The sequence below is a fragment of the Monodelphis domestica genome, chromosome 3, assembly GCF_027887165.1.
Source record: "Monodelphis domestica isolate mMonDom1 chromosome 3, mMonDom1.pri, whole genome shotgun sequence".
Lineage (NCBI taxonomy): Eukaryota > Metazoa > Chordata > Mammalia > Didelphimorphia > Didelphidae > Monodelphis > Monodelphis domestica.
Window position 1 is genome coordinate 244,490,146 of NC_077229.1, and position 277,063 is coordinate 244,767,208.

General features: G+C 35.9%; 1 protein-coding gene across 5 annotated transcripts; it reads left to right on the plus strand.

Moving 5' to 3' along the window:
- The first annotated feature begins 27,140 nt into the window (after positions 1-27,140).
- On the plus strand, positions 27,141-154,950 carry TMX3 (thioredoxin related transmembrane protein 3). 5 transcript variants are annotated; one of them, XM_016431706.2, is made up of 18 exons: positions 27,141-27,631; positions 28,967-29,021; positions 32,931-32,992; positions 49,873-49,912; positions 50,505-50,613; positions 51,123-51,246; positions 73,363-73,408; positions 81,577-81,657; positions 93,136-93,235; positions 102,300-102,377; positions 116,833-116,899; positions 119,807-119,905; positions 124,632-124,689; positions 137,234-137,287; positions 138,308-138,367; positions 147,454-147,583; positions 148,326-148,394; positions 151,632-154,950. In XM_016431706.2, coding segments are annotated over exons 4-18 (1,341 nt in total). In that variant the 5' UTR covers positions 27,141-27,631; positions 28,967-29,021; positions 32,931-32,992; positions 49,873-49,910; the 3' UTR covers positions 151,896-154,950. The 5 variants fall into 5 exon arrangements, with proteins under 5 accessions (XP_016287192.1, XP_056679584.1, XP_007487834.1 ...); XM_056823604.1 differs by lacking the exon at positions 27,141-27,631 and adding an exon at positions 27,927-28,092; XM_056823606.1 differs by lacking the exon at positions 50,505-50,613.
- The last annotated feature ends 122,113 nt before the right edge of the window (positions 154,951-277,063 follow it).

The following is a 277,063-nucleotide window of genomic DNA, read 5'->3' on the forward strand; positions in this document are numbered from 1 at the left end:
CCAATGGCATCTTTAGTATAGTTTTCCTTTAGTGTTTGAGGAATGAAGAGGTAAGTGATCATTCCTATCCCTTTCTGGTCCCACTTGTCTTATAATGTCTGGAAAAATAGTTGGCTCATTGAAAGTATAAGGACATGTCTTAGTTTTGGCAGCCAGGATTTGTTAACATGGACTTTGGGGTAGCAGTTACTGGCATAGGCTTCTCTGATCTGTTTTGAGTCTCTTGGAACTTTGGTGACTTGCTCTGAAGAGAAGGCTTATGAAGGAAGAGAGAACTTTTTTGAGAGCAGCTTGGCTCTCTCAGCAGGGTTCTTTGGGTCTGTTAGTCTGTAGAACATGAGATAGATTACTTTCCAGGCTTGTTCACTCTCGAATTTCTCTGATATGATTGGGCTTCTTGAGGGACTGAGTTTTAAAGTCTCTGCTAGAGAACCTGTGACAGGCAACGGAATGTTGGTAAGAGATAGGAGCTGCATTTTGGTTTGTGAGGAGTTCTAAGTCGGGGGAAGGAAGATGAGATAAAATCATCAAGATATTCAGTGATTCTGTGTTTTCCATGCCTTGATCTAAGCTCTTGCTCAGTATTTTCTTGCTTTAGACACAACTTCAGTTTGTAAATCTGTTTTCCCGTCTATTAGATTTTGATTCTCTACCCCTTCTTGTGAAGTTATTGTGATTTGATTTTTGTCTGTGTGGAATGATGTTGCAGATGTATCCTTTATCTTTGTGTCTGTGTTCCATATAAAATCACTTGTGTGTAAGTTATCCAGTGTTGGGTCCTTCTGACTTCTGTCCCAGAGTGTGATAAAGGTACTCTTTGCTTTTGAATGCTTTTGGTGTTAGAGTTTCCTAGAGTGTATAGCTGTTTGATCTTGTCTCATTTCTCCCTCATGCTTCTTGGAGTTTGTGGAAGTTACTGGTCTGTGGGATATCATGTCCTTATGGTATGGATTTTGAACAATGCTTTTCCCTTTCCAGTTCTTCTTCTCAATGATTCCTTGTAATGGTTTGGGATTATTGTTTGATTCCATATTGTTATCTGAGTGTTGTGAATCAGGTATTGCTTTGGGAAAGAAATCTTTTGCTCTAGGATCTTAGTTGGATTTTTGTGCACCCTCCTTTGGTTCCCTCTATACAGAAGTTTGCTCTTGCACTTTAGCATTTGGGGATATGGAATTTTGTGTGTTGGAATCTGCAACTCTAGACTTTTCTTGGGCTGTCTCCTGCTTTTTGCTTGTTCCCATCCCTCTGGGGTTTGGAGAATCAGTGAAAAGTTTGGTTTTGGTGATATTTCTTTTGTGATGCTGGATTTGACTGAAGGACTTGTTATGAACCCCTATGCCCTTTGTTTCCAATCCATATTTGCTTATCAGGAAATTTTCTAGGTATTTCTTGACTTGCTCCTTATTCTTCCCATTACTCTCTTCTGTGCCCCTATATGTTTCAAATATCTTGTTCTTACTATCTAATATATCTTATTGTAACTCCCTCTCCATTTTTTCTATTTCCCTCTGTTTTAAGTTTTTGTTTTTCATTTATCCTTCTCCAGACTCTATTTCTCCCACCAATAATTCTTTTAGTATTCTCTCTGGTGTGACAGCACTTATTTTCCATCCCTGTACTCTTTTTGCACTGTGTGGCTTTTCCCTGGCTTCATAAGGAGTGTTGGGAATTTCCCATAGCCACTATGGTCGAATATTTGGGTTTTGTCCCATCATTGATCATTCTTTGCATTGTTTTAAATATTTTAATCATTACTTCCATTGAATAAAATCCATAAACTCATATGTTAAAGTAGTAATATATTCCTAAGAAGGACATTTTATTAAGTGCAATGTCTTTAACCTTATATAACTTAATTAAATCTTCAGGTTGAAATTTATGCCTTCCATGACCAATCTTTAAATGTCCTAGAGCTCTTATGGTATATTTGTGGAATTTTTTGTAGTTAGTTGGTGGTCTTAACTGCAGTAAAGTTGAAAATAATGAAAATCTTTCAAGACTGTCAATCATTAAAGGAAAGTTCTGAAAAAAATAATGTTAATCTCTTTGCAAGCCAGAATGAAAACAAGGTAAATGTATATAAAATCTAAGATAAGTGTAACTTATAGCACTAAAAGCTATTAAACTATATGCCACTGTAGTGCCAGTATTTGACCACTTTTAATAATTTCATTTCTAAGTCTTTACAGCTTCTAGCCCAATTTGATTTTATTAGATTAAAAATTTTAGATAGAAAAAAATTTTCCCAGAAATATTTAAAATTATTAAATTACTTTATATTGTTAACTTGGAAATAACACAGAACTACTGAAGTAGTTAGAAAAACCATTATTTAATCAGGATAGGAATAAGTCCAATATTTGGCCCTGTTATGAGCAGGAAGGATCCCTTTGGGGTTCAGGAAGGATACCTTTTGCAAGAATGTAAGACTCCAAAACAGCTTAAAAACAAAAAGAGAAATTTATTAATTTAGGAGGTAATGTTGAGAATGGCCAGGAGGATAGCAAGGTGGGACAGCAAGATGGAGAGAAGTTCCTGGGAGGACAGCATGGAAGGAAAGGCTGTTCCTCCATGGGGACAGCATGGATGGAAAGGCTGTCCTCCAGAGGACATCAGTTATGGGGTTTATATACTCTTTAGATGCTATGTCCTGGTGTGTACCTGACCTAGACTCAGGCATTTGGTGGGGTGAGGTGGTCATCTGACTGGAGTCTGCCTGGAGGCATAAAGATCCATCTCTTTGTCCATCTTAAATCCAGAGGACAAAAGAGGGTAAACATCTCAGGACTGTAGATGGGGTCATTGGGCATTTCTAGGTTAAGAGTCAGAGGATGCAAAGGCAAAGGAGTTTCCCTGATAATTGTTTGCCTGGATTTCTGGGGGTACAGTGCCCATGTCAGCCCTTTGCTCAGAGTCTGGTGCCACAACTTTTACAGGGTTTACAACCTGGACTCTGGGGACATTATCCCTGGGAGTGCCACCACCCTAGATGAGGACTCCAAGGAACAAAGGAATTTGGGGAACCTATATACCATTTGGGGGATTCAGGGACAGGGAAAGATGATTGATTGACATTACTATGTTTACAAAGAAATGGGAGTGTTCAAACTATACTGACAGAATATAATCAAGCTTGGGAAAAGAATCATACCTAGAGGCTTGGGAAGGGACTACATACAATGTATACTAAAAGGGTCATCCCTGGCCAGGTGTGGGTCTTCTTGGAAAAGGGTCTCTGATACAATAGGGTCCATTATTCAATCTGAAACTGCTAGCCTGAGATCCCCTTCAGGGTAGATTCTCACCCAAACGGGGAACAAGGGCAAACTTTGGGGTCTCCAATTTATAATCTAATCTTGAAACTTGGGATTCATCAGATCTTACTAGGCTACAAGTTTGGGGTTTCTAGATTCCATGTTGACACAATCAAATATTGGATTATTGAATGATCACTGAAATCAATTATTTAAACAGTGCCAAATGATGATTTTTAGAAAAATGTATGACAGCTTCATGGCTACTCCAAACATCCTTCACAGCATTGCATTAGCAACAATAGAATAAAATTCTATTAATTCCAAAATATTATTATTAATTTTATTAATTATTATTATTAATATTATTAATGTTATAGTTATTGAAAGTAGGTAATAATTTATTCAAAATGCACTGTTCTGTTTAATATCAATTATTTTAAAGCAAATAAAAAACAAAAACATGTTAAAATAGCTGACTGAACTATGCAATGTCTTTATCAATTACTTTACACAATTCCTCAAAATTTAGCCATAAATGTAATATCTAACATTACATAAATTCCTTTAAAGAGCTATAAAGTCCATGTAATTCCTATATTATGGACTTTATATGAGATAAAAGATATTGATACAATTACAAATGCCAATGCCCTCCATTAGTGAAATTCCAATTATTGAGAGATGTTTAGCTCTCTGCCCTAATTTAAATTACAGTAGAGCCCCATATCTGCTGATTAGGTATCCACTGATTGTGTTACCCATGGTTAACCATTGGAAAAAGTGAAGCAGAGTAGCACAAAATCATCAACTTCACCCTCTTCCAGAGTCATCTAATTCCAGTGGCAAGACAAAGTTGGAATAACTGTTGATGGCTTGGAATGCAGTGGATGATCTTGGTGTCTTTGATGTCTGACCAAGTTCTAAGCCCTCCACATGTCCCATTTTAGCTGCTTTCAGGGCCATTAGAACAAATTATTATCCTCATTTTTTGCAAGCTGACCAGCGGACTGCGAAGCAGAGGGTTCCTCCTGAGTTGGGTTTGACAGTCCCCAGGACTTATTCATCCATTCTACCAGGGAAAGATTTCACATGTTTGGTGTAGATACCCCCCCTAACTCACCAAAAGGTTTGTAGCCCATCTGTTATTCTCAACCTGGTTTAGCCCATCTGATGCGATAATTTACTAAAGTATGGCTGCTACACATGCAACAGCTTCTTGGAGCCAAAGGTAGGTGAGCAGGCCAGAAAAGGATCAGTGAGTTTTTTCACCAGAGGTGCTAGTCTTCCTTGAATACCCATATACCCTGACAGAGAGAATACAGTACTGTATATAATATAAAATGTACTTTATTATTGCTGTATTTGATATTGGCAATGACTTACTATGTATTTCATTGATTGTTTTTATTTTTTCCTGATTATATGTTGATACAATTTGCAATACTCATTTTCTGACATTTTGCAATCCATGTTCTCTTCCTCCCTTCCATTCCTCCCCCCCTCCACCATGTGGCAGTAATATGATATAAGTTGCATATATGTTATTGTGGTTGTCAGCATCCACAAATTAATATATTCGTAGGTGAACACTCAGAAGAGGTTGAAGACTGAGGGAGAATTGGTGATGAGGGAAAAGGAGAGGAGAAGCAATAAAGGAAGAAAGACTCAGAGCTTAAGGATTCAACAACATGGGCTCCAGCTTGGGTGTTCCTCTGATGGTGATAAGATAGAGCAACACAATAAAGAAAGACTCAGAGACTAGTAGTAGTAGTAGTCTCTCGGTAACCAAGGATGAGGATTGTCTTTGTGCATTTTCATCTATGATAGATGAGTGTGCACAAAGACACTTTTGTGTGAAGGAGATTTAAGTGGAAAAGTCATTGCACAGAGACAGTCCCACTCTCTCGGCATTGGAAGCCTGGGTCCAGTGGCTCGAAAAATCATTACACCTGGAGACTTCCTCAGCTGCATTGGATGGCCGTGTTTTCCTTTGTGCTCCAACACACCCTAAGCACTCCACAGTGCTTTGCTGCGTCTCCCTCTTAGCCGTTGAACCTTCTTGTTGGTTTCTTCCGTCTGTTCAGCAGAAGCAGTCTTCACATGCTGGGTGAGCAAAGCCTTGGTTCACCAGGGGTCTACAACCTGATGGCTACCCTCACAAGGTTTAGCTGGCCTGTCAAAGCCATTGCCCGGCGTGTGGCCACTGCCGAATGCTAGCAGCTACTAGGAGCCACAAGTGAGAGCTGGTGTCAGGTGAGGGTCCAAGGCTGGAAAGCTGCCCTAGGAGGGCATGACAAGCCCTCCATATCAGAGATACTACCCCTCCCTGAACACCCCATACACCCCATACACAGAGACTAGAGAATAGTAACAAAAGAGTAGTCCTTACAGTAAGTAGGCTCTGGGTGGAATTGAGGTCTGATGGAATAGAGCTCTGGTGATCAAGAGCTTTGGTGGAGAAGAGCTTCCTCATAATGGGACCTACTCTTTTTTATTGGGGTTACAAAAAGGAAGGGGGGAAGGGACAAAAGTGGTCTGACAAGTTAGGCAATCAGCACCAGATTCAAAATGCAGGATCCTAAGGCAATAGTATAGATAAAGCCCCAAATCAAGAGTACATATGGCCCAAGGCATAAACTTGTTTGATACAGATGTTAATTGATTGTTATTGTCAAAACTAGGAGACTGAGATAGGTCAGTCTTCCAGAGTATAGTCTCAGGGATGAGTTAGGAATTTGAGAAGGTTAAGTACTGAACCAAGGGCATAGAATTTAGCTTGGTAAAAAGGAGCAGTAGCTCCTAATTGTGGTTTTTGAGCACCCCCAAAATATAACCAAGGTTCATATATGCTTGGACTGCTACAGTTTTCATACAAAAGAAGACCCACATTGCTTACATTAGAAAAATATTAATGGAGAAAATAAAGTGAAGAACGAAAGCCTGCATTCCACTTATCAGTTCTTTCTAGAGCAGTGGCTAAGCTTTTCATCATTAGCCCCTTGGAATTGTCCTGAAAAACGGAAAATCCCACCTATGATATTGTTTCACCAGAAGTCTTTTTTTTTCTTCTGCAGAACATTTTACAAAAGCTATATAGGGCATGGCCTTATTTTAACACACTGGAATCCAATGGCATGCAGAAGGTATTAATTCTTTTGATTAATGATGATTATAAACATGGTTGCAGTTAAAATATTATGAGATCCAAAATACCTCTAAATAAATTTATTTAAATGACTTATTTTCATAATGAAAGAGTTTATACAATTTAGTATGCTAATAATCATTGATTGATTCGATTTGATTTGCTTCTATCAACAACCTTAAATGGTAAGAGAGCATTTCATTGGAGCAACTAGGACAGAATGCCTCCCTGGAAAATAGAGGTCCTGGGTTCAAATGGGACCCAAGACTCTTCCTAGCCATGTGACCCTGGACAAGTCAACCCTAATTGCCTAGCCCTTACCACTCTTCTGCCTCAGAACAGATACCTGGTATTGATTCTAAGGCAAAAGGTAAGGGTTAAAAAATTATTTCATTGTAATATAAGGTACCTCCAGTTGTAAATGTCAATGCAGGAATTTATACCCTAATCTACTCATGCCATTTCTAGCTTGCTTTCCACTATACTTCATCATTTCATGAACACATGCAGTATTCAGTATTTTGCTACAGATATTTTAGGAGATTCAGAATTAAAGAAATTCCATTTTCTTCCACTTATAGTACTTACATAGGGAGGAAAGTCATAAATATGGATATATGATTAGGGTATTTAAAAAGTTACTAGATAAAGCCCTATGTAAGAATTAACTAATGGCATTATAGGAAAATCCATGGAGGAGACAGTATAGGAAAAAGCTCGAGCAAACTTATGAAAATGGGAACGGAGATGACATAGTTTAGAGTAAAAGGATAGAAAATACTTTAGTTCTACCTGCCCGGATTGTAATGTATAAGAAGGAAAAAATAAACAAGAAATGTGATTTGAAAGGATGTGTAATAGACACCAAATATTTTTAAAGTGAAGAATAATGTAACTAGTATAAGTAAGTTTATTTTGGTAGTACTATTAACAGTTTATTGTAAGAGAAAAGAGTAGAGACAGAACTGTTAGGGGGTTGTTGTAATGATATCATTTGTGGTGATAAAAATAAAGAGAAAGGGACTATTGTGAGAAAGGAGGAGGTAAGATTAACAGAAAGTAATTAATTAGATATGAGAGTTGATAGAGAGGAAAGAATCAACATGACACAAATGTTATGAACTTGAAAAACAGGTTAACTAATGGCAGAAACAGTGAAGTCACAAAAATGGTAGAATTTGGAAGAAAGATAAACTTGCTTTTCGACATCTTAATTTTGAATCGAGAAGATTTTAGGATCTAAATATCAAAATAGAAGTCAATGTTGTATATGTTATCAACGTGGAAGCTAGAAGCCCTCAAACTTGTAGCCTAGAAAGATTTAATGAACCCCAGTTTACTTAACTTAAAATTATCTTGACATCAGTCCAATCACAAAAAAAAAAAAAAATTTTAATATTGGGTAGAGGGCATTGCTTTCAGGAACAAGTTGGACTAGGTAGTTGTCTCTGAGATCTCTCAAAGGTTCTAACATTCTGATTTGAAAATTGGGTCTATGACCTTTGTGTCAATTGAATACTGGCTTAAGTTACAATATTAATGAGTTCTCAGAAAATTTTTCTGGCTTATGCCACAAGTCCTGGGAACATGACTGTAGGACTAATGTCCCATGTTGTTGAAAAGATTTTTCAGGAAATCCTTACTTTACTTTCAACAGAGTAATATGTCTACTTTTAGTGCATTCTATCATCTTCTAGAATGTATATAGTCTGTATGATACAGACTGATGATGATGATGATGATGATGATGGTAATACATTTACTTTATAATTTATATATTTGTTTTATATGTTTACTTCATGTACTTTATACACAAATATATATTTTATATGTATATTATTATTTAAAATCAGCATCATATATTTATTAATGCCACAAATATATAAAATATCTTTAAGTTAAAATAAATAAAAAGCCAAAGTTTGCAAAAAGAAATCAAAAGCCAAAATTTTTTATATGGATTTTCCAGATGGTGGTGGCACCACCCCCCAGTCCCAACAATGTGGAAGGCATATCTGTACAATTTTTCAGGCAAAAGGAAAACATATTTCCTTGGAGAACATCTTCTAAATTCTATAAAACCTCTTTCTTGAACCTGATCATTGATTCTTATGAGTTCAAAGGTAGAGCAGAACTTAGAATTTCAGGGAGAAACTTGAGATCTAGATAACAATTTCAGCTTTAAAATGTTTGAAACATTGATCTGTTTCAAATTTTCTTACCCTTTTGCATGGGCAATGCATGGGGCAAGAAAATCACCTTTTGCCTCAAACATGGGAACTGTTGAAGTAAATATTTTGTTGTTGCTTCCCCTCCCTCCCAGAACTATTGTTGATTCACGGTCAGTTTTTTCATCAACACATATATATTTGATAGTAGTAACATGGAAGACATATTCAGGATTATCTGTGTTGCATCTGATTCTCTACAAGGGATGCATAGGTATGAAATATGTATATTAAATAATGGGTATAAACTATAAATATAACTAAGAAGCAGTTTAATTTATGTTAAGGGAAGGATGGGAAGGGAATTGGGATGATCGATCTAAAACCTAAAACCTAGTTGTTTACCCACTCTATCTAATATTTTTCTACCTACAAATCTACTTCCTACAACTATTAAATTAATGCCCCTTAGTTAATATAAAATTGGGAAGGACTTGAAGGTAGCAGGTACAGGGTCAAGGGAAAGTCTCACTGACAGTTGGCATCTGGAGTCTTGACCACCTTTGTTGGAAAACACTCTCAACTTCAACAGGATTCACAGGGATAGGCTGGATCACAAGGAAAAGTCACAGGATATAGAGTATCTAGCTATCTAGGTCCACCTTAGAAAGACTAGTCTGAACTCAGCTCCTGGCTGCTTTAACTGTTTCTTCCCTGAGCAGAAATTGCTGAGAGGCTGCGCTGAGCAAAGGGGAGGCCTTGTTGAGAGGCTACACTGAGCAAAGGGGCTGCTGCGCTGAGCACAGGGAAACGTCAGAGGCTGGGAAAAACTAGTCTGAGGCAACCTAAATTCACAGAAAACCTGCCCACATCACCCAGACCCCAGACCAAAAAAGAAAGTGGAATAAAACCACCAAAGGGATGGCACACATGTCCCAAAATCAAGCCTCCAAGAAGAAAGGGAGGAGGGGGAAGGGACTATTGAAAACTTTTATGGAGGGAGTACCCAAGGAATAGAAGAGAATAAGGATGAAATCCAAACAAAATCAGAACATGCCTCCCAAAATGGAAACTATCCACAACCTCTGGAAGATCTCAAACTGGAGCTTATCCAAAAGATGGAAAGCTTTTGGGGAAAAAAAATGGGAGAAAGAGATCAGCAGTCTGATAGATAAGACTTCACAATTGGAAAAGGAGCTGGAAGCATCTAATAGAAGGGCAGACAAAGCTGAAAAGCAAAAGCAGTCCCTAACGACCAGAATTAAGCAGCTAGAAGACAGCAAGATTACAAGATTACAAAACAGCAAGAATCAATAAAGCAAAGCCAAAAAATTAATGAATTAGAAGAAAACATGAAATATCTCACTGAAAAGGTCACAGACTTGGAAAACAGAGGAAGAAGAGACAACCTCAGAATTATTGGTCTCCCCAAAAAACCAGAGTTAACAAAAACCTCGATGCTATTCTACAGGAGATGATAGAAGAAAATTGCCCACATGTTCTGGAGCAAGGGGCAAAATAGAAATAGAAAGGGTTCATAGAACACCCTCTATACTAAATCCCCAAAAGACAACCCCCAGGAATGTAATCGCCAGATTCAAGAGCTTCCAAGAAAAGGAGAAAATCCTACAAGAAGCCAAGAAGAGGAGCTTCAGATATAGGGGGGCTCCCATAAGGATCACACAGGACTTAGCGGCTAACACACTAAGAGACCTCAAAGCATGGAACACGATATTTAGAAAGGCAAGAGAACTGGGTCTCCAAACAAGAATCAACTACCCAGCAAAACTGACTATATACTTTCAGGGGAAAGTATGGGCATTCAACAAAATAGATGATTTCCAAGCATTTGCTAAGAAAAGACCAGAATTTAGTGGAAAATTTGACATCCAATCACAGAAAGCAAGAGAAACATGAAAAGATAAATATGAAAGAAAGGGAAAAGGAGATAAATCTTATCTTTTTTTATGTGAAACTCTCTTCTATAAGGACTACATTTATATCAAATTATATATATTAATATGTGGGGAAAATGTATTGTTTAACTCTCAAAAATTGTATGCATCATAAGAGCAGTTAGAAGAATCATACATAGGGAAAGATTGGGGCATCAAGAAGATTTGGTGAAAGGGGGGCAAAGAAAGAAAAAGGGAGGGGGGAATCGTCAATAATACTAATATTTACTTCAAGAAATGAGGGGGGAGACTAAATAGAATAATCTTTCCCATACAAAGATACACATGGGAAGGGGAGGGGAAGAACTCTCATATGAGGAGAGGAAGAGAGCGTGAAGTGGTATTACTTGAACCTTACTCTCAGTAAAATCAAATCTGAGAGGGAAGAACATCTAGATCCAGTGGGATCCTGAATTCTATCTTATCCAACAGGGTAAGAAAGAAAGAAAAATCAAGGAGGGGGAAGGGGGAAGGAGTATATAAAGGGAGGGAAGGAGAGGGGAAGGGAAAGGGAGGGGCTAGAAAGGGAAGCATATCAAGGGAGGGGACTAGGGGGACTGACCTAAAGTAAATCACTGGTTCAAAGGGAGATAGCTAAAGAAGAAAGGTAAGAACTAGGGGAAGTTATCAAAATGCCAGGGAATCCACAAGTAACAATCATAACTTTGAACGTGAATGGGATGAACTCACCCATAAAATGAAGACAAATAGAAGATTTTATTAGAACCCAAAACCCTACCATTTGTTGTCTTCAAGAAATACATATGAGGCGGGTTTATACTCACAAGGTTAGAATTAAAGGATGGAGTAAGACCTTTTGGGCCTCAACTGATAGAAAGAAGACAGGAGTTGCAATCATGATATCTGACAAAGCCAAAGCAAAAATAGACTTGATCAAAAGGGATAGGGAAGGTAAATATATTCTGTTAAACGGGAGTATAAACAGTGAGGAAATATCACTAATCAACATGTATGCACCAAATGGTATAGCATCCAAATTTCTAATGGAGAAACTAGGAGAATTGAAGGAGGAAATAGACAGTAAAACCATATTAGTGGGAGACTTGAACCAACCACTGTCAAATTTAGATAAATCAAACCAAAAAATAAATAAGAAAGAGGTAAAAGAGGTGAATGAAATCTTAGAAAAATTAGAGTTAATAGACATATGGAGAAAAATAAATAGGGACAAAAAGGAATACACCTTCTTTTCAGCACCACATGGCACATTCACAAAAATAGATCATACACTAGGTCACAGAAACATGGCACTCAACTGCAGAAAAGCAGAAATAATAAATGCAACCTTTTCAGATCATAAAGCAATAAAAATATTGATCAGAAAGGGTACATGGAGAGCCAAATCAAAAATTAATTGGAAATTAAATAATATGATACTCCAAAATAGGTTAGTTAGAGAAGAAATCATAGAAACAATTAATAATTTCATTGAGGAAAATGACAATGGTGAGACATCCTTTCAAACCTTATAGGATGCAGCCAAAGCAGTACTTAGAGGAAAATTCATATCCATGAATGCATATATTAACAAATTAGGGAGGGCAGAGATCAATGAATTGGAAATGCAAATCAAAAAACTTGAGAATGAACAAATTAAAAACCCCCAGAAGAAAACTAAACTAGAGATCCTAAAAATTAAGGGAGAAATTAATAAAAATCGAAAGTGATAGAACTATTGAGCTAATAAACAAGACTAGAAGCTGGTACTTTGAAAAAAAAACAGACAAAATAGACAAAATACTGGTCAATCTAATCAAAAAAAAGGAAAGAAGAAAGGCAAATTAACAGCATCAAGGATGAAAAGGGGGACCTCACCTCCAATGAAGAGGAAATTAAGGCAATAATTAAAAACTACTTTGCCCAACTATATGGCAATAAATATACCAATCTAGGTGATATGGATGAATATTTACAAAAAGAGAAATTGCCTAGACTAACAGAAGAAGAAATAGATTTCTTAAATAATCCCATATCAGAAACAGAAATCCAACAGGCCATCAAAGAACTTCCTAAGAAAATATCCCCAGGGCCTGATGGATTCACCAGTTAATTCTATCAAACATTCAGAGAACAGTTAATCCCAATACTATACAAACTATTTGACATAATAAGCAAAGAGGGAGTTCTACCAAATTCCTTTTATGACACAAACATGGTACTAATTCTAAAACCAGGCAGGCCAAAAACAGAGAAAGAAAATTATATACCAAACTCCCTAATGAATATAGATGCAAAAATCTTAAATAGAATACTAGCAAAAAGACTCCAGCAAGTGATCAGAAGAGTCATTCACCATGATCAAGTAGGATTTATACCAGGGATGCAGGGCTGGTTCAATATTAGGAAAACCATCCACATAATCAACCACATCAACAAGCAAACCAACAAAAATCACATGATTATTTCAATAGAAGCAGAAAAAGCCTTTGATAAAATACAACACCCATTCCTATTAAAAACACTAGAAAGCATAGGAATAGAAGGGTCGTTCCTAAAAATAATAAACAGTATATATCTAAAACCATCAGCTAATATCATCTGCAATGGGGATAAACTAGATGCATTCCCAATAAGATCAGGAGTGAAACAAGGATGCCCATTATCACCTCTACTGTTTGACATTGTACTAGAAACACTAGCAGTAGCAATTAGAGAAGAAAAAGAAATTGAAGGCATCAAAATAGGCAAGGAGGAGACCAAGTTATTACTCTTTGCAGATGACATGATGGTCTACTTAAAGAATCCTAGAGATTCAACCAAAAAGCTAATTGAAATAATCAACAACTTTAGCAAAGTAGCAGGATACAAAATAAACCCACATAAGTCATAAGCATTTCTATATATTTCCAACACAGCTCAGCAGCAAGAACTAGAAAGAGAAATCCCATTCAAAATTACCTTAGACTAAATAAAATACTTAGGAATCTATCTCCCGAGACAAAAATAGGAACTTTATGAACACAACTACAAAACACTCTCCGCACAACTAAAACTAGACTTGAACAATTGGAACAACATTAACTGCTCATGGGTAGGACGAGCCAATATAATAAAAATGACCATCCTATCCAAACTCATCTATCTATTTAGTGCCATACCCATGGAACTTCCAAAAAATTTTTTTACTGATCTAGAAAAAATCATAACAAAGTTCATTTTGAAGAACAAATGTTCAAGGATATCCAGGGAAATAATGAAAAAAATACAAAGGAAGGGGGCCTTGTAGTCCCAGATCTCAGACTATATTATAAAGCAGTGGTCATCAAAACAATTTGGTACTGGCTAAGAGACAGAAAGGAGGATCAGTTGAAGACTCGGAGTAAGTGACCTCAGCAAGACAGTATATGACAAACCCAAAGATCCCAGCTTTTGGGACAAAAATCCACTATTTCATAAAAACTTCTGCGAAAATTGGAGGACAGTATGGGAAAGATTAGGTTTAGATCAACACCTCACACCCTACACCAAGATAAATTCAAAATGCGTGAATGACTTGAACATAAAGAAGGAAACTATAGGAAAATTAGGCAAACACAGAATAGTATACATGTCAGACCTTTGGGAAGGGAAAGATTTTAAAACCAAGCAAGACTTAGAAAGAGTCACAAAATGCAAAATAAATAACCTGGAATACATCAAATTAAAAAGTTTTTGTACAAACAAAACCAATGTAACTAAAATCAGAAGGGAAGCAACAAATTGGGAAACAATCTTCATAAAAACCTCTGACAAAGTTTTAATTACCCAAATTTACAAAGAGCTAAATCAATTGTACAAAAAATCAAGCCATTCTCCAATTGATAAATGGGCAAGGGACATGAACAGGCAGTTCTCAGCCAAAGAAATCAAAACTATTAATAAGCACATGAAAAAGTGTTCTACATCTCTTATAATCAGAGAGATGCAAATCAAAACAACTCTGAGGTATCACCTTACACCTAGCAGATTGGCTAACATGACAGCAAAGGAAAGTAATGAATGCTGGAGGGGGTGTGGCAAAGTAGGGACATTAATTCATTGCTGGTGGAGTTGTGAATTGATCCAACCATTCTGGAGGACAGTTTGGAACTATGCCCAAAGGGTGATAAATGACTGTCTGCCCTTTGATCCAGCTATAGCACTGCTGGGTTTGTACCCCAAAGAGACAATAAGTAAAAAGACTTGTTCAAGAATATTTATAGCTGCACTCTTTGTTGTAACCAAAAATCAGAAAATGAGGGGATGCCCATCAATTGGGGAATGGCTGAACAAATTGTGGTATATGTTGGTGATGGAATAGTATTGTGCTAAAAGGAATAATAAAGTAGAGGAATTCCATGTAGACTGGAACAACCTCCAGGAAGTGATGCAGAGTGAAAGGAGCAGAACCAGGAAAACATTATACACAGAGACTGATACACTGTGGTACAATCGAAGGTAATGGACTTCTCCATTAGTGTCAATTCAATGTCCCTGAACAATCTGCAGGGATCTAAAAAACACTATCCACAAGCAGAGGATAAACTATGGGAGTAAAAACACCGAGGAAAAGCAACTGCTTGACTACAGGGGGGAAGGGGATACGACTGAGGAGAGACTCTAAATGAACACTCTAATGCAAATACCAACAACATGGAAATGGGTTCGAACCAAGAACACATGTGATACCCAGTGGAATGGTGGGTCGGCTATGGGAGAGGTGGTGGGAAGGAGGTGGGGGGGAGGAAAAGAAAATGATCTTTGTTTCCAATGAATAATGTTTGGAAATGACCAAATAAAATAATGTTTAAAGTGAAAAAAAAAAATAGGCAGGGGTTACAATTTAATCTTAAAAATCAGGGGAGAGTTAAATTCAATCTTCACAATATATGTGCATATGTAATGTATATGTGCATGTATGTAGTGTATATATATATATATATATATATATGTGTGTATACCATAAATGTTCCAAAGTTGAATCCAGGGTTCCTCTCTCACCTTAGTTCAAAGGTTCTTCAGTCGTGTTCTGTGAACTGAATGGTTTTTAAAAACATATATATTTACAACTATTCAAATAATTGATTCTTTTGTAATACTATATTTTAAAATTAATTTAAAACATTATTCTGAGAAGGGTTAACCAGACTGAAAGCCAATCAATTCATTTTTATCTGATAGTGGCCTGGAAACTATCCAATCTTGATGATTGGATAAAAACCCCTTTACCTTGTTCCTTCTCCATTACCTTCCTTCCATCTCTATCTCTTTGTTGGGGTAATGGGTGGAAAGTAGATCTTATCAGTGAAAGGAGAAAGAAAATGGGTGATAAAGACCCATTACATTAATATTCCAAGGGTAGGACCTTCTAAATTTTCCTCTTCCCTTTATACAAGTGATTCTCAAAGACACCTGGTTATAACTAAATTGAATTGAATGGCACTGGGTCAGTATCCTAGATAATGAAACCTAGATAATGAAACAGCTAATGAAACCATGAGGTGCAGTAATTCATGTTAACATCAAGAAAGAAATAACAGAGCTAAAAAAAAAAGAAGGAAAACGTATATTATAACAGGCTTCCTTATGAGGCTAAACTAAAATAATTATAACTACAGTTAATAATTAAACTGTTGACTTTGAAAAACAGAACTATTAAATATTCAGAAAAATCACTCTTTAATCAAGGAAAAGGAGTTTATTGTGACAGTGGGCTTCTACACATTGCTGCACACCACATGTCTACGCAGTGTCCAAGGATTGAACTCTGGTCACTCTGGACACTAACCCCTGGGAAAGTCAATAGTAGTAGATTGAACAATTCCAAGAAGCCATTGTAGCTGGGAAGCTTAAATACCTTTCTAGGTGAAACATGGGGGCTGAGCATGAGGGGGACATTTGATTGACCTTACAATGGTAATAAAGGAAAATGAGGAGTTCCATACAGGAATATTAGTGGGAGGCAGATGCTTTACAATGGATACAGGGAAAGACCCAGCCAAGGGCTAGGCTACCATGATAAAGGACTTTGGCCTAAGGGGAGAAACCTTTGGGACAAAAGAGATACTTAACATCTGATGGGATTAGCTATTCCCACCCAAACTACCTTAAAGTCTATAGTTAGTCTGAGACTAGTGAAGTAGTACTTTCCCTCAGGGAGGAACTCATAAATGATAAGGTCAAACCTTTAAGCTAAGTAAACTGGGGATCATTAAATCTTTCTAGGCTACAAGTTTGGGGACTTCTAGATTCCACATGGACACAACTAAGAATGACATTTATAACATTGTGCAGAGGAAAATTTCAGCTATCCCTGAACTAGGGACATACTTCTGAAAGGGTTTGGTTTTATGACTTACCTCTGAATCACAGTGAAAGAAATCCTCTCACAGAAAGTAGATCATTGATACATGGTTTTGAGTATCTCAAGCCTATGTTTTTCTTTCCCTCAAAGGTCTGATGATACTTTGTGACTATACTTGTGATACTCTAACATTCAATACTTTATGGTATATTCTGATATTTTTTTCTAAACTGCTTTGCTCTACCAATTTGGCTCACTCTGAACTCTGTTGCTGAGGCTGTTTGATCCAGCAGCTTTGGGGTATTAAAAAAAAAAAGTACCTGCAGGTACACTTTTTTTTTTTTAACTGGAAATTTGTCATCACTAAATATTTTCATGTTACCTTCACCTACCCAAAGACTCCTGGATAAGCTCCTGTAGGGCAACATTTTTTTTTCTTTTAAAGAAGACAAAATTGCTTTTGCTATCATAGTAACCACTATTATTTTGTTTTTCCCAAATGAAATTCTAGTAATTTAAAGATGGTTTTGTTTTTATTTTTGGAATAAAGTGTGCTATTAAATAGGCCAGATGCTTTCGGCTACCATTAAGCCTAACTTTAAAATCTTTATATTCCACCTGGCACCACCACCACTCTTTATTTATTTTTGGCTCCATTTATTATTGGCTCAGTCCAGCAGTTGGAGATTTATCCATTTCTCTTGATAACTAGATCTCATTTGAGAATTGTGAAAGTGTCCTAAAGAATTGATTTTAAAAAATAATGTTATAGGGGCAGCTAGGTGTCTCAGTGAATTTCACATGGGCATTGTACCCCCAGAAACTCAGGCGCACTATTATCAGGGAAACTTCCTTCCCTTCCATCCACGTGACTCTGAGCCTAAAAACACCCAATGACCCCCCCCCCCCCCCAGGGTCCTGAGATAACTGTCTTCCTTTGATTGTCCTCTAGATTTCAGATGGACAGAAAGATGCACCTTCAGGCTACAATTCGGTCCTATCAGATATCAGTTTGTTCCCTAAAACTAAGGAATCTTTATGTCCCCAGGCAGATGATCACCCCATCTGTAAAAATAGACTCGAATCCAGGACTCCAATCCCCAGAATTCTTTGCTCCACTTCCCCAGAGTGCTTTGTAATTACATTGAATACTCGCCTGGACGAAACACAAATTATTATTTAAAGGAGTTCTCTGCCTACTGAGGAGGCTTTTGGACTTCCATTTTGGAGCAGACGTGGCTCTTTTCATAATGTAGGTAAGGTTGTGTCTAGGCCTCTCTGTGGCCTAGACACGTGTTTTCTTATCCTGTATTTTCTTTAATCCTTAATCTTTAATAAATCTCATAAAAATATAATACTCCTTGCAGAGAGAAACTAATTTCTACCTGCCTCAGTCTCCCCTAAATTTTAACTGTTACACACCTCACCTAATGCCCTGGGGTAACTCTCCATTGTAAAAAGTATAAAATCCCCAGAACTGATGTCATCTGGAGGAACAGCTTTTCCACCCATGCTGTCCTCCTAGGGGAACAGCCTTTCCATTCATGCTGTCCTCCCAAGGAACTGCTCCCCATCTTGCTGTTCCACCTTTCTATCCTCCTGGCCATTCTCAACATTACCTTCTAAATTAATAAATTTCTCTTTTTGTTTTTAAGCTAAGTTTTGGAGTCTTGCATTCTTGCAAAATGTATCCTTTCCGAACCCCAGTAGTACACATCTGCACCCCAATAACAAATTGAGAGTCAGGCCCAGAGACAGGAAGTCCTGGGTTCAAATCAGGTCTCAGATACTTCCTAGTTGTGTGACCCTGGGCAAATCACTTCAGCCCCATTGCCTAGCTATTACTACTCTTACACTTTGGAACCGATATACAGTACCAGTGTATGGGGTGTATGGGGTGCTCAGGGAGGAGTAGTATCTCTGGTATGGAGGGCTTGTTATGCCCTCCTAGGGCAGCTTTCCAGCCTCTGACTCTCACCTGACACCCAGCTCTCACTTGTGGCTCCTAGTAGCTGCTGGTATGCGGCAGCAGCCACACCCCGGCAACGGCTTCGACAGGCCGGCTAAACCTTGTGAGGGTAGCCATCAGGTTGTAGACCCCTGGTGAACCAGGGCCTTGCTCACCCAGCATCTGAAGACTGCTTCGGCTGAACAGAAGGAAGAAACCAATAAGAAGGTTCAACGGCTGAGAGGGCGACGCAGCAAAGCACTGTGGAGTGCTTAGGGCGTGTTGGAGCACAAAAGACAACACGGCCATCCAATGCAGCTGAGGAAGTCTTCAGGTGTAACGACTTTTCATGCCACTAGACCCAGGCTTCCAATGCCGAGAGAGTGGGACTGTCTGTGTGCATCGACTTTTCCACTTAAATCTCCTTCACGCACAACTGTTTGTTAGATTTAAAATGGTTGAAGGCCTTAAACTGTAACAGTTAAAAGAGTGATGTTGTAAACTGTAGTGAGTTAAAATGGTGGAAGATATAAATTGTGATAGATATAAGAGAGGGTGAGTAAATTTGACCACAGAAAATATGTTTCACTACAGTGTCTTGGTTTTTAAATCAAATATAAGGTGGTCGCCAGGGAAATATTCCCAATTATTCAAATATCCAAGTCAACTGGGTTTTATAGAGATTTTAATTAATACAAATGTGGAATTAAAGAAAAGAGAGAAAGAGAGAAAAAGGAAATAAGTATGAAGTCAACATGGCCTAGACCTGAGTCTTAAGAGAGAGAGATCAGTCAGTCAGTCTTTTAACACTCACCACAAGGTCTGTCTAAGCAAGGATTTTAGTGACACCAGGCCAGCTCCATCTCAGCTGACTTCCCCTGAGAGAGTTACAGCCAGAGTCCTCCTTAAAGAGCCTTCCAGCCAGAGACTGTTCCAAAGGGCCTCTCTCCAGAGCCTGCAGAGGGACAGAGTCCCCTCAGAGGAGCTCCAGTGAGACCTCCTTAGAGATTGTCCTCCAAGAGCTTCCCTTCTCCAGAGCCTCTCCCAAGAGATTCTTCCCAAGCGATTCTTATCAGAGATCCTCCAAAAGGATTTTTCTCTCAAGAGATTCTGCTTTTTCTTATATAGGGGTTTTTCTCCTATGTCACCTCCCCTAAGTCCTTACATCTACCAATCACTGTAAACATTTTCCAAAGGACTGCTCATCTGAATTCCTGCTAAGTCGACAAATCTCCTTAGTAAGTCTGAACCAGAAAAAATGCTGTGTGTCAACTAATCTCCTCAGTAAGTCTGAACCAGTGAAAACACAGCTGAGTCAACTAATCTCATTAAGAGAAAACTTGCCTGACCCTTTTAGGTACCTAGCATCTCATTGTATCAATTCTAAAAAACAGGCATGGCTCAAAGAACTCCTTGCCTTATTATAAGCATGGGTCCAAGTACTTTCATTGTTTAGCAAGGAGTTTTCTCCCCTAAAGCAGTCTTAAGTACGGGTGGAGTAGAGGTCCTCCCATTTCTGATCCTGGCGAGTTCTCACATCAAAATGGGGAATGTTTCCCAGTAGGGAATTTGTTCCAATGGAGGATTCCTCAATGTGGACATTTTTAACATTCACAAGTCTGAGAAATTTCAAGATTTACATGTTTTTATGCACACTCATCTATCCTAACCCCAATGAAAGTCCACAAAGACAATCATCATTCTCGGTTACCGAGAGACTACTACTACTACTACTACAGTACCAGTTCTAAAAGAGAGGGTTAGGATTTTAAAAAAACAAAACAAAACCCTGTTATTTAAAAGAATTGATTTTTTTTTTAAATTAAGGGTCAAAAATGGCTAAACCTGGTAGAATAAGAGGATTTCTAGCTAAACTTGCCAACATTTACTTAATATAAAGAAGCCAGCCAGTGCCACTAAATCATGAAGTATTTTATGGAGAATAAAGTGTGAGAAGACTGGAAGGGATCAGGTTATAAAGGACTTTAAAACATTTGTTAAATTGAACTGAAACTGAAGGATGGAAGTATTAGAGGTCATAGTAAGGACAAAGAAAATAGCGTAAGAGATTTCAAGGAAGGGGGAAAGGTAGAATGACAGCAAATTGATCAGAAAAAGGAATTTCAGAGTTTATGAAAGTGGGAATGGGACAATTATGAGTGATAGCTATAAAAATTAAAATTAAATCTCAATTAATAAAAATCATATATTTTAAGGTATTTATTAAATGATCACTAGAAATTAAAGGATAAAGTGGATTCAAAATAAAGATCATATGCCCATGGCTGATCAACCCATTTAAAATCCCCAAGTTTAGCTTACCACCACCACCAAGTTAGATGTCATTATTCCAAAGAGAGAAGGGCAGGATTGCCCACTCAATATTTATTCCCTGTCTACAGGAAGTACATAATGACAGGAAGTCAGTGGGCTCCAGTGAAATGTAGTTCTTTTTTAGGGTAACATATTTTCAATTACACACAGCAACATCGAGGACATGACCATCTTTGTTTATAGCTGAGGTGGAGGTGGAGGAATAAGTCATGGGAAATGAGTAAATTGAGGAACCAGTAGGTTAAGGTGTTGGAAGGAGTATCAATATGTATGCTGAAGTCCCTAATATGATTATAGGTGTTGTGGTGGAGAGAAAGACTGAGAGTCAAGCCCTGAATCCACTGAGAAATGAAAGGAAATATTGGAGGTTACAAGAAAACTATCAGAATCTTGATTAAGGGGTAAATTTTCCTTTAGTAAACCTCAAAAGAGTGGACTGCTTGAAGATGATCTAAAGAGCTGGGAAGATACAAGGGGGAGCAAGGAAAATTCTCCCTCCAAGACCAATAAGTTAGGAAGAATATGGGTGAAAATACACCTAGAAAAGTTGGTTAGAGAGGTTGTGTCAGCCAAAGGAATAAAACCAAGCCTTAGTGAAATACAGAACATGGAAGGAATAGAAAAGAAAATAAGAGTTAAGATGAAAGCAGGTTTGTTACCTATGAATCAGATATTACAGAGAGCCTGGTGGAAGGAGTGCATAGTATTAGAAAGGAAGGTTGGGGAATGTGGAGGAAGAAAGTTGGTTGAAAGGGGGTTGGGAACAAAGAAGCAAGCGGTAAGAGGGCTTTGGAGAATGGGGTTTGAATGATGACAATTGACATTCAGAATCATTATATTGAGTTGGCAGTTATTTATTATCCATTCAAGGAATAGTTCAAGTAGGTTAACATCCCTAAGTAGGCAGCCATGAGTATCTAGAAAGGGGTGAAGGCAACTGGGGTTTGGCAGACTTAGGTGTGACCAATCAATTAATCAATAATCAATTTTAAGTACCTGCTAATGTGCCATACACTGTGCTAAGAGCTGGGGACATAAAAAGGGAGAAAGTTAGTCTCATTCCTTAAGGAGCTCACAATCAAATGGAATACATACTCAACAGTTTGGAAAATTCTTTTTTAAGGATTTCCACTAGAACCTATTCCTGATGTTCAAGGCTTTATCTTGGAGGGTAGGAATTGAAAAGAGAAGGGAATAAGCATTTTTATGGTATCTACTGTATGTTAGGGGCCTGCTAAGTACTTTTTACAAATATTATTTCCTTTGATATTCATAATAACTTTGCCAGGTGTGAACCTTAAAAATTTCTCAGACCTTACTTCATAAGGTTAGGATTGTGAACCTTAAAATTTCTCAGACCCTACTTCATAAGGTTGGGTTAAGACCATTCCCCACTTTAAACAATGAAGGAACTTAGATCAGGAATGTGAGAACTCTACTCCACCCCTACTTAAGCCTGCTTTAGGGGAAGAAACTTCTTGCTGAACAATGAAAGGTACTTAAACCCATACTTATAGTAAGACAAAAAGTTCTTAAGCTATGCCTATTTTTGGATATAATACAAAAGGGTGCTAAGTACCTATAAAGGTCAGGCAACTTGTGAACTTACAAGGAGCAAAGAGGTGAAAACTTACTCAGAGATTCTAGTCTACTCAGGTGTGAATTACTCAAAAGATTAGTCTACTCAGGGGTGAACTAAGAATGGTCTGTCCTTTGGAAAATGTTTACTGTGATTGGTAGATGGGAGAACTTAGGGGAGGTGACATAGGAGAAAATTCCCTATATAAGGAGATGACAGTCTCCTAAAAAGAGGCTCTAAGGAGGCTCTGAAGAGAGGCTCTTGAGACAGTCTCTTGAGGACACTCAGCTGGGAAAGGCTGCCTTGAAGGGTCTCTCTCGGGGACATTCTAGGACATTCAGATTCAGGCATTGAGCTGGTGGAGGCAGCTGAGATGAAGCTGGCCTGGTGTCACTAGAATCCTTGCTTGGACAAATCTTGTGGTGAGTGATTAAGGACTGACTGATCTTTCTTTTAGGGCTTAGGCCTGGGATGGCCAGCTCTGCCTTGGGCTGACCTATCCTTTTCTCATTATTCCCCTTTTCTCTCTTTCTCTTCTTTTCTTTAATTCCACATTTGTATTAGTTAAAATCTCTATAAAACCCAGCTATCTTGGGTATATTTTAATAATTGGGAATATTTCCCTGGCTACCACCTTATATTTGATTTGAAACAAGACCTTGAGGTGAAAACATATTTTCTGCGGTCACAATTTACTCATCCACTCTTTTATCTATTACAATTTAAGTCTTCAACCATTTTAACTATTACAGTTTATGACAACCAACTATTTTAACTATTATACAGGTAAATATTATTTATTTAAAACCCTGTTTTACAGTTGAGAAAACTGAATCAAGCAGAAGTTAAGTGACTTGTCCAAGGTATCACAGCTGGAAAGTAACTGAGACCAGAAACTCAGGTCTTTCTGATTTCTGTATTAATGTTATATATTCTGTACCACCAGCTGCTTTTGACTGGTGGGGTGTGATGTGGTTTATTTAGCCAATGTGCACTGAGAAAACAGAACTCAGAAGAGTTTGATTCTTAACTCTTCATTTTATGACTGGTGTGATCTTGGTAACTAACTCAATGAGCCTTGGTTTCATGATCTGCAAAATGAGAGAGCTGAATTAGATGAATATTGAGTACCTTCCAGTTCTAAATCTATGATCCATATGAACCCTCATATTTGGAGAGACTTAATCCAGTCTCAGTAGATATGACCTAAAAACCCAAGCAGATATTTCAGGTTTGTGTCTGAATTTAGGAATCATTAAATTAGTATTAATTGCTATACTTAATTTATCTCTCTAAATGGTTCAGTTCACAGAGATTCAGGTCTTGAAACAAAACCTTTTCTTTCTGCAACTACTCAGAACTCTATTCCAATTGAAAACCAAATTTTAATGACTATATTGAAAGATGGCAATCATTGATCCTACTCAGTTCCTATTATTCCTTTCTGTCAAATGAAGAATAGGCTGAATGTGTGAATAAATCCTGTTCACCTACCCTCCTGTTGTCTTTTAGATGCTTTCTTTTTCTTTTGGCTCTTTAATTGTTCAAGCAAAAAAAGGGAATATTCACTATCAGTAGTTTAGCTGTCTAAAGTCTGTATGGTTTATGTTCATTCATAAAATTTATATAGATTTATATAATGATATATTTTTAGTGTACACCACATTATATATTATATAATATATGAAAATAGATTTATATAAAAACAATACTTTTTCTGAGTAGCAAGACACCTTTTTAAAAACATAGAACATATTTTATACTTTTGAAACATCACTTCTTTCATGTATTTCTTCAATATATAATGCCTTTTACAAAATTCTTTCTGTTTTACAATTTCCTCATGTACTTTTCATATATTATTGCTTGTTATCTTTATGTGAAATCCCTGATTATACATACCTCTAGTTAGCTTTTTTCAGGGAATTCTTGATTGGCAATGGATTATAGTATACTCATGGCCAATCATATGTTCCTTTTCTTTGCCTTCTGGGTAACCCTTAACTTCAGTTCTTTGGAGACTGGTAGTCAATCAGTCTCAGCCATATGTTGTCAAAAAGATGAGCTTTTGTTTTGGAAAGAAACTTTGGATCATGAAAAACTATAATGTTCTGGAAGTGATATAGTCTACTCTCTTCCTTTTCAATTTGGAAACCAACTGATTGAAGATCAAGCACTATTTGTCTAATTTATTTGTACTGATATACTGATGGAATGGGTTGTTTATTCAACTGCATGTTATGAAGGATCATAGGTATCTTTCATATGATTGGAAAATAAGATAGGTTGATTGATGATTTGGCAAGAACAGGGGAAAACTAATGTACAGCAATTTATTGTATCAACACAATATTAAGAGAATTAGAAGCCCTGCCATCCTTTATATACTGGGTAAAATCTCCATGTAGGATTTATGGGACACATGTTCTTATCAGGGCAGAGTAAAAAAAGACAGCATTTTTTTCACTGTTCCTAGAGACTCTACTTCTCAATGTCCAAGATTACATTAGAATTTTTGGTGGCCACACCTCATTCATGGTAAGCTTGCAATCTCAGGTTGACTAGAAGGCCATCTGTCTCTTTATTTCCTACCAAGATGAGCTGCTCTGGACTTTATCATGGTCTATTTCTTCTCTCTTCCACCCTTTTCAGTTTTCTTTTATGTGTTAGCTTCCCTTTTATAAAGCTCCTTAAAGACACAGGGATTGTCATCCCTTTCCCTTCTATTTGTATTCCCAGAACTTACCATGGTGCCCACTACATTGTGTTTAAAAAGTACTAGTTGACTGTCTTAAATCTATAGATCTTTTCCAAGTATCTAACTGGTATCTAACCACCTACACCATTCTAATGCCTCCACCATTCTGTACTGATATTTTTTTAACTGAAAATTTTTATTTAATTAATTTAGAATATTTTTCCATGGTTACATGCTGATGGGCAATTACACTGGGTTTCATATGTTATTGATTTTTTTTTAAAACCCTTAGAATCTTAGAATCAATATTGTGTATTGGTTCCAAGGCAGAAGAGTGGTAAGGTCTAGGCAATGGGGGTCAAGTGACTTGCCCAGGGTCACACAGCTGGGAAGTGGCTGAGGCCAGATTTGAACCTAGGACCTTCTGTCTCTAGGCCTAGTTCTCAATCCACTGAGCCATCCAGCTGCCCCTGGATTGATATATTTTTTAACCTAACTATAAGGTTAATTTATTAATCATTATTAAGTTTCATCTCATTAGATTTAGCCAAATACTCTAGTCGGTCAATTAATACTTGTGCTAGAAAATATATTATTGAAAAAGTGTTCCTTGGTTCATCTATACTGTCTTCTAACAATCTAATAAACAGTGATAATACTGTCTCATTTGACTAGAAGATTTTAAATTCATTTTTGTATATTTCCTAGAGGCTGGTACAGTGTGCTACAGGTTATCTTATTCATAATAAAAATAAAACAAGTAAAAGGCTTATGATTTGATATTTAGAAAATTACTTCCAAACACAGTATTATAGAATACCTAACCTGAAGAGTTGACAAGTGATGAGTATTACATTCATCTTCTGAAGATAATATGTACGTGAAAGCATAGATAGTGCAAAGGACAAAGAGACAGGGCAAAACTAAGTTCAAATACCAACTCAGATACTTAGCTACTCAGATACTTAGCTACCTGTGTGACACAGAGCAAGTTATTTATTTTAGGCATAGATAGTTTCTGATCTGTAAATCTACATCATAGTGAGGTTGAGGGGGGAGAGGGACATGAAAACTGTTTAAATCATAAATTCAATTGAGTATAAAGAAAACAAACATTAAAGGGTAGTGATGTATAAATACATTATCTAAAAAGTCTTAATTCATTATAGAAATTAACTTATATTCTTAGTAGAAACTACTCATATATAGTCTGGCCTGTTTCATAAGAATACACTGTGGGGGGCAGCTGGTGAGCCTAGCCCTTATCACCCACTCTTCTGCTGGTTCCAAGAGGGAAGGGAAGGATCTTTAAAAAAAAAAAAGAATACATTGTGGATATGTGAATGTTGACATTCTACCATTTGAAAAAGTATTTATGAAATAAAGATATATTTTTCAGGAGAAGGGGAAAAAGGCAGGCTTCAATTTTTTACACCTCTTCCCTTTTTCTCTGTGGGCCTTAACTGCTTCAGTGGTTTCTGGAAAGGCACAAATACAAGAACGCATTTATTTCAAAGGTAGGCTAAAACCTTAATGGAACTTAAAAATGAAGATGATCAGTTTAAAGGGCACTTTTAATAAATGCGATGGTTGGGGTACACTTCTAACATTCTGGGTCCCATGTCCCATGTACATGTCACCATCCAAGCATTCCTCCCATTCATTTGGATAAAAGGATATCATCGCTCTTATGAAAAGGCTTATCTATTTAAACGTACCAAGGCAGCTCAAAGCACACTAGTGGAATTAAGCAGACTGCTGAACGACAATTGTAGACAGGTTTAATCAGAAGCCTATATACAACTGAGCCCAGGCTGTTCTGGGTTCTCCCACTCTCCCCACCATTTGCTCTTCACCCACGACAGACTTTCGCTGCCCAGCACCCTTCCTATACCAGCACCCAGGTAACATGCTCGTGTACTACCAGAGGCAGTAAATAGTTGGAGAGAATTGGGGTAAGGGGCAGAAGGCGAGGGGAGCGGTGGAGCATGCGTGGAAGGAAGCATTCCACGCATGCTCAGCAGTCAGGGCAGCTTCCTGAGGCGATTAATAGCTGTGTTTCTCACACCTTCTCTTCTCTTCCGCGCAGTGACAGCCGAGCTTCCCCTTCCGGCAGCTGCTGCAGAGGCGGAGTGGCTTTTCCTCTCTGCTCAGTTCCGGACTAGCACCACTTCTTCCTTTACCCAAGGTCTCCGGTTCCTCTGCATTGGTGAAAATGAGAGTTAGAAACGCTCGGCAGATCCTGCTCTTCTGTGCGGCAGGTAACCGCGGGTTCTGGTCAGAAAGGAGGCTTCTGGACTGGGAAGAGATGGAGGACTGGGCTTGTCCCCTCCTTTGCCCATCTGCTGAGGGCGGGAGGGGGCAGGGATGGAGGCCGAGGTGAAATATTGTGGGGGGAGGGGAGGGGATTGAGGAAGCGCGTGCGCACACCCTGAAAGCTGGTTGCCGTTGCGTGGTCCCGGCGGGGGAGGGAGGAGCTGGAGGGGAGGGGGTGATTGCACAGTGGGTTACTCCACAGGTCTCCATCCCACTTCCAGCTAAGGCCCTAGCTGCTGTGCATCCCATCACTCACCCGACTGAACCTAGGTCCCTTCTCAACCTACCTGCCCATCATATTTTCTTGAGATACATCCTCCAAAGAGAAGCATTATAGCGTAACGGAAAGAGCTTTGGCTTTGTTAATCATAGTCATTACGTTTAAATCTCGGTGGTGTGACTTTAGGTATGTCACTCCATCCCTACCCTTCGTTTCTCCCTCTGAAAAATAAGAGTTTTATTGAATATTTTGTAAGCACCCAACTCAGAGGCCTTTTTTCCCCTCCCCCACCCCCACTTCCTGTGTTTTGCCTATGGTAGGTGCTTAATAAAGGTATTGCATTGAATTCTGGGGCTACATCTTGTGAAAGGATGAGGTCTCTTCTTTTGGTTTAACATGGAGGTTGAAGAGTAGAAGGAATGTAGGTGGATTCGAATCCCATGAGAGTGAGTCCAGGTAATAAACAACCTGCTAACTTGAAGCAAAACCTCACCATAGCTTCTTAGGCCCTTAGTGTGGTCTTACTACCAAGAAGAGTTAACTGTATATATGGCTGGGGAGGAATATGTGTAGGAGAATATGCCAGCATGGGTATTGAATTTATATATGCTTATTGGGGAGCGGAAATGGCAATATATATCAGTGAGTTGATTCAGGTCTCTGGTGAACTTGATTCTATAAAGTTGTAATTTTTTTAAATACCCCAAATTATTTTCTTCAATTAAAAGAAGGGAAAATTTAATAAGGGCAAGTTGTATGAAGGGCTTTAATAGTTTGGTGGTCAAAGAAACTGGAGGAAAAATCGGGTTGTATATTTTTGGAAACAGAAACAAAGGACACAACTGCCACTTATCCATAGAAATGATGCACAAGTACAATGTAGAGTGGCTTAAAAATATTTTTGTACTGAATGAACTCACACTGTATATTCTAGTTGTATACTATAATGAATTAAGATTTCTGCTCACTGTGGTTGATGGAGCTTTTTGGCAAAAGATATTACTTTGCCTTAAAATACAAAGTCAGCATATATATGTTGTGTTCCTCTTCTATTTTTCAGTTGCTATACTTGGTCAGACTTTGGATGCACATTTTGTGGAAGAGTTAGATGAATCGTGAGTATATGGATATATATATATACATATACATAATTTAAAAATATTTACTATTATCTGTTTAGTGTTTCCTTAACATAGATATCTTTGTAACAATAGACAAACACATAACCTGATACATCTGAATAAAAGCATTTTTGGGAGGCCTGGTGCTGGGGGCCATCAGTCCAGGACACCTTGACAGAGTCACGTGTAGTAGCCGGGGAGACCACAGAGTGGTCCTTGGCGAGATGTGACTGACTGCCCACTCTATCCCCCTTGCATGACCTCTTTCATCAATGCCCCTTACCTATGAATTGACATGATTATTTTTCCCCCTAGTCTCAAAAGAAATAATGCAAGAGCAAAACACCTGTACCCTAATTCTCCAAAACATCACCAAAAGATCAGACCCTCAAACCCAATCCCAAAAGACTATCATGGGTTAACTTTTATTTAGGTGCATAATCCCCAGTGAAACCGAAGCTACAAGCCAAGCCCAAAACTTTCTCATGAAGCCAGCACACAAGTCAACCATAGAGGCCCATACAATATGTACAGGTACAATACAAGTACACTAAGCTTCAATATGCCTCAGTGACTCAATTACACAAATCAGTAACTCAGACTCCCTATAACATGTAAGTTATAGAAAGATTACATAGTTATAAATTTAAGTGGTGATTTGTTGAAGAAATTATTTCATTTAAAAAATAGAGCCATTGGCTGTTTACATACATGTAATTCTCTTAATTACAAACCTTTTTGGAACTCATAATAAATTTTCTCCTAAAAATAATATTATTGACTTTAGGATCACAAAAACCTATTTAACTGTTAGTATAATTGAAGTATACTATTGCTACTATGACTTCTTTGGGCCTCAATTTCCTGAGCTTAAAATGAGAGTTGAACTGGATTATTTCTGATTGTGCTTTCATCTTTTAAGTTATGATCCTAGAATAATAAATGGCAAAATACTAGATTAAGACTCACTCAACAAGCATTTATGAAATATTTATTATATTGTAGGCACTGTGTTAAGTGCTGAAGACAAAAGTACAAAGTTTTCTTCCATGCCCTCAAAGTTCTTACATTTTAATAGAGAGTTGCAACATGTACATAGATAGCTAAATATAGGATATATGCAGAATTGCTACAAGCTAATGCAGAAGTATAGGGGAGTGGGGCAGGTTGGGCTAGCAACCTGGAAATATTTCCTGAAATGGGTGGCTATTAAGCAGAAATGTGGAGGGAGATAGAATATCCAAGATGCAGAAATGAAGGAGGGTATTCCAGGCATGGAGGACAGAACAGAAACTTATTTTTTTTTATGAGAAATTTAACAAATGGGTCACTTAGTCTGGAGTATAGACGATATAAAGTAGATTAAGATGTAATTAACCTATGAGGTAGACTCGAGCCAGATTATAAAGAAATGTTGTTCAGAAGAGTTTATATTTTATCCCAGAAAAATTTCTTTAACTTCTATTTTAATATCAAACTGGTAGTTGGGTGGGGAGAGAGAGAATCTTAATTATGAGGCTATTGGAGTAGTTCAGGAAAGAGCCTGGACTATGGTGGTTATGGTATAACTGTATAGAAACCAAGTCAAGGCTTGGTTTTTTTGCCTTTTCTAAGTGCTAAGCACTGCATTAAACTTCAGGAATACAAAAAAAAAAAGACAAAAGGGTTTCTTCTCCAAAGAAACTCACAATCTTAATTGTGGAAACAAAGATATGGTCAGGAAAAATTGAAGGTAATCACAGAGGTAAGGCACTAGCATTAAGATGGGCTAGGAGAGGCTTCTTGAAGAAATCAGAATTTTAGCTGAGACTTGAAGGAAGCCAGGATAGCCAAGAGAGGGAGAAGAACAAAGAGGCCACTGTTACCAAACTGTAGAATTCTTGGAAGGGAGTAAAGTGTAAGAAGACTGGAATGATAGGAAGGGGCAAGGTTTTTTTTTTATTTTTTTGATATTGACAAATATTTATTATATGCATAAAAAAAGCTTTTAGACAAGGTACCATATACTTCTCAAGTCACTCAAGGAACTTTTTTCTATGAATGAAGGAAGGGGAGGGCAGCAAATTTCTCAAGAGAAAGGAAGAAAGGTAAGAATGCTGGTGGTCTTCAGTGGATGAGAGTAGCTGGAGTGACTGAGTTAGTGTCAAAATGTAGGGAGATAAAAGTCAAGGTAAACAGGTTGAACTTTATCCTTCAAAGTAATGGGAAACCTCAAAACCTATTGAAGTAGGATTGACAGTAGCAGTAAAGAAAGATCATGGGGAAGAGTAAGAATCCGGCTTCTATTTCTTAAAAGAGGTGGGTTGGAAGGGACAGAAAAGAACTAGAACCAGTGAGCCAAGTTTTGGAGATCAGACAAGTTATTGTAATGAAAATTTCCAAATTTCTATTATAACAAAATATGATGGTTTGGAAGGCAGGTTCTCAGTCAGAAAACATCTTCAAAGACAATGTGAATTACAACTTGTTGGGGACTTTTAATTTTTATTACTAATAAACATAAAAAGCCCTTCCAAACCTAAAACAAAATATGTAAACACAAAAAAGTGGACTTTATATGAAACCAGGAATGCTAGCTTCATACCATTTTCTTTAAGTATAAAATTCTTTACTTTCATTTCAAAACATTTGTCATGCTATTTGAACTTTGCTTCCTTTGTGTGAATTTACAATATTGCAAAATGGCCATTAAGACATCATTATTGCTAAACCCAACCTCTCATTTCTCCTCCAAAAACAATGTTGAGAGGATTTCTAACACCAACAAAATTAATCCCCATGTTGGGATTAATCACCGTAGTCTGTCAAAAAAAATATAGGTTTCTTTATCCATTCAAGTCCATCTCTTCTGTCTCAAAACTTGGTTGTCCAGTTTTTTTCATTACTTTCAGCATTATTTCTCTTTACATTGTTGATTTTAATTCTTGATTCTGCTCATTTCACTTAGCATCAGTTCACACTACCAGGATTCTTTTTACATTTCTCTGGATTCCTTTGTTTCTATTCCAAACTTCACACTCAGTTCTGGTCTTTCCATCAAGAATGCCTGAAAATCTTCTACTGAATCAAATGTCCATTTTTTCCCATACAGGATTATGCCGAGTTTTGAAGGATAAATTATTCTAGGTTGTAAACCCAGGTCTTTTGCTTCTCTAAATATTGCATTCCAAGATCTCCTCTCATTTACTGTTGAAGCTGCAAAGTCTTGTGTGATCCTAATTGTAACTCCTTGGTATTTGAACTGTTTCATTCTTGATTCTTGCAATATTATCTCCTTGATATGGGAATTCTGAATCTTAACTATGACATTCCTGGGAGTTTTCATTTGAAGATTTCTTATAGGAGGTGATCTATGGATTCTTTCAATTTTTACTCTTCCTTCTGGTCCTAATAAATCTGGGCAGTTTTCAGTTATGATTTCTTGAAAAATAGTATCTAAGCTTTTTACTAGGTCAGTGTTTTCAGGGAGCCCAATAATTTTAATATTATCTCTTCTTGACCAGTTTTCTAAATCAGTTGTTTTTGATACCAGATATCTTACATTTTCTTCTTCTAGTTTTTCAATCTTTTGATTTTGTTCCAATATTTCTTGCTGTCTTGAGGAGTCATTGATTTCTGTTTGATCTATTCTTGCTTCCAAGAACTCTACTTTTTGGGCAAGGCTTTCCACATTCTCTTCTAAGCTATTTAATTTACTTCCAATTCTTTCCTCTAGGACTCATATTTCACTTTTTATCTCTTCTTTCATTTGTTCTAAGAATTGATGAAATTCTTGTGGAAAATTTATTTTTTCCTTAAAGTCTCTAGTTAGAGTTGTTATAGAGTTGTTCATTCCTTCATCTTGAGGATCTCTGGTTTTGATTCTGGATGTTATTTTCATCTTTAATTTATTCGTCTCTCCAGGTTTTGTTCCTGAAATGGGATTTTCTCCTGGAACTGAGTTATGACACAGATAGACCTTCTGGGTATGTTGACTGCTTATGTTGGGTCTTATCTTGGAGCCCATGTGTTCTGGCACTGACCTTCACATCCTAAGATTAGGCCTCTTTGGATTTTTAAAAGTTCAGAACTGGATCTAAAGGATCTACTGTCAGGAACCTCAGAGTTCTTGGGACTGGACTATACTGTTTTGATAGCTATGGACAGCTACTTTTCTCAGTAGAGTAGATAGTTTGAAATTCCACGACAGTTTGAATCCTAGATGATAACTTTTTGGAAATGTTCAAGAAAGAATTCTTGTCCAGAAATGAGATGACCTCTTCCAACTATGATTCTAATTTCACACAGTAGAAGCCAGAATTCCAACTCAGGTTTTAAATTTGATTTCCAGTCCTTCATCCACTTTACCATGTACTTGCTTCTTGCCCTCTCATTTTATAGTGAGAAAAAGCAAAATTCGCTTCACTCAAGAATCAGTCTATTAATTTCTGTAAGATTAGTTCAAGATTTGGCTGTATAGATATTTCTCTCACTCGCAAGGTTTTAAAGAGCTTTAAAATTTTACATTTGATACTAGAGGCAATAGGGAGCCACTGCATTTTATTGAATAGGGGGTGATGGCAGCTGGATAGCTCAGTGGATTGAAAGCCAGGCCTAGAGATGGGAGGTCTGAGGTTCAAATCTGGCCTCAGACACTTCTCAGCTGTGTGACCCTGGGCAAGTCACTTGACCCCCACAGCCTAGCCCTTTCCATTCTTCTGCCTTGGAACCACTATGTACAGTATTGATTCTAAGGTGGAAGGTAAGGGTTTAAAAAAAAAAATCAAACTGAATAGAGGTGTGCTCATTGTGTTTCAATTACAGGGATACAAATTAAGCAAAAGATAGTTCTTGCTGTCAAGGAGCTTATAGTCTAATGGAAACAACATGAAAACAATTGTGATGATAAGATATACAGGTTGAATTGGAGTTAGTATTAATGAGGATCAGGAAAGGCTTTTTGGAGAAGATGGTATTTTAACTGACACTTGAAGGAAGCCAAAAAAGCAGGAGATAAGAGATGAAAATGACTGAACAAGTTTGCCTTTTACATCTTCATTCCAAGGATATTCCTTATGGTAAACAAAGAGGGACAATAAAACTCTTTAGTAAAGCTAATCAAAAATCAGCTGAATATGAAAGTATTTGCAGTGTTCACAACTATTTTTCTTCATGTCTGCAAAGAAGGCTGGAAGATGCCTTTTTCATCTCCCAGGGTCAATTTAGCTCATTATGATTTCACTGCTTTAAGGGTGTGTGTGTGTGCATATATATTTTTCAAAATGCTAACAGTTATATACATTTTAGCTGTTAGCATAACTATTTTTGGTTCTGTACATATCTGTGTGCAACAGTTAATGTGCTCCCCATATTTATTCTTTTTTATCATACAGTAATATTCTATTACATTTATGTACCACAATTTGTATAGTCATTCTCTGACTGATATTCATCTACTTGGTTTCCAGTTCTTTGCAACCAAAAAAAAATGCTATTACAAACCAAATATTTTGGTTTACATGAAACTTTTATTTTTAATCTATCTCTGATCTTCTTGATGTATATGGCTAGCAGTGAGATCTCTGGACCAAAAGCTATGAGCATCTTAGTCATTATTGAAAAACAATTCAGATTTACTTTCTAGAATGATTTGACCAGTTCACAACTATACCATGTATTAATGTGATTATCTTTTTTTTTTTCAATGTTGGACTTAAAAACCAGATAAATGAGCATTTTCATATCTAAAAGAGACGAGGAAAAGGAAATTGCAAATGAAACTTTGACTCTGAGATTTCTTTTTCTTTTAGATATAAAACATAGAGCATATAATTTTCTTTTTTTTTCTCCATCAAAGGTATTTTATTTTCCCAATTACATGGAATAACAATTTTCAACATATATTCTCTAAATAATAAGATTCAAATAGTCTCCCTATCTCCCTTTCTTCCCCTATACATGTATTATCATGCCAGATATACTTCCATATTTGTATTGTGGTAAGAGAATACTCACAAAAAAACAAAACCCCAAAATGAAACCATAAATACATTGATGTGAAAAATAGTATGCTTTGATCTGCATCTGAGTCCAGTAGTTCTTTCTCTGGAGGAAGATAGTATTCTTTGTCATAAATCCTTCAGAATTGTCCTGGATCATTTTATTGCTGAGATTAGCCAAGTCTTTTGCAGTTTTTTATAATATAGTTTTGCTGTCACTGTGTACAGTGTTCTCCCAGCTCTGCTTATTTCACTTTGCATTAGTTCATGCAGATCTTTCCAACTTTTTCTGAAATCGTCTTACTTCTTTTTATAGCACAATAATATTCCATAACTATCATATACCAGAATTTGTTCAGCCATTCCCCAATTAATGAACATTTTCTTAGTTTCCAATTCTTTACCATCACAAGAAGAATTGCTATAAATATTTTTGTACCAGCAGGACCTTTCCCCTTTTTTTATGATCTCTTTGGGATACAGACCCTTTAGTGGTATTACTGGATCAAAAGGTATGCATTCTTTTATAGTCCTTTTGGCATAGTTTGTGTAGTAGTTTTATTGGAACAGCACTGAATCAGTCCATTAATTTAGGTGAGATTGTCATTTTTTATTATATTAGCTTGATTTACCCCTGAGTTATTAATATTTTTCAAATTGTTTAGATCTGACTTATTTGAATAACAAGTGTTTGTTACCTGTGTTTGTCTTGGCAAACGGATTCTCAGATATTTTATATCATTTAGACTTAATTTGAATGAAATTTCTCTTCCTGTCTCTTGCTGCTGAAAAGTATAGGTAATATCTAGAACTGCCAATGATTTTTAGGGCTTATATTTATCCTGTAACTTTACTAATGTTATTAATTATCTTAACTGGTTTTTTAGTTGATTCTCAAAGTATACCATCATATCGTCTGCAAAGAGTGATAGTTTGGTTTCCTTACTGCCTACTTTAATTCCTTCAATTTCTTTTTCTTATTGCTAAAACTAGCATAACTAATACAATATTAAATAATAGTAGTGATAATGGGTATCCTTGCCTCACCCCTGATCTTAGTGGGAAAGCATTTGGCTTATTTCCATTATAAATGATACTTGCTAATGGTTTTAGGTTGATACTTATAGACCATTTTTTGCTATGCTTTCTAGTGTTTTTAATAGAAATGGGTGTTGTAGATTGTTGAAAGATTTTTATGCATTTGTTGAGATAATCATGTGATTTCTGTTAGTTTTTGCTATTGCTTTGGTCAGATATACTGATAGTTTTCCTAAAATATTAATCCAGCCCTGCATACCTGGTATAAGTTCCATCTGGTCATAGTGAATGATTCTTGTGATATATTGCTATAGACTCCTTACTAGTATTTCATTTAAAAAATTTCATTTATATTCTTTAAGGAAATTTGCTTTAATTTTCTCTGTTTTTGATCTTCCTGGCTTAGGTATCAGCACCATATTTGTGTCATAAAAAGTATTTGGTAGGATTTCTTCTTAGTTACTATAGTACTGGGATCCATTGTTCTTTAAATGTTTGATAGAATTCACTTGTGAATCCATCTGGTCCTGGGGATTTTTTATTAGGGAGTTCATTTTTTTATTTTCTTTGTAAGAGATAGGATTTTTTAAATATTCTATTTCCTCTTTTGGTAGTATGGACAGTTTATAGTTTCATTTAGATTGTCAGATTTATTGTCATATAATTGGACAAAATAACTCCTAATGATTGCTTTAATTTCTTTATTGGTGGTGAATTCACCCTTTTCATTTTTGATATTTATTTAACTTTCCTTTTTAAAATCAATTTAAATAGTGCTGTATTTTTTAAAATAAAACCAACTCATAGCTTTATTCTTTAATTCAATGCTTCTCCTATTTTCAAATTTATTAATTATCACATTATGATCTGAAAAGTATCCATTTATTGTTTTTGGTTTTCCACATTTGGTTGTGAAGTTTTTATGCCCTAGTACATAGTCAGTTTATATATAAATGTCATGTACTGCTGAAAAGTTCAGTTCTCTTTGGAGATTTGTTAGTTTTAACTTTTCTTACATTTCATTCACTTCCTTCACTTTTTTATTTTTTATTTTGGGATAGATTCATCTAGTTCTATGAGGGAGAAATTGAGGTTCCCCATGAGGATAATTTTACTCTCTTCTTAAGCCCATTTAATTTCTTCTTTAAAAAGGTGGAGGCTATACCATTTGCTGCATATATTTTTAGCATTGATATTATTTCATTATCTATGGTACCTTTTATCAAGATATAGTTTCCTTACTTATCTCTTTTATTAGATCTGTTTTTGCTTTAGCTTTGTCTGAGATCATGATGATTACTCCTTTTTTAATTTCAGATGAAGCATAATAAATTTTGTACCAACCCCATACCTTTACTCTGCCTCAGATGTGTTTCTGGTATCATAGGATTCTAGTTTTTAATCCACTCTGCTATCTGCTTCTGTTTTTTTTTTTTTTTTGAATGAGTTCATCCTGTTTTCATTCACGGTTATGATTACCAACTCTCTATTCCTCTCCATCTTATTTTCTTCTTTTGATCTTGCTCTTTCTCTCTTCTTTCACTCTGCCCCTCCTCTTAAGTGTTTTGCTTTTTTAAAAACCATCCCCTTTCTCTTATCCCCTTTTTCTCTATAGGGTAAGGCAGAATTCTATACCCAAATGATATGGTTGTTATTCTCTCCCTGAGCCAGTTCTGAAGAGAGTAAGCTTTAAGATTTAAGCATTGCCTGTCATCACCTTCATCCTTCCCTCCAATGTAATAATATATTTAATTTTGTGCCTCTTAAAAGTAGGATAATTCTAATTCTCCCTTCCTTTTTCTCTCAGTGCAATCCTGTTTTTCATCCCTTGATTTTTTTGCATATTATGTCATCATAAATCAATTTACTTCCAACACTCTCTGTCTATGTACATTCCTAATTGCTCTAATCTTGATAAAAAAATTTAAGAGTTACAAATATCATCTGTAAAAATGAATTCTTTAATTTCTTTACTTTAATGGGGGACCTGCAGGTCCTCTTACCATAGAGATGTGTAGGGATTAACCAGTCCACAGTGACAAGAAGTAGGAAGCGAGGAGCCCCATACTGAGACAGTGACAGTTGCAGGCTGTCTGTTGCTGACAGGGGAGTCAGTTGCTGAGAGTTAGGGCTGGCAGTTGTGGTGAAGGTAGTTGGGAAGGTAGTTGCAGCATGAGTTGGTTGTTGGGGGTTGGTTGCTTGGTGATGTGATTGGCATTTAGTTGCTGGAGTATGAAGGCAGGCCTGTGCTTATTGAGAAGGCTTTTGGCTTTAGCTTTTAAAGACCTTTTTGCCTCTGGGATCTCTTCAGAACAGGAAGTCTGTCTCATAGGCAAGGATCTGCTGTCATTTGGCTACTGACAGTTTGGGCTGCTATAAGAAAACTGATTGAAGGAGTGAGTGAGTGGTGGCCATCCAGTATTTTAGGGAGTTGGGTAGTTAGTGAATCATTTATAGATATTGTAGGTTAGATAGTTCTGGTATTTGCCAGGCAAGAAGAAGGTATCCTCAGAAAACAGTTAGAGGTAGTTATTAGGAATTATAGGTATATTTATAGGGTACAAGACTAGTAATCTCTCTTTCCTCTTTTCTATCTTTCCCTCCTTTACTATATTCTTTTACTATCTCTGTTTTAATTAAACTAAATTGTTAATTGTTAAAAGCTGCTAGAAGTGTTCTTTTCTCTAGCTTAAAGGGATAATATTAATTTACAACTCTTATATTCTCATTAAAACTTAAATTATTAAAAGCTGCTCTCATTTTGTCGAAACCCCCTATTTTAACCCTTACACATCTTTCCATGTAGGATTATTAATCAGTTTGACCTTATTGAATCCCTTAAATTTTCTCTTTTAATTTACCTTTTTATGCTTCTTGAATCTTGTAATTGAACATCAAATTTTCTTTTTAGGTCTGGTCTTTGATTGGAAATCTGCTATTTTGTTAAATGACTAGTTTTCCCTTGAAAGAATATGCTCAATTTTGCTATATAGGTGATTCTGGGTTGTAAACCTAGTTCTTTTGCCTTCTAGAATATCATATTCCAAACCTCCCAATTTAAGGTGGAGGCTGCTAAGTTCTGTGTAATCCTTATTGTAGCTACACAATATTTGAATTTGAAAAGGCTTGCAGCATTTGCTTCTTGCTCTGGAAACTTTTGAATTTAACCAAAATCTAATTCCAAGGAGTTGTCATTTGGGGTTTTATATCAGGAGGTGATCTGTGAATTATTTCTATTTTACCCTCTTATTCAAGAATGTCAGGACAAATTTCTTTGATAAATTCTTTCAGTAAGTTGTCTCTAGGCTTTTTTGAAAATTATGACTTTTTAGGTAGTTCAAAAATTCATGAATTGGCTCTCCTGGATCTATTTCCCAGGCCACTTTTTTTTTTCCCTGAGAGATATTACATGTTTTTCTCTTATTTTTTCATTCTTTTGATTTTGTTTTGTTGTTTCTTTTAGCTTCTACTTGCCCAATTCTAATTTTTAAGAAATTATTTTCTTCAGTATGGGAGAGATTAGGTTTAGATCAACATCTCACACCCTACACCAAGATAAATTCAGAATAGGTAAATGACTTGAATATAAAGAAGAAAACTATAAGTAAATTAGGTGAACATAGAATAGTATACCTGTCAGATCTATGGGAAAGGAAAGATTTTTAAGACCAAGCAAGAGTTAGAAAGTATTACAAAATGTAAAATAAAAAATTATTTTCTTTTGTGAGCTTTTGAACCTTCTTTTAACATTTGGTCAATTCTACTTTTTTTAGGAATTCTTTTCTTCATTGGATTTTTGTACCCCTTTTTCCTTTTGGTCAATTCTTTTCATTGCTTTCATTTTTCTTCTCCATTTTCCCTCTGCCTCTTTAAATTGATTTTTTTGAATCTTTTTTGAGCTCTTGTCAAGCCTGATACCAATTTATATTTTTCTTTGAAGTTTCACATGTTATCTCTTTTTCTCTCACTGTCCCATTCATATTCTGTATGTTGTACCTTGTCTTCTTTGTCTCTATTTTCTATGCTTATTTTTTTTGTTGGTTTGTTTATTTGCTCATTTTCCCAGTCTTTTTCCCTGACTTACTTTTTATTTTAAAGTTTGCCTATGTTTTCAGAGTAGAGGGGATATTCTCTTAAACTTTACTGCTACCATTAACTTTATTTCTAGGTTTCTGCAAGATTCAGTTCTTTGAAGGAGGTATGATGGCCAGTGGGCTAGGAGCTCTGAAAGCCACCTCACATTGCTCATTCAGTCTCCCCCTGGGACTGTTGATGACATACAGAGCTCAAAGCAGTGTGAGCTGCCTTGTACTGGGGCTCAAAGTCCAACTTCAGCCTTGGGCAGGAGCTTTGGGACTCACTTTAACCTTACACAGGCCAGGCATAGTGGGGACTTGCCTTGGGCTGGGCAGGAGTGCCCTATGCTTGGAAGTTCAGGCCCTGACTCCAGGCTTAGCCTGGGATTCTGGGCTTCACTCTGCGCTTACACAGGACAAGTATACTTTGAGCTGTCTTGTGCTGGGGGTCAGGGCCTAGTCTCAGGCTTGAGTAGGGCTCCAGAGTCTCCCTGTAGCCTGTACCAACCAGGCACACCATGGACTGCCTTGCTCTAGGGCTTAGAATTTTAAGGATTATGGTGTGAGGTTTTATTGCTGTTGGCATAGGAAGGGTTTTGGGATCTCAAAGTTGACTTGGGCCTGCGTTCAGAGCGTGGAACAGTAGTTGTGGTGTGGGGAGGCTTGCTGTTGGCTTGTGCTGGTGTTTCCTTGGTGCAGTCTTGCTGTGGGCTGTGCTTGCCTCTCAGCCCAGTAAACCAAATCTTCTCAGCCCATTTTTCAAGTTGTTTTCTGCAGGAAAGTTTCTTTACTCTTTCCCTTTGTTGGTTCTTTCATTACAGTTCAAAATTTGTTTTGAAGTGTGTAATGTAAGGACTACAAGGGAACAGGGATGATGGAGGGAGAGAGGGTTGAGAGATTGTTCTTTCCCTTTTTTCCTTTTGGGGGGAGGTAACCAAGTCTTGTCTTATTGACAGAGGGAGTATGTCTCCTCAGAGAATGGTTCTGGGACATGGAGGACAAGAAGTAGAGGGGAAAGCCCTGGCAAGATAACACACTGTCCTCCCCTTGAGGTCCAATTTCTTTTTGAGAGGCAAGATGAATTCCTCTGCCTCTGGCTTCCTCAAGGACACGAAAACCACCTTTTTGGGGGAGAGGTTTGACCTCCCCAAATCTTTAGTCCCCTTTACTATTATTAGTTACTGGCCCAGACCTAGGTCTAAAGTAAAAGATAAATTTATTTGAGTTCAAACAGGGAAGGAGTGGGAAAGGGTATCAAGTAAGTAGGTGGGTGAACAGGAAGCTCTAAAACTTGTCAAGTTAGCCCAATAAAGTCTTGGGGTTCAAGGCTTTTGGCCTTGATCCTTCTTCTTGCCAGCTTCCAGTTAATCCCTTTTACTAAACTAACTAGCTTTGATTACAGGAATCCAGGAACAGGTTAGGGATAGAGATGGAGAATGAAATCTTTCAAAAGGGATCTCTGTGGACAGCTTCCTTCAAAGTCCCAGTCCACAACATCCACAGTTGGCTCTTACTGCTGTGATTGAGCTGAGTGAGAAGTATCCGGGGGTTCACAGGAAAACAGTTGATCTCCAGAGAGACACCAGCTTCTTCCCAGCTCAGGAGATCTGCCTCTTCTCTCTGTCTCCCAGCTGGAAGAAGTGAGAAAGTGGCCAGTTGGACTTCTCCAAGCTTCTGATTCTCTGACTAGAATCTCGAGTTTTTTCTTCTTGCTCTCCCTCCACACTCTTCAGCTAGTCTCTGTCAGAGACTGTTCTCTGCACACAGTGGACCCTCTCTCCTCCTGTCTTGCAAGTGTTATTTTTAAGGTTGGTCAGAGAAAGGTTCTCAGAGTGGTTCAAGTTTTTCTTGCTTCTGCTCAGCCATCTTGGCTACTCTCAAGCATGAGTTTCAAAACCATCCTGCTTGTCTATTGACCTTTGATCTGGTACCTTTTGGGTTTAAAAATAAAATGTTTCAAAGACTTTTCTTATTTTTTGGAGGACTTCTTATTCAGGGGCCCATTGTTACTATCTCACCTCTCCTTTCCTCCTGTTCTCAAACTGAAAAAAGAAAAAAAGAAAAAAATCCTTTGTAACAAATATATATATATAAGTAAGCATATAAAATTCTCATTTTGGTCATGCTTGAAAAATTTATGCTTCATTCTGTTTGTGTTTCAACAACCTCTCTTAACATTTCAGTTCTTTTGAAAACTGTGCATATTGATATTTTGACATCTATCCTTTGGAGAATGGCTCTTGTTTTCATATGTGTATTTTTTGTGTATGGGTATGTATTAGTATGTATGTTGTCCCAAGACTTTTGCATATGTGAAGTGGGGACTATGTACATGTGGGTATGTTATATATAGACTTTCAGGTTCTTATTAGAGAAATTTGTTTCAAAGATTGATATTTTTTGTTAAAATTAAAAGTTGTTATGTAACTTCTCTTTGTTCATTATGTTTTTCTATAACTCAGTTTCTATGTGCTTTTTGTAGCTATTTTGAATATTCTTCCTGGGTTTTGTTAGTAATATGAAGAAATGCTAATAATTTTTATGGATTTGTTTTATATATAATTTTAATGAAGCTATTGGTCTTGATTGATTTTTTTTTTTGGTTGATTCTTTTGGGTCCTCCAAAGAGCCCTTCATATTACATGTAAATACAATTAATTTTGCCTCCTCTTTGCTTCTTTTTCATTTTTTCATAACTTTTTGCTATACCTACCATCTTTTCAACTAGTAGACATTATTAAGGTGTCCTTGACTTATCCTGCATATATGCTGCCAGTATTTCTCCATTTAAAATAATATGGAATGTAGTGTCATGAATGAGAAACAGAAAAGGCCAGTTTAGCTAGATTAGAATGTTGAAGGGGAATTAATGTCCTATAAGCCTGGAAAAATAGGTTGGGCCATTATATAGGGTTTTAAACATAATCACACGTGTCCTAGAGGCAATAGGAAGCTATTCATTTTGGTTGCATAGTCACATCTGTTTCAGGAAAATTCCTGGCAAAAGCATAGTAATAAAAGACTTGATATAGGGAGACTAATTAAATTGTAATCTAGAGATGGGATGATCAGGGCCAGCAGTAAGAGGTAAGCTATTTGAGTAGAGAGGAAGATTTAGATGTTAAAGAAGATGTAGTAGTAAAAATGGCAAGGTTTGGCAACTGATTGAATATGTGAGGCAATGGAAGGTAAAGAGTTGAGTATGGACCTGGCAAGGTGCTTTTGATAGAAATAGGGAATTTGTAGAAAAGTTAGGATTTGGAGAGACATATGGAATTTCTTGGGGCATCCAATGAGAAATATTTATTAGATAATTGGTAATAAAGGACTGAAATTTTGGCAAGAGACTGGGGCTAGATATGTAGAAATGAAGATCATTTGCAAAGACATGATAATTAAACTTCAGGGAGCTGATAATGTTACTGAGAGTGCAGGGAGAAACAAGGATCCAAGAGAGGGGTCAAAATATGGATGAAGAACCAGCAAAAATGTCTTAAGGGATCAAGCAAATAGAAGGAAGTATATTAGGGGAGTGAGTAGTTTAACAAAAACCCAGTGAGGAAAGCATATCCAGGAAAAGTGTGTGTTCATCAATGTTCATATGCAGTAGATAAGTGGAGAAAAAGACCATCTGATTTAATAGTTAAGAGATCATTTTTAAATTTAGAGAGAACAGTTTCAGTTGTATTGTTAAAATTCAGATTGCAGAGAATTGTTGGTGAAGGGAGATGAATTAGAGATATAAGTGTATAATTGAAAATCTGTTACCTTAAAAAAGAACTACATTTCCCAGGAGCCCACTGGCTTCCTGTCTATACTTACTTCCTGTAGACAGAGGATATTAGTGAGTGGGTGGTCCTCTTGGGCCTCTTTCTTGGGCTTGCAGCCAGCATGGTGGAGCTGGTAAGCTAAGCACAGGGATTTTGAAATGGCTAATCAGCCATGGGCACATGGTCTTTATTTTGTATCCTCTTTTTTCCTTGATTTCTAATGATCACTAATACATTTCCTAAAATATAACATTTTTATTATTGAGATCTAATTTTAACATTTATATTGATGGCAACCACTTGGAGAAAAGAATTCTCAATTTTTTTTTTTTAAGATAGCCTAGATAAATTTTAAGCCAAGTTTTTCCTGCCAAGGCTTTTCACCCACTCCACCCACCCACCCTTCCTCTCTTTGGAGCTACTGCCTTTTTCTTTCCCAGTCACTCTCCCTGTGGCCTGGCTGTTTTCAGTTTGAGGACTCTTGGCGGAGAAGAGAGAAGCCTCTTCTTTCACCCATCTGCTTAAGCCAGAGTTCCTTGTTCCTTGCTGCTGCCTTTGGTTGCTTGGTTGCTGCTGCCTATCTTGCTTGCTCCTAGTCCTGCTCCTGCTCCTGCTTTGTCTTTGGCTCCAGCCCCGAATTCATTCCTGCTGGTAGGTGCCACTGTATCTTTGGAACTCACAATCTTGTAGCATACTTCTCATGGTAACTGGTAAAAACTGGGGTGTATTTTCTTTAGGCAATGATTAGCCTCCTAACTCCCTCTCCACGTGGCTGGAGAACCAAACTGCTCCTTAACATTTTTCCTCAGGGGAGGAAGGGGAAGGAAGTTTTTACTCTTCCAAACAGGAAGTAAAAATTACAAGCATGGCATACTCTCTGAAAGAGCAGTACCTTGCCTATTTCAAACAGCTTCTACCACTCATGAGTGTACTGATCTTTTCACTTGTCTTGCCTGAGATTCGGGGAGAAATTCATCTCCCAATAACCCTTTGCCATTTGGGCCTGACCAGTCTCTAAGATTGATCCATTTTGGGATTCATCAAAACCATGTTCTCCTTCACTATGGGAGATCTCAGGGAAGGAATTTTAAAGAGATTGGAGGTGAAAAATTTAAACCTTTACAGACTCCATTGTATCTGTATTTTATTATATTTTGTTGATTGTCTGCTTTAAGATTGAATTCTGTTGTTTTAAATTCATATATTAATGTATTCAATACTATTCTGTTACTGAATCAGTTTAATCTACTGTGTTTTAACTTTAGTTATATTCTGTTACCTTTCCCCTATAACTCTACTGAACAAATACTATTGAATAAGCCCATAAAAAAAAAAAAACCCAACAGCTTTTTCTTCTATTTTGGCTTTGTTAAATTGTTACATAGAAGATGGATGCACTTCATCAAAACTGCTTACAATTGTGTAACAACTTTTGGAAAATTTAATGAGCTAAATATCTCAAATTGCTGAGAAATGTCTGAGGCCAGATTTGAACCTAGGACCTCCCATTTCTAGGCCTGGCTCTAAATCCACTGAGCTACCCAGCCCCCCCCCCCCACCTTTCCCCCCCCAAACTACCCAGACCCTCCCTCCCCATTCTGCAACCCAGCTGCCCCCCCCCCCCCGAGTTATTTGTAACAAGAGATAAAGGGTCCATTTTAGTAGCTGAAATGAAGTACAATTATAAGCCCCACCTCCTATATTTGTAAAAATGTGAATGGATGGTTCATAACAGTCTCATATCAAAGGAGCTGGGAAGTTGATCCCAGGGCATGGTATCCCCTGGATGGCTCCCATGAGGAAGCATCTCTCATTTGTAAATCTTCAGTTTAGTTCCACCAGAACAATCTAGATTTCTTAGTAATGTTCTAGACCCAAATAAGTTTTACTTTTTAAAAAAATATCTCAAACAATTTTGAAAGATTTATTATACCTGAAAAACTTGTGACAAGTATCCATTAGCTTTAAATGTCATACAGCAGACTCATGTAAAATATGATAGTGGGTTTGTTTGCTATTGTCATTAAATGGGCTATTATATCTTTGGGGATTTTGATACTTCTTAAATGTGCATTACCTGTTGTACTATTGTTCTTTATAAAAACTGTTACTTTGTAAACAGTGGATCATGGCCAAGTTTGAAAAGGAAATGGATCTCATTTTTGGTGAGAAACCTTTGTATTCTACCTTTCTTAGCTGACATAGTGTGTCAATGATTGTAAGCCATATATTTTTGATTAAAAAAAAACTTTTATTATTGTTTTTGCTTGCATGTACAATGTAGTATTTCAGGTTTTTTAATGTTTTCTCTCCATTTTTATTTGAAGCACATGTCACCAACCAGTACTGAGATTTTCTTTAACTTTTTTTTTTATTTTGCAGTAAGTTAAAATAGATATTTGCTATAATATTAATACATACCCCAAAAGCTTTAGACTATAAAAATAATGCCATTGATTGTTTAAAAAAATTATGGGACTTTGCTAAATGATTCTATCTGATTCCAGTAGAAGGGAATACAAAAAGAGCCATTGCACAATGCCAAAGAAGCACAAAGCTACTTGTATAGTGCCAATAGAGCACAAGGTCAAAGAGACCAAACCAATCCTACATGAATTGATTACATTCTGCACAGAGACGGCAAGGACTTAATCATGTGAGAGACTTGAGGTTGTGGCTGTTTAACGTGTTAAATGCAAGTCTTCCTTGTACCACACACTATATAAAATACATGACATCAATTATTCTGGCTCCATCCTGGCTCCCATTTTCTCCTATAATCTAGTCCCTTTTTTCTCTTATAGCATGATAATTACCTGTAGTCTTGGCTGCAAATGGGTAAGTGAAATATTGCATTTTCTCCTACAGACTTGTGGGATAGAAATCACTTTAATTGGGCCCTGATTCAAGGATCTATTATAGGTTTATTTTCCTTTACTTAAAATATTTACACATAAGACTTTGATAGTTGGTATTTCATCCAGAAGTTATTTTTTCTCTTTTATTTGGATTTTTTTTGATGTTTTTGGTTTCTCTTGCCAATTGATTCATATACCTCATAACTTAGCCATGCATCCCTAAGTAATCCCTGTGATTTTCAACACCCTCTTCAGGGGGGGAATGTATTATTATTCTAAAATGCAAAGTTTAAATTCTTTTGAGAGTAATTTTAGCTTAAGAAACATGCTACCTCTCTGAATCCAGAAAGTGAACTGTTTGGAGAAGGCACCATGAAGATGCCTCCACAGACCACACACTGCAACAGAAGATCCAGAATGAACTTTGGGATATGGTGATTTGAACTGTGTGGGGTTGTATGCATTTGTTTTGTATGTATACTCTTATGCCGAAGGGGACTGCCCCCAATTGGCTTTTTGTCAATGCGCCTAGCAATCATGGGTTTGTTCTTTTTTCTTTTATCCCACAATTATTGTAATTTCAAAGTTGGTTTTGTTTACAAGTGTTAGATTTAAAATGATTGAAGGCCTTAAACTGTAACAATTAAAAGAGTGATGTTGTAAACTGTAGTGAGTTAAAATGGTGGAAGATATAAATTGTGATAAATATAAGAGAGGGTGAGTAAATTTGACCGCAGAAAATATGTTTCAGTACAGTGTCTTGGTTTTTAAATCAAATATAAGGTGGTCGCCTGGGAAATATTCCCAATTATTCAAATACCCAAGTCAACTGGGTTTTATAGAGATTTTAGTTAATACAAATGTGGAATTAAAGAAAAGAGAGAAAAGGAAATAAGTATGAAGGGCCTTAAGCCAACATGGCCTAGACCTGAGTCTTAAGAGAGAGATCAGTCAGTCAGTCCTTTAACACTCACCACAAGGTCTGTCTAAGCAAGGATTTTAGTGACACCAGGCCAGCTCCATCTCAGCTGACTTCCCCAGAGAGAGTTACAGCCAGAGTCCTCCTTAAAGAGCCTTCCAGCCAGAGACTGTTCCAAAGGGCCTCTCTCCAGAGCCTGCAGAGGGACAGAGTCCCCTCAGAGGAGCTCCAGCGAGACCTCCTTAGAGATTGTCCTCCAAGAGCTTCCCTTCTCCAGAGCCTCTCTCAAGAGATTCTTCCCAAGCGATCCTCATCAGAGATCCTCCAAAAGGATTTTTCTCTCAAGAGATTCTGCTTTTTCTTATATAGGGGTTTTTCTCCTATGTCACCTCCCCTAAGTCCTTACATCTACCAATCACTGTAAACATTTTCCAAAGGACTGCCCATCTGAATTCTGCTAAGTCGACAAATCTCTTCAGTAAGTCTGAACCAGAAAAAATGCTGTGTGTCAACTAATCTCCTCAGTAAGTCTGAACCAGTGAAAACACAGCTGAGTCAACTAATCTCATTAAGAGAAAACTTGCCTGACCCTTTTAGGTACCTAGCATCTCATTGTATCAATTCTAAAAAACAGGCCTGGCTCAAAGAACTCCTTGCCTTATTATAAGCATGGGTCCAAGTACTTTCATTGTTTAGCAAGGAGTTTTCTCCCCTAAAGCAGTCTTAAGTACGGGTGGAGTAGAGGTCCTTCCATAGCAAGGAGTTTTCTCATCAAAATGGGGAATGTTCCCAGTCCAATGGGGAAATTTTTAACATTCACAAGTCTGAGAAATTTCAAGGTTTACACAAGATCCATTGGAGAGACTAGTCTTCCATGGATCTCAGGGGGAATGTATAATTGAAAATCTGTTTCCCTAAAAAATAACTACATTTTCCAGGAGCCTACTGACTTCCTGTCATTACATCCTTCCTATAGACAGGGAATATTTTGAGTGGGTGGGCCTGCCCCTCTCTCTTTGGCATAATGACATCGAACTTGGTAGTGGTGGTAAGCTAAGAGGGGATTTTAAATTGGTTGATCAGCCATGGGCATGTGGTCTTTATTTTGAATCCGCTTTATTCCTTGATTTCTAATGATCATTAATAAATCCCTTAAAATATATAGTTTTTATTATTGAGGTTTAATTTTAATTTTTACACAAGTACAGACACCTTTTTCTAGGATTTTGACTACATAAAGGAAGGTAGATATGGGATAATAACATGTGCATTTGGTAAGATCTACCAGAATATAGGTAGGGTTTTTAAGGATGAGTAAAACCTGAATATCTTTGAAGACGATAAGGAAAGAACCACTTAATGTGAAGAGATTAAAAATTCAAGAGATAGATTGAGCACACATTCTGATGGGTTAGGTAGGAGAGGGTAGGATCTAAGTACATATATAAAGGGTTTGTTCAGTGCAAGAAGGGACACCTCATTTTCAGAGACTAGAGAAAAGGAGAAGAGATTGGGAGATGCTGTGGAGATTTTGAGATGAAGTGAATGGGAGAAGAAGAAAGTCATTGAATAGCTTCGGTTTTTTTAGTAAAATAAAAGACAGTTATCAGATAAGAGAAGAGGAATGAATAAAGTCTAGAGGATGGGGAAGAAAGGAGAATGTTTGGAATAGCTTCTGTGAGGCTGGAGATAGGGAATCAATTAGGGAAGAATAAAAGAGATGCTTTGCTACAAAGTCCTAATTAAGTTTGAATTGTAATATACTCAATCAACATGAATGGAGTTTTTCCTTCTTAGGTAGGATTGGGTGAAATGAAAGATGGAAGTAATCCAGCCCTGTAATTTGACAGGCAAAGGATTTAATAGCAGTATAAAGTTGAAATGGCTAACTACTGATTGGAGATGAATAAGAGTGAACTCAGTGCCAGGAAAAAATGCCAGTGACTCATTATTCCAGGAATAAGGGGGAAAAAGGAGAAGCCATAGAGTCAATTTAACAATGGGTTGCAGGTAAAGTGTATTATAAAAAATTTTAGCATAGGTAGTAGTAACATAGTACAATTTCCATATATAGAATTGTATGTGTATACATATTGTCTTATTGTATGAACAGTGATATCAGCGTTCTGAGCCATCTCCTTTGGAAAATATTAAAAAACTAATTTGAGCACATCCATAAATGAGATATATTTTTTTTCTCTTTTAGATTTAAAGACAATCGGAAAAATAGCATTTGGCTTGTAGATGTGAGTATATAACTTTATAGTAGGTTTTCTTTTGGATAATGCTTTTCGTGTTACTTTCTGCCATTTTTTTCCTCCCTGAAAGAAATGATAGGCTCTTTGAATTTTTCCTCTGAGTAACACTTAAGTGAATTGAATCAGTATTTGTATAAACTGATAGAATAAATAACCTGAGAATTATACTAAATTTTCGTTAATAGTGCTGATCTCAGAGTCAATGCCAGGGAACCAATTTATTAGGAAAAACCATTCTACAATGTGGCCCTTCTGACACATCATTACCAAAACCTCTTTTGATGAGGTCCATGATAGGTCTATCTTATACTAAAGTCCACTTTATAATAATAAAAGCATCATAGTGTGATTCTAGTGTAATTTGCTTATAAAAACAGACCTCCAGCCATCCAAACCTTATCAATGAGGGTTAGAATAAATCAACGAAACCCACTAATGATCTCAGATCTAATTTTTGTCACTTGTTTATAGACAGACAGTTCAGTTTTTTTTCTTACTGAGTATTTTGTTAGATCTGCAAATGATTGAGCAAAATTGAATTAATTTGAGTTTCATCTTACCTTCCTTTCCTCACTTTCAGGTCAGGGGATAAGTTTAAATCTTATGACATGGAAGGGCTACGGACAATTTATTATGGCTCTTCAACAGGTGGACCTGGCCAAGACCCCAGCCATCTGGTGGCAGAAAAGGTCAGGTCCCTACCTGGTTGGGTGGTCAATGGATATTTATTTAAACAGGCCAACTTTTTACAGTCCCAAAACAGAAGCCCTTGAAATTCCCCTATGTGTATGGGGGGAAAGTCAGGGAAGCCCCTAGTAATATGGGGATATAATGATAAATCTGATCTGAAGAAAAGAGCTGTAATTAGCTTCAACTATTAGTTTTCTTTTTGTATTAATTTATAACCCTAGTGAATATAAATATGAACATATTCACTTGGGATTAATGACTTCTATACTATAACTAGTGTACCCAGTTAAACAGGTATGTGTTTTAAATGAACCTGGCATGGTAATTTTTGAACATTTATTGAACATTTATGGAAAACAAATACTTAACAGGTAATTTAGTCAGAAAACAGAATTTAGTTAGAATAATAATTCAGAAGCCCTTTAAAAATCTATGTAATATTTTGCAAATGTTTGCTTTGACATTTAGAATCACTGACTTAAAAAAAAAGTTGTCTTATTCATTCTAGTTCTATGCGCCATGGTGTGCACACTGCAGAAGACTGGAACCAGTTTGGAATGAAGTTGGTTTAGAGATGAGAAAGCTTCAGTCTCCAGTTAAAGTTGGAAAGATGGATGCTACTTCCTATACTAGTAAGCCTTTCTTCTTTTTATCTTAACTGCTCATTATCAGGAACATTGATGTCCTAATTTATATAGACTCATGGTAGTAACAGATTAAGCAGTAATATTATATTTGCCCTTGAATCTTCTTATACAATTAGAATATTAGTAATTTTTGAGACTATTTTTACATCATTAAATTAGTTGTCTTGTTAAACTACTGTTTGATAAACCTTGTGTTAGACATTTGGGAATACAGAGTAAAAAACAGTCTCAGTCTTTAAGTGATTTACAATTAAACTTAAGAAGACAACTTCCTTTGGAACAATTTAAGAACAGTTCAGAGCAGGAGTGCCCAAAGAAGATTTGATAGAGGACTTGAGACTTGAGCTATGTCTTAAAAGAATTTAAATAAACAAAGGAGATAAATGAAAGGATTCTAGGTAGGGAAATAGCTGAGCACAGAAGTGAAAATGAACATCAGGTACATACCTAATTTGTTCCACTGATTGAACACTGTTGTTTTTGATTTACTACCAAAGAGTTAATTTCTGGAGTTCTGATACCGCTACATCTCTCTCAGTTGCACCATTTCCCCATATTTCACTTGAATTTATTGTCCTTTTTTCCTTCCAGATAGATGTTATTTTTTCCCCTAGCTCTATGAAGTAATATTTCTGTAGGTTGTTATGGCAGTGAATGAATACATTAATTTAGATGCGATTGTTATTTTTTATTTGTTGGCAAGACCTAACCATAGGTAATTAATACTTCTTTATTTACACTGTCATTATTTTCTGTAAAGAGTGTTTTGTAGTTAAGTCTCTGTAGTTCCTATGTGTGTTTTATGGGAAAACTCCAGGTATTTTGAACATTCTCTTATACTTTTGAATGGAATTTCTCATTCTCTTCTTCTAGATAAGTTTTTTTTTCTAATAGAAATACTGATTTGCATGGATTTATTTTATATCTATAACATTTTATGTGTTATTGTTTGCTTCTTAATTAATTTTAATTCTAATTAAATTAAATTCTAATTAAAATTCTTGTTTAACCATTATCTTATTTACATAAAGCAGTAAATTTGTTTCATTTTTGTCTGTGCTTTTTTTTTTTTGTCTTAAGGCTATAGCTACTTTTGGGCAGCTAGGTGGTATACTGAATAGAATGGCACACCTGGAGCCAGGGAAAACTCATCTTTCTGAGTTCAAATCTCCATGCCTGGCTGTCTCTCCACTAAGCCACCTCACTGCTCCATTTCCCCTCTAACTTGTCCTGCATTGTTTTTGTTTGTGCAAAAACTTTAATTTCATTTAAATTACCCATTTTCCATTCTGTGATCTTCTTTATTCTTTGTTTATAATGAACTCTTCCCTCATCCATAAATCCAAGAGTTAATTTCTTTCTCCTCTAATTTGTTTATGGTGTCATCCATCTAAGTCCAATATGCTTTTTGAGTTTATCCTGGCATATAATGTAACATCTTAGTCCATAATGTCAGACTATTTGCATTTTCTTATTGCATTTTTTATGAATAATGAATGAGTCCTTATCTCAAATGTAATCAATTTTTATAAACATGGTATATGCAAATGAAAATATAGATTCCTCCTGTTTGTTCTCATCTAGTAATCTCCAGTGATGTAGCATATTTAAATTTTTTGAAAGTGTTCTTGTGTTAAATTTCTTGTTTATATTTTTATCACTTTTTCTAATTGTGAAAGAGATACAGAGATTAGTTTTCTTTTACAAATCATTTATCTTTTCTTTTAAGTATTTAAATCATTTGTCTTTTGATGCATAAGTATTTAATATTAATATTAATTATCTATGGTGCTTTTAAGGAAAATGTAATTTCTCTATTTATCTCCTTTAACTTTTGCCCATTTTAATTGTTACCTTACTGAGATCCTGATTACTATGACTGTTTACTATACCTGTTGAGTTCATCTAGCTTATAACAGATTTTGTTCTGGTTCTTTATTTTAACTATGTAAGGATAGTTGTTTCAAGTGTATTTCCTATGACAGCTGGATTCTTCTTTCTAATCCATGCTGCTATCCTAGTGCCTTTTATGGGTGAACTTATCTCATTGACTGTTACAGTTATAATCATAATAGCATTTATATAGTTCTTGAAGGTTTGCAAAGTATTTTATATATGTAGATACTTGCAACAATCCTGTGGCAAATGCAGTTTTTATCCCCTTATACAGTTGAGAAAAGAGGGCTGAGAAAAGTTAATTCACTTGCCCAAGGTCATACAGTTGTGTTAGTGATAGGATTTGAGGTTATTTTCCTGCATCCCACTGCAACTTATCTTTTATTCCACCTAAAAGATGTATCATTATGTATTTCCCTTCATTCTGTATTTTTAGACTTTACTTTTCATTGTCTTCTGACTTCTTTATAAAGAAAGTAGTGAAAAAGGACAGTGCTTTAATGCTGTTGAACTATAATTTGTTCTGTTTTACTTATGACTAATTCCTCTCTTACAGAATTTACCCTCTTAACCTCCCTTTCTCCTTTTGTTGTTTCTTATCATACTTATTTTTCTTTCTTTTGAGTTTAATGTATATCTATGCCAAATTCTTTGTGTTTTAGCCTTCTGTTGTGCTGTTCTAATGCATGCGAGTTTCATGTGATTCCCATCCCTTTCTCTGTTTTTATATTGTTTATCTAATGTAACCCTATCATGTGAGGTGTTAAATTTCTTACCCTTTTTCTTCTTTGCTTCTGTAGGATATTATTTTTGCACTTTCTTTTCTTTATTCTTTTAAGCTAAAAAAAATTAAATTAGTTCAGGTCTCTCCTATTTTAAACACTCTCAGAGACCCTTGAAGATAGCAAGTTGTTTGATTCGTGGATTGCCTTGTCACTGGTTTGGGTCTGCATTCTGCTGTAGCTTGTGCAAGGCTCCATGAACACTGTGTTTTCTGGGCACTGAATCTAATCTGTTGCCAGATTTTGCCTGTTTTATTTTTAGATCATCTCTCCTATATCTCCCATGTCTACATTAACACTGACATCACTGTAGACCTTATTATCTTATATCTGGACTATCAAAATAATTTTTTGATCTCCTTACCTCCAGTTTATAGCAACACCAGACCATCCTGCACTCCAATGTCCAAATATTCGATCTTCCTGAAGTTCAGGTCTGTCTGTGTCAACCACCCTTCCTCTTCACCCTCCCCCATTCAGTAAACTCCATTGGTTCCCAGTTGCCTCCAAGATCAAACATAAAATCCTCTCTCTGGTATTTAAAGTTTTTCATAAACTGGCCACCTCTAACCTTCTAGTCTTCTTACAACTCCCTTACACATACTTTGAGATTCAGGAACACTGGCCCCTCATTTGTTCTTTGCACAAGATGCTCCATGTCTAGACTCTGGGTATTTTCACTGGATGTCCTCAGGCTTGAGAGTCTCCCTCCTCTTCTCCATCTCTTGACTTCCTTCAAGTCCCAGCTAAAATCTCACATTTTCTAAGAAGTCTTGATCCTCTTTAATACCAGGACCTTTCGTCTGTTAACTACTTCTAACTTGCATGTTGTCTCCTTCATTAGATTATGAGCTCTGTGAGAGCAGGGGTTATCTTTTATCCTTCTTTTGTGTCTCTGGCATTTAGCACAGTTCCTGGCATGTAGTAGGTGCTTAATGAATCTTTGTTGACTGACTTCTATTTCCTTGAGTTCCTTAAAAAATAAGCTTAAGCACCACCTTCTACATGAAGCCTTTCCCAATCTTCTCAATCACTAGTACTTTCTCTCCTTAAATTTCTTTCTTTTGAAACAAACGGGGTGGGAGGGGTGAGGAAACAAAGGGGGTGGGAGGGGTGAGATGAGAGATAGGGAGAGGGAGAGAGAGAGAGAGGAAGTGAGTATATCACTTCTGGCCATCAATGAGGGGAACAGCCTGGGTATGGAAAGATTTGACATCTCTATGGCAGTTGTCACTAATGAGCAATGGCCAAGAGCTCTCGAAATAGCAGGGCCCTACAAAACATAGGTAATGGCTTCAAGCCAGTATCTACAGCCAGTGTCCAAGGAGACAAACTATGGAGGAGCCACATTCCCTCAACAGTAACCACTACTTATAGACAGAAAAACCATTTTAGCTAAAACAGCAACTTATTCTGAGGGAGAGACAAATAGAGTTATTGCGCCAGGCAGGTCAAACCATTTCAACTGTCACCTTTCCTTGGATTCCAGTGTTGACAGGCTTGGACTTAAAATTCAAGAACTCCAAGAAACAGAAATTCCCCTAGATCACCTGTCCTGCCTTAAGCACTCACCTTGATCCCTGTCATGAAAGAGAGAAATCCTGGTGGAGAAGAGTCCCACTGTCCCCACCACAAAAACCATAAACAGTTACTGGATAATTGTCTGACTAGAAGCACAAGAGGCCTCAAAACAGCAGTAGTATTCCTTCCTCCCCAAGACCACCAACCTTGCTCCTGGCCTTGTAGCTAGTCGTTTGGAAACAATTCTATGGAGACAGTACTTGTCAGTTACCTCTGAAAGTGCTTCAAGTGCTCCTTGGAGTTACAGGTATTGAAGACTTAGAAAAAGGGCTTTTCCTCATCAGAGTCTTGGCATTTTAAAATTATTCAAATTTAGAAATCTATATGATTTTATCTATTAAAGAAGCGTTAAAGAATATATTGCTGTCTCTTTTGCTGTATTGAATGACCACTGGACCATCTAATTTGCAACTTAAATCTCTGATATTGTTGTCTTCTGCTAGTAGAAGTATAAACTACTTGAGAACAAGAACTGTCTTACCTTCCTGTTTTCAATATTCATCACAATGCTTTGTGTGTAGTGGTGCTAAATAAATGCTTTCTTTTAAGCTATATGTGTATTGGAAGAAGTAGGATCAAAATCTTTTTAGCTAGAAGAGACCTGAAGAGGACAAATGGTCCAAATTAGTCATCTTACAGTTGAGGCCTAGGAAATTAAAGATGACTTGCCCAACATCACAAATCCTGCTAGTATGTCATATGTTCCAGAGTGCATACTCATTTTGCCTTCCTTTATGTCCCTGGTATACTATTTTGCTGCAGACTTGGTTAGCATTTTATTTAAAATTTTGCATTAGTGATATTAGTCTATAGTTTTTCAGCTGCTTTTTTCCCTGCCTCATTTAGTTTTTAGGAGTAGATTTATCTCATGAAAAAGAGTTTGGTAGAGTTCTTTTTTTAGTTTTTGGAAAATAATTCTTAATTGTTTTTTTATTAATTAATTTTTTTTTGCTTACATTAAAATTACTAGGTATCTCACCCCTCCTTTCTTGTACAATAGAGGTAACACCCCACAAAGAAAGTATATATATAAATTTTGCCTTTTGTATTTCAATTTTCGGTTCCTCCTCTGGAAGTGGGCATTCATAAATTATTCTTCAAATACTAATTTTGTAGCTACTGTATATAATGCTTTCTTGGTTCTCATTTTGCTTTTAAAGTTTACATGTAGATCTATCCAAGTTTTGTTTTGTTTTTTAAATTAACGTGAGCATAATTTCTTACAGAACAGTAGTATTTCATGACAATTATATCCCACAACTTTTTCAACCATTTCCCAGCTGATAGACATATCTGTTATTTCTCCTTCTTTGCCATCACAAAGAGAGCTGCTATAAATAATTTAGACATATATGTTCTTTTCCTTTTTCCCTGATGTCCTTAGTTAACAGACTCAACAGTGATATTACTGGGTCTAAGGACTCTAGGTATAATTCCAGATTGCTCTCCAAAATAGTTGGATCAGTTCATTTAAGTGTTGTTTTTTTAACTGAAAACCTGAATCAAAAGACATTCCCTCTTAATGGATAATTCCTTTATAAGGTATTCGTTTTCCTTTTTCAAGTTTGGATTGTTTAAATATTATTAGTGCGTATTCTATTACTTTGACTATTCTTTGTTTTAATGGGTATAAATCCATTTTATTTAATGTCTTTGTTTTTCTAGTTTAGAGTTATGCATATTGAGTTCTAATAATTGTTTTCTTACAAATATAATGTAGTCTTAAAATTTTTATTTTTATATTTTCTTTTTCAAATTACATATAGATAAAACTTTTAATAAACATTTTCTTACAGTTTGCAATTCATAGTCTCTAATCTCTTCCCTCTCCATCCCACTCTGAGATGACAGGTAATATGATATAGGTTATACATGTGCTATCATGCAATACATAGTTCCATGCTCATGTTGGGAAAGAAGGCACATATTTTTTTTGTTGTTGTTGTTGTTAAAATTAAATTAAAATTTTCCTCCAATTACATGTAAAAACAGTTTACAACACTTAAAAAAAAATAATTGAATCTCAAATTCTTTCTATTTCTCCCCAACAATCACTTATTGAGATGGCAAGCAATCTCATATTTATATGTATATGTAAGACATTTTTCCATATTAATCCTTTTATAGAAGGAAACTAACAAAATTAAGGAAGTAAAAAAAATTTGCTTTGGTCTAGATTCTGTGAATTTTAAAACTACTCCACCCTACTCAGACTGTACTTTAGAAGATCTGATTTAGCTATTTCCTGGTCAGGAATGTCTGCACCATACTTGAGGATTAAATATCTGAGAAAATGGCCTTTAACAGACATGTGCAGAAACAGCGGACAGACCCTGGGCTGTCCTAAGTCAAGCTAAGCTAACATTGGTACAGATGAGATGCAGGAAAGTGATGTAAAACCGTCTATATAGGGCACGTCACTTCCTCTCTTCGACCTCTTTTCCCGGAGAGGCATCTCTGGCTGGCAGCCTGCTAAGCATTCCGAAATCTTGGCGTGGTGGCAGCTATTTGTCTGGGTTTTGGAGGTGAGTTTGCCATTGAGCTAATTCAGGTTCAGGCATCTTTACTGAGCCCTCTTGGAGTTCAGGCTTTTTCCTTCCTCTTTTACTGTCCAAAACCTTGCCTTCTAGAGTCTCTAGTCTTCCCGCCCAGCACAAGCCAGGTGGGAGAAATCCTGCATCCTTTCCTTCTCCCTTCTTCTTAAATTTCTTTCCACTGTATTAATTAAATCACCATAAATTTCCAGACTGACTTGGGTAAATTATTTTTTTGTTATTTGGGATATCCATGGCGACCAATAATTAATATAGTTTATGTCACAACACTAAAATTATCCTTTACAATTCAGTTCTTAGTTCTTTTTCTCTGGAAACAGAGGACTTTTTTTTTATCATAAGTACTTTGATATTGTTTGGGATCATTGTATTGCTGAGAATGGCTAAGTTTTACAGTTGTTCATTGTACAGTATTCTTGTCATTGTGTCCAATGTTCTTGTGGTTCTGCTTATATTTCAGTTGGCTTCCCTTCGTGTAAGTCTTTCAGGGTTTTCTGAGCTCCTGCTTGTCATTTCTTACAGCACAATAGTATTCCATTATAATAATAATAATAATATAAAATCATAATAAAAATAATAATATATCTTACTTAGCCATTCCCCAATTAATGGGTATCCTCCCACTTTCCAATTCTTTATTTCCACAAAAATAACTTCTTTCAATATTTTTGTACATGTGAGTCCTACCCCTTTTTTTGTGTTTTGTCTCTCTGGGAAGTAAGCCTAGTAATAATATTACTGGGTCAAAGTATAGCTACTGTTTTATAGCCTTTTGGGCATAGGTCCACATTGCCCTTTAGAATGCTTCAATTGGCTCATAATTCCCCCAACAATACATTCATGTCTCAGTTTTCCCACATTTCCTCCAAGCTTTGTTATTTTCCTTTTCTGCCAATCTGATAGGTATACAGTGGTACCTCAAATTTGTTTTAATGATTTAGAGCATTTTTTTTTGCATGAGTATAGAGAGCTTTAATTACTTTGTCTGAGAAAACTCCCTTTACCCTCATCAATTGGGGAATGGCTTGTATTCTCATACATTTGACTCATTTCTCTATGAATTTGAAAAAAATAAGACCTTTCTAGAGAGACTTGTACAAAATTTTTGTACCATTATAATTGTTGTGTATTCCCCATACTATTTCCCCATTTAGTTTCTCTTCACCACCTCCCCCAATTTGCCTTCTTTTCTATCAACTCTATTCCCTTCTCTTTTTTTCCTTCCCCATTTCTTATCTTCTTCCCCTCTGACTTTCCTGTAGGGTAAAAATAGAATTCTATACCCTGTTGCTTATTTATGTTTTTCCCTCATTAAGCCAAATCTGATGAGAGTAAGGTTCATGTGCTCTTTTCCCAGCCTTCCCCATCTTCTGCTCCACTATAAAAGCTCTTTCATGCTTTTTTTGTGTGTGAAAAAATTTACTTCATTCAATTTTTCCCTTCCCCCTCCTCCCAATTCATTGCTTTTTTTCATGACTTAATTTATTTTTATTCCATCATATTCAACTCACACCCTTATATTCTTTCTATTTATACTCCTAACTGTCCTAATGATAAAGTTCTTGGGAGTTACAAGAATAATCTCCCCATGTAGGAATGTACCCTGTTTAACATTATTGAATGTCTTATAATTTTTCTTTTCTGTTTTTTTTTATGTGATAGCTAAATTTTCCATTCAGCACTGCTCTTTTCATCAGGAATGTTTGAAAGTCCTCTATTTCATTGAATACCCATTTTTCTCTGAAGGATTATGCTCAGTTTGGCTGAGTAAGTGATTCTTGGTTGAAGTCCTAGTTTCTATGCCCTATGGAATATCATACTACAGGCCTTCTGACACTTTAATGTAGAAACTGCTACATCTTATCTTGTTCTGACTATGGCTCCATGATATTTAAATTATTTATTTTTTTGAATGCTTGGAATGTTTTTTTTCTTTTTTTTTAAACAATATTTTATTTGATCATTTCCAAACATTATTCATTAGAGACAAAGATCATTTTCTCCCCCCCCCCACCTATCCCATAGCCGATGTGCGATTCCACTGGGTATCACATGTGTTCTTGATTCGAACCCATTTCCATGTTGTTGGTATTTGCATTAGAGTGTTCATTTAGAGTCTCTCCTCAGTCACATCCCCTCAACCCCTGTAGTCAAGCAGTTGCTTTTCCTCGGTGTTTTTACTCCCACAGTTTGTCCTCTGCTTGTGGACAGTTTTTCTCCTAGATCCCTGCAGATTGTTCAGGGACATTACATTGCCACTAATGGAGGAGTCCATTACATTCGATTGTACCACAGTGTATCAGTCTCTGTGTACAATGTTTTCCTGGTTCTGCTCCTCTCACTCTGCATCACTTCCTGGAGGTTGTTCCAGTCTCCATGGAATTACTCCACTTTATTATTCCTTTGAGCACAATAGTATTCCATCACCAACATATACCACAATTTGTTCAGCCATTCTCCAATTGAAGGGCATCCCCTCATTTTCCAATTTTTGGCCACCACAAAGAGCGACTTGCAATGTTTTCTCCTTGACCTTGGAGTTCTGGAATTTGGCTAAAATATCCCTGAGTGTTATCTTTTTGGGATCTCTTTTGAGAAGTGATCAGTAGATTCTTTCCATTTCTATTTTGTCCTTTGATTTTAGAATATCAGGGCAGTTTCCTTTGATAATTTCTTGAAGGAGAATGTCTAATTTTTTTGTTTGTTTTTTGGTAATGGCTTTCATTCCAATAATTCTTCCAGTAGTTCTTAGATTATCTCTCTAAGATTTATTTTCAAGGTCAGTTATTTTTTCCAATGAAACATTTCACATTTTCCCCCCTTCTTTTGACTTTGCTTTTTGTTTCTTGATGTCTAATGGAGTTTTTTAGCTTCCATTTGGTGAATTCTATTTTGTAAAAACTATTTGAGTCACTACTTACTTTTTTCTTGGATCTGAGGAAGAAAGTACCAGAGAGAATTTTCACTACCTGTTTGGTTATTGGCTTTTCCTTGGAAGATTTAGGTTACAGCTCTGAAGATTTCAAGATATTATCAATATCCCTTAAAGACTATTCAATCATACTTACTTAGCATTGAATATATAATAGATTAGGGAAATCCTAAATTCTCTCTCTCTCCCATCTTAATTCCCTTATCCTTTTTCCTTTAAAACAAATCCCTGTTTCCAGTATTATAAAGAATGATTTGTCTGTTAAAGCTTCAGTCAACTTACCAATTCTGAATCCCTGCTTGAATGTAACTGAAAAGAGAACAGAATTGGGTGGGGGGAGGAGAGGGAAGAATTCTCTTTCCTATTACCTTAGTTCTCAGTGTGTTTGCCCAGCACTTTCAGTTACCTTAAACAACTCAGTAAAAGGGCCTCCAATACAATAGCCTACTGCTCTCCTGTGACCACAAGTACTAGTATGTGCTGGTGTTCCTTCTCACCCTGAAAATTTCTCCCCCAAACTGCTATTTTGATTTGCATATGAGCAATGCAACAAGAGTCTTTGCACCCAGAGCCTGCAGAGGTACTCCCATAATCTCCTCTGGAGCAATTGTCTGCTCCTCCCTCCTCCCCCAAACTGTCTGGCTGAGAGCTCCATAAGCCTTTGCTGTTGCTCCAGCTGTGCCCATGGCCTTTTGCAGCAGCAGGGCCTATTCTAGCATGCTGCTGTGTCTTCTACTGCCACCTCAGTGCATTAGAGCTTTTGTCCTGGTCTTCTGAATTGCTTTGAACATAAATTACTTCCCCACATCTTTTTGTGGGTGTGCTCTAAAATTCTTTCTGAGGCATTACATCACAGTTTTTGGGAAGATAATTTGGTAGAAATCAGATGGGTCCAGTACCTTTGCTACCCTCTTGGCTCCCCCCACACACTTATTCCCCCCACCCCCCATATTCTTTATATAAGAAAAAAACTCATAAAGGAAATAAAGTGAAAAATGATATACTTCAATTTGCATTGAGACTCTCAGTTCTTCCTATCACTTTGCTTAGCTTTTTAAAATCTGTATTTGCTATGAATTTACTTTGTTCATTTTAAAATGACAATTCTCATATTTCTCATATTATGTTTATTAGTCTTTAATGTTGGAGGGACTATGGGACTATGGGGAAAGAGGAACATTAATGTTCTGCTGATGGAGCTGGAAATTGGTTCAGCCATTCTGGAAAGCAATTTTTTTTTTTAATAAAACACTTACCTTCTGTCTTAGAGTCAATACTGTGTATTGGCTCCAACGCAGAAGAGTGGTAACAGCTAGGCAATGGGGATCAAGTGACTTGCTCAGGGTCACACAGCTAGGAAGTGTCTGAGGCTGGATTTGAACCTATGACCTCCCATCTCTAGGCCTGGCTCTCAGTCCACTGAGCTACCCAGCTGCCCCCTGGAAAGCAATTTGTAACTATGTCCAAAAAATTCCTAAATAGTTCATGCTATTCATAAACCTTTACCCATAGGAGATCAAAGGGAGAAAGGACTAAATAAAATACAAATATACTTATATATAGCATTTCACTTTGTAATGTCAAAGAATTGAAAATTAAAGGAGAGCCTACCTTTCTTTTGGGAAATGGCTGGATATAAAATAATACAACTATTTTGTAAGTGATGGTAGGGCCTTTTCCCAGAAACCTGGGAATATTCATACGAACAGATACATAAAATGAAAAGACTCAGGAAAATATAATAATACCACCATTGTAAAAGTAAGCTACTTCTGAAAGAATTCTGATAGCAAAATGTTCAACCATGATTTCAAAAAATTTTCAAAGAATGAATACATACTTCTTATCTCTTGACAAAATGGTGATGGATTCAAGGTGCAGAATGAGACATATTTTGAGAGTATGCCAATATTAAAATTTCTTTTGTTTGGCCGTGTATGTTTGTTAAGAGTTTTCCCTCCCACCCCAATAGAGGGGGCAAAGTAAATTGAGAAATAGATTTTTATTCATTGAGATATATTTGATTTATTTAAAAAATTCATTAGTATTTCCAAACCAAAAACTAACTCATAGTTTTGCTTATCATTTCCCTTATTTTCCATTTCATAGCTTTCCCCAATTTTTAATATTCTGTTCTTATTTTAGGTTTTTTTATTGATTTTTCTAGTTTTAAGATTGTATGTTCAATTCCTTATTTCACTTAAAATTTTGTTAATTTGTGATTTCAAAGATATAATGTTTCTTCTGAGGGACATTTTAGCTCTCTATAATAATTTTTTAAGTGTGTGATCATTTTATAATATTAGTTCTAAAACTGTCTCACTTGTCCTTTTGACCTCTCAACCTATTAATGCTCTTTTTTGCTAATTTTATTTGTTTTCATTGATGCTACTTTTTGTTGAGAGGTGCGAGTCATTTTATTATCACTTTCCTCCTCTTCCTCTGACTTTTTTCTATTCTCTACAAAAAAAAGAGCAGCCTTTGCCAAGCAACAAGTTAGCATAGCCAATCAGAACAAATCTACACATTGATCATGTCTAAAAATATATGTCTAATATTGCATGCCTTGGTCTTACCTTTCTGTTAAGGGATATGGCAATCATTATTCATCATTGGTCCTTTAGAGTCATGGCTTTTGGTTGCATAAGTTCTTAAGTATTTCAAAGTTGTTTTTCTTTACAATGTTGTGGTCATTGTGGAAATTGTTACTTGTTTTGTTTATTTCACTTTGCATATCAATTTATATAATTTTTTTTCAGCTTCCTCAGGATCTTTTCTTTTTGTCATTTTTATGTTAATATTTAATAACTTTCACCACATTTTAAAAAATCTTTTTGGGATATGTTCCTAGTAGTGGTAATCTAAGGGGATCTAGGGTAAGTTTAATTTGAGCTAGTCCCATTGTAGTTTAGGTTAAGTATTGAAACAAAATGAAATACTCATAGGTTATCCAAAAGTTTACAAAAAGAGATTTAGTTAGCCATTGGAACATAAGCATATTCATTGAGGACATTCCTGTTTGCTTTATATGAGAAGTTGTTCCCTCGCCTGAGTCATCCAAAAGCTTCTCTTGGTTGCTTTCTGCTCAGGTAACCAGGAAATGATATCAGAAGCAAGAGTAGTTTAATCCTCTGAACTATTTAAGTCTCAAGAATGGGAAAGGGAATCTGAAGAGAAGTCTCAAAGGAAAGGATAGGATCCTTGTAGAGGGGAGAGGGTTTGGATATTTTTTCTTATTTCATAATGACTTATGGATATAGTTCTGAATGGTAAACCAGATTATAGCGTCACTAGCAGTGAATTGGTAAGCCTACCTTCTCCTCTCCAGTAATTGTTACTTTTGTTTTTTTGAGGGTTGCCATTTTGCTGTTTGTGAGAGAGAACCTCAGAGTTTTAATTTGCATATGTCTTATAAATGATTTACATCATTTTTTCATATGATTTTGTTAGTATTTTTCTTCTTTAGAGAGCTAGCTATTTATATCCTTTCACCAATTATCCATTATAGAATGGCTCTTTCAACATATATTAAGCCTATAATGTGTGCCTCATGTTATTCTAGGTTCTGAGAATACGAAAATGAAACAATCACTTCTTCAGGGAAATTATATTCTTGTAATGTTTGTTTATTGATCATATTTCTAATATTAATCACTGTTTTCATTATTTTTTTGACCCGTAAAGGATGTATTTGTTTTTTTTTTAGTCAATAAGTCAATTTATCTTCCTGGAACTGTACTAATCTCAAGGGATGCAATGAAAAACAAAAAAGTCTACTCTCAAGAAACTTCCAATATAATAGGAGATATAACAGACAAATAGCTATATACAAACTATACATATAGGAAATAATTATCAAGAGTTGAAGCACAAGAATTAGGACGGATTGGGAAAGACTTGTTTGTGGAGGTGGGATTTTAATTGAAGATGAAGGAATCTAGAATGTGGAGGAGAATAGGTGAAAGGAGAGCATTCCAGGCATAGAGACAACCAGAAAAAGATGTCCCAGGGCCAAGAGATGGTGTATCTTATTTATGGAATAGTAAAGAGTTTAGTTTCCCTGAATATAAGAGTATGTAGGGAGTATCAAGTTTAAGAAAACAGGAAAAATGGAACAGAAAGTTAAGTCCTGATGGACTTTCAGCACCATTTAGAAGATTTTATATTTGATCTTTGAGATTATAGGAAGCCATTGGAATTTATTGACTACAGAGGAGACATGGAAGCACCTTTGCTTTTGGGAACTGAATGGAGGATGAACTGGGTTGTAGAAGGATTTATGACTGGCAGACAAACTTATCAGGTAAATAAAATAGTCCAGGCAGGAGGTGATCAGGGTCTGTACCAAGTTAGTGGCTATATCAGAGTAGAGAGAGGGAGATACATTAGAGAGATGCTGCAATGGTGAAATCAATAGACCTTGGCAACAAATTGGATGTGGTAGGTGTGTGAAGATTAAATTTAACTCTCTTTTATTCCTTTATTTCTAATAAGCCTTAATAAATCTCCTACAATATAATATTTTTATTATTGCACATTAATTTTAATTTTTACAGGTGAAAGATAGTGAGGTGAGGATGACAATGATCCAGGGGAGTTGGGGGTATCTTTTACAGTAATAAGGAAGTTTGGAAGCAGGAGAGGTTTAATGGGAAAAGTAATAAGCTTAGTTTTAGACATGCTGAATTTAACATGTCTTTTGGATTGTCAGTTCAAGATGTCTGAAAGGAAGTTGCTGGCAGAATTTAGTTTATAGACTACAACTAGGACACTGCTCTAGATCCATCCTCCATCATTTAATATACCATTCTCCCATTCATAATCTCTTTGCTTCTTTGTCCTTTGCTTTATCTTTTATTCTGCACTCCTTCAAAGTCATCAGATTGAAAATCAAGCTTGCAAACTGCACTGGGTGGTTAATTATATTTGTAATAAGTCCAGAGTTATCTCTCTTCTGTGATTAGGGCAGCCACCCAAGTCCTTTATTACTCTAATGGCCCCTTCCTAGCAGGATTGTTGGGAAGAACAAGTGAGATAATAGATATAAAATATTTTGCACACCTTCAAGCGTAATATAAACGTTAACTTATTACTGTTACTATAGTTTGTGGCTGACACTGAAGTAAAGAAGTTTATACTCAAGTCAGCTCTCTAGGGGTGTGCTGTCCTTGAGGACTTTCTCCAGAAGATGGTACTGGGATCCCATGACTGCAGCCTCAAGAGATAGTATGATAGAACCAGATTCAGGTACTTTTTGTAGCCTATCCACCCTTCATGTTTCCTCATTGGTATTAAAGGGCTTTTGGGCTTGCCTCCATTAGGGGGTACTGTGAGACTATCCTGGGTAAGTCTGGTGGGCCCTAATTACAGTTCAGAAATTAACTTTAGATTATCTTTTATTTTCAAATCCTTGTATCTATCCTTTTTTTCCCCAATTATGTTTTGTGAAGCTTCACTCTTAGATTAGTGCCACCTTTTATTTCCTCTTCTATTGAAATACTGCTAAGTATAGCTAAAGAACCAATCACAAAATAGTGATGATTAGGTCCACTACAAATTCTGTGGCTAGCACCAATAATTTGGAGTTTTGCATTGTTATTACTCTAGGATTGTGGCCCTAGGCAGGCTTTTGCTCCTGAGAGACTGTGGCTGCCTAACTATAGCCAGGGCATATTTTCAAAGCCTGGAGCCTATGTCTTCACAAGACTGAAAAGAGAGTAGGAGGTTGGAGGGTGTGATATGAGGTTGTTGAAAGTCTATGTTGCAGTCCTTGGATGTGCTAGAGCTGTCTCATTGTCTTATCCTGAGAAGTAAGGGAGGGATTCTGAATGAGGTCAGGGTTGGTAATCATCAGTTCATTTTCTTTTCTTTTTTTTAACCTTCTTTGGGAGTCTGGGTTCCCTAGACCATCAAAACAGCTGATGTCACTTTATATTTGGCCCATAATTTCTTTTTTGGAGAAGTTTGAGAGGCTATGGAAATAAAAGAAAATCACTAGGCCTGCAACTTGTTTCTCATTGACCACACTATTTGTCAGCTTCACCCTGATGGCTTCTTCTCTGCTGCCTACAAAATATGCTTATATCTCTCCCATCCTTAAACAAAACCTTACTTCATCTGACCTTTCTTAATAGCTATCATTTTATAGCTCTTTTCCTTCCTATGTTCTTGAGAATGCTGTCCACACTGGGTGCCCACCCTTCTTGTTCTGTCATTCTTCTTTAAGCCTTATGTAGCCCAACACCTCACCTTATCACTCAGCTGAAACTGTCTTCCCCAAATTATCCTTCATATTTTATTCATTATATTTAAATATTGAAGAGAGGAGGAGAGATGTGGTTAAGGTGGTGATAGTGGTGTGATGATGTACCTGATACATGTTGTCTGTAACAGTTAAAATTAGTTTCTCTGCTAAAATATTATATTTTTAGAGGTTTATTAAAGATTAAGAATTAAAGAAAATACAAAATAAGAAAGCATGTGTCTAGGCCCAGGGAGCCCATTCACAACCACTCACTACACCCTGCCTGGTAGAGCCGCATGTGCCTAGAGAGCAAGCAGTAGGCGGAGTCCCTTTAAATAATAATTTGTGATCTCGCACTCAGGTGAGATTCAGAGAGATTAGAGGGCAATTTGGGAACTCACAAGAACTTCTGGGGATTGAAGTCCGGGATTCAAATCTCCATTTTTACATGTCTTCCAACTCTTCCATAGAGTTACTTTCTATTTCAAGGAAACTGGCTTTCCTGCCTAGGTGGGAGGATATCCAGAGAGAAGAGGAGAGGACTGAAGACAGAGCCTTTTCATACATCTACAGTTAGTGAGCATAATATAAATGTTGAGTTAGCAAAGGAGACTGAGGAGAGGCCAGACAGGTGGGGAGGAAAAAAATCAGGAGAAGGGGTGCTCTGTGGTGGCTCAGTGGATAAGGAGTGTGGCCTAATTAGTGATAGGAAATTCTGGGTTCAAATTTTGTCTCAAGACACTGTGACTCTGGACAAATCACTTCAATTAATCTCAGTTGCCTAGCCCTTGCCATTCTTTGTCTGAACTGATACTTAGTATTGGTTCTAAAACAGAAGGTGAATATTGTGAATCTTAAAAATTCTCAGACCCTACTTCATAAGATTTGGTTAAGACTATTCCCCATTTTAAACAATGAAGGGACTTAGTCAGGAATGTGAGAACTCTACTCCACCCATACTTAAGCATACTTTAGGGGAAGATAAAGTTGAACAATGAAAAGTACTTAACCTATACTTAAAATAAGGCAAACAACCCTTAAGCTGTGCCTATTTTTAGATCTAATACAAAAGGGTGCTAAGTACCTATACAAGGTCAGGCAACTTGTAGACTTACAAGGGACAAAGAGGTGAGAATTTACTCAGAGATTTTAGTCTACTCAGGTGTGAAACTCAAAAGTTTAGCCTACTCAGGTGTGAATTAAGAATGGTCTCGCCTTTTACTGTGATTGGTAGATGTGAGAACTTAGGGGACATAGGAGAAAATTCCCTTTAAAAGGAGATGATAAGCTGAGAGCAAGGGACTCTCTTGGGGCTCCGTCTCAGAGAACTCTCTCTGGAGATTAAGCTGGCCAAAGCTGAACTGGTGTCTCTCTGAACACTAGAATCTTGCTTGGACAAATCTTGTGGTGAGTTGATAAAAGACTGACTGATCTCTTAGGGTTTTTAGCCTAGGCTGGCTCATTCTGGCCTAGGCTGGTCTAGCCCTTTTCTCATTATTTCCTTTTTCTCTCTCTCTCCCTTTCATTAATTCCTCATTTGTATTAATTAAAATCTCTATAAAACCCAGCTGACTTGGGTATATTTAATATTTGGGAATTTTTCCCTGGTGACCACCTTATATTTGATTTAAAACAGAGACACTGTCTTGAAACCATATTTTCTGCATTCACAATTTAAGCCAACCACTCTTTTATCTGCCACAGTTTATGGCTTCCACTATTTTAATTATTACAATATTTAAAAAAACAAAACAAAACAGGAGAGAACAGTGTCCAAAACCCTTCCTAAGAACAACAAGAAAAAAAACAAGAAAGTAGAGATTATCGAGGAAAAGAGGATATTAGCAGGCTAAATGTTGCAGAGAGATAAAATAGAATGAGAACTGAAAAAAAGACCTTTTGATTTGGCAATTTAAAGATCATTGGTAACTTGAGAAAGTATTTTTAGTTGAGGATAGAGTCAGAAACTCAAAAGGATTGAGTAATGAGTGAAACAAAAGGACATGGAAGCAAGGGATGTAGATAGATTCTTCCAGGAATTTGACTGAAAGAGGAGAGATTTAAGATAACAGAAGATGATCAAGTCTAGTGAATGTTTTTTAAGATGAGGATGATGGGTTCATTTGAAAACAATAGGGAAGGAACCAATTGATAAGGAGAAATTGGAGATTTTAAAGACAAAGTAGGGATGTTTGAGATTGAAATCTTCTTGAGAAGAGAGGAAACGATGAGACCAGAGACATATATAATAAAGAAAGGAGAGAGAGTAGGAAATAATCCCAAGAGATTCTGAGATCAAGAGGAGGTAAGGGGGATCCACATTGAATTTCCATGATTTGCCCCCTTCCCCCAACAAAGAGGTGAGATCCTCTCCTGAGACAAAATAGAGAAGTAGAAGTGTGGGAGATTTTAGGAGAGAAGAGATTGGAAAGCTTCTTTGAACAGATAAAGGAATCTGTTAGGGAAGAAATAATAAGTTTACATTACTATAGTTAATGTGTTTTTGAAGTTAAAGTTGTTTAACAAAATTATATTGTTCCCAGGCAACACAGTAATGACATTTACTCCAATTCCATTCAGCTACCTGTGAGTAAGAGCACAAGGGGAATGTAAGAGGGAAAATTAGGAGACTGGCTGTAAATCAAAAGTAGTGGGGGGTGGGGGGGAAGATGGAAAAATAAGAGAGAAAGGTTAAACTTATCCTTGCTGCTCCATTGACTTTGCTATTCTGTGACCACCATTAGGGTCCCCTAGCCACTCTCATAGTAAGTCCAGCCAGCAACAAACAGGGAAGAAAAGAAAGCAAAATCCACTCATGCCTCAGTTTATCAAACTTTTTCTCCACCCATTAACTCTCAGACATCACATCTCAGGAGCCAACTGTGGCTTTCTATTTTACCTGGGCCACTGGAGGTGTGGGGAGTGAGTGGGACTGTCAGTGTAGGAGACATCTGGCCTACCCCTGTCTCTTGATCTCTTGACTCTATTGCTGTCTGTTTCCAGATGCCATTCTGTCCTTGTTGATTAGCTCAATGATTTCCTTCAGATCAAGTTCAGGCTCACGCCAGTTAGTCTACAGGAGATGTCATCTGCGCAACCCCCAAAACAGGGGAGGGTAAATCTCCTTCACATAGGAAAAAGGTAGAAGAAGTAAACAAGAAGAAAGGGGAAAAAAAAGATTTGGCAAGGAGTGAGTGGTGCTAGGATTTGGGTAAAAAAATTTTTTTTTAAATTTTATTTCATCAATTTAGAACATTATTTCTTGGTTACAAGAATCATATTCTTTCCCTCCCCTCTCCCCACCCTTCTCATAGCTGACACGCAATTCCATTGGGTATTACATGTCTCCTTGATCAGAACCTATTTCTATGTTGTTGATATTTGCACTAGGATGATCATTTAGAGTCTCCCTCCCCAATCATATCCCCCTCAACCCATGTAATCAAGAAGTTGTTTTTCTTCTGTGTTTCTACTCCCAGTTTTCCCTCTGAATGTAAATAGTGTTCTTTCTTGTAGATCTCTCAGAGTTGTTCAGGATCACTGCATTGCCACTAATGTAGAAGTCCATTACATTCGATTGTACCACAGTGTATCCATCTCTGTGTGGGCAAAACATTTGAAAGTAGAAAATAAGATAAAATTGAACTGGTCAACACCAGTCAAAGATTGGAAATAGAGGGAAGCATCAGGCTGGAGGCCATCATGATAATGAAAAATAAGTTTAGAAAGGATGAAACAAAGGGATAAATGGAATGGTGGTTCATAGGTTTTGTTTTTTTTAAGAAGGTTTCTACTGATAGGGAGTGGTGAGATCCAGGGAATGACCAACTAGGCATGGTTGAGGTCAAGGAAAAAAAAATTATAGGATTTAAAGACACTGAGGAATTGAAATGTTAGGTTTGGGTTGTTTTTTTTTTTTTAAATCAGTAAAGTTCTCTTTATTACAGACCTGCAAAAAACGAGAGAATCACAAATGTGTATGTGTATGACATATATATATATATATATATATATATATATAAACCTGGAAAATGGGCATGGCCAAATTCAAGTGGAGGTGTGTTTTGGAGTTTGACATATACATCATAGGGAATAAGGAGCATGCATGGGCAAGTTTGGAGCATTCTTCTGGAATGTTCATCCCCAGTGCACAGATTCCACGTTTCCCCATTATCCACCTTGTCATCATTTGTCAGTGTGGGAGGGGGGTCTCACTGCTCTTCTGGAATGAGAGTATGGGGCAGGGGGGGGATGTGTACATTGGATGACCACTATAGATAATTAATTGTGTCCTACAGTTCCAAACTATAGTAAATATAAAACAATATGAGTAATTAATATAATGAATTAGATCCAAAGCTGATGCCCAGTATAAAATATTTATAGAACTAGTATGCAGAATAAATAACTGATTAGTCTGCAATTCATACTTGATTAATGCTGAAACTATAGGTTTTTCTGTTGATGTTTAACCAGTGCTAACTTGTGAGAAATACAAGATTTTATGGGATGAGGATCTTATTCCTATTACTACCCCTCACTGTCCACTGTCTGCCCACATCAGGATCAAGCATGTGAGGGAGAACCACTCCAAGCATCCCTAAGACCACCTTCCTTCCATAATTAGCAACAGCCCTAAGAACCAGAGCTTTATGTATAGATATTGAAGCCCCAAAGTGTTAACAGTAGTGTTTGGGGAAGAAGAAGACAGTATTGAAATGGGTGCTAAACTCTTAGGAAAGGAAGAACAATGACATTGCAATTGTCATGTTACAATCACCATGATGAGGATTGTGTAAAAAATTTTACTTGTATGAATTTCAAAGTTCCTGAGTGATTCCTGTTAAGGGAGAGCCTAAAAGCATCATTGAGTGTTACAGCAAAGAGTATTATGACTTCTGCTCCAGAACCAGTAGGGAGAAACTTGAGGTAGGCAGGCCAAGGAAAAGTCTATTCCAATAGTCCAGATATGAGGTTATAATGGGCTATATCATGGTGGTGCTTATGTCAGAGGAGAGAGGTTATAAAAATAAATGTGACAGGACTTGGCAACAGATTGGATTTGGGGATTAAGAGTGAAGAGTTGAGAATGACTTCTAGGTTGAAAGACTGAATAACTGAGGGAATCTTGTTTTCACGAACTATATTCTCTCTTCTCTTTCAAGTTCTTGGAAAAAAACTGTCTATACTATATCCATATTCATGCTAGCAAAGATATATATATATATATATATGTATATATGTATATATGTACATGTACCCCATAATACATATATTATGGGGTGGAAAAGAATGATAATGAGTACCGTTTTGGACATTTGAGTTTAAGGTGTTTAATAGGATATCCAATTTGAGATGACTAAAAGCAATTGAAAGGAGTGAGAACAGGCGGGAGGTTAGGGCTGGATATATGGATCTGATAGTTGATAAGATCTAATAACTGATGATGTAAGGTGATGAAATCAAGTGAAATAATATACATAAAGAAGAAGGACCTTCACGGATCCCATTAGGAGGTATGACGTGAATGAAGATCCAGTGGCAGCAAAATAGGTAGAACAACCTATATTGAATAGTGTCATGGAAACCTCAAGAGAATATTAAAGAGAAGAGAGTGATCTACAGTTTCAAATGCAAAGAGATCAAGAAGGATGATTAACAGTTAAAATATCAAGAAATTCCAGACAGTCAACTAAAGAATTGTGATTTGTGTAAAGGGAAGGAATATCTATACCACCAATAAAAATACCAATCCTTAGATAAATGAGTAGGTTTTTTGTCTCAATATGTCTCATTTTCATTTATCAATTTTAAATTCATGAATATAAGTAAAAAGTAAAAAATTTAAATACAAAATTCTCCCTCATTTGTTATGTACTTATTAGCCAGTAAACATTAAGTTCCAACTATATATTGGGCACTGTGCTAAATAGTGAGGATATAAGTAAAAGGGCAAAAGTCAGTTCCCTGTTCTCAGTCCGCTTCAGAACTTCAAGGATAAAGATACTACCTCTTCCCAGGATGATACATCTGGCTTTTAGTTTAGGACTTTAGTGGAGGATTGGTATGTAAAGAAGATTAAATTGATTTATTGTTCTTTTAATTTTCCAGGCATTGCTTCAGAGTTTGGAGTTAGAGGATATCCAACAATTAAGCTGTAAGTTATGTGCATTTTTATCACTCCACTTGTTCTTGATATCTTACCTTGGGAAGAAGGGCTTCTTTTCCTAGCATCTATTTTTATACTGTAACTAATACTGATGGCAGGTTATAATTTACAAAAAAAACTTTCTTGAAAACATTTTTAGTAGTTAGTTAATGAAAGTTCATATTTTATAAATTAACCTACTGAGGCTCAGAGATTTGAGGAATTTGCCTAGCATAGACCTAGATATCATTGGTCAAGACTTGAGTTCCCATGTTAATTTCCTGAGTCTTACTTTTTTTCAGTCCAGTATATATTTAGATCCAACTTGGCATACCAGGGAATATCATCATATAAGATACTTATAAAAAATAAATTAATAAAATTTTAATTATAAATCAGGACCTGTGGTTTAGTGAAAGGAACAGTGGACTTGGAATCAGAAGACTTGTTACAGTTCTGCCTTTCCTACTTATTAGTTGTGTGATCCGTGTCAATCTACTTAATTCTGAAGTGTCTCAGTTTCTTATCTATAAAGTAGAGATAATAATGACTTAACTCCCTCCCTCTTAGTATTGTTTTAAGGATTACTTGAGATGTTAATTGCTTTGTAAAATATAAAATGCCATGTTAGCTATTATTACAATGATTGAAATTCAACTTTGGAATTTGGGATTTAAATGAAAACTGTTCAAAATCATTTGGATTAATGAAAATTTGAGTTAAGTAATACTTGGTATTTGTTGATCAGGTTTAGTGTAGAATTCCAGAACTGAAACATATTCCCTCAGACTTAAATAAAATAAAATTAAGAGAACTAGTTAAATCATTTAAAAAAAATCTCTTCCTTAGACTTGTTTGCTGAGGCTAAGGGAAAATAAATAACTAAGCAATTTCATCATAATCAACCTAGTAGTTTGCATTGCTATAATTTAAAAAAAGGAAGAAAATAGTCTACAAACTATAAATCAATACGCTTACCTTTAGTTCTTTGGACATTCTGGGACACAATTAAAAAGATGTTTGGAAATCTGGCCTCAGATACCGTCCAGATGTGTGACTCTTGGCTAGTCGCAATCCCCAACTGCTCAACCTTTACCATTCTTCTGTCTTGGAACTGATACTTAGTATCGATCATAAGTGAAGTCAATATAGTCATCAAGAGCAGATGAGGCCACACTAATCTAATTTCCCTTAAAAAAAACAAACCCTGTTCTGTTTTAGACTTGATATTAAGTATAAGCAGCAAGGGCTAGGCAGTTAAGGTTAAGTGACTTGCTTGACCAGGGTCACACAGCTAGGAAGTTTCTGAGGCCAGATTTAAACCCAGGATCTTTCATCTCCAGACCTTGCTCTCTAATCACTGACTACCCTCCTAATTTCCTTTTTTACAGAATTTCTAAACAACCAATGGATAAGTAGAATGCTGCAGTTATTGTTGACTTGTAGTTTAACAAAAGGCTCTTGTAAAATATCTAATAATTCTTTTGGAGAAGGGGTCTGTGTGCCTGTGTGTATAAAAAGAGAGAGATTGAGATTTAATGAGGGATTCAGAACTAGTTGGATAGCTGAACACACAGAAAAGGTAATAACTTCCCACTTTCTCTATTTTTCATCTCCCATAACCTATTACTCTACTTCATCATACCTATATAAAAGAAATGGCCCTGCCCTTGATCTTGCCCAAATCCACAATTGTCCTACTTATTTGATTATAATTTTTTATCATGTTTTGATTCATACCTTCTCTCTCATCACTATTCCTTCTCTTAATTCTTTCCTAGGCTCTCACATCTACACTGCCATATCCTTTTATTTCTTTCCCCGCTACCTACAAATATTCCCCTGTCTCAGCCATCATTTAAAAAAAAAAGCTCTTAATCTGACCATCCCCACATTTTATTATCCTATATAGTTCTCTCCTTCCCTTTTAGGCAAAAATCTTTGATAAAGCTTTCTGTATTGGGTGCTTCTACTTTCTCTACTCTTTCTTCTTAATCATCTACAATCTAGTTTCTTATTCTACTTTTCAGCTGAAACTGTTCTCTCCAAAGTAATCAATAATCTCTCTGTTGTTAAATGTAATGCCTTCATTCCTCATCCTTCTTGGAACCTCTGCAGCATGACACTAATGATAACCCTCTCCTAGATACTCTTAATGTTTTTATAACACTGCTGGGTTTCTGGTGTCTTCCTCTCTGTCTGACTGATTGAGCTTTCTCAGTCTCCTTTGTTCATTCTTCATTGGTGACATAACCTCTTTACTGTGGATTTCTCATAAGACTTTGCTCTGAGCCATCTTCTCTTTTCCTGCATAGTTGGATGGCCCTTTGGGCATGGTTCCAGATTGTTCTCCAGAATGTTTGTATCAGGTCAGAGCTTCACCATCAATGTATTAGTGTCCTGATTTTTTCAAATTCCTCTCCAACATTTATAATTTTTTTTTATCATGTTAGTCTAATGGGTATGAAGTGATACCTCAGAGTTGTTTTAATTTCATTTCTCTAATCAATAGTGATTTGGATCATTTTTTCATGTAACTAAATGTTGTTGTAATTTCTTCATCTGAGAATTGTTTGTTTATATCCTTTGGCCATTCTTCAGTTGGAGAATTGCTTAAACTCATCTGTTCTCATGTGGATTCATTTATCATTTCTGTGTAGGTGATTTCCAGATCTTTATATCCAGCCCTATTCTCTTGAGCTCTAGATGTAAATTACCACCTAAATCTTTTGGACTTTTCACATTGTTCCATAGGCCTTCCTGTAAAGACAATTTTATGGTTGTGACTTAAATCTAAATTAATTGGTCGCAAGGGAAAAAATCCCAAATAAAATACCCAAGTCAGTCTGGAAATTTATGGTAATTTTAATTAATATAGAGGGAAGGATTTAAGGAGAAAGAGGGAAGAGGATATAGGATTTCTCCTGCCTGGTCTGTGCCAGGGGGAGTTCAGGATTTCTGCCGCTAGGTCTCTGAAGGAGATTAGAGGCTTCTAAGAGGATAAGCTTGGAAAGTAAAGGAGAAAAAATTCAGCCAGAAACTTGCCACCGAAGCAGACAATAGCTTGAAGCCACACCACATCAAGATGCCGAAAGGCCAACACTCTGCCATCAGCCAATTCTCCACCGCCAAAAAGGTACTGGAGAGAGGAAGTGAGCATATAGACCTTTTACTCTTGTGTCCTTTCCTCTAAATGCCCATTCCTTAGTTCTCATCTTCTTTGATTAGATTATATCTTTAGTTACTTAACACTTCTAAAATTTAAAAATTTATTAATTTTATCTTTTGTTACCTTTTTGTATTAAGATCTAAAAATAGACTTAACTTAAAGTTCTAGCTTCACTATAAAGTAAGAACTAAGTACCTTCATTGTTCAATCAGGAGATTACAACTTTATTTTCACCATAAAGTAAGATCTAATGTAGGGTGGAGAAATTTAAAGTTCACAAGACACTCCTGATTTTGTTAGACTAAGTAGGGTAGGGAAATCTAAAGTTCACATTCCAAATTCCACATAACTAAAATAGGCATTATTATGTTTCTTAATAAACTTTTGACTACTGACAACTTTCTCATTATTATTTGGTCTACTGTTATACCAGTCTCTTAGTTTTACAACCTTGACTTCATACTCTTCCTCAAATCACATATTGCCCATTGTCAATTCTTATTTTCTTACTCATACAGCTACTCTATTATAGTTCAGGCCTTCATGCCATTTTACTTACATTATAGCAAAAACTTTTAATCTCTGTGTTTATCTCTCCCCAGACCAATTCACCCTCAGCTTAGTTAAAAAAGGAATTTTTCTGAAGCATAAGTTTTCTAAATTCCCTGTCACCACCCTTGCTTATTAAATTCCATTGTCTGTTTACCACAGTATTATATAGTCTTCTCTTTGCCTTCTAAAGTTCCTCTCAACTGGCCTTATCTTTCTGCCTTCTTAAACTTTACTCCTTGTCTTTTCTCACACATGGCACCATTTAACCTTATCTTTGCCTTTTTTCTTTCTTTTAATAATAAATTTTTTCCAGATTAAATGTGAGTACAATTTTTAGTGTTCATTTTCTGATATCTTACAATCTATGTTCTCTCTCTCCCTTCCCAAGAAGCAGGTAATATGATAAAGGTTGTGCATATTTTCATGTTTACCATGTTGTGAAAGAAGACATGTATTGCCTGCGTGCTTCAGTCTACATTTTGACTCCAACTTCTTATGTTCCCCTTAATGACAGTTAAATCATTCACAATTGATCATATATTACTATTGTTACAATAAAAACATTTTCTTCATGTCAGAATTTCTTACGCTTTTGACCATTTGTAAATTGGGGAATACTTTGTATTCTTATAAATTGGACTCATTTCTCCATAGGTTTGAGAAACAAAGCTTTTATTAGAGAGACTTGCTATAAAGGTTTTTTCCCCGAGTTTGTTGTTTGCCTTTTAATCTTGGTTACATTGCTTTTGTTTATGCAGAAACTTTAATATAATGTAGATAAAATTTTACAACTTCTACAAGTCTTCTCTTAAACAATCTATTCACTTTTTCACTAGATGTCTTGAGTAGTCTTCCTCATTGCTTCCTCCTTCCTTTCCCTAGTTTGCTTCAAGACTTAGCTCAAATTCTACTTTTATGGACTTTTTTCAATACCCTTCTGCCTCCTAGCAAATTCCACCCCTATTTAGATTATCTTCTGTCTACCTTTTATTTATTTTTGGTATGAGTGTCTTGCCCTCTGTGCCCTTTCACATTTTTATTGATAACTTAAATAAAGCAATATATTATTCTCATCATAGTTTCAGAGAAAACAAAACTGAGATAGGTAACACTGAGTTAGAGACAGGATTCAAAAAAGCTAGAGGATTGAACTGAATCTAGTAGGATGGAATTCAGCAGGAATAAATATAAAATCTTATTTCTGGATACACTAATGATGGTTGAAGAGTCATTTATAAATGGCAATTTAAAAAATATGCTAGTTTCAGCAGATTGCAAAGTTACTATGAGTCAACAGTATGATTTGGCAGTGAAAAAAGCTGAGGTGACTTTGGGCCACATTAAGAGAAGCATAAATTTGAAGAATAGGAGCTGATAATCTTGTTGTTCTCTTGTCTTATCAGACATTAGCTATAGTATTATATTCAGTTCTGGATGTATGATTTATAAAAAGACATTGCTATGTATAGTGCCTAGAAGAGGGAAAGGATAATGAAGGGCCTTGAGTTCATGTCAGATTAGGATCACTTGAAGGAACTGGGCTTGTTTAGCCTAAAGAAGGAAAGTCTCAGGGGAAATAAGAGTTATTTTTAAATATTTTAAGGTATTTGACATAAATGAGACCTTCACTCTATTTATTTATTTATTTATTTGTATTCCCCTCAGAAGGCAGAACCAGCAGCAATAGCTGGAAGTTGCTAAACAACTACTATGGTTTTGCTATTGTAAACCTCAAATTTCCTTAGACTTATAAATGTTGGAAATTTCACCATTGGGAAATTTCATCCTTGGAAAATTTCTTACTGATAGTCTATTGGAATGGGAACCCCATTGGCATGGGAGGTTCCTTCTCTTCCCTTCTTAAGATTACTTTAGGACAGAAACCTTTTGCTGAACAATGGAAAGGACTTTGACCTATGCTTAAGCATAGAACAGGAATTTCTTTGAGTCTTGATTGATTTTAGAATTGATACAATGGAGATACTTGGAATAAATCTCCACCCTATTCAGTCCTAATAGGATTGAGTAAGGGCTGCAGCCTAGATCAAAATTTAATTATTCCAATCTCTACCATACTCAAGTTAACAGGATTTAGAAAGGGCTGTAGCAAAGGAGTAAAGATTTAATCATTTGAAAATATGACCTTCAACAGACATGTGCAAAAGCCAGAAACCTCTGGGCGGTCCTGGGTTAAGCTAGAGCCTCCATTGGCACAGGGAAATTGATGAAGAGTGATTGGTAGATGGGAGAACTGAGGGGAGGAACTTGGATGGTTTCCTTAAAGATAGGAGGGTCTGGAGACTTGGGAAGGAGGAGAGAGAGGAGTCTTGGTCGGTGTGATTCCTGTGGGCTCTGAGAAGGCTTGCTCTGAGGGAAGCTGAAGGTGGGGGCCTCTGAGACTGTTTCTCCATTTTGGACACGTGAGTAATAGGGACTGGTCTCTTTTCTTTGCCCCAGCTATCTAAGGGCTTGGGCCTTTTGGCCCAGCCTAAACAGAAGGGGTATTTAAGCCCTATTCCCTTTTCTCTCTCTCTATCTCTAATTCCTTTCTTACTCCTGTTGTAATTAAACTCCAAAAAAAGCTGACGGCTGACTTGAGTTTTTCATTTAGGAAATACATAGCTGATTCCTTGGCGACCTTAAATTAATATATATCAGTCTTTTAAAGTGATTCCCTTGTTACACTATTAAACAAAAGAAAAGAAAACAAAAAAACCTTCTTAATGATTAGAGCTGTTTTAAAACCAAATGGACTTTTTTGACAGTGGAGAAGTACCTCCTTCTTGCAGGTCTTTAAGCAGAAGGTGCATTATCAATTGTTGTATATGTTATACTGACAATTTTTTTTCTGTGTGTTGTTTATACTAGTTGGTCCTGGATGAATAAACTAAAGTGCCTTCAAATTCTCAAATTTTGTAATCTTGTTTTAAAATTTTCTTTGATTTTTGGTCTTTTCTCATATTTTAATATGTTTTGCATTTCTTACCACCCTAACATGAAAGCAATCTATTTTACTATCCCTTCTATTAAATATCCTCACAATTATCTTCTTATTCTATTATGCTTTTTCAACCTTCAATAATTGCTCTTTTTGCATCCCAGCAGAGTTTTATGCTAATTAATGAGACATTTGATTTTTGAATGAATTTGGAGAAAAATTTATTTCAGTTCAGTAAACATTTTTGAAGTAACTACTTAGTACCAGGCATTATGCTAAGCTCAGGGGATATAAAGAGACAAAAAAGTGCAGTCTCTACCCCCAAAGAGCTTACAGCCTAATGGGAAAAGACAACACAAAAGGGAATTAATTGATAGTGTGGGGAGGACTAACAGGGAATGTGATGTGAAGTAGAGTTAAAACTAAGCAGAACTGCTGAAGGAAAATGGAAGAATTCAGATCCAGCTCTCTTAAGGAAAGCCATGGGAAGAATTTGTTGTTATTTTGTCCTTTCAGTAATGTCTGACTCTTTATGATCCCATTTTGGGTTTTCTTCTTTTTTTTTCTTTAACCTTTATCTTCTGCCCTGGAATTGAAACTGAGTATTGGTTCCAAGGCAAAAGAGTAAGTAGGTCTAGGCATTTTGTGACTTGCCCAGAGTCACACAACTAATGACTGAGGTTATATTTGAACTAAGAACTTTCTGACTGTAGGCCTGGAGTGCCTACAGTCACTGTGCCACCTGGTTGCCTTTAGGTAAATTTTATTTCTTCACTATGTTGCCCTCTAGTAAGAGGAGAGAGTCAGTTTATGGAGTTGAAAAGGTGTTAAGTATCAAAAGCTAAGCTAACCAGCATGTATTTCATTATATCTGCCTCAGTGGCAGGAGAACCTAGGATATATAATGAAGGTTGTCTGTTCTTCCAAGCTTAGGAGGGGAGGTATGATCAAGGACAACCCCTCTCTTAGCCTTAGGATGATTCTTGACCTTACCTCCTGCCTTAGTGGCACCTACCACCTCCTCTGCTGGGAGGAAAGCTATTAAAAAAAAAGGAGTGTAGTAAAGAGAGAGGGGTTGGGATTTGATTTGTATATGGTGCTATATTTTCTCCTCTCCATATACCCCACCTCATCTTTCTAATAACTCAAAATTTTAAAAAAAGTGTGTGTGTGTTTATATATACACATACATATATACATACACATAGATTCATTTTATATACATGACTATATGCTCATCAATCTATATCTGTTTATATATATATACTTTTCCTCCCATGTATATTTTTCTTTGCAATTTGTTTGAACTATTCTCCATTCTATTACTATTTGATGTATATCCCTTTAACTGTTCCTTCTGATACTCTCAGTCTGTATTTTAGAAACTAGCTTTACACAACTATAATCAAATAACTATTTCTAATTAATAAATCAAAACCATATTCAAATTATTGAATATTCAAATATTGAAATAATCAGAGACCCAAATCAATTCTTTTTTTCTTTTTCCTTTTGAAGGTTAAAAAATGACCTGGCATATAACTACCGAGGGCCTAGAACTAAAGATGATATCATTGAATTTGCTCATAGAGTGTCTGGGTAAGTATTTGTTCTTTTTTTGAAAATAATTTAGTAGAATATGGTCAAATTTGGAAAATTAAACTTATAAAAGATATTAATTGTTTTAAACATTTATTTTCAGAACATTAGTTTATATAGCATATATGTAGGATACAGATGGCTTACAGAAATATGCCATTTTGGGGGAGGGGGTCCTTAAATGATTAACTTTGTTTTTTATCTGTTCCTTAAAAAATTGTGTTTAAAATTATGTAAAATCATTATTTTCAATTTCAATTATATACATCAATATAAAATAAATAGAATATAATAAAAGCTAACTCAATAATCATGCCTTTATTTTTAATGATGTAACCCATTTGTCACTCTATAGCTTTTATTTAGATTCAAGGAAAGTTAATTGAATGGATTTCATTTCATCTTTTCTAGCTTAACTTCAAATATGTTAGGTATTAAAACATAGTTCACATTTAATTCTCATATTATTTAGAAGCCATTGATTTCATGGTTTGAATCCATTGAATCCACACTGATTTCTCTTTGCTAGACACTAAAAAAAATTACTAACTCTGAATATGTGGCTAAAGGAGTTCCTTTCATAAATGGAATATTTGGCACAAGGTATAAAGATACTTTATTAAAAGTATATTAGGACTTTAATAGGACACATTAAGGGCATAATATTTATATTTTGGTTAGTTTAATACCTCTTAGCAAAATTTTTAAGTTTTGAGGTTTGTTTGGTACTACCTTGTTATAGGGTCACAGAGACTCTTGAAATCAATTTTTCAAGTTGGTCCAAATTTTTTTCTTTTTCATTGCATCCAGAATGGCTGCAACTGAAGCATGAGCAATGTGAGACCTCATTTATGTAAGTCGATCATTGCCATCATTCATTAAATGTGCTTATGTTGAATTTCATGAAAAGTTCTACTCAGGAAGCAAAAATGATCAAAATTTGAAAATGAGGTGTGAAAGTAAATACATAAAATTGGATCTTTATTCACCGATTCAATATTTGCCAACTACTGAGCACCAATTGTTTTCAGAGTACTGTGTTAAGTGCTGAGAGATATTCAGACTTTAAATAAAACATAAAGCCTATGATCAAGTGGTGAACAGTTGGTAGGCATATAAGACATAATTATAATACTTGTAATGCATGCTTGATTTAGCGAGTTGTAAAATATTATATGAAGTATAAATTTGAAGATTGTTTATTCTTAGAGGTGTAAGGTTTGCAGGGTAGAGGGTAAATCAGGTAAGTCTTCATTAAAGAGATATTTTACTAATGTTTAAAGGCATTTGAAATATGAAGACAGATAGGAAAAACATTACAGAAATAGGGATACAGAAAGGCAAATGATAGCATAAAGGAGACAATAGCCCATTTGATTGGAACAGATTATGGAGGGGATTGCTATATCTATCATTTATGTAGTACTTTAAGTTTGTAAAACATTTCATAAATATCTCATTTATCCTCCCAACAACCTTGGGAGGTCAGTGCTATTATCTCCATTTTACAGATGAAGAAATTCAGACAAACAGAAGTTAAGAGATCAGCCCGGAGTCACACATGTGAACTCAGGTCTTCCTGACCTCAGGGTCAGCGTTCTGTTTACTCTGCCACCTAGCTGCCACTTGTTGGAAAGTCAAGGTTTTTACCAGATTTTTGAAGGCCTTGAATATTTTTTTTGGTATGCAGTAGAGAACCCCTAAATATTTTTCAGTAAATATTTGTGTTTAACAGATTCATTTCAGTTAATTATCCATGAAGTCCTAACTATATGTAAAATGCTACTCAATGCTTTGTAGCTATATGCTACTCAAAAAAGCTAAAAATACAAAAATTTAATACTCTCATCAGAGTATTATATCTCTCCTGAAATGCATAAAGATTAGTCTAGCAATGTGATTAATTGCTGGATTGGGAAGAGAAAGCTAGTGGGAAGAACCAGTTGGAAACAATTTTAAGAGTTTAGTTAGGTGAAAAGACCTATAGGGGACAGCTGAGTAGCTCAGTGGATTGAGAGCAAGGCCTAGAGACCAGAGATCCTAGGTTCAAATATGGCCTCAGACACTTCCCAGCTATGTGACCCTGGGCAAGTCATTTAACCCCCATTGCCTAGCCCTTACCACTCTTCTGTCCCAAGTATTAGTTCTAAGACAAGAAGGTAAGGGTTAAAAAAAAAAAAGACCTGTACTAGGGTGTTGACTTTATAGGTATAGTGAAGAAGGCATAGAAAGAAGAGATTTTCTAGAGGTAGAAATGCCAGGATTTAGTAAATATTGGACATGAAGGGCAAAAGAAAGGGAAGAATCAAAGATACCCAAGAATTAATGGTGATTTCACTGGAAAAGTAAAAAAGACTAATAAGTTTAAGGAGAAAAATTTTAAACTATGTTCTTGACATATTTATTTGAGGTTCTAGTAGGAAATCAAGGTGGAGAGATGTTATAGGCATAATTAGAATTGTATTGCAGGAGGAAGTTCAGAATTTTCAGTCATGTGATATCAAACTATTAGGACTGAAGAACTCCTATAGTATTATGGGGAAGCCAACATGTAAACAATGCACAAATAAGATACATACAGAATAAATTAGAGATAATCAGCAGAGTGGAAGCAATAGCATTAAGGAGGATCAGGAAAAGATTCTTTAGAAGGGAGGATTTTGGTTGTTAATGTTAAAATTAATCCAGGTCCTTGTATGGCTGCTAGTTTTGCAGCGGCATCTGCTCGGTCATTTCCTCTAGAGACAGGGTCAGAGCCACCTTTATGGGCAGAGCAATGAACTACAGCTAGGGCTTTAGGCAGTTTGAGAGCAGAAAGAACTTCATTAATAATTTCTGCATTAGCTATGGATTTTCCAGCTGAGGTTAAAAATCCTCTTTGGAGCCATAACATCCTGACTGAGTGACAAATGCCAAAAGCATATCTAGAATCCGTATAAATTGTTGCCTTTTTAGCCTTGGCAATTATACAAGCTTGTTTTAGAGCTATGAGTTCTGCTCCTTGAGCGCTAATGTTAGAAGGTAGTGAAGCTGACCATTCAGTGGCAAATTCTGAGACTATGGCAGCTCCAGTGTAACGTATGCCATCCCTCATAAAAGAGGAACCATCGGTAAATAAAATCAGATCTGCATTGTCTAAGGGAGTGTCCAAGAGATTATCTCGAGGCTTTTCTGCCATGGACACTAATGTTTCACAGTTATGTAATGGTTCTCCTGAAGTAGGTAAATCTGGAAGCAAGGTGGCAGGGTTAAGAGTTGAATAGTGTTTCAAGGTAATATTTTCACTATTTAATAAGGTTATTTCATACCTTGTAATTCTCTGATCCGAGAATGCCTGTGTTCTATGTTTTATCAATAATGCTTCAATCTCATGTGGGCACATTATTGTTAATGGACATCCCAATACTAAATCAATGGTTTTTGTTACTAGTAAGGCTGTAGCAGCTACTCCTCTAAGGCATGGTGGTGCTCCTGCTGCTACTGGGTCTAGTTGGGCAGAATAATAAGCAATTGGGCGCTGAGAAGGTCCCAAAGTCTGAGTTAACACACCAGAGGCTACTCCTCTTCGCTCATGCACATATAAAGTAAATGGCTTGTTGTAATCTGGGATGCCTAGAGCAGGGGCAGACATGATAGCCTTTTTTAGATCTGATAGAGCTGACAAGTGTTCAGGCTCTAATTTGAGGGGTTCAGGAACCGAATCCTTTGTTAATGCTATAAGGGGTTTAGTGATTTCCCCATAGCAAGGAATCCATTGTCTACAAAACCCTGTTGCTCCTAAAATTGCTCTCAGCTGTTTCTTAGTGGTAGGAGCACTCAATTTTTGAATGTTCTCAATTCGTTTTGGAGAAATATAACGAGCACCCGCAGTCAAGATGAATCCCAAATATTCTACTTTTTGGAGACACCATTGAACTTTATCCTTAGAGATTTTATGCCCTCTTTTGTGCAATTCCAAAAGAAGGTGTTTGCTATCTTCTTGACATGTTTTTGCATCTGTTGAAGCCAAGAGTAGATCATCTACATATTTGATTAATTTGCTATTTTTAAATGTTATATTGTCTGTGTCTTGGCTCAAAATTTGCTCAAATAAGCTCGGACTTTCAACATAACCCTGTGGCAGCCGACACCAGGTATATTGTGAGCCCTTCCAGGTGAAAGCAAAAATATGCCTGGAGTTCTCATGTATTGGTATGGAAAAGAAAGCTGAACACAAGTCTACTACTGTAAAGTATGTAGCTGTGCTAGGAATAGATGAAATAATAGTATGTATATTAGAAACTACGGAGTGTCTCTTTATAACGTGATTATTCACTGCCCTTAGATCCTGTACAAATCTATAGATGTGCTTGCCATCGGGCCCTTTTTTTGGTTTTTTAATTGGCAAGATGGGCGTGTTGTATTCAGATTTGCAAGGGATTATTATTCCCTGTTCTATTAATGAGTTAATAACTGGTGTAATACCCTCAATTGCCTCCTTTGAGAGGGGATACTGAGGGATAGAAGGAGGTGGGCTAGATTTAGTTTTTATCTGCACAGGAACAGCCGATTTAAGTAAGCCTACATCAGAAGAAGATGTGGCCCAAAGAGACTCCGGTATATCTTTAGGTATTTCAAAAATGGAAGGCTCTTTTGCCTCCTGGTTTTCCGAGAGAAGTACAGGGAGTAAATTTAAAGATTCCTCTGGTACTTCTAATGATAATGAGCCATCTGGGGAGCAGGTTATTGTGGCTCTGAGTTTGCATAGAAGGTCCCTCCCCAGTAAATTTAAAGGGGAGTCAGGCATCAAAAGGAAGGAGTGTTGTACCTCTAGGGGTCCTACAGACACCATTCTAGGAGGAAGTCTTTTAACTCTTTGGGTTATTCCTGATACTCCCATTACATTCTCTGAGCCAATAGAATAACATTGTAAATCAGGTGTTCTCTTTAATACAGACCAGGAAGCTCCGGTGTCTAATAGACAATCATAATAGGTGTTACCCACCTTTGAGGTAACATGGGGTTCATTAGTATGGGGAGGGCAGTGGATAGGGACAACGGGTAGTAGGACATCAGGGTCTGGGAAATCAAAGGTTGTATCCTCTGATTCCTGTGCCCCAGCCCCCCCGGACACCATCATTGTGTTTGGGATATTCCTTGGGCACCCCCCGAAGGGCACCTCTCTGAGGGTCATTAGTACCTCGAGTATTTTTTGGACGAGCGCCATTTCTCATATATTGTTGTTGTTCATTATCATTATAATTTTCTTCAATTTGAGCATTGTCATTAATTTCCCAATTCCTATTTCTATAATTCTGGTTTCTAAAGTTCTTATTTCTATATTCATTATAGTTATTTCCATAGTCATTATTATAATTTCTAGAATTCTGGTTTCTATAACCATTATCATAATTTCTATAGTTATTATTTCTAAAACTATTATTAAACTGTGTATTCCTTCCAAACATCTTAAGAAAGGTTCTACATTCCATCATTTTGTGGCCCTTCTTCTCACAGAAGTGGCAAGTAATGGATTGATAATTGGATTTCTGGAGAGGGGCAATTGTCGTTGGTTCATTATCATGCCCACTTTCTAATTTAGTCATCCTATCTATTAAATATCTCATTTTTTTCATTTCCTCCATGTCATCATTATTTTCTTCCTCCTTTTCCTTGTTTCCCTTTAAAACATATATAGCTGTTTTTCGCAATTCTTCAAGGTCCATATCTGACCATCTTGGGCATTGTGTTCTAAAATAATTCTTAATTGCTTTGCAAGAGTTATTTACAAAGATTCTTCTAACTTGTCTTAAACTACTCTCTTTAGTTAAGTCCCAATCTAAGTATCTGTCCCCAAACTCGATAATTCTATCCATAAATCTGGACGGTGATTCTTCTTCCTTTTGCTTAATTTTTTCCAGTTCCATCCACTTATCTGTACTGTCTGCACATTCCTTCATGGCCGTGAGGATGGCCTCTCTACAACGGTATAGTTGTAGATAATCCTCAGGATTGTTATAGTCCCATTCGGGATCCTGAGATGGCCAATGTGCTGTATTACGCCCCCGGGTTTTGTTGACATGAGCAATTATTTTATTTTTTTCACGTTCACTTAAAAGAGCCTGTAGTAAGTTCTCCACGTCCTTGTAAGACGGATTATACTGAAAAAAATATGTCTCCCATCTTTTTTGTTACTAGAAAAGGATCTTGTTCATATGTGGGGATATTTTGTGTAAATTCATTTATTTCTTGGGGAGTAAACGGTATCCTATGTCTTAAGGTCACCACATCCCCATTCCGTCCTATTTCAGGTACTTCTCTTAGAGGAAACAGGCCTCTAGTTGAATTTTGTACCTGTGGGTCAGTTTGACAAGGACAGGTTTCTCTAGGAGGACAAGATCTCCCTTGCGTTGGAATTTGGTTTTCTGTAGGAGAGGGAACATGAGAAACTGGGATTGCAGGGGAAGGGTTTTGGGGATTAAATTCAGTCAAGATTTGCACTGCACGAGAGAAGCAGTCTGTTAACTGGGCTATAGGGAAGGTGTTTTCCATCTCTATTTCAGGGAAGGAAATTTCCTCATTCAAAGGTTCAGAAACAGGTCTGTTTCTGGTAGAGTGGTTGTTTGCCAATTGATCCTGTAAGAAACTTTTTAGATCTTCTAATTGGGCTTGCATTTTATCCTCAAATTTTCCTATTTTATCCTCCATATTTCCCATTTTATCCTCCATATTTCCTATTTTATCCTCCATATTTCCCATTTTATCCTCCATATTTCCTATTTTATCCTCAATATTTCCTATTTTAGCCTCAATTTTTTTCTATTTTATCCTCAATATTTCCCATTTTATCCTCCATATTTCCTATTTTATCCTCAATATTTCCTATTTTAGCCTCAATATTTTCTATTTTATCCTCAATATTTTCTATTTTATCCTCATTTTTTTATTTTATCCTCAATTTTTTTTATTTTAGCATCTCTAAATATAGTATTGAGGAGTACAAAAATGACAGTACCTATTAATATAAAAATTTGGAGGTATCCTGCATTCCTCAATGCCCCTACTTCTTCAGCTGCCATATAATTGTCAAAGAATGTAGTACTCGTTTTTTAATATATATTTTGTAATTTCACAAAACACGTGGGGAGCAGGGCAAAGCCACAAACTTTCCACAAGGTTTTTTTTTTTTCCCCTAATCCAGGAAGTTGTTCCTTAAGGGAAAGGATATTTAGAAACAGCTCTTCCAGCCAGGACTTTAGAGTCCTGTTGCTGAAATTTAAAACAGCTGTTTTCTGTCTATCAGAGTCACACAGCTGGGAAGTATCCGAGGTCCGATTTGAACTCAGGACCTTCTGTCTCTAGGCCTGGCTCTCAATCCGCTGAGCTACCCAGCTGTCCCTTAAGATTAAAGGGAAGAAAAAGAAAAAAACTGCTGATTCCAATTTAACTTAAGGAGAAAAGAGAAGAGAGAAAAAGTTTTTTATACTCACGTGTTCTAGCAGCTGTGTCTTTAAGCCAAGTTTTTTGTTAAAAAAAAGGGGACTAAGTGGTGAGACGGTATAGTAAAAAGGCAAGGAATTTCAGAAGTTTATTGAGAGGATTCTTTAGACTCCCGTGTGGTCAGCCACAATGTGACAAGGAAATCACTTTAAAAGACTGATATATATATTAATTTAAGGTCGCCAAGGAATTCAGCTATGTAATTCCTAAATGAAAACTCAAATCAGCCGTCAGCCTTTTATAGAGTTTAATAACAAACAGGAGGAAGAAAGGAATTAGAGATAGAGATAGAGAGAGAGAGAGAGAGAGAGAGAGAGAGAGAGAGAGAGAGAGAGAGAGAGAGAGAGAGAGAGAGAGCGAAAGGGGAGAGAAGGGAATAGGGCTTAAATACCCCCTCTGTTTAGGCTGGGCCAAAAGGCCCAAGCCCTTAGATAGCTGGGGCAAAGAAAAGAGATCAGTCCCTATTACTCACGTGACCAAAATGGAGAAACAGTCTCAAAGGCTTCCTTCAGCTTCCTTCAGAGCAAGCTTCTCAGAGCACACTCCAACCACTCAGACAAACTCCTCAACCCCCTCTCTGAGTCTTCAGACCCCTCTATCTTTAAGGAAACCATCCAAGTTCCCTCCCCTCAGTTCTCACATCTACCAATCACTGTCCATCAATTTCCCTGTGCCAATGGAGGCTCTAGCTTAACCCAGGACCGCCCAGAGGTCTCTGGCTTTGCACATGTCTGATGAAGGTCATATTTTCAAATAATTAAATCTTTGATCCTTTGCTACAGCCCTTCCTAAATCCTGTTAACCTGAGTAGGGTAGAGATTGGAATAATTAAATTTTGATCTAGGCTGCAGCCCTTACTCAAACCTGTTAGGACTGAGTAGGGTGGAAATTGATTCCAAGTATCTCCATTGTATCAATTCTAAAATCAATCATGACTCAAAGAAATTCCTGTTCTATGCTTAAGCATAGGTCAAAGTCCTTTCCATTGTTCAGCAAAAGGTTTCTGTCCTAAAGTAATCTTAAGAAGGGAGGAGGAGGAACCTCCCATGCCAATGGGGTTCACATTCCAATAGACTATCAGTAAGAAATTTTCCAAGGATGAAATTTCCCAATGGTGAAATTTCCAACATTTATAAGTCTAAGGAATTTTAAGGTTTACAGGAAATCAAGGTGGAGAGATGTTATAGGCATAATTAGAATTGTATTGCAGGAGGAAGTTCAGAATTTTCAGTCATGTGATATCAAAATATTAGGACTGAAGAACTCCTATAGTATTATGGGGAAGCCAACATGTAAACAATGCACAAATAAGATACATACAGTATAAATTAGAGATAATCAGCAGAGTGGAAGCAATAGCATTAAGGAGGATCAGGAAAAGATTCTTTAGAAAGGGAGGATTTTAGATGAGACTTCAAGGAACCTAAGAGAGAATTGAGGATATTGACATTAAAAATAAGCCTTTTGGGGTAATTGGGATCTTAGTAGTTAAGGATAGGGTCAGATTATCTTTAAGGCATAGCAGGAATCCTGAGGAGCTTGTAGTCTGTTGGAATCCAACTGCCAACTCTCCTGGAGGTGTGTTTGCCTTGGGAGGAAGCTAGTTTTCTGGGAAACTGAAAAACTGAGTGGCAGTTGAAAGAAGAAGCAGGTTGTGGAGAAGACCAACAGAAAGGAGAAAGAGACTGTGTTTTCCTCTGTGTGGCTGCAGACAGAAGCAGGCCATTTTTAAGGCCTGTCTTAGGCCCAGAAGCGTAACCTAGGCCTAGAAAGCTGTCAGTTGGCAGAGTGAGAGAACTATGTTAAATTTATGTGACCCTGGGCAAGTCCCTTAACCCCCATTGCCTAGCCCTTACCACTCTTCAGCCTTGAACCAATATGCAGTATTGATTCTAAGATGGGAGGTAAATGTTTAAAAAGAAAAAGAAATTTAATGGATTCAAAGCTAGAAGAGATATACAGAGATAGTAACTTAATTATAACTAATAGGATTATTAATTAGCATAGTGTATTTAGAATAGACCCTGGGAATTAGAATAGATTAAGGAGTTTTAAGGAGGCCTGGAATCTCAGCAGGAAGATGATTCTCAACAAATCAGAGGTGTGGATTAAGTTAAGTGAATTATAGATGGAGTTTAGATAGGGAAATGAGGAAAGATATACCTATCAGACAGCATGGACATGTTTATAGACAACAGGGAAGCAGCAAGTAGACAGGGAGAGATTGAAGATTAATAAATATTATTTACTACTGATAAGTTTTGAGGAAGGGAGAAAAGAATAGATTAATAATCTACAAGGGAAAGTGATTTTAGCAAGCTAAACATTTTTATATTTTGATAACTTTTGTCTACAGAGTTTAGGGAAATTGAATATAGCAATATCCAAATATTTTAGGACAAATTATTAAGGAAAGTTTTTAGGTATAGCCTGACTCCACTTCAGCAATTTAATTTTTAATTTTTTTTACTATGAATTCCTTCATAATATTTTTTCACTTGAATAATTTTAAAAAATATTTGCTAGATGATTGCATAAGCATTTTAAAATACAAATCATTGAGACTCATAAGGAATTTTTTTGGTTGGGGTATTTTTTTGGGTGGTTGTACAAGTTTCCATGGAAAATAATGAGATTCTGCTGATGTAACTAGTAGTGAAAGTATTGCAATAAAAATGTTAAAAATAACTTCTGTAGTTGCATCATTGTCTAGCTAATTATTAGAGAAAAACAAATGGAAGGCAGAATGGTGCAATACTTCTTTTAGAGAACTGCCTATTTTTTAAACACATCGAATTTTAAAAACATTCTCTTTCTAAAATTTGTAGGTGGGAAAATTTCAAATTCTATATTATGCATAGTTTATAGTAATGGCCTTTGAATCAGGGACACCAAAGAGCTCAAATTCTACCCCACATAAATTGGGCAAGTCACTTCATCTTTGTCTGCCTCGATTTCTTCATATGTAAAAGGATAAGAATAGCACTTAACTTCCAAGGTTATTCTGAGAATCAAATGAGTTAATATACAATGAAACTTTTTGCATATCTATCAAGTGTTTAAAGAAATATGAGCTATTATTATTATTATTATCATTATCATTATTTTACAGTGAGTGGGTAGGGTAAAGAAAGGTGAGTTCCAGAAGAGTATTCATCTTACATTAGTTTTTCCGTTAAGTCCATTAATATGTCCATAATAAAGTCCATTTAATATGAAATTTAAAAAATAATATCTATTTTAAATATCACATTGTACCTAATGTATTATTTTGAAAAAAATTATAATTTTTAAAAGTACAGTAATAAAATAAAAACTAAAATATTAATTACTTTATAGTGATTGTCTTAAATCAAGTATTGTTTAAGTCATTTTGGTTATGTTTGCTTATTATTTCCCATGCATTTATTAAAATTCTTTGGATCTTTGTATTGTGATAGTCCTTCCTAGAAACAGTAAGAATTGGAATAATATTTCTTATGTTAATAAGTGTCAATAAAATATAATCAAGTGAGCTATTATTTTTAACTATAAGTGAGCCATATAATTTTAGTATATACAACAATATAATTATTTCACTTCCCTTTTTATTTTAACATTTATTTAAAATAGTGAATTAATTTTGGCTATAAAATGAACTAAAATATTTTAAACTGTGTTGACATTTTAAATGGAGCAAAATAGATTTCCTTTATTTCTTTTAAATATAAAGGCCTTAGTTGTGTTACCCATAGTTCAGTCTTACATGTATGTGCATTAATGTGTATGTCTGTGCACACAAATACACACATACTGGGTGATACAAACATTTCAAAACATGTTTCAAATGACTTCTTTTGTTTTGTTAGTTTTTAGACGTATTAAAGTCTTTTAAAAATCCTTGGATAATTGTGAAGCACTATAACATGCAAATCATTTTAATATAAATAGCAATCATTTGTTAGTTGAAAATTGGGTCTTATTTTACATTTAAAAGAAAAATTGCCTTTTTAAATACAGGGCTCTAATCCGTCCACTTCCAAGTCAACAGATGTTTGAGCATGTGAAGAAGAGGCATCGTGTACTATTTCTTTATGTTGGAGGAGAGTCACCTTTAAAGGTTTGAAATGAAGATATATTTTGAATACCAAGTTAAAACTTGTTGTGTCACCTTTTGAGTAAGTCGTTTATTACAGCATACTGAATTCTAAATATCCTTGCAAGAAATCTTGATTCTAGATATTTAGAAAACTAGGCATTATAAAATGTATGCATTTATAGACTTTTCTTAAATATTAGGATCTAATTTCTTGCTTCACATTTTTGGAAGAGCTGAAAATAGGTTTTGTAAGTATTAAGTAGCTGATCTGTTTCCTAAGGTTATAAAATCTTTATGGAAAATTATTGTAAAGGCAAATTGGTACAATACTCTTATTCTTCATATGAGAAAATTGAAGTCTGTGGATGCTATTATGTCAGTTGCCCAGGATCACACATGTTAATCAGTAGAGATGTGATTTGAACCCAAGCATTTGACTACAGAGCCAGAGTTCTTTATTCCTATTGCTTAACTAACTTAATCTTGTTGTATCAGTATACCAAGTACTCCTCTTTTTTATGATTGTTAGTTAATATGCTTGCTTTTAACTTTTAATTTATTCAGCCCTATAAGTTAGAGTAAGACTATTTTCTTGATTTCCATTATTTTTGGCTTTTGCTTATCTTAGAAATGAGGAAATACTTTTCCTTTACTTGGGCAGATTGACTATTCTCCCATTTAGGGAATTGCTTGTGTTTTTGAAGTATACTACTGACCCCTTAGAGAGAGAAAGTAGAGGAAGAGTTTGGGATAACATAATCTTGGTATGCAGGCTGTTGGGATGGAGGACTTCTGTTGATATATACTATATCCAAAAGCATAACAATCAAACAACGAATAGGTGCTTACTTAAGCATTTAATTTGTACCAGATACCATGCTAGGCACTGAAGAGATACAAATCTCCTCTCTTCAAGAAGCTTATTTTCTACCAGGGAGATGAAATAAATAAGCATATATAAAACATGCACAAAGCAAATATGAGATAATTTGTTATGAGAAAGAAAAGACAACAGCTGAGGGGATCAGGAAAAGTGACCTATAGAAGATGTCATTTGAATCGAGTCTTGAAGGAAACCAAGAGTTCCAAGAGCTGTAGAGGTTAAGAGGGAGAGAATTTCAACCGTTGGACAACAGGTGCTGTGGAAAGGAAACTAGAACTAGTTCTGGACTTTCTGCCACTTTGTTGGAACAAGCAATAGTGGGAAGATTAGAGAGAGAAGAAAGTGACAAGACTTAAAAAATATATAATAAGTGACTACATAAAAACCAAGCAGATGGGTCTTTGAAAAAGACATCTCCTTGGTCATTTAAAGTCATATCTCTTCTAAAATGTTGAACAAGGTGGACTTATTAAAACTTTTCAGACTTGTTGAGAAGTGCTGAGAATTTAAAACTTCATTTTTTAACTTGAGAAGTTACTTTTTTACTAATTTCTTTACTCTGATGTTTCTCCACTCAATGAAAGTTATTGACTAATTACAGGGTAGCTATTTCTCTTCTGTTCATTGAAGATTATCTTATTTTAATTAGGTATTCTCCTACCTGGCTCTCCAAAAACAGTAATATTTATAGGATATTTATAGGGAAAGATGGGTGGATATGAAGAACAGGGGATACAGAAGGTTTGTAGCAAGGAATGGAGGAGTTGAAGGATGAGAGGGAATATGGCTGCCGGTGAGGCAAAAGAGAGAGATGCCCCCTGCCGAGAAGCTATATTTTCAACAAAATGGGGTGTCCAAGAAATGAGCCACTTATGATAGCTGGCGGGGATGTCTTCTTCCTGGATTGCTGCCAAAGTTGCCCCAGAGCTGGTAAACACAGACCCTCCTGAGGGACAAGCCTTTCCCCAGGCTTTGATCACCCAGCAGGGTTCTGATAAGGAACGATTTTAATTGGATGACTGAACTGAGGTTCAGCTTCCTCTATGCCCCAGAAAAGATAGCCCACTTATCTGACTGTGATATTCAAATAAGATAAATTTTAATAACCAGTTCGGATTGGAGAGGTATCAGGGCAAAGGGAAAAGGGATGTCCCTAACTAAGGTTGGAGTCTTTCTCAGCTTTGGAGCTGAGACCAGGCCTCACAGGCTGGTGGAGTGTTTCTCTTATTCCTGTCTACACTATCTCTGTGCTAGTTTTCTTAATTTCAAAATCATAGCAGTAGACAGCAAGCAATAAGAACAGTTCTGACTTTCAGAGCTGGTTGGGCCTGTCTTCAGGCTGAAGAAAATAGAAGCACTCTCTAGACTGGGAAGCCAAAGGCCCTCCCACCTCCAGTGCCAGGAAGGAAGCTCTCTAGTCACAAGACCAACTGCCACTCCCAGTTGCCCCTCCCCCCACCAACTGTCAGTCTTGTCACTTTCTTCTCTCTCTAATCTTCCCACTGTTGCTTGTTCCAACACAGTGGCAGAAAGTCCAGAACTAGTTCTAGTTTCCTTTCCATGCAAAGCATCCAGGAAGGGAGTTTGTTCATTAGGAGCAAGAAGGCCAACAAGGCTGAAACATAAGAGTGTGTAGCAAGAATATTGACTAATATGGGAGAAAAGGTAGGATGAGGTGAAGCTGTGAAGAACAATAGGAAGTTTATATCTGATGTTACAGGGATAACTAGAGAGCCACTGAAATTTATTATGTATATATATTTGGGAGGGAGGTGATACATATCCTTGCTTCCCCTGCTTTGATAAAATCACTTTTTCCTCTATGTAAAGTATGAATTAGAATAAGGAAGAGATTTAAGGGTGGTAGAATGATTAGGAAGCTGTTGCAATAGTCTAGATATGTTATAAGGATCTCAACTGAGGTGGTGGCTGTGAGAGTAGAGACAGGGGCCTTCATGCAAGAGCTAATATTATAGAAATGATAGGACTTAACCCGATCTTTTGCTCTGTGGTTCTAATGAGTGAGGGATGAGGGATTACTGGAAGGTCAGTGATACTTTTGACTAAAATGGAAGAGAGAAGAGATAGATTTTATGGGGAAAATAGTGAGGATTGTTTTTTTGTTTTATTTTGTTTTTGGACATGTAAAGTTTGAGATATCTATGAACCATTTATTTTGAAATAATTTTAGGTAGTTAGAATTGGAGAGAAAAAGAGTGACTAGAATTTAGGATAATAATATGTGGTTTGTTGTAATAATATTTGTTCCTTTAAAAAGCTGGAGGAACTAGTGAGAGTAATTGCTCTTTTAGAAATGACATTTGGGCAGCTGGGTGGTTCAGTGGATTTAGAGCTAGGCTTAGAAATGGGAGGTTTTGGGTTTAAATCTGGACTCAGAGACTTCCTAGCTGTGTGTCAAATCATTTAACCCCCATTGCCTAGCCCTGGAACCAATATACAGTATTGATTCCAAGATGGAAGGTAAGGGTTTAAAAAAAAAAGAAATGACACTCACTAGCAAGGAACAATAGGCTGTTTAAGCAGAGAAAGTAAGATGTGGCCATTCCATTTCAGAATTTGTAATAAGAAGACAAGGAAAGATAGGGTTGAGATTACTATCTATTCTAGCTGTAAAAAAAAAAAATGCAGATTTCAAAGGTTTTATAATCCAATCTCCTAAAATTCTACAGTGAATGTCAGCTTAGAAAAGATGAAAAGCTCTCAAGGACAAAATTCTGAAAATACAAAGCAAAATTAGGAAGGAATAGTTGTTTTTAAAAACTGGAAATTTGAGAATTTGTTGACCAACTTAGATTTTTTAGGAGTTATGTACAAAAGGTGAAGGCAAGGTTTTATAATATACATAACAAAGCAAGATGAGATAATATCAGAAGCACTAAAGCTCAAAATGAGCCATAAAAGCTAGGCCTTTGTTTTTATTTTTCATTTAGACATATTGAAAAAAGGAAGAACAAGATTGCTGCTTGGGGGGAAATATATAATTCCATCTAATTATATTTATATATTTCATCTTTATGTCCATATAATTCTACCTAACTATAATTCATGATGGCAAGTATCCAGAACTGTCTTTACTATATTCTTTTACAAAGAAAATAATCTTTGAATTAGAAGAGAAAGACCAAAGATGGTAAATAATGAGTTGACATGCAAAAGAAGTAGGCTCATAATAAGAGAGATGAATTCAAGAAACTAGACCCAAATAATAAGTCTCTGGGCAAAGTCTTTGGCATATATTTTTGCTCAGGTATTATTAGTGATCTTTGAAAGATTATAGAAATGAAGAAAGATTTTGTAGAAGTGAGGAAGGCAAATTTTGTTCTAATTTTGAAAACAAGATAGATTATAAGAAGAATGTGAATCTATAAACTATAAACAAATGTACTTGATTTTAATTACTGACAAAATTCTTAAATTTTTTATTAAAGATAGTTATTGACCATAAATGAAAGTAGCATCAAGAAAAGGTTATATCAGACTAATGTAATTTTCTTTTTTAACAGGGTCACTAGCCTAGTTTGATAAGGAGAATGCTGTAAATCCAGTTACATAGATTTTACTAACACAACTAAAAAAGTAAATGGTATTCTTGCCCATTAAATGGAGAGATATGGATTAAAAGATATTATAGTTTGATGAATTCTTAACTAGTTTAGTGTCTGGAAATCTTTAATTGATGTTCCTTTGGGAACTGTGTTTGACCCTGTGTGGTATAATCTTTTTTAAAATTAAAATTTTGTTTAAATATTTTAAATAGATGACTTGGATGAAAGTATAGTTGTCATGCTTATCAGCTTGAAAGATGACATAAATCACAGAAAGATGACTGGATGACAGATTAAGGCTATAAAAAGATCTCAGATTTTAAAAATTAGGCTGAATCTAGATTAAATTTAATAGGGAAAAATCTAAAGGTTTACATTTATAAAATTTGGAAGTTGTAGTAGATAACCTTTTATGTTTCTCTTAATTCTTATTTATGATTATGAAGAATATTTAAGTGTGTTCAGCTTGGTACCAGAGGGCAGAACTAGGCTAGCAGTAATGTATGGAAGTGTTGTATTGGTCATTTAATTGAACATCTATCTTCCTATCAATTAGAGCTGACCAAATGTGGAATGGGCTGTCATGAGAGGAAATTGGGTATCTTCAAGCAAAGGGTGATACAAATATGTTGTACTATAGAGGAATTCCTTCTCAGGTACCAGTTGGATTTGGATGGTCTCCAAAATCCTTTGAAATTCTGACAATTTGGGGATTAAGTTTTACCCCACTATAATACAGATGTAAGTTATCATATGAAGGGTGGATGTGAGACTGGGAGGGATCTCAAAAACAAAGTCTAAAAGTTTCAATTGAAGTCTTAACGTTTGTACAAGATTTTTTCTTGGACAGGTTAGTTCAAATTCTTGAACATGGGAGTTACATAATGAAATTGTTAGGTTAGAAAGATTTGTCTAATATCTATATATAAAGTAGATCAGAATTCTGGAGATGTCAATTGTAGGAAATTATGAATCTTAGTAATTTAGTTTGCAAGGTAATGGTGGTATGAAAATTTTGGTTTTCATTTCTGTGTAAACAAAGGTAAAAAAAGGTATTAATCTTATTATGGATATTTCAAAGGGAAATATGATCAAGGTTGTTGACAAGGTGAGAGATGAAAGCAGATTTGGATAATTCTGTGATTTCAAGCTTTTGTGAGTAAGAGAATAGTAGTGATCGTGTCATTGATAAAAAATGAGGAAAAAATAATTATAAGAGCTACCTTGTTTGTAAGAAGAGAGAGGTGAGAGGATCATTAATTTAATGATGCATGAGTTGATTTTTTTTTAAACCCTTACCTTCTGTTTTAGAATCAATACTGTATATTGTGACATACAAAAGAGTGGTTGTATAAACTGTGACTGCGAAAATATGGTTTCAAGACAGTGTCTTGTGTTAAATCAAAAATAAAGTGGTCGTCATGGGAAAAATTCCCAAATATGAAATACCCAAGTCAGCTGGGTTTTATGGAGATTTTTAATTAATACAAATAAAGGAATTAATGAAGGGGAGAGAAACAGAGTAAGAGGGAATAGTAGGAAAAAGCCTAGGCCAGCCTAGGCTTTAAGCCTTAAGAGAGACTAGTCAGTCTTTAATCACTCACCACAAGATCCTTCCAAGGAAAATTCTAGTGTTCAGAGAGACCCATCAGTTTAGCTCCTCAGCTCCACTAAATTCAGCCACTGAGCCATCCAATTCAGCTTTGGCAAACTGCACCCCTAGAGGTCTTTCTGACCTCCTTTTAAAGAGAATTTTCTCCTGTATCACCTCCCCTAAGTTCTCACATCTACCAATCACAGTAGATGTTTTCACAGGACTGACCATTCTTAATTCACATCTTCTTTAGTTCTCAACTTCTCTGGGCAGACTAAAACTTCTGAGTAAGTTCACACCTGAGTAGACTAAAACTTCACACCTCTTTTGTTAAGCTTGTCCCTTGCAAGTTTGCAAGTTGCCTGACCTTTTAGTGATTAATTTGACCATCATCGGTACTTAGCACCCGTTTTGTATTAGCTCTAAAAATAGACTTAGCTTAAGGGCTTTTGCCTCACTATAAGTATGAGTTAAGTACTTTTCATTGTTCAGTAAGGAGTTTACAACTTTATCTTCCCCTAAAGTATGCTTAAGTATGGGTGGAGTAATGTTAGAGTTCTCACATTCCTGATCAAGTACCTTTATTGTTTAAAATGGGGAATGGTCTTAACCAAGTGTTCTAAGGTAGAGTGAGAATTTTTAACACTCACAAGTCTGAGAAATTTTAAGATTTACAATATTGGTTCCATGGCAGAAGAGCAGTAAGGGCTAGGCAATGGGGGTTAAGTGACTTGCCCAGGATCACACAGCTAGGGCATATTACTATAAGGAATTTTATTTAGTTTATTCTGTCTTATTAAGAACAGAAATGTTATGTTAAAGGAAGGTTTAGAAATATAATGCTGTCTCCTTTAAGAAACCCGAGCAGATAATTCTCTCCCTCCGTCACTTTAAGAGGTCTCTTGATAAAAGAAAGAGGCAGTTGGAGTTCTGGGTCTAGTCTCTCTGGCTTCCTTGAAAGCAGGTTGCTGAAGATCTATTAGTGACTTTTTAGATCTTTACTTTGAGAATTGGAGATAAACAGACATGCGAGTGTTTTGCTGAGAGCATTTTTCCTCAAAACCAGAGGGGGAGCTAGAGAACTGATTGTGTCAACTGGGACAGGCAGATTTGAGTTGATGGAGAACTAGCAGTCAGAGGCCTTTTCTTCTCTTACTTTGGAGAAGAAAAGTTTCTCTTCACAGTTTCTCTGAAGATTTTATATATTACTTTAGGAGTTCATAGCATAGTTAGTTAGAAATATTATTATAGATAGCTTAGAGTTTTTTAAAGAGGTCTACTTTGTAGATAAGAAGTTGTAAAGAAAGGAGGCAGTTTTGGAGGAGGGAGATTATATAGAAATATTAGAATAAGGTTAAGAGATTCCTGTCCTATTCCTAACTCCTACTTTCCTATTTCCTATATTCCTCTCCCTACTTCTATTAGAAATAAATAAGAGTTGTATTAAGCTGATTTCAGTCTTCCATCTACTGCCTTACAAATAGTTTAACCCCTGACAGCTTTAGTTGATTATAACAGTTGGGCATTACCAGTTGGCTATCAATACTCAATACCAACATTAGATCAGTTATACTTATAACAATTTGGGTTTCAACATATCAGCTATTATTTGACTATAATAGGCATAAGTTGATTTTGAGGTAGAACAGATCCAGGAAGTAACCAAAAATATAGGATAGTATCCTGAATGAGTTTGGAGGGAAAACAACAAAGTTCTAAATGTAATTGTGGGATATCCAGGGTTGAAAGCAAGAAGTTGAAGGGGAGCTTTGATAAGGTACGAAAAAGTATCAGTTCAGTATATAAGAGAAGAACCAGAAAACATTCTATCATTTCCATCTAAGAAGAATATTTTAAGTATGAGTTTGTATTTAACTCAGAGATAAAATTGATTGAGAAGGACTTGAGGGAGTCATTAATAAATTTTGTGATCAGAATATATAAATACTGTCTGATTTGATGATGTGTTAATGTTTAGGCCTCTTAATGGAGCTATTTTTTTGGGAAAAACAATGCATGGGAAATTGGGGCTTATAAATCTGTGAGACTTGTGGCAGATCTTTGATCTCACATTTGTAGCAAAGTGTACTCAACGTTTTGGTTTTAAAAGGCTATTTCAAGGTTGATACCATACTTGAATTTAGGAGACAACTTCTTTAAAGATGAATCACTTTCTGAAAAACCAAAACATCATCTACTTATTTGTTTATCTGGAGTGATCCAGTTAATGACTTTGTGATGGTCACTATACATCCATTTCAATTTTTAATTTTTCTTCATTTTTAATTAATTTATTTATTAATTTAGAATATTTTTCCATGGTTACTTGATTCATATTATTTCCCTCCCCTTTTTCCTCCCCCCTCCTGTAGCCAACAAGCAGTTCAACTAGGTTTTACATGTATCATTGATCAAGACATTTCTATATTATTAATATTTGCAATGGAGTGATCATTTAGAGTCTACATCCCAATCATATCCCCATCGAACCATGTGATCAAGGAAATGTTTTTCTTCTGTGTTTCTACTACCACAGTTCTTTCTCTGGATGTGGATAGCATTCTTTCTCCCAAGTCCCTCGAAATTGTCCTGTATCATTGCTATCTCATTTTAAATTAACTCATGAATCTCTTTATTCATGTCCTTCTTCCCTGTTTTAGATTGTTGGATTGAATTTGTTCTCATTTATGAGTTAAGTAAATATTTGTCTCTCAATACACATGTTTATGTTGACTTAAATACTGATTAAATACTGATTATGAATTTTAAAATGGGATTAAAGTGAAGTAAATTTGGCATGTGTTTTATGAAACATTGTAATAATTCAGTTGTTTTAAATTTTTAAATGCTTGTTTTGGATGGATAACTTTGAGATTCTCTTGCCCTAAGTAGTTTAAAAGTAATCAGTTGGAAGATCTAATTATACTTTAATCTCAATGTAATTTATAATAGTAATATCTTTTAACATATAGAGTTTATATGTACCCACAAAAAATACGAAATAACAGGCTTATTTTTTTTCTATTTTAAATGTTTCTATAGGAGAAATACATAGAAGTTGCTTCAGAATTAATTGTTTATACCTACTTCTTCTCAGCCTCAGAAGAGGTTATACCTGAGGTATGTGACTTTTTAATACATTTTGTAGCTTTTTTGATGAGCTTATTTAAAGTGTCTTATATTTTAATGTTATTTAATATGTTTAGTAAAAACTTTAAAGAAATTTCCCCTGTTAACTAATTTTAATGTAGGAGTTCTTCATAGCTATCAAGATAGATGAATGTGAATTATAACTACTAGGTATTCATGTAAATAACAAATTTAAGTTACATAGGTGTTATATTGCTCTTTTTTTTTTTTGCTTCAAAGTAACAGTAATTTTTGTTGGACTGAATTCTTAAGTTGTATTATGAATAAAGATATCCTGAGAATTGATAAGTTTTAACTAACCTCTAGTTCCTGTGTAGTAGTTTCCTAAAGTATATTCTTATTGTCAGGACCTTATACTTTGTACTTAATTTTCTATTCTTTTTAAGCAAATGGCTATTTATAGCATTAGACAAGAACACACAAGAATTATATAGTTTTCCCTTAAGGAACAAGGGAAAAGGAACAGTATAAGCCAGAGGTTGTACTAAACTAAGCATTTTGCAAATGTTATCTCATTTGATCCTGACAACAACCTGTGGTATAGATATGAGAGAGAAAAGAAAGAAAGAATGAAAGAAAGAAATAAACTGAAGGAAACTTATTACTTCTTTAACTATAGAGGACAAACTGAGGTGAACCTGTTTCTTCACCAGTGGCTGCTGTTCTCTATCTGGCTGGCTGTGTCTAGAGAGGCTTTTACTAGAGAGGCTGCTTATTGGTAATGGAGGACAGAGAAATGCTGCTGGGGGATGTCACACACATAGGGATGCTGGTATACAGGGGACTGCTTTGAGGAATCTACCTATTGATCCCTAATGATGGCTGATCTATTTCCTAATCTTCCTCCCTCACTCCCTCCTCCTTGCTCTAACTGCCACCCTTCTCTTCCCAATTTTCCCTCTCCCCCCGAGTGAATTATAAAATATTCCAAGTTTCTTTCTCAGATAAGGGGTTTATTGGGATAACAGGATGGGAAACTGAGGTAAGGGGGATGAGGAAGCCCCTAATCTAAATGAATGGTTTTAGAAAGGTTTGAGGGAGTACTTCAGTCACAAACTGTGACTCTGAGACAGGGAGATGGAGGATAATGGCTTTTCAAGGTCTTCCTTCTTCTTCAGTTAGATTTCTCCTTCTTGTTTAGGATCCTCTCTAGTTCAAGAAGTAAGAAGTTTCCTCAGTTTATCCTCTCTATCTCAATAAGTAATCTTTTTCTCTCAGTATTTTTATTTCAAGTGGCACCCCAAGTCAAGCACCCAGCAATCCCACAGGCAGGAAAGATGTTTAAACAGGTAGTTTGTGGTGTGGTGATCATCGCAGCCTTCTCTAGCTATTGGGTTTACAATATTATTTACAGCAAACTGACTCAAATGGTAGTAGAGACAGTGAATTATGTAGGAAACTTGACTATGACTGTGTTACAATTACCCTTCCAAAATGAATTAGTTCTAGGGCAAGTCCTGGCACAAGTATACATACTATTCATGGCTATGTTGCGGACACTAATCCAAGTGAGAAAAATTTACAGATTTATGGTTCCCCTAAAGGCAGAGACGATTATGGCAATTGACAACTTTGGAAAAAACGATCAAGGCACTATTTAAACAACTCATTAAGGAAAAGGGTTTAGATCTAGTTATGGACAAGGACAATGAAGCAGTCAGAGGAAGTACCTCAAGAAAATGAAGATAACAGTGATGATGAGAACCAGGCTGCAATTACCCTCATGTCCCTTGAAGGAAGTCACCAAGCTAACAACAAATGCTGGTGCTATTCACTCTAAGACCCATAGACAGTTCACTCCACAAGAACTTGAGTCTGTTAAACGTCGATTTCCAAAATTTGTGGACAATTCCTTTAAAGCCCACAAGGAGATGAAGAGACCAATAAGGATCTTTGATCCTGATTTTGAAGATTTGGAATTTCTATTATCAGAATTATTCAGCTCCCATGAAAAAAGGAAATTTGTGGAAAAAACTAGATCTGATACTAATTTAGCAAGTTGGCCTACCCCAGAACAGAGAGAGATTTAGATTTTGCCAATCCGACCTATATGTCATATTTCAAACGATGCAGGGAGGATTTGCACCAAGCAATCAAACAGTGCTGTTCCAAACCTGGTGCATGGTCCAAATTTGATAAAATCAGGCAGGAAAATGGGAAACATCCTGCCACATACATTGACCGTCTGTCAGAAATGGCAGAGGCAATCTTAGGTGTAGAAACAGACAATGAAGAGACAGCTGGCCATGTACGTAGATAGTTTCTGAGGGGTTGCACACCCAATTTAAGGACATTCTTTAAGAACTATTTCCCAAAGTATGATTCAGTTTCCCTAATAGAATTGAGAGAGGCTGCAGATTACCTAAATGAAGATAGTGCAGATCATTCCAAGGAAGTTAAAAATCTTAAGGAGAAGTTAGAGAAGACTGAAAATGATTTAAAGCAGAAGGAAATTGAAGAAATCAAAAATCTAAACACAGTAAAGACATACACAAAACCTGTTTTCCAGAAAAAAATCTTGTTACCAGGCAAGATCAGTTCAAAAGGAAACTAGGGAGTGTTTCTTTTACCACCGAAAAGGGCACTTGATCAGAGACTGTTTCTTAAAGAAGAAACAGAAGAATAGTAACAGAGACAAACATAATACAGGTACTAGGTACAAGAAATCAACTTGCTGTTCACACTGCAACTTGAAATCATATCAACAGGCTCCTGATCTGAAGGAAATACAAAAAGCAAATGAAAGTGGAGCTAAACCAAAGTATTTGGAGATTATTAAACAGGAATTATGAAGCCAGGAACTTGGAGATAGAAGAAATAGTAATAATGGGGCTGCAGATAAAAATAGTAGAAATAAATTGGGAAATGGTGTAATATTGGTGCGAGAAAGTGATTCTGTGAATGATAGTCATTGCAATAAGGCAAGAGAAAGGCAGAGCCAGATTAAAGAGTCAGAAACGGAAATTAATGAAATAACATCTCAAATTGCAATGGAGATGAGAGAATTTGATAAGACCTATATAGTAACCACATAGGAAAAGTCTGTAAAGGAAATCAAATCATTCCTTGAAAACTTTTTCCAGTGTAGAGTGGATAATGGGATTGAATTATGCAAAAGAAAGAAAGAATCACAAGAACTTAAGAAAGAGTTAGTGACAGATTCAGAAACCTATAATTTCAATTCCCTATAAATTCAATTCCCTAAAGGTTACTGTTGACAATGATAACAAGGCTCTAAAAAAATTCACAGAAGACCCACCAAACTTAGTTAATTCTGTCAATAACTTTATGGCAGAGGTACCCTTTGTAAATGCATCTCGTTCGAATCCAGATGCGAGTACCTTCCATCCAGCAATGAGTGTTATAGTTAAGAAAAAACAAACTGATAATGAAGCTGACATTACTTTTGAAGACAAAGATTATCATATTCAAAGTAGTGGAGGTAAAATTTCAGTTAAATTGGAATCTGGGGAGGGAACGTCAGACTTAGTAACAACCAAGGATTCAGTTAGTGCCAACATTCTATGGGGCACAGGGGTATCTAGCCAGAGCAGCTGCCATGGTTTAGTTTCATGTTCCATTGAAGACTTCATTGGGAATGAATCAAATCAAGAAGAATTAACTGGGTTACAACCGGAAGAGGGTAGCAAGGTCACCAACCTTATCATTAGTTATGAATCATTAGTTATGAACACCTTGGCTACTAAACCAGAAACAGATACATGTTGTGGGGGGCAACATGGCACACATCCTATTACTGATGATGCAGGGGGAAATGCAGTAGTACAAATCTTATTCCCAGAAGACAATAATAACTTAGAGGGAAAGATTCCTATCTCTACACAGTCAAGTGGGAAAGAAGATAAACATAAACCCCAGATTAGTGTTAGAGTAGGATCTATGATTATTAATAGTGAAGAAGATCTGCACAACCTCATACCATCTAGTTTACCAATTCAAATTGACATTCAAAATAGCAATGAGAAACAAAAAGAAACTGACTTGATTAACACAGAAGAGGGTGACAAAAGCTTAGATCACAAAGCAAAGCCAGAGTTACCAACATCTGACAAGAGTTCACATGGCATCGAACAAAATCCTAAAAGCATAGGGTTTGCATTTAGTGACTCTGATTCAGATTTAGACACTGAATCTGAAGGTATACCAGAAGGTGTGATTATAATGGAGGAAGATGATATAGAACAAATGCCATATCAGTTTTATAAGCTTTATGAAGAGGTAGACGAAGAAGGGGATGTGTGGGATACAAGTGAAAAAAATAGAATACCTAGAACCAGTGCAAACAAACTCATACCAATACAATGATGAGGAGTTACTCTTTGGGCACAGAACTAGCTGTGTATAACATTGGAAAAAATCTATGCAAGCTTAGGGGTTGACAATGAAAATGATTTCATAGACAAGTTGAATTACATGGCGTATGAAGAGATAGACTCTGAATGGGAAAGTGAGTATTGAGAAACATTTTGTGAACTGGAGAAGGAGATACAGATACAAAATTTCATTTCTAGTCTCTTAATTTCAAACACATGACAAGTACCATTCATGCTGTAACAGTGAAACCAAGATTAGTTGGAGTTCCATAGGGTAACATTCTACACAAAGCCTTATGTGAAAGAAGACTAGTCTTGGGGTAGCTGAGAGAATAAGTTATACAGCTAAAGAACGAGTAATTCAACAGGAAAACTCCTAAACCTTAGCAAAATTCCAACATCATAACTAGATCAGACATAAACATCTAGAATGCTAGAGAAGCATGGATTCACATTGGATGAATCTGTGATAACAAGAATTTAATAGCAAGTTGTAGATGAGAACTGGAAGAGGTTATCCATATCTCACAAACTTTATCCTAAAACAGTCTATATCAGGGGAAGGAAGGAGGGAGAGAGGGTATACCAGGAAAATATTATTTCAGAGTTTCAGATATCTCACCAGAAATAAAATATGATCATGTCATCAATGATGATACATATACTGATGACATCTGAGAAAAAGTCCTAGTCATGAACTGCAACATGAATAGCCCAAGAAGAAAGCAATATCAAGCCTGGTGAATGTAAGCCTACTGAGAACAAAGCAAAGCACTGGAGAGCACTAGCCATCAAAACAGAAAATGAGAGCTCTGCACAAGTTGAATTGATTACAAAATAGATATGCACTCCTGAAGCTGAAGTATATAGTAGTCTCTGAAGATATGTAGCCAGTGTCACAGTAAAATGAAAGGAAAACTTTGCATTTGAAAGAGTAGCAGCCACAATTATCTGCCTGACATAGTAACAAATCTATCTCCAAGTAATACATACAATGACAAGTCAAAAAAAAATATATATATACATATATATATATATATATATAAAGTAACCATAAGATAGACCTCCTTGAAGGAGTAAAAAAGAAAACTTGATATCTAAAGTCTTGAAAAATATACTCTTAGGTATAATGCATACACCCATGCAAGAAGAAAACACAAGTTTGAGCTAACTCACAAGCACGAAGAGGTACACAAATGCAAATGCTTACCCCCATGCAAAAAAGAAAAAGAAAAAGAAAAAAAGATAGATAAATTCTGCACGAACGAAGATTTCATCACACTTCCATGCAAAAGTAACTTTTCACTCATACTGGCACACATACGTAAAAAACCTGACTTGCACTCATGTTCGTGTTTTGTTTGTGTGTTCCTGGGTTCCTGATTATTGCAATGGATCATGATTGAAAGAACACAAGTCTTCAATCAAGTCTGGACGATGGCGAATGGCATGCAGACCAGATGAAGGACCAGAGTGGAAAGGAAGAAAATTTCTTCAAGCAAAGTGACTGAACATGGAAGGACTTTGGAACTTTGAAATTTGGAACTTTTGGCCATGAAGGTTATGTAAGGAAGTGTCATACATGTGAATATCACATATATATTTATGCATGCACATCCTACATGACAAAGTAAAATATTTCGTGGAATGAGTAAGTAAATAACATGCACAACAACAAATGAAAACACTGATGTTAAATTTCTGTGGAAAATTCAAACAGATTTTTCTGCATGAGTTGACACAGAAATCTACAAGAATGTACATATGTAAAGTTGTCTAAGTTACTAACGCTAACTTTTAGAGTAAGTTTATTAACAATCTAACTTAGTGGTAGTCTCTCGGTGATCGAGAATGACTATTGTTTTTGTGCAGTTTCATCTATGGTGTGACCCTCATGTGGCTTTGGAGCCCCTCAAAAAAATGCTACATAAGTATCTTCTCATGTTTCATGCTTGTTCCTATATATTTAAACACTTCCTATATGTAGACAGTTCCTAACTTCCTTTCTATACACAACAGGAAAAAACCAAGGATCAAAAAGATAAAAAGAGCCACATCAAATTCTGTGATTTCACATAAGAAATGGATAGAATCAGGCTGAGGCGCAAAGTTTGTGGCACATGGGGCATGGAACTCCAGTTGTCCTAATGTTCCATGCTCCTAGTAGGAGTTTATTTCGACCGCTTAAAAGGATGACCCGCCAGCCGCGGTGTGCTGACTGGGTGTTTGTAGGGCAGGCAATGTTTGGGACACCTTTTCTAGTCCCCTCCCTTGATTAGGGTGAGCAGTGCTGTCCTAGAGAGGGCTGCTCAGTCGCCCAGGATGCTGCCGAATGTCCCTGATGCCCACAGGGCCGAGCGACCACTGGTCCGTGGGCCGCCTACGTGCAGGATCGTGACTACAACTGCCAGTGGTCACCTCCACCTGTCGTCACTCCCCCATCGCCGCAGGTCTTGAAGAGGGTGGACGGAGTTAGGATAGATGAGTGTGCACAAAGATACTTGTGCGTGAAAAAGATTTAAGTGGAAAATCCAATGCACAGAGACAGTCCCACTCTCTCGGCGTTGGAAGCCTGGGTCCAGTGGCACGAAAAATTGTTACATCTGGAGACTTCCTCAGCTGCATTGGATGGCCGTGTTGTCTTTTGTGCTCCAACACGCCCTAAGCACTCCACAGTGCTTTGCTGCGTCGCCCTCTCAGCCGTTGAACCTTCTCGTTGGTTTCTTCCGTCTGTTCAGCGGAAGCAGTCTTCACATGCTGGGTGAGCAAAGCCCTGGTTCACCATGGGTCGATGACCCGATGGCTACCCTCACAAGGTTTGGCCGGGCTGTCGAAGCCGTTGCCCGGGGTGTGGCCGCTGCCACATGCTAGCAACTACTGGGAGCCACAATTGAGAGCTGGGTGTCAGGTGGGGGTCAGAGGCTAGAGAGCTGCCCTAGGAGGGCACGATAAGCCCTCCATACCAGAGATACTACCCTTCTCTGAGCACCCCATACACCCCAACAATCTAACTACTAACTATAGTAAATAGCCTAGTGAATTTGTTTAAGGCTTAAGGGAGTAGAGACATAGAAGTCTGTAGTATAAAAAGTTGCATTGTATTATGATTGTAGGTTAGCATTTGTTAGTGACAGGAGATTTTACTTAGTAAATTTATAGACATTAGGAATTAGAATATTTGCATGTTCAATATGTTATTGAAATTGTAATGATTTGGAAAAATGTAACTTATTGTGTTATGAAAACTAGTTCATGTACTTCCCCTACGTAAACCATTTTCCTATGACCCATTCTTAGCTTAGCATTTAGATAGATAGAATAGCTAAGATGAGTTTAGGATTTGTTATTTTGGCAGGGGTTAAGAGTATATTTCAGATAGCAAAGAGTTAAGATAAAATTATCATTAATGAGGTAAGTAGCATTAAAAATAAAATGCAAGTTGCATTTTATTTGGCTAATAAAAGGAGAGGATTGTGGTATACATATGAGAGAGAAAAGTTTTTGCAGGACTGGAGTTCTAGCTCTAAAATGCAAAACCCAGGATACCATCAGAATGTCCCCAGGTTGGTGGCAGTTGGAGCTGAGTTGGGGATTTGCTGGCCACACAGTGGGAGAGGAGAAACTGGGCCTTTGAACTTACTCTCTGTCTCTCTTGGGTTCTGAGCAGTTGGAGCTGAGGAGGGGGTTGTTCTTTGGTGCCTCTGTGTCAGGGACTGAAGTTATCTTTTCTCTGGAGGCTTTGGGCTGGTCACTCTGAGAGGAGAAACTTGGCTTTTGGACTTGGTCTCTCTGGCTCTGAGGAGTTGGAGTTGACCAGGGGGTTTTTTGGTCTCTGGGTCTCTTACTGGGGGACACACATTTGCTCTCTGGAGTTTGAAGTTGACTGACTTCTGTGAAGCTGACTTGGTTACTTGAAGTTCTCTGACTTTGGACAGTTGAAATTGATAAGAAGGAGAAATCTAAAGAAGAAGAAAGAAGATCTTGAAAAGCCATTGTCCTCCATCACCCTGTCTAATAGTCACAGTTCATGACTGGACTATTTTCTCAATTTTACCCCAATTAGACTAGGGACTTCCTTATCCCCCTTACCTCAGGTTCCCATCCTGTTATCCCAATAAATCCCTTACCTGAGAAAGAAACTTGGAATATTTTATAATTCACTCAGGGGGGAGGTAAAATTGGGAGGAGAAGGGTGGCAGGAGAAAGAGTGAGGGAAGGAGATTAGGAAATAGATCAGCCATCTTTAGGGATCGATAGGCAGATTCCCCAAAGCAGTCCCCTGTGTATCAGTATCTGTGTGTGTGTGTGTGTGTGTGTGTGTGTGTGTGTGTGTGTGTGTGTGTGTGTGTGTGTGTGTGTGTGTGTGATGGCATCCCCCAGCAGCATTTCTCTGTCCTCTGTCCTCTGTTACCAATAAGCAGCCTCAGGTTCCCTCAGCAGTTTCAGTTCCTTGTAGCAGCCTCTCTAGGCACAGTCAGTTAGAAAATAGTAGCCATTGTGAAGAAACTGGTTCCCCCTCACTTCATCCTCTCTAACTCAATCAGTAATATGTTTCCAGTCAGTTTACTATTTTATTTCAAACCCTAGAATATAATTGTTATGTCTCCATTTTACAGTTGAGAAGACTGAAGCAGGCAGAGGTTAAGTGACCTGCCTTAAGTTCCACAGCTTTTAAGTTTCTATAGCTGCCTATTAGAACTTTGTTCAGTAACCCACAGCTAAAGAAAAATAGAAATCATATTTATTACTAGAACTTTGTAATGTAATTTAAAAGAATAAAGTTTTATTTTTGTTATTTTGGGGGTTATTTTTCTTGGACCTTTTTCCCACCCATCTATATGTGTATTGACTTGCTTGCCTCTGGATTTTACTAGTTTCTATTCTAAAAACAGGTTATTATTTATTTATTTGTTTTTTGCTCTGCAATTTTTTTTTAAGTTGAAATGGAATGTAGGTGAGATCAAGGTTTAATTTCATTATGCAGTGGCAATAATTGAAAAAGTGAAATGTTAAGAGCATTTAATACAAATATAAAGTTTGGAACCCAGAAATGGTAGATAAAAATATAGCAAGATATGGCTTTGTTAACCAATCACACATTAGAAATAAGATTAATTTTAAGTAACCAACTTGTTTGCATCATAGCTATCAACACATTGCCATTCTTAACAGATCAGCTATTTAGTTTTAAATGTATTCTTCCCGTTCAATTTTCATTGATTATGTGTATATCTATATGTACACTCAGTACACAGAGACATATATCTGTGTGTATACATAGATATTATTTCAGAAGTTCTTTGAAATTAGACCATTACGTTTAATATGAATAAAGTGCAGAGAGATAAATTGTTGACAATAAAGTTAGAAAGATAAATTGTTGACAATAAAGTTAGAAATGACAATGTAATTTGTGATTTTAGACTCAGAACTTATATCCAAGCATCTATTACATTAGGAACTACCACATTTTCAATAGAAATAATGTTTGAGAGAAAGATTCATGTTATGAAAACTCAAAGTTTTTATTTTCCAAGCTAATTTTTTTTGGTCCAGACTTATTATTTTATCAGTTTCCTGAAGAGGAAACTTTCTACCAAAGCAGATCAGAAACTATTTTGCAATGTATAGCTTTAGAAGGTTGCTTGAGGCCATTGAAAAGCAAGTGACTTTTCCAGGGTCATACAACCAGTATGTGTTAGAGATGAGGTTCAGACACAGTTATATTTAACACCAAGTCCATCTCTCTATCCTCTATGCATGTTCACTCTCAAGTTAAAGAATTATAATATTTTTAGACTTTTCAAATTTAAAATTCATGATTTATTTTAAGAATATTACATTTTAATACTTTATCAGAAATTTATTAGTTGTTACTATATTTGCAAAGTACTTAATATTCATTTTATTTTATAACAACTAGTGAAGTTCAGTTCAATATTAAGCACGCACTCTGTAAACAGTTGCACTTGATGCTGAGACTCTAAACAGTACCATTTTTTTTTCTACTCAAGGTGCCTTATAATCTTCGAGGGGAGGAGAAAAGGACATAATACAGAGGAAATTATAATAGAATGTAGTGGTTTAAAGGGAAGATCTAGAAAAATAGTTTAGGCATATTTGAAGGACTCTTTTTTTCCTCTAGAAGAAGATAGTTATAGTCATATAAGAAGATTCAATGATAAAAATAATATTATAACTAAATTGTCCTAAAATCAACTTTGTTAAAAGGCAAAAATAGAAAAATTTACTTATATTCTTCATAACTATTTTGATGATAGGCATAATAATCCTAGGCTACTGAAAACTTTTAGAGACTATAGTTAAATTCTGTTACAATCATGTTTTTATATGTTTTTTGAAGTAAAATTTTGCTCTGCTTCTATTATGCCAAAGGACAAATAGAAAGAATAAATAAAACTTCAGACTCCCTTTTCATCTAAAAAACTAAAATTAACAAAATTCCAAGGTGCTATTTATAAAAAAAGATACTGACTAAATATTTGTTAAATTCTTGATTGAAATTTTTAAATTCGTGTGAGGATTAGAATGAAATGCAGAATGAGAAATCATTTCTTAGAGGTAGAAGGAAATATTAAAGCCTAAATTCAGAATTAGAAAGGACCTTGAACATAATGTGTCCAACTTCCTTTGCTGTGCAAAAAAAAAAAAAGAAGAATCGTACCAATATCTCTGGCAGGCAGTAATCATTTCCTTCTTGATAGAGAATGTCAAATCATAAATCCATGTTAGCACAGTTCTGGTTGATCATTTTATTGAGCTGAAATCAGCATCCCTTTAATATCTTTCCATTGAAGTGAGCTACATAAAATAAGTGAAATATAATCATCTTCTGTAGAATGGCCCCTAATGTGTTTGAAAAATGGGTATTATGCCTCCTTTTACAAATCAAAATTCCCCAACTCAAGCCATTTCCTCAGTTATATAACTTTGCATCATCTTCCTAGACTTCCTCCCATAGATTTTATTAAGTTTATTGATGCTACTCTTAAAATGTTGTTCTCAAAAGTGAATATAATACGTCCAGTGGGATGGATGGATGGATGGATGGATGGATGGATAAATGTATGAATGGATGTTGCCTTTGCATCTGACAGAGGGAGTTGCTACAGAAGGAAATAATCGGAGTGCCACAACCTTGACTTCATTCCTTTCGATTTGAATATTTTTGTTGTAGTTGTTTTGGGATGTTTTAAGTAAATTTTTTCCAGTCACCGATGAAAGTTTGATGGTATATAAGGTATAAACATTATTATATTTAGGTCAAAAATCTTCTCCTACTCTTTTCCCTTTTCTTTTTCTTCTTTAAGAAAAAAGACAGTGGACAGATAGATAGTACAGAACCAGGCCTGGACATGGGAGATTCTCTGGTTTAAATTCAGCCTCAAACACTTCTTACCTCTGGCACTCTGGGTAAATTACTTAACCCCTTTTGTCTAGCCCTTACCAGTGTTCTGTCTTGGAATCAAGACATAGTATTGTGTCCAACACAATCATAGTATTGATTCTAACACAAGATAAGGGTTCAAAAAAAATAGTATCCTCAACCTCACTTTTCTAAAGAACCAAGTAGTAATCTGTTCACACTTTCTTATATTAACCTTTAAGTCTAAAATTTAGATTGACCTAGATAGTTCTAGGCTCCTGCTTCCCACCAAATATTCTTATTCTCTCTCTTTCCCACCCTCTCCCATCCTCCCCTTACCCACCCCTCCACCCCGACTTCTCTTCTTTCTTCCTTCCCCGCTCCATCACAGTAGCTTGCTGGTTGTTTTTCGCTTCCCCTCTCTAATGCACTCTTTCCAAATCTACTCAACTTCCAAAGTGATTTTCCTAAAATAGAGAAATACTCTTGTCACCAACTCTACTCCGTAATCTCTAATAATGTAAAATAATCATCATTCAAAAAAAATCTTTCTAGTCTTTTTTACATTTTATATTCCTTCACATATTCTTATCATCCAGCAACACTGACTTTGATGTTCCAAGTTGTGTTGCACACAACTGCATGGCTTTATACTAGCTGTATTTTTTTGTCTGGATTGTGCTTCTACCAACTGGCTTTCTTAAAAATTTGGTCAAATCCCACTTGCTGTAGGAGGGCTTTCTTGGTCCTCTTCCTACTTCTAGGGATTTCTTTCTGAGATTACCTTTCATTACATCTTCCAGTGTATATATATATATATTTTTATATACAATTTTTTGAATGTGATCTCTTCCTTTAGAACATGAGTTCTTTGGGGGGCAAATACCATATTTTTGCCTTTCTTTGTATCTCTTACACATAGCAGTTGGCACTTAGTACTTGAATTATTGTGGGTGCTGACTCAATGCTATGCTCAGTTTTAAGAATGCCTTATATTGGACATGATCAGTTTACAAAAAACTTCTTTTTAAGTTTTGTCACTACAAAACTTTTTATAAAAGTTCTTTAAATAAGTTGCACTAGTGGATTTAATTCTCAATTTACTACATCACTAAAAAACTCCCACAAACTTTGCATTTATGTAACAAAACTAAAACCCCTTAAAATTGACACATCTTCTCAGTATGCTACAATTTTGCAAGGTAAAATCTATAAAATTATAGTTTCCCTTGATTGTTTTATTGCTACATAGTTATTTAAATAGAGTTATTTAAAAGGTAGTAAAGGTAGTAAAATTATTTTTATATAAGCCACTAGCTAGTTACAAAGTGATACTATGACAGAATAATAGTTGTTGACAAGATTTATCTCATCTTTTAAAAAACCATTGATATCTTTTGTTTTTATATCATGTTCATTTTCCAGTAAATCTTTTAGCACATACCAAGCAATTCATTCATATACAAGAATAAAAAACAAGGTGGGGGGAAAAGAAAACTGTTCAGAGAGCTTGGTCATGATTTATACTCTGTTCACTTGCAATTTTATGTCAAATGTTCTTTCTATTTCCATTGTGGAAAATTTTTAGTATGGTTTACTTAACTTTTTATTAGATCATAAATCCTTCTATTTCTGTATTCATTTTACTCAGTGCCATATACTTCATTACATTATGTATCAGTGTTTTCCTCACTTAATATGCATCTCCTTTTTTTTCCCTTCCTCCCACCCTGCCTCCCTTCCTCCCTCCCAGCCTCCTTCCCTCCCTCCTTCCCTCCTTCCCTCCCTCCTTCCCTCCTTCCCTCCCTCCTTTCCTTCCTTCCCTCCCTCCTTTCCTTCCTTCCTTCCTTCCTTCCTTCCTTCCTTCCTTCCTTCCTTCCTTCCTTCCTTCCTTCCTTCCTTCCTTCCTTCCTTCCTTCCTTCCTTCCTTCCTTCCTTCCTTCCTTCCTTCCTTCCTTCCTTCCTTCCTCCCTCCCTCCCTCCCTCCCTCCCTCCCTCCCTCCTTCCCCCCTCCCTCCCCCCCTCCCTCCCTCCCTCTGTCCCTCCCTCTGTCCCTCCCCCTGTCCCTCCCTCTGTCCCTCCCGCCCTCCCTCCCGCCCTTCCTCCTGTCCTTCCTCCCTCCCTCCCCCCACTTTCTTTCTATCTTTGACTCTTAGGGTATATAGCCTCACAGTGACAGATTTCTGGGTCAAAAGGATATGAACATTTATCTTGGAGTCAACAAGACTCAATTTCAAATCCTCCCTTCTGATACCTACTAAGTGTTTAATTCTGGGCAGGTCATTTAATCTCTTAGCTTTAGTTTTTCTTATCTGAGAACCAAATGAGATAATATGGAATGCTTTAAAGACCTTAAAGTGGTATATAAATGTTAACTATTATTGTTGCTATTTCTTAACATATTACTAACTTCTTTATAGAATGACTGGACCAATTAACAGGTCCATCAGTAGTATATTACTATGTCCATTTTTCTATAGCCATCCCATCATTGACTATTGCCACTAAAATTTTTTAATTGTGTACAAATTTGTAAAGTGGTAAGTTAGATTGAGTGATGAGATGTTCACAGAATTTCAATTGGTTTTCTTTTGGTAGATCTTTAAAATTTTTTTGAAAATTAGATCTCTTAAGAGTTGTGAAATGATAGTCACCAGTTAAATTTTTTTCAATGATTAAGGTTTGAAATTTCTGATTTTTGCAGTATGTAACCCTGAATGAGATGCCTGCTGTTCTTGTTTTCAAAGATGAAACTTATTTTGTATATGATGGTAAGTACATAATATCACATGTAATTTATAACACAATTTAATTAGAATAAAATATTTACTAAATGTAAATAATACTTCAGAATCCCAATAAGTTGAATAGCCTTAAAATACAAATTCCGTTTCATCAATCCAAGATACAAATAACTTAAATCTTTAACAGAATTGTGGTTTGAAACAAAATTTAACAAGCCTTAAAAAATTGGGTACTTATTTATTGACCCATCAAATATTTTTATAAGATACACAGGGAAAAGGAGTAGAAGAGTTAAAAGTTGTCAAGTGATTTTTGACTTCAGTTGAATATGACTTAGCACATAAATAAGTTAATTGCACAATTATATAGGCTTTTACTACTTAAGCTTTGTTTGAAGCTATTTTGAAATTTTAAATAAAAAAATTTACTTCACTTATTTGATGATAGCCTAATATGAATTTCTGTTGACATTTTTCATATAAATAGGAAGTTTAATTCTAAGATTATATTAGAAATATACACCTTCAGAATCAGTAATAAAAAAATGCTTCAGAAATTAAGTTTATTTTCCACAAGAATTCTTCCTAACATTTACTTTTTTCAGCAGAGAGAGGGACATTGTATTAAAACCTAGTTTTTCTTGGTGGCTATCTAAATGATTTCTCTGTCCCATTTTTTCTTTTCTTCATATGATCTCCCCACCCCTTTGCAAGTATTTTGTAAATAATTCCATTTGGAATCTTCTGGAGATTCTTGCTTTGAAAGATAGCCTGCTACAAGATTTCACCTTTTAGATAGTTTGAGCATATTTTCTTCATCAGTCAATCATAAAATTAAAGCTCAATAGCCTTCACAGATGTTTTTACCTTTGATATATAGCCTAGAGACAATCGGCTTGAAATAAAGGCATTGACTGAAATGTTATGGTAAAAAAGGTAGCAAGAAAGGCACCTCCCCCAATAACACATGCTGCATTATTAGAAAGAATGGATGTCTATAGAATCTCTATGTGGAGAAGTACACATTCAGGGACCTTTACTGCTGTATCTCCCAAGATCTTCTTTGAAGTCACTTAGGCTATTTCTCATGCTTCTCTGTTAGGCTCCAAGGGTGCTTTATCATGACTTCCCCTATCTTTAGCTTTTTACTCAGTTGAACTCCTCACTTAGCCTATTCCTTTTCACTTTGGGAAAGGACTAGAACTGATACACTGTAATCATAAGGGATCTTTGCTTTGGGTCCTCTTCTGCTGAACAGGATCCTACATTTCACATTTTAGACTGTTGATTCTTCTCAGTAACTGAATTGGACTCCACAGTTCTAGTCTTTCCTATAAATAATACTGTATTTTAAAACTAAGTCAACATAACCAACAAGAATCCTTATGTTCAAATTAGTTGCTCCCATTTCTATTTAACTGTTGACACCAGTGTCCTAAAGTTCTATCCTTGGCCTGCTTCTCTTTCTTCTTTAGTAATCACATCTGATTTTTTATGTTTAGTTATATCTATATTGATAACTTAAATATTTATCTGTAACTGTAGCCCTGATCTCTCCTTTAAACACATCTCCAACCTATTGATACATATTTCTACCTGATAATTCTATCAGCATTTTAAACCTAGCATGTCCTTATCTTTCTCACTAATTCATCCCTTTTTTCCAACTACTCTTCCTTCCCAGTTTCTCAGGTTTAAAGTCAGCGTACTTTGGCTGTGGAATTGTTGTTATCCTTCAAGAATTATCACAAGAACCACTTGCTGTGGAACCTTCTCTGATTCTCTCAATTAAATGTTCTTTTTGTTTAAAATTTCCTAGTAGACTTTGTATTTCTATTTGTTCACATTACTTTATGCTTTTTTACTCCTAAATATAAATAATATAGATATGTTATTTCACTTTTTCCTTTTAACAAAGACTATAAGCTCCTTGAGAATAGTTGATAATACCTTTTTTTTTTTTAAATATGTATATCCCCAGTGCTTACATAGTATCTTGGAAGTAGTAAATTTAAAAAAGTATTTGTTGATGGAATGAAGATAAATGAAGAGGCGATTAATAACTGATATCATATGATTGAACTTTTCATTGTTACCATATTAATTGTAGGGGGATAAATTGAGGTTTTATAATTACCTTCATTTCTGAATAAATCTTTTCTCCTCCCTGACATAGCAAACTGACTTTTAATAAAAAATAGGGGGATGGGGAGAGGAATAATAGTTCAGCAGAATTAACCAACACATTGCTAAGTTTGATAGTTTCTTTTGTGTTCCCTAACTTTATTGCTTCCCTTCAGCAAAAGAATAAGGGAATTACATTTTCTCATTCCTGTTCCAGGATGAAGCTTAGTCATTGTAATTGCACAGCTTTCAGTTTTATTTTGATTGTTATTTCTTACATTGTTTTATTGCATGAATTGTTTTCTGGATCTGCATAGTTAATTCTGCTTTAGTTCAGAGAACTCTTCCCATAATTTTATGAATTTGCATTTGTCATTTTGCATAGCATCTCATAGTCTTTCTAGAAGTTAGTTGGAAGTTATTTGTATTGTGCTCTGCATTTCTGAAGTATTGGAATATTTTCCCTTCTAAAAGTCACAGTTTTAATTATGATATAATTTAGTTTCTTAATGGGAACTAAATGAGCTTTTTAAAAAATTATACTTTTTTAGTAAATTTTAAAAAGGGAACTGATTTTTTTTAAATGAAATTTTTTTGTTATGACCTCAGAAGGTAGATAATTAAAAGCACATTTGATTTTAAAAAATTTTTTAATTAAATGACATCCTGAGTGTAAAGATATTTTGAAATATATTTTTTGTAACAATGGTAAGACATATTTTCACCTTTTTAAATTATCTATTTTCTTTTTTAAGTGTATATGTCAAAAATAATTAAAATATTTACTCTCACCCTAATTTTTTTTTAAAGAATATGAAGACGGAGATCTTAAATCCTGGGTCAACAGAGAGCGATTTCAGAGTTATCTTACTGTGGATGGCTTTACCCTCTATGAACTTACAGACACAGGTAAAATATAGAACTACAATATATATTTTTATTGATTTAATAATTCTGAAGAAATTAGTTTCTAATTAGTTTAGAAATTAGGGACCATAGCAATCTTTTGGTCTCTCTTCTCATTTTATACATGAAAAAGCTGAAACATTGAGAGACTATGTATATTAATTGAGGAAAATAACATATTAAGTTGTAGAACTAAGATTCAAAATGAGACTAGAAATCCAGCTCTCTTTACATTATACCATCTGAATACTAGTTTTATTTTCTTTGGAATAGAAATTGCTTTTATTGGCATTATAGTGAAAATTAGAATTAACTCTACAGATAACAATACTTCATAGAATTGAACAATATACTTGGCAAACTCTTTTTGACAGTTCAGAATAATTCTGGTACATTAGTAAATAAACAGCGAAAAAGGAAGAAGCTTTGGATAAAAAATGTTTTGATGGTCTGTTGTTACCTTTTTCACTTTATAGTTGATTAAGAAGTGAGAGGGGGATTGTTGTTGTTCAGTCCTTTTGTGTCCAACTCTTCATGATCCCATGTACCATGCCTGCCTATGGGGTTTTATTGGCAACAATACTGGAGTGCTTTGCTTTTTCCTTCCCCAGTGGATCCTTTTCCCAGGCAGTCAGAAGTTAAGAGGTTAAGCCCAAGGTCAAATAGCTAGGAAGTGTTTGAGGTTTGATGTGAACACAGATTTTTCAGGCTCTAGGCCCAGCCACTCTATCCACTGAACTAGCCACCTAGCTGCCTTCTAGACATACAGAGTTTAAATGGCTTGACCAGGATCACAGCTAGGAAATGTCTAAGGCTTTTCCTCAGATATGAACCTGACTCCAGGAACAGTGCTCCTAACTCCTGAAGTCATAGCTGCCTCTTTAACTTAAAGGATTTAAAAATCTCGATTCAGACGTACAGTAGCCTCAGCAGAACATGAAAAGGTTATATCTTAACTGTGTTACCTTCCAAAAAGAAAACTGTTGACATTTTAAGAGTATAATAATGTCATATTTACATTGCATTTTGAAGTTTACATGGCACTTTCCTCATGAAGTATACATGAATATAATTACAAATATTAATTATCTTTATTTTAGAGATGAAGAAACTAGCCCTTTTCTTAAATTTGAGTGACTACCATTCTTGCCAGACTGTTGAATTTCAGCACTAGGATTTGAATCTAAGTCTTTTGACTCTAAATGCAGTGGACTTTATAATATGCTGTGGATCTATCTACTTACACATCCAATCTGAAAAGCATTTTTGTTTGAGACTCTGACCTGCCTTTAAAATACCAAACTGATACCTTGCTAGCTCTTTTCTGTGAGACCCTAACATTCAAAAGTGCAGAATACAGAAAGTCTTTCTCTGGGACATAATGCATTCTTGGAGGTAGCCATTTTTATCTCAAGTATTAATAATAATATCAAATATATCTGTGAATTCCTTTGAGAAGCTATTTTAAAAAGAGAGGAAAATAAAGTGGTAAAAAAGAGAAAGGAATCAAGGGAAGAATGTTAGGGAAAAGAAAAATGAATTATATACTGAAGAGGATTGTTTTATTTTTCTAAGTTTTGACTTGTAACCAAAACAAACAGCAAACAAAATATTATACAGGAAAAAGTACAAAGTCCAATTATGTGTCATATGCATTAAATAAAATGGATTCAGGAAAATTTCAGCAGTATGCTTTACAATATATTTTGAGAAGTTAGTGAACAAATGGAGAAGTATTCAGGTATAAAAAGAAAATGCATCCAGATTGGTGCAGATGGCAATCTGTGCTTGAGCCATACCTTGTCTTACCTATGCTTTCTTTTACAACAACTCTTCTTTCTTTTGATACTAAAGAAAACTTCTATATAATTCGATCTGTACTAATGTAGAATGACCTTTCTCAAGAGATAGCACACTTCATTTCACTAAAGATCTTCAGGTAGCATATGTACAACTATAATCCAAGGATGTCATAGACTGGATTCTTTTCAGGTTGAGTTGAACCAGATGACCTCAGAAGTCCCTTCCAACCATGAGAATTTTTTATTTTGCTCCTTTCGTCCTAACTAGTCTTCAGCCTTCTGCTCTTCTTAAGATCACACTCTTATAAAACTTATTTATTCAACTTACAGCTATATGCTGATTGTACTCATATTTTTATTTCATCAGTCAGAAACTTAATGCTTGAATTCCAGTTTCATTGTTCCAGCCACCTTCATGGAATTTTGTGATTCGAGTCAAAAGATCTGGAAAATTAGGTAGTTGGAATATAGGCTCTTTAAGGTAATTTCTTTAAGTCTTGTGACACTAGGAAAATGATTTAAATTTTCCAAGTTTTCACATGTAACTGAGAAAAGTAGAGAAAAAAGTATTTCAAAGTAGGGAAACTATAAAAGAATTGCAAAGTAGAAAAGAGTAAATTACAAAGTAATCTAATTATATATCATGTGCACTAAAAATAAGGTTCAGGAAGGAGTTGTCAGTGTGGTCTAGAATATATTTTGAGAAGCTTTAGTGGAAGAATGGAAAAGCATTCTAGTATAAAGAAAAAACACTAAGCAGTTTTGGAGTCTAAAGGACCTGCTTATAACTACAAATTATAGCATTTTTTCTGTGTAACTTTAAGCAAATCACTCCCGTGTTCATTGTAAGTGTTAGTTTCTTATTCTATGAAACGGACTTAATAAATAACTACCTAATGGGGTTATTGTGAGGAAATCATAAAATGCTATGTCACTCATTTCTATATTAAGCTTGCCACGAAAGAAATGATTTAAATTGGAGAATTGAATGAAAAGATGTTTCATGCGAATTGAATAGCAGAAAAACTTGAGAGTTGGAAAATTCTGTTCATTCACATTTCTGTTATGCCTAGTGATTAAATAAATGTTACCTGTTCTGACTATATTTATGTGTTATTATTAGAGAGAATGGTTTAAGTTTATTGTGGTATCTGGTGGCACTGTCATGAAAGAAGTTGAGTAGTGCACTGCAGGTTACATATATACCTTATTAGTTCAGCATTCCTTTATTCTGTCTTATTTTTCTATGATATACTTATAATTTTAATGCATCATTTGGTGTATTTTATTCTCATTTACATTTTAATGGTTTTACTTATTTTTTGTTTTCCAACAGTTTGCTTTAATTTTCTTTTGCATTATCATATATGTAGCCTCCCGGCCTGCGAGAGGCTGCAAGGGGTGAAAAAGAGGATAGAGATAGAGTAGAAGTTTTGATCCCGCGAAGGGCGTGAACGAGCCGACTTTAGAGATGTGAATAACCGAGTCAGTAGACAAATATTATTTGTATGAGCCACAGCTAAGCTCCAACCACTGAGTGTAATTATTCAGGCTAAAACCACCCAATGATCTCGATTTAACACCATACTGGTCAGAGGATAAAGCTAGCTCAGATGGAAAGGAGATCAGAAACTACAGGAGGTAGATAATGCTAGGTAGCATTAGGAGAAAGAGAGGAAGTAAGGCAGGCCTGGCCTAAAGACCAGGCCCTAGTGAGAAAGATAGAGAAGAGAGAGAGAGAGACAGGCAGGGGAGAAGATGCCCCTTGCCAAACCTGGGAATGCTCTTCAAGTGGGCGGAGCTTACTGGGGCTCGTTTATTTATAGTCTTGACAGCTCAATACATATTGAACAGTTATATGATACCTCAATACATATGGATGAGTTACCTGGGGTATTCCCATTGGATAATGCAACTTATGACAAGGTGAAGGTGGGGTTATTATCCCCGGGAGAGTGAGACAAAGGAAAGCCAGGTTTCGCGCCTAAACTTCAGCCACGCTGGCAATAAAATTTATTGCCATGCACAGGATGGCTATGTGCTCACTCACATTCCTTGTCTCTCCATAATGCCTATGGGCTGGACTGCTACAATATACTTGATAAACCTCAGTAAACATCACCACATACACTGAGTGATAAAGAAGTATAGAAAAAGGGGATTATATGAAACTACAAATCTCTATTACATTCATTTAGTTAGTTTTTAATAAATGTAACATTCATTTTAAAGGTTTCAAAACTGTCCTTGTTTGTGTCCACTTCTGAACTTTATTCTGCTCTTATTTATTGATTTTAAATATTTTATAAATATTCTTCCTCTCTTTCTCTCTCTCTTGCCTTCCTTCCTGCCTTTCTGCCTTCCAATCCAATCCAATCTAATCCAGTAGCTAACATTTATATAACCCTTTAGGGTTTACAGAATGCTTTATACTTTATATTTTGGTTGATCCTTACAACAACCCTAACAGGTAGGTGCTGTATAGTCTTCATTTTATAGATAGGGAACTAAAGCCTTAGATTGAGACTAAGTGACTTGCCAAGAGACACATAGCTTATAAGTGTCCAAGGCTTGATTTAACCTCAGGTCTTATTAATTCCAGGCCAACACTATACACTGCGTAGTATATTTTCTTTAAAACTTCTCTCCCCACCCCCCACCCCACAACCCCATATCTTTGCTGCTCAAAAAATGGCCTCTCATAGTAAAATTTTTCTTTTTTTTAAGAAATCATATTTCATGTAGTTGCTTGAAACAAGAATTGTCCCTTAATTATATCTGACTTGAATCAGACAATTTCATTTGTTTTTTAGGCACACTACTTAACTGCTCTCCTCATTCAGTAATATGAAAAAGTATGTTATAAATATAAAGTTGCATCAGTTACAGAGAAGTTCAGTAAATTTAACATATTCTTTTCATTTCAGGAAAACTTATTATCATAGCAGTTATTGATGGGAAAAATGCAACAATTGAACATACAAGGTATGGTATTCATAAAAGATATAGCTTTTTTTACCTTTATTAACCCCCCTCCCCACCTTGCACCTGTAGCCAATGAGCAATTCCAGTGGGTTTTGCATGTGTCATTAATTAAGACCAATTCCATATTATTAATATTTACACTAGGGTGATCATTTAGAATCCCCAATTATATCCTCATTGACCTATGTGATCAAACAGTTGTTTTTCTTCTGTGTTTCTACTCCCACAGTTCTTCCTCTGAATGGGGAGATAGTGTTCTTTCTCCTAAGTCCCTCAGAATTGCCCTGGATGATTGCATTGCTGCTAGTAGAGAAGTTCATTACGTTCAGTTGTACCACAGTGTTTTAGTCTCTGTGTACATTGTTCTCCTGGTTCTGCCCTTTTCACTCTGTATCAATTCTTAGAGGTCATTCCAGTTCACATGGAATTCCTCTAGTTCATTATTCCTTTTAGCACAATAATATTACATCACCAACATATATGTCAATTTTTTCAGCCATACCCCAATTGAAGGGCATTCCCTCATTATCCACATTTTTGCCACCACAAAGAGCATGGCTATAAATATTTTTGTACAAGTCTTTTTCCTTATGATCTCTTTGGGATATAAACCCAGCAGTGGTATGGCTAGATCAAAGGGCAGACAGTCTTTTAAATCCATTTGGGCATAGTTCTAAATTGCCATCCAGAATGGCAGTCCAGGATCAGTTCATAACTCCACCAGCAATGCATTGATGTCCCTATTTTGCTGTCATATTAGCCAATCTGCTAGGTGTGAAGTGTTACCTCAGAGTTGTTTTGATTTGCAATTCTCTAATCAGGAAGGATTTAGAACACTTTTCCATATACTTATTGTTAGTTTTTATTTCCTTATCTGAAAATTGCCTATTCATGTCCCTTGCCCATTTATCAATTAAGAAATGTCTTGATTTTTTTTGTACAATTGATTTAGTTCCTCATATCTTTGAGTAATTAGACCTAAAGGTTTTTGTTATAAAGACTTTTCCACAATTTGTTGCTTCCCTTCTAATTTTGGTTGCATTGGTTTTGTTTGTACAAAAATTTTTATCTTAATGTTATCAAAATTATTTATTTTACATTTTATAATTTTTTCTAACTCTTGCTTGCTCTTAAAATCTTTCCTTCCCCAAAATCTGACAAGTATACTATTCTATGTTCACCAAATTTATTTATATTTTCCTTCTTTATATTCAAGTCATTTACTCATTCTTAATTTAGCTTAATATAGGGTGTAAGATGTTGATCTAAACCTAATCTCTCCCATACTGTTTTCCAATTTTCCTAGCACTTTTTGTCAAATAGTGGATTTTTGTCCCAAAAGCTGGGCTCTTTGAGTTTATCATAGACTGTCTTTTTTTTTTTTAATTTTTATTTGGTCATTTCCAAACATTATTCATTGGAAACAAAGATCATTTTCTTTTCTTCCCTCCCCCACTCCCACCACCTCTCCCACAGCCGACGTGCAATTCCACTGGGTATCACATGTGTTCTTGATTCAAACCCATTTCCATGTTGTTGGTATTTGCATTAGAGAGTGTTCATTTAGAGTCTCTCCTCAGTCATATCCCCTCCACCCCTGTAGTCAAACAGTTGCTTTTCATCAGTATTTTTACTCCCACATAGACTGTCTTGCTGAGGTCACTTACCCCAAGTCTGTTCTACTGATCCTCCCTTCTGTCTCCTAGCCAGTACCGTATTGTTTTGATGGCCACTGCTTTTATAGAACAGTTTAAAATCTGGTACTGCTAGACCACCTTCCTTCACATTTTTTTTCATTATTTTCCTTGATATTCTTGTTCTTCCAAATGAACTTTGTTATGATTTTTTCTAATTCAGTGAAAAAGTTTTTTGGTAGTTTCATAGGTATGACACTAAATAAGTAAATTAATTTGAGTAGGATTGTCATTTTTATTATGTTAACTAATCCTACCCATGAGCAATTAATGTTTTTCCAATTGTTTAGATATAGTTTTATTTGTGTGGAAAGTGTTTTATAGTTGTGTTCATATAGTTCCTGTGTTTGTCTTGGCAGATAGATTCCTAAGTATTTTTATATTGCCTAGGATGATTATAAGTGGAATTTCTCTTTCTAACTCTTGCTGCGTGGATGTGTTGGAAATATATAGAAATGCTGATGATTTATGTGGATTTATTTTGTATCCTGCAACTTTGCTAAAGTTGTTGATTATTTCCACTAGCTTTTTAGTTGATTCTCTAGGGTTCTTTAAGTAGACCATCATATCATCTGCAAAGAGTGATAACTTGGTTTCCTCATTACCTAATTTAATACCTTCAAAATTTATTTTTCCTCTCTTAATTGCTACTGCTAGTGTTTCTAGTTACATAATATTGGCAATAATGGGTATCCTTACTTCACTCCTGATCTTATTGGGAAGGCTTCTAATATATCCCCATTGCAGATGATATTAGCTGATAGTTTTAGATATATACTGTTTGTTATTCTTAGGAAAGGCCTTTCTATTCCTATATTTTCTAGTGTTTTCAATAGGAATGAGTTTTGTATTTTGTCAAAGACTTTTTCTCATCTGTTGATAAACATGTGATTTCTGTTGGTTTGTTTTTTGATATGGTCAGTTATGTGAATGGTTTTCCTAATATTGAACCATCCTTGCATTCCTGGTATAAATCCCACCTGATTGTAATGAATAACCCTCATGATCACTTGCTGGAGTCTTTTTGCTAACATCCTATTTAAGATTTTTGCATCTGTGTTCATTAAGAAGATTGGTCTAGGGCGGAGTCAAGATGGAGGCTTAGCAAGCAGCAAAAGTTCAGACCTCGTGGAAGACCCTTCCTTACCGATACAGACTGAATGCTCCTAGGGCGCTGAAACCCAACCTGAACAACAGGACAGAAGGGGGGAACCCTCCTTCTGGACTCAAATCAAAAGGTACGCCCCCCAAAAGCCGGAATCTGAGACTACTCGGGGCTAAGGGGAAGGCAGAGGGTAGATCCCAGGAGCCCTCCCCCACAACCTAGAGCACTGAGCTCGCAGCAACAGCAGCGGGAACCTTCTTTGAGCGGCCAAAGGTGCTGGCTTGGAGGGTCTACCTTGTGACCAGCAGGGCGCCGGGCTGGGAGAATTCGGCTTGGACAGCAGGGAGGAAGCCAGGGAGAGAGGGGGCCGAGGCTGGGTCCCTCCATCGGGCTCCAGCCTCACTTTTGCCTCGGGGCATAACCAGATCAATCCAGCCAATTCAATCAGAACTCCTCAGAGTTTAGGGAGAAGGGCAAAGGCACTTGTGGACAGTGGAGAAACAGCTAGAGAGAACTGGAGAGAGCTTGGGCGGCCCAGCCTTCCTGGTGTTTTCAGAGCCTCAGTTTCATACCGCATACAGCCCAACCCACTTGAATTCAATCCAAGCAAAAGCCTCCAGAGGACAGGGAAGCTAACATTCCTCCCCTAGAGACTGTACCAAGAGATCTGACAGAGCTCCAAGAGGGAAGACTGACAGCCCCAAAACTAAAACAAAATGAGAGGAGCAAGAGCACAGCCAAATACGGGGAGCAAAGAAGGGGTAAACTCGAGCAAACAACAGAAAAAGAAGAAGGAAATTACAATAGACAGCTTCTGCACAGGTAATGAGCAAAAAGCAAATGAAACAGAGGGGGAGGGAACAGCAAAGGAAAACTCAGAGATCCCAGCGAATTGGATACAGGCTTTGGAAGAACTCAAAATGCAATTCAAAACACAATTAAGAGAGGCTGAAGACAATTGGGAAAAGAACTTAAAAACTAAGATAAGTCATCTAGAAACAGAAAATAGTGTCTTGAAAGCCAAAATCAACCAGCTGGAAAATGAGGCAAAGGAGATGAAAGATGACCTCCAAAGAAAATCCGACCAAAAGGAAAAGGACGACCAAAAAACTAAGGATGAAATCCAGTCTTTAAGAACCAGAATACAACAATTAGAATCGAGCAACTTCACAAGGCAGCAGGACTCTATAAAACAAAACCAAAAGAATGAAAAAATTGAGGAAATTATGAAGCATCTCATTCACAAAACAGAGGATTTAGAAAATCGTTCAAGGAGAGACAATTTAAGAATTATTGGCCTACCAGAAGACCATGACAAAAGAAAAAGCCTGGACATTATATTACAGGAAATTATTAAAGAAAACTTCCCCGAAATCCTTGAACAAGAGGAAAAAGTGGAGACTGATAGAATCCACAGATCACCTCCTGTACTTAATCCCCAACTGACAACACCCAGGAATGTTATAGCCAAATTCAAGGACTATCAGACCAAAGAAAAGATATTACAAGCTGCCAAGAAGAAGTCATTCAGATACCAAGGAACCACAGTGAGGATAACTCAGGATCTGGCTGCATCCACACTGAAAAAAAGAAAGGCATGGAATACGATATTCCGGAAAGGAAGGGAACTAGGTCTATAACCAAGAATCAACTACCCAGCAAAACTGACTATATTCTTACAGGGGAAAGTATGGTCATTCAATAAAATAGAAGAATTCCAAGAATTCGTAAAGAAAAGACCAGACCTGAACAGAAAATTTGATGTCCAAGCAAGAGAATCATCAAAAGGTAATTTAAAAAAAAAGAGGGGAAAAAAGAAAAACAACAAAAGAAGATTGGTCTATAGTTTTCTTTCTCTGTGATCTGCCTGGCTTTCGAGTAAGTACCATATTTGTGTCCTAAAAGGTAGGTAGAACTCCTTTGCTAATTTTGCTGAATAGTTTGTATAGTATTGGGATTAGTTGGTTTTGAAATGTTTGATAGAATTCATTTGTGAATCCATCTGGCCCTGGGGATTTTTTCTTAGGAAGTTCTTTGATGGTTTGTTCAATTTATTTTTCTGATATGGGATTAATTAAGTATTGTATTTATTCTTCTGTTAATCTAGGCAATTTTTATTTTTGAAAATAATCATCCAGATCACCTAGATTGCCATATATATTGCCACATAATTGAGCAAAATAGTTCTTAATAATGTTATAAAGTTGGTTTGGGAGATTGAAATACAGGCCCTATCCACTATCTAAGACAGTATTTCAGTGTTCACAAGGAGTTTCTGGAGAAGGATCTGAATGTGGGAGAGAGCAGGAGCTTGAATGAGGTAGCATCTACTCTCCTTTCACCTCTCCTGAGAGAGGCTGTTGACAGTTGTTGCACAGGTTGAGGTTTCCTGAGGAGAAAGAATGGTGGAGCGTTGGAGACAGGTCTCCCCTACCAAATAAACCCAAAGATAACCTAAGATTCCACAGCACAGAGAGGATCTGGAGACAAGCCTCAGTGGAGGCTTTGCTTCAGTAAGGGATGGTTTTAATGGCTCTCTGTTGATCTTAATTCAGATACCTCCTCAAGTATAAACAAAGGAGCTTGACAAATCTGACTGTGGTTTACAAGTTTTAATGATGAAACCAAAGGCAAGTTGGGAGATGGAAAGTGAGACTCAGTATCCCAATGGTATCCTAAGACAGTCTTTCACCTAGGCAGCTTAATTTAGCAAACCTAATTTTCTCTCTACCAGCTAAATAATTCAAATTATTTAACATATATACCTAGCCTAAGGAATCTATAAATAGATAGGTGCAAGAGGACTGGAGGGGAAGAAGAGCTGGGCTCTCTCCTCAGTGAGTTCACGGTCCCCTTTTGGGGTTTGAGGAATCTTCTCAGTAGAGATGTTGTTGGAGATGTTAATTATATGATTGCTCTGCAGAGGAACTTGAATATTGACAGATAGTCTTTTATGGCTGTTGGTGAGATCTTCAGCTAGGAAACACATCCTGCCTGGTCAAGGTCTCAGCTTCAAGGGCCCAGAATTTCATATAACTCTTTCTCAGTTCAGTTTTCCTTTCCTGTTATGCCAATGTTTCTGCCACTCACCCCTGATGCAAAGATCCCAAATTCCTCTCTTGCACTGATCATTACAATAATTACCTTTATTTCCTCTTCATTATAGGTAATGATGCCTTTTTCATCTTTGATACTGTTAAATTGGTTTTCTTCTTTGCTTTTTTTTTGTTAGATTAACTAGTACTTTATGTTTTGTTTGTTTTTTCACAATACCAGCTTCCAGTCTTATTAATTTAATGATTTTCACTTTCAATTTTAATTTCTCCTTTAATTTTTAGGATTTCTAATTTAGTGTTTATCTGAAGATTTTTAATTTGTATGCCCAATTCATTGACTTCTTCCTTTCCCTGATTTTGTTAATATATGCACCCAGGGATATAAATTTTCTCCCTGAGTACTGCTTTGACTGCATCCTATAGATTTTGATAGGTTGTCTCTTCAATGAAATTATTAATTGTTTATATGATTTGTTCTTTAGCCAACCAATTTTGGAGAGTCATATTACTTAATTTCCAATTAATTTTTGAATTGCCTCTTCATATATCCTTACTAGTTATCATTTTTATTGCATTATGATCTGAAAAGGTTGCATTTATTATTTGTGTTCTTTTGCATTTGTTTGTCATGTCTTTAAGCCTTAGTACATGGCCAATCTTTGTGAATGTACCATGTGCTGCTGAAAAGAAGGTGTATTCCTTATTGTCCCTATTTATTTTTCTCCACATATCTATTAGCTAATTTTTCTAAGATTTCATTTACATCTCTTCTTTCTATTTATTTTTTGGTTTGATTCATCTAGATCTGATACAGGAAGATTCAGGTCTCCCACTAGTATAGTTTTACTATATGTTTCCTTGTTAAGCTCCAGTAGTTTCTCCTTTAAAAATTTGGATGCTATACCATTTGGTGCATATATGTTGAGTACAGATATTTCCTCATTGTCTCTACTACCTTTTATCAGGATGTAATTACCTTCCCTATCTCTTTTAATAAGACATATTTTTACTTTGGCTTTGTCAGATATCATGATTGCGACTCTTGTCTTCTTTTTCTCAGTTGATGCCCAAAAAATTTTGCTCCAGCCTCTTATCTTTACCTGATGAGTGTCTACTTGCCTCATGTGTGTTTCTTGTAGACAACATATGGTAGGATTTGGGGTTGTAATCCACCCTGCTATTTGTTAGTGTTTTATGGTTGAGTTCATCCCATAACTTTCAGAGTTGTGATTACCACCTGTGTATTCCCCATCATTTTGATTTCCTCTCCTAGTCTTGCCCTTCCTTCTTTCACTTTTGCCTTCTATACCACTGTTTTGCTTTTAATCAGTCCCCCTTATCCCCACCCTTATTTTACTTCCCTTCCTACCTCCCTCCCTTCTTATCCCCCTCTTATTTTTCTTTAGAGTCTATTAAACTCCTTCCCCCCTCCCCTTTCCCTCCCTTTTTGTACTCCTTGCCCCACTACCCCCCTTTGTTTTTCCCTCTCCAATTCCCTGTAGGGTAATATAGAATTCAATACCCCAATGCATCTAGATGCTTTTCCTTCTCAGAGTTGATTTCACTGAGAGTAAGGTCTAAGTATTATCTATTAGCACTCTCTTCCTCTCCTTCTTTTAATAGTATTCAGTGTGTTAAATACTCAGAAAATTAATAAAGGGGAGAAAAAGCCTCTTCCTAAGCCATTTCCCTTTTTAAACTAGGGAAATATCTTACTAACTTTATTTCTGTTTTGACAGAAACAAAAATGTATCTTCTTAGCCACTGGAATCATCTCAGGATTTTTCATTATGCATATGCAGTACTTCATAAAGGGATACAGAGGGGAAAGCTGGATGGTTTAGTGGATTGAGATCCAGGCCCAGAGTCAGAAGGTCTTGGGTTCAAATCTAATCTCAGACCCTTGCCAACTGTGTGACCCTGGGCAAGTTTCTTAACCCCCATTGGCTAGACCTTACCATTCTTCTGCCTTAGAACCAATATCCAGTATTGATTCTAAGAGAGAAGGTGAGGTTTTAAAGCAAACAAACAAAAACCATAAAGGGTTACAGAGCTTAGAAAGAAGAAAATTTTTTTCTGATTTCTCTGCTTAACCCTAAGAAAATATTTGACTAATCTTGCCCTATTTTCCCCATAGAGCACAGACTAGATTACTGTGAGAGGATTTAATATTTTTTTCACAACTTCAGAATGTACTGATAGAGGCCACAAGCAGAATAACTACCAACTCAAGGCTGAATCATCATTGCAAAAGGGCTTTTGAAGAAGAGGAAACCAAGTATCTCAAGCCAACTAATGTTTCTTGTAATTTCCAAGGACTACGTGATCATGACCAGAGGAATTTAAAAGATCATTTCAAGTTCTATTTGATACTTTATACCATATAAAACTTTTTTACAATATATTCTATATTCTATACAATATATTCAACTTCGTCCCCTTAATAGTCCTATGAGGAAAGTGGTACAATTATTTTTTATTTTATTTTACAAATTAAGTTATCCAGTTCATGTCAAGGGGTAGAGCCAGGGATCTTAAGTCTTCATGAAGTTCCTAATTCATTGACTTTTTTTTTTTTAAACCCTTATCTTCAGTCTTGGAGTCAATACTGTGTATTGGCTCCAAAGCAGAAGAGTGGTAAGGGCTAGGCAATGGGGGTCAAGTGACTTGCCCGGGGTCACACAGCTAGGAAGTGTCTGAGACCAGATTTGAACCTAGGACCTCCCGACTCTAGGCCTGGCTCTCAATCCATTGAGCTACCCAGCTGCCCCCTTCGTTGACATTTTTACTGTACTGTGTTTCTGAATGCAGACTACAGATAAACCACCACCAAATTAGAAGGGATAGATTAATCATATTGGCAAAGAAAAAGATCTTAGATGGTGAGAATTTAACATTGTAATTTAAGTTTAAAAATCAACTCTATAAAACATAGGGTAAAAGTGGAATGGTTAGGTAATTCTTGTGGGGAAAAAAAAAAAGGACTTGTGGTATTCTGTTAATATTATTGAATATCGTGACATGGTGACTAAATCACCTCTTCCCCCCTCCCCCAAACCCAGCTAATTTGATATTAGTATTTTGAGAGGTAACTTCTGTCTTGGGGAAATTCTCTTTTACTGTCCTCCAAAACTTTACTCTGTGACAAGGAAATCACTTTAAAAGACTGATATATATTAATTTAAGGTCGCCAAGGAATTCAGCTATGTAATTGCTAAATGAAAACTCAAGTCAGCCGTCAACCTTTTATAGAGTTTAATTACAAACAGGAGGAAAAAAGGAATTAGAGATAGAGAGAGAAGAGAGGGAGAGAGAAAGGGGAGAGAAGGGAATAGGGCTTAAATACCCCTTCTGTTTAGGCTGGGCCAAAAGGCCCAAGCCCTTAGATAGCTGGGGCAAAGAAAGGAGATCAGTCCCTATTACTCACGTGACCAAAATGGAGAAACAGTCTCAGGGGCCTCCACCTCCAGCTTCCTTCAGAGCAAGCTTCTCAGAGCACCTCTCCAACCACTCAGAGCCAAAACTCTCCAACCACTCCCTCAGTCCTCAGACCCGGCTATCTTTAAGGAAACCATCCAAGTTCCCTCCCCTCAGTTCTCACATCTACCAATTACTGTCCATCATTTTCCCTGTGCCAATGGTGGCTCTAGCTTAACCCAGGACCGCCCAGAGGTCTGTGGCTTTGCACATGTCTGTTGAAGGTCATATTCTTAAATAATTAAATCTTGATCTTTTGCTACAGCCCTTCCTAAATCCTGTTACCCTGAGTAGGGTAGAGATTGGAATAATTAAATTTTGATCTATGCTGCAGCCCTTCCTAAATCCTGTTAGGACTGAGTAGGGTGGAGATTGCAATTTCCAAGACCTGGTTCTGTCATTCCAAGTATCTCTATTGTATCAATTCTAAAATCAATCATGACTCAAAGAACTTCCTGTTCTATGCTTAAGCATAGGTCAAAGCCCTTTCCATTGTTCAGCAAAAGGTTTCTGTCCTAAAGTAATCTTAAGAAGGGAGGAGGAGGAACCTCCCATGCCAATGGGGTTCACATTCCCACTCTCAATAGGAAATTTTTCAAGTATGAAATTTCCCAATGGTGAAATTTCCAACATTTATAAGTCTAAGAAATTTTAAGGTTTACAACTCTTAAGAGACAAATTCTTTGCTGAGACTTTAGAATGTTCTCCCTGAAGAGGTGGTTGCTAAAATGATAAAGGGATAGTTAGGTGTAGAGCTTCTCATTAAAAAATTCCATTCCTGACTCTTCTTCCCCCAAAGTGAAAATAATTCAAAATGTCCTTCCTGTGAATATTAGCTTCTTTAGTCATGATACTATCTAGTGATCTACTATCAGTTAAATAACTATATACAAGTCTTATTTGGTCAAAATTAGAGCTCCTCCCACCTGTACACATAGAATCACCTAGTATCATAACTTCCAAGGACATCTCTAGAGAAAATCTCTTTTTTTTTTTTTAAACCCTTACCTTCAGTCTTAGAGTCAATACTGTGTATTGGCTCCAAGGCAGAAGAGTGGTAAGGACGAGGCAGTGGGGGTTAAATGACTTGCCCAGGGTCACACAGCTGGGAAGTGTCTGAGGCCAGATTTGAATCTAGGACCTCCTGTCGCTAGGTCTGACTCAATCTACTGAGCTACCCAGTTGCCCCCTAGAGAAAATTTTGCAGTTTTCAAGAAACTATTTACATTTATCAGTATAACTTTTTTTTTTAAAGGAATAGAATTTAAGAATACTTTAAAGGACCATCTATAGTAATAGTTAATTGAGTGTGCAGAGATACTAAAGATAGGATGAAAATTTTTATTTCAAAGTAAAATTATATTTACTTTTATTTATGTATTTACACATAGAAACTATAGTAAAATATTTAAAAATTGTTGTCATTTGATGTTTCTAGTCCATCTAGTTTCAGCATATAGATAGATATATAGATGTATATATAAAATGTATATATAATGTGTGTATATAGATGTATATATAAAAGCAAATTGTTATTCAAGACAACACTTGAAATTGGGGAGGAGGAGTAGAATACATTCCCTCATATCCATGTGCTGTCTCTCCTTGCTCTTGCCTCTTAATTCAGCAGCTTCCTTGCCTCAAAAAAAAAAAAGCCAAGGAAACAAAGTGAAAGTGGAAGCAGAAGAGATTATTGCTGGAGGCAGATTGCTTTTGCCAGTTTACTTTCAGTGTCTTAGGGTTGACCAGGATCACTGAAAACCCAGGAAGAGATACTTTGGCTAAGCAGGGTGGGAGGGATACTCTGAGAAGGACAGACAGAGAGAGATAGAGAGATTGAGATTGGATGGATGGATGGATGGATATTTCTTTTCTCTATAATCCTGAAGCAAAATTAGAAAAATTTGAGGTGTCTTAAAGGTATTCCATGTATATTTGAGATTGGGGCAACACTCTTACAGAGCAGATTATGGAAATAGGAATGCTTAGGAAAGGATAGCACACTTATAAAAACAATCAAGTGTGAGTAGTTATCTGTTGAGGTATCAGAGATTATGCTTTTGGAGGAAGTCTACTAGTAATTAGAAATTTAAGGATCCTAAAGATGAAATGCTCACAAAATAGTGTATCATTCTGAAATATAAAAGAAAAACACCTTGTTTAGAAACAGAAAATTAGATTAATTATAAAATATAATTAATGAAGCTTTTACTACCAATCCATTAGGAACTGATAAATTTTAAATCTTAACTGACATATAGTCGTCATGCAATTATTAAATACTTAAAATGTGCTAAGTGTCGCGAATACAAGTAGAAGTAGAAAGACAGCCCCCAAAGAGCTTATGGAGCTTCAGATGGGGAGAGAGAGGAAAGCAAGACAGAAAATGCACTATAGAGAAGAGTCAGGAGTACAGTTTGGAAATGATGATAACATGTTAGGCCTAGATTAGTGATGGGTGAACCTATCTCATGGGTGCCAAAGATGACATGCCTTTCTGTGGGCACGTGGCTACTCTCCCCACATCCAGTTCGTTATTAGAAAGGCAGAGGGACTTGAGCAGAGCTGCTCCCCTCCCCCCCAGTGTTCCCGATGACATTTTTTTCATATTACCTGCCACTCAGCCTGGCAGCCAATGGGAGTGCATGGTAGAGGGGGAGAGGGGAGAGGGGAGTGAGTAAGGTGGATGGTTCATTGGAAGCAAAAGTGGAAGGAAAAGGAGGGGAGGGGAGTGCTTGGGCCACTCCCTTCCCCCTCTCTACCCTCTCTGAGGACAGTCCTTACCTCCCCCCAATGGCCCCAATGGAAACTCTTCTTCCCTCCCCTTTGTGGGGTAAAGGGAGAGCAAGGCACTCAGTTTTGGTGGGGTGGAGTCAGGGTGGAGCCCAGCACTTGATGATCTCTAAAAGGTTCACCATCACTCTCCTATATTTTCTCCTTAAATTAGACATTCTAGGAGCAGTTAGCCAGTCAGAATGTGAGTTCTCAGCTTTGGAGAATATTTCCAATGTGGAGTTAATAAGGCATAGTAGAGAAAGTTCTATGGGGAAGTCAGCAATATAGTTTAAAGAGGGATTAAAGGATTAAATTATTCAAATTAAGTGCCTTTGTTTAAAATATCTTTGACTTCTTTGGTTTGATTATTACTATTATTCATTTTTTAAGAGTATATTTGGGACTAATATAATTTAAATGTTTTTTTTTCCCTACAGAATGAAGGAATTTGTTCAAGAAGTAGCTAAAGATTATAGAAATCGTTTTCACAGGTAGGTTCCAAGCTCCTAGATGGCTCTTTTTTTCTCTCCATACATTTATTTGATTCTATTTCTATTAGTTTTAAAACAAATTTGTATTTTGCCAGTTGAATGAAGTAATTGAGATGAATTGGTAATTCCTACATTTTAATATGTTAGGAGCATTTTGAAAAATTATTAATAGTATTAATAATAGTAAAAATAATTGAATAAGAAAAAGGATCAGCTAGTTATGCATTAAATTTTACCTATATATTAATCTCTTTTTTAATAAAAAGCATGAAATTCATATTTATAATATTTATTAATTGGCCTCTTTCAGATGGTTTCTAGTGATGCAGTAGTCTTTTTTTCTTGATGGTATTGATACTGATGTTTAATTGAAACTGTTCCAGTTATACTATATCTACAACTTTATTTGTGATTATTGTATCTTGTTCATAAGTATAGACTTAGTAGTTTTATCTCCTGTAAATCCCATGTTAAGTAAATATACATATTATATAAAATCATATTGTCTTTTTTTAAAAGTATGAATAAACTCAGGTACAAAGAGCTTATTATATAAATTCTTTCCAAACAAATCAGTAACCCAGCAAATAAATTTGTCATATTCTATTTCCTAGAAGATGCTATTTTTAGTATTTAATAGGATTATGGAATTTAGGATTTAGAAACACCTGAGAGATCATATTATCCACTTCTACTTGAACCATCAATGATTGGGAGATCTGTAAGGATAGAATTTTTTTTCTCCCTATCCCAATATTTTTTTTTCCTGAAGATTTAATCAGTCATTCCCTATAGCAAAAATTATCTCTCTCTTTTTTTTTTTAATCAAGGGCAGTATTTTTCCTCTGTTACTTTATGGAGTTTTTATTACTCTTAAAAGGTTAGGGGCGTAATCCCCACTAAGAAAAATTGCAAATGCAATTAATAGTTAGGGGTTTGTATTTATGTCTTCTGAGACCAAATTAATTCTACTACATTATTGTTTAACGTCCATTAATGCTCATTCTTTTTGTATATTAGGAGAGATTTTCAGTTTGGACACATAGATGGAACTGACTATGTAAATAACATGCTGATGGAGTAAGTAAATTATTATAGTAGTTTCATGATCATTTGGTAACTACTCAGTGACTTTAGAATGAAAATATATAATTTATTTGAAGTATGGATTATGTTTAAAAATTATTATTTGTTTATCTATAAAGTCTAGTTTGGATGAAAATTGAGGAAAAAAATTTTTAATTTTAACTTAGAATAACCATAGCCATTTTGTAACCCATCACACAATTTTTAATAGGATTATATTATTCAAGTCACTAGTCTAATATATTTCTTAAATATGTGAGTTTTATGATTTCATTAAAATAGATTGTAGGGGCAGCTAAGTGGCTTAGTAGATAGAGCCAGGCCTGTATTTGGCAGATTCCTGGGTTCAAATCTGTCCTTAAATACTTCTAGCCTTATGACTTTGGGCAAGTCATTTAACCTCCATTGCCCAGCCATTACTGCTCTTCTGCCTTGGAACTAATACTCAGTATTGATTCCTATTTTTTTTTTTCCTTTAAACCCATATCTTCCATCTTAGAATCAATTCTTTGTATTGATTCTAAAATAGTGGAGTTAAGTGATTTCCCAAGGGAAGCAGCTAGGAAATATTTGAGGCTAGATTTAATCAGTATCAATTCTAAGACAGAAGGTAAGGATTTTTTAAAAAATAGCTGATTGTGTATTCATTAAATGATAAGCTAGTTTCAGTTTATCTAATTGGTTTGTTTTTTAGAATTGTAACTTATGCTTTATGTAAATACAAATCTCTTCTGATGGAGAAGCCAAAAAGATCACTCGTTTTAAAATGATATAACAGGACCTCTATAGTTTCTCTTATTAAGAAATAGAAACAAAGGTACCTTTTGAATGATTTTGATTTTTATGATTCAAATATTTCCTAATTCTGATGCTCTGAATATATAAAGCTTTATTATACTCTAGGTCCAGAACATAATAAAAAGATCCAACATGTCAGAGAGGTATAATAATTTTATTACCCAGACCTATGCCAGTTAAAGGTCTAGTCCTGTATGAAAAATTTCTTATAACTTTTTTTAAGGGAAAATCTAGTTCTCTTGAGAATAGTCTGTGGTACTGCCAAAAAGCTATAATAACAGTAATAAATAATACTAATTAACTTTAAGGTTTGAAAAGCTCCATACAGATATTATCTCACTTGAATCAACAACACTGCAAATGGGTCCTATTCTTATACTCATTTGATTGTTGAAGAAATTGAGTGAGGGAAAGGATGAGTGATTTGTCCAGGGTCTCACAGCTAGTAATTGTGACATTAATTTGAATTCAGTTCTTCCCAGCTCCAAGTCCAGCACTCTGTCCACTGAGACATCTTGCTGTCACCAGAGGTACCATATAAATAATGGTGTTAACCTTAAAACAACAACACTCCAAATAATACTATCTTAATCTTACCCTTTCAGGCTAAAGTCTCAAATCTTAAAATTTTTTTCTATATATGTTTTTCATTCTATTTTGAAAAAGCAAGATTGAATTTTTAAAATAGTACAATTCTTTTCAGCTGACTTTAGTCTCCTCTACCCACAAATATTTTCCATTTTCTATTAAGAAAAGAACTATTTTTTAAAAAAGGACTTTTTTAAATGTCTGAAGACTTTTTGGAGTGATCTGTGAATAAGGGAAATTTAACTGACTTCTGACTTCTTTTGGCTTAATTACTTTTCTTTTTTAACTCTTACTTTCTGAGGCCATACCTGGACCCAGCACCTCTCATCTCTAGGTCTGGCTCTCAATCCACTGAGCCACCTAGCTGCCCTCCTTGGCTTAATTTCTTAATAAAGTAATTAGGTGTGGTAGAATCTCTTGTTTGTCCTAAATAGGGAATAGCATTGCTAAACATGTAACTCATTTTGTTAATTACTAATGAAAATAAAATAGGACTTAAAGTAAAAATAAGTGTCTATCACTGCTTTCTTTCTCTCAGGACATTTCAGTAGGTCTATAGCTGTAGATTTTTTTTTTTACTTTGAGAGGTTCTAATGAAATAATGGTGACATTAAACTGAATTTATAAGTATTTGGTCTTATATTGGTATTATAGTCTTGGGTTTTATTGCTTTTATGTTGTTTCTTTTTTTAATCAACTTTTTCAGTAAGAAGTTTTGTTAAGTATGGAGTTAAGAAAAAAAAGGGACAAAAATAATTTTTGTATGATTTTTAGTAATAACAGTGTTCAGTGTATTTTTCCCCTCAAGATATTCACAAGAATAAATCTTCAGAAGACTGAAGGTTGGGAATGACAGTATAATTTTCCTTGGAAGAGTATTATCTTAAGTAAATACATTCTTTTTTCTTTCTTTATGGTGCCAAACAAAACAAATTAGCTTTTTTTCCATAGCCTTTTCCTATTCTAGAAGACCATTCTCATGTCCTTAGTAAGAGTGACCAAGTCTGATATAGATATAGCATATTAATATATTTAGGGATTAGATCTCCTGAGTAATTAATGTTTGCTTATCAATTTAGATGGGTGAACTACCTTGCCTACTTTCAAAATGCTAGTAATTACTATGCCAAGTTTTTTAAGTAGTTTAAGACATCAGTAATATTATTATGAATGTTTATTTTTATAAGATTGAAGTCACCTAACATTCATAGCAGAATTAACTATGTAATACTGAAATTAACTATATCCTATACTTTCAGAAGGATACATTAAATACTTTTATTTCTGTCACATATCTACACCTTTCAAAGTTATATTTGGAAGCATAACAATGTTCTCTAAAATTTAAATGATGGGCTTAGGGTAGAACAGGTATGAAGAAATTTTTTCTTTAATGAAGAAATGCCAAGTAAAATAATAGAATTCTTCATAATTGATCACCAAATCTCATTTTAACTAAATTTATAGACTTTAAAGGTAGAAGCTGGAATGAATTTTATTAGAAATAATCTAGTCTAAATTCATTTGGCTTGTGAAGAAATAAACCCAGAACAGTGAGTGAAATGACTGGACATGGTTTACAAGTGGTAAAATGACCAAATGATAATAATCGAGGGGAAGATAGAAGTAAAGGAGCAAAGGACTTGTCTCTTCTACACAGACTTGCATAAGATAGTTGACTATGTCATCAAAAATTTTAATCTACTTTATGTATGTGCTATCATAGTTTTTAACCATAAAAATAGTATTCTAAACATCTCTAGAAGCTTAGAATCTATAAGAATATGTTTATGGATATAAGGTGAACCTGTTGCTAAGATGGGTGAACAGTATAAATATTAAATTATTAAATCAAAATGCTATATTAACATGAATACTTGGCATATTGTCAGTTATTTAGGAAAGATTTTAGATATGTCAATTAAGAAGCATACATGATCAGGTTCTCATCTAAGCAGTGTCACTAAAAATGACAATGAAGAACAGTTTGTAACATTAATTGCTCTTCTATGATCTTTTTGAATGTTGCTATCTCTTTAATAGTTTTTCATGGTTTTTATATTTCATGTCTTAAGGGCTAATGACAGGTGAAAAAGTTTCTGGAATGAGTTGAAAATGTACACAAAAGATCAGATAGAGAATATGTTTAATATTTAGGATAGGAAATTTGGTTACAGATAAGAAATTAGAATTGCATGATCGAAACCAGGAAGAAATTACCAAAGGTTATATCTTTTAACTATAACATATACATAAGTTTATATGTTGCAAATAAAGTGAAACAAATGTTTCATAATTATTTTTCAACAAACAGGTAATTTTTAATTTAATTTTAACAAATTTAATAACTTTAAATGCACCACTAGATTTTCCAAAGAAGACCAACTTGAACATTTTTGTATTCCATTTGATGACTGAAGCTTGAAACGTGTAAATATTTAAAATTTTCTTCTTTATACATAATATGAAAGCATTCATTGAGTTCAGTATTATGAGTTTCTTAAGTTACTATGAAGACTAAGCATGTATGTTTTTATAGTATAATATAGCCCATTTATGTATATTCTAATTGAAGAATCTAAAAGGCTGCCTAACATGATGGATGAAGTACTAGATTTGGAGTCAGGAAGGTCTGAGTTCAAGTTCTGCTTTTGACGTTAGTTCTCTGAATGTGGACAAGTCTCTTAACTTCTTCGAGCCTCAGTTTCATCTCTAAATTAGGGAAGATAATAGTGAGTACTTACTTCACAGGATTGATGTGAAGCTCAAATAAGATAATGCATGTAAAATTATAATATAATTTGCATTGAAAGTAAAAAGTAAAGAAGATTTCTTTAGATTACCAATTTTGTGATATCGAAGCAAGAAATTGACATTTGGCAAAAAAAAGAGCTCTTTTGTCTTGTAGATAAGAAAACATGCTTTTTCAGTGTTCATTCATTTTTTTCAAGAAAATATATTTAAAATTTTTAAATAATATATTCCATGTTCCCAGTTACTCATAATAACTATTTTTAACATATACTTTCCAAAATAGATAGTCTGAATGCAAGTGAAGCATACCATTCTTCACTTTATTTCTTCCATGAATTTTTTTCTATTATAAGCAATATGTGTCTTCTTTCACAACATAACACATGGAATTATGTACTGCATGACAGTACATGTACAACCTATATTATAATTAATTACCATTTTGAGGAAGAGGAAGGAGTTGGAGAGAGTGAGAGAACTGATCACACATTGTCAGAAAATGATGTTTTTAATCGTATCTACTTGTAATCTTTAAAAAATATATATAAAAAAAGAACATGCATTATCCCTTCTTCTCCCCAAAAGAAAAAGAATGATTACCTACTAGGGTGTTTGTGAGAGTCAAATAAGATATTTATAAAGCACTTAGCACAGAACCTGGCATACATACAACATTTATGCTAGCTATTGTTATCATTATTATTTCAGTCCACATGTTTGCAAAAGCAATATTGTCTAGAAATACTGCCAAATTGTCTGATATTAATTTTAAAAATTTTTCTTGAAATAGAATTTTAAAGCTGAAACATTATTAAAACTTAATTTTTGAAATCATGATTAGGTATGTATATAAGATGCTGGCATTATAATTAAATATAAGGAAATAGACACCAAGAGAGGTTAAATGATGTGTTCCAGTTCAGGTGGCCTCTTGATGATGTATTGGTTACCTCAAGCACTTGGAACTTCCCTCTATCTATACTTTCTCTTGGTGATCTCATCAACTTCCACGGATTCAATTGTTATGCCAATGTGGATTTCCAAATCTATATATTCAGCCTCAATCTTTTTTCCCAACCTCCATTTTCATAGTTCTAGCTATCTGCTAAGCATTTCTTCCTGCTTGCCCTATAGGGCAAGAAGTTCCTTAGACTGGAAGTTCCTTGAGGTCAGTGACTTTCTCATTTTTGTCTTTGTGTCCTTAGCACTTGGTCCTTTTTGTCTTCATCACTGACTTGTTTGCAGGGAACTCCCAATGAGGAGATTCTCTCCAGCAATGCAAATCTACAAGTTTGGTTACTTTAAAAGTCATTAGAAATGCTTAGGGTACTGATAGAATAAATAACTTACCCAGAAAATGTCATAAGTGCTATCTGAACCCAAAGTCTTCTGACTCATGCCAGATTTCTACAAACCTTCATACCATTCTGTTTGTTATTTGTTACATAGTAGGTGCTTATTAAATGTTTTCAAAATAAATTGAGCTTGTCACATCAAAAATAAAATTCATTATCCTTACCACAAGCCCATACTTTTTGTAACATTAAAATTTGTTAAAATTACTCTCATCCTCATCTTGGTTCAAGCCATTATCATCATTGCTGATTCTTCACTCTTCCCTAACTCTCCATTCCCAAATATTTTCCAAGTCTTACAAATTATACATCTGTCATAGCTCTTTCATATCCCCCCTTCTCCCAATTCATGTGGCCACCACTTGAGTGCAAGCTTTTGCTGGACTGTTAAAATACATTCTGTTGTTGTTTAAACCCTTTCCTTTTACCTTAGAATCTATAGTAAGTCTCAATTCCAATGCATAAGAGTGGTAAGGATTAGGCAATGGAGGCAATTAAATGACTTGCCCATGTCACTATTAGGGTTAATATTAAGATTTGAGATTTAGTTGTGGGATAGCCTAATATCACACAGCTAAGAAGTGTTAGAGGCCACATTTGAACCCAGGACCTCCAATCTCTAGGTCTGGCACTCAAACTACTGAGCCACCTAGTTGCCCTTGAATATATTCTTTTTTTTTTTTTTAAAACCCTTACCTTCCGTCTTGGAGTCAATACTGTGTATTGGCTCCAAGGCAGAAAGAGTGGTAAGGGCTAGGCAATGGGGGTCAAGTGACTTGCCCAGGGTCACACAGCTGGGAAGTGTCTGAGGCCAGATTTGAACCTAGGACCTCCCGTCTCTAGGCCTGGCTCTCAATCCACTGAGCTACCCAGCTGCCCCCCCTTGAATATATTCTTAATTCATCTCCATGTATCCAGTTTTGTTCAAATGTAATTTGTCCCCTACAGAGCTGGCAAATTGACCTTAAAAAATGACCTAACCATGTCACTTCCCTTTTCAAAGAAACTACAATGACTCTCTAGCTGTAAATATATTATATATTCCTATGGTTATCTTTTAAAGCCCTTTATAACAAATCTCTCAACTAATTTTCTAGGCATTTTTTCCCCTCATATTACTTCTTTTCATTCATTCTGAGTTCCAGCTGTATTGATCTGCTTGCTGTTCTGTGAACATGGATTAATCATACTTTCATTCTTGGAGTCATTTGGTGGTTGCAATTGAAAGTATACTGACTTTCAATTGTACAATTAAAATCAGTGCAATTGAAAGTGTACTACTGACTACAGAGAGGGCTTAAATTCAGAGTAAGCCTCTAATGTTTGTTACCTTTGTTTTCTTGGGGTAAATCACTTCATCTCATTCAAATTCACTTTCCTTATCTGCAAAATCTATATATCTTTTTAGGGAACTTTCTGCTCTGCATCTTTGAATTTGATGTATTTTCTTTGCAGTAGTTGATCATTGTAACATGCCTCTTTGCACTATCAATAGCTCTTGTTAACCTGAACTGAAAGAAAAGTAATGGAAATGAACTTCATACAAATTCTGATATTATTTAAGGCAAAGCAGAAAGAAGTAGATATGGAAATAAAATATTTCACTTTAAAAATTGTTTCAAGCTGTGAAATTATATTAATTTGGCTTAATTGAGAAACATCTTTTAAAAGTTTAATTGCATGATATTTTGAAAAACAGTTCTTTGGGGGTTGGGGGGTGATGGGTAGATCATTAGATTGAGAACCAGGCCTAGAGAGGGGAGATCCTATGTTCAAATCAAATGTGGCTTCAGAAGTTTCTTAGCTGTGTGACCCTGAACAAGTCACTTAGCCCCCTTTGCCTAGCCCTCACCATTCTTCTGCCTTAGAACCAATACATAGTATACATTCTAAGGTGGAAGGTAAGGGTTTAAAAACAACAACAGTTTTTTATAAGTAAATGGTATAGCTAAAGCACAACTTTTTATTGGACCAGCTTTAAGGAATACATACAAGTTTGTAGTTAGTGTATTAATAAAAAAGAATATTATTTAAATATTTCAGTCAACAAATATTAAGTATTTAGAATGTCAATTGAATTATACTTCTGGAAGAATTTCTTTTTCTTTGTTATTCCCGGACTTTAAGTACTTGAATTTGAGTCCCAATTGTGTTTCCTCATATCTCTGGATCATCAGATTTGAGTTAATTAAACTTAAAAAAGTTTCAGTTAATAATCCCTGTCCTATTTTTAGTTAACTAAAATAGTTCCTTCAAGACAGAGGAGGGGAATAATTTTCCACTTTGCTTTGCAAATGCATTCCCATTTTAGCTTTACATTTAAGGTAAAAATAATTTGGTTTAGTCTTTTTTGATTAATTTTCATGTTCAATAAAAAAGATTTGTCAGAGAGATTAAGAATTCCGGTACATTTATGAAGTAAAGATGAATAGAGGGAAGCTAGGTGGCTCAGTGGATTGACAGCCAGTTCTCTAGACCAGAGCTTCCTAGGGTCAATTTTGGCCTCAGATCTTCCTAGCTTTGTGACTCTGGGTAAGTCACTTAGCCCCATTGCCTAGTCTTCTGGTAGACAGAAGGTAAAGGCTTATTTTAAAAAAAAACAAAAAACTTAAGATGAAAAGATAGCTAATCCAGGTGTCATTTAATGGAAGTGTTGTATTTATGTATATAGAACAAATTATGAAACTGAAAGTTATTCGATTTTCAAGGCAATTTGAAAAACACACACATACATATATATACACATATACATACACATACACATACACATACACATATATTCATCAGAAATAAAACTTCTTCATTTTATTTTTCTTAAATCTAACATGTATACCTAAGTTTATATGTTTGGTTTTCAGCTAGAACTTTAGTGGCAGGATGTTTAATAAATTTAAAAAATATATTTAATGCTGAAGGTGGAAAGTTGAAAACATTGTTTTGAAATATGGGTAGTTCCTACTTAATAGTGGCAATCAAGAAATACCAGTTAGGGGGCACCTGGGTAGCTCAGTGGATTGAGAGCCAGGTCTAGAGACAGGAGGTCCTACGTTCAAATCTGGGCTCAGAAACTTCCCAACTGTGTGACCCTGGACAAGTCACTTAACCCCCATTGCCTAGTCCTTACCACTCTTCTGCCTTGGAACCAATACACCATATTGATTACAAGACAGAAGCTAAGAGTTTTTAAAAAATTAAAAAAAAATACTGTTAAGTAATTATAGTCACTTAAATATAGAGCATATTATAACTATCATACTACTTTTTCTGAGAAATAATAGGATTTAGTGAAAAAGAGCTGGTCCTGGACCCAAGAATGCCCGAGTTCAAGTTCTCTCCTCTGACACACACTATCTGAGAGACTCTGGGAAAGTCCAAAAACCTCGCAGGGCTTCATACAACTCTCAAAACTCATTTGCAGATAGAATACCTACTTGCATTGATACAAAGGAATTTCCTCATCTGGGAGTTCCCTATTATGCCGATAAAATCAGAATCCTAGTCCCTATATCTGTTTATTAAGTTTTAGATACTTTTAGCATTCTCTGAATTTCTGTATTTTGACTGTCTTCTTTTTCACATCTTTAGAGAATTGAATGTTCCAACTGTAGTTATAATAAATACTTCAAACCATCAGTATTACCTGCCAACTAGACATATTGAGACTCTTGAAGATGTGATGCAGTTCATTAATGATATTTTGGATGGCACAATAGAAGTAAGTGCTTTAATTCAATGTAAATACAACTGTAAAATTATTTGGCCATTTTTTTATTCTAAAGAGCATGATAAAGTGTACCGCACACCAGCCTTTTCTTAAGCCTCATGTTTTATTTGAAACTTTCTACTTCTCAATATTATATCCTCTTTTCACTTACATTACACTGTATTTTCATATTCCACCTGATTTTCTGACTGTTATCTCTTCATCTTCATTCTCAGAAATAGGAGCTTACTTAAGAAGGGATCTCAGAGGACATCTCTTCCAATGGAAACGTGATAGGAAATCTCTCAACATACCTAATAAGTAGTCATCTAGCTCATGCATAGGAAACTCCAGTATAGGGTAATCCTCTACTTCTGTAGGTATCCACTTTTAGATAGTTTCAGTTGTTAGGAAATTTGTCTTTGAAACAAGTCAAGCATTATTTTTAGTTCTTCTGGACAAATTTAATAAATCTAATCCATCTTCCACAGGATAGCCCTTTACATATTTCAGGGCACTTATTTCCTTAACAAATTTCCTCTTCTCCAAACTGTGACCTCTGGTTCTTTTAACCAGTCATTATTTGGCTTGATTTTCATGTATCTAAATATCCTAATTTCCCTCTTCGAAATATGCTCTATACTTTTGTCTTGAAAGTATCTTCTAGAATAAATATAATATGATATAAAGAGAAATAAAAACATTGCTGCTTTAAGTGTCTCTATTTAACTGGATATTTTGCCTGAAATTTCAGGGCCGAGGTGGTGATGGAATTTTGCAGAGATTGAAAAGAATATTTTATGATATTAGGACTACTGTTGTGGTAAGTATTTAGTGGGTGATGAAAGCAAATGATAATGAATAGATTTTTATAATTCATCCAAAGTAAAATCATATTACTGTAAAATCTGGAAATAAAAGTGAGTTTATATATTTTGAATTAATCAGACTTAAACCATTCAGTGAGCAGCTAGGTGGCATGTAGATAACATGTTGGTCCTAAAAGTCAGGAAGATGTCTTCTTGATTTCAGATCTGTCCTCAGACATTCATTAACTGTGTGACCCTAGGCAAGTCACTTAATCTTATTTGCCTTAGTTCATCCTCTATAAAATGAGCTGGAGAAAGAAATAGCATAACACTCCAGTGTCTTTCCCAAGAAAACCACAAATAGCGTCACAAAGAGTTGTACATGACAGAAATGACTGAACAACAACAATAGCATGCCATTTATATTTTTATTAATAGATAAACTCATCATCTGGAAAATAGTTACTTCTGAGGATAAGTGAGTTGATTGCAATTCAATAATTGGTCAATTAATAGATTATAATTTAATGTCCTTTATGTTACCTAGCCATCTAGGTAAAGCTTTCCTCTAATTCCTATGGTTAATCCAAAAAGATAGTTGATTTGAAATGCAAGATTCCCTTGTTCTCTTTTGAAAGGATTATTTAATTAACTTGAAGTTCATATCATGTTCTAAGGAGTAAGTAGACTGATAAAACTACTATTACTTGTTAAAATTGAAACCCCCATCCCTGAACTCTAAAAAATGTAAACCAAATAATTTTTAAGCTCCATTCTTCCCTGTCCCCCCATCCAAATTTGCAAGTAATCAGTATCTTTGACATTTAATTTCTTGAAGAATCATGATTTTATTGAGATGGTTCACATTTCTTTTTCAAATTTCATTATTTGTAATTAATTGTTCATTTATAATATAGAGAGTTCCAGTGATGTCATAGATAATTGGAACCATGTGTGGAAAAATAAGAAGAGAAAAAACTAGAATTGATGTTAAAGTTTCTCAGAGACCGTCAAAAACTTAAATTTCAGTCAGCATCTGCCTAATTTTAACTTTTAGGTATCTTTCACATATATTTGAAATTTGAATGGAAAAGTAGCTTTGGTGCCATCCTTTTGAGTCAGGAAGAACTAAACTCACATCCCCTCCTGAAACCTTTTAACCATGTAATAACTAAGAGACAGAAAATGCAATTCATAACCGTTCTGAGTTTTAATTTCATCATCTGAAAAAGGAGGATGATAATAGTTCTATTAAATACCTCACAGGGTCATTAGGAGATCCCAAGGTCACCTTTTAAAATAACTAGCCTTTATAGTCAGAAGTTTCATTTTAATCCCAGGGATTAGATCTTTCTAATCTTGGGGATAGAACTTTCTAAAGTCATATAGACATTTTATGTCTTTATTTTCTCCTATCCAATGACATTCTTCATAGTAATTGTTTTTGCTTTAAGCCCTTATCCTCTTATTCATATAAACAGAACGGAAATTGCAACTTATTAAATTTATTTATAAATCAGATATACCCACATACCTGTCATCTACTATGCACATCTTTTTGTATTGTGTATATATGTATGTATGGAATATTCAGGGACGATAGCACCTCTGGTGTAAGAATTTGCTAAACCCTTTTCAGGGCTGTTCATCCACCTTTGTTGTCTGCCTTCCACCCAACCCTCACTTGTAACTCCGAGAAGCTGTAGTGTGCACAGGGGCCACATCCCAGTAAAACCATCTCAGCAGACTGGCTAAACCAGGCTGATGGTAGCCAAAAGGTTTTAACTATTAATGAGTTGGGGGAAGGCTACCCCAAACACATGAAGACCTCCCCTGGTGGAGTGGAAGGATGAGAACAGCTTGTTCCAAAGGCCATGAAGGCAGCTGAAGTAGGCATTGTGCCACCACCAAGGTCCTCCACCATATCCCAGGCCATCACCAGGAGTCTAGACCTTTGTCTTGCCACTGAACTTAATGACTGGAAGAGAGAGTGAGGCTGAGAACTTTGGGCTACTCTGCCTTGTAAAAATCCAATTCATAAATAAGACTAGATATCACTCCATAATGTGATTTTTCCTCTTCAATAATGAGGGATGAGCAGCAACTATATACATAATATATATACACACATATTTATTACATATGTAAAATAAAACTTATTTGAATTTGTTTTTCTAGGTTATGTTTAGATTATGTTTACCAACTCAGAGGCATTCAGAGCTTTTAATTTTTCTTAAACTAATACATGGTCTTGATCTTTTTAGCAATAATAGGAAAAAAAGATTTTTAGGGAATTTCTAGGACAAAGAAAGAACAAAAGTCCACTTTTGAGGAAATTTAAATTTCAGTGTCTAGAATTTAGTGTACATAAAACAGGAAGAGTGAAATTTCTCCAGCAATAAACATTGGAGTTGATAAGTTCACTAACTGAGGTAGTGTAGAGAGAGGAAAAGAACCAGTAGAGAGTCTTAGGGTACATTTATAATTAGGGTACATTAAGATTGCTGAGTTAAAGAAAACTGTCAAGTAGCAGTTAGATGTCTAGAAATACCAAGGAAGAGAGGGAGAAAGAAGGGGGTGGGAATGGGGAGACAGACAGACAGACAGAGGGAGCAAGAGACTGGTTAGTTACTTATTCTGTTTGCTTTTGTGCAAAGCACAAATGAAAAAAAGTGAAAGTTTACTCTCAAGTTCACATAATTGGGGAAGATAAAAGATAATTCAAATGGAAAAGGCCCAGAGTACAGTGCCCCGAGTACAGTGCCCCGAGCATTCGGGGCTTTACCTGTGGGTTCTGGTAAGTCTACCAATGACTAGAAGTTAAGTCCTGAAGAAGCTTAGAATGCAGGGGCAATATAAATAGTGAGGCCTAGGTCTCTTCCATCTTACTAGAAGCACTAGATTTAGTGATTCTTCTCTTATTCAAACAATATGATTCCATGAAGCAGATCAAATGGGTTTTGGGTGTCCACTCCCTCTTGGTGGTGGCATATCTTTTTGCCATTATCTGTGTCAGAAAGGAGAGAGTAAACCAAGTTCTTTGTGTTCTGTTAAAACCCCTAATTTTTCTGCCTATCTACTTGTTACCGTAAGTAAGTGAAATTTTGAAATTAAAGTTGTTATATGTTGACATTATGAAGTAAAAATACTGATGTGTTGATTTTTGTATTATCACTATAGATGAAAAAACAAAATGTTTTTAATGACAAAATTACATCTAAATAGTACTGAGTTCTGATTCTTTTTTCTAGTCTGTATTCAGAAGCTCACCATTTTTGGGCTGCTTTCTCTTTGGCCTGCCACTGGGTGTCATCAGTATCATGTGTTATGGAATCTACACAGCTGACACAGATGTAGCTTATACAGAAGAACGAATTGAAGTATCTAAAACGGAAATTGAAACTCGAGATGAAAACAATGAGGAAGAAAAAAAGGAAGAAAACAATGAAAATTCTCTAGTACTTTCAGATGCAGAGCAAGAACCCAAAGATATAATGGAAAAGAAAAATGACTGAGTCTCCTATCACTTAGGATATTTGATAGGATTTCTAATAAAAAAAAAAAACTTATTTATTGAATTTAGGCATTTAATCATGATCTTTGCTGAGAAAAACATCTAATCTGTATTTTACTAATGTTGATTACATGGACTAAATCTTCCCATATTTGGAAGAAAGGTGGGTCATATTGATAAGAAATGAAATATTTATCTTTCATTTTTTAAAAAGTAGTCTTTGAGGTTTTAAAGATCATAATGAGAAACTAAATCAGTTTGTATATTCCCTTACCTGAATATTGTCTGGCAAAGTTGAGGTTCTGGGGAAGAATATTTACATCTTTCAGTGAGGCAGAAGACATTTTTGCTTAGAACAATAAGGCAATTACTTTTGAAAAAATTAAAAGTTGGTGTTTATCTTAGTCATTTCAAAGAGAGGACTTTGAATGTCTAAAATTTGTAATGATTTCTCCCACATATGACAACCACTCATGTTATTTAGACTTTGATAGATAAAAATAATTTGACTTTACATCACATGCTAGTTTTATTTTGGTTAAAAGAACACATTTTATTTTTTTGCATTATCATGAAAATTTTTTTAGTCTCCCTCCCAAACCCTAAATCAGCAACCCCATGCTTTACCTCAGTGTCTTGAGGAAAATTATTTAAAGAAATACTTTTAGACCAGTCAAAATCATTAGATTTGCTATTCCACAGAAAATTTCACTCCACTGTGTAGACTATATTTAGGTAACCTAACTTTTAAAAGTTGTTGGCATTAAGTTATGTAATGTCATAAAACAAAAATTCTTATAAAAGGATATCTATTAAGGTCATCCACACATCTCCTTATGGACCCTCTCCTTTTATTTTATACTCTTATTTAAATATTTCACTAAATTTATACAGAGTAATGTCTATAAATTGTTATTTTTACACGACAGTGTTATTTATTTTAGTTTGGGTCTATATTGATAATTTTTTTTTAGCTACCATTTGAACAGTAAGCTTTCAGTTGTTTGTGCATTTAATCTTCACAAAATCATGTTATCCCCTATAATGTATTTTTATTAAATCATGAATTATAAAAGTGATTTCTAATTCAAGTCCGTGCTACTGAAAGTGTAAGTTATCTTGTGTTCTGTTCCCAAGGGGCTATAAAACTTTTGATTAGCACTGAGGCCACAGAGCTCTCTACAGAAACTAAACTTAAACTCTTGATGTTATAAGTACTGAGACAATGTTAACGTCAATTTCATTGTGATTTCTTGGGCTCGTGTTTTTTAACATTTCTTATTGCAGCACTCATTCGTTAAATACCTGCCAGCTTCATTACTTTTCAATGAAACAAATATGTTGTGACTCTGAATTATGTTCCTAAATGAAACTTTTAACTAGTAATGATATACTATGTATAATGTTTTGGCAGATTCCATTCCAGGTAGTACTCATTCGTTCTCTGTTTTGAACATGAATGTTAGCTTTCATATTATATAACACTTAAATTTTTATGGCTTCAGTGCAAAGTTTAGAAAATTATTGATGCCTATATTGTGTAAGTATGAATGCTAAAGAATCATGGATATGAGGAAATTGTTCTGAAAAAGGTCATTGGTTTCTTTTGAACATGTTTCTTTGTCAGATTTAGTTGTCAGCATGATTTTGGACCTTGAAAATCAAATACCCATCTATAATCTCAACCTAAAAATGAGTAACCTCAAGAAAAATAAAAATCTATTATGTGTACAGAATAACCCAGTGATCTTAAGTATTCTGAAGGTTCATATATATGATTTAGTGGTTTCATTTTATTTCTTTTTTAAACTCTATAACTTTGCTCCTGATTTTTTTTTTGGTCCTACTTTACATTTTTTTTTAAATTTCTGTGTCAGGAAGATTTTACTTTTAGTGCCTGAAGAGTAGATGACTCCATTATCACTTTTTTTAAAAATTGTCCTTTTTTTAAAAAAAAAACTTCAGACAGACTAGGAATTTTTAAAAAATTATTTCATCTGCCAATTGATTTAATATAACTTTTGTTTATTATTGTACTTTTCTGTAATCTTGCCTGGGAAAAATGTGAGCAAAGTTATATTGTCAGAAAAAAAATATAAAGTCAGACTCCTTGTTTACTAATTTTTTTCCAAGAAGAACACAGCTACCAGTGGTTTGTGGGGTGCATCATGTTAAAATGAAACAACTACAGTGTGAAAAATTATGTGGTAATTTAGATTTTGGCCCTTATTGAAATTAAGGAGTTTTTTCTTTTTTTTTTAATTCAAGCATAATTTGAGTATCTTATGTAGAATTCAGAAGGTTTGCAGATGCTTGCTGCTACTAAACTGGTGCCTAAGTGATATTTTAAATTAGATTTTTTTCAGCATTTTCAAAGAGAAATCTGGTCAATATTTTTTTCTCAACCAGCCTATATGCCTCACCCCAAATTCTCTTTCTTTTTTACATCATTTCTTCCTTTGGCTAAAACAGCCTAAATCTTTATAGAGGAGATTTCTGATGAGAGTTTCTGTCTCAGTTTCTGTATTCTCTCTTAACAGACACCTGCTGTGGAAATACTATACCAAATATCTGGTGGACTGTGCAGCCTAAGTTTGTAAAAGGCATTTGTCTCACTCAGGTACAGATGAGTCATTAAAATAACCAGCTATGCTGTTGTTTTGTTTTGTTTTGTTTTTTATTAAGCAATTTAAATGCACTCATGTTCTTGTCAGTACTCCATCCCAGAAATACATTTCTGTGGTGTGATGAGCAAAAAAAATCACATACCTATTCTTAATATCTTGATATTGTTGTAATAAATTAGTATGAGAAAAGACAGGTTTGTGACTTAATTTGTGAGACTGGTTTTGGCATTTTATTTTTATATATATATTTTTTTCCTGAAAGAAATTAGATGTCTGAGTCCAAGAGAGGGCAAAAAATAATTTTCTATTACTTTACCTTGGACTAATTCTGTGTTTCTGAAAATCTAACATGCTGAATTTATGATATGCTGCCTTATGTGTACTACATGTAAATCTTTGTTTTTCTATAATAAATTAATTGAAAAGATATATAGTTGTAATGTATTTTTATTGTCCAACATATACTAATAGTCTACTTAGGGTTGGGTAGTTAAGTAGAAATGAAATAGGGGGCTTAGGAAAATACACCATAGCCCTCTAAACTGTTATGTGAATCTTTTGTCATTTTGATGCAATCTACATAATCAGATTTTTTTTTCCCCAAAACAAGTGCACTTTTGGGGGAAGGGGGGTCAAAGTTGACATTAAGAATGTGCCTTTTAAAGCCTTAATTCAAATGATCTAAAACATATGAAGTACCTGCTTAAGGAACTATTCTTAATGCTGGGGATACAAAAATAGAAAATGTTTCTGCACTCAGGGAGCTCATATTCTTTTGGGTTAGTTAATTTTCATCTCTAAGAGTCAAAAATGGGTCTTTGTGAATATAAATTTGTACCAGCAACCTAATTCGAATAAAAAAGTTCTTGCTTCCTTTAAGCAAGGACAAACTGTCCTGACATTTTTTTTTTAAGACCGTTGGATGTTACAAGGTCTACTTTGCATAACATTTTAATAACATAATTTGATAAAGTGTGCTCATTAAATTGTTCTCCCTCATATTTAGAATTGTTGTAATGGATATTGACCATGGAGGTATGCTGTCATTAGAAATATAATCCACTCTTAGTAAATTGATTCTGAACCTCAATTTATACTCTGTTGGCTAAAAGTTAAGTAATTTAATTTAAGCCTATAAATGTATTAATTACAAATATGAACATTTACATGTTTGTGAATGATTTTGAAAGTTTGGGTTTCATATGGTAAAATTAAAAATATATAAAATCATTTAGACATTTAACTGGTTTATTGGTTTATATAGAAAAACTTTTTATATAGAAAAAGTTTTTTGAACAGCATGAGTATTGAAGATTTTGTTTAGATTGTATGTGGCATGTACTGATTTGGCAATAAAAATCAATGGCTCAAAAATATTTTAATATAAGCATAAAATTGATCACGTATTTTATTATTCTAACATCTACTGGTATGATTACTAATCTTCTTCTTCTTGGTAAGGAAAAGGGAATATGCATTTATATAATGCCTACTAAATTCCAGATTGTCTTAAGCATTTCGTACAAATATTTCATTTGTTTCTCACTATAGTGAATTCATTGCTATTTCCATTTTGTAGTCAAGGTAACTGAGGCAAATTGGTTAAGGTCACTTGGTAAATGTCTTAAGACCAGATTTGAACTTGGGTTTTTCTGACTCCACGTCCAATGCTCTATCAATTGTGCCTCCAGTTGCTTGTATTCTACCCCATTTTTTTAGTCAATTTTCATATTTATTTCATGCTCAAATTGTCAGGTACAATGTTCTTAAATCAACAATACTATCCAGAGCTCTTATATTTTACTCATATTTTCTCCATACCTTAATAACCATTATACCATTATTCTCATATCATCAAGTGGGTTACTGTTTGTTAGTAGAGCACTTAACTACTGTGACATAGCAGGTCCTTAACATATGCTTGTTCTCTTCCCTTTTTCTCTAAATTGTTTAGAGGGCTAATAGTTAATGAAAAACACTTTAGAATTTAGAATCAGAGATTGTCATTGTGTAATTGTGTTGGACTCTTTCTGACCTTTTTTGGGAAAGTTTTCTTGTTTTGGGAGGGTTTTTCTTGGCAAGATAGTTGAGTGGTTTGCCATTTCCTTTTCCAGCTCATTTTTAGAGATGAGGAAAATGAGGCAAGCAGGGTTAAGTGACTTGCCATGGGTTATAAGGCTAATAAGAGTTTGAGGCTATATCCAGACCCATCTTTCTTTTCCATTTTTAATCTAATACCAACATATATCTTAATGGTAGAATTAGAGAAGTAGTCATTTTTCTCCTTTCCCCCTTCTCACATGAACTGGTTTTGGATTTCCATTTGTCATAAATCCTTTACTTTCTGGATTTCTTCACCACTTGCTCCTTCTAGCAGTCATTTCATCCTGCTGCTATCTCACCCTACAGCCCTTTCTTCTAAATTGTTCCTGCCTGAGATTACCATTTCATGAAATGCCCAGGCCATATGTGTTTCCTTCTAATTCCAATCCTGATTCCTTTTTTATTCACCATAAAATTACCTCTTTCTCAAATAAATCTTTGGGGTAAAAATAGAACACAGGGATTGGTATAGATAATCCTAGATGAGCAAACCCCCTCTACAATTAGAGCTAGCATCTTTTCTGCAAATTAATGTTAAAGAGTTGCCTAAAGGACCATTGGATGTTGAGGGATTTTTCCAGAATTGCATAGCCATTATGCATCAACAGTCAATTTCCTAGTGCTGTCCCTCACTCTGTGGTCTTCTGACCTGTGAGTTCCTGCAAGAGACTACCATTTCATGAAATGCTCTAGGCTTCTCCCAATTTCAATCCTGAGATGGCCCTTTTCTACCTATCCCCTAGCAGAGGTCCCCAAATTTTTTACACAGGGGGCTGATTCACTGTCCCTCAGACCTTTGGAGGGCCGGACTATAAAAAAACAAACTATGAACAAATCCCTATGCACTCTGCACATATTTTAAAGTTAAAAAACAAATGGGAACAAATACAATATTTAAAATAAAGAACACAAATTTAAATCAACAAACTGACCAGTATTTCAATGACAGCTATGGGCCTGCTTTTGGCTAATGAGATGGTCAATGACCGGTTCCATATTTGTCACTGCTAGCTGTAACAAGTGATGCAAATGTGCATTGATTAGTCTAGATCTGGTTGGAGATTTCAGATATTTCATTCTGGAAAAAGTCTGTTCACAAACATAAGTGTTGCCAAAGATGGTTGTTGATGTCACAGGCCAGATCACTGCTATCTGATGCCTGTATATAGTACTGGAGGGGGTGCTGGGCCTGTGACACTGTATACCGCTGTCTGGGATAGTGGAGGCTGCAGCACTGGCTGTGATGGGTCACACCTTGCACAGGCCCATCACCGCCACCACTGTACTGGTCAACAGTATACACAGTGCAGAATGCCCTCCCCCAGATCGTCGCTGACCATGATGACATCTTCCATTGTGCAGCCACATAATCCTTTGCTCAGTTCCTCATTCTTGTTCAGTTATCCTTAGAACAAGGTGCCACACAAAGGATTATGTCACGTACTGTATATGAGCCACACACAGTGCTCCTCTCACTGACCACCAATGAAAGAGGTGCCCCTTCTGGAAGTGCAGTGGGGACTGGATAAATGGCCTCAGGGGGCCACATGTGGCCTGTGGGTCCTAGTTTGGGGACCCCTGCTCTAGAACCTTGCCCCTTTGTGGGCAAATCTCTCTCCTCTCTTCTATGTGTTCTTTTTCTCCTTTAAAATGAAGCTCCTTGAGAATAGAGACTTTTTTTTTTTGCTTATCTCTGTATTCCCAGTTTTTAAGACAGAACCCGACACAATTTATATATATATATATATATATATATATATATATATATATATATATATATATATATATAATCTATCAATCCTTTCTGGTTCTGATGTGGAATTATCTCCTTTACAAGTGGTATTCAATATGAATGGGAGGCATTAAGATCTACACATTTTTTAAGTGATATATTTTGCACATTTTACTTGACTGATAAATACACAACAGAGAGGAAAAAATCCTTTCATTTGAATTAAAATCTTGATACATGGAACCCTAGACAACATGAATGTCATTTTAAAGTGTTGATTTAGCAACATTGTTAGGAATAAGAAAGGAGTGCCCTGAGAGACAATACCATAATATGCAAACATATTTTTATTATCCAATTAAGCCCCAAATATGAAATTCTCTTCAAAGTTCTCCATTAAATATTGTTAGGTAAAAGTCCTACAAACATCTCTAGTATCTAAAAGTAATTATACTTAATAATTATCCTTTAGTAATCAAGCATAGATCTTTAATTTGGACTTTGTCATTAGGGTTAGATCTTCATTTAGCTTAACAAACTGAATAAATGAATTACAGAAGGTTAAAGCATGAAAGAAGTCTAATCTCAGTTCAGTAGAGATATGCTAAGCTTTTAAATTAGAGATAGGCTTCAGATAACTGGAATACAAATCATGAAGAGTTCCACACATTGAATTATAATCTGTAGGAGAGACTTTGGCTTCCAGTTCTGAGGAGTAAATTTATTTTTACTTTTAGCTAATAGTTGTTTTTATAGTATCACAAAATTTAATATTACAGAATACATTTTTAATATCGGGTATAATATTGTTTTCTTAACCTCTCTGGGCCTTATTTTCCTGCTCTATAAAATAAAAAAAAATTATTCTAGGTAATCTTAGGTCCTTTTTTATTCTAAATTCTGAAATTCAATTGATGATCAAATCACATTTACTATTCTGTTATGAATGGTATGACAATCTACTTTCCAGTGACTCCAGAATCCTCCTAAGCAGAAACTCTTCCCTGGCTACTACAATTCACCATTCATGACCACTCATGCCAATCCTATCCCTCCTGTGTCTTGGGTCCCTTTCTACCCTGCCCATCTAGTGTGTCTTCTAAGTAACTCCCCAATCCTATTGTAAAACTGACTTTCTCTTGAAATCTATCCCCTTAAGAAATTACTCTATGTATTTACATTTAATTTTCCCTATATTTTCTTGTTCTCAAAAAAAAAAAAATAGAATTGTAAGCTCCTTTAGGTCAGGGTCCATTTCATTTTTGTCTTTGTACCCCTAATGACAATAGTAATAATAGTAATAATAATACATACAGGAATTTTAAAATTGTCAAAGCACTTTATAAATATCTCATTGGATCTTCATAACACTTAAGAGAAGGCGCTATTATCCCCACTTTACAGATAAGAAAACTGAAAAAGATTGAAATTACAGTTTTTAAGTATCTAAGGTTGGATTTAAATTTGCATTTATTTTTCTGATTCTAGACCCAATGCTTCAAAGATATATTGTTCTAACAAGGAATTCACCATTGTCTCTGCATCATCCACATTAAGTAATCCTAGCTTTTGAAAGGCAGTTGTAAATCCCAATTCATTTCTGAAGGTAAATTGAGGACAATATGGAAGTCTAGTGCTAAAAGTTGTGTCCTTGTGACAAATTTTAAAAGAGAAAATGGGACATATTTATACACATTTATTGAACATCTATCATAGATCCTACATGATGCTATGAATACAAAGAAATAGAAGGCTTAAATCTAGCACTCAAGGTGATAAAGAAAGGCAGGACAAATAAATAAACTGAAGAATCATATATACTTAATGACAAAAAAAAGTTATGTTAACCAATAAATTATTATTACTTAGGAATAGGAGTTAGAGTGATGTAATATTGGTATCCACAGTTATCTTATTTGAAAAAGGAGCTATATTCATTTGACTGTTTAGATGATAGCTGGAGCATTGGCATAACAAGTTGAGTAGCTAGACTCTTTTTCTAATTTTTTTTAATATTAGTGTTATGTAGATATTGTTTTGGCACCTAAGCTTGATTTAGTGGGTACTTAATCATTACACACATATAGAGTAGTAGTTTATGACTAGAGAACAGAGGTTTGGACAAGCCAATTTGCAACAGGCAATGATATACTTTGATTCTAATATACATTTTATATGCCAAATTATATCAGTTAAATGCTTCTGTATTCGTTTTTTATAACCAATAGAGCAAATACTTTTTGAAGCCCTTATGAAAGCTCTGTACAGATCACATTTTTCTCAAATGTTTGTTTTAGCCAATGGAAAGAATAGCTCAAGGGGATAAACTTTTCTTAGTTGAATTCTTTAGCTAATTTGGCTAACAGCATTAAAAATAAACATATTTCAGTATAATTTCAAGGAGTGAAAAATTGCATTAAAATTAGACTATACATCAAATTAGACTATACAATTAAAATAGGTTAATGACAGTGAAACAAATTTTAATTGTGTTATAGTCTTTTAAAATGATTTTACCTACCCTATCATGGAGAGATTCCTGACTTAAAAAAAAAAAGATAATATACTAACAGTTCAAAGGATTTATAAAAAAAATTTAGGAATAAATCAAATCTATATATTGTTCTTGGCATTTTTACTCATGCATTCAAGCTCAAATTGTTAATAACTTTATTGACATGAGAAGGGAAGCAAACCTTTAAACCATGACATGTCTAACAAAATAAAAAATTTATTTCATTCCACATAATTGAGCTTGATAATGATAGTAGTGAAGGTATTGATGCTTAGGATGAAGGCGGAACCAATCAGAATCACATTGATGGACTGAATAGATGTATGACTGCACCTGCTGTATTCATAAGCTTAGTATTCTTGACAACTGAGTCAAAGCTGAGCAATTTTCTTTGTATAAAAATGTTTTTACTTTGCTGAAAAGGCACAAAGCATGTGTAAAGAATAGAGGATATTCCATTTGTAATTGGAATAATGGATGAAGATATATGTTGCTTAGATCTCTTAATGAAAAAGGTAAATAAGTTTTGCTGTGTATTTTGGATGTACTTGTTAATAAGATGTGATGATGCCAAAGGATGTTTTAACAGAAGTTTCAAACAAAAGTTGCATTGCTAAGTAGATATATAGGGTCCCTCAGAGGCTAGAGAGTCTAACTCATGTAAATGAATAAACTGAAACTGACTGAAGAAATCACTTGCCCAAGATCACATGGGTAGTTAGAATGAGAGGTAGGATTTGAACCTAGGTCCTCTAACTCCTTACTTAGTTATCTTTCCCCACTATCATGGTTGAGATCAATGGAATCAGTTTGTAGTCTGACATCTAAGCTAAATCTATGAGGGGATAATCAGTAATCAAATTAGGTGACCTAGAAAGACAGATATCACAGATTCACTATAAAATAAATATAATGACTAGGTAGCAAGTCTATATATAGGGAATGAGTTCCTAGTGAGACCCAACATCAAGAGACCTCGAATTTATTTCGGAATTATAAGATCTCACTCAACCAACCCCAAAAAGATGAAGTGACTCCTATGTATCAGGCACTGAGCTAAGCCCTGAGTATTTAATAAAAAGACACTCCCTGCCCTCAAGAAGCTTGCAATCTAACGGGGCTGGAGGAGACAACACCCAAAAGGAGGCTGGCGGGGAGGGACTAAAGGAACAATGACTGGATCCTGGTTTAGGAATCTTTTTCCGGGGACTTAAAAAAACCAATCAGGGTAGCAAATGCAGAGTGGAGTGAGCTCTAAATTCTAGTTTCTGTCTGCTAGAAAGGAAGGCATTGGGAGAAGTGTGGTACTACACTCTCTAACCCTCCATTCAGAAGAAAGAGGATGCTGTAGGAAATGATTACAATCAAGATTTGAGTTAACGGCATGGTGATAAAAATAGAGGAATTGAACTTATTAACCTTTTGGGATAGCTTGAGAAGAAATACAAGTTCAGGCTTAGTAAATTTGAATAAAATAGTACTTAATGATTTGGGAATTGTCAAATACAGTTACTAAAATGTTTAGACCCTTTGAACCAGAGACTCCATTATTGGTCTTACACCCTAAGGAAGTAAATAAGTTTAACAAAATTATAAAGACCAGGCTGAATTAAAATGAAGAAATATGAGAAGATACACCCAACCTACTCCTTTTATGGAGGTGAAAGGTTCCTAGTTATTACACATTACACATATTTTGTGACCTTTTCAAGGTATCAATTGATTATGCTGATATTTCTCCCCTCTAAAAATACTATTTGTTAAATTAATTCAAAAGCAAAAAGAAATTTAAAAATACTATTTGTCATTTGGGATGGTCCTCTTTGAGGAATAAAAGAAGCCACTTGAGATAACTATGGTGATGTAAAAAACAAGAAATATCAATTAAAAAATATAAAGTGCTTCAGTGCCATCACTATCTCTAGTTATTCCTGGATATTTACTGTATTCTACTATGAAATCACAGTAGATTATTCTTCTGCCTCTAGCCTTCCCACTTTACCCAAGTGTTCTGTCTCTTTTTACTTCAAGCTGCAAAGAGAGACAGAATGCTCCTAGAGTGGTTTTGGAGACAGCAAGATCTGGGTCGTAGCCCTGCCTCTAACATACACTAATGTGTAACTGTGGGACTAGTGGGGCATCTACAATGCCTCAGGCAACTAAGACTAGACTATCCAATTGAGTTGTTCTGTTCTAGTGGAAATGTGGTAAGATTCCACTCTGGGAATTCTGTACATTGCTGAAATCACAAGTTTAAATTCAGTATTCAAAAAATCTCTTCAAAGATATCCCAGAGAATAAAAAAGCATGCTTATTTCATTGCAATTCATCCATTCAGTTTTCTTATCTATAAAATGAAGGAATGGCTTGTTGTCTTCTGAGATCTTCTCAGGCTCAAAATTGATCATATTATTAAATATCTATATGTTCTAATTGGTAATTTTATCTGTGAAATGTATGGGTTTTTTGAGAGACTGTATGTCTATCATTATAACTTTAGAAATACATCACCAAGGTGGCCATTTGCAAAAACCTACATAGTCATAAAGATGTGCTTTGTTTTATTTTTTGGTCATTGGGGACAGGACACACAGTAAGGACATAATTAGTAATTGTAAAGGAGAATTTAATTTCTAGTTGTTTGATGGTTCTTTATAGTTTTATATCCTCTGCATTAAATCCCATTTTGGCAATAAGTTGTAAGTACAGATTTAATAATAAGCATTAGTTCCAGTTATAAAAACAATGAATAACTATGCATAAGAATAAATAATAAATAATGAATGTCCTTAAAATTAATAATAAAATTCCCTGTAGATATCCTTACCAAAGGGACTTTGTGCTTGCCTTCAGTGTCTTGGAATGTGTCTAGAGATTTATAAAGCTATGGGTTCAAAATATCTCATTTTAGCTGTGAAGAAAGAACAGAATGGCATTGGCTGCCTTTACATCATAATATATGGACAGGTAGCTTTCAGAAGGGAGCTGTCCTGCCTCCATGGGAAAATCAGCCTCCAGAAGAAAGATCCCACTTGATAGACCCCTCTAAATGGAATTTGTATAATTTAGCTCTTTTGCATAAAGTATAAATATCAGTCAGCTGATAAGCTCAGGCTATCTCAGGTCATGCTGGCTGTGTCTGGAAACCCTGACTTTGTGAATAATAAAGTAAGTTTTGTTCAGAAGATCATTTCCCAATTAGTAGGCTATTGCTATAGTGTATTAATGGGTAATCTGTGTTACTATTTGTTGTTGAACTACCTAACTGGAATGTACTCTGGCTTGACTGTGACTAGAGAACTGCTAAGGGAACCTGAGGCTCCTTGGTTGTAATGGAGATAGAAATGAGATACAGAGAGATGCTGAGAGATGCTGCTACAAAGATAGAGAGAAATACTACAGGGGAATGCACTAGGGTTTCCCTACTGATCACTGTTTGGTGGCTAGTGGATCAATCTATTTCCTAACCTCCTCCTCCCTTCACTCCCTCCCTTCTCCAACCCTCTCCCTCCCAGTTTCTTCTCGAAGCCTTTAGCTTCCTCCCTCCCCACTGAGTGGACTATGATATTTATGAGAAAAAACTTCTTTTCTTTTCTCAGGTAAGGGGTTTATTGGGATAACAGGATGGGAAACTGAGGAAAGAGGGAATGAGTGTTTCCCTAATCTATAATGAGATTTTGAGGGTTTGAGAAATCAGTTCAGTAACAACTGTGACCAAGGGACACTCAGGAAGATGGAGGACAACTATTAAAAATATTTCTTCTTCTTCACAAAGCCATCAAGGTCTCTCAGCCTAATTTCAGAAGCTCCCCCTCAAGGGTCCTTCAGTCTGGGATAGAAACTATCAATATCAGTTCAGGACTTCTCTCCTTTAGCCAGCCTCCAAGAAAAGTCTCTCCTTCAGCCTGGCTTTCCTCCAACTTGTAAGATTTAAAAGAGTTGAGGTTGAAACTGTAACATTTAAAAGAGTGGGTGACTTAAATTGTAAGAGTTAAAATGGTTGATGGCCTTAAACTGTAGTGATTAAATAGTGGAAGATATAAATTGTTGTAGATATAAGAGTGGGTGAGTAAATTTGTGACTGCAGGAAATATGTTTTCACTACAGTGTTTTGTCTTAAATCAAATATAAGGTGGTTGCCAGGGAAATATTCCCAATTATGAAATACCCAAGTCAACTGAGTTTTATAGAGAATTTAATTAATAATACAATGAGGAATCAAAGAAAGAGAGAGAGAGAGAAAAAGGAAATAAATGAGAAAAGAATAGGCCGGCCCACGTAGCCCTTGCCAACCCAGGCCTAAGCCCTAAAAGAAAGATGTCAGTCCTTATATCTTAATCACTTACCACAAGATTTGTCCAAACAAGAATATAGACACCAGTTCAGCCAGCCATCCTTCTCCAGAGAGAGATTCTTCTGACTGTCCTCAAGAGCCTCTCCCAAGAGACTCCTTAGAGACTGTTTCTTCAGAGCCTCCTCCTTAGAGCACTCTCCTTCTAACAGCCTCCTTAGAGCCTGTATTTCAAGAGCCTCTCTTTTTTTCAACACACTGTCTTTTTCTTATATAGGGGGTTTTCTCCTATGTCACCTCCCCTAAGTTCTTCCATTTACCAATCACAGTAGACGTTTTCCAAAGGACAGCCCATTCTGAATTCACACCTGATTAGACTAATCCTTTTAGTAATCCACACCTGAGTAGGCTAGAATCTCTGTGTAAGTTTTTTCTTCTTTTCTCCTTGTAAGTTCACAAGTTGCCTGACCTTTATAGGTACTTAGCACCCCTTTGTATTAATTCTAAAAATAGGCATGGCTTAAGTATGGGTTTAAGTATTTTTCATGTTCAGCAAGGAGTTTTTTCCCCTAAAGCAGGCTTAAGTACGGGTGGAGTAGAGGTCTTCACATTTCTGATCTAAGTAGAGTTCTCACTGTCCAAATGGGGAATGGTCCCAATAGGGAATTGTCCCAATGGAGAATTCCCCATTGGGGAATTTTTTAACATTCACAAGTCTGAGAAATTTCAAGATTCACAAACTTGGTCAGTCAAATCCAAGAGAGAGAGACCAAATCAAACCCACCTGGCCAGCTTCAACTCTGAGAGCCAGAGACAAAGTCTAAAGTTCCAGTTTCTCCCCTGGTCAGAGCTAAAAAGCCAAGCCTCCTCAGTTCAATAAACCCCCCAGAGAGAGAGAGTGAGACCCAAGGTCCCAATTCCTATCCTCTGACCAGGATCCCCTAACTGCCTCTCCTGGGAACATTCCATTTGGAACCTTCCTCTTAATTTTGCAGATCAGGTTCCCAGCTTGTTTCTTGCATGCTTGGCTTACAAGTCCTCTCTCTCTCTCCATACCTCTACCACAATAGTATAGGCAAGAATTAATTAATTAAGGATGAGAATTAATATTATTTCTATTCATTAGTCCACCAATACTGGAAGAAATTCTACCACAGCTTAGAAAAACAGGGTACTTGGATGTCTATTCTATTTATTTTGCTAAACAGTATAATAAATATGATGCTATTATCATCACTAGGGTATATGACATAATCTGAGTGAAAAGTAAAATTAAAATGACACAGAACTCATAAAATAATTAGTAGTTTAATGTCTTGCTACCTTAATCTGATTCAGCAGAAAGTCTGATTTAGAAAGTAGTGTACCCTGGAATAGAAGCACCAGTTTCACATGAGTAACATATTAAGGACTAAATAACAGAAGAGTAATGATGATTTAATGCCCATTGTGCTATTTATTTCAAAGTCTTCCACTTGGAAAAGGTCCTAAAATATTGACTAGAATTCTCAGACTAATATTGTACAAGGGCATCCCATTAGATACCTTATTTCTCCTCCTTGGTGATCCATTGAAGCACCTGGATGGTAATAAAACACATGTGAAATATGTCTGCTCATCACTAATATGATAGCCAAGAGAATAAGAATTATTATAAAGCACTTGGCAAATCCAATGTGCTATATAAATGCTAAATAATGAACCAAATCTGCCAGGCAAGTGACCTATAGCAAATTAAGCAGTTTGAAAAGGATATTAATTCTTTCAATGTACCGTTGATGGGTTTGTAATTGTAGCTCAGAAGGTGACACCACAATGCAGTGAAAGAGTTAATATATTTCTTGTCAAGGCTAATTTACATAAACTTAGATTTTGCATATAACAGGCAAGGATGGATGGAGATTAAGACTATGGATTCCTTTAATTAAGGTGTAGTATGTCTCTGAGTTTTTTCTTCCTAATGCCACTCTAGATACAGCATGATGTAGAAAAAGGAACACTGGCTTTGAAATCAGAGAAACGATACTCATGTCCTATATGTACTGCTTAATATCTAGGGAAACTTGGACAAGTCTCTTATGCCCTTGAAGCCTCAGTTTCCTCATGTGTTAAATGAAGGAGTTGGAATAAAGGTCCCTGATGTTCCTTCCAGCACTACATCTTATGAATAGATGAAGGTGATGAGTCAGGGTCAGCTGCTTCCAGCAATCAGAACATTAATCTATATTGATATACTTAATATTGTTTGACAAGGTGCTACTAGAGGATAGCCAAGAATCAAGGACAATTGTAAAATAAATGATTGTAGAATAAGAAACAGCTCTCAAGATGGAGTGAGCTAGCACAGCCAGGGAAGGTGTTCGTAAACATACAGATGTAATAGACCTCAGAAGTTATCTAGCCCAGCTCTTTCATTATGTGTATGAGTAAACCAAGACTAGGAAAGGGACTCACCCAATGTCACCCAATATTAAATGTCAGCTAGGATTTGAGTCCAAGTTTTCTAACTTACTCTAAAACCAATGGGGCTTTCCATTGTCCTAAACTGTCTATCTGTATGGTATTTGAGGGAATGAGGATAAGAACAAACAACTCGGGCTGCTTGCCTAGTAGTGGTATCACTGGTCAAAGGACAGGTTAGTAATTTGGAAGCATAGCCAACAATACACTAATGTGGCTGTTTTCCTCACAGCATCACAAACATTTGTCACTTTACTTTTATGAAAAATTGCCAATCTGAGGGATGTGAGGTGGAATATAGGAGTTTCTTTATTTGCATTTTTCTATTTATTGATGAATTCGAGGACTTTTCATATTAGTATCATATGGTATAGGGGAGAATGAGGACAAGAACAAGAAATTTTCCCTCTAGGGCTTCAGAGAGCTAGTAATATTAAAAGGAAGAAAAGGACAGAAAAGGACCCTCTGATAATCCTATATGTTAAAGAAGTAGGAAATTCTTTACTTTTCATTCAATAGCTGAACCCAATGAGGTCAAGGACTTCTAATGCTTCTTATACCATGTTCTCATCCATGATACTGGCCTCTTTCCTGTTTTTCACACACGACACTACATCTCTTACCTCCGAACCTTTTCATGACTATTCCTCATATGTAAAATATGCTCTCCTCTCATCACTGGCTGCCAGCTAGCCTGGTTTCCTGCAAGTCTCCACTGAAGTCCCACATTCTATACCATTTTACACATTTACTTAACCTTAATGCTTTCTCCTGAGATTATCTCTAATTAATCTTCAAATATATATATATATATATACATATATGTACAAAACTGTGACTACTGAAAACTCATAATTTTTAAAATCTCATTTTCTATAATTTTACAAATGAATTTATAATCTGAACCCTTGTTGCCCCTTGGCTCCCAACTTATTTCATTTCACATGTAAATCAAGTGTTTAATGATCTTTATGTTTTTAAGATCCTTATTATCTCCTCAATATGACCATTGATTTCTATCAGTTAACCTTCAATAGAAAATTATGAAAATCCCTGTGTCCTTTATTCCTTCTATAATTGATTTTAATTATTAATAGTATGTCTAAATGGAGGCAAATTGGAGGTTTTTCCATTGCATAGCACATATATTTTTCATTTTTATCCTTTCTTCTAGCTTACTATTTTCTAATCTTTTCCTCTAACTTGTCAGTGTTCTATCCACTGACAATTGATTGACAAATTAATCCTACATGTCTTTTCCTATCTGTTAATATATAATCATTTTGTGCTGTTATTGTGTGTGTATGCTTGCAATGTCTAGTGATATTTAATTCATTTCTTGAAGAAGGTAGTCATGATGTTTAAGTAAAAGTTTTGTTTAATCTATACATCCCTAATCAAATATTTCCACTTTTGTGTTCTACTTAAAGTTTTTGAGTTTATGTTGACTTCATTTCGAGGGTATTACCAAAGTCTAAATAAATTCTTTAGCTCTTCATTCTTTGCAACAAATGTGTGTGTATGTGTAGGTTGTAATTATTTTTTTGGGGGTGCATTTTTCAAATAACCTATGATAAAAACTGCAACACAAGATAATTTGTATCCCATTAAATGATTTTACTTGTCTTTGGACAGATAAAGAAAACAATTCTACCAACAATTTTATTTATCTATCCTAGGAGAACCTGTTAACAATTCTTTCATTTAGTTGCAACTTCCTTCTCTCTTTTGGTTTTACACTGTCAAGACTGATAAATGTCAGCTACTCCAGTAGTATATCTGTTCATTCATTGTACAAGGATTTCACTTTAGTGTACCAATAGCAAAGTTGAAGTTTATAGACAGTCTAAAATTTGCTGTTCCTAGCTCCTTCTGACAATCTTTTGACCATGTTTCCTATCTCAGTGGAAGAGAGCTATGCAGGAAAGTGTCATTTTGTATTTTATTTGTTGCATGAATTGTCATGGTCAAAGAATCCATTGTCAAGTAGAAAGCCTAGTAGAGGTGAACTTCTCTGCACTACTCTAACATGGACTCATTTGGACTCATTCTGTTGCCAGAACCATACTTGAAACCTTTTCAGCAAGGTAGAACTTACTAATATTTGACCCTCACTAGCATAGCCTGAGGCAATCCAATATCACCATCTTGAAATGATGAGAGAATGGAGTGTATCTTTGTGAAAGAAATTATATTTTGTATTTACTTGTTTCTAAATGTATATTTATAAAGTATATTTATATTGTATATATGTACAAAGTACATGAATATTATATAGAAATATATGAAATATACTTATTTGTAAGTATATATTAAAATGTATATTCATGCATTTATGCATGTTTTCCCTAGATTATTTTAAGATCTATGAGAGCAAAGACTGTTTTGTTTGTGTCTTTTTATCTTCGAAGTCTATGACAGCATTCTGCACATGTAGTAGTAGTCTCTTGGTAACCAAGGATGACAATTGTCTGTGCATTTTCATCTATGGTGTATAGATGAGTGTGCACAAAGACACTTGTGCATGAAGGAGATTTAAGTGGAAGAGTCGGTGCACAGAGACAGTCCCACTCTCTCAGCGTTGGAAGCCTGGGTCCATTGGCACGAAAAGTCATTACACCTGGAGACTTCCTCAGCTGCATTGGATGACCATGTTGTCCTTTGTGCTCCAACACACCCTGAGCACTCCACAGTGCTTTGCTGCATCGCCATCTCAACCGTTGAACCTTCTTATTGTTTCTTCCGCCTGTTCGACCGAAGCAGTCTTCACATGCTGGGTGAGCAAAGCCCTGGTTCACCAGGGGTTGACGATGACCCGATGGCTACCCTCACAAGGTTTAGCCAGCCTGTCCTGGGGTGTGGCTGCTGCCGCATGCTAGCAGCTACTAGGAGCCACAAGTGAGAGCTGGGTGTCAGGTGGGGGTCAGAGGCTGGAGAGCTGCCCTGGGAGGGTACAACAAGCCCTCCATACCAGAGATACTACCCCTCCCTGAACAACCCCATATACACATAGTAAGCACTAAATTAATACTTGTTGAATTGACTAGTAGAAAGGCAGGGCTCCATGGCTCCATTATCCTAGTACACTTAAAAGTAATTATCTTTATTCAGGAAGAACACTTATTGAGTGAATCAATAGATCAGAACTAGATGTGGGCATCTCTTTGAATCAATTAAAGACATTTCAATTATATGCAACAGAAAGTCTGTTCCAATTTTAGAAGTGACTTAATCATGAGCCAAGGAGCTTATATAAGAGCAAGAACTAGTTCAGAGCCAGAGAGAGACTTTTTATCTATGGTAGAGAAGGGAAAGTATTCACACTAACCCTCTCAGAAGGATCTAGAAGAGAACAACTCAACATTCTTCATATTTCTCCTCACCTTTAATTGGAGCAGGACCTTTGTGAGCTTCAATGGGTTTGCAGGATTTTGGATTTCTCACTGCTTCTTAGCAACAAAACACTTATTGGTTTTAGAAGCCAGTGACAGATTGAGCACAGATTCAAAGTTTTACACATAGTCTAGCAGGAAACAAACAACTAAGGCATAGGCAAGGAGAACATCTTGAGAATATCAAAAAAGAAGTTCCAGGAGCGGCGACTTACTCTGTTGCTACTCCTTTTTGAGTTTGAATTTGCTTATCCTTGTACCACATGCTTATTAGTGAAAGAATGGGTTGTGAATTTTGGGGGTATTTTATATCAACTGCTCTTACTATATTGCCTTATCAATACAATTTTCTTAAAATGCATTATCAGGACTTCTGGTCAAGATGGTGGTGTAGAAGCAGCGAAAGTTCAGACCTCAGAAACCCTTCCTTACTGATCGCAAACCGAGTGCTCCTAAGACACCAAAATTCAAGCTGAACAACAGGATAGACTGGGGAACCCTCCTCCTGGACCTGGATCAAAAGGTACCACACCCCAAAAGCCAGAACCCTAGATCACTCGGATCTAAGGGGTAGGCAGAAGGAAGGTCCCAGGACCCATCCCCCCCAATCCAGAGTGCTGAGCCCATGGCAGCAGTGAGAACCTCAGGGCTCTGAGGACTCACCTTGAAAGCAACCTGAGCAAGTCTCCGGGGCCCCCCACACAGACAGCAGGGAAACATAGAGAGAAGGGGGAAGCCTATAGCCCCCTGGCTGGGTCCTTCCATCTGAGTCTCAAGGGAGGTCCCAGCTTTAGGGCACCAGCTGAACCCAATCCCATTAGGAGCCCTCAGAGCTACTGAAAGGACAGAAAACTCAGAGCCAGAAAAGGGGTTGCTCCAAAGAGCGTACCTTGAAAATAACCTGGACCAGTCTCCGGGCATTCAACACAGATATGGAGGAGGAGGTTTTTTTTTTTTTTAAATCTTTTTTTTGGCTCGGGGATCATTCCGCCCTGAACCTGAACCACCGGAACCTAATCCCATCAGGAGCCCTCAGAGCTTCTGAAAGAACAAAAACCTCAGGGCCCTGGAAGGGCTTACCTTGAAAACAACCTGGGCCAGTCTCCAGGCATTCAACACAGATTGTGGAGGAGAAAGTTTTTTTGCTTCAGGGCTCATTTGACCCAAACCAGGTGAACCTAACCCCATCAGGATCCCTCAGAGCCCAGGGAAGCCACGACCCCTCCCCCCTTAGAGAGCAGGGTCTTCTGAAAGAACCAGCTGAACCTAATCGCACCAGGAGCCCTCAGAGCCCAGGGAGGCCACACAACTCCCCCTTTAGAGAGCAGGGTCTTCTGAAAAAACAGAAACCTAGAGGCCGAATCAAGATGGCAGCCTAGAAGGAGCATAGACCTGGCAGCCTGGCCAGAGCTTTGGAGATCTCCTATATTTGCTCCAGCCAATCAGGAAGTTTAAAACTCTGAGTAAACCCAGCCCAACTAAGCTGAACTCAATCCCATCAAAAGTCTCCAGAATGCAGGGAAGCCCAGGCTCCCCACCCATCCTCATTGACTACTGGACTTTAAGCCAATCAAAAGCCTCCAGAGGACAGGAAAGCTCAAACCCCCAACAACGCTCCCCCAGAGATTACACCAAGAGATCTTCTGTTAAAGCTCCAAGAGGGGAGACCAATAGAAGTCCCCAAAAAACAAAAACATTAGAGGAACAAGAGCACAAACAAATACAGGGAGTAAAGAAGGGGTGAATTTGAACAAACAACAGAAAAAGAAGAAAGAAACTACAATAGACAGCTACTACTCAGCAAATGGAACAGAGGGGGAGAGATCAGCAAACAATAAACCAGAAATCCCAGCGAATTGGATACAGGCTGTGGAAGAACTCAAAACACAATTAAGAGAGGCTGAAGACAATTGGGAAAAGAACTTAAAAATTAAGATAAGTCATCTGGAAACAGAGGCACTTGAACTAAAACAAGAAAATAATGTCCTGAAAGCCAAAATCATCCAGCTGGAAAATGAGGCAAAGGAGATGAAAGATAGGCAAAGGAGATGAAAGACGAAGTAAAGAGCAAGTGATCAGAAGGGTCATCCACCATGATCAAGTAGGATTTATACCAGGGATGCAGGGCTGGTTCAATATTAGGAAAACCATCCACATAATTGACCACATCAACAAGCAAACCAACAAGAACCACATGATTATCTCAATAGATGCAGAAAAAGCCTTTGATAAAATACAACACCCATTCCTATTAAAAACACTAGAAAGCATAGGAATAGAAGGGGCGTTCCTAAAAATAATAAACATTATATATCTAAAACCATCAGCTAATATCATCTGCAATGGGGATAAACTAGATGCATTCCCAATAAGATCAGGAGTGAAACAAGGATGCCCATCATCACCTCTACTATTTGACATTGTACTAGAAACACTAGCAGTGGCAATTAGAGAAGAAAAAGAAATTGAAGGCATCAAAATAGGCAAGGAGGAGACCAAGTTATCACTCTTTGCAGATGACATGATGGTCTACTTAAAGAATCCTAGAGATTCAACCAAAAAGCTAATTGAAATAATCAACAACTTTAGCAAAGTTGCAGGATACAAAATAAACCCACATAAGTCATCAGCATTTCTATATATCTCCAACACAGCTCAGCAGCAAGAACTAGAAAGAGAAATCCCATTCAAAATCACCTTAGACAAAATAAAATACCTAGGAATCTATCTCCCTAGACAAACACAAGAACTATATGAACACAACTACAAAACACTCGCCACACAACTAAAACTAGACTTGAGCAATTGGAAAAACACTAACTGCTCATGGATAGGACAAGCCAATATAATAAAAGTGACTATCCTACCCAAACTTATCTAACTATTTAGTGCCATACCCATTGAACTCCCAAAATATTTCTTTACTGATTTAGAAAAAACCATAACAAAGTTCATTTGGAATAACAAAAGATCAAGGATATCCAGGGAAATAATGAAAAAAAAAACACAAATGATGGGGGCCTTGCAGTCCCAGACCTCAAACTATATTACAAGCAGCAGTCATCAAAACAATTTGGTACTGGCTAAGAGACAGAAAGGAGGATCAGTGGAATAGACTGGGGGCAAGTGACCTCAGCAAGACAGTAAATGATAAACCCAAAGATCCCAGCTTTTGGGACAAAAATCCACTATTCGATAAAAACTGCTGGGTAAATTGGAAGACAGTGTGGGAGAGATTAGGAATAGATCAACACCTCACACCCTACACCAAGATAAATTCAGAATGGGTGAATGACTTAAACATAAAGAAGGAAACCATAAGTAAATTGGGTAAACACAGAATAGTATACGTGTCAGACCTTTGGGAGGGGAAAGACTTTAAAACCAAGCAAGACATAGAAAGAATCACAAAATGTAAAATAAATAATTTCGACTACATCAAATTAAAAAGCTTTTGTACAAACAAAACCAATGTAACTAAAATCAGAAGGGAAACAACAAATTGGGAAAAAATCTTCATAAAAACCTCTGACAAAGGTTTAATTACTCAAATTTATAAAGAGCTAAATCAATTGTACAAAAAAACCAAGCCATTCTCCAATTGATAAATGGGCAAGGGACATGGATAGGCAGTTTTCAGATAAAGAAATCAAAACTATTAATAAGCACATGAAGAAGTGTTCTAAATCTCTTATAATCAGAGAGATGCAAATCAAAACAACTCTGAGGTATCACCTCACACCCAGCAGATTGGCTAACATGATAGCAAAGGAAAGTAATAAATGCTGGAGGGGATGTGGCAAAGTAGGGACATTAATTCATTGCTGGTGGAGTTGTGAACTGATCCAACCATTCTGGAGGGCAATTTGTAACTATGCCCAAAGGGCGACAAAAGATTGTCTACCCTTTGATCCAGCCATAGCACTGCTGGGTCTGTACCCCAAAGAGATAATGGAGAAAAAGACTTGTACAAGAATATTCATAGCTACGCTCTTTGTGGTGGCCAAAATTGGAAAATGAGGGGATGCCCATCAATTGGGGAATGGCTGAACAAATTGTGGTATATGTTGGTGATGGAATACTATTGTGCAAAAAGGAATAACAAAGTGAAGGAATTCCATGGAGACTGGAACGACCTCCAGGAAGTGATGCAGAGTGAGAGGAGCAGAACCAGGAGAACATTGTTCACAGAGAATGATACACTGTGGTATAATCGAATGTAATGGACTTCTCCATTAGTGGCGGTGTAATGTCCCTGAACAATCTGTAGGGATCTAGGAGAAAAAACACTATTCATAAGCAGAGGACAAACTGTGGGAGTAGAAACATCGAGGAAAAGAAACTGCCTGACTACAGCGGTTGAGGGGACATGACAGAGGAGAAACTCTAAACGAACACTCTAATGCAAATATTAACAACATGGCAATGGGTTCGAATCAAGAACACATGTGATAACCAGTGGAATCACGCATCAGCTACGGGGGGGTGGTGGGAGGAAAAGAAAATGATCTTTGTCTTTAATGAATAATGCATGGAAATGATCAAATAAAATATTATAAAATTTTTAAAAATGCATTATCAGTTTGGCTAACTGATATTAATCAATATTCATTATGTTAACTAATAAGCAGCACACACCAGTGAGGGCTATACATACATACCTAACACATATCTGTGCAGCAGGCATTATATTAGGTGTTGTGGTCTCAAAAATGTGACTATTATGTTTGCTTGGGGCTCAAGAGGCAGTCATGATAGTAAAGGATTTTATTTCTGATGGCTAATGCTAGAACCTTGAGGAAACATAATAGCCAGGCTTTTGAGATCACAACACCTAATACAATGCCTGACATATAATAAATGCTTGTTGACTTACTAATTGACCTTCCATTTAAGTCAAAGTTGAAAGAATAGGTTCAGAGGATGTGCTACATGAGAATATATTTTGCTACTAATTTCAATCATCTTCATCTTTGGTAGTTTAAAACATATGCACTTTGTCCTTGAAATATTCTGATGTTTTGTTTATTGGACCCTTTTGGTTATTGTTGGAAATACCAATAGATGTAGTCCCACATAGCAAAAACTAAATAGTGTTATCTGAAATAAATGGTATGTATCTATAAATATGAGATTTGTGAAAGTTGTTCTTAAGAACCTTCATTTTTAAGAACTTTATTTTTTAAGTATCCCTTTTAAAAAATATATATATTTAAATAATTAATTTATAATATTTTTTCATAGTTACATGATACATGTTCTTTCCTTCCAGTCCTGTCTCCCCTCTTCCATAGCCGACCACAATTCAACTGGGTTTTACAAGTATCATTGATCAAGACCTATTTCCATATTATTAATACTTGCAATAGAGTGATCATTTAGAATCTACATCCCCAATCATATCCCCATCAAACCATGTGATCAAGGAAATATCTTTCTTCTGTGTTTCTACTCCCACAGTTCTTTCTCTGGATGTGGATAGTGTTTTTTCTCATAAATCCCTCAGAATTGTTCTGGATCATTGCATTGTTGCTAGTAGAGAAGTCCATTACATTCGATTGTACCACAGTGTATCAGTCTCTGTGTACAACATTCTCCTGGTTCTGCTACTTTTGCTCTGCATCAATTCCTTGAAGTCTTTCCAGTTCACTTGGAATTCCTCCAGTTCATTATTCCTTTTAGCACAATAGTATTGCATCACCAATAGACACCACAATTTGTTCAGCTATTCCCCAATTGATGGACATCCACTCATTTTCCAATTTTTTGCCAACACAAAGATCATGTCTATGAATATTTTTGTACACATATTTTTCCTTATGATCTCTTTGGGGTACAAACCCAGAGGTGGTATGGCTGGATCAAAGGGCAGGCAGTCATTTAAAGCTCTTTGGGCCTAATTCCATGTTGCCTTCCACATTGATTAGAGCAATTCACAACTTCACCAGCAATGCATTCATTAGGAGTCCCAATTTTACCACATCCCCTCCAACATTTATTACTTTCCTTTGCTGTCAGCTTTCTTTATTTTTTTTAAAGAGCATTCTAAAGTCAAGCCATGGTCAGTAAATTTAGCACAGTATAGATTTGTGAGATCACTTGCAGAGTGAAAGAAATATGGAGTACCAGTAGCATCTTGCTAATTTAGTATTAAAAGTACATTTGCTATTGTAAAATTAAAAATGTTACCCTAAAAAAGAACTACATTTCCTGGGAGCCCACTGACTTCCTGTTGTTGTGTACTTCCTGTAGACAAGGGGATATTAGGCAAGAACGTGAAGGTCCCACCTCTTTTTGGCCCTGTTGGGGAGCATGGTGATGCTGAGTGGCAATTTTGAAATGGCTAATCAGCCATGGACATAAGGTCTTTATTTTGTATCCTCTTCATTCCTTGATTTCTAATGATCATTACTAAACTTCCTAAAATATAATATTTTTATTATTGAGATTTAATTTTAATTTTTACATTGATGGCAACCACTAGTCAGAGAAGAACCTCTCAAATTTTAAGATAGCCTAGATAAAATTTTTTAAGCCACATTTCTCTTGCCAAGGCTTTTTGCCCACCCCACCCACCCACCCTCTCAAACTCTGAGAGAACTCTGAACTCTCTTTGGAACTGATACCTTTTTCTTTCCCTACCTTTTGCCCAGTTGTTCTCCATACAGGCCAGGCTATTTTTAGCCAGGGGACTCTTGGCGAAGAGGAGATAAGTCACTTCTCTCATTCATCTGCTTGAGCCCATGTTCCTCAGTTCCTTGCTTCTGCCTCTGGTGTTGTTGATACTGCTGCTGATCCAGCCTCCTGGGTTGTCCCAACCATCTTCTTGATCCCAATCACTCGTGCTCCTTCTCTGATCTCCACCCCGGCCAAAGCCTGGTCCCAGACTGCTGGTAGCTGCTGCTATGTCTTTGGAACTCACAAACTTGGAGCTGCTCTCCAGGCAATGGTAAAAACCCGGGATGTGCTTTCCTTAGGCAACAATTAGCCTTCTAACTCCCTCTCCACGTGGCTGGGGAAACAAGCATTTTACCTCATGGGGGAAGGGGAAGGAAGTTACTCTTCCAAACAGGAAGTAAAATTACAAGCATGATACACTCTATGAAGAGCAATACCTTGCCTATTTCAGACAGCTTCTACCATTTATGAGGGCACTGTTTCTTTCACTTATCTTGCCTGAGATTCAGGGGAGAAATTCATCTCCCTACAACCCTTTGCTTTTTGGGCCTGCCCAGTCTCTAAGATTCATCCAGTTTGAGATTCCTCAACTCCATGTTCTCCCTCCCTATGGGAAATATCACAGTTCTGAAAAAAGGAATCCAAATGGATAGAGAAGGAACTTAAAGAGTCTGGAGGTGAAAATTTTAAGCCTTTTAAGACTCCATCATTTTATGAAAGACTATATTTTATTGCATTTTGCTGATTATTTGGTTTATTATTTAATTTTGTTGTTTTAAGTTCATATATTAATCTGATCAATACTAATCTGTTACACTGAATCATTTTAATCTACCATGTTTTAACTGTTAGATATATTTTGTTATTTTCCCCCTATAACTATACTGAACAATATACATTATAAAAGACCATAAACAGCTTTATTTTTAAATTTTGCATTTATTAATTGTCACATAGATGATGGATAGACTCAACCTGGCTAACAACCTTTGAAGAATTTAATGAGCTAAATATCTCAAATAGCTTTTTTATAAACCCTTACTTTCTGTCTTGGAATCAATACTGTGTACTGGTTCCAAGGCAGAAGAGTGGTAAGGTTTAGGCAACGGGGATTAAGTGACTAGCCCAGAGTCACACAGCTTAGAAGTGTCTAAGGCCAGATTTGAACCCAGGACCTCCCATCTCTAGGCCTGGCTCTCAATCCACTGAGCTATCCAGGTGCCCCCTGAAATTGCTTTTTTAAGTTTTTAAGTTAATTGCTTTTAAGCTTTTAAGTTAATGATTTTTAGATTTTTTTCAACAACTCTGATTGATCATTTTGCCTGCCTCTAAGTTATTTGTAACAAGAGGTAAAAGGTCCATTTTAGTAGCTGAAGTGAGGCACTATTATAATACCCACCTCTTGCATTTTTAAAAATGTGAATGGATAGGACATAACAGTCTCATATGAAAGGAACTGGGAAGTTGATCTCAGGGTATGGTACCCCTGAATGGCTCCCAAGAGGGAGCATCTTTCATTTGTAACTCTTCTATTTATTCCACCCTTCCACCAGATTGATCTATATTCTTGCTGATGTTTTTATACCCAACATCTACAGTATAGAGGTTTGGTTTTTTCTAGACTCCTCTCCAACATTTTTGTAATGATGGCAGTAATAGATTTTTAAATCTATCTCAGCCAAGGCTGAAATATTGCTACACCTGAAAAACTTGTGACAAATACCCATTAGTTTTAAATGTCACACAACAGACTCATGTGAATTCTGATGATAATGTGTTTTTTTGCTATTGTAATTAAATGGGCTATTATAACTTTGGGGATTTTGATACTTCTTGAATGTGCATTATTTGTATTACTGTTCTTTATAAAAAACTGTTACTTTGTGAAAATCATTTGCACTGCACTCACAGTGGATCATGGCCAGGTTTGAGGGAGGAAATGGATCTCATTTTTTGGGTGAGAAATCTTCATACTCTACCTTTCCTTAGCTGACCTTTCCATAGTGTGTCAATGATTCTAAGCTATATATTTTTTATTTTAAAAATTCTTTTATTATTGTTTTTCTTTGATGTACAATATAGTATGCATTTTATTTTTTCTCTTTTTTTTTGTATTTGAAGCACATGTGAACAGTATTGAGATTTTCTTTAACTCTTTTGATTTTGCAGTAATGTAAGTTTAAAATACATTTGCCCTAATGTTAATTCATACCCCCGAAGCGTTAGACTATAAAAATGATGTCATTGATTGTTTAAAGAATTATGGGACTTTGCTTAATAATTCTGTCTGATTCCAGGAGAAGGAAATACAAAAAGAGCCATTACACAGTGCCAAATAAGCACAAAACTAAACTTCATAGTGTCAATCAAGCACAAGGTCACAGAGACAAACCAACCCTAATGGGATTGATGAAATTTTTAGCTAAGACAAGAGAACTTGAACTTGTTTGGGGTTTGAGGTTGTAGGTGTTTTGACATACATCAAAGGCAGGTCTTCCTTGTCCCTCATTCTACTAAGTATCTCAAATTTGGCTCCTACCTGGCTCCTATAATCTAATCCTTATTCTGTTTTTCATAATGTGGCAAACTTTCTATAGTGCTGGCTACTGATTGGGTAAGTGTATAATTGCATAAATTGCTTTAATTGAACCCTGATTCAAGGACCTGTTAATAGGATAATTTCCTTTACTTAGAATTTTTACACATAAGATTTTGATAGTCTATATTTCATCCACAAATTATTTTTTCTTTTATTTGGATTTTTTTATGTTTTTGGTTTCTCTTGCCAATTGATTCATTTACCTCATAACTCAACCATGCATCCCTCAGTGATCCCTGTGTTTTTCAACACCCTCTTCAGGGGGGAATGTATTATTATTCTAAACTGCAAAGTTTAAATTCTTTTGAGAGTAATTTTAGCTTAAGAAACATGCTACCTCTCTGAATCCAGAAAGTGAACTGTTTGGAGAAGGCACCATGAACCACACACTGCACCAGAAGATCCAGAGTGAACTTTGGGATGTGGTGATTTGAACTGTGTGGGTTTGGATGCATGGATACATTTGTTTTATATGTATACTCTTATGCCAAAGGGGACTGCCCTCTAACAGGCTTTTTGTCAATGTGCCTAACAACCATTGGTTTTGTTCTCTTTTCCTCTTATCATCAAATTATTGTAATTTCAAAGTTGGTTATGTTTACAAGATCCATTGGAGAGACTAGTCTTCTATGGATCTCAGGGAGGGAATGTAAAATTGAAAATCTGTTACCTTTAAAAATGAACTACAGGGTGCAGCTGGGTGGCTCAGTGGATTGAGAGTCAGGCCCTAGGTTCAAATCTGGCATCAGACACTTCCCAGCTGTGTGACCCTGGGCAAGTAACTTAACCCCCATTGCCTAGCCCATACCACTCTTCTGCCTAGGAGCCAATACACATTATTGACTCCAAGAAGGAAGGTAAGGGTTTAAAAAAAAAAGAAAAAGAACTACATTTCCCGGGAGCCCACTGACTTCCTGGCATTATGTACTTCCTATAGACAGGGGATATTAGGCCCGGCTCTGAAAAGTCCTGCCTCTTTTTGGCCCTGTTTGGGAGCATGGTGGTGGTGAGTAGGGATTTTTAAATTAGCCATGGACACAAGGTCTTTATTTTGTATCCTCTTTATTCCTTTATTTCTAATGATCATTAGTAAACCTCCTAAAATATAATATTTTTATTATTGAAATTTAATTTTAATTTTTACACTATTAAACCCAGAATCTAGCAGTCTAATCATCTGTAAGATTGAATATCAATATAGCAATTGCCGTATACAATATACAAGAAACTCTTAAATTGAATGTTGTCAGGGAGAAAGAGTAGAAGTGGGGTCTTAGTTGAAAGACCTGTTCACAATTGTTACATGAAGCATTTCAGAAGATATCTCTTTCTTGCTGCATTAAGTAATCCTGCTGTTTCCTAGTGACATAGGTTATTGATTGATAGGTCATCTCTTCCACCACCTCACTTATTATTAATCTAGATTCTCAAATGAAATCATTAAAATATTTTAGGCTTTTAGGAGAGGAATGAACTTCTCAAAACCTACTCCCTTGAATATGCATGAGCAATATTTTTTTAGTCATAAAAATCTTGAGTTTATAGAAGGAATAAATGACTTCTTAGGTTGTGTTCTAGTTAATAAGAATTCATCTCACTACATTTTTTGCAATGCAGGACTTAGATTAATTTAATGCCGACCTAAATGATAAGAAAAAACACACCCTAACAAATTATTTCCCACTGTAATTAATTTTATAATATTGTCACTATATATGTAATCTTAACATCAGTCATTGCTGTCTAGTTAATTAAAAACACAAATATAATTTTAATGGAAAGGGACTGGTCTATTAAAATTTTACTTCAGTTGTTATTTTTGTTTTAAAATGAGACATGACAATAATTGATAGAGAAATCTATAACTAGCTTTTGGGGAGGGAAGGGGAGCAGCAAATGAAAGAAGGCTCTTAATATCTACTGTATTGGAATAGATAAGGTTTGATGTAATATGTACATTTGTTCTTATTCCTTTTGAGAAAAAGAATCCTAGGGCAGAGCAAAACAAATGCTCTCATTACATTCTACTTTTATTCTATAACCTCATATTACTTGGTAGTTATTTAGATAGAGTTTATTCCCAGAGAGGAAACAAAAATCACAACCCATCACCTAGGGTCATTTCAATAAGAGCAGCCAAACTTTCAAGAAGTAGGTTGTTAGGGGTAAAATTCCAGCATCTTTATTAAGATCCTATTACCATTAAGCCAGGCTGAACAATATTCCTGAAATGAAATGGTGAAGTAAAGATCATCCTAATGATTAGAGGACAAAATCACCCTATGGAAGGATTAGTTAAACTGGGAAGGCATACTGACCAAATTCTCCTGTCAGGATCATGAGTGTTGAAGATGAGAGATATTGTAATAGTTAAGGAGAGAATCCTTCCCCCCTTATTTTACCAACCTTCCTTCTCTGACATTAAAAGAAAATAATTGTCTCCATTTTTCCTTTTACTATTCACTCTATTTTACTCATTCTGTGAAACATATAAATGCATATGTTGTGTAGATTTAATATAAATTGTACCCCTCTTTCTTAGTGTCTAAAAGGAAAATTTTGAAAATAGATTTTAGTCTCAACCCCACCCTTTAATTGGTTTGGGAACTTGAGGCCTGAGGCTTATCTGTGTAAGGAAAAGTCTTTGGCTCCCTGGCTTCCCAGAGGACACCTGTATCTTGTCCCACATGACTCCTGACATCTGGAGGAATGGCCTCTGACCAGATCTGAGGTGGAATCTGTCCAGCCAGGGAGACCCAGAGGGAGTTACACCACCAGTTTATAAGTTAGGGATCAAAGAAGCAGCAAGGTTCTTTGGACTTGCTTGGTGGGGCAGCTAGCATGAGATCTCTGTGCTAGCTAATGGAGACTCAAGGTGAGTGGACAACTCAAATTAGCCAGGCAACTGGTGGTGTGATTATGTGCCTTTGTTCTCTGCCACATGCTTTCACTATCTAATCAATATTGATAAATTAAATATACAGTCTCCAGAGAATTTAAATCCTAACAATGTTTGTGTACATGTATATACATACAAGTACATATATTTGAATTGCATGTATATGTTTTGTATTAAATTATTGGGTGCATATGAATATCTTATGAGTGGGGCTGCAATTCATGAAGACAAATATTTTCATATTCATGCCCATCATGCTACTTGAATGATGAGAAGATTTATGTGTATATATATATATATATATATATATATAGAGAGAGAGAGAGAGAGAGAGAGAGAGAGAGAGAGAGAGAGAGATAGTGAGAATTCCCATTTCCCTACCAGCTTCCCCCAAAGTCCTAAATTATTTTTCATAATATCTGAAACATATAATGCTTATTTCCTTATAAAATTAATGGAGCAAAAAATACTTTGTTTTTAATCATAGTAGCGAAGTTAGATAGATTGAAGGAACCAACCAGACAGTTTCAAGAAGTGTCTGTCAAAATGATAGCTTATGTGTAGGGGCAGTCCATTGTCTTAAAATAGAACTGCTTCCTCTTTAGGAGCCTGTGGAGATAAGAAAATCTTCCACAGAAGTAGCCCTTCCAAGAGAGCAGACAGAGAGGCAAACCCTGAAGACCTGACTTAAAAGACTATAGCTGTTTCAAGCTAATGGAGCAGAACAAACTGAAGAAGATATTTTTTTAATGTAATATATATTTTTTAATTCTTTAAACAGTTAAAATTTTAGGAAACTGAAGCAGGGTAGAAATTAGCCTCTCTCTGCAAGGAGTATTATATTTTTAGAGGTTTAAGATTAAGAACTTAAGAATATACAAGTAAGAAAAGCACATGTCTAGGCCAGAGCAAGGCCTAGACAACCTCACCTACATCATGAAAGGCCCATCTGCTTGCAAACGAAAACAGGAAAGAAAAGAGACCCAGAAGCCTTTCTAATCAGGCTAAATACCCCATCTCGATCTTGGTCCAGGTGAGAATTCAGTGATATTAGAAAGCATTCTGTGGAAGTGGAGCAAGGACTTCTGGGGATTGAAGTCCTGGATTCAAATCTCCATTTTTACAACAGAAAATTTGATGCTCAAACAAAGAACTCAAGAGAATCATCAAAAGGTAATTAAGAAAGGGGAAAGAACAAACAAACAAACAAAGAACTTTTTTTAAGGGACCCAATAAGTTAAAATGATATGCGTCCCTACAAGAAAAGAGGATATTGGTAACTCTTAAAAATTGTTATTATCACCTGGGTAGATAGAATATTTGTACTTAGAGGGAACAGTAACAAACTGTATAGGATGAGATGCCAAGACATAAATATGTATTATAGATATATGTATGAATATATATACATATATATGTATATAAAACTAGAAGTAAAAAAAGAGGTTAATACTAATAGAAATAGGAGAAGAAACAAAATTGGGTAAATGTATATGTTATAAAGAAGTATATGGTGGGAGTGGGGGAGAATACCAATATACTGGAAGGATAAAGAGGCTGGAGATGAGAGATACTCAATTCTTACATTCTTAAATGCATTGAAATTGACTCAAAGAGGGAAGAATAATTAAATCCATTTGGGCAGAGAATTGATTTGCACTATATAGAGAAGTAGAAGGTAAAAAAAATGGACTGATGGGGAGGGAAGCAAAAAAAGGGTGGGAGAGGGTAAGGGGGGGTAGTTTAAAAAGACCATAAAGAAAATAAGGGGGTGAATAAGAAGGGAGGGGGGGTAGAGAGGCAAGTAAAATAAGGGTGGGAATTAGCGGTACTGATTGAAAACAAAACACTGGTATAGAAGGAGATAGTGAAAGAAGAAAAGACAAGACTAGGAGTAGAAATCAAAATGTTGGGAAATACAGAACTGATAATAATAACTCTGAATGTGAATGGAATGAACTTACTCATAAAATTCAAGCAAATACCAGAGTGGATTAGAAACCAAAATCCTACCATATGTTGTCTACAAGAAACACAAATGAGGAAGGTAGACACACATAAGGTCAAAGAAAGAGAATGGAGCCAAACTGACATCAACTGACAAAAAAGAAGTCAGGAGTCTCAATCATGATATCTGACAAAGCCAAAGTAAAAATAAATTCAGTTAAAAGAGACAGGGAAGGTAATTACATCCTGATAAAAGGCAGGGTAGACAATGAGGAAATATCAGTACACAACATCTCTGCACAAAATGACATAGCATCCGGATTTCTAAAGGAGAACTAGTGGAGTTCAAGGATGAAAAAGATAGAAAAACTATACTAGTGGGAGACCTAAACCTTCCTCTATCCGAACTAGATAAATCAAACCAAAAAATGAATAAGAAAGAGGTAAGAGAAGTTAATGAAATCATAGAAAAATTAGAGTTAGTAGATGTGTGGAGAAAAATAAATAGGGACAAAAAGGAATACACCAGCAGCACATGGTACATTCACAAAAATGGACCATGTACTAGGGAACAAAAACATTGCAAACAAGTACAAAAGAGCAGAAATAATAAATGCAAGCTTTTCAGATCACAAGGCAATGAAAATAATAATTAATAAGGGCACATGGAGAGGCAAACCAAAATTGAAAATTAAATAATACGATTCTCCAAAATCAGTTAATTAAAGAACACATCATAAAAACAATTAATAATTTCATTGAAGAAAATGAAAATGATGAGACATCCTTTCAAAATCTATGGGAAGCAGCCAAAGCCATACTTAGGGGGAAATTTATATCTTTTAATTCATATATTAACAAATTAGGGAGGGCAGAGTTCAATGAATTAGACATATAAATTAAAAAAACTAGAAAGTGAACAAATTAAAAATTCTCAGATGAAAACTAAATTAGAGATCCTAAAAATCAAAAGAGAGATAAATAAAATTGAAAGTCAAAGAACTATTGATTTAATAAATAAGACTAGAACCTGGTACTTTGAAAAAACAGACAAAATAGACAAAGTACTGGTCAATCTATTTAAAAAAAAGGCAAGAAGAAAGGCAAATTAACAGCCTCAAGTATGAAAAGGGGAACCGCACCTCCAATGAAGAGGAAATTAAGGCAATCATTAAAAATTATTATGCCCAATTATATGGCAATAAATATGGCAATCTAGGTGATATGGATTAATATTTACAAAACTATAAATTGTCTAGATTAACAGAAGAAGAAATAGAACACCTAAATAACTATATCAGAAAAAGAAATTGAACAAGCCATCAAAGGATTCCCTAAGAAAAAAATCTCCAGGACCAGATAGATTCACAAAAGAATTCTATTAAACATTCAAAGAACAACTAATCCCAATATTATACAAACTACTTGACAGAATAAGCAAAGAAGGAATTCTACCAAATTCCTTTTATGACATAAATATGGTACTGATACCAAAGCCAGACAGGTCAAAAACAGAGAAAGAAAACTAAAGACTAATCTCCTTAATGAACATAGATGCAAAGATCTTAAATGGAGAAAAAATCTTAACTAGAATACTAGTGAAAAGACTCCAGCAAATCATCATGAGGGTTATTCATTATGACCAGGTGGGATTTATATCAGGAATGCAAGGATGGTTCAGTATTAGATAAACTATCCACATAACTGACAATATTAATAATCAAACCAACAAAAATCACATGATTATTTCAATAGATGCAGAAAAAGCCTTTGACAAACTACAACACTCATTCCTATTGAAAACACTAGAAAGCATTGGAATAGAAGGGTCTTTCCTAAAAATAATAAACACTATATATCTAAAACCAGTAATCTAAAATCAGTAAACGTCATTTGCAATGGGGATAAACTAGAAGCCTTCCCAATAAGATCAGGAGTGAAACACGGATGCCCACTATCACCTCTGTTATTTAACATTGTACTAGAAACACTAGCAGTAGCAATTAGAGAAGAAAAAGAAATTGAAGGTATTAAAACAGGCAATGAGGAGACCAAGCTATCACTCATTGTAGATGATATGATGGTCTACTTAAAGAATCCTAGAGAGTCAACTAAAAAGCTAGTCAAAGTAGTCAACAACTTTAGCAAAGTTGCAGAATACAAAATAAACCCACATAAGTCATCAGCATTTCTATGTATTTCTAATACATCTCAGCAGCAAGAACTAGAAAGAGAAATTCCATTTAAAATCATCCTAGACAACATAAAATACTTAGGAATCTATCTGCCAAGACAAATACAGGAACTACATGAAGACAACTACAAAACACTCTCCACACAATTAAAACTAAATCTAAACAATTGGAAAAACATTGACTGTTCATGGGCAGGATGAGCTAACATCATAAAAATGACCATCCTACCCAAACTTATTTACTTATATAGTGCCATACCCATCAAACTACCAAAAAGCTTTTTTACTGAATTAGAAAAAATCGTAACAAAGTTCATTTGGAAGAACAAAAGATCAAGGATATCCAGGGAAATAATGAAAAAAAAAATGCGAAGGAAGGTGACCTCACAGTACCAGGTCTCAAACTATACTATAAGACAGTGGTCATCAAAACAATATGGTACTGGCTAAGAGACAGAAAGGAGGGTTAGTGGAATAGACTTGGGGTAAGTGACTTCAACAAGTTAGTCTATGATAAACCCAAAGATCCTAGCTTATGGGGCAAAAATCCACTATTTGATAAATACTGCTGGGAAAATTGGAAGACAGCCTGGGAGAGATTGGGTTTGGATCAACATCTCACCCCCTACACTAAGATAAACTCAGATTGGGTGGATGGCTTGAATATAAAGAAGGAAACTATAAGTAAATTAGGTGAACACAGAATAGTATACATGTCATATCTTTGGGAAAGGAAAGATTTTAAGACCAAGCAAGAGTTAGAAAAAAGTCACGAAATGTAAAATAAATTATTTTGATTACATTAAATTTCAAAGTTTTTGTACAAACAAAACCAATGCAACCAAAATCAGATGGGAAACAACAAATTGGGGGAAATTCATAACAAAAGCCTCTGACAAAGGTTACTTGAATGTATAATGAGCTAAATCAAATGTACAACAAAATAAAGCCATTCTCCAATTGATAAATGGGCAAGGGATATGAATAGGAAATTTTCAGATAAAGAAATCAAAATTATTAATAAGCACATGAAAATGTTCTAAATCTCTTATAATCAGAGAGATGCAAATCAATATAACTCTGAGGTATCACCTCACATCTAGAAGATTGACTAATATGACATCAAAAGAAATGAATGAATGCTGGAGGGGATGTGGCAAAGTTTGGACATTCATGCATTGCTAGTGGGGTTGTGAATTGATCCATTCTGAAAGGCAATTTGGATCTATGCCCAAAGGGTACTAAAAATTGTCTGCCCTTTGATCTAGCCATAACACTGCTGGGTTTGTACCCCAAAGAGATAATAAGGAAAAAAGACTTGTACAAGAATATTCATAGCTATGCTCTTTGTGGTGGCAAAATTTGGAAAATGAGGGGATGCCTTCCAATTGGGGAATGGCTAAACAAATTCTGGTATATGTTGGTGATGGAATACTATTGTGCTCAAAGGAATAATGAACTGGAGGAATTCCATGTGAACTGGAATGACCTCCAGGAACTGCTGCAGAGTGAAAGGAGCAGAACCAGAAGAACTTTGTACATAGAGACTGATACACTGTAGTAAAATCGAATGTAATAGACTTCTCCATTAGTGTCAATGCAGTGATCCTGAACACCTCGGAGGGATTTATGAGAAAGAACACTATCCACATTCAGATGAAAAACTGTGGAAGCAGAAACACGGAAGAAACACAACTGCTTGAATACATGGGTCGAAGGGATCTGGTTGGGGATGTAGACTCTAAATGAACATCCTAGAGTAAACAACAACATGGAAATGGGTCCTGATCAAGAACACAAGTAATACCCAATGAAATTGGGTGTTGACTGTGGGAAGGGTGGGTGGAGGGGAGGGAGGGAAATAATGTGATTATTTTAACCAAGGAATAATGTTCTAAATTGACTAATTAAATAAAATTTAAAAAATTAAACAAAGAAATATTAGAAACAAACAAAAAATAAAGCCTAAACCCCAAATCACATACACATTATATGCATGTGATAAATAATGTCATTAATTTTGCTCTTGCATTTCTACTCCTATAGGTCTTTCTCTCAATATGTTTGACATCCTTTCCCATAAGTCCTTCAGGAGTGTCCTGGCTTGTTGCATTGCTACTAGTAGCAAAGTTCATTGCATTGGATTGTTCCATAATGTTTTACTTTCTGTGAACAATGTTCCTCTGGTTAATATTGTTTTACTGATGATCTATTTATTTCCCTTTTCCTGATTTCTCCTGCTTATTGCTTCATGCCTTGGTTTTTCTCTCATAACCCATTGTTGTCTTGTCATCCACTCACTTCAGGATCTTTTGCCTCTCTTCTATTGGTCTATGTTTTAGTTAACTTGTTGCTGACTGTACCACAGACAAAATTCAGCTCCTCCAACCATGATATCTTGCATCAAAATACCTTAGCTGGAATTTCAAGACACTTTCTTTATCCCTATGCTCTGTTCTGTCCAAGGTCCACTCATCAACAAAGCTAGGTGGGAGAGATGGTAGGAAGGGGAATTGTATTGCCCTGTTATGTCTTGGTGGTTAAGGAGTGAATTATGGGTATGTTGTATGCTCATTGTCTTTAAGTTTTACTAGCTGTCTCCCTAAGCCACTAGACCATTGCCAATAGGTAGGGCCTATGGAGATTGATCTCATTTTCCCAGTCAGTACAAGATTAATTCATTGAGTTAGAACTATAAAGGACCTTAGAGGATACCTAGTAGGACCCTTTCATTTTATTTTTGAGGAAACTGAGGTCCAGAAAGAGATTCCAAAGTCACACAAATAGTAGTTGACACTCTCAAGATTTATTCTTTTCATATTTGATAGTAAATTTTATTTAAGTATTGGTAAAAAAGATCTTCCCCTCAAAAAGAATATTGGAGTTGAACTGGCTCTGAAGGTTGATAATTCTACATTCTGATCCCATTGAAAGGTATTTCTTTTTTTTTATTTTAAAATTATTTTTAATTGAAAATTTCTAATTAATTAAGAGTATTTTCCATGGTTACATGATTCATGTTCTTTCCCTTCCCTCCTCCTCCCCCAGATGCAACCCCCCCCTCAATTCTACTGGGTTTTAGATGCATCATTGATCAAGACTATTTCCCTATTTTTGATAATTGTACCAGGGTGATCATTTAGAGTCTACATCCCCAATCATATCTCCATCGACCCATGTGATTAAGCAGTTGTTTTTCTTTTGTGTTTCTACTCCCACAGTTCTTCCTCTGAATGTGGTAGCTGGGTTTATACCCCAAAGAGATCATAAGGGAAAAGACTTGTACAAGAATATTTATAGCCATGCTCTTTGTGGTGGCAAAAAATTGGAAAATGAGGGGATGCCCTCTGATTGGGGAATGACTGAACAAATTGTGGTATATGTTGGTGATGGAATACTATTGTGCTCAAAGGAATAATGAACTGGAGGAATTCCATGTGAACTGGAATGACCTCCAGGAATTGATGTAGAGTGAAAGGAGCAGAACCAGGAGAACATTGTACAGAGAAGAGACATACACTGTGGCACAATAGAATGTAATGTATTTCTCTACTAGTACCAATGCAATGATCCAGGACAATTCTGAGGGGCTTATGTGAAAGGTATTTCTGCTAAGTGCCAATGAAAAAACAGAATGATAGAGCCCTTCTGTATGGATTGTCTTTTTTCCACTTCAAGTCCTCCCAGCTTGAATTTGACAAAACACACCCATTCTCTGGCTATACTAGTAAATGATTGCTTCAACTGGACTATTTTGGCTACCTACTATGAGAATTCAGGCTGTTGTGCTTTCTTACCATATTCTAATGATTTCTAACATAGGGATGAAGGTTATGTTATAGCCATGTCAGGAATAGTAAGGAACCCAGGATTGAAAACCATTTGGATCTACTATGAGAAGGCCTTAATATAAGGCTATGTAAAAGTTATTTAATTTACTTTTCATGTAAAAGAAAAAAATGTTGTGGTTTATTGGTCAGCAAATGGTAAGTACTAATTTTATATTAATAAATTGTCTTTTTAAGACTATCACAAAATAGAGTTGAAAATAATCTCAAAGATTATTTGTTCTAACCCATAATGTTACAGCAATGCCCTCTATGGCTTGCACAATAATTGTTTATTTAGTTTTTGTGTAAAGACCTCCAGTGAATGTGAACCCATGACCTACTGATACAGTTCACTTCACTTTTGAATAGCACTAATTCTTAAGGTTTCTTTATCTTAACCAATATCTGTCTCTCTATAATTTCCTCTCCTTGCTCCTATTTTGGCCCTAAAGGATCATGCAATATGTCTAGTCCCTCCTCCTCATGACAATATTTGATGCATTTTAAGATAGCTATTATTTTATCAGTACTTCCCATTTCAACTAATCCTTTCATCATCTTATAGAGCTAGAATAAAGAAGAAATTTATTTGAAAAAATAAAAGGTAAGGCATATCAAGGAATTAAGGAAAAAATTCTTTTTATGATGGCAAGGAATTAGAAAATTGAGAGGATGCCTACAAATTGGGGAATGACTGAATAAGTTGTGATGTATGACTGTGAGGGAACACAATCACACTACAAGAAATAATGAGCAAAATGCATTCAGAAAAACCTAGAAAGACTTACATGAACTTATGCAAAGTAAAGTAAGCAGAACCAGGAGAACTTGTATATCACAAGAGAATATTGATTAATAAACAACTTTATTAATAAAAAAAGGTTAGGGTAGCTACTGATATCATCTCACTTTCCTTTTTATTAATACAATTATTTATGTTCTCCAAAAATCATCATTTAGTATCTTCCCAACTTTCAGCTGTTTTGAAAGAAAATTATTCAGTCTTTCAAATTATCTTAATCCAGCATAGATTTCCTCTAAGAATACTAAGCTGTTATACCAGTTTTTCCCATCTCAACTGTTGTTAGTGTCATTTCAACAACCTCATACAATACTTTAAGGACTAAGATATTCAGATCCATTTGCAGTTATTCTATTATCAGTCATGAAGAAAATATTTCGTTTCAGAAATCTTGGCTAATATGCACCATTTTCCACCTCTGTTTTACTTTTAATTTCACCTTACAGAACTGGTAGGTGCTACAGTGGATAAAGACCTGGGCCTGATTTAAAATCCAGTTTCATACTTTGTGATGCTAGCTGGTCACTTAACTCTGTTTGCCTTAGTTTCCTCATTTGTAAAATAAGCTCAAGAAAGAATTGGCAAACTAATCTAGTATCTTTGCCAAGAAAACCCCAAATGGGTTAACAAAGAATTGAACATGACAGAAATGATTGAACAACAACAAAAATTTCACCCTTAAATGTTCTTGGGATGATTTGACATAACCAAGTCTCACATTTAAGTTTCTTCACACTTTTTCTTTTTCTGTCCATACCTAATATTGCTCACAGTCTCCCTCTATTTTCTTCCACAAGGATCAGATTTACAGATTAATTTATATTCTAAACCAATGTTATCATTGGCTGCCATATATTTCTACAGGACGAAAACATCAGGTAGTTTTGTTTGAGGCAATTGCTGGGCTCTGTTAACTTCTTTATTGTATTGATTACTTTATTCTGGTTAAACTTAAGAAGGAAAAGGTAAAGGTTTAAGTTGACACTTTCCTTCACCATGCCACTTGTGAGTGACAGTGACTTGTCTAAATAGTTAAATTGTAGTTCTTATAGTTGCATGAAATGTAATTGTCTTCATCCTACCAAATTGATGTTGATTTTGCTGTGAAAAATTGATGGTCTGAGTACCCACATACAGGCACTTGATTTAACAATGCCTCTCTGTCTGGACTAGTCTTCAAACTCCTGGGGGAAGAAAAGAAGTGACTTTCTATCTCACAAAATCTCCTGCTTGATCTCCCATCTCTTTGGGACTCACAAAGACCAAAACAATCCCTATTACCAAGAAGCTTACATTACGTAGAGGGAGGTATAAAGTACATATATGTATAAAAAGATTACATAAGTGAAATAGACAGAAATAAAGAGAAAAGAGAGTGGGAGGACAACAGCAGTTGAAAGGACCTGGACAGTTTCATGTAGAAAGCTGTACATGATGAGACATTGCTGTGGACCTTTTTGTATTATTTCTGTCTCAGTTTCCTCATCTATAAAATGGGTATAATAATCACATATATCTCAGAGGATTGTTGCGAGGATCAAAAAATATAGAATATGTAATAATATACATATAAAAGCACTTAACAGACCCAAAAATATTATGTAAGTGGTAACTATTAATAATTATTATTCCACCTTACCTTTATTTGTGTAGTGTTGTGTAGTTTTCAAAATATTACATATGAATTATTTCAATTGACCTTCACAGTAGTCCTGTGAAGTAGGCATTATATTTTCAAAGATGAAAACATTGAGGCTTAGGGAGGTTACACAATGTTTTCAAGGTCATAGAGCACATCATAGATTAGAATCCAAGTCTTCAGATCCCTTTTTCAGTATCTTCAGTGTCCACAAGCTAATCTAACCTACAAAAGGGAAACTTCTTATTTGTTCTATATTAAATGAATGGAGTTGTGAATGGAATTGTTGTAGCTCATTCCCTGCTGCCTGAAAGGGAGTATGTCATATGGCAAGACATGATGTCAAATATGTACACGTTATGTGCTATAAAATGTAAATAATAATTTTTAAAAATTGAGACATTTACTGTTATCCTGCTATTTAGCTGATTCTTATAGAGTCCAAAAGGGGGCAGCAAATGATTTCTATAGATCAGTAAGGAGTTTCCTCAAATTTGTTTAACAATCTACAAAGATTCTTTTGTCTGATAAGTTTGTTCTCCACTGATTTTTAAAATTTAAATTGTAATGTTTATAATAGTTATATTGCCACTCACTAACATTCTTCTCTACAAACAGTATGTTTTAGTGATTTCTCTTTAGTTCTCTCCAGAGCACAGGTAACTAGAATTGTATGATTTCAAATTCTGAACTCTCATCCGTAGAGACAAAAGGCTAACATGGGATAATATTGCTAGTCCTTTATTAAAATGGGATTTCAGGTCATGGCAAGGCAAATTCTAAAATCATACAGCTTGGTAAACAAGATTTAGAATACAGAAGGAACTGCACTTACGGAATTCAAAACATAAATTATATCTGCTTGTGTTAGTAATGGAAATCAAGGCATCTTTCCAATTTTGTTGTTCCTGTCCTCACACATATTGATTTCAACAGTAAAAACTATAGGACCGTTTAGTTTGATGTAAGATGGACGAAGGATCTAAATGAAACACAAGGTCTGAATGACTTTTAAAGAAATGTATTAATAGTAAATGCTATATTAAAATTATATGAATTAAACATAAGCTTTGTTATTAAATTTCTATGCTCATTGTGTTTCTTAAAATTATCTTTGATTTCAAGCTGAAAAGGTGATTAATATTCATTTTAATGGTTACATTTATCTTTCATGCAAATGATGTCTAATGGATTAAAAAGAATGATGCATTAAGATCATAACTAGACCTTAAAAATAAGTCAAATTAGCTTCTTTTATATTTGAATAGATTCTGAGTCTTAATGAAAGAACTTTTTCTGTGATGAGAGTAAATTTAGCTTCATCTTTAAGAAAATACAAATGAAGTAAGCACACAGTTTCTATGAGAGCATATAGTACACTACAATGTTTCTTTTAGGAATAATGTGACTGTGTTGAATTAAATTAAACAGTTACATATTAAGTACCTCCTCTGTGCAAAGCAATTAGACTGCAGTGGAAAAATGATACAATACCTACCGCCAAGGAGTTAGTGTTCATGTATTTTTATCCAATCTCTAGAGTTTGTGTGTAGCTGAAATAAACTGGCACCTAAGAGATATAGTCTTAGGAGTTCTAATATAAACATCTAGCTCCAAATTATCCCTTCCTTAATTCTCATATGAGATAGAAAATAGCAAAGAAGCTCATTTATTCAAATCATAGCAAAACAGAAATCACAGAAGATATACATAGGAGAATATATATCAGACAATATAGAATGAAGTAAATAACTCTCCTACTGGTACTGAGGTAATTCAGCCCTACCAAGAGAAAGAGTAGCAAGCTAGGAAAAGAGACATGGTGGAAACTATTCATTCCTCTCATGCCATCTCAGATTCTTTTCCATCACTTGAAGTGGTCTTGCCTCTTCTATCCCCTCCCAATCCCTGCCCCTACCTTCATCTACACGAATAAGGAGAGAGTACCATACAAATGGCCTTTGGGACAGTTACATTAGTTCACAATTTTCTATTACTTACCCAGAAAAGGAGGTATATGAGGCACCACTTAAAATTAAATGAAAGAATGAATGAGTAAATAGGCATATGATATCCAAATAAATTTTGTTCCATGCCGTTTGTGGAAAGGAAAGCTCTTTTACCCAGGAGTCCTACTTGTATTAGAGAGGAAGACATTTCATTGTAGTAACCTAAACACTACCCAAATAGGTCTACGGATAAAGAAAATGAATTGTTCTATCTTGCAAGTTATATAGGCACAAACATTACTCTTAGTTTGGGAACTTGGAAAATGGTATTGTTCTCAGGAGGAATTGCAAAGAACACTTTGTTGTGTTCAAAATCATTTTTTAGTAATATTTACCACTTTTTTTGTTTGTTTTATATAGACGCTTCCTTCCTTGATAGGGAGAGATTCTTAAGAACAATTCCATTGAGAGTATGGCTTTCTCAGTTAGCACTTGTTGGGTTATTGCCAGTATTTGTTTTAGTGATTATCATTGTCAATAATTCCATCATTCACTTATCTCTTAGTGTACTTTCAATACTTCCTCTTCCTAGGACTTTCTATGAATATGCTCCTTTATAATAAACAGACTTGAGAATAACTTAGCCAAGGGCAACCACCCACAGTGTGTGATTTCAAGACAGGCAGTTTGGTAAAGAGCATGCACAATTGAGCTTCCTGTTTTGTCCAATTGTACCATTGGAAAATTTAACTCCTTTTATGGATGCTGTGCAATTATTAATTAAGTTATTAGAGGCTTTTGTCATAATGTCAAAACCAATTAATTATCTAATTGGGTATGTTTCAAAAGGGAAGAATAATAATTACTTACTGTATATGAATAGTATAAAAAAAGAGCTTGTGAATCTCCTTATCTGTGAACTTGCCAAGTTTCTTGGCACCTTCTATTTGGGAAGGGTCATAAAACATTATTGTCTTTGTGAAAGAACTTGATAAATGTTGTGAAATGCTAACATAATCAAATGTATTTTTGAGAAATGGGAATCCCCTTTTCTATCATAAATACCTCTTGCTAAAGTAGAGGGGGAAATTGGTTTGCTTAGAGTACAGAAATGATTTTATGATGATTTCTGATCATAAAACTTATAAAATGATACCTAGAAGTAGCTAATGTTTTTTTGTGTTTTGAGTGATTATCATATATTCATTATCTGTACAAAAATGTTGAATATAATTATTTCCTTAATTCTTAATGTTTAATTTTTTGCACCAGTATATTTATTTATTTATTATTATTTAAAAAATTTTATTTAGTCAATTTAGAATATTTTTCCTTGGTTACAAGTCATGTTCTTTCCCTCCCCTCACCCCACTCCTTCCCATAGCCAATGTGCAATTCCACTGGGTTTTACATAGGAAAACCTATTTCTATACTGTTATGTTTGTACTCGGGTGTTCATTTTATATCCCCAATCATATCCCACTCAACCCTTGTAATCAAGCAGTTGTTTTTCTTCTGTGTTACTGCTCCCACAGTTCTTCCTTTGGGTGTGGATAGTGTTCTTTCTCATAAATCCCTCCAAATTGTTCTGGATCATTGCATTGCTACTACTAGAGAAGTCCATTACATTCGATTTTATCACAGTGTATCAATCTCTGTGTACAATGTTCTCCTAGTTCTGCTCCTTTCACTCTGCATCAGTTCCTAGAGGTCTTTCCAGTTCACATGGAATTCCTCCAGTTCATTATTCCTTTGAGCACAATAGTATTCCATCACCAACATATACCAGAATTTGTTTAGCCATTCCCCATTTGGAAGGCATCCCCTCATTTTCCATTTTTTTGCCACCACAAAGAGCATAGCTATGAATATTCTTATACAAGTCTTTTCTTTATTATCTCTTTGGGGTACAAACCCAGCAGTGCTATGACTGGATCAGAAGGTAGACAATCTTTTAGCAGCCTTTGGGCATAGTTCCAAATTGCCCTCCACAATGGCTGAATTGATTCACAGCTCCACAAGCAATGCATTGATGTCCCAATTTTGTCACATCCCCTCCAGCATTCATTACTTTCCTTTGCTATCATGTTAGTCAATCTCCTGGGTGCACCAGAATATTTAAAAGCAAAAATGAAAAGAAATGAAAAAAACAAAACAAAATATGAATGACAACAAGAAATGGATTTTGAGTTAATTTTTAATGGTCTGTGTAACACTTTATTGTTAAGTAACTTATTTTTGTAAGAACATAAGAAAAAATTATAAATAATATTTGTTCCTAAACTATGATTAATGAAACTTGCTATTTGAGATAAAATCTCTTAGAACTGTGACTTGATATTGTTTTGACTTTTTAATTCAGGTATAAATTTCTGAATTATCACTGTCAATAATCCATCATTAAGAGGAAATGCCACAAGCTTCCCAAAGGATATGTGATCCACCAACTGCCATAAGTAGATGTGTGCATGTCTAGGAAAGTTATGGAGATGACCTTGTATAGGAAAAGGTGGAATCCTCTTGACTCAATTTCCCTATTGTGTTATTTCATTTAGATAGCAAATGTTTTCCACCTAGTTAATCCTGAGTCTGGCTATGATATGCTATGAACAATATGGATCTTTGATGCAGTTCCAAGAAGTTAATTATGACTCTTATTTGAAATAAATGAGAATTAAACGGTATTTTCTCCTGTTATACCTATGTTAAGTTTCTCCATGCTCTTAGGCTGAGGCATGGAGGAACAGTCTTCATGTTACAATCATTCTTTCCTTTCAAAACACATATTTCATATCATGACAGTTAAAACTGTGATTAAAAAATATATATGTGTATATATATATATATATATATATATATATATATATATAATTAATCTTATTGCACTACCTTAGCATCTTTGACTAGTTATAATGGGATGCAAGTAAAAGTTACCTTAAAAGATAGGTAAAACTTGGGCTTAAGATATACTCTCCTTGATAGAGAAGGGGAGAAGACAGCATATCACCATCTACTATCATTTAATTCAAATCAACAGTTCAGTAATGATCATTCTGGTTGAATCAGCTCCTTTTATCACCAACTTCAGACTGTTCTCCCAGATTGATGAGATAATATATTCAAGATTGTTGGCATGTATTTGGAAGGATAGATATTTGAATTGGTCTAGCATTGCAAATATCTTGGATATTCACTGCAGATGGACAATGAGTTGAGCTCAGAATTAAATAGGAGGGGGAGAAGAATGGATTAAAATATATTTTGAAAAGCACATTTTTAACAATTTCACACTGCTCCTTCATACACAGACATCTTTTGAATAGAAATATTCTTCTGATAATGCTATATGTTTATGACTTATAGAATGCCATTACCTCCAAAGAATCAAAATGATGAGTTGCTCAAAAAAGCAATCAGGAGAACCATTACAAGTATGATTATAAAGAAAGAGTAGTATATTGGTAGCAATATCAAGTTGTCATATTGCCAATAGAATGATTAAAAAGTAAAATCAGGGATATGTATCATGGACCATGGACCAAAGATCAAAAGAGTACAATTGCTAGACTGGTATGCACAAAATATTTAGGAATTGTTAAAAAATTGTGAGACAATTTCTATTCTCAAAGGGAGGAATTGAAAATATCATAGAAAGATATAGAACTCCATTTTGTCTGCAGTTCCTTTGCTTTGCCCCTGACTCTGTTTCTACTGAAATCCCCACCCTCTCTGCAAACTTCCTTACTTCTGAAACAGTAAGGGCAGTCCAATCTATTAGGGTGTGTGTTAAAAGAGAAACCAAATGAGAAAAAGAATTTCCTGTATATTTTTTGTCATGTATAATTGTTCTAAGTCTCACCTTAATATAGTTAATAATTTCAAAGGGTAAGAAGGGTCATGATCCTCACCAGTAGGAATAACTAAATCAATGTATCAGTATATTTTATGAGTATTGTCAGGACCATTGAACTACTGAATAATAGGAAGCAAAAAAAGTGAAGTACTAATCCTCATGTGAGATGCGATGGTACCCTGATTACTCTGTGCAATACTCTTTTTAATTATCTTTTTTTGTTATTATTTCTAGTATTCCTTTTTTTTTTGTAAATGTAACTTCAAAGTAGTATTAAAAAGAAATAAAAAGAACATATATATTGAAAGATTTTGATAAGATCATTACAATGGAAAAAGCTAAAAAATATTAATGTTCAATGATATGAAAAGTTTAATGGATTATTATATATTAAAATATAATGCTATAATGCAACTAATGAGGCATGCAGACAAACTTGGGAATATCCTGCAAAGCAAAACATAGAAGGAAGACAGAGTACACACTAAGTATTATCACATTAGAGGAAAAATAATGGGAATGAATAAACAAAGAATTTTGATGAAGACTTAAAGAGAATGAGAAGGTGCAATCAAATGTTACATAAAATTAAAATTAATTTATTTTAATGCAAATAATTACAAAACAAGTTTAAAACCTTGTTCTTGTTATTGTGTATAATAATTCATTAAAATCATTTGTTCTGTGTGAACCTAGAAAACATGAATAGAAACAATTAGTGAAAGGTACAGGAAGCCTGATTTCACATTCATTAAGGAATATTAACTGAACTATGATAGTCCATAATCACAGAATCAGATTTGGAGTTGGAAGGGTCTCCAAAAAAAAAAGTGTAATCTCTGATTAAAGAAAAAGATTTTCTACAGCATTTCCAAGGGGAAACCCAGCCTTCATTTGAAGACTCCAGTGAGAGTTAAGATACTATTTATTAAGATAGCCTATTCTACTAGTAGATAGCTGTAGTTATCAAGGTACATTTACATATACTGGGCAACTGGGTGGCACAGTGGATAAAGTGCCAGGTTGAGAGTCAGGAAGAGTCATCTTTCTGAGTTAAAATCTGGCCCCAGACACTTAATGGCTACATGACCCTGGGCAAGTTGCTTAACTCTGTTGGCCTCAGTTTCCTTATCTATAAAATGAGTTGGAGAAGAAAACGGCAAACTGCTGCAGTATCTTTGCCAAAAAAAACCAAATGAGGTCATGAGGAATCAAACATGACTGAAATGACAACAAAATCCACATCCACATCTATATTTATATCTATAATTATAGATATGTCTATGCTGTGGGGTAGGCCAGCCTCCCACAAGGGATGGGGTCTTAGAGGTGGGATGTCAGAGAAATGATGGATGGGACACAGCTTTTGCATTCAACCTGCAGCACAGGTTTCACAGGATAAACTGCTCCACTTTGGCTGAGGTCTGGCTTTATTTTATATCCTCATGATCACACATCTACTTGGCACACAGTTTCATTCTCAATATACATGTTTCCATGGAGCCTAACAACAGACAGGAAGCCTAGGGAGATAGTCAATGAAACATTGTTGCTAAGTGCAGGATCAGAGGTTAGAATAAACAGGACCCAGATATAGGTAAGGAAATTCAGAGCACAGATTTGCCAGAAGTTTTTATGCGTAGAAAAGTGGGTATATAAGAATCCTTAGGTTTAATTTTGTAAGTGGGCTGCACTGGTAATATCCTGGGGGGGACAGAGTGGGACATCTGTATTAACCCTGTAAGCATGTTGCTCTCATTTATTTTTCCTGGGGCTAAGTAAGAATAATAATCATGGTAATTCCAATAATAAGGGGATGTTAATAATGAAAGTCACTTAGGGGGGTTTCAGTGGGTGTTTCTGTCCTTCCTGGGGCTGCTTTGCAGTCTCTGGTTTCCACATGGCCCATTTCAAACAGCATCGTCTTTGATGGCTCCGGGCATATCTATATCATCTATATTCTATATTTATCACTTGCCTCTGTTGATATGTACATGTATTTATCTATTTATCTATGAATTTATTTATACATATCTACAAATATAAATATATAGATAATCCTTTCCTCTCCATTGAGACAAAATATACCAAATTTTCAACTTTTACCATTTATTCAGACATACTCTGGGACCAATTAGATAAAATTAAATGTCTCTTCCTAATAACAGCTCTATAAATATTGAAATATATATATCTTGTCTCACATAGACCTTTTCTTCTACAAACTAGGCATCCTCATTTACTTCAAGGAATCTTATATTCAATGATCTTAATGTCTTTTACCATCCTAGTCACACCATCTAACTTATCAACATCCAATCCTGCCAACTTATCAACATCCTTATTAAAATGTCATGACCAGAATTAAACATAGTGCTTGAGATATACTTGAATCAGAGTAGAATATATGAGGGCTATCATCTCCCTTGTTATTAAGAACTATGATTGCATTTTTTTTACTGCTACATCACAGCATTGACCTATTCAGTTTATAGTCTACCTGAGGGTAAGACTACATTTATGGATTTCTATAACATAGAAGAAAGCTACAGATTTAAAAATATGAGTCAAGACAAAAGTACATTTCATGCATATGTGAGAGCCTATACAAAGGCACAGAGATGGGTGATAGAGGGGTATGTATAAATAATAGCCTATATGTCAGAATATAGATATTTTAGGAGAGGAAATAATCTAGAAACATAATAAAAAAAAACAACTAGCATTTTGATAGTGCTATAAGGTTTGCAAGATGTTTATATATTTTATCTCATTTATTCCAAATTTATATGATGTGAACATTGACATTGGGTTTGTAGCTTGCCAATAACATTTGGACAAATAGCTGAATAATATGTATGAGTTATCTTAGCTATTGGTTCTTTGCGTATAAAGTTTTATTTTATTTTTATTTTTTTTAAACCTGTGCCTAACCATCTTAGAATCAATACTGTGTATTGGTTCCAAGGCAGAAGAGTGGTAAGGGGTAGGCAATGGGGGTTAAGTGACTTGCCCAGGGCCACATGGCTAGGAAATGTCTGAGGCCAGATTCTAACCAAGGACTTCCCATCTCTAAGTCTGGCTCTCTATCCACTGAGCCTGCTGTAAAAAGTTTTATTGATCATAAAGACTAAGTATAGTTTTGGCATAGAATAATTGAACCTCCTGTTTTAGCATTTGATCAAATAAAGGCGCATGCAACCAGCCAGAGAAAAGCAGACTTTGTAAAGTCTGTTTAATTTATTGTCCAAGATTTATTTTAATCTATACACTGGGAGTAATAACACCTACCCCTCCACTTCTAGGGATATTATGACGATTATTTGGAACTAAAAACCTATAACACTCTCTGGAAAAGGTCACAATCCATCTGCTCTTCAGAATTCTAGTTTACTGAACCTCTGTGTAGTCCACATTTTTAGACCGAGGCCAATGGTATGCATGAGATGGAGAATGAAGCTAGAGGGAACAACATATCACATGGGTGAGTCCCATGCATGAGACAGGTTTAAGCATCTGGAATCAAGCTTGCTTTTAGAATAGTCCTGATCCACTGACTCCTACCGAGCCTGGGAAATGGCTTATCTTTTGTTGGCCATAAGATTGACCCAAGTACAATTCTCTCCTCAGTCTGTAAGATTTCTGAGAGCATATTCTATAATTGTCCCCAACCTCATCTTTGATTCTACACTGGACCTTTCATACAACTGGAATATGCTCTCTTCTTAGGGCCTGTTTTCTGTCCATAGTCTTTCCTGATCTCAACAGCTACAATCTTTCCTCCCAAATGACTTTGTATTACTTTGTAATTATTTCATATCTATCTATATGTATATATATGGAAATTTATGTTTATAGAGAGAGATCATTCTACATAGAGTATACTTAAATATAGATAAGCCTTTATGTAAAAACAGGTATCTCTATGCTTATTATATGCACTTATTATTATATATATATTTATTTATTCTCTCCTTCATTAGAATGAAAGCTCATTGTGAATTCATTGTGTTTGTATCCTCAGTGCCCGGTTCTTACTAGATGCTTAATAAATATTTGATTAATTCATTCACTAGGCAAGTAGGTGGAACAGTGGTTGTTACAGTGTGATGGGCCACAAGTAAGAAAGACAAATTGAAATCTGGTCTCAGACACTTACTAGCTGAATGACCCCAGCAAGTCGCTTAATCTCTATCCAGCTAATTTTCTTCAACCTTAAAAAAAAAGGAGGATAATAATAGCACCTGCCTCCCAGGGTTGTCATGAAAATAAAATGAGATAGTATTTGCAGGACACATAACATAGTTCCTGGAACATAATAGGGACACTTAATAAATACCTCTTCAATCAACCCATCAATGAATCAGTATTTAATAAGCATCTGCTATGTGACTGACACTGTGCTAAGCTCTGGAGCTACCCTGGAAAAAGTGCAAAAGACAGTCCTTTCCCTCAAGGAGCTTATAATGAAATGGAAGGGATACCATGCAAACAAAGATATCCAACAAACTATATATAAGGTAAGTAGGAAATAATTAAAAGAAGGAAAGCACTGGAATTAAGAAGGAATAGGAAAGACTTCCTGAATAAGTGGGGATTTTAATTAGGATTTAAAGGAAGCTAGAGAGGTCACTAGCCAGAGAAGAGAAGAGAGTTCCCACCATAGTCTCAGATGCTTAATAGCTTTGGATTCTGGGCAAGTCATTTCATCCTGTTTGCCTCAGTTCCCTCATCTGAAAAAATCAGCCAGACAAGGAAATGGCAAATTACTCTGGTATTTTCATCAAGAAAACTCCAAATGAGGTAACAAAAAAGTTGAACAAATTAAAAACAACTGAATGAGAACAGGAATGTAACCTGGGAGACACATTATTAAGTATTTTAAATATCTGTGTATAGCACTGATTATACCAGCTTCCTACTACCTGAAGGCCAGATGTATTTTATACCTTCCTTAGTATTCTGCAATACTCTTAAGGGGACTGAGATGGAGGTGTCTAGGCTATCAGCTTATGACTCCAGCCCACAATGATGATGGTTTTGCTCATGTAAAGAGGTTCCCTATCACTCTACTTCCATTTAATCATTGTTACCTTGTCTTTTATCAAGCAATATTTACTTCAAAGATATAATACCAAATATACAACATATTCCTACAACATCAGGGCTTACTTTTTCCTCCCTTCCCTACTTCTCACCAAATATGACCTAATAATCATTTAAAGAGGAAAAAAGGATTAGGGTGATTGCTTAGTTCAGTTCCTATTGAGCAGAGTCCTGTTCCAAGTCCCAAATTTCCTCCCCAATATTCTTTTAGTGATTGTTAGTAGTTTGGGTTTCTTCTTATCCTTTGGGTAATGACATTTGGTTTCATTTGGAAATAAAACCAGTCTCTAAAAATTTTGATTAAAAATATATGTGTGCATATATATATATATAATTTTTCCTTTTCAGTATATTAATTGTTGTGGAGAAACATTTTGGTTTATTGTAATAGAAATGATCTATTTTATCTTTTATAATTGCCCCTATCTTTTGTGTAGTTAAGATTACATCATCTGCCTGTAGTTGTTAGAGGTATACAATCTACTTCTCTTCTAATTATTTTATGGTATGATCTTTAACATTCAAGCTGCATATCCATTTTGAAATCATTATGGAATATGGTATAAAATTTTGGTCTGTCTAAATCTTTTTGGCTTTTAAAAATTTTTTAATTTTATTTTTTGCTAATTGCATGTAAAAATAATTTAAAACATTTTTAACTAAAAGGAAAGATTTATTATAGAGCTCGGCACTTGGCCAGAGTTTATTGTGGGACTTTGGAGCGTATCTATGCTTCAGTGAGAGAAATGAGGGGTAATGGTTAATAATATTTGGGCTTTAATTCTGTAAATGCAATCTTTTGGGGGTAATAATCTAGGGGGATTAAAGTGGAATATATATGTATTGATCCTATAAGTATTTGTTATCATATTATTTCTCCTGTATTGCGAAGAGAATAATAATTATGACAAATCCATTAGTTAGGACAGTTGGAGAGAGAGAAGTCACAGAAGATGGTCAATGGAGGGGGGCTTATTTTTTGAGGGGGAAAAGTTGCCTTGTAGTTCCCGTCTCCCAAACTGTGACCTTGTTGGCCAGTGGGGCATCTGTTGAGCTCCCTGCACCAAATGTTTCTGAAAGCACCCTGGCTCATAACTTCTTATAGCATAGTAGTTCATTACTATCTTAAACTATAACTTGTTTGAACATTGAACAATTGATGGACATCCTGTCAATTTCCAATTCTGCCACCCTTCCACCCCCTAACCCCTCCCCCAGGCTACTATAAATATTTTATTTTCTTACTTATAGGTCCTTTTCCTTTTTTATTTTTAATTCTCTTGGGGATTCAGACTTGACATGTGTGGTATTGCTTGGTAAAAGGGTATTCACATTTTTATGTCACTTTGGACATAGCACCAAAGTGCTCTCCAGAGTAGTTAGACCAGTTCACAACTCCAACAACAATTCATTAGTGTTCCAATTTTCCCATATCCACTCAACATTTGTCATTTTCTTTCTGTTATTCTAGTCAATCTGATAGATGTGAGGTGATACCTTAGAGTTATTTTAATTTATGTTTCTCTAATCCATAGTGATTCAGAGTTTTGTTTTTTTCATTTTACTATAGACAGCTTTGACTTCTTTTTCTGAAAAATGCTTTTTTCATAACTTTTGACTATTATCACTTGAGGAATGACTTCTATTCTTATAAATTTGACTCATTTCTCTTTATATTTGAGAAATGAGGCCTTTGTCAAGGAAATGTACTGTAAACATTTTTAAACAACATATTTCAGATTCTTGTTTTTAATATACCCTCCTAACCACTTCCATTTTATCCCATTCACATTCACAATCATGATTATTAATTGTTCATTTCCCTCAATCATATTTTTCTCCTGTTTATCCTTCTTTTTTCTCTTCCTGTCCCTCCTTAAATCCTCTGTCTTTACATGTCTCTCTTCACCCCATCCTTCCTTAAATAGTCTTTTGCTTTTGACCACCACCTCCTGCAATCTTTCATTCTTTCTATCAATTCCCTTCCTTTTCTTATCCCTTCTCCCACCACCACCCTGTAGAGTAAGATAGATTTCTGTATCCAGCTGAGTATTATTTCCTCTTTAAACTAATTCAATGAGTATAAGATTCAAGTATTGTTCAGCATCACTGAATCATTCCCGCCACTATAAAAGCTCTTTGATGCCTTTTTAAATATTAGATAATTTATTCCATTATAAACCACAATTCCTCTTTCTCCTAGAGCATCCCTCCTTCTCACTGTTTAATTTTATTTTTTTAATATCATCCTATCATAGTTAACTCACACCTGTACCTCTGTTTATTTATGTTCCTTCTAACTACCCTAATAATGATGGAGTTTTTAGGAGTTATAAATATCGTCTTTCCATGTAGGAATGTAAACAATTAAATCTTACGAATCTGTTTTGATTTCTCTTTCCTTTTTAAGTTTTATGTTTCTCTTGAGTCTTTTACTTGAAAGTCAAATTTATTGTTCAGCTTTCATCAGGAAAGTTTGAAAGTCTTCTATTTCACTATATATCCATTTTTTGTGTATTGTGTCTGACATCCTTAGGATTAATCAATGGTTTTTTTGGTAGTAATGATGTACAATGTTGAAACCCTCTGTAAGTTGGTATAGCTTAATCAGCTTCTTAGAGAGAAATCAAAGAATGGCATTTATACAGAAAGGAGTGGATGTATTAGCAATTTAATAGAATCTACTCTGACTCTTGGATACTATAATTGAAAGATGATGAAAAGTCAAATTTATATTTTTCATTCAAAATAAGTTCAATGATGACAGATAAAGGATAACTGCTAAGAGGGATAAGTAGGCTCAAGTGAGAGTTTCTTAAAGATGGCAAAAATATGGACATGTTTGTAGGCAGAAAGGAAAGAAATAATAGGATGGGAGAGATAGGTTGAAAAAAGTAAAAGTAGATAGGATTGTGAGGTCAAATTTCTGGAGAAGTTAAGAAGAGATGGAATCAAAGGTACTTACAGAGCAGCTAACTTTGTTAAGAAGGACCATTCTTTCATCTGAGACCAAAGGGAAAAGGAAATGGGGGAGGGCAGGATTAGGATGGAAGACAGAGAAGATTTTAATTCATTTGGCCTGGAGATTAAGTGAAGCAGAGGAATATAAAATGAAACTGTATAATTAACTCAGGGCAAGAGAGTGGCAAACCTTCAGCAAGAGGTAGCAGCTTATATTTTATTTGGCATGCAACAGAGAATCACTACAATTTAATTTGTAGGTTAGAAGGATGGTGTTGTCTTAGATGATTATTTGGATAGCATTATGGAGGAAGATTGAAGAGGTCAAAGATTGGGAGATATTAAACTAGGAAACATGAAGTTTTAGACAAAGGTAAGAACACTGATTTTCCCAGACATTTGACAATTTTATATTCTCCTAGATGGCCATTTCCCTTTTCTCTTATTTATGGTCTGGGCCTTCAACTGGAATATGCACTCAAATTCCCCTATTTCTTTTTTTTGTTTATTTGTTTGTTTGTTTTGTATCTTCCTCAATTCCACCCTAGGCAAGTTACATAATACATTATGTGGTATGGTCCTTGTGATGGAACTTATAGTCTTCTGGTTGGCTAAGGAAAGGAAGGGAAAGAAAATTCATCCTCAGAGCCATAAATGAGTTTGACTATAAAAGAATCAACCTTCCCTTCCTTAGCCCTTTCATGGTGATTGAAGTGATTCAGGAATGAATTGCTATGAGCCATTGAATAGAGGAGGAATAGCGTCTGCCCCCATCTTTCACTTGGCTTTCATGTGTCCACATAAACACATGACATCTTTGCCCTGAAAGGCTTGATAATATTGTTTCTAACCAGAATGTAACCTGCCAATGCAGTGAGAGTTTGAAATGTAGGATAGAGAGGTGCTACCAAATTTTAAAGATGTAAATGATAATTAGAGAGATTTTTTACTCTACCTGCACAGGTTATAGATTAAAAGACTGAGGCCTAAGAGATGAAGACCAGATAATAAATAATATGTATTGGATAAATATGTAGTGAATAAAGGAATTAAACTTGAATATGACTCATAAAATAATATAAAGTCATATTCCAAGAGAATGGAGCAGGGATTATGACTAAAAGAACATATGTCCTTGCAAAAAGAAGAGAACAGAAACTGGGAAGTTCATGTGAGAGGACTAGTGATACAAAAAGAGGACTCTGGGACTCATGGTTGTTTTTTTTGTTTGTTTGTTTTTTGAGTGTGTCTAAGATTATGAAAAATAAGCTGCTGATTTATCTGAGTCTTATTTCTGGCCATTGATTGAGTAAGGAGATATTACTGGTCACCTTTCGGTTCCTTGAACAGAAAATTCGATTTCCCTCCTCTGAGTATTTTCTCTGGGCTGTTCCCCCAGACCTAGAGCAGTCTTTTTCATTCCTGCCTTCTGGTTTCCCTGACTTCCTTCAAATTTTCTCTAAGGTCTCACCTTCTAGAAGACATCTTTTCCAATCCTTCTTAATCTTAGCACCATCTAAAAGGGAAAAAGATCTCTTGTACAAAAATTTTATAGGAGCTCTTTTTATGGTAGCAAAGAATTGTAAACTGAGGGATGTCCATCAATTAGGAAATGACTGAACAAGTTGTAGTTTATGATTTTGATGGAATACTATTTTGCTATAAAAAATGACAAAACATACTTTCAGAAAAACCTGAAAAGATTTACATGAACTCCTGCCAAGTGAAGTAAGCTGTACAAGAAGTAATAGTAATATTGTTTGATGAATAGGTCTGAATGATCTAGCCATTCTCAGCAATACAATGATTCAAAATGTTAAAGGAGGGGACATGAAGTGAGCCTCTGGGTTTGGGACATATACCCTTTGCAAGAATGCAAGGCAGCAAACTTTGCTTAGAAATAAAAAGAGAAATTTATTAATTTGTTATTCATGTCGAAGTGGCTGGGAGGACAGCATAGGTGGAACACTGCCTTGTTGAACTGGAAAAAGCACAAAACTATTAAATAGTCAGAAAAACCACATCCTTAATTAAGGAGAGGGGTTCAATACTTTCCTCAAGACCTCCATGCATTGCTGCAAGCTACAAACCCACACAGAGGCCCCAGACTCTGCATGCTCTGGCCACTGACTCCTGGGAATGCTAAACTTGAGAGATTGACAGTTGTAAGAAAATGGGGGATTTATATATCATTTAGGGTACTGAAGACAAGGGATATAGTTGATTGGCTTTACAAAGGGAACAAAGAAAATGAGGAGCCCTAAATAGGATTATCAAGGGGAGATACTTTATAATGGATGTAAAAGGGAAAGATCCAGCCAAGGGCTGGGCCACCTAGGTAAAGGACTTTGACCTAAGGGGAGGAAACCATTAGGACAAAAAGGGTACTTAACACCTGATAGGATTTGCTAGCTCCTACTTTAAGGTCTATAATTAATGTGAGACTTATGAAGTTGGGATTTCTCTCAGGGAGAAACTCATATGACAAGGCAGAGTTTGGGTTCTTCAAATTTCAAGCTAACTGAACTTGGGGGGCCTTTCAGATTCCACGTGGCTACAAGCTTGGGGTTTTCTAGATTTCATGTTGATTGCCTCATTGAAGGGATGGATTCTGGGCTTCTTATACCTTTTTGACAACAGGTGCTATGTGTCTAGAGAAAGGATGGTAATGGTATGAGGTTAGGCAGAAGTGGGGGAATGTTTATCACCTGCCTGGGGCTAGAGTGATATTTTTGTATCCAGAAGACATAGGGGGCGACTGCTTAGTTTAGGGGATAAGTAGATGCCCTAGACTATAACTCCATGATATCAAAGCATGGTTGGAAGGTGTATATCTGTCTATCTCAAAATGTAGGGGAGAATCGAGGGGGAATATTCCCCTCAGTGGTCTTTCCTTATCATGCATCTCTGATGTCCAAAGTTACCTTTTCCTCAACATGAGCAAGAATGCAAGGAAGGAAAGGAATTTTCCTGCTTAAACATGTGTAGTATTTGGGGTTGTGAATCTTGAAATTTCTCAGACTTGTGAATGTTAAAAGATTCTCAGACTCTACCTTAGAACATTTGGTTAAGACCGTTCCCCATTTTAAACAATGAAGCTACTTAGATCTAAAATGTGAGAACTCTACTTAGATCAGAAATGGGAAGACCTCTACTCCACCCATACTTAAGACTGCTTTAGGGAAAAAAAACTCCTTGCAGAACAATGAAAAGTACTTAAACCCATATTTAAGCCATGCCTATTTTTAGAATTATTACAAAGGGGTGCTAAGTACCTATAAAGGTCAGGCAACTTGTGAACTTAAAAGGAGCAAAGAGGGAAAAACTTACACAGAAATTCTAACCTACTCAGGTGTGGATTACTAAAAGGATTAATCTACTCAGGTGTGAATTCATAATGGGCTGTCCTTTGGAAAACGTCTACTGTGATTGGTAGATGGAAGAACTTAGGGGAGGTAACATAGGAGAAAAACCGCTATATAAGTAAAAGGACAGACTGTTGAAAGAATCTCTTGAGATACACAGGCTCTTGAGAGACAATCTCTAAGGAAGTCTTTCAAGGGAGGCTGACTCTGGCTGGAACTCCCTCTGGGGAGACTCTTTCCCCCTGAATCCTCGCTTGAACAGATCTTATGGTGAGTGATTAGGACTGACTGACCTTTTTTTTTTTAGGGCTTAGGCCGGGGTTGGCCAGAGCTGCCTGGGCCAGCCTATTCTTTTCTCATTTATTTCCTTTTTTTCTCTCTCTCTCTCTTTCTTTGATTCCTCATTGTATTATTAATTAAAAATCTCTATAAACCCAGTTGACTTGGGTATATTGATAATTGGGAATATTTCCCTGGCGACCATCTTATATTTGATTTAAAAACAAAACACTGTAGTGAAAACATATTTCCAGCGGTCACAATTTACTCACCCACTCTTATATCTACTACAATTTATATCTTCCACTATTTTAATCACTACAGTTTACAACCTCAACTATTTTAACTCTTACAGTTTATGGCATCCACTCTTTTAAATGCCACAGGGTATATAAAGGGAAACCCAGGGTCCCATGACAAAGATAATCCCCAAAACTCATTCCATTCACCTTTAGAGAACAAACTGAATGCAGTCCAAAACAATCTATATTTCACTTTCTTGTGTTTTTTTTTTTGTTTGCTTGTTTGATGTCTCTTCTACAAAATGACTAATATGGAAAAATGATTTATGGCCTAAAGCTGGGATACTGTAAAGGGTGAAATTATGATTGAGATTGAAAAAAAAATCTAAATTTAAGTGGTTGCCAAGGGAAATCCCAAATAATAAAATACCCAAGTCAGCTGCCACATTTTATGGTGATTTAATTGATATAGTAGAGAAGATTTTAAGAAGAAGGAGGAAAGAAGGGACTAGTACCGGGGAGGAAGATAGGAGATCTAGAAAGTAAGGTTTTAAGTGTGAAGGAGGAAAGAATCAGCCTGACCTCCAAAGAGTCTCAGCTAAGATGCCTGAACCTGAAATCAGCTCCAGGGCAAAACTCACCACCCAACACTCCAAGATGTCGGAACACTTAGCATGCTGCTAGCCAGAGTCGTCTCTCCAGGGGAAGAAAAAAAGAGGCAGAAACTGATGTGCCTTATATGGACATTTTTACATCACTTTTGTGTGTCTCATCTGTACCAATGAGGACTTAGCTTGACTTAGGACAGCCCAGAGGTCTGTCCTTTTTTTGCACATGTCTGTTGAAGACTATATCCTCAGATAATTAAATCTTGAGTTTGATGCAGACCTTTTAAAATCTTGTTAAACTGAGTAGGGTGGTGCATCTCAAATGGTGAGATGTGTAGGACTCCTCTAGACCTGCTTCTAAGATAAAATAGGCCCAGAGGGAGAATTTCAGGCCATTTTGAATAGGTCTCAGTGCATAATTTGCCAATCATAGTTTTAAGTTCTTTATTTATCCTTTCAACTTGGCCTGAGCTCTGGGGATGATATGGAACATGGAATTTGGGAGTTATCCCTAAGCAAGAATATATTTGCTTTAAGACAGAATCAGTGAAATGACTTCCTCTATCTGAATTAATAATTTATTTTAAAAGCACCTTAGCAACAAAAGCTGCTGTGGCTCGGGTCTCAGGAAATGCTTCCGGCTATCTGGTCAGTTGATCTACTATGACTAGACAAAATATATAATGTCTGGCCTTTGGCATTATTATGAAATCTATCTGTAGGTGCTCAAAAGGTGTGTAACCCAGAGGATGCACACCAAAAGCTTTGCCACACAAGGTGTGTTGGATATGCCTGGCAGGTAGAGCAGGCTAAACAAACTTTAGAGGCTATAGTAGTTATACTGGGTGCTATCCACACTCTCGTAACAGAGTCCATGATACCCTGGGCACCAAAGTGACCATTTTTATGAACAGATTGGCAAATTTGGTGATAGAAACTTCTAGGCCACAGGGGTTTCCCTTCAGATGACACCCATACTCCATTAACCTGTTTTGCTTTAAATTTTTGTTTCCTACTTCCTAGTTGTTTTTCTACTTCCTTTTCATTATAGGAAAGTGATAAATTTAAATCATCAGTGGTTGTTAATGTTAAAATTAATTCAGGCCCTTCTATGGCTGCTAGCTTTGCAGCAGTTTCTGCTCGGTCATTTTCCCTAAAGACAGGGTCAGTGCCACCTGCATGGGCAGAGCAATAAACTATAGCTAGGGCTGCAGGCAGTTTGAGAGCAGAAAGAACTTCATTAATAATTTCTGTATTAGCTATGGATTTCTCAGCTGAGGTAAAAAAATCCTCTCTGGAGCTATAGCATCCTGACTGACTGACAAATGCCAACAGCATATCTAGAGTCTGTATAAATTGTTGCCTTTCTACCCTTGGCCATTATAAAGGCATTTTTGGAGCTATGAGTTCTGCCCCTTGAGCACTAATATTTGAAGGCAGTGAAGCTGACCACTCAGTGGCAAATTCATTGACTACAGCAGCTCCAGTGTAGCATATGCCATCTTTCATAAAAAAAGAACCATCAGTAAATAAGACCAGATCTGAGTTGTTTAAGGGAGTGTCCAAGAGATCATCTCGAGGCTTTTCTGCCATGGACACTAGTGTTTCACAACTATGTAATGGTTCTCCTGAAGTTGGTAAATCTGGAAGCAAGGTGGCAGGTTTAAAGGTTGAACAGTGTTTCGAGGTAATGTTTTCATTGTTTAACAAAGTTATTTCATACCTTGTAATTCGCTGATCAGAAAATGCCTGTGTTCTATGTCTTAGCAACAATGCTTCTACCTCATGTGGGAACATAATTGTTAATGGGCATCCCAATACTAGATCAACATTTTTTGTCACTAGTAAGGCTGGAGCAGCTACTCCTCTAAGACATGGGGGTGCTCCTGATGCTACTGGGTCCAGTTGGGCAGAATAATAAACAATAGGGTGCTGAGAAGGCCCCAAAGTCTGAGTTAAAATACCTAAAGCTACCCCTCTTCATTCATGTACATACAAAGTAAATGGTTTGTTGTAATCTGGGATGCCTAGAGCAGGGGCAGACAGGATAGCCTGTTTTAGATCTGATAGAGCTGACAGGTATTCTGGTTCTAATTTGAGGGGTTCAGGGACTGAATCTCTTGTTAGTGCTATAAGGGGGTTAGTAATTTCCCCATAGCAAGGAATCCATTGTCTACAAAACCCTGTTGCTTCCAAAACTGCTCTCAACTGTTTCTTAGTGGTAGGAGCGCTTAAATTTTGAATATTCTCAATTCGTTTGGGAGAAATAAAGCAGGCACCCCACCGCAGTCAGGATGAACCCCAAATATTCTACTTTAGGGAAGCACCACTGAACCTTATCCTTTGAGATTTATGCCCTTTTTTGTGCAATTCCAAAAGAAGGTGTTTACTATTGTAAAGATTAAAATTAGGGAATTTGGGGAGACTGAGGCAGGTAGAAACTAGTTTCTCTCTGCAAGGAGTATTATATTTTTTAGAGGTTTATTAAAGGTTAAAGATTAAAGAATATACAAGTAAGAAACATGTGCCTAGGCCAGAGGCCTAGACAAAATAACCTCACATCACGCAAGAGACGCATCTGCTCCAAAACGAAAGTCCAAAAGAGAACCCAAAAACCTTTGCCACCAGCCTAAATCCTTCCTCGATCTCAGCCCACCTCAGAATTCCCGTGAGATTACAAAGCATTTTGGGGAAGTGGAGCAAAGGCTTGTGGGGATTGTAGTCTTGTATTCGAGTCTATTTTTTACACTATCTTCCTGACATGCTTCTGCATCTGTTGAAGCTAATAGTAGGTCATCTACGTATTTGATTAATTTGCGTTTTTTAAATTTTATATTATCTGTATTATGGCTCAAAATTTGCACAAATAAGCTCAGGCTGCCTATGAAACCTTGTGGCAGAAGACTCCAGGAGTGCTCACGTCCCTGCCAGGTCAAAGCAAAGATATGCCTGGAGTTCTCATGTATGGGTATGGAGAAGAAGCCTGAGCAGAAATCTACTGCTGTAAAGTATGTAGCTGTGCTAGGAATAGAAGAAATAAGAGTATTGATCTTGGAAACTATGGAGTGTCTCTTTATAATGTGATTGATCACAGCCCTCAAATCCTGTATGAATCTATAGAGGTGTTTGCCATCAGGCCCTCTTTTGGGTTTTTTAACTGGCAGGATGGGCGTGTTGTATTCAGATTTACAAGCGATTATTATTCCCTGTTGAGTTAATTGCCTCTTTTGAGAAGGGATACTGAGGAATGGAAGGAGGTAGGCTAGATTTATTTTTATCTGCACAGGAACAGCCAACTTCAGTAAGCCTACATCAGAACAAGATGTGGCCCAAAGAGACTCCGGTATATCTTTAGGTATTGCAAAGGTGTGATGCTCTTTTTCCTCCTGACTCTCTGAGACAATTACAGGGAGTAAATTTAAAGATTCTTCCGGTACTTCCAATGATAAGGAACCATCTGGGGAACAAGTTATTGTGGCTCTGAGTTTGCATAGAAAGTCCCTCCCCAGCACATTTAAAGGGGAGTCATGCATCAAAAGGAAGGAATGTTGTACCTCTGGGATCCTACAGACACCATTCTAGGGGGAAGCTTTTTAACTCTTTGGGATATTCCTGATACTCCCATTACATTCTCTGAGCCAACAGAATAACAATGTAAATCAGGAAGCTCCAGTTTCTAAAAGACAATCATAATAGGTGCTACCCACCTTTAAAGTAACATGGGGTTCATTAGTATGGGGGCGGTAGTGGATAGGGACAATGGGTAGTAGGACATTAGGGTCTGGAAAATCAAAGGTTATATCCTCTGATTCTTGTTTCCCAGCCTCCCCCCACCTTCATTGTTTTTGGGAAGTTCCTTAGGCACCCCCCTAAAAGGAACCCCCATGAGAGGCATTAGAACCTCAAGTATTTTTTGGATGAGCACCACTTAAGTTATATTATTGTGGAATCATTTCGTTTGAGTTATCATTTTCCCAATATCTATTCCTATAGTCATCATTCCTAAAGTTGCGGTTTCCATTGTCATAATTATAGTTATTTCTATAATTATAACTTCTATAGTTGTTATTAAACTGCTCCAATAATACTCTGATATAAAAACTCAGATAATCTTGAGAAAAGCTCTACACTCTACCATTCTGTGGCCCTTCTACTCACAGAAGTGGCAGGTATTGAATCGATAATTAGATTTCTGGAGAGGGGCAAGTGTCATTGGTTCATTATCATGCCCACTTTCTATTTTAGCCATCTTATCTTTTAAATATCTCAATTCTTTCTTCATTTCCTCTGACATCATTATTTTCTTCCTCCTTCTCTTTGTTTCCCTTTAAAATATATATAGCTGTTTTTCACAATTCTTCAAGGTCCATCTCTGGCCATCTTGGACAATCCTTAATCACTTTGCAAGAGTTATTGACAAAGATCCTTCTAACTTGTCTTAAGCTATTTTCTTTAGATAGGTCAAAATCCAGGTATCTATCCCCAAACTCGATTATTCTATCAATGAATCTGGAGGGTGTTTGTTCCTCCTTTTGCTTAATTTTTTCAAGTTCCATCCACTTATCTGTACTGTCTGCACGTTCACTCATTGCTGTTAGAATGGCCTTTCTACAATGTGTTAAATTTTAAATAGTTTTTAGCATTAAATAGTTGTAGATAAGAGAGTGGGGGCCATAAAATGTGATGATTAAAATGTTTGGGAGCAAGGGAAATATATAACAATTATGACCGCTGAAATATGTTTTCTACTGTGTCTTGGTTTTATATAAATATAAGATGGTCGCCAGGGATTATATTCCCAATTTATGAATATGCCCAAGCCAACTGGGTTTTATAGAGAAATTTAATTTATAATACTCTGATTAATCAATAGAAAAAGAGAGAAAGTAAGAAAGGAATAAGAATGAAGGGCCTCAAGCCAATAAGGCCTAGACCTCAGTCCTAAGAGATAAATCAGTCAGTTGGTTTTATCACTCACCCAAGATCTCTCTAGGTAAGGCTTCTCATGCCAACCTCAGGCTCCACCTTCAAGAGAGCCTCCTTTCAAGAAATGTTTCCAGAGAATTCTCCTCCTAACTCCTCCTGAGTTCTCCTACCACAGCCTCCTTCAAGACCTCTCCAGGAGCTCTCCCTCCAGGACCTCTCTCCTCTCAGACCTCCTTCAGAACATCCACCTCTAAGAGCCCCCTTTGCACATGTCTGTTGAAGGTCATATTCTCAAATAATTAAATCTTGATCTTTGCTGCAGCCCTTCCTAAATCCTGTTACTCTGTTACTCTGAGCAGGGTGGAGATTGTAGTTTCCAAGACCTGGTTCTGTCATTCCAAGTATCTCTATTGTATCAATTCTAAAATCAATCATGACTCAAAGAACTTCCTGTTCTATGCTTAAGCATAGGTCAAAGCCCTTTCCATTGTTTAGCAAAAGGTTTCTGTCCTACAGTAGTCTTAAGTAGGGAGGAGAAGGATCCTCCCATGCCAAGGAGTTTCATATTCCAATAGAGTTCTTACTATCAGTAGGAGATTTTTTTAAGTATGAAATTTCCCAATGGGGAAATTTCCAACATTCATAGGTCTAAGAAATTTTAAGGTTTACAAATGGTATAGTTGTAGATAATCCTCAGGGTTGTTATAGTCCCATTCAGGATCCTGAGATGGCCAATGTGCTACATTATGCCCCCGGGTTTTGTTGATATGAGCAATTATTTTATTTTTCTCATGTTCAGTTAAAAAAGCCTGTAGCAAGTTTTCCATGTCCTTGTAAGACAGATTATACTGAAAAAATATGTCTGTAATCTTTTTTGTTACTAGAAAGGGATCTTGTTCATATGTGGGAACATTTCATGTAAATTCATTTATTTCTTGGAGAGTAAACGGTATATTGTGCCTTAAAGTCACCACATCCCCATTCCATCCTATTTCAGGTACTTCTCTTAGAGTAAACAGGCCTCTAGTTGAATTTTGAACCTGTAGGTCAGTTCGACTAGGACGAGTTTCTCTAGGAGGACAAGACCTCCTTTGGGCTGGAATTTGGTTTTGAGTAGGAGAAGGAAACATGAGAAACTGGGATTGCAGGGGAAGGGTTTTGGGGATTAAATTCAGCCAAAATTTGGAGAACAGGAGAGGAGCAGTCTGTTAGCTGTGAGAAGCAGTCTATTAGCTGAGCTATAGGAAAGGTGTTTTACATCTCTATTTTGGGGAAGGAAATTTCCTCATTCAAAGGTTCAGAAACAGGTCTGTTTCTGATAGAGTGGATATTTGCCAATTGATCCTGTAAGAAACATTTTAAATCTTCTAATTTGGCTTGCATTTTATCCTCAATTTTTATTTTATTTTAGCATCTCTAAACATAGTAATCAGGAGTACAAAAATGACATTACCAATTAATATAAAAATTGGAGATATGCTGTATTCCTTAATGTCCCTAATTCTTCAACTGCCATATAAATGTTGAAGAATGCAGTATTCATTTATATAGTAATTATTTTTCTAAAGGTCTTCACAAAACACATGGGGAGCAGGCCAAAGCCAAAACTTTCTACAGATTTTTTCCACCCCTAATCTAAGCAGTTGTTCCCTAAGGGAAAGGAGATTTAGAAACAGCTCTCCCAGCTAGGACCTTAGGGCCCTGTTGCTAAGATTTAAAACAGTTATGTTCTATCTCATTTAAGGAGAGAGGGAGAAAAAGAGAAAAAAAAATAAATACAAATTTACTTACCTTTACAGCTAATCAAAATAAGCTATAAAAAATAGTCACAGTAGAAAAAGGTTTAGGAAAGTTAAGAAGATTGAGGGTATTTCGTCACAACTGATGTGGTCAGCCAAACTGTAAAGGGTGAAATTATGGTTGAGATTGAAAAAAAAAATCTAAATTTAAGTGGTCGCCAAGGGAAATCCTAAATAATAAAATACCCAAGTCAGCTGCCAAATTTTATGGTGATTTAATTGATATAGTAGAGAAGATTTTAAGAAGAAGGAGGAAGGAAGGGGCTAATACTGGGCAGGAAGATAGGAGATCTAGAAAGTATGGTTTTAAGTGTGAAGGAGGAAAGAATCAGCCTGACCTCCAAAGAGGCTCAGCTAAGATGCCTGAACCTGAAATCAGCTCCAGGGCAAAACTCACCACCCAACACTCCAAGATATAAGAACACTTAGTACGCTGCCAGCCAGAGTTGTCTCTCCAGGAGGGGAAAAAAGAGGCAGAAACTGACGTGCCTTATATGGACGTTTTTATATCACTTTTGTGCATCTCATCTGTACCAATGAGGACTTAGTTTGACTTAGGACAGCCCAGAGGTCTGTCCTTTTTTTGCACATGTCTGTTGAAGACCATCTCCTGGGATAATTTAATCTTGAGTTTGATGCAGACCTTTCAAAATCTTGTTAAAATGAATAGGGTGGAGAATGTGGAGTTTCCAAGACCTGATTCTGTTATTCCAAGTATCTCCATACAAGTATCTCTATTTTTATTGATCAGGAAATAGCTACATAAAATCTTCTAAATAATGGTTTGATTAGGGTGGAATAGTTTTAAAATTCACAATACCAGGGAGTGGCTAAAGAGAGGCTAAGAAGAAAAAAGGGTACTTAAGGTTTGAGTATCTCTAACTCCTATTTAGGTTGTTTAATGGATGCTCAATGGTCGATTGTTCAGTCTAAGACAGTGGTTCTCAACCTTTCTAATGCCATGACCCTGCAATACAGTTCCTCATGTTGCAGTGACCCCAAACCAAAAAATTATTTTTGTGGCTACTTCAAAACTGTAATTTTGCTACAGTTATGATTTGGAATGTAAATACCTGCATCATGTATTCTCATTGCTACAAATTGAGAGGTTGAGAACTGCTGGTCTAAGACTAGTTAGTCTGGGAGTTCCCTGAAGGCATATTCCCTAGAGATAAAGGTAAATTTGGGGTTTTCTTAAACAAAATCATCAGATATAATATACATAAAAACATATATGTATATAATCTTGTTTATACATAAAACAATAGTTGGCATTTAAGGAGATTATTTCATAGATGAGGAAGCTCAGGTAAATAGATCCTAAGTGACTTGTCTAGGATCATGTTAGTAGTAGGAGGTTGAACTTGAACTCAGATATTCTTGATTCCTGATACATTGCTTTGTCATTTTACCACCCAGCTGTTTCTAACAGATTCTACAGAGTTGCCTACATGTTGTCTCCTATATACATTTGTGATCTTGAAAGCAGAGACTTTTTTTTCTGACCTATTGTTGTATCCTCAGGGCTTAGCATAGTGACTGGAACTTAGATAAAATGTTAGTTCTTTGACTTATTGACTCTCTTTGTGTGCTTGGTTTGCTGGTCTCTGGAATCTTTTTGGCATCCTCAGTGTTCAGAAAGGAGTAGGAGGAAGAAAAGAAGTACAATCCTATAAAATGTTTCCTGATCTTAAGTGTCAACATGCTTTGGCTTCTCTTAGGGAAATGGGGTCAAAAACAAAGATAGAGTCCCAGGGATTTTTACTGACAAGCTGTTATATAAAATTCCAAAATTTACCTTTGTCCCATGGGAACTTGCCTTCAAGGAACCCTCAAACTGACCCTTGTCCTAGACTCAACAATAAGTCATCAAGCACCATTAAACATGGTGAATAGGAGTGATAGAGATACTTAATACTTAAGTGCTCTTTTTGGTTTCTTGGTTTCTCTTATTGTATTTGAATCTCTCTCAGATACCCTAGCCCCAAGTTATAATCTCCTTTTCAAGCCTCTATGTAACTAGTCAGTTGTTTCTCTGGTTATATTCCCTAAAGAATATATAACACTGTAAGTTATTTTGTTCAATGGAAATTCCCATGATGGAGGAAATTCCTATGAGGGAAATTCCCATGATGGACATTTCCATTCATGGTGTATTTTCCCTGAGACATTGTTCCCAGAGTCTCAGAGCCTAGCTTGGTGTGGTGGTATTGGTTTTTTGTGTGGTGGTGGAACTCTGGCCCCCTTGCCCTGATTAGATTTGTTCTTTTTAGTTATAATAGTGGTGCTGTATTTTTCAGGTTGACATCACCTTCCAATAAGTAAACAGACAAAAAAAATCCTTTTCTTCTAAAGGCTCCTTTGGAAACTGCTTGTTCATTTAAAATGTTTGCATTGTTTTGTTTTTTTCTAAAATGGAGTTTAATTTCTAGTATAATAAGGTATCCCTGGAAGGTCTGATCACTTAAGAAGGCAGCTTAGTCTACCAGCCTACCAAGTGAGCCAGCTGCAGTGGCCCCAAGGCTAGGCAGGCCAGGTCTGGTTTTCCTGCTATCAGCAGTGCTAATTAATTAGGAAGACTGCTATAAAGCTGACTCTCAGCATAAGTTTGGCAGACCTTTAAAATTCTCCCTATCTAAAAGATTCCTTTTTCCATTTCTATTTTGAATCATTTCCAAGTGAACTTTCAAATTCATTAAACCTTAGGTGTAAACAGAAGCAAGAGGAAAAAGTCAGTGAAAAAGAAACTGCTGATTCTCTTCCAATTCTGCCACCAAGATGTCTCCAAGTCAGCCTTGAAGGCTTACATGAAGTTGTAGTCTGATGGTTGGTTACTGATGTGTATCAATGTAATTGCACTAAAGCTTATCAGAAAAATCAAAGATTATAATGTTAACTCCAAAGCCTACTATAATGTATCAAAATAGGAGGCAGCAGAAGATATTGCTTCCCAGCAGAACACATTTGGTTTGCAAAGTGTGTAAATTACTGTCACACTCTTGCATCATTTTCTGATATTATATCCAACAATTTTCTGAAATGGTGAGCAGCTCCTTTAAATGAGATAATCACCAGCCCTTGAGCTGTATCTCATAAAAAAAGTCTACACAAGGAATGTTTTTCAAAGGACAGAATACAAATAAATCTACTGTGTCCCACACATCACCAAACAATTGCTTTTTCAGCTTCCTAATGCTTATCATCATCATGCAAGGCAGAAGATATGCAACTCAAAGTCCATTCTATTATGTACCAGAATGAGCAACTGTAATCACAACTTCAGGCTTCTGAATGAATAATACATTTAAAGGCAATTATAGAAGTAAATACCCCCTTTGTAACACTTGATTTGCATTCACAAGTAGCATGACTAGTCCTGCTATTTCACTGCTATAGGGACTGATGAGGAAACTACCAATTCCACTTTCTCTTTGCAGGTACTCTGAAATTTATGGTCTTGGAAAGACGCCAGAGGTCAAGTAGCTCAACCAGTGTCACAGAAGCAGGATGCTTCCAAGGCAAAACCTGAACCCTGGTCTTGCTGATTCTGAGATCAGCATTTCTACTTCACTATACTACTTCACATATAAAATGCAAACAGAATCAACACAAAGTAATTTTGATGGGAAAGACATTAACAGTTGTTGTTGTTCAGTTGTTTCAATTGTGTCCAACTTTTTGTGATCCTATTTGGGATTTTCTTGACAAAGAGACTGGAGTGGATTGCCATTCCCTTCACCAACTCCTTTTACAGATGAGGAAACTGAGGCAAACTGAGTTAAGTGACTTGCAGAGGGTCAGACAGCTAACAAGTATCTGAATCCTAATTTGAACTCAGATTTTCCTTACCCTAGCCCTGTTGCTCCATCCACTGTATCACCTCGGAAAGGATTTATGCTAGTTGTGCCACTTGAATTCAATTTTGAATGAAATCAGGGATTCTAAAATGAAGAGGAAATGCATTTCAATCATAGAGGACAGCAAAGGCCCCAAAATTCAAAATGGAGAATCCTGTTTGAGGAACTGCAAAGGGAAAAAATTTGGCTGAAACATAGAGTGTATGAAAGGGAATAATGAAAAATAGATAGGTTCAGGGCCCCATTGTGAAGTGCTTTGATTTTGCCAAATAGATAATTGTGTATTTGAACCTAAGAGGTCATAGGAAGTCACTGGATTTTATTGGGTAGAGTAGATAGAAACAGTTCAAGGGCTCATGATTATATCATTTATAGGAACTGCTAACCATTTTACAAAAATATTGAATATAGTATCAGAAAGTGCCAGTATGTGACAATATTTTGCACACTTTGTAGACCAAAGATGTTACTAAGCTTTGGGAGAACCCATGTTTCCATCCTTCAGCATGATCTCAACTGTTCATTTAAATTATCTTGATTAAAGAAATTCACAGTGAAATATAAGTAAAACATTTTTAAATGAAATAAAAAAAATTTGAATTTGTGTTTTTAAAGAGACATTAACTCTGCCTATTTCTCATTATTAGAATATGTAGTCAAATGGGACTAGATCTATGATTTCATTGATATAGGTTGAGGAAAATTTCTCTGACCATAAAAGCAATATCACCTCTGCAATGTATATACTTAGAGAACCTAGAACATAGGTTCATATACAAACAAGGGCTGTGGCCCACAACTCAGGTGCTGCCCCAACCAGATAAAAATATAATTGGGAAATTCTTAACAAAATTAATAAAAATACAATAAAACAGAGGTATAATTGTATTTTAAAATTAAACCAATATGTTGCTGTTGGGGATCCTTCCATGTGGCTTAATGCCCCATCTCATCTCATTTGAATTTAACACATTTATCTAGAACCCTCAAAGTCTTGTGAAAAGTCATATGCTTTATTGCTGTCTGAGATAGAACTTGAACCCTGGATCTTTACAATTTTTAAGGTAGCTCTCGACTCGTTATGTTATGCTACCTTTTTTGTTTAGGAGGAAAATTTTCTTCTGCCATTTTTCTACCATTTTCATTACTACTACTCCCTTCTCCACTACATGCTAATTGGGGCCAGGAAATAGCTCATTTCTTTTTAAAAAATCTTTTCTTTTTGTATTGATAGTTTTTATATCACATTCATTTCTAAATATATCATTGCCTGTCCTCTACCCAGTGAGTCATTTCCTGAAAAAAAAAGGAATAAAAAATGAGAGAGAGAAAAAATCCCCAGCAAAACTAACCAACGCATTGATCTTGGATAATTCACTTTAAAGTTGCTGAACTCTACAATTCTATAAGTGAGCCTACTAGAGGACCCACCAATAAGTAAATTGACCCACCAGGTGAAATTCCCAACAGGAATTTTATTATTTGGGGGTTATTATCAGTTCTTCTAATTCTTACTTCTTTCTCTCTCTCTCTTTTTTTTAGGTTTTTAATAATCTATTTTTCTCTTATTTCACCTTAGTGGCAAGAATTAAGAAGGAGTGAACTCAGTAGGCAGCGCAGGTGGCTCCAAGTCCAGTAGGACCAAGTTTGTTCCTTTCATCACTAATATACTGTTTCATCGTCAATTAATTTTTGTTGCAGAGGAAGTGAGGCTTCATGGTGGTGTTATTTATTAACACTACTTTCCCTGACTCAGATGGGTGGTGTGAAGAGATTAATGTTTCTATGGAAATGGCAGTTGGTAAACTACTTTGAGCCCTTGGGAGGAGTATCATCACTATGTAACCTCCCTATAGCTGTTAATTATGAACTATGATTAAGTGACTGTACCCAAGGTCACAGTAAATTGGGAAAGAAGCTGGGAATAAAATCTAGACCTTCCAACCTTTCCTACTTATATTCTTCTCACACTAAGCTCTATATATAGTATTGCTAGAATATAATGTTGCTATAGCAGAAATGAGGAAAGCCTACAGACTATTTAAAAATATTTCCTTATTGTGGTTTGTGATATGTATTTAGTATCCTCTTACCCTGGGAGGGGAGTATTTTGGTTGCTCAGTGAAACTGTAAATTGTCCAAAGTGATTAGGATTCTGCAAATGAGTTTTTTATGTGATTAGGTGTCCTAAATTCTTTTAGAAGACACCAACTAGAACATGAGGAAATGACCGCCCCTACTACTCTCACCAACAAACCCAGAAGAGGTATTGTCAACCTTGAAAAACACAGAACCACTAAAGCAGTCACAAAGAATGAGTCTTTAATCAGGACAAAGAGAGATAGAGTTCTTATGGCTACCACATAGAGTCATAAATATACACCACACAGAGTCAAGCTCTGGGACTCTGAGAACACCTTCTCTGGGAAAATGTGCTAGGAATGGGACTCTCCATCATGGACATTTCCAAGGAACTGAAGAACTTGGGGTCTTATATACACTTTGGGGAATAAAGGAAGGGAAGGACAAGTAGTTGGCTTATATGGAGGCTAGGGAAGCTGGATGATTAATTTGGTATAATGATTGATGGATGATTAACATAATTTAGTAATATTAACAGAAATTCAGTAATATTTTACAAGGCAAAAGTTTAAACTACACAGGAAATCTAGTTACTTTCTTTTTTTCATAAGCTAGCATTCGCAATAGGTGTGACTCATAAAATAAGTAAAAAGCTTATTAATCATATAAGGTATGTCGGGATGATGGACAGTGGGGTCCTTGGAAGTGTGCTGACTCCTTGACCAAGGGACATTGCTAGTATATTAGATTGAAGATCATTCTAACCAACCAGAACTCAATAAGAATTCGAGACACCTCCTCAAGAAGTTAGCACCCAACCATTGCTGGAATATACATCTTCCTACCCATTGTTCCTAAATTTTCTTCCATTGAGATCTAGGATTGGTGGATGACTACTGGGGTGGGATCTTGAATGATGTAATTCTAGGGAATAAAAAAGGGAGAAAACTCTTATTTATGTGTCTTAGGTGGTAGAAAACTTAATGACCTAGCTTTTCCTAGAGATACTGATCGCTCTCAATAAACCTATTATTGATTTGGAGCTCTGCCTCTTTGTTTTCTTTCAGATTGGCTGGAAATTTTCACCACAGGTAGACTAGGAGGAGAGGGAGTTCCTGTGGTTAAATTTCAGTAGGTATTCAGGTGAACTTCAATAGAAAAAGAAATTATATTTTCTTTGATTATGAATTTTTAAGAGAAACAGTATTCTGAGAGTTAGTTTTCCTAGACTGCCAAAGGGATCTATAATAACAAAAAGTTAACAACCCCAGAGCTAGAGACAAAAGACCAGGATAAAGAGAGAGCGCAGTAGAGAAAAAGTTTTTTTTTTTTGTTTGTTTTGTTTTTAATGAAGGCAAAGTGGTGTTGATATTTTATTATGTCCATCAAATGTAGTTTTGCAGATTAGAAGTACTCAGTAACAGCTTCTATTTCACAATTTCAGTGTATTAAGAAAATCACACTGTGAAAATATTCAGGAACTGAGTCTCTTTTTATTCTCTTTTTTTCCTTCTTTCTTATAGTCCTTTTCCTTCTGTTGGGAAATCAGAAACAATGTAAAGTGCATGTTGTTTTTTTCCTACATATGGACAAGTTGAAGGAGATTATTGAAGTAACCTCAGCTTGTCCTGGGTGTTTTTTGAGGGATGGTTGTTGTATTCATTCCTAAGGTCAGAAATTCAATTAGTTATAGAAGAGTTATTTTTGAGTAGGCAGCATATGTTCCCACCATCTCAAAAAACAAAAACAAATAGAAAATTACTTTTTCTGTATATCTGTAAGGACAAATTGTAGTAGATAATTATGTATGTTAGATCACAAATTGTCCTACCAGAAAAAATTTTTAGGGATTTTAGAGATCCCTCCACACCATCTTAGAGACAACGAAATTGATGCCTCAATTATTTGCTTTTTTTTTTCATCATGTCCAACTCCTTGGACTACTTTTGGGGTTTTCTTCACAAAGATACTGGAATGGTTTTGGTATGGGTATACAGGGTCCTATGGATACCCCAAGTCTCTAGAGGAATCCCAGGTTAAAGAGTAACATGCGGAATTTCTCAATCCTGGTCCCTTGAAGTTCTGTCTAAAGAAAGCCAGCCCTAAAGGGACAAACTAAAAGGACATGATGCAACTAAAGGGACAAATTGCATCCATAAAGGATTTTCTGAGATATATTTTCTTCTGTTTTAGGAGCATTTTCCCTAGTATTCTGATAAGAGTTTTTAGCACATCTTTTTGCATCTCAAATGTTACTAGATTCTCTGAGATATGATCAAGGCTTATGTCATAAATGATGTATTCCTATGCTTCTATCCCAGATACCAAGGCACCTCACAAGGGAATACCATCTCATCTCCCTTATTTGTCACCCTCCTCACATTCTATTCTGGGTCATGCAGTCTCTGTTTCTTTAAAGTATAAAAAGCCTGTATCCCTTCTCTTCCAGGAGGCAGACTTCACCCATACCCACTTCCTGGCCATTCAAATAAATTCCTCTATTTTTAAAGATTTCTTGGAGCCAAATCAGATAATATCAAGCTCTCCCACAAGTTTGCCATTTCCTTCTCCATTTTACATATGAGGAAACTGAGGCAAAGAGAGTAAAGTGACTTACCCAGGGTCACACAACGAGTAAATGCCTGAGGCCAGATTTTGAATCAGGAAGAGGAGTCTTCCTGACTTTCTACTTAGCTATTTAAGTACCCTTAATAGGTTAAAAAAATTTTTTGGTGACATTTGGGCAAGCATAAACTTATGATGGTACATTTACAATTTCTGTATTTCCATATTTCTGGATGTTTTAAAAAATGTTTTTTCCTTCCATCCATTATATCATGCTATGTGCAGTTTGGAAGATTAGTTTTTCTGGGAAATGAACTTAATCAAAGACTCACCCAAATAATATATACTGTAGTAAACCACTTTTACTTATGCTGGAAACAATTGTTTTTATAACCTATTATAATCATATCTATTATAATTATTATTATAATCTTAATTATGTTAACTTCTTTTGAAGGTGATGGCAACTTCAGGGAATAAAGACCTGTTCTAATGGAATTTCAAAAATTTCCTTTTTTAATAACCACAACCTCATTCAATGCTGTCTTCCTCTATGGCTAGAACAAACTATATTTTCTGGTAAGTTTTCACATCTGGTGTAACAACTCTTTCCAGCATAGGTAGAGGCGGTGTTTCTAAAAGACATACTCTTTGGGTAAAGGAAACATTTATAGTTTCTTTCCCAGAAAATCTAATCTTCCAAATCACATATAGAACAATAGAAAAGACGGAAGAACAAGTATTTGTAAAGCACTTACTAGATGTCAGGCACTGTGTTAGGTTCCTCACATGTATCATTTTATTTGATCCTCACAGCTGAGGGAGGCAAGCAGTATTATCATCCCTGTTTTACTATTGAGGTAGGCAGAGGTTAAGTGTTCTATTCAGAGTCTCACAGTACTATTCGTGACCAGATTTGAACTAAAGTCTTCCTGATTCCAGGCTCAGCAGGCAATCTACTGTGCCACCTGGCTGCATTTCCACAGTTGAACAATAGCTATTTGAAGTTTAATGGGAACTTGGAAGTTATCAAGTTCACTTTACAAATGAAGAAACTGAGTTTATGAGAAATCAATTAAATATCCCAAAGTCATAAAGCTAGTTTTGCAGCAATGTTGGGACTGGCATCAAGGATTTTCCACTATTAATTAGCCTAGTAGTCTTCCCCTTGCACTATAGGGCCATCTTTGTGTGTGTGTGTGTGTATGAACATATATATATATATATATATATTTAAGACAGAAGGTAAGAGTTTAACTCTTAGAATTATTATTAAGTTATTAAGTCTTAGAATTATTATTAAGTTATTAAGTATTGGTTCCAAGGCAGAAGAGAGGAGAGGTAAGGACTAGCCAATTGAGGTCAAGTGATTTGCAGAGGGACCCACAGCTAGAGAGTGTCTGAGGCTAGATTTGAACCCAGAACCTCCCATTGACTGGGCTCTTTATTCAATGACCCATCTAGTTGCCTCTATTAATATATTATTGAAATAAATCATTCACATGATATAGGGTGCTGAATGGGAAATCCTGAAGGTTTGGATTCAAATTCTGCCCTTACTCTGTTACCTTGGAAATAACACAGAACTACTGAAGTAGTCAGAAAAACCAAGTCTTTAATCAGGAAAGGGATAGGTCCAGTAGTCCACCACTATCACAGAGTCCAGCACCAAAAAACTTCACAGGATCTACACCCTGGGGCTCCAGGGACACATCCCTGAGAGAATACATCATGCCAGATGATTTCTTCAAAGAACAATAGAATTTGGGGACTTAAATAGATTTATATACCTTTTGGGGAACTAAAGATAGGGAAGTATGATTGATTGGCATTACCATGGGTACAAGGAAATGGGAAGCCCAAGACAGGATTATCAGTGAGAGGCTGATGCTTTACAGTGGGTCCAAAAGGGAAGGGTCCAGCCAAGGGCCGGGTTACCTGGGAAAGGACTCTGATACAGTGGGAGACACTACTAGAACAAAAAGGCACTTAACATCTGATTAGGACTACCTTTAGGTCTATTTTTTCTGTCAGAAATGTGCGAGGCTGGGACTTCCCTTGGGGTGAGTTCTCAGGGGACAGGGCCAGACTTGGGGTCTCCAGATTTCAAGTTGACAAACCCCTTACAACTGCATGATTATAGACAAGGCACAATCTCTCTGAATTTCAGAGAATTCCTCAGTACCATGAGGAGCTTGGACTGGGTGACCTCCTCAAAGGTCCCGTTCAACTAAAAATCAGTGAACTTTGCAGGGATAATGACATCTATAATTTCACACATCCTTCATTAGAGTAAGGATGGTATTCATCCCAGTAATTTTTATCTTTTAAAATTATATGTCTATCTGGAAAAAGAATGGATCACCCCTTATGGGGTCTCCCATTACCTCATGGGGTCTTCCAATAGAGGTTAGCTGGATGACCATCACTTTTCAGGGATGTTAGAAAATTCCTATTCAGCAATTGGTTGGACTAGATTGGTACCAAACTAAAATAATTTACTGCAGGTTCATATTGACTTTGACAATCACAAATTAACATTATATTTGATAATTATATTTTTATTTTGTAAAACATTACCAATTATAGTTTAATCTGATTTTGCTGCAAAAAAATAAAAAAAATTAAATTATATGTCTATTGCCATTTTTAATGATCACCCTATTGGCAATGGTTTAATACATGACTGCCACCCATCACCTCTTCTGGCTACTCCCCTTACTCTTTCCCCATACATTCTCTTAAAGCCTCTTCACTCTGGATGGCCATTCCAATCCTTGATTTCACACATTTCACTATGAATGTACTCTCCAATCCTTTTCCCCTCCTCCTTCTGACTGGTTGGATCCTCCTAGAATCTTCATTTTGAGGGACAAGCTCAGTTAGCCCTTGTCTTTATTCCTCAGTAGGCTGTACTCCTAACTCTTCTAATCTTCCTCAACAATCCTTGTCCCCTACTCCCATTTCAACTCCCCACCAGTAGAATGTAAGTTCCTTGAGTGTAGGGATTTTTCTTTTTTTCCTTGTGTTTGTATTTGTATTGTCATCATTTACAACAATGATGGCACATAATAATTGATTGATAAATTTTTTTTGACTTTACATAACAATTCTGTGTGATCCATTCTATATATTGCTTCATAATTCCAGTCGTCAGTTGGTCAGTTTGCCAAGGGATTTCCATAAAATTTAGATTTGTCATTAGCCTCTGTGTACAGAAAATGTCACATTAGAATAGAGTATTCATTAATTCAAATTGCATGGACACCCACTTGAGTGTAGAACATTCAAGGAATAGATTTGTCATGTGGTGATGGAAACTGAAATCATGGAGATTTGAATGATACAAAGAAAATTATTTCCATGCATGAGGGACTTCAAAACCTATAATAAAAATTACATCAGTTGTAGGAACATGGATCTAGAAAAAACCTTGAAAGCTATTTAGTCCAACCCAAACAATTTATAGATAAAGAAAGGAGGCTTTAGCAAGGTGAAATGACCCATGGTCAGTATAAGGAGTATTAGTGACATGGTCATTGTATCCCCAGAAACTCAGACAAACTATTATCAGGGAAATTCCTTTGCTCCCTTATATCCTCGTGACACCTAACCTAAAACATCCAATGACCCCTATAGGACCCTGAGATGATTGTCCTCCTTTGATTCTCCTTTAGATATAAGATGGACAAAGAGATTCACCTCCAGGCTATACCTCCATACCATCGGGCTATATCTCAGACATCTGTCTGTCCCCTAAAATCAAAGAATCATTCCTTATGTCTCCAAGTGTAATATTTATTGGAAAAATGGGTGGGATTGAAGAACAGGGGATACTGAAGGTTTTGTAACAGGGAATGGAGGAGTTGAAGGGAGAGAGGAAATATAGCTGCTGGTGAATTAAAAGGAGAGAGATGCCCCCTGCCAAGAGACTATTTTTGAAAAATGGGGTTCCCAAGAAATGGGCCACTTTTAATACCCTAAAGGGATGTCTTCTCTATTGGATTGATGAGGAAGATACCACAGAGCAGGTAAGCATGGACCCTCCTGAGGGACAAGGCTCCCCCCAGACTTAATTGCCCAGCAGGGGTCCAATAAGGAACTTTTATAGTTGAATGGCTATCCTGAGGTTCAGCTCCCTCTATGTCCTCTGAAATGATAGTCCTCTTATCTGACTGCTATATTTAAATAAAAATAAATTTTAATAACAAGTTTGGATTGGGGAGGTATCAGCAAAGAGGGAAGAGGGATTTCCCTAGATGAGGTTTGAGGCTTCACAGGCTGGTGGAGGTTTCTTTATTCCTGTCTATGCTAATCTATGCAAATTGTCTTAAGTTCAAAGTTTTTAGCAGTAGACAGCAACAGGAAGAAAAGTTCTTACTTTCAGACCTGGTTGGGCCTGTCTCTTTCAGCTGATGCCCCTAAAGACTGGCTTACAGGCCAAACTGCTTCCCTTAAGTCCTTTTGTTTGATGAACATGATCAAAGGGATCCAGGTAGGGCACACAGTTGGGAAATTCAGGAATAGAGGTACTTCTATCCAGAAACAGGGAGAAAGATTCCTTCCAGTTCCAAGGCCAGGAAAGAAGTGCCAGTCACAAGACCAATTGCCACTCCCAGTTGCCCCTTCCCCCACCAATTGTCATTCTTGCTGATATTTTCTCTCTAACATTTCAACTACTGTTTGTTCTACCTGATTGGCAGAAAGTACAAAACTTGCTTTAGTTTTCCTTTCCACAAAGGCAGACCCCATTCAGAGGACCAAACCCCTGACCAAATGCCTGAGGGTTTACCACTCTAGAGTCATGTCAACACCATGACACAGCATGTGTTGTAAGAGTATAAAACCCCCAGAATTGATGGGTTCTGGGAGCAGGCTTCCATATTGCTGTTCTACCTGTACTATCTTCCTGGCTATTATCAACATTACTTTCTAAATTAATAAATTTCTCTTTTTGTTTTTAAGCTAAGTTTTAGAGTCTTGCATTCTTGAAAAGAGGTATCCTTCCCGAACCCAAGGGGTGCACCTCTTCACCCTGTAAAGGGTGAAATTATGGCTGAGACTGAATGTATAATTAATTTAGGTCACCAAGGATTTTATTTATAAAAATCCTAATGAAAAACCCAAATAATAAAATACCCAAGTCAGCTGCCAAATTTTATGGTGATTTAATTGATATAGTAGAGAAAATTAAGAAGAAGGGAGAAGGAGAGGGAGAAGGATTTCTCCCCTCCTCCTTCCCTCCCCCCCCACCCCCTGTCTGGCTGGTACCAGGCAGGAAGATTAGAAGATCTAGAAAGTAAGGGTTTGGAGTTTGAAGGAGGAAGGAATCAACTTGAACTCCAAAAGGTGCTCAGCTGAGATGCCTGAACCTGAACCAGGTCAAGGACAAAACTCACCACCAAAACCCAGACAATAACTGCCACCACTCCCAAGATGTCGGAACACCTAGCACTCTGCCAGTCAGAGGCGCCTTTCTAGGGAAAGAGCAAGAGGCAGGAAGTGACGTGCCTTATATGGACATTTTTACATTACTTTTCTGTATCTCATTTGTATCAATGAGGACTTAGCTTGACTTAGGACAGCCTGGAGGTCTGTCCTTTTTTTTTTGCACATGTCTGTTGAAGACCATCTCCCCAGATAACTAAATCTTGAATTTGATACAGACCTTCAAAATCTTGTTAAACTGAGTAGGGTCGAGAATGTAGAGTTTCCAAGACCTGACTCTGTTATTTCAAGTATCTCCATTGTTATTGATCAGGAAATAGCTAAACCAGATCTTCTAAAGAATAGTTTTAAAATTCACAACCCCTACAACATTAGTAGAAGGATTTAAAACTAAATTCCATGACTCCTGAGTTCATATTCTTTCCACAGGAAATATGTTCCTGACTCTTGCACTAACTATTGAGGACAACTCACCTAAGATATCTGGATCATAGCTTGCTTTTCTGTAAATTAGAGTTGAATTTGATAATTTATAAGATCCATTCTAGATCATGATGACTATGTAGCCAAAGCACATTCTTTCTCTTTTTTTCTCTTAGACCCATTTATTCTTCCTTCCTTCCTACCTGTTAGATTTAAAATAGTTTTGAGCTTTAAATAGTTGTAGATAAGATAGTGGGAGCCATAAACTGTGATAATTAAAATGTTTGGGAGCAAGGGAAATATATAACAATTATGACCGCTGAAATATGTTTTCTACTGTGTCTTGGTTTTATATAAATATAAGATAGTCGCCAGGGAATATATTCCCAATTTATGAATATGCCCAAGCCAATTGGGTTTTATAGAGAAATTTAATTTATAATACACTGATTAATCAACAGAAAAAGAGAGAAAGTAAGAAAGGAATAAGAATGAAGGGTCTCAAGCCAATAAGGCCTAGACCTCAGTCCTAAGAGATAAATCAGTCAGTTGGTTTTATCACTCACCCAAGATCTCTCTAGGTAAGGCTTCTCATGCCAACCTCAGGCTCCACCTTCAAGAGAGCCTCCTTTCAAGAAATTTTTCCAGAGAATTCTCCTCCTGACTCCTCCTGAATTCTCCTTCCACAGCCTCCTTCAAGACCTCTCCAGGAGCTCTCCCTCCAGGACCTCTCTCCTCTCAGACCTCCTCCAGAGCATCCACTCCCTTACAGAGCATCAACCTCCTTCTGTCCTCAGACCCCTCTATCTTTAAGCCAAAAATCTAAGTTCCCTCCCCTCAGTTCTCCCATCTACCAATCACTGTCGATGTCTCCCCTGTGCCAATGGTGGCTCTAGCTTAACCCAGGACCACCCAGAGGTCTGCCCCCTTTGCACATGTCTGTTGAAGCTCATATTCTCAAATAATTAAATCTTGATCTTTGCTGCAGCCCTTCCTAAATCCTGTTACTCTGAGTAGGGTAGAGATTATAGTTTCCAAGACCTGGTTCTGTCATTCCAAGTATCTCTATTGTATCAATTCTAAAATCAATCATGACTCAAAGAACTTCCTGTTCTATGCTTAAGCATAGGTCAAAGCCCTTTCCATTGTTTAGCAAAAGGTTTCTGTCCTACAGTAGTCTTAAGTAGGGAGGAGAAGGATCCTCCCATGCCAGGAGTTTCATATTCCAATAGAGTTCTTACTATCAGTAGGAGATTTTTTTAAGTATGAAATTTCCCAATGGGGAAATTTCCAACATTCCTAAGTCTAAGAATTTTTAAGGTTTACATACCCTACCTCTGACACACAGAACAGGGAGGAACTTCAGAGACTCTCCAGCCTAAGATATGCCTAAAACACAAACAAAAATTCAACTGTCTGAAATATCTCTCACAAGGAATATCTAGCCTTCACTTAGAGCCCATACATATTTTGAAGTATTTACAAGGCTACATTTTGAAAATGGGATTTGAGTATCTCTGCTTGGCCCCAGAGGGCAGAGCTAGAAACAATGGATGGGCACTCCTTACATTCCTTATATTGATGTTGGGTCATTTCACCTGGCATATTTTAAAACTTCTTCCTCAGAGTCAGTATAGTGGGCTAATTCTGATTATGCCATGCTATTAGTTATAGGATCAATTAGGCATGCTTGGAAAAATGTACCCTGGTAGATTCATTCCTATATTCACTGTTATTGTCACTTCCACACTACCCTCTGGGGACAAGTGGAACAAATTGAAACCCTCTTTTGCATGACAATATTTTAAGTACTTAAACATGGCTTCCATGACTATCCCCTTAATCCCCTCTTCTATCCTTCCCCACCTCATTTTCCCAGAGTCCTCTTCTCTATGCTAAATATCACTGATTCCTTCAGTCTTCATATGTCATGAACTCAAGACCCTTCATCATCCTGTTTACATTCCATTAGATTCACTCAAGCTTATCAATGTCTTTTCTAAAATGTGATACCCAGAACTGTAGAATTATTCTAAAAGTCCTTTGATGAATATGAGCAGAGGTCAATGGGATCTGTTGCCTCCAGAGTCCTGAAACTATGCTTCTGTGAATTTAATTTTAGTTTGTATTCACTTCCTTGGCTTCCCTATTATCCTGTTGACTCAATTTGAACTTTTAGTCTTCTAGAACTCCAAAATTTTTTCAGCCAATTATACATTTTTACCATTTTGTATTTGTGTGGCTTATTTTTTTTAACCCAACTTTATATTTTTTCCATAAATTTCATCTGATTGAATTCCAATCAATGTTCTTGCTTGTCAAGATCTTTTTGAATTCTAACAGCATTTTAGTTTTCCCTCTGTGATAGAAGCAATATTTTAACACGTCTCGTCATACAAATTTGTTAATTTTTCCTTACTAGACATTGACATATTCCTTAAGTCTTGTTTGGCTTAGAGGACTAAATGCTCAGGCTGTTGACATTACTTCCTTGTTGCCATCTATGAGATGTTCCAGGAACTTGATGAAACTTAGCTGGTGTGTGATAATGAGCAACTAAGGCAAAAGAACTTTGCTTTAAGGCATCATTAATGCCTATCTTTATTGAAAAACCTTTGCCCTGATTTTGCTAAATATTTTTTTATCACCTGTTGAATGATCTGAGTATCTAATTTTGTTCCAATTTTTTAATTTTATAATATTTTATTTGATCATTTCCAAGCATTATTCATTAAAGACAAAGATAATTTTCTTTTCCTCCCCCCAACCCCCCATAGCCGACCCGTGATTCCACTGGGTATCACATGTGTTCTTGATTCGAACCCATTGCCATATTGTTAATATTTGCATTAGAGTGTTCGTTTAGAGTCTCTCCTCTGCCATGTCCCCTCAACCGCTGTAGTTAGACAATTGCTTTTCCTCGGTGTTTCCACTCCCACAGTTTGTCCTCTGCTTATGAATCGTGTTTTTTCTCCTAGATCCCTGCAGATTATTCAGAGACATTACACCACCACTAATGGAGAAGTCCATTACGTTCGATTATACCACAGTGTATTAGTCTCTGTGTACAATGTTCTCCTGGTTCTGCTCCTCTCACTCTGCATCACTTCCTGGAGGTCGTTCCAGTTTCCATGGAATTCCTCCACTTTATTATTCCTTTTAGCACAATAGTATTCCATCACCAACATATACCACAATTTGTTCAGCCATTCCCCAATTGATGGGCATCCCCTCATTTTCCAGTTTTTGGCCACCACAAAGAGCACAGCTATGAATATTTTTGTACAAGTCTTTTTGTCCATTATCTCTTTGGGGTACAGACCCAGCAGTGCTATGGCTGGATCAAAGGGTAGACATTCTTTTGTCGCCCTTTGGGCATAGTTCCAAATTGCCCTCCAGAATGGTTGGATCAGTTCACAACTCCACCAGCAATGAATTAATGTCCCTACTTTACCACATCCCCTCCAGCATTCATTACTTTCTTTTGCTATCATGTTAGCCAATCTGCTAAGTGTGAGGTGATACCTCAGAGTTGTTTTTATTTGCATTTCTCTGATTATAAGAGATTTAGAACACTTCTTCATGTGCTTATTAATAGTTTTGATTTCTTTATCTGAGAACTGCCTATCCATGTCCCTTGCCCATTTATCAATTGGAGAATGGCTTGATTTTTTTACAATTGATTTAGCTCTTTATAAATTTGAGTAATTAAACCTTTGTCAGAGGTTTCTATGAAGATTTTTTCCCAATTAGTTGTTTACCTTCTGATTTTAGTTACATTGGTTTTGTTTGTACAAAAGCTTTTTATTTGATGTAGTCAAAATTATTTATTTTACATTTTGTGATTCTTTCTATGTCTTGCTCGGTTTTAAAGTCTTTCCCCTCCCAAAGGTCTGACATGTATACTATTCTGTGTTTACCCAATTTACTTATGGTTTCCTTCTTTATGTTTAAGTCATTCACCCATTTTGAATTTATCTTGGTGTAGAGTGTGAGGTGTTGATCTATTCCTAATATCTCCCACACTGTCTTCCAATTTTCCCAGCAGTTTTTATCGAATAGTGGATTTTTGTCCCAAAAGCTGGGATCTTTAGGTTTGTCTGGTCGCTTGCCCCCAGTCTATTCCAATGATATTCCTTTCTGTCTCTTAGCCAGTATCAAATTGTTTTAATGACTGCTGCTTTGTAATATAGTTTAAGGTCTGGGACTGCAAGGCCCCCATCATTTGTGGTTTTTTTTTCATTATTTCCCTGGATATCCTTGATCTTTTGTTATTCCAAATGAACTTTGTTATGTTTTTTCTAAATCAGTAAAGAAATTTTATGGGAGTTCAATGGGTATGGCACTAAATAGATAAATAAGTTTGGGTAGGATGGTCATTTTTATTATATTGGCTCGTCCTATCCATGAGCAGTTAATATTTTTCCAATTGCTCAAGTCTAGTTTTAGTTGTGTGGAGAGTGTTTTGTAGTTGTGTTCTTATAGTTCCTGTGTTTGTCTCGGGAGATAGATTCCTAGGTATTTTATTTTGTCTAAGGTGATTTTGAATGGGATTTCTCATTCTAGTTCTTGCTGCTGAGCTGTGTTGGAGATATATAGAAATGCTGATGACTTATGTGGGTTTATTTTGTATCCTACAACTTTGCTAAAATTGTTGGTTATTTCAATTAGCTTTTTGGTTGAATCTCTAGGATTCTTTAAGTAGACCATCATGTCATCTGCAAAGAGTGATAACTTGGTCTCCTCCTTGCTTATTTTGATGCCTTCAATTTCTTTTTCGTCCTTAATTGCTACTGCTAGTGTTTCTAGTACAATGTCAAATAGTAGAGGTGATAATGGGCATCCTTGTTTCACTCCTGATCTTATTGGGAATGCATCTAGTTTATCCCCATTGCAGATGATATTAGCTGATGGTTTTAGATACATACTGTTTATTATTTTTAGGAACACCCCTTCTATTCCTCTGCTTTCTAGTGTTTTTAATAGGAATGGGTGTTGTATTTTATCAAAGGCTTTTTCTTCATCTATTAAGATAATCATGTGGTTATTGTTGGTTTGCTTGTTGATGTGGTCAATTATGTGGATGGTTTTCCTAATATTGAACCAGCCCTGCATCCCTGGTATAAATCCTACTTGATCATGGTGGATGACCCTTCTGATCACTTGCTGGAGTCTTTTTGCTAGTATCCTATTTAAGATTTTTGCATCTATATTCATTAGGGAGATTGGTCTATAGTTTTCTTTCTCTGTTTTTGACCTGCCTGGTTTTGGAATCAGTACCATGTTTGTGTCATAAAAGGAGTTTGGTAGAACTCCCTCTTTGCTTATTATGTCAAATAGTTTGTATAGTATTGGGATTAACTGTTCTCTGAATGTTTGATAGAATTTACTGGTGAATCCATCAGGCCCTGGGGATTTTTTCTTAGGAAGTTCTTTGATGGCTTGTTGGATTTCATTTTCTGATATGGGATTATTTAAGAATTCTATTTCTTCTTCTGTTAGCCTAGGCAGTTTGTATTTTTGTATATATTCATCCATATCACCTAAATTGGTGTATTTATTGCCATATAATTGGGCAAAGTAATTTTTAATAATTGCCATAATTTATTCTTCATTGGAGGTGAGATCCCCCTTTTCATCTTTGATGCTGTTAATTAGCTTTTCTTACTTCCTTTTTTTAATTAGATTGACCAGTACTTTTTCTATTTTTTTGTTTTTTCAAAGTACCAGATTCTAGTCTTATTTATTAAATCAATAGTTCTATCACTTTTGATTTTATTAATTTCTCCCTTAATTTTTAGGATTTCTAGTTTGGTTTACTGCTGGGGGTTTTTAATTTGATCGCTTTCGAGTTTTTTTATTTGCATTTCCAATGGATTGATCCCTAGTTTATTAATATATGCACTCAGGGATATGAATTTACCTCTGATTACTGCTTTGGCTGCATCCCAAAGGTTTGAAAGGATGTTTTGCCATTGTCATTTTCCTCGATGATATTATTAATTGTTTCTATGATTTCTTCTCTAACTAAATGATTTTGGAGTATCATATTGTTTAATTTCCAATTAGTTTTTGATTTGGTTTTCCATTTACCATTGCTGATCATTATTTTTATTGCCTTGTGATCTGAAAAGGCTGCATATATTATTTCTGTGTTTCTGCATTTGTGTGCCATCTTTCTATGTCCTAATGTATGGTCAATCTTTGTGAATGTGCCATATGGTGCTGAGAAGATGGTGTATTCCTTTTTATCCCTATTTATTTTTCTCCATATGTCTATTAATTCTAATTTTTCTAAGACTTCATTCACTTCTTTCACCTCTTTCTTATTTATTTTTTGATTTGATTTATCTAAATTTGATAATGGTTGGTTTAAGTCTCCCACTAATATGGTTTTACTGTCTATTTCTTCCTTCAATTCTCCTAGTTTCTCCATTAGAAAGTTGGGTGCTATATTATTTGGTGCATACATGTTGATTAGTGATATTTCCTCATTATCTAAAGTCCCTTTTAACAAAATATAATTACCTTCCCTATCCCTTTTGATCAGGTCTATTTTTGCTTTGGCTTTATCAGATATCATTATCACCACTCCTTCCTTCTTTCTGTCAGTTGAGGCCCAGAAGGTCTTACTCCATCCTTTAATTCTGACCTTGTGGGTGTCAACCCACCTCATGTGTGTTTCTTGAAGACAACATATGGTAGGGTTTTGGAATCTAATCCATTCTGCTATTTGTCTACGTTTTATGGGTGAGTTCATCCCATTCACGTTCAAAGTTATGACTGTCACTTGTGGACTCCCTGGCATTTTGATATCCTTCCCTAATTCTCACCTTTCTTCTTCAGCTCTACCTTTTAGTCCAGTGATTTACTTTAAATCAGTCCCCCTTGTCCCCTCCCTTGATTGGTTTCCTTTTCTAGTCCCTCCCTTTTTGTTCCTTCCCCTCCCCCTCTTTTTCCCTCCCTTTTTTGTGTTCCCTTCCCCCTACCCCCCCTTGGTTTTCCCTTCTCCCTTCCCTTGTTGGGTAAGATAGTATTCAAGATCCCAATGGATCTAGATGTTCTTCCCTCTCAGAGTTGATTTCCCTGAGAGTAAGGTTTAAGTAAAAACTCTCTTCCTCTCCTTCTTATAGGAGTTTTCTTCCCCTCCCCTTCCTGTGTGAATCTTTGTGTGAGAAAGATTATTCTATTTGGCCTTTCTTTTCCCCCTATTTACACATTACATTTTCCCCACATGTTAGTATACATAGATTGATATAAATGTAGTCCTTATAGAAGAGAGTTTGAGTAAAAGAAAAAGATAACATTTTTCTCATTTTCCCTTTCCTTCATATTTACCTTTTCAGGTATTCCATGCTCTTTGTTTTTCGATATTGAACTTTCTACAGAGCTCTGGTCTTTTCTTTGCAAAAAGTTGGAAATCTTCTATTTTGTTGAATGCCCATACTTTCCCTTAGAAGTATATAGTCAGTTTTGCTGGATAGCTGATTCTTGGTTGAAGACCCAGCTCTCTTGCCTTTCTGAAAATCATGTTCCATGCCTTATGATCATTCAGAGTGGAACTTGCAAGGTCTTATGTGACCCTGATTGGCATTCCATTATAACTAAATTGTCTTTTTCTGGCTTCTTGTAGGACTTTTACTTTTGTTTGAAAGCTTTGGAATTTGGCAATTACATTCCTGGGAGTTGTCTTTTGGGGATTTAGTGTAGAGGGTGTTCTGTGAGCTCTGTCAGGGGTTGTATTACCCCCTTGTTCTAGAATCTCTGGGCAATTTTCTTTGATTATATTTTGTATTATGATGTCAAGTTTGCTGTTTATTTCTGGCTTTTCTGGAAGTCCAATTATTCTTAAATTATCTCTTCTCCCTCTATTTTCCAAGTCTGTCACCTTGTCAGTGAGATATTTTATGTTCTCCTCTAATTTCTTGGTCTTTTGGCTTTGCTTTATTAATTCTTGCTTGTTGTCTTCGAGTTGCCTGATTCTGACTTTTAAAGCCTGGTTTTCCTTTTCACTTTGGTCAAACTGGTTTTGTAGATGCGTGAATTTCTTTTGCATTATTTCCCACTTTTCCTCCCAGAGGTCTTCCATCTTTTTGATCCTTTCTGATTCAAATTCTTCATGGGTTTGTGGAGAGTTTCCATTTCCTTTGGAAGGTTTCGGAGCATTTGCTTGTGTTTCCTCTTTTATCTCCTCTGTATTTTGTATTTTTGCTCCATAAAATGTGTCCAAAGTCACCCCTTTCTTCTTGTTTTTCTTGTAATTTTGGGGCTTTTGTGCTTCTATGGAGTTTGCCATCTCTATCTGATTTGGGAGGACTAGCTTTTCTCATCTCTGTCTAGTGTTCAGAGGTTTTAGCCCTAGGCAGATTGTCCATTCTATGCAGTTGTTGTTCTGTCTTCCCAGGGAAGCCAGGAATTGCTGGTGTTTCCGTGTTACTGCCCTCCTCGGTTCCCTCCCGATGCTTCTCCGTTGCCTTACTTCCATGCTTTGAGCCTCACTTGGCACTCTCCGCGAGGTGTTTAACTGCCTTTGCCAGCCAGCTGAGGCTGCACTCTGATGGGGGAGGGGCCGCGGCTTCCAGGAGCTCTGAGGGCTCCTGATAAGATTAGCTTTTGCTGGGTTGAACTGAGTATGCCTTGAGGCAGGGACCTTCCGTGAGACTTGGATGGAGGGATCCAGCCAGGGGGTTACAGGCTCCCCATATCTCTCTCTGTTTCCCTGCTGTCTGGGTGCCCCCGTGACTGAGTCAGGTTGTTTTCAGGAAGTGGCCTTCAGAATAGCCGGCCCTGAGGCTCTGAGGTTTCCTCTGTTGCCTTGGACTCGGAGCTCTGGGTTGGGGGAGGGATGGGTCCTGGGACCTTCCTTCTGCCTACCCCTTAGGTCCGAGTGATCTCGGGTTCTGGCTTTTTGGGGTGGGGGGCGTACCTTTTGATCCAGGTTCAGGAGGAGGGTTCCCGGGGTCTATGCTGTTGATCGTTTTGAATTTCGGTGCCCTAGGAGCATATAGTTTGAGTTCGGTAGGGAAGGGTTTCTGGAGATCTGAACCTTAGCTTTCTCTAAGCCGCCATCTTGACAGGAAGTGCCTCTTGTTCCAATATTGAACCTAAAATACTAGGGGGACTAGCTTGAATTAGGCCTATCCTAGATTGTCTTCTTTCTATCTAGTGCATATTTCCCTACCTTGATGACAAGAATAACATGAAATTTTATCAAAAGTTTGCAATAGTGTAGGGAAAATCTATAGTAGTTTGATGTGATTATTTTTAAGAAAGCTGTGTGTGATCATAATTTACCAAGTGTTCTCTATCTCTTTAATAATTATTTTTCCAAATTTTATTGTGAACCTAATAATCATTAATAATCACAAACTTTACAAAATACAAAGAAATATAGGAAAGAGATTGAAGCTCTGAACTTCTGATAGAAATTGTTTCATTTTGGTGGGGGAGATTTTTGGAGATTATCAACAAATGGTTTTAAATGTAAAGAAATAGTTTAAGGATATGCAGGAAAAAATGAAAGCAAACAGTAATTTTGTTACTAACTTTAACATGTCCTACAATTTTGCTAAGAATTGATGGTGTGTTCACTGAGCTATAAATTGCAAATGTAATCTTAATTTTTTGAAAAATTTGTTGATATTTACCATCCTTTAATCCTGTTTTCCTATTTTAATTCATATCCATTCAAATATCATAGGCTCAACAATCAAGTAATCTGCTTCTTTTAGTTACCTAAGCTGTGTCCAAATGCCTTGAATTGATCAAAGGCAGCTAGATCTTTTCTTACTACTTCTGTACTTATATTGTACCACATTAGCCATTTTTGTCTGTCCTTTTCAGACCAAATGTCATTATCCTTGGCAGAGAAAATGGATCTAAAATATGAGTCAAAAGCTCTTCTTCCTCTCTGTGGTTGGTTATCCTTCATTGTTCCATACACCAAGACAAACATGAAATATTCCCAGTCATGGAGGATCTTATAATATGTACAATTATTCCATAGCATTCAGGCACCCTTTCTGGTCATTTATAGCTCCACACACTTTGCTGTTCCCTGAACTGGCCACCCCTTAATCTCCTGTCTTGCTTCCCAATCATACAGTCACTTGCCTGATATTTTGGGATAATAACAACCAGAACTGAATACTTGTAAATAATAACTTACCTGAATTAATTCCTCAATAATTAACATACCCATCACTCCCACCACTTCGTAGGGATTTTGAATCTCTAATTGCCATTTTTCAAATTCCAGTCTCCTTCCTTCACTGAACATTCCTTTATTCCCATCTTTTTCAAGCAAACTCTTCCAATATAACTTCTTATTCTATAGCTTCCAACCCTTCCACTGTGCTCTTTAGAATGTCTGTTCCATAAGCTAAAACTAGATTTCATCTAAAACAATTTTTCCCTCTCCTTCTATCTTCCTGATTCTTTCCTGATAACACAGATTTCCAGGCTACCTTTTCTAGAACTAGTTAGATTTTTACTTTATTCCTTCAAATCACTGGACTTGGTTATATCAAACGGTAAAATGGACTACTAAGGTCAAGAGGAGAGATACTGGGATGGTAATCTTGTTGGGGGAGGGGGAAACTTTTCTAGGGAGGAAAAGATCTTCTGTTTTCCCATCTTCACTCCATCCCCAGATGTCTATGACCTGATGCAAAGACCTAGATTTATGGACTTGAGACTATCTAACTCTAGCATTGCATTACAAGATTTATCGAGTATCTACTATTTTCAAGGGAATGTAGAGGTTACAAAGATCAATAAACCATGTCTCTAGTTCCTTTTGTCAAGGAAGCTGCAATTATATAAGGGAGTAGACAGTTTACGAAAGCAATTCAATACAATTTAGAAAAAACTAAATAACATAAAAGAGATACACAGTATCTCAGGGTTCTGTGTTTGTTCTTCTCTTCTTCCTCTATACTACTTCATGATCTCATCAACTCCTATGGATTTAATTATCATCATTACTATGCTGACATTTCTCAAAACAACTTATTTTGCCTCAACCTCTCTGCTGACCTCCATTTTTGCATCTCCCACTGTCTGTTAGATATCTCCAACTGGACATTCAATAGATATCTTAAATTTAACATGTTCTAAACTGAACTCATTATCCTTCTTAACCTTCCCATGTCCTACCTTCCTTATTTTTATAAAGGACAACAACTTCTTAGCCCTTCATGCTCACAATATTAGAGTCATCCCTTACTTTTCACTATCTCTTTCTCCCCTGCTGGTAAGTCAGTTTGTCTCAAGTTTTTTCTCATTCTAATCCATCTTTATACAACCACTGAAGTTATTATTTTTTTTCAAAAACCCATGTCTGATCATATAATCTCCTGATCAATAAACTCCAGTGTCTCTGTATCACCTCAAGGATAAAATATAAAATTCTCTTTTTGGCATACAAAGCCTTTTTAAATCTAGTGTCGTTATATCCTTCTGACCTTCTTATACTTTCCAGGTACTCTTTGATCTAGTGTCACTGGCTTCCTAGCTGTTCCACAAACATGACACTCCATCTCTGGACACTAAACATTTTTTGTTTGTCCCTCATGTCTGGAATGTTCTTTTCTCAACTTTCCTCATCAACTTCCCCATCTTTCAAGTTCTAACTAAAATACCATCTTTTACAGGAAGCTTTTAAAAAACTGTCTTAATTCCCAGAGCCTTCTCTTTGTTAATTATTTTCTATCTATCCTTTATATAGCGTGTTTTGTATATGTTGCTCCCCCATTAGACTGTGAGCTCCTTGAAGACAGGGATAGTGTTGTGCCTCTTTTGTTACCCCCAGCACTTAGTTTAGTGCCTGGAACATTGTAGACACTTAATAAATGATTACTGATCCTTCTGTCTCTGTGGATATTTAATTAATTTCTCTGGATATGGCCAATGATTATGATAAAATAATATCTAGCATTTATAGGATGCATTGAGTTTTGAAGATTACTTAATTATCTCATTTAATCCTCACAAACCTGGGTACCATTATTATCCCCAAGCTCCTTGAAACTGTTCCAGATATGGGTTAGTCCTCCCTGCCATAATGAACTTATAACAGTGCCTAACACTTCATTCAGGTGGACTCAAGCCTTGTCTTCCAGAATTATTCAATAGCCTAGCAGTCTTTTAAAGATGTTTCATGGTCTGTCCCACCTTTATGAAATGCTAAGCACACTAAAAAGTAAAGTAAAAAGAGGAATGAACTTCAGAAAGCTTTAAATCATATGGTAGCATTAGGTAGTAAAACGCCAGATGAAACATATTTTGGGAAATCAATGGAAACCTCAAATATGCGAGAGATTCTCTGCTAACGGGTTGCTCACAAGTACAAGATTTATGAGACATAAAGCACAGGCAGTTCGACAAAGGCCAATATGCAGCAGTTGTTAAAATACATGAGTATGGTTGGGCATTTTAAAATGTGGGTTATGATATGAAGAATGTTATGAAGCAACAGCCTACCACTTACTGAAGTACTGGATCCAATTTCCACTGAAATTGGACACAGATAAAAATATTAGGAACGTGAATGACCTAGAGCAAGGTGGCACATAAACGGGGGAAGCACTTAAATGGGAATGAGGGCTCATAAACCAGGATTCTGGGGCATGTATAAAGGGAAACCCTGGAAGTGATTGGAGACATGGAGTATTAAGTGACAGTTAAAGAGGGAAATGATCAGTCTTTTTCAATGCCTTTATTTCAGAAAATTAGAAAGCAAGAATACTAAAAGACAGAAAAGAAATACTAGATTCAATGAAGAAGTAAGCTCTAAAAGATGTTAGTATGGATATCATTCTGCAAACAATGGAACTTCACCTCAAAATTGTGCAAATCTTGCAAGATATGTAAGGGAATTGTGTAAGCTAAGGTGATATGATGAGAGTGATGCTTTGTTATGTAGGCTAATCACCCCAGGAGTGAGGAATTAATCTTGCCCACTCTACCTCTATGGGTTATTGCACTAGTTTCATTGCACTGTTGGGAGCTTTTCATCTCTTCTCTAAGGCTACCCAGTTATTGGCTACTGGTAGAAGTAGCAGATTAGTGAATATGCTTCTAGAGCAGAGGTTAACTCAAGAAAATCTCTAATAACAAGACTTATATGTGGCTTCTTCTATAAAAGATCTATCTATGCTATTTTTGAACTACAACAGAGCAATAGATAAGAAGTGTTTATGTAGTTGACTAATATATTGTTTTTATCTCAAATTGTGCTTGCTTTTTTTAAAAAATGTCAAGGAATTCATTTTAAAATACCTTGGAAAATAAAGAAAATGTTATTTTACAGCTTCTGCTGGCTAGCTAGACAAAATCATGCTAAACTTCCAACATAGAGAATCTATGATACATTAACTTCTTACTAAACCTGAACTGATAACTGATTCATGCCAGGTGAAATATAAAGGAACTGATTGCCAAGAAGGGCTTGAGAGAGGTGTTTTCTAACTAGGTCAAGGGAAAGAGAACAGGTAGCTGATCTTGTTGACAGGTTCATTCTTTTTTCCGGGAGTGTTGCGTTTTAGCTTCCAAGTGGAAATATGGGCAAACTTTGGGCAAATTTGCTAGTATGTGGCAATTATTTGCTAGGCTATTAGGCACATAATAGGAAGAGGGAGGGAAGCAACCCAAATTAAGTCCTGGATTTATGTCACTATGAAAACAAGTTTAGTAATGCAAGTTCCTGAGAAATGCAAAATGAAAAACAAAACTATGTGTTTAACCCAATAATTTGTACATGTGTGCACTCGTTTGTGCGTATGAAGGTATTTTGTTTCTTTCTCAGTAACCTTTGTGAAATAAAATGCATATGAATAAAACTTATTGTTTTATTAGGACACAAGCCAGCATGCTGAATTTGTCTCCAAAATAATAAAGATGGTAAGGAGGCTAAATTGATCTGTTAACCTGGTAAGACCTACATAGGCTGTGATGATGGCCAAACAAAGCTCTATCAAGAAGCAATAGAATTTACAATGTCCATTTCTCAGAGGAAGTTGCAACCTTCAGTAAATTTTTGCTAAGTATTTTCCAAAGATTTTCTATGTATTATATCTACTGTGGAATAGTTCTTCAAGTCTATAAGCAGACAATAAATCCCATTGGAACTTATGGCCATGAAAGACACCTCTCTCTGGGGATCTGCCACGTAATCATTCTGTGAATATTAGCAAAAACACTGGGCTGTCAGAGTTGCCTACATCTGACATTTTTTTTCATCCTAATGAATGAAGTGGCGGATCTAAATCATAAACTTGGTTTCTAAAGCTGCCACCCACAGACATGCTTACCTTGAATGAATGCAATAAACTGGGAGAGGTGGTGGCACTGAGGTCAAGGGGGCATGGTAGAGGTGTATGATAATTCTGCTTCTCTGAAGGCACATATATAACCAGCAGGTCATTGGCCCCCTATAACAACAATGTATGAAAAAAGCTTGAAAGAATATGATTTGCTCATGAAACAGGTGTTAACACTGCTTCTCAATAACCATCGGACTAAGTAGTTTCACTATAATTGTAGCTTTGCAGAGAAGCAACCACTTATTAACTAGTGTTTTCTTCTACCATTGACCCTAACATTTTAAAGTGACAAATGAGGCAATAAATACCTTAGAGTGTAATGTACATATCGTGTTTTACTCAACTGTACTAATTAATAAAACGTCTTTGTAAATAAATAGATATCTTACCCCACGTTCCTAATTAATGTGCCTGAGAAGGAAGGTTACTTATATTTTTCTGCTATGCAATTAATTCTCAACAATATTTGCTTGGAGCAAAAGGATGTGTTAAGTTCATGTGAGGATTGTTTAGTTTAGCTCTTTAATTTGCTGTTATTAGAGGAAATGACTGTGGGACACTGGTCTTCGCTACTATGTTAACAAATAAATGAATTACATGCACAATTTTAGGATAAGAGATGGAATGGAAAACATTCTAAAATAATAGGATGAGACAATGGGACAAAGGACAGAGAGTTTTAGTTAAATATCCTGAGCACTTTACTAAAGCTTAAACATGTACAGGCAATAGTTCACTAAAGTGAATATATGCCACTGTTAATGATATTCTATGTAATGTGCTATCATAATAAGCCCAATATTGGATGACTGCTGTATTTTTAAATACAGGACAATTTGTTCAAGAAAAAAAGATTATTTGTGATATAGTGTTTCCTTTAATTTTATTTCCCAAATTCAATAATATCCTATATTTAACTAGAATGAATCATAGAAACACAGAAAATGAGAGTTGGAGACTGAATAAGTACCTCAGTACTTGAGAAAGGCAAATGTATTTATTTACAAAGAAAGTGAAGAAGGTGGAGTCTGCAGACCCTAGACCAGTGAGCTTGTCTTCAATTTCTGGTAAACTTCTGGAAGGTATTATCAAAGGAATAATGACTGAATATCCAGGAAAATAGAGAAACATAGTTTCATCAAGAATGTCTCGTTTATTTTGATATTTTTGGGACAAGAGTGCTAGATTGGTAAATCAGAGTATGTAAAAGGTAGATTGATACTATAGAAACAGTTTACCTAGGTTTCAGAGTTTCTCATTCTATGCTTATTCCATGTCATAAGATCATAGAATCATTGGACTGAGAATTTAAAGAGACCTTGGTCCAAATTTCATTTTATAGGTGATGGAATTGGTGGCCAGGAAGGAGAAACAATATGGCCTAGTTATCATAGTGTAGTGTACAGATTCCAGCCGATAAAGAATATGAGGGCATTTCCCGGAGAATAAATAGTTTTTTCGTGGAGGCATGCAATCCTATTAATGAAGAATGGATCTTTTGCTAGCAAAAAGCTAACCAAAAAGACCCTCAGTAAGCTCTGACCTCTTTCAGAGACAAATGTGTCTTCTTTCTGCTTAGCCTGACAATTCATCCTTTGGACCTTCCCTTGCAATCCCAATTGGCCAATATTTCAAAAGAGGAAATAGACTTAGAGATCTCAGCTCCTCCCCCATAACTTCATCATAGGGGAAAGGACAAACCAGTCTTCAAGTAGAGGAAAGTTCCCCATGACTTATCAGTCCTGCTTTCAAATGCCTTAGCAATAACGTTCTCTAACAAAAGACAAAAAGATTCAGCCCAATGAGATACTTTGAGGCCTGGGACTAAATTACTGTAACTTGGAAGCAGGCTGACCTTCACAATCCAAGATTTAATAAAGATTTTATATAGAACTATTACTAATAAATAATAGAATTCAACATTAATTTTCCTCAACAGGTAGCATGTATGAGAACAAAGATCTGAACCTGGTTCCTCTGTTCTCTGATTCTACCTCTGGTATATTTTTTATGACATGCTCCCTTACCCTTCTCTTCCATGCATGTTTGTGCTCCATGAAGCTACCAGTTTTGTTGTTTTTCCTTTTTTAAACCTAACATTATACAATATGTTGTTTTGAATATAGTACATGAGTGCTCACTGAGATAAACAAAACACTGAATCTCAGAATTGGAAGGGATTTTGGCATCATCTAATTCAATCTATACCTGAATAGAAATGTTTTCTATAGCATCCATCACTGGTGATCCTCACACCATCCACCTGAAGACATTATGGATGAAGAAATGTCCACTTTGAGGATGAAGAAATCTCCACCCTATCAGACTTAATTATACGTATCCCCCTCCTTTTATAATGAACCAAAATCTCCCTTACTATGAATTTCTTCTATTGATCATAACTCTGCCTTCATGAATCAAACAGCAAATATTTTTATTTATTGCTTTTTGAAAACTTAACTATAGCTATCATCTCTCATTCTCTAGGTTAAATATGATCATAAAAAGCTAACATTACACTGTGTTAAGTGCTTTATAAATATTATATGATTTGATTTTCATAACTGTAGGTTCTCCTCATTTTATAGTTGAATTAGTAAGTTTCTGAGGTTGGATTTAAACTCATATCTGTGGAAAGGAAAACTGAATCAAGCTCATTCTAGTATACCACTTAGCTTCCATATGACAGACCTTATCAATTCTTTTAACATAAATCTATCTATATATATATATATATGTCATGACTGAGCTCCTTGACGATAAGAACTCTCTTTGAAGAAAAAAAAAAAGCTTAGAGCCTATTACCAACAATTAATAAATACTTTTTCATTTATTCATTGGTTTGTTCATTCATTCCAGGGAAAGTATAAAATAGTCAACATTTTTTACAACATCAATCTAAAAATGGTGATGCACAATTATGTAGAAATGAAAGGAAATAGCTAAGAAACTAGATAATCATAAAATTAGCTATCAAGTTATTGAGAAGCAGAATAATTATTGATCTTATCTTTGATAGAAGATTTTCTCTTAAATTGATGCAACCCATTGGCCTAGACAAAAAAAAATGCAAATTCTCTATGAGATGGGATACGGGCTATTAGATGCTATATAATGTGTAGTTTGTGAAGTAAATAAGAAGCCATGTTTGACTTTTGGAATCTCTTCTCTCTTTCTGGATTCCAGATCTCAGAAGCAATTAGACTGAAGTTCTCATCTAATTCACTTCAGGTAATCATTTGTAGCTATAGGATTCTCCAAGATTTTTGCTTTAAATAAACCTCTTTCCCCTAACTATTTTATGAGAGTAGAATTTTGTCAGCTATATAAAATTAGTTTCTTAGTGAAGGTCAATATCAATTATGATATTTTAAGTCTTCATAAACCAGGTAGTCATTAAAAGGAATGCAGTATTCTGATAATTATACACATTTATCCCCAAACATACACAGAGAGATAAATCAATAGATCTATCAATAGAGAGGCAGACAGATAGATAGGAGAACATTATTCAATGAATAAAGATTCAAAGAAGGAAACATACTAACAAAGTACCAATGTAGTACAGGACAAATTTTATTGTCCAGAAGAATTCTGCCAAAAAATATATATAATTCAATTAGTTCACAGAGATCTCAGTTTTATGATGAGTAATTTTTCTTAAGAGGCAGAATGACACAGTGAATAGAGAGCCCCCCTGAAAGTCAGAAGGCCCTACATTCTAGTCTTCTCTCTGACTCACACTGGCAATTGACCCTGGGCAAGACACTCAAGCTCTCACTCCCCCCAGCAACTCTCAAAGACTATAAGCTGCACATGAATTTTGCTGATAGGCATTGATAGAGGGATATTCCTCACTGTAAGTTTCCTATACCAGATGAAAACAAAACAAAAACGTTTGAAAAAGAATTTTGACTTTATTTCTAAAAAAGACTACACTATCTTTCCCTCCCACTTTCACACTCTAGATAAAAGGCATCATGCTATAAGGAGAAAAGCTCCTAATCCAAACCCCTTATAGGAGATCAGAGCTTTTGTCTTTGCTCTGTCCCGAGGTAAGGATTTAACCTTATTTCCTGGCCTATAAAATGAGGTTCTTAGAAAGAATGATCTTTAAGATTTCTTCCAGCTCTAAAGCTCTCTGATCCAAAGAAAGCAGTGATATGTTTACTGTAATTAAGTGAAATGTCATAGAACATCATGCACTCAGAGATGATTTCTTAATAACAACTTGTATGTAATAATGTTTTAGAAGCTTTATGTTTGGTCACTGCACATGATGTGACAGCATATCCTTGCAAAAGTGTTTTTTTATTTAGTCCTTTCTGGCTGTAGATAATCAAAGGGACACATAAACATCATGAACATTTTTCCTTCTCTTTTTCAGCTAGAAATCTGCTGTGAATTAGTACCACTGACCCAGCAAAACTTAAATGCTCAATAAATGCATATGAATGTATCCACGAAAAACATTTCCATTCACTACTCATTCAAGAAGCATTTCTTCATTGCCTAATATCTGTAGGAAGCTGTGCTAGATTCTGGAGGAGATATAAAAATACATGATATGTGTTTGTGTGTATGTGTGTGTGTGCAAGCCCACTAATAAAAAAGAATACATTATGGTTTGCAAGGTGTTTTATTTACATGATATTATTGATATATGTATAAAAAGAAACTTTAGTAGCTTAAACAGATATATAAATAGCTTAAAACTGCCCTAAGATTTTTGAGGAATTCTCTTTATATACTCTAACTTAGGTGACACAGTAGATAGAATATAGGATGTAGAGTTAGGAAGACCTTGGTTCAAATCTCCTCAGGTTCCTCCAAGCTGTGTGAACCTGGGCAAATATTTTAACCTTCACTTTCCTCAACTGTAAACTGGGGATAATAATAGCACCTATCTCCCAGGGTTGTGAGAATCAAATGAAATAATATTTGTAAAGTGCTTTGTAAGTTTCAAAGCTCTAAATAAATGATATTATTTATTATCATCATCATCATCATCATCATCATCATCATCTTTATTGTCATTTATTTAACACAATGATAAATATTCCCAATAGCCTTCTTTTTGTCATTGCTTATCACAGGGATGATTCCCTTACATTTTAGTTTTTATAGCATAAGGGCAGAATGTAAGGGCTGAATCTGTGATTTAATTGGTATAGTGAACTCTCAAACTGAAATAGTTTCTACCATTGCAAGTGTAAAAATGAATTTAATGCAACTAATAGCCCTAGAAAGTTGACTCAATTAACACATTGAGAAGTTTTGTGATTTGCCTGCAACAATATAGCCAGAACTTATATGTCTCTGGTTCAGGTGCCAGCTCTCTATCCACTAAACCATGACTGCTGCTTCCCTTGCACATAGTAGGAAATTTTAATAAGTATTTATAAAAATTGTATTTTTAACATCCTAAAGATAAGATCTATTATCATCACACCAGGCTATAAATGTTATTTGGATGTTTCATTTCAAAGAAACCAGAAATACAATAATACTGTTGCTTCTTTTAGATTCAAAAAGAACTCAAATTTAAATTTTCTTTTACTTCTCTCCTTCTTTACAGCAACATTTGCTATTTATTTTCTTCCTCATTAATTCTAGAATCTTTCACATAAATATACTTCTAGGAAAAAAAACATAGGGGTGGACAGGAAGAGAAAGGTGTAAATTTAACTTCACTTCTGAAAATCCTTCAAAAAGGTCACTGTTAATTAGATGCTTTTATAACAAATACTAAAGGGGTCTCCCTCGTCTGGTTGAATTTCTGTTGTTTTCATGAAAACAATTACTTCCTTAGCATTTCTTGGCTGTAGTCTAATGAGGTATCCTGAAAGTGATGAATAGTCTTTGGAGTTGCCCATCTCTTTCAACACAGTGCAAAATAACTGTAGTCATATACAATAAATTCGATATATCCAGATCTTAGCTATTTAGCAACTTTACCTAGAATGAAAGAAAAGTAGACAGAGAAGAAAAAAGGGTCCCTGAGCAGCCCAAAAGCAGCACCACCATAGAGTCTACCCACAGAAACATCAACATTTATCTACATGAAAGACCCTCATCTACAATTTATTTATTTTTACTTTTTTCCTAAATGAAATAAGTTCATAGCATAAATAAGTTAAAAGCATAAATTTCAAAAGAATGAAGAGTCAAGTTGGACTTTGCTAAAGGCAAGAGTGATGGTAATAATAAATATCATAATATCTGACAGCTTTACAATGAACAATGAAATAAGAAAGTGTTGAAAGCAGGGAAAAAATGAAAAAATGTCACAGTTGTCTGGGGCTTTAGTTTAATGTATATAGTGCTATACTATGAAAATGAGTTCAAATTTCCTTTCTGACATTTATTAGCTGTATGACCTTGGGACATCAGTTCTTAGGTTCAGTTTGCAATATTTGGAGTACTAGGTCATAAGTATGCTGTGAGGCTCCAACAAATTAATTTACATAAAGAACATTGCAATTATTTTAAAGATTTAAATAAATATCAGCCAGTTTTCTAAAGGTGTGCCTATCAGTTGAGGAATGGATGGACACATTGGGGCATGAATGCAATGGAATGTTATGCTATAAAACATGAATGAAAAAATGATTTCAAAGAGATATTAAAAATTTATGTGAACTGATGCAGAAACAAAAATTATGTGAACTGATGCAGAAACAAGCGGGCAGAATGAGAAAAATAATTTTTACTTTTAACATCAATACTATAAAAATAGATTTAACAACTCTGAACAACTAAATGGTAAACTATATTCTAGAGAACTGATAAAGAAGAATATTCAAGGCAGAGATGCAGTAATATAAAGAATAACATGCATTTTTGAATATGGTCCCATGTCAGAACATGTTTTATTGACTATTCTAATGTATTAGGATTATTCTTTTCTTCCCTCCTTTCCTTCCTCCTTTTTTCCATCTCTCCCTCCACTCCCTCTTTCCTTCTAGGGCAGCTTGATGGTACAGTAGATAAAGCTCTGGGCCTGGAGTCAGGAAAACCTGAGCTGAAACCCAAGTTTGCAGGCTGTATGACACTGGGAAAGTCACAACTTTTGTTTGCCTCAGTTTCCTTAATGGTTAAATGGGCAGTATAATAGCATCTACCTTCTAGGGTGACTGTGAAGGGCTGTGCTTGTAATTGTGCCATTTTGCATTTTGACCCATTACACTTCAATAACCGGATATACTTATCAAATTAGCAGGGAAGGGAAAGCTGAGAGGAAGAGCTACCATACTGGATGTTAGTGTCATAGTCTAAAACTATCAACATAGAGCACTGGGTAGAGTCTAATAAAATGAGGAGGATTGAACAGGGATTTTAAACTTGCATTCAAATGCAACTTCACAAAATGGAAACATAATTAAACACAATTTGCCTTAAAAAAACAATTGGAGATTTGGGTCAGATTTTAACCATGGGATACTACAACCCCAAAAGTTAATGATAACTGGACTACATTAAGATAGAAATAGCCTCCTTTAAAGAATAAGGAGGTGTAAAAATTAAAATTGATGTGCAATAATAAAAATATTTTATTTTAAGATATTTATTAATGATCATTAGAAATAAAGGAATAAAAAGGTAACAAAATTAAAAAAAAAACAAATGCCCATGGCTAATCAGCCTGTTCACAATCCCCACTTACCACCACAATTGCTGACAGGAAGCAAAGAGAGGCCAGACCAGGAAAGCCCACTGAATTTATACCTGTCTACAGGAAGTACATAATGACAGGAAGTCAGTGGGCTCCTGGGAAATGCAGATTTTAGGGTAACAGATTTCCAAGTACACAGAGATGATAATTCTACTTTATTGCTGCCCTGGTCAGACAATATCTTTAGAGCATTGTATTTGGTTCTGGGCACTACTTTGTCTCTTGATAAGCTGGAGAACATTTAAAATGGTGAAAGAACTTAAATTCATGTTATATATGTATTGAAAGAACTAGAGTTATATAGCCTGGAGAAAAGAAAACAGAGGGAGACATATTAGCTGCTTCCAGTACTTGAATGACCATGATGTTCAAAGGGCATTAGAATTTTTTTTTTTGGCTTTAGAGAAAAGAAATAGAAGCAATTCGTGTAGCTGAAAAGAAGCAAATTTGGTTCTGATATAAAGATAAAACTTCCTAAAAAAATTAGAACTATCCCAAAATATAAGGACCTGTCTCTGGAGACAGATAAGTTTTTTCTTTGTTGGAGAGCTTCCAGCAAAGACTAGATGGTCACTTGTCAGGAATATAATAAAGGGATGCTTCCCAGATATGCATTGGTTTACCTGATCTTTATGGTCCCTTTCAATTCTAAATATATAATTCCTACCACAGAGATACAGAAAGTAGTACTTAATTACATTTAATGCTTTTTGCAGGTGATGGAATATTTTTTTAAATTAGTAGCTTGGGGTTCCAGAGACCTGGATTACAGACCTTGACTTACCATTAATTAGTTGCACAACCTTGGTCAGATCATTTTTCTCTTTTCTTTATTTTTCTTATCATTTAAATAGTGTTGATCAGTCCATCTTTTGCAGAACATTTGATATTCTGTATTAACTGCTTCTAGCAATATGTCCCTGTGATATAGTAGTCACATTCAAACTGTCACTCACTTAAACTTCCAATAAACAATCATCATCCAAATAAATAACACTCTGCTATATCCTAGGCTTCAGAGATTAAAAAAAAGGAACTAACTAAATAAACAAACAGAACTATTATTGTTTCATTGCAAAAGCTCTGCAAATCATGCCCTTTAATACATAGAGCATGCCATAGAATTTGGTTGATTAAACATATTTGGGAACTAGAAAAGAGGTTATTTCAAGATAAAAAATGAACCAAACACTAGATTTTTAAGATTTTATTTTAAAGATTTAGCATTAAAATATTTAAGATTTATCTTCTCTTATAAACAGAATTGCAAGCTACAAGATAATTTATCTCTATAAATCAAATTTATTTTTTACCTATTTAGTTTGGTTTTCTAGTGATGAGGTAAAAGAATTCTAGCATCTGTTGTAATCAAATCCCTGTGGCCCTGGTTGCAAGAACTCTTCTTTAGCTAATGAAACCATGTGACTCTGACAGAAGTTTTACCGAATGCCAAGGCCTACCTTGGTCCCCCTGAGTAAGATATAGTTCAAATAGTATGAGACATAAATTATAGTTTATGAGCGCTCAATTATATCGTATCTGCTTATCATTTTGTACAGACTTGCCAAAAATTAGTTCAAAGTAAAATGCTCTCTTTCATTGCAAGTCATTTATTCATTGTCATTCCATCCTGATTCTGACCTCAGTCTCAAACAGAAGCTCTTTGGGTTGCTGCTACAATAGAAGAAATTTGCATACATTTTTGAGATACATTTCTATAATAAGTGGTATATTAAATAAAAATAATGTAATAATTTGAGATATAAAATATTCCTTGAGGCAAAAGATGAGTCATTATAATTCTTTTAAGGTTTACAATCAATTTACAAATACTATTTCAATATTTTATTTTATTTTTATTATCCTGAAAAACACACTTATATATTGGTTATTGTTGTAAGTGCACACTCATACATAATCAAAATCCCAAAGTAAAACCGTAAATACAGTGATGTGAGAGTATGCTTTGACCTGCATCTATCTGACTCCAACAGTTCTTTCTCTGGAGGTAGATAGCATTCCTCACCATAAATCTTTAAGGATTGTCCCAGATCATTACATTGCTGATAATAGCCAAGTTTTCACAGATGATCATTTATAATATTGCTGTTACTGTGTATGATGTTCTCCTGCTTCTGTTTATTTCACTTTCCATCAGTTCATGTAGATCTCTCCAGCTCTTTCTGAAATCATCCTGCTCATCATTTCTTATATCATAATAGTATTCCATCACTATCATATACCACAATTTATTCACCCATTCTTCAATTGATGGACATTCAGTTAGTTTCTAATTCTTTGCCACCCCAGAAAGAGCAACTATAAACATTTTTGTACAAGTCCTTTCCCATTTTTAAAAATTTCTTTGTAATACAGACCAAATAGTGGTATAACTAGATTAAAGGGTATACTTTATTTTATAGATCTTTGGGCATAGTTCCAAAGTGCCCTCAAGAATGGTTGGATCAGTTCACAACTCCATCAACAATGTATTAGTATTCCAGTTTTGCCATAATTCCTTCAACTTTTGCTTTCCTTTACTTCCATATTGGCTAATCTGATATGTGATGTGGTACCCAATGTGTTTTAATTTGCAATTCTCTAATGAAAAGTGATTTAGAACATTTTGAAAATATGAATATTGATGGCTTTGATTTCTTCATCTTAAAATTTCTTGTTCATATTCTTTTGCAATCTGCCATTTGGGAAATGGCAATTGACTTAGTTCTCTATAAATTTGAGAAATTAAAACTATCAGAAATTTGTTATAAAAATCTTGGTTATATTAGTTTTATTTGTACAAAAGCTTTTAAATTTTATATAAGCAAGCTTATACATTTGATATCTTATAAAAGCTCTCTATCTCTTGTTTGGTCATAAATTCTTCCATTCTCCAGAGATCCACCAGGTGATCTATTCTGTGCTCCCCTAATTCAGTTATGGTATCACTATATCTAAATCATATGCCCATTTGGAACTCATCTTGGTATAGTGTGAATTTCAAAACTACTCAACCATGTTCAAACCATTCTTTAGAGGATGGGATTTGGCTATTTCCTGATCAATAACAATAGAGATACTTGGAATGACAGAATCAGGTCTTGGAAACTACAATCTTCACCCTACTCAGGGTAACAGGATTTAGGAAGGGCTGCAGCAAAGCTCAAGATTTAATTAATTGAGAATATGGCCTTCAACAGACATGTGCGAAGGGGACAGCTCTCTGGGCAGTCCTGGGTGAAGCTAGAGCCACCATTGACACAGGTGAGACACAGGAAGTGAGGTAGAGGACAGCTGAGGAGATCTGGCTACTTCCTGTGTGAAGGAGAGGAGGTGGTTGGAGACTGGAGCTTGGAGTGGAGGGGTGCTCAGACTGTTCTCCATTTTGGTCACGTGAGTGATAGGGACTGATCTCTTTTCTTTGCCTCGGCTATCCAGGGCCTTGGGCCTTTAGCTCAGCTTAAGCAGAGTGAGTATTTAAGCCCTATTTCCTTCTCTCCCTTCTCTCTTTCTCTCTCTCTCTCTCTCTCTCTCTCTCTCAAATACTTTTCTTCCTCCTGTTTGTAATTAAAACTCCATAAAAGGTTGACTGCTGACTTGAGTTTTCATTTAGGAATTACATAGCTGAATTCCTTGGCGACTTTAAATTAATATATATCAGTCTTTTAAAGTAATTTCCATATCACAATAGAGTGTGACTTATTGGTTTATACCTAGTTTCTTTGATGCTGTTTCCAATTTTACCAGCAGTTTTTGTTAAATAGGGAGTTCTTATTCCAAAAGTTGGGGCCTTTGGGTTTATCAAACACTAGATTGTTAAGGTCATTTACCCCTTCATATTGTAAATCTAATTTATTCCATTGATCTACAATTATATTTCTTAGTCAGTACAAGACCATTTTTTTTTTGCTTTATAGTGCATTTTGAAATCTGTCCACATTCCTTAACATTTATTAAAAATTAGTTCTCTTCATATTCTTCCTCTTTCGTACTTCCAGATTAATTTTGTTATTATTTTTTCTAGTTCTATAAAATAATTTTTGGTAATTTGATTGTTATGCCACTGAATAAGTAAATTAACATATGTAAAATTGTTACTTTTATTATATTAGCTTAGTTTACCCATGAGCAATTAATATTTTTCCATTTCTTTGTATTTGACTCCATTTGTGTGAAGTGTTTTATAAATGTGTTCATACAATTCCTAAGTTTGTCTTGCCAAATAGATTCCCAGGTACTTGATATTGTCTGTTGTGATTTTAAATGGAATTTCTCTTTCTATCTCTTGCTGCTGAACTTTATTGGTGATATTGTGAAGGTTGAATTTGGCTATCTCCTGATTGTAACAATGAAGGTATTTAGCTCTTCCTTAACAGTGAAGATAAAATTGTAATTGCCTGTCTGTTTTTAGATTTTAATACCAAAGTGTTAACTCAGTATTTAAAGTAGATCTACCCATTTTAACTACAAAAAGGTGTTAACTAACCCAAAAAAGTGTTAAATAACTATAAAGCTGTTAACTAACCACAAAAAGGTGTTAACTAACTACAAAAGGTGTGAACACCCATTTTATATATTGAGTGGGCAGGCCTGGAGAGGAGCATCTGCTGTGATTGGTAGACATAAAATATAGGGGAGGTGACAGAAGAAAAAAGAGTCCTTAAATAGAGGAAACAGAGGCAAACAAGGAGGAATTGAGAGATCAAATTAGTCACTCAGAGTTGGATAGGGATCAAGATCATTCAGTCACTTGGAGTTGGACTGGAAGAGATTCAATTACTTGAGCTTGGAGTGAAGAAGAGTCACTTGGAGGAGAGACTGGAAGAATTATCAAACACTTGAGGAGACACCAGAAGACAGACACTAGACTTGGAGTGAAGACACTTGGCTGTGGAACTGGACCCCTGGAGAAGCTCGTGCAGGAGACCTCAGCCTGCTTTCCTTTTAGATGGTGTCCATGGTGAGTGAAAGGCTGACTTAGCTTCCTTGCCTTTCTGGAGGTGTGAACCTCCAAGACGGGTGGATCATCTTGAGACTCCTTTTCCCTGCCTGGGGCCTAGATTTCTACTGGCACTGAGGAAGTCAGAGTTTTCTCCCCCTCTCTCTCTCCTTTTCTCTCATCCTTAATATCTTCCCTCTATTGTAAATAAACTACCATAAATTCCATTCTACCTTAGTAATTCATTTTGGGATTTAATATTTAAATCCCTGGGGACCACAAATTTAATATTCAGGCCAAACACAAAAAAATTTAACAATATAGATTGTTATAGAAATGATGATGATTTAGTTTGTATCCTACAACTTAACTAAAGCTTTTAATTATTTCAACTAACTTTTTGGTTGGTTTCTAGGATTCTCTAAGTATACCATTTTCTTATATCAATTGCAAAGAGTGATAGTTTAATTTCCTCATTGCCTTTTTTACTTTCTTCAATTTATTTTTCTTTTCTTATTGCTAAAGCTAGCATTTCTAATACAATATTAAATAATAATGATGATAAGGGTGCGGTAAAAATTTATCACACCAATACAAAAATTCCAAGCTAAATAGGTTTATTGAGAGGAAGCCAAACTTCCAATAATGCCTGACCCTGGTCCAAATCAGAACTAGAGACCTTGAGCCTTAGGAGATAGCTTTTTTTTTTTTTTTAAATAGAAATCTGATGACCCCCTGTTCCAAAAGACAGACTGAACACAGAATTTTCATATGGACAGATTGTGCAAGTGCTAAATAAGCCAGAAAGTATGAAAAAAATACTATGGATGGTAACTTTATGTCTATGATTATTATTGACCTTTTCAGTAAAGGGTTAGGATTTAATGTTTTTTTCCATTGACAAGTTTGTGTCAGCAGTTAGAAGGATGACAACTGTGACTGATATTTGCAATTGAGATTCATCTGTCCCTGAAAACAGCCCTCTACCTCCTGTCCTATGATTTTGTGACAGGGTGTGGTGGGCTTGGTTGAAACTTTTGGGTTATGGACTTAAAATTAAAACTGTTTGTCATCAAGATTTGATAACACCCTTAAACTGTATTTTTCTTTAGCTAATATTTATAATTCATATGAAGTGAACTATATTAGTAGTAGTAGTAGTAGTAGTAGTAGTAGTAGTAGTAGTAGTAGTAGTAGTAGTAGTCTCTCGGTAACCGAGGATGATGATTGTCTTTGTGCATTTTCATCTATGATAGATGAGTGTGCACAAAGACACTTGTGCATGAAGGAGATTTAAGTGGAAAAGTCGATGCACAGAGACAGTCCCACCCTCTTGGCGTTGGAAACTTGGGTCCAGTGGCACGAAAAATCGTTACACCTGGAGACTTCCTCAGCTGCATTGGATGGTCTTGTTGTCTTTTGTGCTCCAACACTCCCTGAGCACTCCACAGTGCTTTGCTGCATCGCCCTCTCAGACATTGAACCAAGTATTGTGATTAATTGTTCTTTAAATGTTTGTTAGAATTCACTTGTGAATCCATCTGGCCCTGGGTATTATTTCTTAGGGAGTTCATTGATGTATTGTTCAATTTCTTTTCTGAGATGGGATTATTTTAATATTCCATTTTTTCTTTAGTTAACTTGGGAAATTCATATTTTGGTAAATATTTTTCCATTTCACTTTTATTGTCATATCATTGGGCAAAATAGCCCCTAAAGATTGCTTTGATCTTTTTAATTGATGATAAAATCACCCTTTTCCTTTTTTCATATTGATTATTTGACTTTCTTCTTTCCTTTTTAAGTCAAATTAACCAATACTCTATTTTATTTGTTTTTTCTTTAATAAGACCAACTTCTAGTCTTATTTATTAACTCAACATTTCTCTTACTTTCAGTTTTATTAATTTATCCTTTAATTTTTTGAATTTCCAAGTTAGTCTTTAATTGAGAATTTTTAATTTGTTCTTTATCTAGTTTTTTTAGTTACATGCCCAGATTCATTGATTTGCATTTTATTTTATTGATGTATATGTGTAGAGATAGAAATTTCCCCCCAAATACTGCTTTGGCTATATCCTGTAAATTTTGATATGTTGCGACCTCATTGTCTTTCTTATTAATGAAATTAATGTTTGTTTTCATAATTTGTTCTTTGATCCATTCCTTTTTATCATTAGGTTAGTTTCCAATTAATTTTTTAATTTATCTTTCCATGGAGCCTTATCAATTATAATTTTTATTGCATTATGATCTGAAAAGGATGCATTTATTATTTATGCTTTTCTGCATTTGGTTTTGAAGTTTTATGCCATATTACATGGTTAATTTTTTTTATATAAGCCATATACTGCTAAAAAGAAGGTATATTCCTTTCTATTTCCATTTAATTCTCTCCAGAGCTCTATTAGTTCTAACTTTTCTAAATTTTCATTCACATTATTTATTTATTTCTTGTTTATTTTTTGGTTTGATTTATTTAGATCTGAAAGGAGGAAGTTGATGTCCCATACTAATATACATTTACTGTCTATTTCCTCTGGGAGATCATTTAATTTCTCCCTTTGCCTCTTAATTTATTTTTTATATCCTTTTTGAGCTCTTCCAGAATCTGAGATCAATTCATATCTTTCTTTGTTTTGCATGTGATTTTCTTTGCTTTTATTTTTCCCTTCTGTGTGTGTGCTTTGCTCTTTGTCTCCATAAAATTGTTCCATTTTTCTTTTACTCCAGTATTAATTTTGTGGCTTATTTCAAGGTTGGTTGGAGAGGATTCTTATGATGGTACTGTAAAGGGTGAAATTATGGTTGAGATTGAAAAACAATCTAAATTTAAGTGGTCACCGAGGGAAATCCCAAATAATAAAATACCCAAGTCAGCTGCCAAATTTTATGGTGATTTAATTGAGATAGTAGAGAAGATTTTAAGAAGAAGGAGGAAGGAAGGAACTAGTACTGGGCAGGAAAATAGGAGATCTAGAAAGTAAGGTTTTGAGTGTGAAGGATGGAAGAATCAGCCTGACCTCCAAAGAGGCTTAGCTAATCTGCTGAACCTGAAATCAGCTCCAGGGCAAAACTCATCACCCAACACTCCAAGATGTTGGAATGCTTAGCACGCTGCCAGCCAGAGTTGTCTCTCCAGGGAAAGAGCAAGAGGCAGAAACTGACCTGCCTCATATGGATGTTTTTACATCACTTCTCTGCATCTCATCTGTACCAATGAGGACTTAGCTTGACTTAGGACAGCCCAGAGGTCCGTCCTTTTTTTGTACATGTATGCTGAAGGCCATCTCCTGGGATAATTAAATCTTGAGTTTGATGCAGACCTTTCAAAATCTTGTTAAACTGAATAGGGTGGAGAATGTGGAGTTTCCAAGACTTGATTCTGTTATTTCAAGTATCTGCATTGTTATAGATCAGGAAATAGCTAAATAAGATCTTCTAAAGAATGGTCTGATTAGGGTGGAATATTTTTAAAATTCACAGTACGAGCTTTCCTTGTTTCTATGTTTCAGCATTTTGGCTCTGCCTCCAATATTATTTCATTTTGTGTTCTCAATAACCCTCAGAAGTAGGTGATATTATTGTCTCCATTATAGAGATAAGGAAATTGAGTCAGACAAAAGTTAAATCACTTGTCCCATGTTTGAGGGAGGTCAGATTTGGACTCATGTCTTTCTGATTCTAGGTTCATATCTCTACTGTCTCCCACTAGGAAATCTAATTTTTTATTTTAAGTTATTGCCTATGTTCATTTTTTTAGCAACCTTACTCATGATATATCTATTCTTCTGTCTCCCTTTCTAATTTCCACTCTGAATATCTTTTCCCCTACCATTTTTAGGATCCATTTCAGTTAAACCAACATTTATAAGCATGTGCAATGAATATAGCACTATGCCAGATACTGTATAACTCAAGGAATTAACCACAGAGGTGATAAAGCATGTACTTAGATAACTATAACACACATTTGAGTATAATAGATAAGTACATTAGAAATGTTTATACATTATACAGAAGTTCTCTATGATGTTTAAGGAGAGGGAGGTCATTTTTGCCTTTGGGAATCAAAGACGACTTTACGGAGGAGTTGGAGTCTGAGCTGAACATCTAATGAAGGTGAGGAATTCAGTAGGAAGAGATAGTGAGGGGGTAAATAATCTATCCTAAGTATATAGGATGCAGTGAATAATGCCATTGGATCAGTTTTGGGGGCCAAGATTAGAAATTTCAGCTATTGGAGTTTGCTGAACAATGGAGTAGTGTGAAATGAGTCTGAAAGGTAGTTTGGAGTAGATTATAGAGTCCCTTGAATGTCTGCCTAAGGGTTGATTTAGTATGCAATCAAGAACCATTGAAAGGTTCTAAGCAGGGCAGGGATTTTTTGACATGCATTAGGATTGATTAATCTAGCAGCAATCTAAAGAAAGCAAAAGCAAGATCAGTCAGCTGTCTATTACAATAGATTCAATTAGGATAGTGGCAAAGGAAGTAGAAAGGAGAGGTAAGACAAAAGGAAAATGGTGGAGCTAATACTGATAGGACATGGATACTGTTTGGACAAGGAAGAGACAAAACTCATATTTTTATCCCAGATGCTTAAGAGAATGGTGGTTTCATCATTAGAATTAGAAATTAGCTCACATCTCTCAGACTGGCTACTATTAAAGTAAAGGGAATGATAAATATTGGAGATGATGTGGCAAAATTGGGGCACTAATTTATTGTTTGTAGAATTGTGAACTGATATAACTGTTCTGGAGGGCAATTTTATCTATGCCCAAAGGCTAAAAAACAGGATATAATGATTGATTCACTAATACCACACTTGGTTCTGTATCCCACAGACATTTTTTTTTAAAGAGGAAATGATCTATTTGTACAAAAATATTTATAGCAACTTTTTCTGTGATGGCAAGGGTTTGGAAATTGAAGGGATGTTCATCAATTAGGGAATGGCTGAACAAATTATAGTATATGAATGTGATGGAATACTATTGAGCTATAAGAAATGATGAACACGATGATTCTAGAAAACCTGAAAAGACATACATGAATTGATGCAGAATGCATTGAGCAGAATCAGGAGAATATTGTACATTGTAACAGCAATACTGAATGATGATCAACCATGAAAGACTTATCTATTCTCAACAATACAATAATCCATGACAATTCTGAAAGACTTATTACAGAAAAATACTATCCCCAGAGGAAAAAAATGAATGGAATCTGAATGCAGATCAAAACATAGTGCTTTTAACTTTCTTTTATTTGTGTGTTTTTGTTTTGGGGTTTGGTTTTATGTGAATATTCTTTTACAACATGAACAATATAGAAATGTTTTGCATGATCATACTTGTATAGTATATCAAATTGCTTACCATTTCAGGAAGGAAGAAAGGAAGGGAGACAATTCACATCTTATTATTTTGGAAAACACATATTAAAAATATTATTACATGTTAGAGAGAAAGTAAAATATTAAATTTTAAAAAGAGATAGAAATTAGGAAAGGACAGGTTAGAAAGAAAGTTGATATATTTAGCTTTAGACATATCAATTTTGAAGGGTGGCTTGAGAAGTCCATCTGGGGCAGCCAAGTGGCACTGTACATAGAATGCCAAGCCTGGAGTCAAGGAAATTCCTCTTTCTTTGTTCAAATTTGGCCTCAGACAATTACTAGCTAAGTGACCCTAAGAAAGTCATTAACCCCTATCTGCCTCAATTTCTTCATCAGTAAAATGAGTTAAAGAAGGAAATAGAAAATAACTCTAGTATCTTTGTCAAGAAAACCCCAAATAGAGCATAAGGAGTGAGATATGACTGAAAAAGCACTACTACATCACAACAGAGAAGTCCAGTAGGCAGTAGGAGTTACTGAAGTATTCTAGTCAAGTCTAGGCTTATTTGGCCAAGTTTATGAAGTGGTAGTTTTAAGGGCACTGTCCATGTTATACAATGAATGCCTAAATTGTCCCAGCAGAAGTCGGGCCTAGACTATGTAAGGGGGAAAAAGGGTTAATTTATATAAAGGTTGGACTGGATTATTTAAGAGTGTGGTTGTCAGTAATTTATATTAATTCCAAAGAGATTTATTTACAAAATGTAGAAAGAGTGAAGTAAGAAAAACCAGAGAGAGGATAGGGTAAGATCTAGTCTAAGCACTAAGTAATTTACTTCCAGCCCCTAGCCCAACCCAGGCAGGGAGAGTTGGTTCTTATCTAGTCTCGGCAAAGCTGAGGACCTGGGGAAAAACTCTCTCAAGAGGCTAGTCTCTCCTGAGGCTAGTTTCTTCAGAAAATATCCAAGAAAGGAGTCAGCCCTTTCACTCACCACGTGTCAGTCCAACAGTCTCATCAGGAACAGGGTCTCAGGTTCACGCAGAAGATTTTCTCCTTCAGCCTCCACTCCAAAGAATGAAGAAGTCTTCAGTCTTCACTCCAAAGAATGAAGAACTGTCAGTAGACCACACTCAGGAAATTGTCACTCTCTTTTAAACACACTTTCTCTTGCATCACTTCCTGTGCCTTCTCCTAATTCTAAATCTACCAATCACAGTTGAAGTCCTACTTTAGGACTGCCCAGGAGACAGTCAGTCCATTCTGATTCATCCCCCACTATTGCACACATGGGTCACAGACCTCCCACTTAATGATTAAGAGGGATGTTTGCACTTTTGATTTAGATTAGATCTAAAAATGTGCAGATTTCTATACTCAACTTTTAAGTAGGGTGTTTACACTTTTGGTGATTAAAATCTAAAAATAGGCAGGGGTTACAATTTAATCTTCACAATTGGGGAAGAGTTAAATTTAATCTTCACAACTAGTACAGAGAATGTTGAGGTAGATATTGATAGATGCTACTCCTCCACTAAGGATCAGGTTTTTCTAGATAGTATGCACATATTTCCCAAAATGTTCACTAACTGTGAGGTAGTGCATATGGAAAATATGGACTCCAACAATCATTGCCAACAAATTGAGGGATGGATTAAACCATTTGTGTGATTCACATTTCAGAAAAAAAAATAATTTTTACCTTGTCCAATTCATAATTTACCAAGTTCCCATAGACATAGAAGCATGTTGGATAATTCCCAACATCTTGGGGGATTCAACAATTCCACCATTTCATGTATTACTCTGAATGATTTGTCATAAAAGAGGCCTTCTACTTTTAAGCAAGAAATATCATTAATTGAAATATGATAATTGTATAGTGATATGATTGTGGATTGCCTGAGCTCTGCCACCCCTTTAATCCTTGAAAAGACAGAAAGAATATAGCTGAGTGCACCTTCCTATAGGCCCTTATCTAGATTCATTCATGAAAATAGCTGCCCATGTGGGTAGTAGTCGTATGGTTTCCCTAAACTTTCTCAAGATTGATGAGGTAGAATTGAAAGAGTCTTAAGTCAGATGATCTACATTAAAATTCCACTCCTGCTCCCTGTGTGACCTTGGACTTCATTTTCCTCATCTGTAAAATAAAGAGGATGAATTAGGTTGCTTCTGAGATCCTTTCCAGTGCTAGATCATGATCTAGGACTGGAAAATAGAAGACCTCAAATATGGTCAGTGCTGCACCCATAGCTTGGACTTGTCCCCTGTGTGGCAGATTAGATGGCATCATTCTCATTTAAGTTCAGCTTTTAAAAGGCTTTTATTTTTTCCTTTGGGAAGAAAGGGACAGTAAAGATTCAACACGCACTCAAATCTAGAAAGGAAGAGCTAGCCTGGAAATAAGCATTTATGCTTTGTTAGTTCTTAGTGATTTAGGCATTTGTCTCTGCCCTGGAGATTAAGTTCAGGGCATAAAAGTGAGCTTTGGAGGTCTTTTAAAAAAATACAATGACCTATGCTAAATTAGTAGGGTTGCATCTATTGAATTTAACAATTTCAATTTTAGTTCATTAAAAGAGAGGAAGTAATTTAGTTCTTGGTAGTTAAGTGGCTATTGAAAGTAATACTTTGCCTTTATAGACATATATATATATATACATATATGTATATATATATATATATATACATACATATATGTGTGTGTGTATTGCATTCTGCAAGATGGAAGAACAGCTGACCTTGCTTTCCAAATTCCTCCACAAATGTTTAAAAATAATGTCTCTGAGTAAAGGTTAAAGGGGTGAGAGTGTTTAACAATTGGGGAAAAATAATTATCCAATATCAGATATCTTGAGAAGAAGGTGGAAGGTTGTCTAATGACCAGATCAATAGATAGCAGGGTCTGGAGGCATCTGTGTAGGCTATAGTCTCAGTTTCAACGAACTGATTGGGGGAAGCTGGCTCAGACAGTACTATGATGCCTACCTGTACTGACTAGATACTGAATCACATTGTAGCTACAGAAGACAAGAAGCAAATACCCAATCCTGGGAGAATGGAGTTCCTAGAAATTGCTGCTCCAAGACAGAGGGGTAAGAAGATCCTTAAAGCCTCTGGAGAAACTGTAAGGGGTAATCATATTGAAAGTGATAGGGTTTCTGGGGACCCTGGAAAATAGAAATGAAAGGAACCAAGAGATCAAAGACTGTCAGAGAGCTCAGAAAATAACAACAAAGACTAAACTCTGAGACATTTTCCTCACAAACAGTGAAAAGAATCTGACACTTGCATGAAAGTTACAATTAAGAAATAGGCCTCTTAAAAATTAAAAAAAAAAGTGGGTAAGCAAAAAAAAAAAGAACTTAACCACAGAGAACTTCTTTTTCTACACTAAAACAACAAACAGAATTGGAATATAGCATTTTGGAGAAAAAGGAACTGGGTTTACAACCAAGGATAAGCTACAAAGGAAAGCCGAGTATCATCATATAAGAAAAGAAATGATGATTTAAAGAAATAAAATATTTCCAAATATTCTTGAAGAAAAAGGATGTCAGATGTATTACTAATCAAAATTAAATAGAAAATCTAATATATAAGAATGAGAAGAAACATAAAAGAACATGAAATATCAATTTTAAGGGATTTAATGAAACCAAAATATTTGTTTCTCATTTGGGAAAATGATATTTTTTTTTCTAGTCAGAAAAACCATTCTTTAATCAAGGAAAAGGAGTTCAGTGTGATAGCAGGCCTCCACACAGAGCTGCATACTGTGAGATTTAAAATGGTTGAGGTCTTAAACTGTAGTGATTAAAATAGTGGAAGATATAAATTGTGATAGATATAAGAGAGGGTGAGTAAATTTGACTGCAGAAATATGTTTCACTACAGTGTCTTGGGTTTTAAAATCAAATATAAGGTGGTCGCCAGGGAAATATTCCCAATTATTCAAATACCCAAGTCAATTGGGTTTTATAGAGAGTTTTAATTAACAATACAATGAGTAATCAAAGAGAGAGAGAGAGAGTAAGAAAAGGAATAAGTATGAAGGGCCTCAAGCCAATATGGCCTAGACCTGAGTCTTAAAAGAGAAATCAGTCAGTTTTTTAACATTCACCACAAGGTCTGACTAAACAAGGATACTAGTGACACCAGGCCAGCGTCCTTCCTCAAAGAGTCTTCCAGCCAGAGATTGCTTCAAAGGGCCTCTCTCAAGAGCCTCCAGAGCTCCTACCCCAGAGGGACAGAGCCCCTCAGAGGAGCTCCTCAAGGAGCTCTCCTTCAGAATGAGAGTCAGAAATCGAGCTCCCTGAATGAGATCCAAGGTCTTATTTGTTAAGGGCAAAATCTCCTCTGTCACCTCCCCTAAGTCCTTATATCTACCAATCACTGTAGATGTTTCTAAAGGACTGCCCATTTTGAATTCACAGCTGAGTAGTTTTAATCTCTTTAGTAAGTCAGGAAAAAATGCTGCTGTGTCGACAAATTTCATTAGAAAAAACCTCTGAATAAGTTATCACCCTTTTAGGTTTAAGTAGTTTACAAGTTGCCCCACCTTTATAGGTACTTAGTATCCCATTGTATCAATTCTAAAACAGTCATGACTCAAAGAACTTCCTGTCCCTTCCATAAGCATGGATCAAAGCACTTTCATTGTTCTCAAGGAGCTCTCTGTCCTAAAGCAGTCCTAAGTAGGGTGGAGTAGGGATATTCCCAAGGCAAGGAGCCCCCCCACTCAAGTAGAGTTCTCACCATCTGCTAGGGAATTTTTTTAATTAGAAGATTCCCCAATGGGGGAAACCCCTAACATTCATAAGTCTAAGAAATTTTGAGGTTTACAGTACCACACCCCTACACAGAGTCTGAGGATTGAACTCTGGTTGCTCTGGACACTGACCCCTGGGAAAGTCAACCATGCTAGATTGGACAATTCCAAGGAGCCATTAAAGATGGGAAGCTTTAATACCTTTCTAGATGAAACATAGGGGATGAGGATGAGGGGGATTGTTTGACTTTGATTGACTTTACAATGGTAACAAAGGAAAATGAGGAGTTCCAGACAGGAATAACAGTGAGTGGATGATGCTTTACAATGGACACAAAAGGGAAGGACCCAGGCAAAGGCTGGGCCACCTTGGTAAAGGACTTTGGTCTAAGGGAAGAAACCATTGGGAAAAAAGAGATATTGGACACCTGATGGACCCAAACTACCTTAAGGTCTATTGTTTAAGACAAGTGAAGTAGGACTTTCCCTCAGGGAGGGACTCTCATGTGACAAGATCAAACCTTTAAGCCAAGCAAACTGAGGATCATCAACTCCCTCTAGGCCATAAGTGTAAAAATTAAATTTAATCTCTAGTAATAGAAATATTATGTTTTAAGAGGTCTATTAAAGATTATTAGAAATCAAGGAATAAAGAAAATACAAAATAGAAAAACCTAGGGCTGATTAGCCCATTCAAAACCCCCGCACTTAGTTTATCCACTATATCATTAAGCAATGGAAGAGGCCAAAGTAGGCATTGCTGCCAGTTAAATAATCCTTGTGATCTCATCCAGGTGGAGACTCAAGTGAGATTATAGGGAATTCTGGGAAATACCAAGGACTTTTGGGGATTGAAGTCTAGGGTTCAAATCTCCATTTTACATACACCCCCCGAGGCCCGAGGAAGACTAGTCTCTCCATTGGGTCTTGCAAACATACCAACTTTGAAATTACAATAATTTGAGGACAAGAGGAAAAGAGAACAAAACCAATAATTGCTAGATGCATTGACAAAAAGCCAGTTAGGGGGAGGTCCCCTTTGGCATGAAAGTATACATAAAATAAATGTTCAATCAACCACACCCAAAGTTCATTCTTGATCTTCTCGTGAAGCTTGTGGTCTGGAGGCATCTTCATGGTGTCTTCTCCAAACAGTTCAGTTTCTGGATCCTGAGAAGTAGCATGTTTCTTAGCCAAAAATTTCTCTCTCAAGGAATTTAAACTTTGCAATTCAGAATAATAATAAATTTTACATTTTTACATACCCCCTCCCCCCCAAATAGGGTGATTGAAAAACACAGGGACCACTTAGGGATGCATGGCTGAGTTATAAGGTATATGAATCAATTGGCAAGAGAAATAAAAAACATCAGAAAAATTTCAAATAAAAGAAGATAATTTCTGCATGAAATATAGACTATCAAAGTCTTATATGTAAAAATTCTAAGTAAAGGAAAAATAAATCTATAATAGGTCCTTGAATCAGGGCCCAATTAAAATGTCTTAATGTATGCTAAGCATCTCAACCTCAAGTCTTCACACTAGGTTCAAGTCCTTTGTATTGGCTTAGAATTTTCATCAACCCCATTGGGAATGGTTGGTCTCTTTGACCTTGTGCTCGATTGTCACTGTGCAGGTTAAATTTAGGGGTCTTTGACCCTGTGCAATGGCTCTTTTGTATTATCTTGTCCTGGAATCAGACAGAATCATTAAGCAAAGTCTCATAATTTTTTTAAACAATTAGTGGCATCATTTTTACAGTCTCAAGCTTTGGGGCATGCACTGACATTATAGCAAATATATTTTAAACTTATATTACTGCTAAATCAAAAAAGTTAAAGAAAATCTTAATACTGGTGACATGTGCTTCAAATATAAAAAGGAGAGTAAAAAGACTGAAATAGTATGTTGCACATGCAAGAAAAATATAATAATAAAAGAGTTTTAAAATTCAAAAATATAGCTCATAATCATTGACACAATGTGTTGGCCAAGGAAATATAGAATACAAGGCTTTCTCACCAAAAATGAGATCCATTTCCTCTTCATATCTGGCCATGATCCACTGTGAGTACAAGCAAATGAATTTCACAAGGTAACAGTTTTTTTAAATAAAGAACAGTATTACAAATATGTAGGTATAAATATCCCCCAAATTCTCAATAGTCCAATTAATTACAATAGCAAAAAAAAAAGACACACTATCATTTTTTACATTGTTATTGTATGACATTTAAAGAAAAATGGAAACTTGTCACAAGTTTTTCAGGTGTAGCAATGTTTCAACCTTGGCAAACATATTTTTAAACAAAGTAAAACTTATTTGGGTCTAAAACATCATCAAGAAATCTAGATATCATTACAAAATGTGGCAGAGGAGTCTAGGAAAAACCCAAACCTCTGTACTGTTGATGTTGGATAAAGTGAGCTGAAGAGTTATAAATGAGAGAGATGCTCCTCTTTTGGGAGTCATCCAGAGGGGTACCATGCACTGGGATCAACTTTGCAGCTCCTTTGGTATGAGACTGTGATGTCCCATCCATTCACATTTTTATAAATATGGGAGGTGGGGATTATAATTGTATTTCACTTCAACTTTATTTCCTCTTAGAAACAGGCAAAATGACCAGAGTTGTTGGAAAAAAAATCTCAAAATCATGTCTAAAGGCACCTTAAAATCAATTTGAGATATTTAGCTAACACTTATTAAAATTTCCAAAGGTTGTTATACAATTGTAACTAGTTTTTTTATGAAATCTATCCATCCTTTAGGTGATAGTTTACAAATTCAAAAATAGAAAAGGCTGTTTTTATATATGGGCTTATTCAATAATATTTGATCAGTATAGTTATAGGGGAAAAGCAACAGAATATAACAATAGTTAAAACCCAGTACATTAAAATGATTCAATATAACAGAATAGTATTGAATACATTAATATATGAACTTAAAACCAACAAAATTAAATCTTAAAACAAAACAATCAGCAAAATGCAATAGAATATAGATTTTATTTTTAATAAAACATTGGAGTCTGAAATGCCTTAAAAATATTACCTCCAGTCTCTTTAAAGTCCCTTGGTTTTCATCCATTTGGATGCCTATTGTCAGAAGGCAGAAGATTGGTAAGGGGTGCTCTTTTGCCCAGGGTCACACAGCTAGGAAGTGTCTGAGGCCAGAGTAGAACCTAGGACCACCATCTCTAGGTCTGGCTCTCAATCCATTGTGCCACTGAGGTGCCTCCCCATAGTGAGGGTGGGTTTTTTGAATTTCAAATTGGGCCAAAGAGTTGCAGGAAGATGAATTTTTCCCATGAATCTCAGGTGAGATAAATAACAGAATCAGTGCACTCAAAAGATACCCTTTTAAATAAGTCATGCTTGTAATTTCATATTTGGAAAAGTCTCCTCCCTCTCCTCTTTCTCCCCCACTGTGGTCCCCTGCCCCGACATGGAGGCTAATTATAGCCTAAGGAAAAATCACCCCCATTTTTACCAGCTGGTGTTTGATTCCGAAGACACAAAGGGCAGCTACCAGCAGCCTGGTTCCTGGGGCTGGCCTGGGGTGATCTGGCTCAGAGGCCAGAGTTTCTGGGGCCAGGGCCAGGGCTGGGCCAAGGGCTGGCTGGCGCAGGACCTGGAGCAGGAGCAGGAGCTGGAGCCAGAGCCGGGTGAGCAGGGCTGGGACAAGGTGAGCGATCTGGATCAAGGAGGTCTGGAGCAGATGAATGCAGGCAGGAGCAGATAAAAGGCAAGCAGGCAAGCAGGCAATAAGGAGCAAGCTGTGTCAAGAGGCTTTGCTAAAAAGCCTTGGAGAGATGTGGCTTAAAAATCATTATCTAGGCTATCTTTAAAAAAAAAAAATTTTGAGAAGTTTTCATCCAATCTAGTGGTTGCCAAAAACTGTAAAAGTTAAATTAGTTTTTAATAATAAAAGTATTATATTTTATGAGGTTTATTAAGGATTATTAGAATTAAGAATACAACGTAGTAAACCACGTGCCCATGGCTGATTAGCTAATTCAGAATCCCTGTATTTAGCTTACTCACTACATCTTGCAATCTCTAAGTACAGGAAGAGAGCCTTGGGAGGCAGAGAGTCCATTAAATACTCAATTGTGATCTCGCCAGGTGGAGACTCAGGTGAGATTATAGTGAATTCTGGGAAGTACCAAGGACTTCTGGGTATTGAAGTCTGGGGTTCAAATCTCCATTATTTACATATTGCTTCTCTTCCAGTAGCCTCTGGTTAACTCAGAAGCCCCAGACAACTCTAAATTGGAGCTCCCAAATGCTTTTTTTAAAATACTGGATTCTGGAGGTAATAAGAGACCACTGGAGTTGACAAGTAGGACTTCACAAGGAGGACCTCACAAGGAGGACCTCACAAGGAGGACTTCACAAGGAGGACTTCACAAATAGGACTTCACAATGTCAACATAGAATCCAGAAACCCAAATTTGTCACCTAGAAAGAGTCAATGATCCCCAGTTTACCCAGCTTATAGGTTTGACTGTGTCCCATGAGAAAAATGGTATTTTTAAACCTTAAAAATTATATAATCAATTGGGTGGTTTAAGGAACTTTATCTAGAATCTTTAAGGTTAAATTGAATATAATACAGTGAGTTGAAAAATAAAATAAAATAAAATTGGATAGGAAGGGATTAATTGGAATAATTATCTCATGTAAAAAAGGAAAAAAAATATTACACTGAAGGGAAGGAAAGGATGTAGAGATGGTAAGGCTAGTACCTTATTTTCATTGGATTTGGAAAATAGGGGAATAATATATACATATGGAAGGTGTGGAAAAGCATTTACAATGTATGCAAGATAGAAAGTTGAGGACAGAAGCTGTCAATATCTCCAATATCCTCCTAACCCTCATTTTAGTGAATAGGGGAACCTATCCTTCTTACCTTGTCCTCCATCCTTTCCTGTCTTCCCCTATAAACCCTTAGTTGAGTTAAAGAAGAGAAAAGAGTATTTTCCCTAAAGTATCATAGTTCACACTGAGTGATAAGAAGGGAAAGAAGGGGGAGGGGAAGCTGAAAGGTTTCTGAAGAGAGGGAGGAAAAGGGAGGCAAATAGGCAGGAGGGTAGGCAAACATTGATCCATTAGTTATCCAGTATCAATCAATATACACCCTCAGAAATATCTATCTATTACAAAGGGTAATATTTTTCTTAACTGATAAGGAGATAAGAGAGTGAGGGATAAAGATTAAAGAGAGAATGTCATAAGTAAATATAGATGAAGAAAAAGGAGTGGAGGGATTAGATAAGGGAGGGAATTATAGAGGCCATTTGTATTAACCAGAAAGTAAGGGGGAAACAAGGGAGAGACTCTTAGAAGGGCACATAGATTAACAACTAGGAAGGCAAGGGTAGGAACCTTATTCACTGTAAGAATGGGAAGGAAAACAAAGATGGGATGGAAGAAGGAATGGGAATTAGGGAGATAGAGGAAAATTAGATTTCTGAGGAAGAATAAGATGGAAAAAGAGACAGTGAAGAAAAATAAATGGAGTGAAATACATAACTAATAATAATAATTTTGAATAATGTAAATATCATGAAAATAAAGATGGGATGGAAGAAGGGATGGGAATTAGGGAGATAGTAAATAGAGGAAAATTAGAGGTTATTTTAATTGAGTAGTTGGAAGTTCAAATGAACTAGAATATCCAGGAGTAGAGTGAACAGTTAGAAGGAAACAGAAACATTTTCAAAGTCCAAGAAAGCCCAGTTCAAATGTTGATAAATCTAGGAAACTTCCCTTAATTACCTTTATCCTTTGGTCTTCATGTAGCATTTTGTTTTGCATATATAAAATATATTTAACTTGGAATGTTATATAGTAGCTACCTGTGTTTGTGTTTCAGTCCCCTAAATGGAGTATAAGCTCCCTAAGGACAGAGGAATAGTCTTATCTAAATATATACTTCCCCTAAGTATATACCGAGCATAGTAATTAATACAAATTGGGCTACACACATACACACGTATACCTAAGTATATATGCATATATATACATTTATAAATACAATATTTAAAAATTACTTGGCCTATAAGAAATATTATTGAATGAATAAAGCTGTTATGTTCATGGACCTATGTTGGGCAGAAACAAGAGACATTTCCATTCAATTCAAATGTGAAAAATGTCAAGTATTAACTTGGAAAAACACAGAACCACTACAGTGGTCATAAAACCAAATCTTTAATCAGGAAAAGAGACAAGTCCTTAATAATTGGCCACCACACAGCCAAGCCTAAGTACCACACAGAGGCAATATTTTTCCAAAGAATAATAGAACTTGGGGACTTCCATACCTTTTGGGGAATGTAGTATAGCAAACACACACTGACAGTTTACAAGCAGGCCTGGGAAAGAGACTTTAGCCAGAGGCAAGGGTACCAAGGAGTGCTCTACTACAATAGATATAAAAAGGATGGTTCCTGCACAGGTGTTGGTCTTCTTGGGAATGGATCTCTGATACAGTGGGGGAAACTTCTAAGACAATAAAGGGTGATTGAGCATTTGAGCATTTCTAGCACTCCTCTTCAGGACACTTAATGGACAGTTGATGATCCCTTGTTCAGTCTTAGACAAGGTCAGTTTGGGTCTTCCCCTAAAGGCAAATTCCCAAGCAACAAAGGCAAATTTGGGATTCCCAGAAATTAAGTTGACAAGTCTCTGCCCTCTAGAAATTCTCACTATAGAAAAGTGCTTTGAGACTTGTAGATAAATGATTATCATGCAAAATTAGTCAATTATTCCATTAACAACAGCTTTGTACTATAAATGGACAGAAGAGATCCTAGGAGGGAACAATTCTTCCTCTTCTTTGGACCTGAACTCTGATAGACCTAGTTCAAATCCAATCCCAGAGGCTTTCCAGCTATGTGAATCTGGGGCATATCCCTTTACACCTG

What these genes read in the sequence shown, in the direction of transcription:
- TMX3 (XM_007487772.3), top strand. Translation starts at nt 27,586, where the DNA reads ATGAGAGTTAGAAACGCTCGGCAGATCCTGCTCTTCTGTGCGGCAG. An exon ending in ATAGCATTTGGCTTGTAGAT is followed by an intron (nt 49,913 to 51,122) that starts GTGAGTATATAA and finishes TATTCATTCTAG; the next exon opens with TTCTATGCGCCATGGTGTGC. An exon ending in GGATATCCAACAATTAAGCT is followed by an intron (nt 73,409 to 81,576) that starts GTAAGTTATGTG and finishes TTCCTTTTGAAG; the next exon opens with GTTAAAAAATGACCTGGCAT.